Source organism: Oncorhynchus mykiss, chromosome 20 (genome assembly GCF_057628025.1).
Source record: "Oncorhynchus mykiss isolate SJ-2025 chromosome 20, ASM5762802v1, whole genome shotgun sequence".
In the NCBI taxonomy this organism is placed as follows: Eukaryota; Metazoa; Chordata; class Actinopteri; order Salmoniformes; family Salmonidae; genus Oncorhynchus; species Oncorhynchus mykiss.
In genome coordinates this window covers 5,443,347-5,731,704 of record NC_143041.1, presented here as the reverse complement: position 1 = coordinate 5,731,704, position 288,358 = coordinate 5,443,347, and the positions used below count along the sequence as shown (strand labels likewise).

The 288,358-nt window shown below is 42.1% G+C and overlaps 3 protein-coding genes, 2 long non-coding RNA genes, 26 other non-coding genes and 2 pseudogenes across 32 annotated transcripts; 7 read left to right on the top strand and 26 right to left on the bottom strand.

Annotated features, from left to right (window-relative positions):
- The first annotated feature begins 56 nt into the window (after positions 1-56).
- Positions 57-129, top strand: trnaf-gaa (transfer RNA phenylalanine (anticodon GAA)). Its single transcript has one exon. It is a non-coding gene; the product is annotated as a tRNA-Phe (tRNA).
- Positions 130-573: 444 nt separating this feature from the next.
- On the top strand, positions 574-647 carry trnai-aau (transfer RNA isoleucine (anticodon AAU)). The gene has a single exon. It is a non-coding gene; the product is annotated as a tRNA-Ile (tRNA).
- Positions 648-1,241: 594 nt separating this feature from the next.
- On the top strand, positions 1,242-1,315 carry trnai-aau (transfer RNA isoleucine (anticodon AAU)). The gene has a single exon. It is a non-coding gene; the product is annotated as a tRNA-Ile (tRNA).
- Positions 1,316-1,397: 82 nt separating this feature from the next.
- trnaf-aaa (transfer RNA phenylalanine (anticodon AAA)) lies at positions 1,398-1,470 on the top strand. Its single transcript has one exon. It is a non-coding gene; the product is annotated as a tRNA-Phe (tRNA).
- A 14,717-nt stretch (positions 1,471-16,187) lies between these two features.
- On the bottom strand, positions 16,188-16,260 carry trnaf-gaa (transfer RNA phenylalanine (anticodon GAA)). The gene has a single exon. It is a non-coding gene; the product is annotated as a tRNA-Phe (tRNA).
- Positions 16,261-16,342: 82 nt separating this feature from the next.
- Positions 16,343-16,417, bottom strand: trnai-aau (transfer RNA isoleucine (anticodon AAU)). The gene has a single exon. It is a non-coding gene; the product is annotated as a tRNA-Ile (tRNA).
- A 440-nt stretch (positions 16,418-16,857) lies between these two features.
- trnaf-gaa (transfer RNA phenylalanine (anticodon GAA)) lies at positions 16,858-16,930 on the bottom strand. Its single transcript has one exon. It is a non-coding gene; the product is annotated as a tRNA-Phe (tRNA).
- An 82-nt stretch (positions 16,931-17,012) lies between these two features.
- Positions 17,013-17,086, bottom strand: trnai-aau (transfer RNA isoleucine (anticodon AAU)). Its single transcript has one exon. It is a non-coding gene; the product is annotated as a tRNA-Ile (tRNA).
- Positions 17,087-17,965: 879 nt separating this feature from the next.
- trnaf-gaa (transfer RNA phenylalanine (anticodon GAA)) lies at positions 17,966-18,038 on the bottom strand. Its single transcript has one exon. It is a non-coding gene; the product is annotated as a tRNA-Phe (tRNA).
- A 77-nt stretch (positions 18,039-18,115) lies between these two features.
- trnai-aau (transfer RNA isoleucine (anticodon AAU)) lies at positions 18,116-18,189 on the bottom strand. Its single transcript has one exon. It is a non-coding gene; the product is annotated as a tRNA-Ile (tRNA).
- Positions 18,190-19,068: 879 nt separating this feature from the next.
- On the bottom strand, positions 19,069-19,141 carry trnaf-gaa (transfer RNA phenylalanine (anticodon GAA)). Its single transcript has one exon. It is a non-coding gene; the product is annotated as a tRNA-Phe (tRNA).
- A 596-nt stretch (positions 19,142-19,737) lies between these two features.
- Positions 19,738-19,810, bottom strand: trnaf-gaa (transfer RNA phenylalanine (anticodon GAA)). Its single transcript has one exon. It is a non-coding gene; the product is annotated as a tRNA-Phe (tRNA).
- Positions 19,811-19,892: 82 nt separating this feature from the next.
- Positions 19,893-19,966, bottom strand: trnai-aau (transfer RNA isoleucine (anticodon AAU)). Its single transcript has one exon. It is a non-coding gene; the product is annotated as a tRNA-Ile (tRNA).
- Positions 19,967-20,836: 870 nt separating this feature from the next.
- trnaf-gaa (transfer RNA phenylalanine (anticodon GAA)) lies at positions 20,837-20,909 on the bottom strand. Its single transcript has one exon. It is a non-coding gene; the product is annotated as a tRNA-Phe (tRNA).
- An 82-nt stretch (positions 20,910-20,991) lies between these two features.
- trnai-aau (transfer RNA isoleucine (anticodon AAU)) lies at positions 20,992-21,065 on the bottom strand. The gene has a single exon. It is a non-coding gene; the product is annotated as a tRNA-Ile (tRNA).
- Positions 21,066-21,946: 881 nt separating this feature from the next.
- On the bottom strand, positions 21,947-22,019 carry trnaf-gaa (transfer RNA phenylalanine (anticodon GAA)). The gene has a single exon. It is a non-coding gene; the product is annotated as a tRNA-Phe (tRNA).
- Positions 22,020-22,981: 962 nt separating this feature from the next.
- On the bottom strand, positions 22,982-23,055 carry trnai-aau (transfer RNA isoleucine (anticodon AAU)). The gene has a single exon. It is a non-coding gene; the product is annotated as a tRNA-Ile (tRNA).
- An 881-nt stretch (positions 23,056-23,936) lies between these two features.
- trnaf-gaa (transfer RNA phenylalanine (anticodon GAA)) lies at positions 23,937-24,009 on the bottom strand. Its single transcript has one exon. It is a non-coding gene; the product is annotated as a tRNA-Phe (tRNA).
- An 82-nt stretch (positions 24,010-24,091) lies between these two features.
- On the bottom strand, positions 24,092-24,165 carry trnai-aau (transfer RNA isoleucine (anticodon AAU)). The gene has a single exon. It is a non-coding gene; the product is annotated as a tRNA-Ile (tRNA).
- An 880-nt stretch (positions 24,166-25,045) lies between these two features.
- trnaf-gaa (transfer RNA phenylalanine (anticodon GAA)) lies at positions 25,046-25,118 on the bottom strand. The gene has a single exon. It is a non-coding gene; the product is annotated as a tRNA-Phe (tRNA).
- Positions 25,119-25,200: 82 nt separating this feature from the next.
- On the bottom strand, positions 25,201-25,274 carry trnai-aau (transfer RNA isoleucine (anticodon AAU)). Its single transcript has one exon. It is a non-coding gene; the product is annotated as a tRNA-Ile (tRNA).
- A 1,014-nt stretch (positions 25,275-26,288) lies between these two features.
- On the bottom strand, positions 26,289-26,362 carry trnai-aau (transfer RNA isoleucine (anticodon AAU)). Its single transcript has one exon. It is a non-coding gene; the product is annotated as a tRNA-Ile (tRNA).
- A 523-nt stretch (positions 26,363-26,885) lies between these two features.
- Positions 26,886-26,959, bottom strand: trnai-aau (transfer RNA isoleucine (anticodon AAU)). The gene has a single exon. It is a non-coding gene; the product is annotated as a tRNA-Ile (tRNA).
- A 446-nt stretch (positions 26,960-27,405) lies between these two features.
- Positions 27,406-27,478, bottom strand: trnaf-gaa (transfer RNA phenylalanine (anticodon GAA)). Its single transcript has one exon. It is a non-coding gene; the product is annotated as a tRNA-Phe (tRNA).
- An 82-nt stretch (positions 27,479-27,560) lies between these two features.
- On the bottom strand, positions 27,561-27,634 carry trnai-aau (transfer RNA isoleucine (anticodon AAU)). Its single transcript has one exon. It is a non-coding gene; the product is annotated as a tRNA-Ile (tRNA).
- Positions 27,635-28,501: 867 nt separating this feature from the next.
- trnaf-gaa (transfer RNA phenylalanine (anticodon GAA)) lies at positions 28,502-28,574 on the bottom strand. The gene has a single exon. It is a non-coding gene; the product is annotated as a tRNA-Phe (tRNA).
- Positions 28,575-29,600: 1,026 nt separating this feature from the next.
- Positions 29,601-32,549, top strand: LOC149973637 (uncharacterized; annotated as a pseudogene).
- A 24,638-nt stretch (positions 32,550-57,187) lies between these two features.
- On the bottom strand, positions 57,188-59,603 carry LOC149973636 (uncharacterized). Its single transcript, XR_016489288.1, has 2 exons — positions 59,169-59,603; positions 57,188-58,211 (listed from the first exon to the last, which is right to left on the bottom strand). It is a non-coding gene; the product is annotated as an uncharacterized LOC149973636 (long non-coding RNA).
- A 529-nt stretch (positions 59,604-60,132) lies between these two features.
- On the bottom strand, positions 60,133-62,891 carry LOC149973635 (TOG array regulator of axonemal microtubules protein 1-like). Of its 2 annotated transcripts, none has more exons than XM_090212041.1 (3): positions 61,587-62,891; positions 60,814-60,919; positions 60,133-60,662 (listed from the first exon to the last, which is right to left on the bottom strand). In XM_090212041.1, exons 2-3 carry the CDS (start codon positions 60,880-60,882, stop codon positions 60,423-60,425), a joined length of 309 nt encoding a protein of 102 aa, XP_090068167.1. In that variant the 5' UTR covers positions 60,883-60,919; positions 61,587-62,891; the 3' UTR covers positions 60,133-60,422. The 2 variants fall into 2 exon arrangements, with proteins under 2 accessions (XP_090068167.1, XP_090068166.1); XM_090212040.1 differs by lacking the exon at positions 61,587-62,891 and adding an exon at positions 61,118-61,575.
- A 23,990-nt stretch (positions 62,892-86,881) lies between these two features.
- On the top strand, positions 86,882-216,492 carry LOC110498829 (cadherin-related family member 1a). The gene is made up of 17 exons (XM_090212039.1): positions 86,882-87,154; positions 87,744-87,839; positions 97,556-97,701; positions 97,909-97,959; positions 98,098-98,187; positions 100,336-100,422; positions 110,844-110,963; positions 113,944-114,087; positions 120,622-120,700; positions 122,701-122,801; positions 141,069-141,272; positions 158,013-158,165; positions 167,451-167,615; positions 176,432-176,499; positions 195,451-195,679; positions 212,023-212,277; positions 214,740-216,492. Exons 1-17 carry the CDS (start codon positions 87,076-87,078, stop codon positions 215,343-215,345), a joined length of 2,673 nt encoding a protein of 890 aa, XP_090068165.1. The 5' UTR covers positions 86,882-87,075; the 3' UTR covers positions 215,346-216,492.
- A 10,288-nt stretch (positions 216,493-226,780) lies between these two features.
- On the bottom strand, positions 226,781-227,730 carry LOC149973634 (28S ribosomal RNA; annotated as a pseudogene; the record flags this gene model as incomplete).
- Positions 227,731-242,763: 15,033 nt separating this feature from the next.
- On the bottom strand, positions 242,764-271,844 carry LOC110498828 (zinc finger protein 518A). The gene is made up of 3 exons (XM_021575472.3): positions 271,611-271,844; positions 270,933-271,023; positions 242,764-250,257 (listed from the first exon to the last, which is right to left on the bottom strand). The coding sequence occupies exon 3, from the start codon at positions 250,237-250,239 to the stop codon at positions 245,863-245,865; it is 4,377 nt and encodes a 1,458-aa protein (XP_021431147.2). The 5' UTR covers positions 250,240-250,257; positions 270,933-271,023; positions 271,611-271,844; the 3' UTR covers positions 242,764-245,862.
- A 522-nt stretch (positions 271,845-272,366) lies between these two features.
- LOC149973633 (uncharacterized) lies at positions 272,367-273,645 on the top strand. The gene is made up of 2 exons (XR_016489287.1): positions 272,367-272,478; positions 272,817-273,645. It is a non-coding gene; the product is annotated as an uncharacterized LOC149973633 (long non-coding RNA).
- The last annotated feature ends 14,713 nt before the right edge of the window (positions 273,646-288,358 follow it).

The following is a 288,358-nucleotide window of genomic DNA, read 5'->3' as shown; positions in this document are numbered from 1 at the left end:
GTGAGTCACATGCATGTGAATTGTCAAGGGTGCCACAGAATTAAAATTAGTGAATTGCCGAAATAGCTCAGTTGGGAGAGTGTTAGACTGAAGATCTGAAGGTCCCTGGTTCGATCCCGGGTTTCGGCATTTGTATTTGTTCTTTCTTCATGCTCTGGCTTCAAGGAAACTATCCACAGCTTTGTTTGTGGGCCTCAATGGTGTGTGCTACGCTGCTCCTCTAAAAGTAAGTAATTTCTTGCTTTTCATCTGACATTTTGACATCAGTGTTACAGGAAAGTTACTTGTCATTGTTACATGACAGTAGGATGTCGTAAGACAAGGCTGCATGAAGTGTGAACTGGAGTTTTCTTGGATACATGAAAGAATTTGCTTTTGGAGAATGCAGGCATCGATCCCACTACCTCACGCATGCAAAACATTTGAGCTAATTCCCCAGCCGTTTGGAATTTCCGCAAGAAGCAACCTAGAGGGTCCAGTCTTGTCAGGCTATGCTGTTGGTGGACTTGTTTGTTTACGTGCCAGCACTTGCAGAGGCTCGGTGCATTTCAAAAATTGAGCTAAATAGCAAATGGCCGGTTAGCTGAGTTGGTTAGAGTGTGGTGCTAATAACGCCAAGGTCATGGGTTCGAACCCCATATTGGCTATGATGTACATTTTGAGTGTCAAAATTGTGAGTCACATGCATGTGAATTGTCAAGGGTGCCACAGAATTAAAATTAGTGAATTGACGAAATAGCTCAGTTGGGAGAGCGTTAGACTGAAGATCTAAAGGTCCCTGGTTCGGTTTCGACATTTGTGTTTGTTCTTTCTTCATGCTCTGGCTTCAAGGAAACTATCCACAGCTTTGTTTGTGGGCCTCAATGGTGTGTGCTACGCTGCTCCTCTGAAAGTAAGTAATTTATTGCTTTTTCATCTGACATTTTGACATCAGTGTTACAGGAAAGTTACTTGTCATTGTTACATGACAGTAGGTTGTCGTAAGACAAGGCTGCATGAAGTGTGAACTGGAGCTTTCTTGGTTCAACAAAAAAAAAATGTTTTTGGGGAATGCAGGCATCGATCCCACTACCTCACGCATGCAAAGCATTTAAGCTAATTCCCCAGCCGTTTGGAATTTCCGCAAGAAGCAACCTAGAGGGTCCAGTCTTGTCAGGCGATGCTGTTGGTGGACTTGTTTGTTTACGTGCCAGCACTTGTAGAGGCTCGGTGCATTTCAACAATTGAGCAAAATAGCAAATGGCCTGTTAGCTGAGTTGGTTAGAGTGTGGTGCTAATAACGCCAAGGTCATGGGTTCGAACCCCATATTGGCTATGATGTACATTTTGAGTGTCAAAATTGTGAGTCACATGCATGTGAATTGTCAAGGGTGCCACAGAATTAAAATTAGTGAATTGCTGAAATAGCTCAGTTGGGAGAGCTTTAGACTAAAGATCTAAAGGTCCTTGGTTCGATCCCGGATTTCGGCATTTGTATTTGTTCTGGCTTCAAGGAAACTATCCACAGCTTTGTTTGTGGGCCTCAATGGTGTGTGCTACGCTGCTCCTCTGTAAGTCATTTCTTGCTTTTTCATCTGACATTTTGACATCAGTTTTACAGGAAAGTTGCTTGTCATTGTTACATGACAGTTTCTTGTCATTGTTTAAAAATAACGAGCTGTCAAGTCATGGCGAAAGAACTGGGGAACGATGAACCTGTGGTGTCCTTTTTGAACTTGCCGGCATATATTACGGATGATGAAATATATGAGAAATTACAAGGATGGAAAGTGAACGCGACAACACCAATCAAGAGGAGGATGTGGCCAGTAACGGACATTGTGGACGGGACGAGATTTTGTAAGGTGAAGTTTACGGACAGCGTGCAATCATTGCCTTACTCAACAAAGTCCAATACTGTCGAAGGATTTGAATATTTCCGAGTGATCCACGATAACCAAGTTAAGGTATGTAGACTATGTATTCAACCGGGACACACACTTAAAGAATGTCCAGAATTTATATGTCATAAATGTGGTGAACAAGGGCATTATGCCAGGGAATGTTCGAACATCGGTGATATGTGTAGAAGGTGTGACAGACCTAAGGACAGATATAAATGTAAGAAGGGGAGTGATGTCTTATTTCTTATTTCATTACTGAAGAAGATGAGGGGAGTGTGGCTATGGAGAGAGAATTAGAGAGTGATATGGAAAGTGTGTCGCAGGTGATTCCAGAGACAGCTATAGATGTGCTTGGAGAGTATGCAATTCCTTCTGGCAGTACTCGAGACGCAGTCTTGGTCTCTGCTGCTGACAAGGTGGAGCAGCAGCACAGGATTGGTGAATTAGACACACAGGTAGAGATGGTGCAAGGTACTTCTCAGGTGCCTGAACCAGCTTTAAGCCTGTGTGAAAATGACACCAAGGAGAGGGCTGGGTCCACTGGAGTTGACGGCACGGTTAAAGCGCATTTTACAAAAGGCTTGAATGTTGCTCCCCTCATAAGTCCAAGTCATGAGTCGGACGAAGAAATAGAGAGTGAGGATTTTCAGCTGTTTGCTAGAAATAAGAGATCATTGACGAAAGCTTGGGAGGTGATGGGATCTGGTAAAAAGAAAAAGTCTATTTTGAAATGACATGTTTGTCTTTGACTATATTTCTGCATACATTAACAATGATTAAAGTTGCATCACTAAATGGGAACAGTCTGAGAAATATGAACAAATTGGAGCAGGTTTTGGTGTCTGTGAAAGCTGACGTGGTGTTTTCAAGAGACTAATTGGACAGACTCCAAAATGTTGGAGATTAAGAGCAAATGGTCTGAGCTAATGTTTTGTAGTCACGGAAGTGAAAAAACATGTGGAGTAGCTATTTTGGTAAAAAGTGGTTCAAAATGTCAAGCAGGTATATGCAGATAATCAGGGCAGACTTATTGTTATTGAGTTTGAAGTGCAAAATGTCATTTTCCGTCTAATTAATGTTTATGCTTCGAATATTGAATCGGAAAGGAGAGATATGTTTAATAACCTAAGATCACTGTTCAGAAAATTGTATACTGGTAGGAGATTTTAACGTGAAGTGTATTAGAATGGATGTCTCGAGATGTGATAGTTTCAAACATGATTTGTCTAGAAATGCTTTATGGGAATTAGTGAAAAATGAGAATCTTGTAGATATATGGAGTGTTTTCGAGAAGGCAGGTGGTGTTAAATGAACTAAAACAAAGCAGAATTGATTTATGTTTAGTAAAAGAAGATGTGATACAGCAGTTTCAGAAGATGTCATATAATTTTACAGCATACAGTGATCATGCAGTAATGTCATTTCAGATAGGAGAATGTGTGTTTATGGTGGGAGGAAGTGAAAGTTAAAGCAAAAAACAGGAGTATTAGGTACTTTAAAAATCGTAACCGTGTAGATAAGGTGAAAGCAAAAATGCTTAGAAATAGGATGTTACGTGAACTTGAAAAGGCCGATGCTGATCCAGACTATGATGTTGAGAACTATTTGAAAATCCATGCAGAGCTAGGGTTTTATGAAAAAAAGAAATGTTTAGGTGCTATTGTTAGGAGTAAGGCACAGTACGCCTTGGAGGGAGAGAAATGTACTTCCTTGAAAAACGAAAGCAATTTAAGAGTTATATTTTAGAATTGGAAAATGAAAAAGGTGTAAAGGTAAATGATTTTGTGGACATCGTAGATTCAGTTGAATCCTTTTACAGAAATCTTTATAAAAAGAATGATGTGGACAAAGTGTGTGTTGCAAAAGTGTTGGAGAAAATCAGTGCCAAAGTATCTCAGGCAGATAGAAGGATGTGTGATGAAGAGATTTCAATTATAGAAATCAAGGAAGCAATTGAGAACACTCAAGGAAATAAAAGTCCAGGTTTGTATGGTTTAACAAATGAATTCTATAAAGCTTTTGTGGATACTTTGGCACCCATTTTATTGAAGGTTTTTCAGTATATGGAAGAGAATAAGGAAATCCCTGAGTCTATGTCAATTGGTATGTTAACCATCTTATTTAAAAATAGAGGCAGTAGGTTAAAGTTAGAAAAGTATAGGCCTATTAGTCTTCTAAATTCAGATTATAAAATACTGACTCAAGTTTTAGCTAATAGGATGAAAAAGGTGATTGGACGTATTATTACATCAACACAAGCCTACTGAATACCTGGAAGAGATGTTGCAGATGTAATTTGTACAATTAGAGATGTTGTTAAGCAAATGAAAAATGAAGGTGGTATAGTTTTAAGTTTAGATTTTAAGAAAGCTTTTGATAAAGTGGAACATAGTTTTCTGCTACAGACTTTGGAGAGGTTTGGTTTTGGGCCAAAATTTGTATCTTGGATTAACTTGTTGTATAGTGGAGCAAAAAGTTGTGTTAAATGTAACGGATTGTTAACAGATACTTTCCCTATAGAGAGGTAAGTAAGGCAGGGTTGTCCTTTGTCAGCTCTATTGTACAGTGTTTCTACGGAACCTTTAGCTGTTTTAATACTTGGAGACAAAGAGGTGAGGGGTGTTGGAATCCCAGGTGGTGGTGTCAGTGTTATACATCAGTACGCTGATGACACTACTTTTACTGTGAAGGATGTAGGTAGCATTGAAAGCATTATGAAAATCATAGATATCTACTGTAAGGCATCGGGGGCTGAAGTTAATATAGAGAAGACGGAAATTATGTTTTTTGGGGATATCAATGCAAATAAGTGTGAGATTCCATTTAAGGTAGCTAATGATTTTATGAAGGTGCTCGGAGTAAATATTGGTGTAAAGGAGAAAGAGGCAAGGGATATAACTTGGACGGGGATCCTCAATAAAATCAAGCTAACTTTGAATTTCTGGAAAAATAGAATATTAAAGTTAAAAGATAAAGTAATTGTTGTAAATGCTTTGGTATCATCTAAACTTGTGTATATTTTGGGAGTTCTAGACATGCCAGAGTGGGTTATAAATGAATTTAGTAATGTGGTGTCTAACTTTATATGGGATGGTAAAGGTGTTAGAATTGTGCAGAAAACATTGATAGCAGACTATGATGATGGAGGTTTAAAACTTGGAGATTTTGACATTAAAAGAAAAGCTATTAGGATAAAAACAGTAAAGAAATATTTGTATGACAGCTTAGATTATGTCTGGAAACATTTTTTCAAAGTCTATTTGGATGAGAGTGGTGGATGTGAAGATAATGGTTTGTTGATGGTTCTTAAAAGGAAAATGTGTGAAAAGGTACCAGATTTTTATAAAGAAGTGCTAAATGCATGGGCAGAGTTGTTGCCTAATGTGTATTATGAGTGTGGGCATATTGACCTAATTATGAATCATCCTGTTTTTCTAAATGAGAAAATTAAGTACGAAGAAAAGGTGTTATATAGTGAAGTATTCATGAGTGCAGGTCTTAGACAGATAAAAGATTACACATATGAGGTAATTCCAGGTTTTTTTCCTGAAGAAGCTATTTTTGACACCATCCATGAATGGGATGTAGAGGTGGGTAGGGGAACAGTGAAGAATATGTACGAGAAGATAAAAGAAAGTATAACAAGCACATGGGTGGAGTTAAAATATTTATTTTGTAAGGTAAAGGGAATGATACATAGAAACTGGAAGGGTGATATATGTAAAAAAAATATGTGTGGAATGAATTGGTGTTATTTGGCGCGGCTGGTAAATGCGAGGGTGTTAATGTTGTTTTGTTGAATGTTGCTTTGAGTTTTGTGAGGTATGCTATTGTTTGTAGGAGGAATTATGCTTTTTCTTGAGGGGAAGAGGGTAAGGGTATGGGATATTTTTGTAGTATTGTTTAAGAAGCGCATAGATATGTTTCATTGTTATGGAAGGGAATGTTTTGATGAAGCTTTTGTGGAGGGGAGTGGGTTGATTTCAAGGGTGGATGGTGGAAGAATTACTTATCATTTTTGAAATGTATTGGTATGTTAATTTCCTTTTGGTTTTTATAGTTGTTCGGTGAGTTGATTTCAACATGCCTGTTTTGTGAGATTAGAATTTAATGTTATGTTTGTATTAGTTTTTGTTGTATTTTAGTTATTTGAGTTCTTTGATTTGATAAGGGGTAAATTGTTCACCTGCCTATGTTAGGCTGGGTTTTTTGTGTATTGTACATTTTATAAAATATTGTAATTGAAACTTTTTTATAATAAAAAACTTTTTTTGTACGCCTGATCTCGTCCGATCTCGGAAGCTAAGCAGGGTCGGGCCTGGTTAGTACTTGGATGGGAGACCGCCTGGGAATACCAGGTGCTGTAAGCTTTTTGTCACTGCCTTGCGGAATTTCAACTCTTTGTCCGTTTTTTCCCACAAGGCTGAAATATGTGCCCTCGCTTTGAAATAAGTACGCAAGGTTAGTTTGTATTTCATCCAACAATCTGTGCTACAAATTATGGCTACAGTATATGCAATTTCTTCCACTTTTTGAGATTACCTTTCGCTTACGGCCATACCAGCCTGAGTGAGCACTTCCTGTTTGGAAAGTGAGACAGGTGTCGGTAATTAAGTCGTGAGTGAGTGAGTGTTTGTTTGCTTGAGAGCTTTTTTGGTTATTTTCAACGTTTTTTGAAGTATAATTTTGATTTTTGCATTTGAAAAAGTTTAAGTTTGGTTCGTTTTTTTTCCCCCTTTGCAGTTTTGCTGCTTGGGGGAGAGTTTTTGGCCTCTTTTTTTGTTTAATATGACGGACAACATGGCAATGACTAACGGAATGGACAAGGACAAAGAAAATGCTCAACGGAAGAAACATGGAGATGAAGGAGGAATGAAATATGGCAAAGAATTTACGGTGGCAGTGGAGTTGATGGGAGAAGATAAAGTTACAACGATGGAATTACTACGTGCGATTAAAGAGGTGTGTGGGGAGGTGGTGGGATGTAGAATGAAAGGAGAAAGAAAGTACGAAATTACAATGCGAAATGGAAAAGGAAAGGATCGGTTAATGGATGGTTTAATGATTAAAGATACAAGGATTATGGCGAGAGATATGATTGCCAATGAGCTAGTTGTATCTTTTATGAATCGTCCAGTATATATCGAAGACAAAGTGATTCTGGATAAGCTGAATAGCTGGGGTGTCACTGCTGTCTCAGAAATAAGGAGGAGAGTTTGGCCAGGTACGGAGATCGTGGACGGGACGAGATTCTGCAAAGTAAAATTTACTGAAATAGTGCAATCGTTGACATATTCAACAACATTTGAGACACTGGAGGGAGGAGAGTATTTCCGTGTAATACACGATAAGCAGGTCAGGGTTTGTCGACTGTGTATCCAGCCTGGGCACATAGTCAAGGACTGCCCTGAGTTTAAATGTTTCAAATGTGGTAAACAGGGTCATTATGCAAGGGAATGTGTTGGAGCGAAGGAAAGTTATTTTTGTGGTGGATGTCGAAAGAGACTAGAGGACTGCGACTGTGGAGAGGTTTTGGCTGATGAGGGGAGTCAGGAACTTTTCGAGGAAGCAGTTGTATCACCGCAGGAAAGAGAAGAAGATGGAGGAGAGGACGTGATGGAGGGTGGAGAGACGGAGAACGCAAGAAGGGAGAAGATGGAACAGAAGACGAATGAAATAGGGAGCAGTATGGATTCAGAAATAAGAAGAGGGAGTTTTCAGGAGGAGGGGGGGGGGCTGGGTGGAGGAACTGGGGACTCAGAGACTTTGGGGGGGGCCTCGGGCTATGTGGGTGCCTCAGAAGGAGGTGAAGTGGAGGGGAGTGGGATGATGACAACGATTCAGGAGACACAAATGGATACAGGAAGCACAACAGGCACAGGAAAGAAGAGTTCGAGTTGGTTGGAGGAGATGGATTTAGAGTCAATTTCAGATTCAGATGACATGGAAAAGATTGACAGAAAATGGGAGGGCTACAGGAAGAGGAAAGCGGTGGCGGAGGTGAAAAAGGACGGAAAAGGAAGAAAACATGACAACAGGTAGAGAGGTTAATGAGACAATACTTATTGTTTTTATTATTTATTTGGGATGGTTAATTTTATGTCAATCAATGCGAATGGTTTAAGAACAATGGAAAAATTTCAAAGAATAGTCAAAATGAAGAATTCTGATATTTTATGTTTTCAAGAAACACATTGGGACAATTTATGTATTTTAGAAGTTAAAAAAATATGGAGAGATTTTATTTTTGTTAACAATGGTAGGGGGAATTCAAGTGGTGTTGCTATTTTATTGAGGAAGGATGTGGTAGAGAATGTGAAACATATATATAATGATAATAATGGGAGGATTTTAATTTTGGATTTTGAATATATGAATATGGTTTTTAGAATTATAAATGTTTACGCGCCTAATAGTGAAATAGAACGCAAAGATTTATTTTTAGAATTAGGGAAATGGTGTGAGGGGAACTGTATTGTAGTTGGGTATTTTAATGTTAAAATGGATAGACTGGATATGACAAGAGGAGCTATTTTTAGAAGTGATGTATCTAGGGGGGTTTTAAAGAAGATGATGTTAGAAAAAGAAATGATTGATATGTGGAGAGAGGAAAATCCAGACAAAATATAATTTTCTAGAAGGCAGGTGGTTTTAGGGGATTTGAAACAAACAAGGATAGATTTGGTTTTAGTAAAAGAAGGTTTAAGGAATTTTATGAAAGCTATTAAGTATGTTTTTACAACTTTTAGTGATCATGCAGGTTTAACATTTTCAGTGGGTTTAGATTAGGAAAGAACTGGGGGTGGAATGTGGTGTATGAATGCAGGGTATTTAGAAGATGAGGAATATGGGAAACAAATTAAATCTTTGATAGCATGTGAAATGGCGGATAAGCGGAAATAGAATGATAAGTGTTTATGGTGGGACAAGGTTAAGGAAAAAATACAAGTTTTTAGTATAAGATATGCAAGGAAAAAGCGAGGAAGGATGAAAAGAGAAGAAAATGAGTTGAGGGCTAGATTGGATGAAGAAATGGGGAAGTGTGACAGTGAACCTAATTATAATGTAGAAACGTTTTTAGATTTAAAAGCAAAATTGAGTAAATATGAAATAGATAAGTGTAAGGGTGCAATTATAAGAAGTAGGGCAAAGTATGTTTTAGAGGGGGAGAAATGTACTTCATTTTTTCTTGGTTTAGAGAAGAATAAACAGAGGAGAACATATATTAGAGAGATTGAAAATGTAAAGGGTGAAGTTGTTAATGATTATGTAGAGATATTAGAAACAGTGCAGAATTTTTATAAGGATTTATTTAAGAAAGGGGAGGTGGATGAGGGGTGTGTAAAGGAGATATTGGATAGTGTGGATGTGCAAATTAATGTAGAGGATAAACAAATGTGTGATGGGAAGATAACAGTGAATGAAGTTAAAGATGCGATTAGGGGGTTACAAGTAAATAAGAGTCCTGGTGTGGATGGAATAATTGCAGAATTTTATAAAGTATATGAAAGTTTTTTAGCACCTATTTTATTGGAAGTTTATCAATATATGGAGGATAATAATAGTGTTTCAGAATCTATGGTGACAGGGCTGATAATGATTTTATATAAAAATAAGGGGAGCAACTTGAAACTGGAGAATTATAGGCCAATTAGTTTGTTAAATTCGGATTATAAGATTTTAGCTAAGATCCTGGCAAATAGAATGAAGCAAGTTTTAAATGATATCATAGCACCTACACAGAATTATAGTGTGCCTGGTAGAGATATTGCTGATACAATTAATACGATTAGAGATGTGATAAATAAAATGAATCATGATAAGATGGGGGGAATAGTTTTAAGCATAGATTTAAATAAAGCCTTTGATAGGGTAGAGCATGATTTTATGTTTAGGGTACTGGATTAATATGGTTTTGGTAATAGAATAATAGGATGGATAAAATTATTATATAAGAAGGCAAAAAGTAGGGTGAAGTGTAATGGGGTTTTAACTGATTATTTTATTCTTGAGAGATCTGTGAGACAGGGATGCCCTTTATCAGCTTTATTATTTGTTTTATCGGTGGAACCTTTAGCAGCATTTTTAAAAAAAGATCATCTTATAAATTGTGTACAGACTCCACAAGAAGGTTTTAGTTTGATTCATCAATACGCAGATGATACCACTATAACAGTTAGAGATGAGGGAAGTGTAAAAAGGGTGATGGAGTGTTTTAAAGTATATGGACAAGCATCAGGTGCAAAGGTTAACATGGAGAAGTCAGTTGTAATGTATATTGGGAAGATTAATGAGGGGAATTTTACTTTTAAGGTGGTAAAAGATTATTTTAAGGTGTTAGGAGTGTTTTTAGGGGTGAACGAAATAGAAGCTAGGGATTTGACATGGAGTGGTGTGATAAATAAAGTTAGGAAGGTAGTAAATATGTGGAGGGGGAGGTCTTTGAAGTTAAAAGGGAAAGTCATTGTGATAAATTCCTTGTTGATGTCAATTTTTATTTATGTAATGAATGTTTTGGATATGCCAGAATGGGTTTTATCTGAAATGAATAAGATTTTAGTTGATTTTTTATGGGACGGGAAGGGGGTGAAAATTGCTTTTAAAACTTTGATTGCAGGTTATGAGGAGGGGGGTTTGAAGTTGGTAGATTTAAGTGTAAGGAAAACTGCAATTAGAGTTAAAATGGTACGGAAATATTTATTTGGTGAATTGGATTATGGGTGGAAAAGGTTTTTTAAAGAATATTTGCAAGAGGTAGGGAGGGTGGGGGACAATGGTTTATTGATGAGTATGAAGAAAGAAATGTTAGGAAATATACCGTTGTTTTATAGAGAAGTGTTTGAGGCTTGGGGGCAATTTTTACCAAATATTTATTATGAATGTACCATTTTAGAAAATATTTTAAATCAACCGATATTTTTCAATCCAAAGATAAAGTGTTTGTTGTTTTGTAAATATTTTATGAGGGCTGGGATGAGGCAGATAGGTGACATAGTATATGAGGTAATTCCTGGGTTCCTTCCGTTGCAGGCAATATATGATAATGTGGTTGAAATAGATGAAGAGATTAGTAAAACTACTGTGGAGAATATGTACAAGAAAATATTAGGATGTATTCCTGGGGAGTGGGTGATTTTAATAAATAAAGAGGTGGCTAAAAGATCTAGGGGTTTACCGGTTTTATATTATGAAAGTAATGGGGAGAAACATGATTTATCAGGTTTAAAAGTTAAAATGGTTTATAGTAAATGTATTTTAAAAGAGATAAAAGTTCCTGCGTCGGAAAAAGTGTGGTCTAGGGTGTTTGCAAATATGGATGTGAAATCAATATGGAAGAATGAAAATGTAAAATATAACTCTATAGAGTGTGAAGACAATGATTTTAAATGTAAACATAATAGGATTTTTACAAATGTGGTTTTGCATCAAATAAATAGGGATGTTAAAAGAGAATGTGATATTTGTGGTACAGGGGTGGAACATTTGATGCACTTTTTTGTTGAATGTAGCAGGTTAAAAGATTTTCATGAGTTTTTAAAAGGGCTTTTAGTAAAACATTGGGGGGAGGAGATTTTTAATGGGGTGGAATGGAAGAGATTCTTTCTTTTTGGTATTAACGGGAAAAGTAAAGTTTTGAATTTTAATTTGGTTAATTATGTTTTAAGTCATGCTAGATATGCTGTAAGACAAAGAAGGAACATGGGTCATTATGAAGGGAAATGTGTGAGTGTGGAAGGTCTTTTTAGGAGGATTTTGGAAAATGAAACAGAAATAATATATAAATATGGTGGAGGAAATTTTGAAAAACTGTTTGTGTGGGGGAGTACTTTTATTGAAATAATGTCAAATGGGAAACTTGTATTTAATTATTAATTGATATGAGTGAATGATTGTGTTTTAAATTGATTTTATTCTATTATTTTTCTGATTTTGTAAAAGGGTGAATTGTTGTAAATATTGACTATGGCTATGGTCAAGCGGGGCATCTCGTTGAACTCGGCACAGCCTAGAGATTATGGTAATGCCATTGCAGGCTCTGTGTGTCTTTAAGCACCGCACTTTGTCACTCCATCCTTGCTGTGTGTGTGTGTGTGTGTGTGTGTGTGTGTGTGTGTGTGTGTGTGTGTGTGTGTGTGTGTGTGTGTGCATGTGAAAGGTTTTCTTTGACATCTGTTGGGAGAAATGACTGATTTACAGTTCATGAGGGTTACCTAGTCACATGCATGAAATTTTGGAAAGATGTGACTTTTTTAACCCTTAAAAACAGCCACTGTGACCCCTATTAAAGGTACTTCCGGTTGGCACAGGAAGCTACAGTGCCTTGCGAAAGTATTTGGCCCCCTTGAACTTTACGACCTTTTGCCACATTTCAGGCTTCAAACATAAAGATATAAAACTGTATTTTTTTGTGAAGAATCAACAACAAGTGGGACATAATCATGAAGTGGAACAACATTTATTGGATATTTCAAACTTTTTTAACAAATCAAAAACTGAAAAATTGAGCGTGCAAAATTATTCAGCCCCCTTAAGTTAATACTTTGTAGCGCCACCTTTTGCTGCGATTACAGCTGTAAGTCGCTTGGGGGTATGTCTCTATCAGTTTTGCACATCGAGAGACTGACATTTTTTCCCATTCCTCCTTGCAAAACAGCTCGAGCTCAGTGAGGTTGGATGGAGAGCATTTGTGAACAGCAGTTTTCAGTTCTTTCCACAGATTCTCGATTGGATTCAGGTCTGGACTTTGACTTGGCCATTCTAACACCTGGATATGTTTATTTTTGAACCATTCCATTGTAGATTTTGCTTTATGTTTTGGATCATTGTCTTGTTGGAAGACAAATCTCCGTCCCAGTCTCAGGTCTTTTGCAGACTCCATCAGGTTTTCTTCCAGAATGGTCCTGTATTTGGCTCCATCTATCTTCCCATCCATTTTAACCATCTTCCCTGTCCCTGCTGAAGAAAAGCAGGCCCAAACCATGATGCTGCCACCACCATGTTTGACAGTGGGGATGGTGTGTTCAGTGTGATGAGCTGTGTTGCTTTTACGCCAAACATAACGTTTTGCATTGTTGCCAAAAAGTTCAATTTTGGTTTCATCTGACCAGAGCACCTTCTTCCACATGTTTGGTGTGTCTCCCAGGTGGCTTGTGGCAAACTTTAAACTACACTTTTTATGGATATCTTTAAGAAATGGCTTTCTTCTTGCCACTCTTCCATGAAGGCCAGATTTGTGCAATATACGACTGATTGTTGTCCTATGGACAGAGTCTCCCACCTCAGCTGTAGATCTCTGCAGTTCATCCAGAGTGATCATGGGCCTCTTGGCTGCATCTCTGATCAGTCTTCTCCTTGTATGAGCTGAAAGTTTAGAGGGACGGCCAGGTCTTGGTAGATTTGCAGTGGTCTGATACTCCTTCCATTTCAATATTATCGCTTGCACAGTGCTCCTTGGGATGTTTAAAGCTTGGGAAATCTTTTTGTATCCAAATCCGGCTTTAAACTTCTTCACAACAGTATCTCGGACCTGCCTGGTGTGTTCCTTGTTCTTCATGATGCTCTCTGCGCTTTTAACGGACCTCTGAGACTATCACAGTGCAGGTGCATTTATACGGAGACTTGATTACACACAGGTGGATTGTATTTATCATCATTAGTCATTTAGGTCAACATTGGATCATTCAGAGATCCTCACTGAACTTCTGGAGAGAGTTTGCTGCACTGAAAGTAAAGGGGCTGAATAATTTTGCACGCCCAATTTTTCAGTTTTTGAAATGTTAAAAAAGTTTGAAATATCCAATAAATGTCATTCCACTTCATGATTGTGTCCCACTTGTTGTTGATTCTTAACAAAAAAATACAGTTTTATATCTTTATGTTTGAAGCCTGAAATGTGGAAAAAGTTTGCAAAGTTCAAGAGGGCCGAATACTTTCGCAAGGCACTGTATAAATAAACACATATCTTGCTTGGGGTATGCTCTTACAAAATCCTGAGTTTAAAGTCTTTATGTTAAGAATTGACTGATCTACACAGGGTTGAATGCAGTGATTTTCAAAATTGCAGGTTATGTATATCAAAACACTTTTAGGCTGAATTTAATCACTTCCCGTTGGTTCAGGAAGCTTAGAATCGACACAGGTAGACCTCATAGTGGCCTGATGGATTGTCATCGAAGACAGGTTCATAAGGCAATATTAACCCACATAGGCTCTAGGTTGAATTTATTAGGGGAGCAGGCAATGTATTCCTATAAGGAGAGATGTCATTGTAATCTGTGAGACCAAAAAACCCTGATTTACTGTTAAGGGTTAGGCTTGCACAGTTCGGGAGGACCTCAGGAACGTACCTGAGGTCGAATTGTGCTTCTCACCCTAGCGGTTCTCTCACCCGAAAAGTGTGTGTGTGTGTGTGTGTGTGTGTGTGTGTGTGTGTGTGTGTGTGTGTGTGTGTGTGTGTGAACCAGGCCCGACCCTGCTTAGCTTCCGAGATCGGGCGTATTCAGGCTGGTATGGCCGTAAGCGAAAAGCAATCTCTTGGTACACTATATAAAGTCAACGTGTCGCTTACTCTTAGGGGGACAGAGAAATGTCCACCTTGTGACACACACTGAAAAGCTCAAACCTTGCTTGCATTTCCAGACCATATATTTCACTATTGTGGGGGGGGAAAAGAGGGCATATCCTAGGTTCATACTTATGACAACTTCATGGACCTGGGCCCTATAAAATACAGCGCGCCCACACGGAATCACGAAATACAGACATTACACCGAAATTCAACAACATTACAAAATGCTTTGAGCTAAGGAGGAAATCAAATCATTCCCTTCAACTTGTTAGAAAATCCATTCATTTGCCCAAGTGAATCATAAGACATGAACAAAATGCATCAGTGATTCGTATTTCCACGCAACTTTCAGAAACTGCACAGGACTGCCCAGTTTCCGTGCGCATGCGTGCGGAGCGCGCGCATGTCTACACTTTGTGTAGCCGTTAGCGATGAGGCTAATGATAACCTTCTTGTGGTAGGTAGAGAAGGAAAGGCTTCCCACAAAAACCTTCTCAATCAAATGTTAACTGCAAAGTAGCCTATGCCAGCCTGGCAGAATTATATCATGAGTATTTGCATCGATCCAGTGGCCATTTGTTTTGCAAACTCCGCAATCACATGAGCGCTACAGCAACACCGCTTAACCAAACAAAGGTCTCTTCCTGGCGCACACTTGCCTAAAAAAGGGTAACTACACCCCAAAATCGATATGTCTTCCGTTTTAGCCTGACAAGACTGGACACTCTTTGTTGCTCCTTGTGGCAATTCCAAACAGCTGGGGAATTTGATCAATTGGTATTGTGTTTGCTTAGCATGCTATAGGTAGTGGGATCGATGCCCGCATTCCCCAAAAACATTTTTTTTTGTGGATCCAAGAAAGCTCCAGTTCACACTTCATGCAGCCTTGTCTTACGACAACCTTCTGTCATGTAACAATGACAAGAAACTCTCATGTAACACTGATGTCAAAATGTCAGATGAAAAAGCAAGAAATTACTTACTTTCAGAGGAGCAGCGTAGCACACACAATTGAGGCCCACAAACAAAGCTGTGGATAGTTTCCTTGAAGCCAGAACAAATACAAATGCCAAAACCCGGGATCGAACCAGGGACCTTTAGATCTTCAGTCTAAAGCTGTCACAACTGAGCTTTTTCGGCAATTCTTTATTTTTAATTCTGTGGCACCCTTGACAATTCACATGCATGTGACTCACAATTTTGACACTCAAAATGTACATCATAGCCAGAACGGGGATCATGACCTTGGCATTATTAGCACCACACTCTAACCAACTGAGCTAACCGGCCACTTGCTATTTTGCTCAATTGTTGAAATGCACCGAGCCTCTGCAAGTGCTGGCACTTAAACAAACAAGTCCACCAACAGCATAGCCTGACAAGACTGGACCCTCTAGGTTGCTTATTGCGGAAATTCCAAACGGCTGTGGAATTAGCTCAAATGCTTAGCATGCTATAGGTAGTGGGATCGATGCCTGCATTCTCCAAAAGCAAATTCTTTCATGGATCCAAGAAAACTCCAGTTCACACTTCATGCAGCCTTGTCTTACGACAACCTACTGTCATGTAAACAATGACAAGAAACTTTCCTGTAACACTGATGTCAAAATGTCAGATGAAAAAGCAAGAAATTACTTACTTTCAGAGGAGCAGAGTAGCACACACCATTGAGGCCCACAAACAAAGCTGTGGATAGTTTCCTTGAAGCCAGAGCATGAAGAAAGAACAAATACAAATGCCGAAACCCCGGATCGAACCAGGGACCTTTAGATCTTCAGTCTAACGCTCTCCCAACTGAGCTATTTCGGAAATTCACTAATTTTAATTCTGTGGCACCCTTGACAATTCACATGCATGTGACTCACAATTTTGACACTCAAAATGTACATCATAGCCAGTACGGGGATCGAACCCATGACCTTTGGCGTTATTAGCACCACACTCTAACCAACTGAGCTAACCAGCCATTTGCTATTTTGCTCAACTGTGGCAATGCACCGAGCCTCTGCAAGTGCTGGCACGTAAACAAACAAGTCCACCAACAGCATAGCCTGACGAGACTGGACCCTCTAGGTTGCTTCTTGCGGAAATTCCAAACGGCTGGGGAATTAGCTCAAATGCTTTGCATGCGTGAGGTAGTGGGATCGATGCCTGCATTCTCCAAAAGCAAATTCTTTCATGGATCCAAGAAAACTCCAGTTCACACTTCATGCAGCCTTGTCTTACGACAACCTACTGTCATGTAAACAATGACAAGAAACTTTCCTGTAACACTGATGTCAAAATGTCAGATGAAAAAGCAAGAAATTACTTACTTTCAGAGGAGCAGAGTAGCACACACCATTGAGGCCCACAAACAAAGCTGTGGATAGTTTCCTTGAAGCCAGAGCATGAAGAAAGAACAAATGCCGAAACCCCGGATCGAACCAGGGACCTTTAGATCTTCAGTCTAACGCTCTCCCAACTGAGCTATTTCGGCAATTCACTAATTTTAATTATGTGGCACCCTTGACAATTCACATGCATGTGACTCACAATTTTGACACTCAAAACGTACATCATAGCCAGTACGGGGATCGAACCCATGACCTTGGCGTTATTAGCACCACACTCTAACCAACTGAGCTAACCAGCCATTCGCTATTTTGCTCAATTGTGGCAATGCACCGAGCCTCTGCAAGTGCTGGCACGTAAACAAACAAGTCCACCAACAGCATAGCCTGACGAGACTGGACCCTCTAGGTTGCTTCTTGCGGAAATTCCAAACGTCTGGGGAATTAGCTCAAATGCTTTGCATGCGTGAGGTAGTGGGATCGATGCCTGCATTCTCCAAAAGCAAATTCTTTCATGGATCCAAGAAAACTCCAGTTCACACTTCATGCAGCCTTGTCTTATGACAACCTACTGTCATGTAAACAATGACAAGAAACTGTCATGTAACAATGACAAGAAACTCTCATGTAACACTGATGTCACAATGTCAGATGAAAAAGAAAGACATTACTTACTTTCAGAGGAGCAGCGTATCACACACTCTAACCAACTGAGCTAACCGGCCGCTGGCTACAGAGCACAATTGTTGAGATGCACCGAGCCTCTGCAAGTGCTGGAGCACAAACTAACAAGTCCACCAACAGCATAGCCTGACAAGACTGGACACTCTTGGTTGCTCCTTGTGGCAATTCCAAACAGCTGGGGAATTTGATCAATTGGTATTGTGTTTGCTTAGCATGCTATAGTTAGTGGGATCGATTCCCGCAATCCCCAAAAACAATTTTTGTTGTGGATCCAAGAAAGCTCCAGTTCACACTTCATGCAGCCTTGTCTTACGACAACCTACTGTCACGTAACAATGACAAGCAACTTTCCTGTAACACTGATGTCAAAATGTCAGATGAAAAAGAAGAAATGACTTACTTTCAGAGGAGCAGCGTAGCACACACCATTGAGGCCCACAAACAAAGCTGTGGATAGTTTCCTTGAAGCCAGAGCATGAAGATAGAACAAATACAAATGCCGAAACCAGGGATCGAACCAGGGACCTTTAGATCTTCAGTCTAACGCTCTCCCAACTGAGCTATTTCGGCACTAATTTTAATTCTGTGGCACCCTTGACAATTCACATGCATGTGACTCACAATTTTGACACTCAAAATGTACATCATAGCCAGTACGGGGATCGAACCCATGACCTTGGCGTTATTAGCACCACACTCTAACCAACTGAGCTAACCAGCCATTTGCTATTTTGCTCAATTGTGGCAATGCACCGAGCCTCTGCAAGTGCTGGCACGTAAACAAACAAGTCCACCAACAGCATAGCCTGACGAGACTGGACCCTCTAGGTTGCTTCTTGCGGAAATTCCAAACGTCTGGGGAATTAGCTCAAATGCTTTGCATGCGTGAGGTAGTGGGATCGATGCCTGCATTCTCCAAAAGCAAATTCTTTCATGGATCCAAGAAAACTCCAGTTCACACTTCATGCAGCCTTGTCTTATGACAACCTACTGTCATGTAAACAATGACAAGAAACTGTCATGTAACAATGACAAGAAACTCTCATGTAACACTGATGTCACAATGTCAGATGAAAAAGAAAGACATTACTTACTTTCAGAGGAGCAGCGTATCACACACTCTAACCAACTGAGCTAACCGGCCGCTGGCTACAGAGCACAATTGTTGAGATGCACCGAGCCTCTGCAAGTGCTGGAGCACAAACTAACAAGTCCACCAACAGCATAGCCTGACAAGACTGGACACTCTTGGTTGCTCCTTGTGGCAATTCCAAACAGCTGGGGAATTTGATCAATTGGTATTGTGTTTGCTTAGCATGCTATAGTTAGTGGGATCGATTCCCGCAATCCCCAAAAACAATTTTTGTTGTGGATCCAAGAAAGCTCCAGTTCACACTTCATGCAGCCTTGTCTTACGACAACCTACTGTCACGTAACAATGACAAGCAACTTTCCTGTAACACTGATGTCAAAATGTCAGATGAAAAAGAAGAAATGACTTACTTTCAGAGGAGCAGCGTAGCACACACCATTGAGGCCCACAAACAAAGCTGTGGATAGTTTCCTTGAAGCCAGAGCATGAAGATAGAACAAATACAAATGCCGAAACCAGGGATCGAACCAGGGACCTTTAGATCTTCAGTCTAACGCTCTCCCAACTGAGCTATTTCGGCATTTCACTAATTTTAATTCTGTGGCACCCTTGACAATTCACATGCATGTGACTCACAATTTTGACACTCAAAATGTACATCATAGCCAGAAAGGGGATCATGACCTTGGCATTATTAGCACCACACTCTAACCAACTGAGCTAACCGGCCACTTGCTATTTTGCTCAATTGTTGAAATGCACCGAGCCTCTGCAAGTGCTGGCACTTAAACAAACAAGTCCACCAACAGCATAGCCTGACAAGACTGGACCCTCTAGGTTGCTTATTGCGGAAATTCCAAACGGCTGTGGAATTAGCTCAAATGCTTAGCATGCTATAGGTAGTGGGATCGATGCCTGCATTCTCCAAAAGCAAATTCTTTCATGGATCCAAGAAAACTCCAGTTCACACTTCATGCAGCCTTGTCTTACGACAACCTACTGTCATGTAAACAATGACAAGAAACTTTCCTGTAACACTGATGTCAAAATGTCAGATGAAAAAGCAAGAAATTACTTACTTTCAGAGGAGCAGAGTAGCACACACCATTGAGGCCCACAAACAAAGCTGTGGATAGTTTCCTTGAAGCCAGAGCATGAAGAAAGAACAAATACAAATGCCGAAACCCCGGATCGAACCAGGGACCTTTAGATCTTCAGTCTAACGCTCTCCCAACTGAGCTATTTCGGAAATTCACTAATTTTAATTCTGTGGCACCCTTGACAATTCACATGCATGTGACTCACAATTTTGACACTCAAAATGTACATCATAGCCAGTACGGGGATCGAACCCATGACCTTGGCGTTATTAGCACCACACTCTAACCAACTGAGCTAACCAGCCATTTGCTATTTTGCTCAATTGTGGCAATGCACCGAGCCTCTGCAAGTGCTGGCACGTAAACAAACAAGTCCACCAACAGCATAGCCTGACGAGACTGGACCCTCTAGGTTGCTTCTTGTGGAAATTCCAAACGTCTGGGGAATTTTGCTCAAATGCTTTGCATGCGTGAGGTAGTGGGATCGATGCCTGCATTCTCCAAAAGCAAATTCTTTCATGGATCCAAGAAAACTCCAGTTCACACTTCATGCAGCCTTGTCTTACGACAACCTACTGTCATGTAAACAATGACAAGAAACTGTCATGTAACAATGACAAGAAACTCTCATGTCACAATGTCAGATGAAAAAGAAAGACATTACTTACTTTCAGAGGAGCAGCGTATAACACACTCTAACCAACTGAGCTAACCGGCCGCTGGCTACAGAGCACAATTGTTGAGATGCACCGAGCCTCTGTAAGTGCTGGAGCACAAACTAACAAGACCACCAACAGCATAGCCTGACAAGACTGGACACTCTTGGTTGCTCCTTGTGGCAATTCCAAACAGCTGGGGAATTTGATCAATTGGTATTGTGTTTGCTTAGCATGCTATAGTTAGTGGGATCGATTCCCGCAATCCCCAAAAACAATTTTTGTTGTGGATCCAAGAAAGCTCCAGTTCACACTTCATTCAGCCTTGTCTTACGACAACCTACTGTCATGTAACAATGACAAGCAACTTTCCTGTAACACTGATGTCAAAATGTCAGATGAAAAAGCAAGAAATCACTTACTTTCAGAGGAGCAGCGTAGCACACACCATTGAGGCCCACAAACAAAGCTGTGGATAGTTTCCTTGAAGCCAGAGCATGAAGATAGAACAAATACAAATGCCGAAACCAGGGATCGAACCAGGGACCTTTAGATCTTCAGTCTAATGCTCTCCCAACTGAGCTATTTCGGCATTTCACTAATTTTAATTCTGTGGCACCCTTGACAATTCACATGCATGTGACTCACAATTTTGACACTCAAAATGTACATCATAGCCAGTACGGGGATCGAACCCATGACCTTGGCGTTATTAGCACCACACTCTAACCAACTGAGCTAACCGGCCATTTGCTATTTTGCTCAATTGTTGAAATGCACCGAGCCTCTGCAAGTGCTGGCACATAAACAAACAAGTCCACCAACAGCATAGCCTGACAAGACTGGACCCTCTAGGTTGCTTCTTGCGGAAATTCCAAACGGCTGGGGAATTAGCTCAAATGCTTTGCATGCATGAGGTAGTGGGATCGATGCCTGCATTCTCCAAAAGCAAATTCTTTCATGGATCCAAGAAAACTCCAGTTCACACTTCATGCAGCCTTGTCTTACGACAACCTACTGTCATGTAAACAATGACAAGAAACTGTCATGTAACAATGACAAGAAACTCTCATGTAACACTGATGTCACAATGTCAGATGAAAAAGAAAGACATTACTTACTTTCAGAGGAGCAGCGTATAACACACTCTAACCAACTGAGCTAACCGGCCGCTGGCTACAGAGCACAATTGTTGAGATGCACCGAGCCTCTGTAAGTGCTGGAGCACAAACTAACAAGACCACCAACAGCATAGCCTGACAAGACTGGACACTCTTGGTTGCTCCTTGTGGCAATTCCAAACAGCTGGGGAATTTGATCAATTGGTATTGTGTTTGCTTAGCATGCTATAGTTAGTGGGATCGATTCCCGCAATCCCCAAAAACAATTTTTGTTGTGGATCCAAGAAAGCTCCAGTTCACACTTCATGCAGCCTTGTCTTACGACAACCTACTGTCATGTAAACAATGACAAGAAACTTTCCTGTAACACTGATGTCAAAATGTCAGATGAAAAAGCAAGAAATTACTTACTTTCAGAGGAGCAGAGTAGCACACACCATTGAGGCCCACAAACAAAGCTGTGGATAGTATCCTTGAAGCCAGAGCATGAAGAAAGAACAAATACAAATGCCGAAACCCGGGATCGAACCAGGGACCTTTAGATCTTCAGTCTAACGCTCTCCCAACTGAGCTATTTCGGCATTTCACTAATTTTAATTCACCAACAGCATAGCCTGACAAGACTGGACCCTCTAGGTTGCTTCTTGCGGAAATTCCAAACGGCTGGGGAATTAGCTCAAATGCTTTGCATGCATGAGGTAGTGGGATCGATGCCTGCATTCTCCAAAAGCAAATTCTTTCATGGATCCAAGAAAACTCCAGTTCACACTTCATGCAGCCTTGTCTTACGACAACCTACTGTCATGTAAACAATGACAAGAAACTGTCATGTAACAATGACAAGAAACTCTCATGTAACACTGATGTCACAATGTCAGATGAAAAAGAAAGACATTACTTACTTTCAGAGGAGCAGCGTATCACACACTCTAACCAACTGAGCTAACCGGCCGCTGGCTACAGAGCACAATTGTTGAGATGCACCGAGCCTCTGCAAGTGCTGGAGCACAAACTAACAAGTCCACCAACAGCATAGCCTGACAAGACTGGACACTCTTGGTTGCTCCTTGTGGCAATTACAAACAGCTGGGGAATTTGATCAATTGGTATTGTGTTTGCTTAGCATGCGTGGGATCGATTCCCGCAATCCCCAAAAACATTTTTTTTTGTGGATCCAAGAAAGCCCCACTTCACACTTCATGCAGCCTTGTCTTACGACAACCTACTGTCATGTAACAATGACAAGCAACTTTCCTGTAACACTGATGTCAAAATGTCAGATGAAAAAGCAAGAAATTACTTACTTTCAGAGGAGCAGCGTAGCACACACCATTGAGGCCCACAAACAAAGCTGTGGATAGTTTCCTTGAAGCCAGAGCATGAAGAAAGAACAAATACAAATGCCGAAACAGGGACCTTTATATCTTCAGTCTAACGCTCTCCCAACTGAGCTATTTCGGCAATTCACTAATTTTAATTCTGTGGCACCCTTGACAATTCACATGCATGTGACTCACAATTTTGACACTCAAAATGTACATCATAGCCAGTACGGGGATCGAACCCATGACCTTGGCGTTATTAGCACCACACTCTAACCAACTGAGCTAACCAGCCATTTGCTATTTTGCTCAATTGTGGCAATGCACCGAGCCTCTGCAAGTGCTGGCACGTAAACAAACAAGTCCACCAACAGCATAGCCTGACGAGACTGGACCCTCTAGGTTGCTTCTTGTGGAAATTCCAAACGTCTGGGGAATTTTGCTCAAATGCTTTGCATGCGTGAGGTAGTGGGATCGATGCCTGCATTCTCCAAAAGCAAATTCTTTCATGGATCCAAGAAAACTCCAGTTCACACTTCATGCAGCCTTGTCTTACGACAACCTACTGTCATGTAAACAATGACAAGAAACTGTCATGTAACAATGACAAGAAACTCTCATGTAACACTGATGTCACAATGTCAGATGAAAAAGAAAGACATTACTTACTTTCAGAGGAGCAGCGTATAACACACTCTAACCAACTGAGCTAACCGGCCGCTGGCTACAGAGCACAATTTTTGAGATTCACCGAGCCTCTGTAAGTGCTGGAGCACAAACTAACAAGACCACCAACAGCATAGCCTGACAAGACTGGACACTCTTGGTTGCTCCTTGTGGCAATTCCAAACAGCTGGGGAATTTGATCAATTGGTATTGTGTTTGCTTAGCATGCTATAGTTAGTGGGATCGATTCCCGCAATCCCCAAAAACAATTTTTGTTGTGGATCCAAGAAAGCTCCAGTTCACACTTCATGCAGCCTTGTCTTACGACAACCTACTGTCATGTAACAATGACAAGCAACTTTCCTGTAACACTGATGTCAAAATGTCAGATGAAAAAGCAAGAAATCACTTACTTTCAGAGGAGCAGCGTAGCACACACCATTGAGGCCCACAAACAAAGCTGTGGATAGTTTCCTTGAAGCCAGAGCATGAAGATAGAACAAATACAAATGCCGAAACCATGGATCGAACCAGGGACCTTTAGATCTTCAGTCTAACGCTCACCCAACTGAGCTATTTCGGCATTTCACTAATTTTAATTCTGTGGCACCCTTGACAATTCACATGCATGTGACTCACAATTTTGACACTCAAAATTTATATCATAGCCAGTACGGGGATCGAACCCATGACCTTGGCGTTATTAGCACCACACTCTAACCAACTGAGCTAACCAGCCATTTGCTATTTTGCTCAATTGTGGCAATGCACCGAGCCTCTGCAAGTGCTGGCACGTAAACAAACAAGTCCACCAACAGCATAGCCTGACGAGACTGGACCCTCTAGGTTGCTTCTTGCGGAAATTCCAAACGGCTGGGGAATTAGCTCAAATGCTTTGCATGCATGAGGTAGTGGGATCGATGCCTGCATTCTCCAAAAGCAAATTCTTTCATGGATCCAAGAAAACTCCAGTTCACACTTCATGCAGCCTTGTCTTATGACAACCTACTGTCATGTAAACAATGACAAGAAACTGTCATGTAACAATGACAAGAAACTCTCATGTAACACTGATGTCACAATGTCAGATGAAAAAGAAAGACATTACTTACTTTCAGAGGAGCAGCGTATCACACACTCTAACCAACTGAGCTAACCGGCCGCTGGCTACAGAGCACAATTGTTGAGATGCACCGAGCCTCTGCAAGTGCTGGAGCACAAACTAACAAGTCCACCAACAGCATAGCCTGACAAGACTGGACACTCTTGGTTGCTCCTTGTGGCAGTTCCAAACAGCTGGGGAATTTGATCAATTGGTATTGTGTTTGCTTAGCATGCTATAGTTAGTGGGATCGATTCCCGCAATCCCCAAAAACATTTTTTGTTGTGGATCCAAGAAAGCTCCAGTTCACACTTCATTCAGCCTTGTCTTACGACAACCTACTGTCATGTAACAATGACAAGCAACTTTCCTGTAACACTGATGTCAAAATGTCAGATGAAAAAGCAAGAAATCACTTACTTTCAGAGGAGCAGCGTAGCACACACCATTGAGGCCCACAAACAAAGCTGTGGATAGTTTCCTTGAAGCCAGAGCATGAAGATAGAACAAATACAAATGCCGAAACCAGGGATCGAACAAGGGACCTTTAGATCTTCAGTCTAACGCTCTCCCAACTGAGCTATTTCGGCATTTCACTAATTTTAATTCTGTGGCACCCTTGACAATTCACATGCATGTGACTCACAATTTTGACACTCAAAATGTACATCATAGCCAGTACGGGGATCGAACCCATGACCTTGGCGTTATTAGCACCACACTCTAACCAACTGAGCTAACCGGCCATTTGCTATTTTGCTCAATTGTTGAAATGCACCGAGCCTCTGCAAGTGCTGGCACATAAACAAACAAGTCCACCAACAGCATAGCCTGACAAGACTGGACCCTCTAGGTTGCTTCTTGCAGAAATTCCAAACGGCTGGGGAATTAGCTCAAATGCTTTGCATGCATGAGGTAGTGGGATCGATGCCTGCATTCTCCAAAAGCAAATTCTTTCATGGATCCAAGAAAACTCCAGTTCACACTTCATGCAGCCTTGTCTTACGACAACCTACTGTCATGTAAACAATGACAAGAAACTGTCATGTAACAATGACAAGAAACTCTCATGTAACACTGATGTCACAATGTCAGATGAAAAAGAAAGACATTACTTACTTTCAGAGGAGCAGCGTATCACACACTCTAACCAACTGAGCTAACCGGCCGCTGGCTACAGAGCACAATTGTTGAGATGCACCGAGCCTCTGCAAGTGCTGGAGCACAAACTAACAAGTCCACCAACAGCATAGCCTGACAAGACTGGACACTCTTGGTTGCTCCTTGTGGCAATTACAAACAGCTGGGGAATTTGATCAATTGGTATTGTGTTTGCTTAGCATGCGTGGGATCGATTCCCGCAATCCCCAAAAACATTTTTTTTTGTGGATCCAAGAAAGCCCCACTTCACACTTCATGCAGCCTTGTCTTACGACAACCTACTGTCATGTAACAATGACAAGCAACTTTCCTGTAACACTGATGTCAAAATGTCAGATGAAAAAGCAAGAAATTACTTACTTTCAGAGGAGCAGCGTAGCACACACCATTGAGGCCCACAAACAAAGCTGTGGATAGTTTCCTTGAAGCCAGAGCATGAAGAAAGAACAAATACAAATGCCGAAACAGGGACCTTTAGATCTTCAGTCTAACGCTCTCCCAACTGAGCTATTTCGGCAATTCACTAATTTTAATTCTGTGGCACCCTTGACAATTCACATGCATGTGACTCACAATTTTGACACTCAAAATGTACATCATAGCCAGTACGGGGATCGAACCCATGACCTTGGCGTTATTAGCACCACACTCTAACCAACTGAGCTAACCAGCCATTTGCTATTTTGCTCAATTGTGGCAATGCACCGAGCCTCTGCAAGTGCTGGCACGTAAACAAAAAAGTCCACCAACAGCATAGCCTGACGAGACTGGACCCCCTAGGTTGCTTCTTGCGGAAATTCCAAACGGCTGGGGAATTAGCTCAAATGCTTTGCATGCGTGAGGTAGTGGGATCGATGCCTGCATTCTCCAAAAGCAAATTCTTTCATGGATCCAAGAAAACTCCAGTTCACACTTCATGCAGCCTTGTCTTACGACAACCTACTGTCATGTAAACAATGACAAGAAACTGTCATGTAACAATGACAAGAAACTCTCATGTAACACTGATGTCACAATGTCAGATGAAAAAGAAAGACATTACTTACTTTCAGAGGAGCAGCGTATCACACACTCTATCTTCAGTCTAACGCTCTCCCAACTGAGCTATTTCGGCAATTCACTAATTTTAATTCTGTGGCACCCTTGACAATTCACATGCATGTGGCTCACAATTTTGACACTCAAAATGTACATCATAGCCAATACGGGGATCGAACCCATGACCTTGGCGTTATTAGCACCACACTCTAACCAACTCAGCTAACCGGCCATTTGCTATTTTGCTCAATTGTTGAAATGCACCGAGCCTCTGCAAGTGCTGGCACGTAAACAAACAAGTCCACCAACAGCATAGCCTGACAAGACTGGACCCTCTAGGTTGCTTCTTGCGGAAATTCCAAACGGCTAGGGAATTAGCTCAAATGCTTTGCATGCGTGAGGTAGTGGGATCGATGCCTGCATTCTCCAAAAGCAAATTCTTTCATGGATCCAAGAAAACTCCAGTTCACACTTCATGCAGCCTTGTCTTATGACAACCTACTGTCATGTAAACAATGACAAGAAACTTTCCTGTAACACTGATGTCAAAATGTCAGATGAAAAAGCAAGAAATTACTTACTTTCAGAGGAGCAGCGTAGCACACACCATTGAGGCCCACAAACAAAGCTGTGGATAGTTTCCTTGAAGCCAGAGCATGAAGAATGAACAAATACAAATGCCGAAACCCGGGATCGAACCAGGGACCTTTAGATCTTCAGTCTAACGCTCTCCCAACTGAGCTATTTCGGCAATTCACTAATTTTAATTCTGTGGCACCCTTGACAATTCACATGCATGTGACTCACAATTTTGACACTCAAAATGTACATCATAGCCAGTACGGGGATCGAACCCATGACCTTGGCGTTATTAGCACCACACTCTAACCAACTGAGCTAACCAGCCATTTGCTATTTTGCTCAATTGTGGCAATGCACCAAGCCTCTGCAAGTGCTGGCACGTAAACAAACAAGTCCACCAACAGCATAGCCTGACGAGACTGGACCCTCTAGGTTGCTTCTTGCGGAAATTCCAAACGGCTGGGGAATTAGCTCAAATTCTTTGCATGCGTGAGGTAGTGGGATCGATGCCTGCATTCTCCAAAAGCAAATTCTTTCATGGATCCAAGAAAACTCCAGTTCACACTTCATGCAGCCTTGTCTTACGACAACCTACTGTCATGTAAACAATGACAAGAAACTGTCATGTAACAATGACAAGAAACTCTCATGTAACACTGATGTCACAATGTCAGATGAAAAAGAAAGACATTACTTACTTTCAGAGGAGCAGCGTATCACACACTCTAACCAACTGAGCTAACCGGCCGCTGGCTACAGAGCACAATTGTTGAGATGCACCGAGCCTCTGCAAGTGCTGGAGCACAAACTAACAAGTCCACCAACAGCATAGCCTGACAAGACTGGACACTCTTGGTTGCTCCTTGTGGCAATTCCAAACAGCTGGGGAATTTGATCAATTGGTATTGTGTTTGCTTAGCATGCTATAGGTAGTGGGATCGATTCCCGCAATCCCCAAAAACATTTTTTTTTGTGGATCCAAGAAAGCTCCAGTTCACACTTCATGCAGCCTTGTCTTACGACAACCTACTGTCATGTAACAATGACAAGCAACTTTCCTGTAACACTGATGTCAAAATGTCAGATGAAAAAGCAAGAAAGTACTTACTTTCAGAGGAGCAGCGTAGCACACACCATTGAGGCCCACAAACAAAGCTGTGGATAGTTTCCTTGAAGCCGGAACAAATACAAATGCTGAAACCCGGGATCGAACCAGGGACCTTTAGATCTTCAGTCTAACGCTCTCCCAACTGAGCTATTTCAGCAATTCACTAACTTTCATTCTGTGGCACCCTTGACAATTCACATATATGTGATTCTAAATTTTGACACTCAAAATGTACATCATAGCCAGTACGGGGATCGAACCCATGACCTTGGCGTTATTAGCATCACACTCTAACCAACTGAGCAAACCAGCCATTTGCTATTTTGCTCAATTGTTGAAATGCACCGAGCCTCTGCAAGTGCTGGCACGTAAACAAACAAGTCCACCAACAGCATAGCCTGACGAGACTGGACCCTCTAGGTTGCTTCTTGCGGAAATTCCAAACGGCTGGGGAATTAGCTCAAATGCTTTGCATGCGTGAGGTAGTGGGATCGATGCCTGCATTCTCCAAAAGCAAATTCTTTCATGGATCCAAGAAAACTCCAGTTCACACTTCATGCAGCCTTGTCTTACGACAACATACTGCCATGTAACAATGACAAGCGACTTTCATCTAACACTGATGTCAAAATGTCAGATGAAAACGAAAACGTAGCACACACAATTGAGGCCCTTAAACAAAGCTGTGGGCAGTTTCCTTGAAGCCAAAGGAGAGCATAAAGATAGAACAAATCCTAATTCCGAAACCCTGGATCGAATCAGGGCCCTTTAGATCTTCCGTCTAAAGCTCTCCCAACTGAGTTATTTCTGCAAGTCACTACACCTAATTCTGTGGCACCCTTGACGATACACACGCATGTGACTCACAATTTTGACACAAAATGCACCTCATGGCCAGTACGGGAACAAAGCGACGACCTTGGAGTTATTTGCATCACGCTCTAACCGACTGAGCTACCCAGCCAGCCACTGGCGAGGCGTATGCCGTTGAGTGTTGAGAGTCTGCGAGTGTGGTGAGGTTATGCGTGTCTCCCCGCTCTGTGCCCTGTGCTCGTGGGTCAGAGCGACCCAGGCCCTGTGTTTCCAGGGCTCCCGCTCTGTGCTCTTGGGTCAGAGTGACCCAGCCAGCCACTGGCAAGGCGTATGCCGTTGAGTGTAGAGAGTCTGAGAGTGTGGTGAGGTTATGCGTGTCTCCCCGCTCTGTGCCCTGTGCTCGTGGGTCAGAGCGACCCAGGCCCTGTGTTTCCAGGGCTCCCACTCTGTGCTCTGTTCTCGTGGGTCAGAGCGACCCTGCCAGCCAATGGCGAGGCGAATGCCATTGAGTGTAGAGAGTCTGAGAGTGTGGCGAGGTTGTGCCTGGTTCCCTGCTCTGTGCTCTGCGCTCGTGGGTCAGAGCGACCCAGCCAGCCACTACGCAGATCCAGACATGCCCCGCTGTGTGCTAGAGAGCAGCCAAGTGTTATTATTGTGCTCTGTGCTCTGCGCTCGTGGGTCAGAGCGACACTCCCAGCCGCTGGCGAGGCGTATGCCGTTGGGTGTAGAGGGTCTGCGAGTGTGGCGAGGTTATGCCTGGCTCCCCGCTTTGTGCTCTGTGCCCACGGGTCAGAGCGACCCGGCCAGCCACTACCTGTGTTTCCAGGGCTCCCACTCGGTGCTCTGTGCTCGTGGTTCAGAGCAACAATGCCAGCCGCTGGCGAGGCGTATGCCGTTGAGTGTAGAGAGTCTGCGAGTGTGGCGAGGTTGTTCGTGGATCCCCGCTCTGTGCTGTCTGCTCCTGGGTCAGAGCGATCCAGCCAGCCACTACCTGTGTTTCCAGCGCTCCCGCTCTATGCTCTGCGCTCGGTGGGTCAGAGAGACCCAGCCAGCCACTCCACAGGTCCACACATGCTCAGCTGTGTGCTAGAGAGCAGCTCGGGTGGGGTGGCTCAACTGCACACGGCTACACACGCGCACAAGCGAGCCTCGTGCATTTTCAGGTCTTGGTCTCCCGCGTAAGCCGACCGGCCGGCCGTAGGGAGGGTACTAATATTGTCAGCGGCACACACACCCACACCCACCCACACACACACACAGTGACTGGCGCCCCGCTCTTCACCGCTGCTCAGTGGACCCGATCAGTGGACCCGAGCGGTCATGGCCGTGCGTTTAATGGCATCGCAGGTTCTAGAACAGATCTTGTCCAGTGTGGACCAAGAAGACTACTCAGATTCCCAGGAGGAGGAGGAAGAGGAAGAGGTTTCGGAAGACGAAGATGGGGAGGAATACAACCCCGAGCGCCGCAAGGTCGACGATGCTTCTTCTCACTCTTCTGAGGAAGAGCCCGAGGAAGTCCCCGAGGACGAGCACGAGGACCAACACGAGGAGATCTGACTCCGGACCAAAGGGAGACGTCGTTGCTGTCGAAAAACGGCAAAATCGAATCATCCCGTGGCTTATGGCCGCCACCGCAGGGCCCTCGCGATCTGCCACACCGGGCTGGACGAGACTCCGGGCCCCACGGCCTATGCCGAAACCAGGCCCGTGATATCGCGTCCGCCTTCCACCTGTTTGTCACACCGCCGATAGAAAGGATAATTGTGGAAAAGACGAACCTGCACGGGGCCAGAAAATACGACGATGGCTGGCGACCCATGGACGCCACGGACCTGCGCACCTACGTAGGGCTGCTGATCCTAGTGGGCGTCTACAGGTCCCGAGGCGAGGCCACGGCAAGCCTGTGGGACGCCGAGAGCGGCAGGACCATGTTCCGAGCCACCATGCCGCTCTAGGTCTTTCACAGGTACTCGTGGCAGCTGCGATTCGACGACCGCCAGTCGAGACCCGCCAGACTTGCCACGGACAAACTCGCAGCCATACGAGAGGTCTGGGACATGTGGGAGGCGCGGCTGCTGGCCCTCTACAACCCGGGGCCTGACGTGACGGTGGACGAGCAACTGGTCCCGTTCAGAGGTACTGTGCGTGCGTGTGCGTGACAGCATTAGCAGCAGTAGCAGCGTGTGTAACACAAAAGGTCGTTGGCCCCAATGAGAGAGTAACAAGGCTAATCTCTTCTCCCCTTATCCCCAGCAAGCCGGCGAAATACGTCTTATGTGGGTGGCCTGCGACGCCAAGTCCAGCTACGCTTGGAGGATGCAAGTGTACACCGGCAAGGCAGCCAGCGGAGGCCCCGAGAAGAACCAGGGGATCCGCGTCGTCCTCGATCTGACAACGGGACTGAGCGGTCGCAACGTCACCTGTGACAACTTCTTTACCTCCTACGAACTGGAATGGCGGCTCCTCGAGAGGAACCTCACCATGGTGGGCACGTTGAGAAAGAACAAGGCCGAACTCCTGCCCGCGCTGCTCGAGTCCAACGGCAGACAGGCCCTGTCCTCCAGGTTTGCCTTCACGCCCACCGCCACTCTAGTGTCCTACCTGGCAAAGAAAAACAAGAACGTTCTACTTTTGAGCACGCTGCAACATTAGCGATCGCCGCGACAGGAAGCCGGCCGTCATCCTAGACTACAACTGCAACAAGGGCGGCGTGGACAACCTAGACAAGGTGGTCGGCACCTACAGCTGCAGACGGATGACTGCCCTCTGGCCCCTGGTCGTCTTCCACAACATCTTCGACGTGTCCTCCTACAACGCCTTTGTCACATGGCGAGAGATCAAGCCTGACTGGATGCCTTGCAAGCGGAACAAGCGCAGGGTGTTCCTCGAGCAGCTGGGAAAGGCACTTGTGAAGCCGCTGATCCAAAGAAGGCAGCATCTCCCCCGCACCGAAGCGGCGTCAGCACTTGTCAAAGTCCTACAGAGTGCTACGGCGGCTTGTGATCAACAGCGCGAGGAGCCCGCCACTGGAAACGCCGCTGCCCCGCTCGCTGCCCCAGCCACCGGGGCAAGTAAGAGGAAGAGGTGTCAGCTCTGTCCACCCAAGAAGGACTCCAAGACACACACGGTGTGCTGCAGGTGTAAGAAATACATCTGCAAAGGCTGTTCACACGCATACTGTCACACTTGCGCACATTGGGCCTTTAGCCAGGACGGGAACAGGGTGACCCGGAGGACGCGGGGACTAGACACAATACGAGGACGACGGGAGGGATAACAATACATAACAGCCATACCCAAAGTCACAATGCCCGCAACACAGGGAAGGTAGTGTAGAGGGGGGGGGGGGGGGGGGGGGGGGCGTTTTTAAAACCGATAAACAAACCCACACGGGGCCCAAGGGCACACGGGGAGCAGACTGCTGGAAATCAAACAGTGGCCTGCCCGTGAAATGTCCAGGATGTGAGTTTTGAGGCAGGTCCTCCCACTATTGTCCACCCGTATCCAACAGTCGCTATTGTATCCAACTTACTACTACAGGGAAGTGCCTAAATATCAGGTTGGGTTGTTAAAACAGTTTACATGTCTTAACACTGGGAAAGAAGTATCAGCTATATTCAGCATGAATGTTACGGCTAACCTGTTCATCTTTGTTGCAGCAATGCACTTGTATCTAAATGTGCATCTGTATGGGCAGCACGGTGGCAACAGTGATGACCCTGTATTTAACAAAGATTACCCGGGTATGGATGGGGGACTTGATCTTGACGGTGAATATCGGGCTATGGATGGGGGACCTGAGTTTGATGGAGAGCAGGGTTGTGAATGGAGGACCTGAGTTTGACAACCCTCTGTTAAAAGGTAGATCTAAAGTGTCCTGGGCTATCCTAGGTGGTTCGAGTGACCACTCTATACCTGACCTCATTGGGGTAGACAAAGGTTATTGCTACGGGGACATTTGTAGGGAATATGACACATGGAACGTTACTTACCGGGTGACATTGATGAAACAGTACCAAGTGTATAAACTTGATGGGAGATCTGCCTATCACTCTAGTTTGCTACTACGGTAAAGGCAAGTCTGACGTCTCTGTATTTTCTGTGGTGTTCAACTGGAAGACAACATCTACTCAGTCTCTAATAGCCAGTGGATCACAATACAAGGCAGGTCTACGGATCATGTTGACCTGTGCATCTGGACGATACATGGATGGACCCGGAACAGCCCTGGTAGATCGGCCTTACTACGCAGCCTGTCCTGTGGACTGTACCAGATACGAAGTGAGCACTGGCGCCAGACTACATTCCCTGGGTCTCAGTGTACTGAAGACTGAAGGTGTGAGGATGATGGACCCGGCTTCGGTCTCACTGAATCTGACACTGCTTCGAGAAAGTATGGGGGAGATGTAATTATAATAACAGTTGAATTGTTATATTGTATTAATTTGGTAAGATGGTGTTGCGGACCTCGTTGTCAATAATATACATTGGTAGCACTTGACATTTGCTTGTGCTCTACAAATGTGCTCTTCAGACATAGCAGCAAAAACAAATGTGTTGACACAGGAAGAAAAAGCAACATGATATAAACAAAGAAAATGAAAGGAAAAAGGAAAAAAGAAGAGGTTGAAATTAATGGGAACTTAGCAAGCCTAGGCAACAGATGAGAAAGTTTGGCTTTCAGGAAGAGGCTGGGTAGCGTGGCAGCGTGGTCTAAGGCTACTATGGCACAGGACGAGGTAGTTAAGGTAAGGGATTACCCCCTTGAAGTGGACAACAATGAATGGGAACATTATAACATTTGGCGAAACATATACACAATGATAAATACCACTCAGAAGGATGGCAATTCATGCAATGCTTATGGCAAGTGTCATTCAGATAAAATCCCAAAGAGGGCGAGCGCGCTCCACCGTAAATGTTCATATTGCAAATGGACATCAAGTCAAGACCCAAGTGTCAATTTATAGAAAAATAAAAAAACATTTTCAAAAATGTATCACCCCCTAAAAAAGTGCTTTCTGGACCGTTTTTTGAAATTCTTTTGATTTTTTTTGTCAATTACACATGTATAAGAACTGTATGAACATACCTTTGTCATATTTGATTGAGTTGTCCATAAGGCGCATGTTATGTCCATTTGCCATATATGATCATAGGACGTCAGCTTCTGAACCCAAAAGTCAGTGAACCAAATTGCATTTGTACTGCCCAAATGGTATATATCACTATGTTAAGCCCTGAATCAACCTAGGTCCATATGTCTTGTATGATGAGAGAGAAGAGGGACTGAAAAACTGCCAGGTAGGCCAGCTGAACATTTACTCAAAACATCCTCAATAGGCACTGATGAAGATTTGGTCTAAAGTGCATTTAGTGGCTTAAAAACGCGATGCAATTTCTAAAGGCGGCAACTTATTAGCAGCAAAACCTTGTGTCTTCATTTTGATGTCTCCAAATTGACTTTAGTTGCAGTGTAACGTTAGCTAGCTAGCTAAGAGATTAAGTGGAGACCACAAAATTTTTTCTTACAAACATTGCTAGTTAATGACAACATTTCCATCTGTCTAAAGTAAATTCGATGACATGATGATAATGGCAGTCGTTTCCTACTAAATATTTGCCTACTTTAGCAATGTCATCGTATTTCGAAGCCACTATAGTTGTCACGAATCCCGCTTCCTGAGTCTGTGTTTGCCTGTGTTTCTGTCCTGGAGTGTGTTTCCGATGTCCTGGAACGCACCCTGTCTGGTTGCCGGGCGAATTAGCTTGTTGGGAGATCGATGTTCACCCGCACCTGTATCCCATCAGTAATCTGCACACCTGTCCTGATCATCACCTCTCCCCTTCAAAAGCTCTGACCTGACATCCATTCCCTGCCGGATCGTTAGCCATGAACAGTATGTTGTGCCAGAGTATCAGCCTCAAGTTGGATAGAATTTGTTTTGTTGTTTGTTACGTATTGCTTGCCTTGAACTTACCTCTGTTTGTTCTGTCTTCAGTTACTCACCCGGATCATTTACCCCATTCCCGCCTGGTCGTCAGAGGATTCCGCTTCCCCATTGGATCCACCTATTTACTCCCATCAACTCATCACCGCTACCCGCTACACCACCTGGATATATCTACCCATTCACTTGTAAATAAATACTCACCTTTTTCCTACTCTCCTTGTCCTGGTCTGCTTCTGGGTTCGATTTTGAAGAATCGTGACAATAGTGTAATTTAGGCGAAACAGTCATAGCTCCCATTCAAAGTAATTTACTTTCGGACATCAATGTGTCTGTAGAACGTTGATAACATACCTTAAGGGAACATTTCGGCATTTCGTGTATGATCAGTGAGAAAGTCCATATTGCAAATGTACGGTCCCTTACCCGACGTCCGAAATCGTTTGTAAAATTCGCGGTCGGCGTCGGGACGTGCGGTAGGGCCGGACCTACCGGGAAGTCGTCGAATGAACTTTGTCGGACTTTCGGTTCCCGTTTAAAAAAAAAAAAACAAGTTTCGGACCGTTTTTCCGCCGTCCCGGACACTCCCACCAGATGGCATACGGAATCATATGGCAATTTGGCAAAACATCACGAATCGCGACGGGGCCTTATCTCAAAAACTGAAAATATTTCGAAGCCGAAACTTGGCGAGCGTAGGTTTGGCTCAAGGGGCAGTTGGCCCCGAACGGGATGGCGTCTAGGCCTCGACGGTTTTTGAGCTACGGCCATTTTTCTGGGATTAAAGGCTTAAAATGGAAGTAGAGAAATTATTTTTCCACTTCGGGTCAAAGCCAAGGAGCCTCCGGTGTCAATAAAAAAAGAACCAGCCATTTATCTATCGTCATTTAAGAGAAACGGAACAATGACAAATTGGTGATGGTCACAAATAGGCGTTTTTTTTTTCCAACGGTTACAGATCCAGTTTCAGGGTGTTCATACGAATCTTTTTAAAGTGTGCTGCGGAGCTCTGCGACATTTCTGTGATTTTCTATGATTTTCTGAAATAACACAATAACCGACCATTAGAATAGTAGGCCCAAAATGAAGCCTGCCCCACAATGTCATTTGCTTTTGAGTGACAGTGAGAGAACCGTTAGGGTGAGAAGAAAAATTCCACCACATGAATGTTCCTAAGGTCCTCCCGATCTCAACAAGCCTAACCTTGACCGTGTGGCATTAACCCTTCACAGTAAAACAGTGTTTTTTGATCTCACAGATTAGTGTCATCTCTCCCCATAGGAATACATTGCCTGCACCCCTAATTTCAACCTGAGGCCTATGTGGGTTATGAATGCCGTATGAACCTGTCTTCGGTACCAGTCCATCAGGCCACTATGAGGTCTACCTGTGTCGATTCTAAGCTTCCTGGACCAACCGGAAGTGGTTAAAATGCCCCTAAAAGTGTTTACCCATACACTGCATGCAGTTTGATAGACATAGTGCATTCAACCCTGTGTAGATCAGTCAATTCTTAACGTAAGGACTTAAAACTCAGGATTCTGTAACAGCATACCCCAATGAGGATATGTGGTGACTTATAGCTTCCTGTGCCAACCGGAAGTGCCATAATTGGTGTCTCAGGGGCTGTTTCTAAGGGTTAAAAAATTCAGATCTGTCCAAAACTTCATATATGTGATTAGGCAACCCCCATGAACTGTAAATCAGTCATTTTTCCCAAAAAAAATCAAAGGAAAAAAAAATTGCACTAAAACACAACTTGGATGGAGGGACGTATTGGGGTGCGTAGAGACAGACAGTGGCCGCAATAGTTAGCTTTGTTCGAGCTAAAAAAGAACGGTCGGACCTAGAGTTCCGAAACTTTAGAAACCTGTTCTAGACCTCCGGGCCATGGTGCGTGGCGAGTTACGTGGCTCTAGATGGTTCTCGGACCGAGAAACAGCCTCGTACATTCGCAATAACTTCAATTCATTTTTGCATCACGAAAATGACGACGTTTAGAAAAGTCTCAGAGACGCAAGGCTAGGTGCGTTGAAACCGGCTCGGCCCATAGAGACGGACCCCAAAGTTTCTGTCCGATAGCTCGTTCAAGGACCCCGTAGCAAGGCATGGAAATAAGTGGATTTTCAGCACCAATTAGGGTTTTTCTCGGACACCAAATGACCTATCGAGCCGAAACTCGGGATTCGGGGTCGCCTCACATAGGACTTCACATAATGTCCGAACTGGACCCGCAGCTAGAACGTAACTATGTGTTTTACCTTTTTATTATGTTTTAAACTAGAGGCGCTGTGAATTATGGGACTGCTCTGACATATATGATAGTTGGCATCTAAATGAGTAGGAAACAGTGGGTTTGGTGTCATAATGACATCTAATTGACTGATGGACACTGACTTGCTAGTTGACTTTTGTACATTTGCAATATGTTTAAACAGAGAGGGACCATCACCAAAATGGCATTCTGAAATCAACACAAAAAATGGCATCACCATAGTCTCCAGACTGTGCTGAGTTCAACGAGCTATCCCGCTTGACCGTAGCTCGCTCGGTCTAGGCGCAGCAACCATTAGAATATTAGGCCCAAAATGAAGCCTGCCCCACAATGTCATTTGCTTTTGAGTGACAGTGAGAGAACCGTTAGGGTGAGAAGAAAAATTCCACCATAGGAATGTTCCTAAGGTCCTCCCGATCTGAACAAGCCTAACCTTGACCGTGTGGCATTAACCCTTCACAGTAAAACAGTGTTTTTTGATCTCACAGATTACAGTGTCATCTCTCCCCATAGGAATACATAGCCTGCACCACAAAATTCAACCTGAGGCCTATGTGGGTTATGAATGCCGTATGAACCTGTCTTCGGTACCAGTCCATCAGGCCACTATGAGGTCAACCTGTGTCGATTCTAAGCTTCCTGGACCAACCGGAAGTGGTTCAAATCACCCTAAAAGTGTTTACCCATACACTGCATGCAGTTTGATAGACATAGTGCATTCAACCCTGTGTAGATCAGTCAATTCTTAACGTAAGGACTTAAAACTCAGGATTCTGTAAGTGGCCATGTCAATCAAGACATGTGGTGATTTATAGCTTCCTGTGCCAACCGGAAGTGCCATAATTGGTGTCTCAGGGGCTGTTTCGAAGGGTTAAAAAAGTCAGATCTGTCCAAAACTTCATATATGTGATTAGGCAACCCCCATGAACTGTAAATCAGTCATTTTTCCCCAAAAAAATCAAAGGAAAAAAAAATTGCACTAAAACACAACTTGGATGGAGGGACGTATTGGGGTGCGTAGAGACAGACAGTGGCCGCAATAGTTAGCTTTGTTGGAGCTAAAAAAGAACGGTCGGACCTAGAGTTCCGAAACTTTAGAAACCTGTTCTAGACCTCCGGGCCATGGTGCGTGGCGAGTTACGTGGCTCTAGACGGTTCTCGGACCGAGAAACAGCCTCGTACATTTGAAATAACTTCAATTCATTTTTGCATCACGAAAATGACGACATTTAGAAATGTCCCAGAGTCGCAAGACTAGGTGCATTGCGAACGTCTCGGCCCATATAGACAGACCCCAACGTTTCTGTCCGATAGCTCATTCAAGGACCCCGTAGCAAGTCATGGAAAATAGTGGATTTTCAGCACCAATTAGGGTTTTTCTCGGACACCAAATGACCTATCGAGCCGAAACTCGGGATTCGGGGTCGCCTCACATAGGACTTCACATAATGTCCGAACTGGACCCGCAGCTAGAACGTAACTATGTGTTTTACCTTTTTATTATGTTTTCAACTGAAGGCGCTGTGAATTATGGGACTGCTCTGACATATGTGATAGTTGGCTACTAAATGAGTAGGAAAAAGTGGGTTTGGTGTCAATTGATATCCATTTGGTGTCATAATGACATCTAATTGACTGATGGACACTGACTTGCTAGTTGACTTTTGTACATTTGCAATATGTTTAAACGGAGAGGGACCATCACCAAAATGGCAGTCTGAAATCAACACAAAAAATGGCATCACCATAGTCTCCAGACTGTTCTGAGTTCAACGAGCTATCCCGCTTGACCGTAGCTCGCTCGGTCTAGGCGCAGCGACCATTACAATAGTAGGCCCAATATGAAGCCTGCACCACAATGTCATTTGCTTTTGGGTGACAGTGAGAGAACCGTTAGAGTGAGAAGAAAAATTCCACCACATGAATGTTCCTAAGGTCCTCCCGATCTCAACAAGCCTAACCTTGACCGTGTGGCATTAACCCTTCACAGTAAAACAGGGTTTTTTGATCTCACAGATTACAGTGTCATCTCTCCCCATAGGAATACATTGCCTGCACCCCTAATTTCAACCTGAGGCCTATGTGGGTTATGAATGCCGTATGAACCTGTCTTCGGTACCAGTCCATCGGGCCACTATGAGGTCTACCTGTGTCGATTCTAAGCTTCCTGGACCAACCGGAAGTGGTTAAAATGCCCCTAAAAGTGTTTACCCATACACTGCATGCAGTTTGATAGACATAGTGCATTCAACCCTGTGTAGATCAGTCAATTCTTAACGTAAGGACTTAAAACTCAGGATTCTGTAACAGCATACCCCAATGAGGATATGTGTTGATTTATAACTTCCTGTGCCAACCGGAAGTGCCATAATTGGTGTCTCAGGGGCTGTTTCGAAGGGTTAAAAAAGTCTGATCTTTCCAAAACTTCATATGTGTGATTAGGCAACCCCCATGAACTGTAAATCAGTCATTTTTCCCCAAAAAAATCAAAGGAAAAAAAAATTGCACTAAAACACAACTTGGATGGAGGGACGTATTGGGGTGCGTAGAGACAGACAGTGGCCGCAATAGTTAGCTTTGTTCGAGCTAAAAAAGAACGGTCGGACCTAGAGTTCCGAAACTTTAGAAACCTGTTCTAGACCTCCGGGCCATGGTGCGTGGCGAGTTACGTGGCTCTAGATGGTTCTCGGACCGAGAAACAGCCTCGTACATTCGCAATAACTTCAATTCATTTTTGCATCACGAAAATGACGACGTTTAGAAAAGTCTCAGAGACGCAAGGCTAGGTGCGTTGAAACCGGCTCGGCCCATAGAGACGGACCCCAAAGTTTCTGTCCGATAGCTCGTTCAAGGACCCCGTAGCAAGGCATGGAAATAAGTGGATTTTCAGCACCAATTAGGGTTTTTCTCGGACACCAAATGACCTATCGAGCCGAAACTCGGGATTCGGGGTCGCCTCACATAGGACTTCACATAATGTCCGAACTGGACCCGCAGCTAGAACGTAACTATGTGTTTTACCTTTTTATTATGTTTTAAACTAGAGGCGCTGTGAATTATGGGACTGCTCTGACATATATGATAGTTGGCATCTAAATGAGTAGGAAACAGTGGGTTTGGTGTCATAATGACATCTAATTGACTGATGGACACTGACTTGCTAGTTGACTTTTGTACATTTGCAATTTGTTTAAACAGAGAGGGACCATCACCAAAATGGCATTCTGAAATCAACACAAAAAATGGCATCACCATAGTCTCCAGACTGTGCTGAGTTCAACGAGCTATCCCGCTTGACCGTAGCTCGCTCGGTCTAGGCGCAGCAACCATTAGAATATTAGGCCCAAAATGAAGCCTGCCCCACAATGTCATTTGCTTTTGAGTGACAGTGAGAGAACCGTTAGGGTGAGAAGAAAAATTCCACCATAGGAATGTTCCTAAGGTCCTCCCGATCTGAACAAGCCTAACCTTGACCGTGTGGCATTAACCCTTCACAGTAAAACAGTGTTTTTTGATCTCACAGATTACAGTGTCATCTCTCCCCATAGGAATACATAGCCTGCACCACAAAATTCAACCTGAGGCCTATGTGGGTTATGAATGCCGTATGAACCTGTCTTCGGTACCAGTCCATCAGGCCACTATGAGGTCAACCTGTGTCGATTCTAAGCTTCCTGGACCAACCGGAAGTGGTTCAAATCACCCTAAAAGTGTTTACCCATACACTGCATGCAGTTTGATAGACATAGTGCATTCAACCCTGTGTAGATCAGTCAATTCTTAACGTAAGGACTTAAAACTCAGGATTCTGTAAGTGGCCATGTCAATCAAGACATGTGGTGATTTATAGCTTCCTGTGCCAACCGGAAGTGCCATAATTGGTGTCTCAGGGGCTGTTTCGAAGGGTTAAAAAAGTCAGATCTGTCCAAAACTTCATATATGTGATTAGGCAACCCCCATGAACTGTAAATCAGTCATTTTTCCCAAAAAAAATCAAAGGAAAAAAAAATTGCACTAAAACACAACTTGGATGGAGGGACGTATTGGGGTGCGTAGAGACAGACAGTGGCCGCAATAGTTAGCTTTGTTGGAGCTAAAAAAGAACGGTCGGACCTAGAGTTCCGAAACTTTAGAAACCTGTTCTAGACCTCCGGGCCATGGTGCGTGGCGAGTTACGTGGCTCTAGACGGTTCTCGGACCGAGAAACAGCCTCGTACATTTGAAATAACTTCAATTCATTTTTGCATCACGAAAATGACGACATTTAGAAATGTCCCAGAGTCGCAAGACTAGGTGCATTGCGAACGTCTCGGCCCATATAGACAGACCCCAACGTTTCTGTCCGATAGCTCATTCAAGGACCCCGTAGCAAGTCATGGAAAATAGTGGATTTTCAGCACCAATTAGGGTTTTTCTCGGACACCAAATGACCTATCGAGCCGAAACTCGGGATTCGGGGTCGCCTCACATAGGACTTCACATAATGTCCGAACTGGACCCGCAGCTAGAACGTAACTATGTGTTTTACCTTTTTATTATGTTTTCAACTGAAGGCGCTGTGAATTATGGGACTGCTCTGACATATGTGATAGTTGGCTACTAAATGAGTAGGAAAAAGTGGGTTTGGTGTCAATTGATATCCATTTGGTGTCATAATGACATCTAATTGACTGATGGACACTGACTTGCTAGTTGACTTTTGTACATTTGCAATATGTTTAAACGGAGAGGGACCATCACCAAAATGGCAGTCTGAAATCAACACAAAAAATGGCATCACCATAGTCTCCAGACTGTTCTGAGTTCAACGAGCTATCCCGCTTGACCGTAGCTCGCTCGGTCTAGGCGCAGCGACCATTACAATAGTAGGCCCAATATGAAGCCTGCACCACAATGTCATTTGCTTTTGGGTGACAGTGAGAGAACCGTTAGAGTGAGAAGAAAAATTCCACCACATGAACGTTCCTAAGGTCCTCCCGATCTCAACAAGCCTAACCTTGACCGTGTGGCATTAACCCTTCACAGTAAAACAGGGTTTTTTGATCTCACAGATTACAGTGTCATCTCTCCCCATAGGAATACATTGCCTGCACCCCTAATTTCAACCTGAGGCCTATGTGGGTTATGAATGCCGTATGAACCTGTCTTCGGTACCAGTCCATCGGGCCACTATGAGGTCTACCTGTGTCGATTCTAAGCTTCCTGGACCAACCGGAAGTGGTTAAAATGCCCCTAAAAGTGTTTACCCATACACTGCATGCAGTTTGATAGACATAGTGCATTCAACCCTGTGTAGATCAGTCAATTCTTAACGTAAGGACTTAAAACTCAGGATTCTGTAACAGCATACCCCAATGAGGATATGTGTTGATTTATAACTTCCTGTGCCAACCGGAAGTGCCATAATTGGTGTCTCAGGGGCTGTTTCGAAGGGTTAAAAAAGTCTGATCTTTCCAAAACTTCATATGTGTGATTAGGCAACCCCCATGAACTGTAAATCAGTCATTTTTCCCAAAAAAAATCAAAGGAAAAAAAAATTGCACTAAAACACAACTTGGATGGAGGGACGTATTGGGGTGCGTAGAGACAGACAGTGGCCGCAATAGTTAGCTTTGTTCGAGCTAAAAAAGAACGGTCGGACCTAGAGTTCCGAAACTTTAGAAACCTATTCTAGACCTCCGGGCCATGGTGCGTGGCGAGTTACGTGGCTCTAGATGGTTCTCGGACCGAGAAACAGCCTCGTACATTCGCAATAACTTCAATTCATTTTTGCATCACGAAAATGACGACGTTTAGAAAAGTCTCAGAGACGCAAGGCTAGGTGCGTTGAAACCGGCTCGGCCCATAGAGACGGACCCCAAAGTTTCTGTCCGATAGCTCGTTCAAGGACCCCGTAGCAAGGCATGGAAATAAGTGGATTTTCAGCACCAATTAGGGTTTTTCTCGGACACCAAATGACCTATCGAGCCGAAACTCGGGATTCGGGGTCGCCTCACATAGGACTTCACATAATGTCCGAACTGGACCCGCAGCTAGAACGTAACTATGTGTTTTACCTTTTTATTATGTTTTAAACTAGAGGCGCTGTGAATTATGGGACTGCTCTGACATATATGATAGTTGGCATCTAAATGAGTAGGAAACAGTGGGTTTGGTGTCATAATGACATCTAATTGACTGATGGACACTGACTTGCTAGTTGACTTTTGTACATTTGCAATATGTTTAAACAGAGAGGGACCATCACCAAAATGGCATTCTGAAATCAACACAAAAAATGGCATCACCATAGTCTCCAGACTGTGCTGAGTTCAACGAGCTATCCCGCTTGACCGTAGCTCGCTCGGTCTAGGCGCAGCAACCATTAGAATATTAGGCCCAAAATGAAGCCTGCCCCACAATGTCATTTGCTTTTGAGTGACAGTGAGAGAACCGTTAGGGTGAGAAGAAAAATTCCACCATAGGAATGTTCCTAAGGTCCTCCCGATCTGAACAAGCCTAACCTTGACCGTGTGGCATTAACCCTTCACAGTAAAACAGTGTTTTTTGATCTCACAGATTACAGTGTCATCTCTCCCCATAGGAATACATTGCCTGCACCCCTAATTTCAACCTGAGGCCTATGTGGGTTATGAATGCCGTATGAACCTGTCTTCGGTACCAGTCCATCGGGCCACTATGAGGTCTACCTGTGTCGATTCTAAGCTTCCTGGACCAACCGGAAGTGGTTAAAATGCCCCTAAAAGTGTTTACCCATACACTGCATGCAGTTTGATAGACATAGTGCATTCAACCCTGTGTAGATCAGTCAATTCTTAACGTAAGGACTTAAAACTCAGGATTCTGTAACAGCATACCCCAATGAGGATATGTGTTGATTTATAACTTCCTGTGCCAACCGGAAGTGCCATAATTGGTGTCTCAGGGGCTGTTTCGAAGGGTTAAAAAAGTCTGATCTTTCCAAAACTTCATATGTGTGATTAGGCAACCCCCATGAACTGTAAATCAGTCATTTTTCCCAAAAAAAATCAAAGGAAAAAAAAATTGCACTAAAACACAACTTGGATGGAGGGACGTATTGGGGTGCGTAGAGACAGACAGTGGCCGCAATAGTTAGCTTTGTTCGAGCTAAAAAAGAACGGTCGGACCTAGAGTTCCGAAACTTTAGAAACCTGTTCTAGACCTCCGGGCCATGGTGCGTGGCGAGTTACGTGGCTCTAGATGGTTCTCGGACCGAGAAACAGCCTCGTACATTCGCAATAACTTCAATTCATTTTTGCATCACGAAAATGACGACGTTTAGAAAAGTCTCAGAGACGCAAGGCTAGGTGCGTTGAAACCGGCTCGGCCCATAGAGACGGACCCCAAAGTTTCTGTCCGATAGCTCGTTCAAGGACCCCGTAGCAAGGCATGGAAATAAGTGGATTTTCAGCACCAATTAGGGTTTTTCTCGGACACCAAATGACCTATCGAGCCGAAACTCGGGATTCGGGGTCGCCTCACATAGGACTTCACATAATGTCCGAACTGGACCCGCAGCTAGAACGTAACTATGTGTTTTACCTTTTTATTATGTTTTAAACTAGAGGCGCTGTGAATTATGGGACTGCTCTGACATATATGATAGTTGGCATCTAAATGAGTAGGAAACAGTGGGTTTGGTGTCATAATGACATCTAATTGACTGATGGACACTGACTTGCTAGTTGACTTTTGTACATTTGCAATATGTTTAAACAGAGAGGGACCATCACCAAAATGGCATTCTGAAATCAACACAAAAAATGGCATCACCATAGTCTCCAGACTGTGCTGAGTTCAACGAGCTATCCCGCTTGACCGTAGCTCGCTCGGTCTAGGCGCAGCAACCATTAGAATATTAGGCCCAAAATGAAGCCTGCCCCACAATGTCATTTGCTTTTGAGTGACAGTGAGAGAACCGTTAGGGTGAGAAGAAAAATTCCACCATAGGAATGTTCCTAAGGTCCTCCCGATCTGAACAAGCCTAACCTTGACCGTGTGGCATTAACCCTTCACAGTAAAACAGTGTTTTTTGATCTCACAGATTACAGTGTCATCTCTCCCCATAGGAATACATAGCCTGCACCACAAAATTCAACCTGAGGCCTATGTGGGTTATGAATGCCGTATGAACCTGTCTTCGGTACCAGTCCATCAGGCCACTATGAGGTCAACCTGTGTCGATTCTAAGCTTCCTGGACCAACCGGAAGTGGTTCAAATCACCCTAAAAGTGTTTACCCATACACTGCATGCAGTTTGATAGACATAGTGCATTCAACCCTGTGTAGATCAGTCAATTCTTAACGTAAGGACTTAAAACTCAGGATTCTGTAAGTGGCCATGTCAATCAAGACATGTGGTGATTTATAGCTTCCTGTGCCAACCGGAAGTGCCATAATTGGTGTCTCAGGGGCTGTTTCGAAGGGTTAAAAAAGTCAGATCTGTCCAAAACTTCATATATGTGATTAGGCAACCCCCATGAACTGTAAATCAGTCATTTTTCCCAAAAAAAATCAAAGGAAAAAAAAATTGCACTAAAACACAACTTGGATGGAGGGACGTATTGGGGTGCGTAGAGACAGACAGTGGCCGCAATAGTTAGCTTTGTTGGAGCTAAAAAAGAACGGTCGGACCTAGAGTTCCGAAACTTTAGAAACCTGTTCTAGACCTCCGGGCCATGGTGCGTGGCGAGTTACGTGGCTCTAGACGGTTCTCGGACCGAGAAACAGCCTCGTACATTTGAAATAACTTCAATTCATTTTTGCATCACGAAAATGACGACATTTAGAAATGTCCCAGAGTCGCAAGACTAGGTGCATTGCGAACGTCTCGGCCCATATAGACAGACCCCAACGTTTCTGTCCGATAGCTCATTCAAGGACCCCGTAGCAAGTCATGGAAAATAGTGGATTTTCAGCACCAATTAGGGTTTTTCTCGGACACCAAATGACCTATCGAGCCGAAACTCGGGATTCGGGGTCGCCTCACATAGGACTTCACATAATGTCCGAACTGGACCCGCAGCTAGAACGTAACTATGTGTTTTACCTTTTTATTATGTTTTCAACTGAAGGCGCTGTGAATTATGGGACTGCTCTGACATATGTGATAGTTGGCTACTAAATGAGTAGGAAAAAGTGGGTTTGGTGTCAATTGATATCCATTTGGTGTCATAGTGACATCTAATTGACTGATGGACACTGACTTGCTAGTTGACTTTTGTACATTTGCAATATGTTTAAACGGAGAGGGACCATCACCAAAATGGCAGTCTGAAATCAACACAAAAAATGGCATCACCATAGTCTCCAGACTGTTCTGAGTTCAACGAGCTATCCCGCTTGACCGTAGCTCGCTCGGTCTAGGCGCAGCGACCATTACAATAGTAGGCCCAATATGAAGCCTGCACCACAATGTCATTTGCTTTTGGGTGACAGTGAGAGAACCGTTAGAGTGAGAAGAAAAATTCCACCACATGAATGTTCCTAAGGTCCTCCCGATCTCAACAAGCCTAACCTTGACCGTGTGGCATTAACCCTTCACAGTAAAACAGGGTTTTTTGATCTCACAGATTACAGTGTCATCTCTCCCCATAGGAATACATTGCCTGCACCCCTAATTTCAACCTGAGGCCTATGTGGGTTATGAATGCCGTATGAACCTGTCTTCGGTACCAGTCCATCGGGCCACTATGAGGTCTACCTGTGTCGATTCTAAGCTTCCTGGACCAACCGGAAGTGGTTAAAATGCCCCTAAAAGTGTTTACCCATACACTGCATGCAGTTTGATAGACATAGTGCATTCAACCCTGTGTAGATCAGTCAATTCTTAACGTAAGGACTTAAAACTCAGGATTCTGTAACAGCATACCCCAATGAGGATATGTGTTGATTTATAACTTCCTGTGCCAACCGGAAGTGCCATAATTGGTGTCTCAGGGGCTGTTTCGAAGGGTTAAAAAAGTCTGATCTTTCCAAAACTTCATATGTGTGATTAGGCAACCCCCATGAACTGTAAATCAGTCATTTTTCCCAAAAAAAATCAAAGGAAAAAAAAATTGCACTAAAACACAACTTGGATGGAGGGACGTATTGGGGTGCGTAGAGACAGACAGTGGCTCCAATAGTTAGCTTTGTTGGAGCTAAAAAAGAACCGTCGGACCTAGAGTTCCGAAACTTTAGAAACCTGTTCTAGACCTCCCGTAGATGGTGCGTGGTGAGTTACGTGGCTCTAGAAGGTTCTCGGACCGAGAAACAGCCTCGTACATTTGAAATAACTTCAATTCATTTTTGCATCACGAAAATGACGACATTTAGAAATGTCCCAGAGTCGCAAGACTAGGTGCATTGCGAACGTCTCGGCCCATATAGACAGACCCCAACGTTTCTGTCCGATATCTCATTCAAGGACCCCGTAGCAAGTCATGGAAAATAGTGGATTTTCAGCACCAATTAGGGTTTTTCTCGGACACCAAATGACCTATCGAGCCGAAACTTGGGATTCGGGGTCGCCTCAGCTAGGCCAACACATAACATAAGAAATGGACCCGCAGCTAGAACGTAACTACGTGTTTTATGGTTTTTTTATGGTTTGTACCGAAGGCGTTGTGAATTTTGGGCCAGCTCTGAAGTATGTAATAGTTGGCTACTAAACGAGTTGGAAAAAGTGGGTTTGGTGTCAGTTTGTATCAGTTTGGTGGTCAGAATGATATCTAATTGACTGATGGACTCTTGTCCACTTGACTCTTGTACATTTGCAATATGATTCTATAGTGAAAAAACATCACCAAAAGCGACATTCTGAAATCAACCCAAACGAGCGATTGAGATGACCCAGAATCACTGCAAAGCCATCCCGAGTTCATCGGGCCAGTCAATTTCACATTCCTGCAGGATTTTTATAGCATGACAAATTCGTGATGGTACCTGCCCATTAAAACATATTGCAAATGCACAGTGACTTTGAAAAAGTAAGAAACAAAAAAAAATACATCTAACATTTTTTGAGCATGACAAATTCGTGATGGTACCTGCCCATTAAAACATATTCCAAATGCACAGTGACTTTGAAAAAGTAAGAAACAAAAAAAAATACATCTAAAATTTTTTGAGCATGACAAATTCGTGATGGTACCTGCCCATTGAAACATATTGCAAATGCACAGTGACTTTGAAAAAGTAAGGAAACATAAACAAATTCGATAAACAAATTCGTGATGGTACCTGCCCATTAAAACATATTCCAAATGCACAGTGACTTTGAAAAAGTAAGGAAACATAAACAAATTCGATAAACAAATTCGTGATGGTACCTGCCCATTAAAACATATTCCAAATGCACAGTGACTTTGAAAAAGTAAGGAAACAAAAAAAAATACATCAAAAAAATGTTGAGCATGACAAATTCGTGATGGTACCTGCCCATTGAAACATATTGCAAATGCACAGTGACTTTGAAAAAGTAAGGAAACATAAACAAATTCGATAAACAAATTCGTGATGGTACCTGCCCATTGAAACATATTGCAAATGCACAGTGACTTTGAAAAAGTAAGGAAACATAAACAAATTCGATAAACAAATTCGTGATGGTACCTGCCCATTAAAACATATTCCAAATGCACAGTGACTTTGAAAAAGTAAGAAACAAAAAAAAATACATCTAAAAAATTTTGAGCATGACAAATTCGTGATGGTACCTGCCCATTGAAACATATTGCAAATGCACAGTGACTTTGAAAAAGTAAGGAAACATAAACAAATTCGATAAACAAATTCGTGATGGTACCTGCCCATTAAAACATATTCCAAATGCACAGTGACTTTGAAAAAGTAAGAAACAAAAAAAAATACATCTAAAATTTTTTGAGCATGACAAATTCGTGATGGTACCTGCCCATTGAAACATATTGCAAATGCACAGTGACTTTGAAAAAGTAAGGAAACATAAACAAATTCGATAAACAAATTCGTGATGGTACCTGCCCATTAAAACATATTCCAAATGCACAGTGACTTTGAAAAAGTAAGAAACAAAAAAAAATACATCTAAAATTTTTTGAGCATGACAAATTCGTGATGGTACCTGCCCATTGAAACATATTGCAAATGCACAGTGACTTTGAAAAAGTAAGGAAACATAAACAAATTCGATAAACAAATTCGTGATGGTACCTGCCCATTAAAACATATTCCAAATGCACAGTGACTTTGAAAAAGTAAGGAAACAAAAAAAAATACATCTAAAAAATTTTGAGCATGACAAATTCGTGATGGTACCTGCCCATTGAAACATATTGCAAATGCACAGTGACTTTGAAAAAGTAAGGAAACATAAACAAATTCGATAAACAAATTCGTGATGGTACCTGCCCATTAAAACATATTGCAAATGCACAGAGACTTTGAAAAAGTAAGGAAACATAAACAAAAAAACATCCCAAAAAATGTTGGGTAACCAGCTGCATATTTTAGATCACAAGCTTGAATTTTGAGCATGACAAATTCGTGATGGTACCTGCCCATTAAAACATATTGCAAATGCACAGTGACTTTGAAAAAGTAAGGAAACATAAACAAAAAAACATCCCAAATTTTTTTTTTGGGGTTACCAGTTGCATATTTTAGATCACCAGGTGCACATTTCAGGTCACCAGGTGCACATTTCAGATCACCAGGTGCACGGAGGAAAATATTTACTTTTGACTTTGACTTTTGACTTCCTATGACATCATATTGCAAATGGAGAAAACATATGCCTTATGCACAAGTAAAACAAAAAGAAATATGTAATACAAGTTGACCAAGGTATAGTTTGAGCAAAGTAAAGTTTGAATTTTGAGCATGACAAATTCGTGATGGTACCTGCCCATTAAAACATATTGCAAATGCACAGTGACTTTGAAAAAGTAAGGAAACATAAACAAAAAAACATCCCAAAATTTTTTTTTTGGGTTACCAGTTGCATATTTTAGATCACCAGGTGCACATTTCAGGTCACCAGGTGCACATTTCAGATCACCAGGTGCACGGAGGAAAATATTTACTTTTGACTTTGACTTTTGACTTCCTATGACATCATATTGCAAATGGAGAAAACATATGCCTTATGCACAAGTAAAACAAAAAGAAATATGTAATACAAGTTGACCAAGGTATAGTTTGAGCAAAGTAAAGTTTGAATTTTGAGCATGACAAATTCGTGATGGTACCTGCCCATTAAAACATATTGCAAATGTACAGTGACTTTGAAAAAGTAAGGAAACATAAACAAAAAAACATCCCAAAATGTTTTTTTTGGGTTACCAGTTGCATATTTTAGATCACCAGGTGCACATTTCAGGTCACCAGGTGCACATTTCAGATCACCAGGTGCACGGAGGAAAATATTTACTTTTGACTTTGACTTTTGACTTCCTATGACATCATATTGCAAATGGAGAAAACATATGCCTTATGCACAAGTAAAACAAAAAGAAATATGTAATACAAGTTGACCAAGGTATAGTTTGAGCAAAGTAAAGATTGAATTTTGAGCATGACAAATTCGTGATGGTATCTGCCCATTAAAACATATTGCAAATGCACAGTGACTTTGAAAAAGTAAGGAAACATAAACAAAAAAAATCAAAAACATTTCGTTGCACATTTTAGATCATCAGTTGCACGGAGGAAAATCGTTACTTTTGACTTTGACTTTTGACTTCCTATGACATCATATTGCAAATGGAGAAAACATATGCCTTATGCACAAGTAAAAAAAATATGATAATAAAGCATGACTAAAGTATGTTGATAAAGTTCTTATACATGTGTTATTGACACAAAAATCGAAAGAATTTTGAAAAAAGGTCCAGAAAGCACTTTTTTAAGGATGTATGAAGTTTTTTACCAAATTTTGACATTTTTGACTTTTGACTTTTGACTTCCTATGAAATCATATTCCAAATGGAGAAAACATATGCCTTATGCACAAGTAAAAAAAAATATATATATATGATAATAAAGTATGACTAAAGTATGTTGATAAAGTTCTTATACATGTGTAATTGACACAAAAATCGAAAGAATTTTGAAAAAAGGTCCAGAAAGCACTTTTTTAAGGATGTGTGAAGTTTTTTACCAAATTTTGACATTTTTGACTTTTGACTTTTGACTTCCTATGAAATCATATTGCAAATGGACAAAACATATGCCTTATGCGCATGTACTTAAAAATATATATATATATGATGACAAAAGTATACTCATACAGTTCTTACACATGTGTAATTGACAAAAAACTCGAAAGAATTTCGAAAAAAGGTCCAGAAAGCACTTTTTTAAGGGTTTTTAAGTTTTTTTTAAAAAATGTCATTTTTCAAAATTTGGCTTTTGGATGTTGACTTGGGTGCCATTTGCAATATGAAATGCCCCGGTGGAACGCACACGCCCCCTATTGGAATTTTGAAGTGTTACAATTGGCAATTGCCATATGGCATTTGCAATATACTTTGCATGAATCAACGCCAAATTGGGTGGTATTGACCATCGTGTATATGGTTTGTCCAATGCCAATATACCGCCATTTGTTTTTGTCCAAATCAGGGGGGTATTCCCTTACAATGCCAATGACTTGACCGCGTGATGGAGTTGCAACCCATGAAAATGTAAGCTCCAATTCAGATACCTACTGACTTTGTCTCTACAAATGTGATCAAGTTGCTTGTCTCACGCAACATACATTACAGATCACATTTACGGAACGTGTCTCTCTCTGATTTACTGTCACCGTCTCTCTCTCAGGCACAGACCTATCAGGAAACGTTATCTTCTATGGGAAGGGTTTTGTACGGTTAGACCGAAGAGACACATCGAGTCTTCAACTGTCTGCCTGACTTCACCGCCATTGGGCGGGCGCCCTTCGCCGCCCCCTGGACCTCTCCTTTCTTTGGACCTCTCTCTTCTTGCTCAACACCGACATCTGAAGCTATCACGAGATATCAGGCACGTCCAGTATTAGGCACTTTCAGGTTCAGAGAAAAGCACCAGGCATAAAGTGGCTCTTAACAACTCCACAAGGCTACAGGGCCAGATGGATTACCAGGACATGTACTCAGGGGCAGGCCTTAGGTTTTAGAAGTGGTGGGAGGTCTGGGGGTCCTCCCTACGAATTTCTGGGTCATCTAAAGCTCATTTCTACACAATCTAATACAACCATTTTAGGGTCATGTTGTGGTCACTTTTATTATAAATCAGAATGTGTTCAGGTCCTAAAATGAACCCCCACCAACTGCCAAATGGAGGTAGATTTTGGCAGTGTTGGGTAAGATGTCTATTTCACTAGCCACGTTGATGGGAGGTCAGGGCTCCACAGTGCCAGCATTTCACTCACTTGTAAATCAAAATAGTCAAGCATGATCACATTTACAGTAAAATACATGCTGCAGTAGCTGTATTTCTGCTGTTTTGTTTCATAGCTGGTAAATGACTCGCATTAAGTCAAAGAACTACAAATTCTATATAGCCTATCCCACCTTGTGCTGCAACACTGTCTGGCTGGGGGTTGTGCACACATGACGATCTGAGTGAAAGATACATTTTTAGAAGCGCTGCGCATAGGAATAAAAGTTGGTCTAATTTACTTGAAACTAAAGACTACTGGAGGGAGACTTGGTCCTTGTGTTTCTTGGCTATTTACATTGTTTTGTTCACAAGCTACGTTGTTTTTCAATGTTTGAGTTTCAACTGCTAGGGAAGAGAAGACAAAGCTGCTACTAGTCAGACTCAATCTCACAGGCAGTGGTGGGGAGTCGACTTCAAAAGAATCGAGTCTGTCCACTCACGGTGTCAACTACAATTTTTGGGTGTCAAGCTTGGCGGAATGGACTCCTCAGATTTAGTATTTTCTGCAATGGAGGAAACTATTTTCCATGGTTTACTTCAACAGCACAAACTCTCGCATCTTTCACAGCAAAGAAAGACGGAGTTAGCAATGGAGAGAGAGAGAGATGGGAGGGGCAAAGCCAGGCATAGGTAGGCACAGAGTTAGCGATGGAGAGAGAGAGAGAGGTGGAAGGGGCAAAGCCAGGCATAGGTAGGCATGTTGGCCACCAGGCAGACAGTCAGAAATGTGCAACTGTTTTCCGTAGTCTACTTCAAGAACACAAATTCTTGGATCTTTCACAGCCAAGAAAGATGAAGTCAGCAATAGAGAGAGTGAAATTGGAGGGGCAAAGCCAGGCATAAGTAGGCATGTTGGCGACCACGCAGACAGTCAGAAACATGCATCAGTAATCAACAGATTTAGGCTATAGGCTATTGCATGAGATTTTGAGTGAAAACCTCCTTCCATCAGCAAGGGCATTGAAGATGAAACGTGGCTGGGTCTTTCAGCATGACAATGATCCCAAACACACCACCTGGGCAACGAAGGAGTGGCTTCGTAAGAAGCATTTCAAGGTCCTGGAGTGGCCTAGCCAGTCTCCAGATCTCAACCCCATAGAAAATCTTTGGAGGGAGTTGAAAGTCCGTGTTGCCCAGCAACAGCCCCAAAACACCACTGCTCTAGAGGAGATCTGCATGGAGGAATGGGCCAAAATACCAGCAACAGTGTGTGAAAACCTTGTGAAGACTTACAGAAACGTTTGACCTCTGTCAAGGGTATATAACAAATTATTGAGATAAACTTTTGTTATTGACCAAATACTTATTTTCCACCATAATTTGCAAATAAATTCATTAAAAATCCTACAATGTGATTTTCTGGATTTTTTTTCTCATTTTGTCTGTCATAGTTGAAGTGTACCTATGATGAAAATTACAGGCCTCTCTCATCTTTCTAAGTGGGAGAACTTGCACAATTGGTGGCTGACTAAATACTTTTTTGCCCCACTGTGTGTGTATATATATACACATCTTTAATATGTATCTGTGTTTTTTTGTCCTCCAATAATCGGTATCGGCGTAGAAAAATCATATTCGTTCGACCTCTAGTATTAACTTCAGATGAAATGATTATGAGTTTCTGTTATTGTATCAGGACAGGCTATCCCATGAATTAAATTGAAACAGTAAATGACTCCACCAAGGCAACATACATAAGGTTCAATATGTGTATCATTACATTTTCATAGCACAACATCAAAAATATATAAAAATAATAAACCCCAATGAGTCGTGCACAACCCATGTCCAAATTATTTCAAGCTTATTAACCCGTTGGAGCTTAAAAAATCAGACAACACATAAAGTCCAGAAGCACCTCTCGTTGTGATTACTCACTACTTGTAGATATTCCTTCAGCGAAGTATGGCAGTTCCTTGCAGGTTTCCTCACAACATCCACAGCAAGCACCGCTATCAATGCAGACAGTACTCCTTAGCCGTAACCGATATCCCATGGGACCACGAACTCGTTAAGCTTTCCCAACCAATTATCTCTCGGTGTTACACGATGCTAGGCTAACCTCAAGGCTGTCAAATACCTCCACGATGAGACGATAGCTTCAGTCTTTACTAAGTCTTAACACAATTATAACTCTCTTATAAAAAAAATTGGTATTTCCCTTCATGTCTTAGTAGGTATGGGTTTTGTTCTCGTTTTGTCGTCTTCTTTTATAATTTTCTTCACCAACGGTCCTAATGTAAAACGTACATCTTTTCTCAACGTCTCTTTCCCTCTTTTTTTCCCCCAAGCCTCCCATTAACCAGGTCCACTCTCCCATTGGCCACAGCTTAACAAGCAACCTTATTGGTCAAAACATTAACTTCAAATCAAACCCAACTATTCACTTACACATTAAATACATATTTATTCAAAAAGAAATGCATTAACAACATTACAATTTAGGAGCAATTCAATCACCCTTTAAATATAATACCAATTAATTATAACAAATATACTCAGTACTTGGTTTTAACAAGAATAAACTCAATACCTAGTTCAAAACAAGGGTATTACATGTATAGAGGGGAGAACAAGTATTTGATACACTGCCGATTTTGCAGGTTTTCCTACTTACAAAGCATGTAGAGGTCTGTAATTTTTATCATAGGTACACTTCAACTTTGAGAGACAAAATCTAAAACAAAAATCCAGAAACTCACATTGTATGATTTTTAAGTAATTCATTTTCATTTTATTGCATGACATAAGTATTTGATCACCTACCAACCAGTAAGAATTCCGGCTCTCACAGACCAGTTAGTTTTTCTTTAAGAAGTCCTCCTGTTCTCCACTCATTACCTGTATTAACTGCACCTGTTTGAACTCGTTACCTGTATAAAAGACACCTGTCCACACACTCAATCAAACAGACGCCAACCTCTCCACAATGGCCAAGACCAGAGAGCTGTGTAAGGACATCAGGGATAAAATTATAGACCTGCACAAGGCTGGGATGAGCTACAGGACAATAGGCAAGTAGCTTGGTGAGAAGGCAACAACTGTTGGCGCAATTAGTTAGTTTTATATTCCGTCTCTATCAGTTGAAGTGTACCTATGATAAAAATTACAGACCTCTACATGCTTTGTAAGTAGGAAACACTGCCGATTTTCCAGGTTATCAAATACTAGTTCTCCCCACTGTATCTTGGTTATCTGTAAAATCTATTGGTAGCTAAATCCGGAGAAATGACGGACCATGTAAAAAAACTGTTGGTCACTTAATCCGGCTAGAAGGACCAAGTAAAAAATGGTTGGCTGGAATGCCCTCACCCGTCTGAGCGGTCAGCTGTGAATGCCCTCACCCACTATATACTTAACTGATTGGTTTGGTTCTGTCTCGTTTTCAATGGAAATATGGGAGGGGTCTGTTAATATTTTTTTGTGTGGGGGACTTCCGGTTAAGCACTTCCGGCCAGTAGTTCGCAGCTAGCTAACTCGATAACTTCCCAAACATGGATTCATGCAATATGGGCATTTAATGTTCGGTAAGGGGATGCCACAATTACTGGCAGAAACGGAAGCTGTTCATGGAGCAGGACTGTTTTGTCCACCAAACCTTTTTGAGATTGGAGTGCAGTTGTGCAGCTGTGCACCTTTTGATTTGCACCCACCTCCTATGGATGAGGAGTCTCTTCGGCTTTGGCTCAAAGCATTGAACTTGAAGAAGCCACCAAACCGACCCTATGAGTGTTCTTATCACTTGGTGGACAAGAGACCGACTGAAGAGCATCCTTTCCCTGAGAAGTGACTAGCCTAGATGCTCCAGTTAGGCTGGACTCATTACATTTTTAACAATGCTTTCTTCTGATTAAAAAAACTAGTTCATTGCATCCGCCGTGGAGCCCAGTTTCATATTACCATATCCCAGCTTCTTGCCAGTTTAGTTTTTAAATAGTAAAAAAAAACAGGCCTTATTTTAGAGCATTTTTTTACCCTGCCAGCTCCTATTAGTTCTATTGAGCACCGTGGCACCAACTCTCTTTCCGAATGTTCTATGCCCAGCCCATTGTTCTACATCACAATGCCTGCTTCACTATTGTTGGCAATGAGACATGCCCACGTTGTAACGTAAACAACAAATTGCTTGTGGAACTCTGAAGTCGTACCATTGTTGCCTATAGGGAAAGATATGCAGTTGAAGTCGAAAGTTTACATACACCTTAGCCAAATACATTTAAACTCACAATTCCTTTTCACAATTCCTGAAATTTTATCTTAGTAAAATTCCCTGTTTTTAGGTCATTTAGGATCACCACTTTATTTTAAGAATGTGAAATGTCAGAATAATAGTAGAGAGAATGATTTATTTCAGCTTGTATTTCTTTCATCACATTCCCAGTGGGTCAGAAGTTTACATACACTCAATTAGTATTTGGTAGCATTGCCTTTAAATAGTTTTACTTGGGTAAAACATTTCGGGTAGCCTTCCACAAGCTTCCCGCAATAAGTAGGGTGAATTTTGGCCCATTCCTCCTGACAGCAAGCAATGCAGGTGTAGAAGCACGGTGGCTAGGAAGAAAAAACTCCCTAGAAAGGCCAGAACCTAAGAAGAAACCTAGAGAGGAACCAGGCTATGAGGGGTGGCCAGTCCTCTTCTGGCTGTGCCGAGTGGAGATTATAACAGAACATGGCCAAGATGTTCAAATGTTCATAGATGACCAGCAGGGTCAAATAATAATAATCACAGTGGTTGTCGAGGGTGCAACAGGTCAGCACCTCAGGAGTAAATGTCAGTTGGCTTTTCATAGCCGATCATTGAGTATCTCTACCGCTGCTGTCTCTAGAGAGTTGAAAACAGCAGGTCTGGGACAGGGAGCACGTCCAGTGAACAGGTCAGTGTTCCATAGCCACAGGCAGAACAGTTGAAACTGGAGCAGCAGCACAGCCAGGTGGACTGTGGACAGCAAGGAGCGCTCAGTTGCACGAGATAAAGAAAGAAAGAAAGAACGAGAGAATTAGAGAGAGCATACTTAAATTCACACAAGACACCGGATAAGACCAGAGAAATACTCCAGATATAACAGACAAACCATAGCCCCCCGACACATAAACTACTGCAGCATAAATACTGGAGGCTGACTCAGTAGAGGTCGGGAGACACTGTGGACCCATCCAACGATACCCCCGGACAGGGCCAAACAGGCAGGGTATAACCCTACCCACTTTGCCAAAGCACAGCCCCCACACCACTAGAGGGATATCTTCAACCACCAACTTACCATCCTGAGACAAGGCCGAGCATAGCCCACAAAGATCTCCGCCACGGCACAACCCAAGGGGGGGCGCCAACCCAGACAGGAAGAGAAACCTGAGAAAAAATAAGACATACATTAAGGTAGAATTTGCAAGAGGGTTTGTTTTAGCAATGTACCGCATTACCTGATCTTCAAATCATCTCAACAATCTAACAATTGGGTTTTAACCGTTCGTTATTATGAAAATCTTAGCGAATCTGCACAGCGCTTGGCTCAGACCGACCATTGTGATCAAGTAGGGTTGTCTTCATTAGGCACCAAACAGAAGGAAGGAAACTGAATCAGGTACTCACTATTTGGACTCATTTACATTTGTAATTTTTACCCCAATTTCGTGATATCCAATAGGTAGTTGCAATCTTTGCCCATCGCTGCAACTCCCGTAAAGACTCTGGAGAGGCGAAGGTCGAGAGCCGTGCGTCCTCCGAAACACAACCCAGCCAGGCCGCACTGCTTCTTGACACAATGCCCGCTTAACCTGGAAGCCAGCAGCACCAATGTGTCGGAGGAAACACCATACACTTGGTGACCGTGTCAGCGTCCATTGCACCCCGCCTACCACAGGAGGTTGCTAGTTGGCGTAGGGAGAAGAACATCCCTGCCGGCCAAACATCCCGGCTAAGCTTTTGGCTTTTTAACTTTCAAACCCACATGGGTGCCTGGACTTGGATTGTCCTATGCCACGTAGCACTTATTTGTGTTTATAATTTTTCATTTTTGTTTTCAATTACTATTTCCCTCCAAGAGAACCTGTGGTTGTTTTGGAATACCTAAAATCTGCAATTCAATCCATGACACCCTTTAGCAAAGATGCTGTAGACAGACGACAATGTGGCTTTTAAAGTCAATTTCAATTTGTATTCGTGGTAAACGCTGCAGATGTTGACTCAAGACTAAATTACCTTTAAAAGCTGCATTGTCGGCGATCTAGTGCTATAGCGAGCCATGGATTTAATCCCAGCCTTAACTGTTATGTTGAAGCAAGCTACTTTACAGGAGGAACTTCCCACCTGACTTCCTGTGAAGGGTCCACAGCCAGTTTACTGACGGCAATCAAGAAACGGTCAGTGAGGTCTTTCTTCCCCGAGAGGAGACGAGCCGTCCCCATGACCTCAGCCAGTCTCTCCAGGTGGTCTCTCCAGGTGCTGAGCAGTACAGCTCCTCACCACAGGTGGCTGAGGAAGGAAAAACAGAGCACATCAGTTACATGTCATAGAGATACATGAGTTAGGAGATGAATGATAATGGATTTTATTGATGAAGTCTCATCGATGGATCAAAATGTTCGCTAAGACTTTATATTAAGGTCCCTTAATATGCCATTTATAAACTGTTTGTAAAGAGTTTACTTACCATTTATGAATCATTATTCCTACATTTGTAAATGTCAATAAGAAATCTATAAATAGTTATTTACACATTTATAAACGCTATTTTAAATGATTTGTTCATGATTTATCAGATAAATGTTTGTTCACAATTTGTAAATTATTAATAATGTACTATAAACCAGTTATAAAGGAGTTATTGTCAAGGCAGGTGGTTGATGGTTAATGGTTGATTAATGGTTTGACTCACCATATATTTATAAATGTCACAAATGGTGTATTTATTAATGAGTGCATTTATGAATGTGAGTACATGCACTTACTAATACCTCAGTGCCTCACTAATAGCCCCTAATCTAAAGTGTTCACTATATATTCACTATATACTTTATACATTTTTATTTTATTTATTTGACCTTTATTTAACTAGGCAAGTCAGTTAAGAACAAATTCTTATTTCAATGACGGCCTAGGAACAGCGGGTTAACTGCCTGTTCAGGGGCAGAACGACCTTGTCAGCTCAGGGATTTGAACTTGCAACCTTCCGGTTACTAGTCCAACGCTCTAACCACTAGGCTACCCTGCCGCCCCTAAATGACTTGTTACTCCACAAAGGCTAGCACACATCAGTAGACAGTACCTCTCCACCAATGGCTAAAAATAATCTAAGTAACGCAATGGTTAAATAAGAAGTACACAACACAAGGAAGTATAAGACATAACAAAAACATGTGATTCCATTCAAATGTGACGTCTAGCGTTGGGGTGAGTTGCTGCCGGAACTGTTGTGGAATAACCTAGCATGCTGATGAAAAAGGCAGTTAAATAAAAACTAGCAGTATTTCAATCTTCTCAATTTTGAGGCTTGGATAATGGGATAATTTGTGGAAGTCCGGATCTACCGCTTAGTGAGTGTTAATGGACCCCTCTCCCTCTTTACCTCAGCCCACCGACCAGCAGGGCATTCATGACACGGGTAGGGGTGCAGCTCTGCACCATGTGACCCAGGGCAAAGTTGGCGCCCTGCGGGATGAAGGTGTTGGCCTTCCTGGCTTTGTGGAGCAGCACGCGTGCCGTCCCCTCCACCTCACTGTCCATGGCCCTCTGGAGGTGTACGTACATGTCACCCAGTGTGGCCATGGCGGCACAGGACACTACAGAGCGCAGGTTCTTCACCTGAATCATAATAACATGCAGAGGACCAGCTATTAATGTTGAGCAGTACAACCCACGAACATCAGAAACATGACACAATAATTTGACTTGTTCTCCAAATGTAGCAGATTTGTGCAGATGAATGAATAGGGCAGTGAATGAATACAGCTACCTCATTTATAATGGCAAGGCAGATATCATGGAGTTTAGGCATCAGTATGTCCATGTGGTTCTGAGCCATCACACGGAGAGAGGTCAAGCCCTCGATCTTCTTCTCCCTGCAATTCAGTGAAAGAAATGTAAGCATTTTACACAACATTTTCCAAAAACATTATAATGATGTTCATCAATTAGGACTCTGGTCTCTTAATTTCAGAAGTTTCTAGGCTCTGTAGCTCAAATCTACATTTCCAAGGACACTACACTGTGCTTCCTTTAGCCTAGCTCCATTGGTCTTGTCTACAGTGAATGCTCACCAGTCATCAGAGGCAGAGTGGAGCAGCTTGAAGGTCTTAGTCAGGGCCTGCTCTGGGTTGGACAGGGGCTGCAATCTGGCCTGGTTCTTAATTTGGCCCTTTGGCTCACTGGCTGCCATCTTGTCTATGGGTTGACAGCAGACATCTATCTCTCTATGAACTGATTGTATTTATTTATGTATTTACTCATTTCCATATCTGTTTGTAGCTTTTAACACTAGTTCATTATGATATCATTTTAAATTTAGCACATATATTTTTGGTGCTCTCCCTGCTCAGAAACAGGGTCCAATTAGCCTTGAGTAAAGGTTATCTCACTGTGAAACAGGCAAATCAAGTGTGGAAAAATGTATTAGCCCTGGGCTAAAGCCATTTGTGTCCCTTCCCTTCCTACTGTTTTTCTATCACTCTACCTAGCTTCACCTCCCTGTCTAATTTACATTAGTGTGAGTACATGAGAGGGACTGACCTGAGCCGGTGGCAGCCTTTGGCAGGCTAAGGAACCTTATAGGCCGAGGCAGTTTGCTCCTGGGCTTGGTAGGAGGGGGAGCCGGCCTGGGTGGGCTGTCAAGCGACTTGACCGGGGTCCCAACAAGACTGAACACTCTTGGTTGCTCCTTGTGGCAAATTCTATCGGCTGGGGAATTAGCTCAAATGGTAGAGTCCTTGCTTGGCATGCGAGAGGTAGTGGGATCGATGCCCGCATTCTCCAAAAACACTTTATTTTTGTGGATCCAAGAAAGCTCCAGTTCACACTTCATGCAGCCTTGTCTTACAACAACCAACTGTCATGTAACAATGACAAGCATCTTTCATGTAACACTGATGTCACAATGTCAGATGAAAAAGGAAGACATTACTTACTTTCAGAGAAGCAGCGTAGCACACACCATTGAGGCCCACCAACAAAGCTGTTGGCAGTTTCCTTGAACGCCCCGCTTGACCGTAGCTTGCTCGGTCTGAGCACAGCGTGACAAAAGTACGCCCATAATGAAGCCTGGCCCTAAATTGCAGGTGCTGTTGGGTGACAATGGGAGAACAGTTAGGGTTAGAAGCACAATTCGACCTCAGGAACATTCCTGAGGTCCTCCCGATCTGTGCAATCCTAACCGTGACGAATTGTCAGAAGTGGGTTTCAAACCATGCCTATAGGGGATTCTGCGACCTGAATGACTTAATGGTTATTTTAATTGCAATCGTGTTTTTTCTTTTTCTTTTAGGGCTTGACAAGGTTTCTTACCTATGACCTGTGGCTTGACTTTAGATGTGGCCAGTTCGATTACCCTGCAGACTTTAAGAGTGTCTTCAGAATATGGCCATTTTGACATGAATTTAAAAATGCCTCGGATAGGACCAAAAAAGTGTCTGGAGCTATCCGTCAGGGTAAGAGTGACAACAGGTTTCCACATGTCAAAATGGGGGAAATCTTAGCAAATGGCTTAATGGTTATTCATGAGAATCGTGTTGTTGTATTGTTGAGTGTATCATGGGATCTCACCTGAAATCTGTGGCTTGACTACAAACCTGTAACCTATGCTACTGTGGCCTATAGAGCTAGAATGGTGGATAAACAGGTGTGTAAAGGTGTGAGGTGGGATAGATGGCTTGCAGTCCTATCCCAAATGGACAACTAATCTCTATGTACTTGTGGAGATCTGAGAGGATGTGATTGGTATAAGAAACACAACTAAACTTCCACCTCCAGAGGGGTCAAAAAAATTCATTTCTGTTGTCAGCAGGATTCAAACCTGCACTGGAAGATCCTAATGGATTTCTAGTCCATCGCCTTAACCGCTCGGCCACGACAACATTCGCAGAAGAAAACAGGCTTGTTAGGAGTGAATGGGCCACCAGGCAAAGCCTGCAGAAAGTGATAATTTTACAACTGAAAGATAATGCAGTAACTCATTCATTATAATGCAGTAACTCATTATAATGCGATAACATGAAATGTTCCCCTCATTCATTTGTTATTAACTAGAGCTGTTTTCTTATTTTCCTTGATCTTTGCTCAGCTCCAGAAGGTTTGCATTTGAGAGTGTTTATTATAAATTGTTATTTCACTGTGTGAAGTTGTTATTTCATCATCTTATTATTACTGCTAAGCAGCATGACTCCTGAGAGGCACTAAACAACTGTAAGGGAATACCCCCCTGAAATGGACAAAAATGAATGGCAAAACATTGGACAAACCATGTACACGGTGTCCAATACCACCCAATGTGGCGTTGATTCGTGCAAAGTTGATGGCAAATGCCAGTTGTAACACTTCAAAAATCCAACAGTGCGGAGTGCGCTCCACCTTGGTTTTTCATATTGGAAATGCAACCCAAGTCAACATCCAAAAGCAAAAAGCGATTTTTGTGTCAATTACACATGTATAAGAACTGTATCAACATACTTTAGTCATATTTTATTATCATTTTTTTTTTTTACTTGTGCATAAGGCATATGTTTTCTCCATTTGGAATATGATTTCATAGGAAGTCAAAAGTCGAAAATGTGATCTTAAAAAAAAAAAAACGTATCACCCTCGTAAAAAAGTGCTTTCTGGACCGTTTTTCGAAATTGTTTTGATTTTAAGTCAATTAATCATGTGTAAGAACTGTATGAATATACTCTTGTAAAATGTTATCATATTATTATTTTTATTTTTTACTTGTGCATAAGGGGGTAGCCAGGTAAGGTCATGCTGGCCATGTCTCGACCTGGAAACAAAACAGAAACTAAATTAATTAATTTATTCATTTCGGCTGTCGGCTACCCGATCCAAACGAGTGTGCTCGCATGCTCCCTATAAAGACATTCTCTTGAAAAATTTAAGCGGCAGAATTACCCCGGGACAGTAGAGGGCACACACAAACAGACACACACAAACAAGGAAGACACGAGAGGGAAAATAAAATAATGTGAGAGACAGATGACTGGCGAGAAAATGTTATTTGTGCGAATTTGCCTGGGATCTACAATATTTGATGGACCTAGCAACACTTATAATAAGCGAGATATGGAGACAGAGATCATGCCAGTTACAGGTTCACAATGGTGGATGTGGGGGCATGCGGCCGAGAGAGCTATGGAGAAGTGTTTAATTAAATAAAGTTATTTTGGATCTGGACTGCCACAGAAGACCCTCTATTTACCAACGCTAGCTGTTCTGCCAGGTACCACAACACCAAGTTCTCTTGTTTTCCTGGGAGATGCAGCTTTCTTCCTAAATGAAACCTCATGCGCCCAGGTATGTTGATAATAGAATGTTGGAATCAATTTACCTTTCTCTGTTTCTAATTTCCCTTTTTACTGCGTACATGCATACACCTTTATATGAGAAGTACCATTTTTCAAGGCTTTTAGAATGTGGTTCCTGGGAAATAGTACAGTGTTTTTTTGTTTAGGCAAATACATTTAAACTAAGTTTTTTACACAATTTCAGACATTTAATCCTAGCAAAAAATCCCTGAATGTGAAATGTCAGAATAATAGGAGAGAGAATGATTTTTTTCAGTTTTTATTTCTATCATGACATTCCCAATGGGTCAGAAGTTTACATTCACTCAATTAGTATTTGGTAGCATTGTCCTTAAATGGTTGAACTTGGGTCAAATGTTTCGGGTAGCCTTCCACAAGCTTCCCACAATAAGTTAGGTGAATTTTGACCCATTCCTCCTGACAGAGCTGGTGTAACTGATTCAGGATTGTAGGCCACCTTGCTCGCACATGCTTTTTCAGTTCTGCATACACATTTTCTATGGGATTGAGGTCAGGGCTTTGATGGCCACTCCAATATCTTGACTTTGTTGTCCTTAAGTCATTTTGCCACAATTTTCCTTACAAGTATGGTTGGGGTCACCCATTTGACACCAAGCTTTAACTTCCTGACTGATGTCCTGAGATGTTGCTTCAATATATCAAAATAATTTTTCTCCCTCATGACACCATCTATTTTGTGAAGTGCACCAGTTTGGAGGTAGGCCTTGAAATACATCCAAAGGTACACCTCCAATTGACTCAAAATATGTCAATTAGCCTTTCAGAAGCTTCCAGAGTGTAACGGTTTTCTTTAGGTGAAGGAGAGGCGGACCAAAACGCAGCTTGGTGGTTATTCATGGTTCTTTAATAAAGAAAACTATACATGAATAAAGTAATGAAACAATGAACGTGAGAAAACCTCAACAGCCTATCTGGTGACAACAAACACAGGAACAATCTCCCACGAAACACTCAAAGAATATGGCTGCCTAAATATGGTTCCCAATCAGAGACAACGATAAACACCTGCCTCTGATTGAGAACTACTCCAGACAGCCATAGACTATGCTAGATACCCCCCCACTAAGCCACAAACCCAATACCTAACAAAACCCCAAGACAAAACACACCACATAAAAAAAACCATTTCACACCCTGGCCTGACCAAAATAATAAAGAAAACACAAAATACTAAGACCAGGGCGTGACACAGAGCCATGACATTTTCTGGTATTTTCCAAGATGTTTAGAGGCACAGTCAACTTAGTGTATGTAAACTTCTGACCCACTGGAATTTTGATACAGTGAATTATAAGTGAAATAACCTGTCTGTGAACAATTGTTGGAAAAATTACTTGTGTCATGCACAAAGCAGATGTCCTAACCGACATGCCAAAACTCTAGTTTGTTTTATCAAAAGATTTGTGGAGTGATTGAAAAACGAGTTTTAATGAATCCAACATAAGTATATATAAACTTCTGACTTCTACTGTATATATGACATATTCTCTTGTTACCTCTCATTCACAGGTGTCCATCTCAATAAACCTGGGCATACCTGGAACTATCACCACTCTTGTTCTCGGAGTCAGAGAATGCATTCGTGGCTGCTTCTTGATGGATGCACAGATTCAGTTCTTTGTGGGCACTGTGAACCAATAGAGTTTTAATCATCTGATTTTTATTTGGATTTCATGTAATGGACATACACAAAATAGTCCAAATTGGTGAAGTGAAATGAAAAAAAGTACTTGTTTCAAAAAATAAAATAACAATTACAAATGGAAAAGTGGTACGTGCATATGTATTCACCCCCTTTGCTATAAAGCCCCTAAAAAAGATCTGGTGCAACTAATTACCTTCAGAAGTCACATAATTAGTCAAATAAAGTCCATTTGTGTGCAAACTAAGTGTCACATGATCGGTCACATGATCCCAGTGTATACACACCTGTTCTGAATGGCCCCAGAGTCTGCAACACCACCAAGCAAGCGGCACCATGAAGACCAAGTAGCTCTCCAAACAGGTCAGGGACAAAGTTGTGGAGAAGTAAATATCAGGTTTGGGTTATATATATATATATATTTTTAAACGTCGAACATCCCACGGAGCAACATTAAATCCATTATAATAAAATGGAAAGAATAAGGCACCCCAACAAACCTGCCAAGAGAGGGCTGTCCACCAAAACTCACAGACCAGGCAAGGAGGGCATTAATCAGAGAGGCAACAAAGAGACCAAAGATAACCATGAAGGAGCTGCAAAGCTCCATAGTGGAGATTGGAGTATCTGTCTATAGGAACACTTTAAGCCATACACTCCACACAGGTGGGCTTTATGGAAGAGTGGCCAGAAAAAAAGCCATTGCTTAATGAAAAAAATAAGCAAACACGTTTGATGTTTGTCAAAAATCATGTGGGAGACTACACAAACATATGAAAGAAGGTACGATGTCTGGCACAAATCCAACACCTCATCACCCCAAGAACACAATTCCCACAGTGAAGCATGGTGGTCGCAGCATCCTGCTGTTGGGATGTTTTACACCGGCAGGGACTGGGAAACGGGTCAGAATTGAAGAAGTGGGGGAGCACGTGATGCCGCGGAGCTGAGCAGACGTTGACAAACCGAGCTCTTCAAAGTTATTCTATTATTACCTAAATAACAACGTTGAAACAATATTCTAACATCAGCTGATAAATTGTCAAGTACTTACCTTCCCAAAGAGCCATGGACCTCCGACCGAGAGGCAAGAAGGACGACCAAAACATTGTTGATTCCCAAGATAACGATAACGCTAAAGCTAGAAAGATTAGCATTAGCCCTCATAACTCAGACGACAGTTCCAGACTGTTGCTCTCAGCAGCCCCTTGCGAGCCTGCCGACATGTTGGCTACTCTCCTCCGGGAAATTCAGGATGGTAACAAAGGTATTTCTATGAAAATTGATAAGAAATCGCCTGAACTCCATTCTTCCTTTGACGACCTGAAATCCTCCATGAATTATCTCCTTTTGAGAACGACTGAGGCAGAGTTGCGCATTACCACAGTCGAAGATACCATCACTCGACATGACCAGGTCTTGATACAACTGCAAAAGGACAATGCCTACCTCAAAAACAAGGTAGATCAGATGGAGAACCAGAGTAGACATAGTAATATCCGTTTGGTGGGATTGAAAGAGGACAGCGAGGGCCGTGACCCGGTCCGTTTCTTCACTCAATGGATCCCGGAGGTCCTAGGCATAATCAACTTCACCAAGCCGCTGGAAATCGAACGCGCCCACAGAACATCAGCGCCGAAACCCCGGCCAGATGAGCCCCCACGGGCCGTCCTGATCAGGTTCCTCCGTTTCCAAGACCGAGAGAAGATACTGCAACTCGCAAGAGCCAAAGGGGACATCACCATCGATGGAAAGAGGGTCAGCCTTTTATGAGCGTGGATCTCGCCAGACGTTGCAAGCAGTTCAGACCTGCCGCCAAAGCACTGAAGGAGAAGAACATCACCGGCTACCTCATCCACCCTGCGCGGATTAAAGTTCAATACAAAGGCCGAAGCCATCTCTTCAACACACCGGGAAAAGTGCACACTTTTCTCAAAGAACTGAACAACGTGTGAGCCAGGACGGTCTCTCTGGGGGATAAAATGCAGTTTGTTTGTTTTCTCTCATCCGGACTGAGCTGCTGATATCTTCTGGTCACTATAATTGATTTGTACATTTTCAACTAACTGTATCTTTCCGGGGTGAGTTCTATTACATTTACAGGAGAGTATATTTTGGTTTAGTCCATATCCACTGGGCGAAGCAAGTAAGTGGGCTTAGGCCCACTGCTTTCCCCCTCATTTATGTTAATCTTTCGAAAAGAGACTCAAGCAGCCCTTACAGTGGGCAGTAAATATTCAGCCATAAATATCTATTCACAACGTTTGTTTTCAACTTCGAGAGCTCGCAGGTTTTAGTTTACACCAAGGTTTAGCTAGTAAGAGCAAGATGGAAAGGGAGCAGCAACGTATCTCTACAAGTGTATTCATGTTTGATTGTTGGGATTGTTGTTTTAGTCTGACAATCGGGGTAGGTGGGATTTTTATTATTTTTTTCTTCCTTTTTTCTATGTTTATTGTTTCCCTCCTAAAGAGACACACAGGTCACTTCTGTGTTCAAACCGAAGTTGAAACATTTCCTAATTATCTACATATGATAGATTTTCATTCAGTTACATATTTGAAACCCAACCTATGCTTACTCCACTAAAATAGGTCACATTCAACGTAAAAGGCCTTAACAGCCCGATTAAAAGGAAAAGAGTCTATACATACCTTAAGAAATTAAAGGCTGACATTGTGTTTTTACAAGAAACACATCTTACATCCAGTGAATACAAGAAATTGAAGAGGGAATGGGTAGGACAAGTTTTTGCGTCCTCTTTTAACTCCAAAGCAAGAGGAACTGCAATTTTGATAAGTAGACACATCCCCTTCTGCATCAACAACACCATCTCTGATCCCCCTGGCAGGTTTGTTTTGGTGCAGGGGCATATGTTATCAGAGTCTTGGACCTATTTCAAAATTTATGCTCCTAACTTCGATGACCATAAGTTTATTTAGAATGTCTCCCTTCAGGTCGCTCAAGCACCACCAGGATGGCTACAGGTTTGAGGAGATTTACATTTTTGTTTAGATAGAGTTCTTGATAGGTCCTCTGATAAACCCTCACTTCTTACCAAAGCCGGCAAACTCACCATGTCATTCATGAAAGATCTCAATTTACTAGACATCCGGAGACAGTTGCACCCACAGGATAGGGACTACTCTTTTTATTCACACCCACACAACACACACACGCATAGATAACTTTTTACTTTCGACCCAACTGTTTCATAGAGTGTTAGATGTCGAGTATCTCCCCAGATTTCTTAGTGACCATTCTCCTCTGGTATTATCAATCTCCATTCCTACCAAGGTAAATGGAGCATGTAGATGGAGACTAAATTCTACACTCCTAAAGCAACCTGAATTTTGTGCATTCATCAAAGAGCAGATCAATATTTTTACTTTGACAAACAAACCCTCCGCTCCTGACAGTTTCATTCTTTGGGACACATTGAAGGCCTATCTGAGGGGACAGATCATTTCCTATTCTAAAGGGCTGAAGAGAAAACACGGTGCGGAACTGAGTGGACTTGAATCTGAAATCTCCGAGCTAGAGAGAACCTACGAAAGAGGCCCGACTAAAGTTCTATACAGGCTTTTGGTAAATAAAAAATTAAATATAATAAAAAATGAAATATATATTAATGCTATATAAACTCTTACTAATGAGACATCTTTCGACCATACTGAAATGAATAATACTTTTAAGAAATACTATGAAGACCTCTACACTTCCCAATGAAGCGATGATCTATCAGAGATCGACTCCTTTCTCTCCTCTCTCAACCTCCCATGCCTGTCAGGGGAAGACAGTGAGCGCCTGAGTGAACACTTCTCAGTTCCTGAATTGTTGGAGGCCATTAAATCCTTACCTTCTAATAAATCTCCTGCGGAGGATGGCTTCCCTCCAGAGTTCTATAAGAATTTAGGGAGCTGTTGGTCCCCTACCTTATGGAGGTACTTAAAAAAGCCAGGGAAGACAACTGCTTTCCAGAGTCTTTCTCTCAAGCAGTGATTACTGTAATCCACAAGAAAGGGAAAAACCCGCTAAAGTGCACCTCCTATAGACCAATCTCTCTCCTTAACACAGATTGTAAACTGGTCACCAAGATGCTATCTAAGAGACTGGAGTCATGTTTCCCCCTGTTGGTCAACCCATAGCAGACTGGCTTCATAATTAATAGATTGTCCTCCAATAATCTCAGAAGGTTCTTTGATATAATTCACCTTGCTAACAAAATACCTAGTGTCGCAGTCTCCCTCGATGCTGAAAAGGCCTTTGATAGGGTTGAATGGCCATACCTCTTTCGCGTCTTGGAAAAGTTCAGTTTAGGTACCGTGTTTGTAAATTTGATAAAATCACAACAAATCTCCTAAAGCTAGGATTGCTACCAATGGGATTACTTCCTCCTCTTTCCCTCTTTATAGGGGGAACAGACAAGGTTGCCCAATTAGCCCCCACCTCTTTGCCCTCACCATCGAACCATTGGCTGAGGCTATTAGAACGTGCCCTGACATACATGGCTTTGAGGTGGGCCCCGATACCCATAATTTATCACTCTTTGCAGATGACCTTATCTTATTTCTAACAAACCCAGAACATTCCCTCTCTCACTTGTAGATCCTACTACAGTGTTCTAGTTCTTTCTCTGGATATAAGGTCAATTTTGATAAAAGCGAAATCTTACCGTTGTATGTCTTTGACCATCATACCATCAAGCACAAGTTTCCTTTTAGATGGTCGCCTATGGGCTTCACATATTTTGGCATAATGGTGGATGGTAATCTGAACAACCTCTATAAACTCAATCTGGCCAGTTTGTTGCAAAAGGTGGAGGGTGACCTTTGTAAATGGATGGACTTACCTCTCACTCTACTGGGTAGAATCAATGTAATTAAAAGGAATGTCCTGCCCAGATTTCTATATCTGTTTCAATCTCTCCCTATCCCTGTTCCCGCAGCATTCTTTTCCTCGATCGACAAGCTGACCAGACGGTTTATCTGGCACGGCAAAACCCCTAGGGTTGGCCTGGATAAACTGACCCTTGATTACAGTCAAGGGGGCTTAAACCTCCCCAATTTTAGAATGTACTACTGGGCTGCACAGTCTAGGTTTCTGGCTCAGAGGTTTGACAATGGTCCCTCTCCCTCATGGTTGAACATTGAAAAGCTTGAGGTAAATGATGACACTGGGGCAGAATTATTTTACAAATGGGACAGAAAATCTATAGAACCCATCACAGACAACCCTTTAATCATACATTCTGTCCTGGCATGGTGCAAACTGCATGAGCTGTTCAGACGAGAGGGATTCCTTTCCCCTAAAACCCCTTTATGGAACAATAGATTGATTCCTATGTTTTTCCAGAATAGTAACTTTAGACCATGGTCTGATAAGGGGATCACTCTTCTGGAACATTGTTACGAGGAGGGAGTTCTTATGTCTTTTGATCAGCTGAAACAGAAATCCCACTTGCCTAACAGGGACTTCTTTAGCTACCTACAACTACAAAACTTTATTAGGGTGACTCTCAAGGGACAATGGAACCTACCTAAGATGTCACCTATTGAACAACTCTGCCACGCAGACCAACCACTGTTCAAGAACATTTCCCGTGTTTACGATGCTCTTATGTCAGGACCAACACTGCCTGAGCTAGATAAACCCCGACTTAGATGGGAAAAAGATCTGGGTATTGATCTTGATGAGGGTCTATGGAGTGACCTATGCAGGGATGGTGTTACATCCACATTGAACTCCAGATACAGACTGATCCAGTTTAATTTCCTCCATCAGCTCTATATCACCCCATCTAGACTGCACAAGTTCAACCCAGATATCTCCTCCCTATGTTTTAGATGTGGTTCAGATGAAGGAACATTCCTCCATTCCACTTGGCAGTGTTCAAAACTACACGGTTTCTGGCAGTAGGTATGCGATACCATATCCTCAATTCACGGGGTTGCATTCCCTTTAGACCCGGAGGTCTGTCTACTGGGCAACTTTACTAACACCAATCTTAGGCAAAGCAATACTATAAAGCTAACAGAAATTTTGCTAGCGATTGCCAGGAAATGTATTGCCTTGAAATGGAAATTGGATTCCTCCCTGCCAGTTGCAATGTGGCTATCGGAAGTTAGTAGTTGTATCCCTTGGGAGAAAATCACTTACTGCTTGAGGAATAAGTTAAAGACATTTTACAGAATTTGGCAACCTTTTATTGACTATATGGAGAATCTCCCCCCACATACAGTGCCTTGCGAAAGTATTCGGCCCCCTTGAACTTTGCGACCTTTTGCCACATTTCAGGCTTCAAACATAAAGATATAAAACTGTATTTTTTGGTGAAGAATCAACAACAAGTGGGACACAATCATGAAGTGGAACGACATTTATTGGATATTTCAAACTTTTTTAACAAATCAAAAACTGAAAAATTGGGCGTGCAAAAGTATTCAGCCCCTTTACTTTCAGTGCAGCAAACTCTCTCCAGAAGTTCAGTGAGGATCTCTGAAAGATCCAATGTTGACCTAAATGACTAATGATGATAAATACAATCCACCTGTGTGTAATCAAGTCTCCGTATAAATGCACCTGCACTGTGATAGTCTCAGAGGTCCGTTAAAAGCGCAGAGAGCATCATGAAGAACAAGGAACACACCAGGCAGGTCCGAGATACTGTTGTGAAGAAGTTTAAAGCCGGATTTGGATACAAAAAGATTTCCCAAGCTTTAAACATCCCAAGGAGCACTGTGCAAGCGATAATATTGAAATGGAAGGAGTATCAGACCACTGCAAATCTACCAAGACCTGGCCGCAAAACATTATGTTTGGCGTAAAAGCAACGCAGCTCATCACCCTGAACACACCATCCCCACTGTCAAACATGGTGGTGGCAGCATCATGGTTTGGGCCTGCTTTTCTTCAGCAGGGACAGGGAAGATGGTTAAAATTGATGGGAAGATGGATGGAGCCAAATACAGGACCATTCTGGAAGAAAACCTGATGGAGTCTGCAAAAGACCTGAGACTGGGATGGAGATTTGTCTTCCAACAAGACAATGATCCAAAACATAAAGCAAAATCTACAATGGAATGGTTCAAAAATAAACATATCCAGGTGTTAGAATGGCCAAGTCAAAGTCCAGACCTGAATCCAATCGAGAATCTGTGGAAAGAACTGAACTGAAAACAGTTGAGTATGACTTAAAGGTTTCTGTATACCAGCGGAACCCATCCAATTTGAAGGAGCTGGATCAGATTTGCGTTGAAGAATGGGCAAAAATCCCAGTGGCTAGATGTTCCAAGCTTATAGAGACATACCCCGAAGAGACTTGCAGTTGTATGTGCTGCAAAAGGTGGGTCTAAAAAGTATTGACTTTGGGGGGGGAGGCGAGTAGTTATGCACTCTCAAGTTCAGTTTTTTTTAATCATATTTTTAGTTTGTTTCACAATAAAAAAATATTTTGCATCTTCAAAGTGGTAGGCATGTTGAGTAAATAAAATTATACAACCCCCCCCAGAAAATCAATTTTATCTCAGCAGGTTGGCATGCTCAGGTGCACGCACTCCCTCAACGTTATCAGGACAGAGAAACCACACATATGGTCATTGCTCACATTGAGCACTGCAAGCTAAGGCAATGGAAAAATTTACAAAACTACTCAATTATGCTTATGAAATCAGGTTGTGAACTCTGCAAACAACATTTCCACTCTGAGAATGAGAATGTGTAACACATAAAATTAAATACATACAATAACAGAAATGATTGTAATCAAATGACGGGGATTAACAGAACACTTACTAGGCCTACAGGTTACATACAGCATGTAATGGGGAACTGATAAAAATAAACAATCAAGGGGCAAACAATTCATACAATGAAACAAAGAATTCGCGGGAGACAGCAGAGCACATTCTGGAGAGCTGAGAGCATGCATTCTGGAGAGAGACATCCATATCTTCGCCTAACAATTCTTCTTATCTCAACATTTTAAATTATATTCAAGAAACATTATCTTCACACATTTTAGATGCTTTTTACTGACAGCTGCAACTCAATCAGCTGGGTCATGCTTTCCAAATAGGCCCATGCATTTGTGATTAGATTTTTTTTTTTAAAGAAGCTAATGATGCTCTGTGGCTAGGTCAAGTTTTTTTAAAACCTGTACTTAACTAGGCAAGTCAGTTAAGAACAAATTCTCATTTACAATGACAGCCTACCAGAAGGCAAAAAGCCTTCTGCGGGGACGGGGATAAAAATTAAAATCTAGGACAAAACACACATCACGACGAGAGACACCACAACACTACATAAAGAGAGGCCTAAGACAACAACATAGCATGGCAGCAACACATGACAACACAGCATGGTAGCAACACCACATGACTACAACATGACAGCATCACAACATTATTGGGGCACAGACAACAGCACAAAGGCAAGAAGGTAGAGACAACAATACAGCCACCGTCTGGTAAAGTGTTTTGAATGATTTTATTTAGACAGGAGTAATTATATAGTACATTTGGCAAAAAATCAATTTACTTTAGGGGAAGCCAGCATCCAAACAGTGCACTGTGCACACACACCAACTTTCTTTTCTAATTCTCAAGTGGCTGAAACAAGAGATGAACTCGTTGTCCCAAAGGCGGGAATGCAAGCTTAGGTCTGTATATTATGCCCATAGAAACGCTTTGGCTTCTTCAGGACCAGTGGCAAACCCTTCATTTGAGACCCACAGTTTAAGCTAAAAAGATTAAATAAATAATAATAAAATATGTTGTTTTTTTGGGGGGGGGGCTTGTTATTTAGGCATTAATACGAGTCACATATCAGTTTGCAAATAATGTAAAAAACGAAATATATAATTGAGTTAATAAAGCATGGTCTTTAAACATGGTCTCTTTTTTGTTTTTGTGAGTAAGGCAGCTCCAAAATGCAGGTGTTTCAGCCTAGCTCAGTGCTTTCTGTGGTAGTGGGGCAAGCCAGCAGAAAATAGCAGCGTTGTGCCGTGATTGGCTCAGTGTTCTGTCACTCTTGGGTTAAACTACGTCACCAGTCCTTAGTATGGGTAGACATCGAAAATTCTAGCCTCCTGGGTCCTGCCATATAATTACATTGGTAGTGCCCTTTCAAGAAGGCTCAAGGTCATTGGCAACAGGTAAAATTATGTCATCACTTTATATGTACAGTAGCTTTGATTGGACTGATCATGTCAACATTTACTTTCAAAATCTTAGCTATGAATGAAGTCAAGAATCCACTGGCAAATCCTTTTTAACCTCTACAGGATCGATGTCCCCCCCCCCCCCCCCCGCTGGATGGTTGAGCTAACATAGGCTAATGTGATTAGCATGATGCTGTAAGTAACAAAAAAAATATCCCAGGACATAGACATATCTGATATTGGCAGAATAAATTATAATAAATTAAATTCTTGCTAATCTAACTGCATTGTCCAATATACTGTAGCTATTACAGTGAAAGAATACCATGCTGTTGTTTGAGGAGAGTGCACAATTATGAACTTGAAAATGTATTAATAAACCCATTTGGCACATTTAGGCAGTCTTGATACAACATTTTGAACAGAAATTCAATGGTTCAGTCTAAAACCTTGCACATACACTGCTGCCATCTAGTTGCCAAAATCTAAACTGCGCCTGGGCTGGAATAGTACATCATGATGCATGTTTTTTCTTGGTATTATCTTTTACCAGATCTAACGTGTTATATTCTCCTACATTAATTTCACATTTCCACAAACTTCAAAGTGTTTCCTTTCAAATGGTTTCAAGAAAATGCATATCTTTGCTTCAGGTCCTGAGCTTCAGGCAGTTAGATAGTTAGACTTGGGTATGTCATTTTAGGTGAAAATTATTGAGGTTTTTAATCCTTGTGATGTGAAGATCAATTATAGATACAACGCATCGGTGCTCATTGGACATTGGACATAAATATTACACAACAAGTTGAAAATCGCAAATTCAACAATGAGTGGTTTGGAAGGAATCGGTGACAGTGGCTAACTGCAAGCATTGCAACTGGGAGGTCGGGAATAAACAAGCTCAAACTGGGAAAATACGTTTTGAACGGTCATTCAACACGGATTTGTAAATCTTTCTCTTTCTTTGATGACAACATTTGCCCTCTGTAACGGTTTTCTTTGGTGAAGGAGAGTCGGACCAAAATGCAGCGTGGTATTCTTGATACATGTTTAATAAAGATGAAACACGAACAGTACAAAAACAACAAACGTAACGAGAAAACCTAAACAGCCTATCTGGTGCAAACTAACACAGAGACAGGAACAATCACCCACAAACACACAGTGAAACCCAGGCTACCTAAATATGGTTCCCAATCAGAGACAATGACTAACACCTGCCTCTGATTGAGAACCATATCAGACCAGACATAGAATTAGACAAACAAGACATCCAACATAGAATGCCCACCCAGCTCACGTCCTGACCAACACTAAAACAAGGAAAACACACACGAACGATGGTCAGAACGTGACACCCATGAAGGACTGACACACCACCTTCCTGTTCAAGTGAGCACATCACAACAAGGTGAGTACACAAATGTCTTGTATGCTGCTGCATAAATTATGTAATACGCCAGGGAGATACGAATACTTTAGCTAAGGAAGTAATACCAAGTGTATGTTCTGTAGTAAGCTGCTAGTAGCCCATGTGCATCACCCTAATATTTTTGTCTATTTTCAGCTCTCAAATCAAATTTTATTGGTCACATACACATGGTTAGCAGATGTTAAATGCGAGTGTAGCGAAATACTTGTGCTTCTAGTTCCGACCATGCAGTAATATCTAACAAGTAATCTAACAACTTCACAACAAAAGAACGAAAAAGTATATGTACATATAAATATATGGATGAGCGATGGCCAAACGGCATAGGCAAAATGCAGTAGATGGTATAGAATACAGTATATACATATGAGATGAGTAATGTAGGTTATGTAAACATTATATAAAGTGGCATTGTCTAAAGTAACTAGTGATACATTTATTACATCCAATTTTTTATTATTATAGTGACTAGTGATTTGAGTCAGTATGTTGGCATCAGCCACTCAATGTTAGCGATGGTTGTTTAACCCACGGTGATCGCTACATAAATAGTCATATTAAACATTCAGGAAAATACAAGTGTCTCACATGTATCGAAAACCTAGAATCTTGCTAATCCAACTGCGTTGTCGGATTTAAAAAAGGATTTACTGCGAAAGAATACAATGCGATTATCTGAACATAGAGCCCCATAATTATTTTTTTTAACCAGCACAGGCGTAACATAATCACAAACTGCATTAAAATAAATTGTTTACCTTTGACGATCTTCGTCTGTTTGCAATTCCAATGCTCATTGTTACACAATGAATTATCTTTTTTTTGATAAAATCCGTTTTTATAGCCTAACACGAAACATTTTGTGAACGGCTTGTGTCGTGAATTCCGTCTCGTTCCATTTTCGACGACACATTCCAGGTAAATAACCCACACAGAACGTGACTTTTCCAGTCATGTTTGGTTTCACTGCAATCAACTGGTTTGTTTGTAACACAATCAAACCTGATGGGCCATTTCGCGGGACGTATTGACTGAAAGAAACAAGTCATGACATCAATGTGCACCAATGATTTGCCCGCTGTTTCGTTGATTGACTGTCTTTTAACCTAATGACCACTGATCATCTTGAAATCTAGCTGGGTAGATAGCCAATGAGCTGAGCTAAATGGCAATACGCCATGTTTATGTGTTGCAAGACCAACCCATGTAGTAAGCTCCAGCGTAAAGTGAGTCATTCGCTATTGAAGTTTCATACCGGAAAGAGAAACCCATATTACGCACTGCATTGTTTGGTGAACGCGCAGATCCAGCTGTTTATATATCAATCATTATGGCGACTAACTCAGGGAAAGCTAAATCTAAGTCTATACAGATGTACACACAATTTTAGAATAAATTGATTGGGAAGGTGAGACAGAGATTGCTGTAGGACGCATCATTTAGCGATTGTGGAGGAATATTTTTTGAACGGGAGAGGACATCGTTTTGGACTGGTAAGTTCTTATCATGCTAATGCCCTTGTTTGAAATTAATAATATAAAATATTATTTGTGATTTTTATTTTATTTTAGAAGCAATATATATACATTTAATGTCATGAAATGTGAGATGCGTGTGTCTGCCGCCCCACCCCAACCCACACGAAATAGCCTATTTGAGGCTGTTGAGGAGAGGGCAGGACCACATCAATGGCCAAAGTGAAATGGAGACAGTAGATACAGCTGGTCTGTCATAATATAATAGAGACAGTAGATCTAGCAGGTAATAATAATATAATACTATATTCAACCTTCAACTCTCTCTATATATCTGCTTATTATACCTGTTGATACAGGGCTCATATGTGAAACTATTTTAACTGAACATTTTCTTTCACAGTGACACTGACTCCGAATGGGAGTCTTATCTGGTGTCCTGTGTGAATTTAAGTATGCTCTCTCTAATTCTCTCTTTCTCTCTCTCCGAGGACCTGAGCCCTAGGACCATGCGTCAGGACTATCTGGCATGATGACTCCTTGCTGTCCCCAGTCCACCTGGCCTTGCCGCTGTTCCAGTTTCAACTGTTCTGCCTGCGACTATGGAACCCTAAACTGTTCATTTTTACTCTTGAGGTGCTGTCCTGTTGCACCCTCTACAACCACTGTGATTTCCACCCGGCACAGCCAGAAGAGGACTGGCCACCCCTCATAGCCTGGTTCCTCTCTAGGTTTCTTCCTAGGTTTTTGCCTCTCTAGGGAGTTTTTCCTAGCCACCGTGCTTCTACACCTGCATTGCTTGCTCTTTGGGGTTTTAGGCTGAGGCTATATAAATAGATTTGATTTGATAAACAGTTACCCATGTTATTTTGTAAATGTATATACATATTTTTTTCATATTTTATCAATATTTTATTTTTTTCATTTTTCATTACATTTTTTTTTTACAATTTTGTTTTGGGGGGGGGGGGGGGGGTGTGTTAGAATACCATTTTGGTATTTTGCATACAGTTATTTGTTTCAAAATGTATACCTTCACCAATTTGGCACTTGGGTACATTTGGGCGACTTGTGTGGGACACCTGGGTGACTTCATGATAAATGTCATGTAGCACACTCATTTTGGAAGTCATTCTTCATTCAACTTTGCACAAGTACTGTTTCCCTCGTATATTTTTCACTGAAATTGTCATTTTAAAGATGATGATACAAAAAAAAAATGTTTTTTTTTTCCGTTGTTTTATCTAAACCAGATCTATTGTGTGTTATTCTCCTACATTCACATTTACACAAACTTCCAAGTGTTTTCTTTCAAATGGTACCAATAATATGCATATCCTTGGTTCTGTGCCTAAGCTACAGGCTGTTAGATTTGGGTATGTCTTCAGGTGTAAATTGCACAAAGTAGGGGGGGGGGAGGGAGCTGCAAGAGGTTGTAAACAGCCACCACTAACATTGAGTGGCTGCTGCCAACATACTGAGTCAACTCCAGCCACTTTAATATTGTAAAAAATGATGTAAAAAATGTATCACTAGCCACTTTAAACAATGCCACTTAATATAATGTTTACATACCCTACATTAGTCATCTCATACTCTATCTCATATATACTGTACTCTACACCATCTACTGCACCTTGCCATCTTTATGTAATACATATATCACTAGCCACTTTAAACAATGCCACTTTTATATGTTTACATACCCTACATTACTCATCTCATATGTATATACTGTACTCAATACCATCTACTGCATCTTGCCATCTTTATGTAATACATATATCACTAGCCACTTTAAACAATGCCACTTTTATATGTTTACATACCCTACATTACTCATCTCATATGTATATACTGTACTCAATACCATCTACTGCATCTTGCCTATGCCGTTCTGTACCATCACTCATTCATATATCTTTATATACATATTCTTCATCCCTTTACACTTGCGTGTATAAGGTAGTTGTTGTGAAATTGTTAGGTTATATTCCTTGTTGGTTATTACTGCATTGTCGGAACTAGAAGCACAAGCAATTCGCTACACTCGCATTAACATCTGCTAACCATGTGTATGTGACAAATACAATTTGATTTTGGTGGTGGACGCTTCAGAGGTGGGCGTGGCAGTTCGCCCTCAAAGATATGGGTAATCAACAGAATCCGTGTGCATTGTATCCGTGTGCATATTACTCTAAGATACTGTCTCTGCAAAGAATAATTATGACGTCGGTGATCGAGATCTCCTGGCAGTGAAGTTGGCATTAGAGGAGTGGAGACACTGGCTGGAGGGCACCAAGGAACCATTCGTCATCCTCACCGACCATCAGAACCTGGAGTAAATACGGACAGTGAGGAAGTGGAATCTGCGCCAAGCAAGGTGAGCGCTTTTCTTCACAAGGTTCGACTTCAGGTTAAAAAAATACACCAAGGCCGATGCCCTGTCCCGTCTCTACGATTCGGGAGAGGTTCCTTTCCAGAATGCACCTATAATCCCATCCTCCCGATTCGTGGCTCCTGTAGTCTGGGACGTAGATGTGGACATTCGCCAGGCTCTGGAGAGGGAGCCCGCACCCACTAACTGTCCTCCCAAGCGCATCTACGTTCCTGCAGGTATCGGCTGCTGACCTGGGCACACACAGCTGTCGTCGCTGGACATCCTGGTATTTCTCGCACTACCCAATCCATCTCTGAGAAGTACTGGTGACCCACCTTGGCGCAGGACGTCACTCGTTACGTCAAATCCTGTTCCGCGTGTGCACAAACCAAATCCCCCAGAATGCTCCAGCAGGGAAACCCCTTCCTGTTCAAAATCCTATTGTTTAATCTCTCTTTCTGGTCTCCCTACTGCTCTCCAGCTTGCTGAGGCACTATTCCAGCCTCACTTCCAGGTATAGGCCTATGTCCAACGGGCAGGTGTAGAGGATGAACCAGGAGCTGGGGAGGTTCCTGAGGAGCCACTGTCAGGACCGGCAGGGAAAGTGGGCTCGACTCCTTCCATGGGCGGAGTATGCACAGAACTCACTACGTTACTCCTCCACTGGGTTGAACCTCTTCCAGTGTGTTCTGGGTTTTCAGCAAGTCCTGGTTCCGTGGAGCCAGACCAAAGCTCCTCCGGTTGATGATTGGTTCAGGCGCGCAGAAGAATTGTGGAGCGATGCTCACGTGAGACTCAAGCGCACTGTCCACCGTCAAAAGGAGCAGGCAGACCGCCACCGCAGTGAGACCCCGTGTACCACCCTGGGGATTGTGTCTGGCTTTCTACCAGGAACCTCCCACTCCGCCTGCCCTGCAAGAAGCTGAGCCCCCGGTTTGTGGGGCCATTCAAGGTTCTGCAGAGGGTCAACGAGGTGACCTATAGGTTACAGCTTCCCAGTGACTACCTTATCTCACCTTCGATTCATGTCTCCCTTCTCAGGCCGGTGGTTCCTGGTCCCCTAGCTGATGCTGTCCCCCACAACACCTCTCCACCCCCCCTGGACATCGAGAGAGGCGTAATGGGGGTTGGCTGCAGTATCTGGTGGACTAGGAGGGGTATGGCCCAGTGGAGCGGTGTTGGGTTCTGGTGGAGGACATTCTGAATCCCAACGTCATCCGGGATTTCCACCTTCACCACCTGGACCGGCCCGCTCCTCGTCCTGGGGGCCGATCCTTCTGGCAGGCATTGTCCTGCTACTGGAGCCGCACGGTGTGGGGGGAAGGGGCTACTGTCACATGTCCAAAATACGTACTCTAAGCGCCCAAGTGAACTCTTCTATGCAGCAGAATGCACATCCTAAGTTACCACTTGGAGGGACTCTATAGTCACGTGCAACAGCGTCACTACCCAACAAAGCAACCAAGCTCGCAACCGGAGCTCAGTACACAAAGGACTGAAGACTACAGAAGGTTTCAGTCTTTACCTCTCTTAGGAGTCACTCAGTCTTTTCCTCTTGGCCATTCGAAACAGAGTAATATGGCACATCCTCACCAACAAAGCCAAAGCTTTCAGGCCATACTTTCACAGAGGATGAAGCGAACCGTCCACCTGCACTTGGAACGGAACGCTTTGTCAAAATCAAGAAAAACTTCTGTACCTTTGACCCGTTCCAGGGAAGCCAAAAGACAGACGTTCTTAGCAGACATAGAGGATGCCTTGGATGGCTACCCGAACGCTACGGGTTCTGACAGGATTTACCTGTTTCAGTGAACGTTGTATAAACACTTGGTAAGGTTCATCCGTCTACAACAGCAACACGTGTAAAATGACTAAGTGAAACTTCCCACGGCACTGGAAATAGATTCCAGTAGTTCTGAGACTCGCAAACATGACAGCTCGCTGGCTAACTGTCAAACAAGCTCAGAATGAAAACCCACAAGCATACTATTATAGGCTTTGTTCAGCCTACTTTGGCCTACTCATTGAAACAGGAATGGAAGAGCTATTACCATTCAATCAAATGTTTCTGTCAAACATCCCAACTTCATTAACTACTTGGACCCAACAGCCCACGTTGATTTTCCAATCTCTTGTGAGTACAGCATTTGAGGCATCAAAAGTGAGCTGCGCTAAGAGCCCTGACATCTCGGTATTCAATATTAACCTGTCTAGGACAGGAACCCCTCGTGGAACCCTTCGCCAACAGCCAAGGAAAATCGTTAATCCAGCCACTGTGTCTGATTTTAATAATGCTTTACAGCGAAAGCTCCACAAACTATTATGTTAGGTCACCACCAACTCACAGAAAAACCCAACCATTTTTCCAGCCAAAGAGAGGAATCACAAAAAGCACAAATAGAGTTAAAATGAATCACTAACCTTTGACGATCTTCATCAGATGACACTAATAGGACTTCATGTCACACAATACATGTATGTTTTGTTCGATAAAGTTCATATTTATATCCAAAAATCTTATTTTACAATGGCGTGTTGAGTTCAGTAGTTCCAACACATGCAGTTTGGAACAGATATTGCAGAGAGCCACATGAATTCAGAGAAATACTCATTATAAATGTTGATGAAAATTCAAGTGTTAGACATGGAAAGATAGATACACTTCTCCTTAATACAACCACTGTGTCAGATTTCAAAAAAACTTTACGGAAAAAGCATAATCTGAGAAAGGCGCTCAGAGCCCAAACCAGCCAGAGAAATATCCGCCATGTTGGGTAGTCAACATTATTCATAAATAGCATTATAAATATTCACTTACCTTTGATGATCTTCATCAGAATGTACTCCCAGGAATCGCAGTTCCACAATAAATGCTTGTTTTGTTTGATAATGCCCCTCATTTATGTCCAATAGCTTTTTTTGTTAGGGTGTTTGGTAAACAAATCCAAAAGCGCGATCTGGTCTAGTCGGACAAAAAGTTTAAAAAGTTATATTACAGGTCGAAGAAACTTGTCAAACTAAGTATAGAATCAATCTTTAGGATGTTTTTATCATAAAAGTTCAATAAAGTTACAACCGGATAATTCCATTGTCTGTAGAAAAGCAATGGAACGAGAGCTACCTCATGTGAAAGAGCGTGACTGAGAACGAGGCTGCAGGCAGACCCCTTAGTCAAACAGCTCCCAAACGGCCCCCCTTCACATGATACGCCTGAAACAAAGTTCCAAATACTTTTAAAGAGGTTGACATCTAATGGAAACCTTAGGAAGTGCAAAATAATCAATTTCCCACTCTGTATTCAATAGGGGTGAGTTCAGAAACTACAAACCACAGATTTCCCACTTCCTGTTTGGATTTTTTCTCAGGTTTTTGCCTGCCATATGAGTTCTGTTATACTCACAGACATCATTCAAACAGTTTTAGAAACTTCAGAGTCTTCTATCCAATGCTAATAATACAATGCATATATTAGCATCTGGGACTGAGTAGGAGGCAGTTCACTCTGGGCACGCTAATCATCCAAAAGTGAAAATGCTGCCCACCATTCCAAAGAAGTTTTAACCTGTCCTTCCCTTATATACACTGAAATAGTATAATTTCAGTCGTCCTCTACTATGAATCATTTTGTTCTATCACACATAGTACTCTTGTGGTTGAACATACACTACCATTCAAAAGTTTGTGGTCACTTAGAAATGTCCTTGTTTTTGAAAGAAAAGCACATTTTTTCATCCATTAAAATATCAAATTGATCATAAATACAGTATAGAAATGGTTAATGTTGTAAATAACTATTGTAGCTAGAAACGGGTGATTTCTAATGGAATATTTACATAGGTGTACAGAGGCCCATTATCAGCAACCATCACTCCTGTGTTCCGATTGCTTGTTGTGTTAGCTAATCCAGGTTTATAATTTAGAGGGTGTGGCATCAGGGATAGGAGCAGTGAGTGATGACGCACAAAAACAGTATCTACCACGACACCAATAACCACGCTGTCAAAATAACTGCAGTGGCTTGCAAAAGTTTTCACCCTCTTGGCATTTTTCCTATTTTGTTGCGTTACAATTTACACAACATGCCTACCACTTTGAATATAATACATATTTTTTATAGTGAAAAAACAGGAAACTTGAGTGTGTATAACAATTGGGGTATGTCTCCATTAGCATGGCACATCTAGCCACTGGGATTTTTGCCAGTTATTCAAGGCAAAACTGCTCCAGCTGATTCAAGTTGGATGGGTTCCGCTGGTGAAGAGGTTCTTAATTGGACTGAGGTCTGGGCTTTGACTAGGCCATTCACAGACATTTAAATATTTCCCCTTAAACCACTCGAGTGTTGCTTTAGCAGTATGCTTAGGGTTATTGTCCTACTGGAAGGTGAACCTCCGTCCCAGTCTAAAATCTCTGGAAGACTGAAAAAGGTTTCCAAGAAGAATTTCCCTGTATTTAGCGCCATCCATCATTCCTTCAATTCTGACCAGTTTCCCAGTCCCTGCCGATGAAAAACATCCCCAAAACACGATGCTGCCACCACCATGCTTCACTATGGGGATAGGGTTCTCGGGGTGATGAGAGGTGTTGGGTTTGCGCCAGACATAGTGTTTTTCTTGATGGCCATATAGCTCAATTTTAGTCTCATCTGACCAGGGTACCTTTTTCCATATGTTTGGGGAGTCTCTCACATGCCTTTTGGTGAACACCAAACGTGTTTGCTTATTTTTCTGGCCACTCTTCCGTAAAGCCCAGCTCTGTGTAGTGTACGGCTTAAAGTCGCCCTATGGTCAGATATTCCAATCTCCGCTGTGGAGCTTTGCAGCTCCTTCAGGGTTATCTTTGGTCTCTTTGTTGTCTCTCTGATTAATGCCCTCCTTGCCTGGTCTGTGAGTTTTGGTGGGCAGCCCTCTCTTGGCAGAGTTGTTGTGGTGCCATATTCTATCCATGTTCTTAATAATGGATTTAATGGTGCTCCGTGGGATGTTCAAGGTTTGAGATATTTTTTTTATAACCCAACCCTGATCTGTACTTCTCCACAACTTTGTGCCTGACCTGTTTGGAGAGCTCCTTGGTCTTCATGGTGCCGCTTGCTTAGTGGTGCCCCTTGCTTAGTGGTGTTGCAGACTCTGGGATCTTTCAGAACCGGTAACACATATACTGAGATCATGTGACACTTAGATCGCACACTGGTGGACTTTATTTCACTATTATTTTTACTTCTGAGGTTAATTGGTTGCACCAGATCTTATTTAGGGATTCATAGCAAAGGGGGTGAATACATATGCAATCACCACTTTTCCATAATTTTTTTCATTTCACTTCACCAATTTGGACTATTTTGTGTATTTCCAGTTTTGTTCAGTAATCCAGGCTCAAACGCAGTCACAACAGGCAGACATAAAATCCAGATAGTATCCGTAAAGTACATAGAAACATTTCAAATTATGTTTATAATCAATCCTCAGGTTGTTTCTAGTCTAAATAATCGATAATATTTCAACCGGATAATAACGTTGTCAATATAAAAGGTAAACAAGTAAGGCGTGCCCTCGGTCACGCACATGAAAAAGTTCTGGGACACTGAAGTGTCCACTCATTCAGAGTGGTCTTACTCCCTCATTTTTCAGAGTACAAGCCTGAAACAATTTCTAAAGACTGGTGACATCTAGTGGAAGCCACAGGAAGTGCAATTTGAGTCCTAAGTCAAAGGATACTGCAATGGCATTCAATAGAAAACTACAAACATAAAAAAATCCCACTTCCTGGATGGATATTTCGCCTGCCAATTCAGTTCTGTTATACTCACAGACATTTTTGTATACGTTTTGGAAACTTTAGAGTGTTTTCTATCCAAATCCACCAATTATATGCATATCTTAGCTTCTGGGCCTGAGTAGCAGGCAGTTTACTTTGGGCACGCTTTTCATCCGGAAGTGAAAATAGTGCCCCCTACCTTAGCGAAGTAAAATTACAGGTTGTAACTCAAGAAAATATGAAAAACGCCAAGGGGGATGAATTATTTTGTAAGGCACTGTATCCCCACAGTATTTTACTTTATTCAAGCAATTTAAATATTAAATTGTAATACATTCCCACCTGCACAATTGTAGACAAACGAATTTAACATGAATATTAATTCAGATTTTTTTACACATTAATTACACATCAATCATGCATGAATCAAGATGATGAATTATATATCAATTAAGAAATATTTAGTCTTGATGTAATAGATATCTATATATTAAATACACATGAGTTAATTTTCTCATCACATTAATCAATATCTTTTTAGTCTTTTAGTGTTTTCCAGTTCAGCTCCTTCTGGGCAAGGCTCTCACAGAGTGAACACTCCCAGACCCCAAGCCCCTCTCTTGCTGACCCGCCCCCTGCCCGACAATCGGCGGTAAATGGCCTGATTGGAGAGAAGGGGGGTCTATATGCGTCTCCGGGGCTAAGACGTGTTATTGGATTAGTATGTGGGCATCTGCCTAAGCCTTCCTTCTCTAGTTCCCCGTAAAACACCTTGAAGGACACCTCGTGTACAAAACTAACTGTAGTATATATACCTCCACAAGCTCTTTTCTTGGTGTGCTTTCATGGCTTTGCTCTCTAGGATGAAGAATGTCAAGAAGTTACATTTTTCACTGCTTCTTGTATTAGTGCATGTTTGCTTTGGTAAGTCTACCTTTTTCTTTTTGCTTCATGTATACCTGATTGGCAACTTAAATAAGCTTTGCTCTGATTGTTAATGGTTTTCAATTGCACTAGAGGGCTTTGAGAGATGGCTAGCATTTTCATAATCATACATTGTAGAGCTAAGAACCTGTTTTTCCTGTTCTGTATTTAATGCTTGCCTTTCCTCCCGTCACCTGCTTACCTGCTAGTTGCAAGTGAGTGCAATATCTTATGATTTAATAGAAGTAGTATTGTAGGATATTGTTTGAAACGCCCAAGTGATTTTGAAGAATGTAAAATTACACCACAGTACCATCAATTGCGAATACTGTATGTATTTGAAAAAAAAGCTATTTTAATTACATTTGATGGCGTGGGGAAAAGTCAAGAAAAGTGTGTATATTTTTGGGCTGGTTGACGTAACTGCGCCTGTAATCCCAGTCAAGGGATAGAGAAAGCAGAGGGGGTTAGTACAATATACCCTGCTCTGTTTATCTGACACCAACAGCCAGTGCTAAGATGTCATTAGGGGGAATTAGCAGTACAGTATAACAACAAATGGATTAGAGTCCTGGTCTATCTCTTCTAGCACAAGCAGACTACGCCCCATTTTTCTACGATAATGGGCCCTACAGTAGCAACGGAAACCTGGCACTCTTCAGTCTGACAGAGGACACTCCTGTCGGTAAGACCTGACCCTAACCCCCACAAAAATTGACAAATAACCGGAAATCAACTATATATATGGTTTGATGTTAATAACATGGTAATTTAGCAAAAAATAAGTAATACATGCTCACATTCCCCTATCAATTCCATTGATCGTTAGCCCGTCGTGGCTAAAGTTAGATGACGTTTGCAATGGCTGTTTAAATAAAATCAAGCCATGGATTTCAGTTTCTCCTTGCCCATAGGCAACTTTCAAGGTGAGGAACATGGCAATAAATTAACATTTTGGTCAACCAGTCACTGGCAGGTAGATACATAAAAAAAAATAGCAGAGAAAATTATACCAACAAAACACAAAAAAACAGATGAGCATGCTTTGTTATGTTTCTAAAACAATACATGTATTACGAGTAAGAAAATAAGAAACTAATGTGGTATATTGAATAATATGTATTTTTTTATGACATGAGTAATTTATGAGTAATTTATCACATTTATCAAAATATCACAGATGAGACAAACATTTTCACCTGCTCCTTTAAGGGCAGGAGGTTACCATGATAGTGTGACTTAAGTCACGTTTGTGCTTGTGAGATTGAGTCTGATTAGTAGAAGCATTGTCTTCTCTTCCCTAGCAGTTGAAACTCAAACATAGAAAAACAACCTAGCTTGTGAAGAAAAGTAGACTCTCATTTCAAGTTATTTAGACCAAATTTTAGGCCTGTGCGCAGAGTGTCTAAAAAATGAATCTTTGACGTGGCTCTTCCTGTGCTCACAGCCCCCAGCTAGACAGTGTTGCAGTACGAGGTGGGATAGACTATATAGGATTCGTAGATCTTTGATTTTGTGCTATTTATTTACCAGCTATGAAACAAAATGGCAGAAATACTTTGAAACAGGTACTGGAGCATTTATTATACTATAAATGTGATCACACTTGCCTATTTTTATTCAATAATTGAAACTGGTCGCTTTTTCGTGACTTTCTTTTACAAAATAACTAGGAATTAACACTTATTTTCAATTAACTGGCAACATTACAATAAGGTATAGAACTCATTGGATTACGAGGAACAATAGCAGGTCTATTTCACTCCAGCAGCTGGCATATTCTGTCCTTTCACAATTCACCTGTGGGAACATGGCAGCTCTCAACATTCGGCAACAAAAAAGATTTTGCCACTACTATCCGAGAGATTGTTTGTGAGAAAATTACCTCTGACCTTGACATGCAATTAAAACTTGCACTCTTAATTTCTAAAGTGGATACCTAATCAACTAAAGTGTAACATTTGGAGACAGTGGGAAATCAATCTTCTAAAAAATAATCACTCTAAACTTATTCTTGTAAATTCAATGTGAGGGTCACAGGACTTGAAACTTCCTTCATGAGCTATCATTTCAATCAACTGTTTGGGCAGAAGAAGCTGAGTCCCATGCCACTGATAAACATTGCACACTGCACGGGTCCTCTGGATGTCGTGCCTGATTGTACAAATCCACAGTTTTGATGTCAAACACCAAATTGTTCACCTCGCAAAGGAATCGGGGCATATGCAGAAAAGAGGATCAGAATCTACCACGATCTGAATGCCGAACTGCTGAACAGAGGGCAACCTACAACTAGGTGAGATCCCAGCTACGCAATCTAAACCTGAGTAAACCCGGTAAAACTCATCTTGACCTTATGAAACACAACACACACGTTTTCCACTGCAAAGGACGCAGTGGAATTCTTCGAGAAGCACATCAAGCCCAACACAAAAGGGGACGAGCCGACAGATCTAGGCTAACCCCAATTTGACTGTCTCAATATTCAGGTATGCTATCCACCCACAATCATGCAGCCTAGCCTATTGGCTGTGATGTGACCCTTAGCATAAGACAATGATGAGGACACCCCCTCAATTGGGTAAAAGGAACACATTATTATCATTTCTGAACATTGGACTTTGTTATTATTATATTGCCCGTGGACCAGGATATTTAGACAATGATTACTCCACACCAACTAATGAACAATGGACAATGTACACTGAGTGTACAAAACATTAGGAACACCTGCTCTTTCCATGATATAGACTGACCAGGTGAATCCAGATGAAGGCCTTATTTATATCACCTGTTATATCCACTTCAATCAGTAAAGATGGGAAGGAGACAGGTTAAAGAATAACATCCAGCCAACTTAACACAACTGTTTGAAGCATTGGAGTCAACATAGGCCAGCATCCCTGTTGAACACCTTCGACACCTTGTAGAGTCCATATCCCAACAAATTGAGGCTGTTCTGAAGGCAAAAGGGGTTGAAACTCAAAATTAGGAGAGGTTCCTAATGTTTTACACACTCAATGTATTGACACGCTATACAGACTGGAGTTGCTTCCTTGAGGGGCTACTGTCATACCCTGATCTGTTTCACCTGTCTTTGTGCTTGTCTCCACCCCCCTCCAGGTGTTGCCCATCTTCCCCATTATCCCCAGTGCATTTACACCTGTGTTCTCTGTTTGTCTGTTGCCGGTACGTCTTGTCAAGCGTACCAACATGTTTTTTCTGTGCTCCTGTGTTCTTAGTCTCTGTTTTTTAGCCCTCCCGGTTCCGACCTTTTCTGCCTGCCCTGACACTGAGCCCTCCTGCCTGACCATTCAGCCTGTCCTGACCTCGAGCCTGCCTGCCGCCTGGTACCTTTCGGACTCTGACCTGGTTATTGAACTTCTGCCTGTCCTCAACCTCCCTATTGCCTGCCCCTTGTCTTTTAATAAATATCAGAGACTCAAACCATTTGTCTCCTTTGTCTGCATCTGGGTCTCGCCCTGTGTCGTTGTAGCTACAGCGCATTGCATCCCTATGCGATAAACTGTTCAGGATAGATCTCCAGTCCCATATGGGCTACCACACAATTCAATTTTTTTCTTCCTGTTGACATTTTGTGTGCCACTCAGGTTACACTCCTGAATTTATCTCCCAGGGTTGACTTGGCCTACAGGTAATGATTTAATTATTGCGAAGATCTAGATTATAGACTGCATTTTTGCTTAATAAAAATTGAGGCTACATTATGTTTAAGGTCATTTAGATCATATTGCTAATAATAATGAGGATAATGGAACAAGAGCTATGGCTCCCACAGCCATTCCATTGACAGTTTAGGCTTGCATTCATGTTATAGTTGTCCTATTTGTTTTTCCTTTTCTCTTCTTTTTCTCTTCATCACCCACCTTAATTCCTCAAGTCTGCAAACTTAACTTTAAAGGTAGATGACGGGTGCATGTGTGTTCTGCTTTTTGTTTCACATCCATGTTAACAGTAAAGATAACAATTTAAATAATTAATAATACTTTTTTTACCATGGCAATACTAGCTATTCTCTCTTGGAAGTTGAAAGGCCTAAACTTCTTTATTAAATGTTCCAACTGTCCTGATAACCTAGCAAGAAGCCATGTTCATATAGCAATGCTCCAAGAAACACACCTGCTCCAAAAGGACTCACATAGTCCGGGTTAGGGAGGGCTTGGTCGGTAGGGATGTCCTTGTCTCATTGCGCACCAGCGACTCCTGTGGCGGGCCGGGCGCAGTGTGCACTGTGTAGCCTCTGACACATTGGTGCGGCTGGCTTCCGGGTTGGATGCGCGCTGGGTTAAGAAGCAGTGCGGCTGGTTGGGTTGTGTATTGGAGGACGCATGACTTTCAACCTTCGTCTCTCCCGAGCCCGTACGGGAGTTTTAGCGATGAGACAAGATAGTAGCTACAATTGGATACCACGAAATTGGGGAGAAAAAGGGGTAAAAAATATTATTATTTTTTTAAACTCTGAATTACCATATTGGGAAAAGGCGAAGACCAAGAAGGCAGAAACACTCAATGTATCCATAATGGAAAGAAAATTGCCTTTATTTACAAAAATGTGCTTTTCTTTCAAAAACATTTCTAAGTGACCCGAAACTTTTGAATTGAAGTGTAAATCTAAAGCTAAAGAGTACACCTTCTACGCAAACAGGCATAAATCATTCTCACAAATCGATTTTATACTATTATCTACACCTCTATTTTCTTTCATAAAGGGAACAATTTGGAATTTCTCATATGATTGATGAGGATTTCCATATGGCAAATGTACGGTCCCTTACTAGATGCCCGCGAGTGTTATAAAAATAGGCAGATGGCCGCAGGTCGTGCACCAGGGCCCGCTCTTCTGGGAAGTCATCGAATGAAGTCCCTCGGACATTTGGTTTCCGTTTTATAACATTTGACATATTTTATCATTTTTCCGCCGTACCAGAAAATTCCACCAGATAGCTGCTTTTTGCAAATGGACAAAACAGCACCAAAGTGACATGGTCATTTCTCCTAAACGGAAAAGAGTTTGAAGACAAAACTCGGTGAGCACGGGTTGGGGCAAATGGGCTTTTAGCCCAGAAACAAGATGGTATTGAGGCCTCCATTCTTTTTTAGTTTAGGCCCATTTTCTGGGATTAAAGGTCAAAAACGGTGATAGAGCACTAATTTGACGGCTTGACGTCAAAGTACATGAACCTACGGTGTCAGGAAAAAGACAACAGCCTAACTATCGTTATTTAAGAGAAATCGTGCAATGTACAATTGGTGATGGTTAAAGAAATGTTGTTGGTTTTTCCAGTTCCAGTTGCGGCATGTTCAGACGAATCTGTTCAGGAGAGTTTCGGAGCTCTGTGATTTCTGTGATTTTCTGTGATTTTCTGAACTCACACAGTTAATGGGGAGTGACACAAAGTGAGGCTTATACGTAGACACACAGGGTGTGCAATAGTTACCTGCGTTCAAACTATCAAAGAACCGTCAGACCTAGAGCTCTGAAACTTTGTATACATGTTCTAGAGCCTAATTCGATAGTACACAGTGAGTTATGTGGCTCTATTAGGTTCTCAGGCCGAGAAACAGCCTCGTATATTTGCAATGACTTCAATTCATTTTGACCATCAGGAAAATGACCGCATTTAGAAAAGTCCCAGAGTAACAAGACTAGGTGCATTGAAACCATTTCCGCCCATTGAAACGGACCCTAAAGTTTCTGTCCGATAGCTTATTCAGGGACACCGTAGCAACATCCGGGAAAAGTGGATTTTCAGCAATAATTAAGGTCGCTGCTCGCATGACCTATCGAGCTGAAACTCGGGATTCAGGGTCACCTCAGCTAGGCCTACACACAATGTCAGAACTGGACCCGAAGCTAGAACGTAACTACATGTTTTTAAGTTTTTAAAATTTAATAGCGTTGTGAATTTTGGGCCTGCTCTAAAATATGTGATTTTTGGCTTCTAAACGAGTTGGACAAAGTGAGTTTGGTGTCAGTATGTACCAGCTTGGTGTCAGAATGATATCTTATTGACTGATGTACGCTGACTTGGTGGCTGACTTTGTCCATTTGCAATAAGTTTAAAAAGTGCTGAACCATTACAAAAATGACAGACTGAAATCAACACTAAAAGTGTTGGCCAATGGCATCACCGTAGTTTCTAGGCCGTGCCGAGTTCATGGAGATGCCCCACTTGACCGTAGCTCGCTCTGTCTGACTGCAGCGACCGTGCAAATAACAGGCCCATAACGAAGCCTGACCTAAATTTGAGATGCTTTTGGGTGACAGCGGCAGAACCTTTAAGGCTAGAAGCATAATTCAACCAGAGGAACGTTCCTAAGGACCTCCCAATCTCTGCAAGCCTAACCTTGACCGTGTGGAATTAACCCTTAACAGTGAAAGCAGGGTGTTTTAATCTAGCAGTTTACAATGACATCTCTTCACGTAGGAATACATTGCCTGCTACCCTGACTTCAACCTGAAGCCTATGGGGGTTATGAATGCCATATCAAACTGTCTTTGATGAAAATTCATCAGGCCACTATGAGGACTACCTGTGTGGATTCTAAGCTTCCTGGAGCAACCGGAAGTGGTTAAATTCACCATAAAAACGTTTTGATTTTACCAACCTGCAGTTAGGTAAAAACACTGCATTCAACCCTCTGTAAATCAGTCAGTTCTTAACGTAAAGACTTGAAACTTGGGATTCTGTAAAGGCCTACCCCGATGAGGATATGTCTTTACTTTCAGCTTCCTGTGCCAACCGGAAGTGCCTTAAATTGGGGTCATAGCGGCTGTTTCGAAGGGTTAAAAAGGTCACATCTTTCCAAAATGAACTTAAATCAGTAATTTCTCCCAACAGATGTCCAAGGAAAACTCACACACACTCACAGCAAGGATGACTTAACAGTGTGGGGCTTACAGACACACAGAGCCTGCAATAGATACTGGCGTTCGCACCATCAAAGAACCGTCAGACCTAGAGCTCGGAAACTTAAGCTCTAGAACAGATTTCTAAGTCAATAGTGCACAGTGAGTTATGTGTCTCCAGATGAGAAATAGCCTCAACCGTTTGCAATGACCACAATTCATTTAAACATTGCGAAAATTATGACATTTAGAAAATGTCCAGAATCACAAGACTAGGTGCATTGAGACCACTTCGGCCCATAGAGACAGACCGTACAGGTTCTGTCAGATAGCTCATTCAGGGACCACATAGCAACGCACAAAAAAAATGATTTTCAGTACTAATTACTGCTCGGCCTGCGAATGACCAATCGAGACAAAACTTGGGATTCGGGGTCGCCTCAGCTAGACCTACACATAATGTCAGAACTGGAGCTGTAGCTAGAACGTAACTACGTGTTTTAAGTTTTTACTATGGTTTAAACTGAAGGCGTGTGAATATTGGGCCTGCTCTGAAATATGTGATAGTTGGATTCTAAATGTGTTGGACAAAGTGGGTTTGGTGTAGGTATGTATCAGTTTGGTGTCAGAATGATATCTTATTGACTGATGGATGCTGACTTGATGGCTGACTTTTGTCCATTTGCAATAAGTTTAAGCGATGGAGAGGAACAACCATCATTGCTCGGCGTTCAATGGGCCAGTCAATTGGGTATTTCTGCAGTATATTAGAGCATGTCAAATTCGTGATGGTAAATATCCATTGTAAGACATTGCAAAAGGACAGTCGAGCACCTGGTTACCTGAACGGGTTAAATTATTTTTAATGCCTTTAGGGGGGTGCAAGGGGTCTATGCAAGGGGCCATGTAGGGAGCACCCCCCCCCCCCCCACCACACCTGTGCCCAACCAATAGAGGGCACCCCTGGTCAATTTGGATGTTTTCCAAAAAATATATATTTTTTAAACTCCCACTTCTCTCTCATTGCACCAATGAGTGATGGAGAGGAACCACTATCACTGCTCGACCATCCCGAGCTCAACGGGCCAGTCAATTGGGCATTTTTGCAGTATAGTAGAACATGTCAAATTTGTGATGGTAAATGCCCCTTGTAAGGCATTGCAAATAGACGGTACATTTGCAATGTTTTTAATGAGGGATTTACCATCACCAAATGGACATGCTGAAATCAACACCAACGAGCGATGGAAAGGAACCACTATCACTACCCGGGCATCCCGAGATCAACGGGCCGGTGAATTGGGCATTTCGGCAGTATATTAGAGCATGTCAAATTCGTGACGGTAAATGCCCATTGTCAGACATGGTAATCTGAATGGGTTATCAGCCGCACATTTTTTAAATGGTTTTAATGCCTTTAGGGGGATGCAATGGGTCCATGGCCGGGTAGGGAGCACTCCCCACCCATGCCCATCCAATAGGGGGCATTTTGGATGTTTTCCAAAAAATCGTAAAAAAACGTCAGAGTCCCACTTCTCTCTTATTGCACCAAATTCTTACTTCCTATGACTTCCTATGATCAAACATGACAAATAGACCATCTAGGTTGATTCAGGGCTTAACATAGTGACATATATAATTTGGTTAGTATAAATGCCATTTGGACATGGTTCACTGACTTTTGGTTTCAGAAGCCGACTTCCTATGATCATATATGGCAAGTGGACATAACATGCTGATTTGGTACTTTCAATACTTATGAATGACATTTGGACATGTCTTATGCCATTTGGATATGGTTCACTAACTTTTGGGTTCAGAGGCTGACTTCCTATGATCATATATTGCAAATGGACAAAACATAGGCCTTATGGACAAACTCAATAAAATAAGACAAAGGTATGTTCATACGGCTATTACATATGTATAATTGTCAAAATATTTGATTTTTTTTATTTAAATGGTCCAGAAAACACTTTTTTAGAGGGTGTTGAATATTTTAAAATTGTAGATTTTCTAAATTTGACCCTTGGGTCTTGACTTTGTGACCATTTGCAATATGAAAATCTATGGCAGAGCGCACTCGCCATCTTTGGGATTTTTGTTGTATGACACTTGGCATTTGCAATATGTCACTTGCCATATGGTTTGGATGAAATGCTGTCCGTTTGAGTGGTATTTATGATTGAGTATATGCTTCTATTGGCTAGTCTCCCTTGCCCTTTTAATACAATCAAAGTTCCTTGTGTTGTCAGGGAGCAACTGCCTTTTATTTAAAAGACAAATAAGAATATTGTTACTGAATGCAGCTTGTGTGTGCTTTGTGCTCCCTCACCCTGTTCAAATTATCAAAATAAATAATGCTGGTTAGTGGAACTGGACTGGTGTCTGATGGCCCTGTGTTTTCCATGGTGGAATTAGAACCCTTCTTTTATGGAGTAAATCAAAGCACAAGAGAATGTGAGATGTTATCGATAATAAATCAATAGGTTTCATGCATTTGTGTGTGTGTGTGTGTGTGTGTGTGTGTGTGTGTGTGTGTGTGTGTCTAAACGTGATTGTATTTCGTCATATCGCATACATTTGTGATATCAGACAGGATAAGGACAACAAATTCAAGATATTGGAGTGGCCATCATTGTCCTGACCTCAATCCTATAGAAAATGTGTGGGTAGAACTGAAAAAGCGTGTGCGAGCAAGGTCTACAAACCTGTCTCAGTTACACCTGCTCTGTCAGGGGGAACTTATTTTGTGAAGCTTGTGGAAAGCTACCCGAAATGTTTGACCCAAGTTCAACAATTTAAAGGCAATGCTACCAAATAGGAATTGAGTGAATGTTAACTTCTGACCCATGTGATGGAATGTGATGAAACAAATAAAAGCTGAAGTAAATAATTCTCTCTCCTATTATTCTGACATTTCACATTCTTGAAATAAAGTGGTGATCCTAACTGACCTAAGACAGTGAATTGTGAAAAACTGAGTTTAAAACTATTTGGCTAAGGTGTATGTAAACTTCCGACTTCAACTGTACATAGAACAGAAAATACTGTCAATTGTTACATTGTAGATCTGCAACATTTCACTATCCGCTGTGCTTCCAGTAGGATACTGTAAATTCTAGAAAATACAGCATGTTGCTGTAGTCAGGTGTTCCAGTAAAATGCTGTACATTTTCTGTAAATCTACAGTAATTTACTGGCTTCTGTGCTGCCAGTAATTTACTGTAAAAGTTACAGGATTTGTTTTACAGTATGTATGACAATTATTTTGAGGGGGGAAAAGCCGATGAGATGAGCCAATAACATGCTTTTACTGGGATGACATTTTTGACAATTATTGTTTTAGACTTTTCCCCCCAAAACGGTGGAGCTTCCTCCTCTTCCTCCCTACCAGTGCCTAAGACTTGACTTTATCTACAGAAACAAACCTATCCAATTACCCAAGTGTTTGTCAGTTTTTTTTCTACAACCACAGCTTAGATTGAGAATGTAGCGTCTTATGAAATTATTATACATTTGCTCCTCAGGCACAGAGATCTATACTCTCAATGGCACCGACCCGGAAGGCCAAGAGGTGAGGTATGGGTTGAGCTTTGAACCCGGTGCCAAAGAATACTTCAGAGTGGAGCCCAAGTCTGGAAACATAACTCTGGTGGAACAACTGGACAGAGAGGTATACCTTATACCTTACATCAACATATAGCATATACAGTTTGATTGTTTTCTGATTGGTTCATATGAAATATATTATATATGAGTATAATATATATATCCTAGTCTGATGAGCAGCTTTCATTCACATTCAGTGGCCTCAATGTCTTGAATTTAGTTTTCATATACTACTGTATTTTGAGAGATGTTATTTTCTCTGCCACTAAAGATTTTAGATTCTATTGAAGTTCTTGTCAGTATCACAGATGGCAGAAGTAAGGTAAGCATATTCAGTTAGGTTTAAATACGTAAACCAAATGAAATATAATACAATATATATATATATATTATAGACACTATAAATTATCTGTCAATCATAAATAACATGTCACTGAATTCCCTGTCTCTCTTGTTGCAGGTCACTGAAAAGGTCACAGTGTTTGTCATGGATGCCAATGATGAACGACCAGTGTTCAAAAACCTGCCCTCCTTTTTGGATGTTCCAGAGGTAAGACATTGTGGCCTTCATATAAAAAGTGTTTTAATTTCAGTGTTTTTAAAACTTCTTAGAGCTAGGCGTCTAGCGGGACAACTTCCTTTGAAACTGCAGGGCGCGCAATTCAAATAAATAATCATAAATATTATGGATTTTAAACATTTATGTACATTTAAGTGTCTTTTATATCGGCTGAAAGCTTAAATTCTTGTTAATCTAACTGCATAAATCTAACCCGATTTACAGTAGCCATTACAGCGAAAACATGCCATGCGATTGTTTGAGGACGGCACCCCACATCAAAATATTTTTCCACCGGCACAGGTTTCATACATTCACATATAACAATTAAACATTCACCTACTTTCTAAAAATCTTCTTCTGATTTGTCATCCAAATGGTCCCAGCTATAACATGTAGTGTCGTTTTGTTAGATAAAATTCTTCTTTATATCCCAAAAAGTCTGTTTAGTTGGCACCATCAATTTGAGTAATCCACTCGTTCAACATGCAGAGAAAGGAATCTAAACATCTACCCATTAACTTTGTTTCAACAAGTCAAAATATGTTTCTATTTCCTACTCAGATACCATAAAAAGTAATCAAACTATAATATTTATTTATTGAAAAAGTATGTTCAATAGGAAACCGATTTTAGCAGGTGCATGTCTTCATGACGCACGCAAACATGAATTTTCAGATGCATTTTCTCCTACCATATCTATTGTGTTATATTATCCTACATCATTTTAACATTTCTACAAACTTCAAAGTGTTTTCTTTCCAATGGTACTAATTATATGCATATCCTGGCTTTAGGGCCTGAGCTACAGTCAGTTTACTTTGGGTACGTCCTTCAGACAGGAAGTGGAGAAAAAAGGGGCCTAGCCCTTATTAATTAAAAGACAACAGTCGGTATACAATGCTTCCCAAAGTGGAATTTGCACAGCTATACTACACTGGACATGATTTCCAGGTTTTTGGGCTATGCTGTACAGAAAGACAAAAAAACTGCATAGATCAGCATAAGCTGGCCAACCGCATATGCTGGTGACTAGTGCTTGTTTTTCTGGTGACGAGCCTTTCGCTGTATTTTTGCTGGTGATCAGCTTTCACTATTTTTGCTGGTGACCAGCATAAAGTCATATTATGCTTGCTTGCAAAGTGATATTTAATTCCTATTGGAATCCAGGCAAAGTGGGGATATCCAACAATTAATGGGTCCAACTAACAGATTGGATTAGTTTAAAAAAAATGGATGTTGTTTATCTTTGTGTAGCATAAGATCGGACCCTTTTTTTCAATTTTCACCTAAAATGAAATACCCAAATCTAACTGCCTGTAGCTCAGGACCTAAAGCAAGGATATGCATATTCTTGATACCATTTGAAAGGAAACACTTTGAAGTTTGTGGAAATGTGAATTTAATGTAGGACAAAATAACACATTAGATCTTGTAAAATATAATACAAACAAAAAACATGCGTTTTCAAAAAAATATATAGTTCCATCATCTTTGAAATGCAAGAGAAAGGCAATACATGAAGATAGGATTAAGATTGGATCCTAGGTGTAATCTACATTTTGTCAGTGTGCAAAGTTTCAGACTGATCAGGCTGGTCAACCAGCATAACCAGCTAGACCATGCTGTTCAGGCCTGCTGGACCATGCTGGTCAGAAAAGCTTGAAATGTATGTTGGTCTATGTTTTTTTTTCAAGCAGTGCTTGAAAAAGATCTCATTATAAAACACATATGTTTTCCTGTTGGCTAATATAATTTCATTTAGAAAAATGAATGCAATAACATTGCAAAAAAAAAATATCACATCCATTGATGCTATACTTTCCTTATATTAGCTAACAGGCAAACGTCCATGGGCTTTAGAAAGTATAGCTGTCTTAGCTGATGACAAGATGTCACTTCTTCCCTATTGCGTCAAGTCCAACTAGAAGTAATTATATCGACCATTCATGGTCATTTGAATGGGTATCAGTTCACATGAAAACTGCAAAAATCCTAGAGAAAGTCTAACCAGCGGAAAAGGTTCTCCCCCAAATGAGGTTAAACCAAAACAGCGATCACTCTACTCTAGCCTATTCAATTTGTGCTACATGTCATGCCCTACATTATCTTCTCTGTGGTTTTCTCTGCTTTTCCTAGAACTCTGAATGTGGGAGCAGTATCTACAAAGTGCTGGCTGTGGATCGGGATACAGGCTCTGGAGGCTCGATCACCTTCTATCTACAGGTACTGTAACATCTGGCTGGGATAAACCCCTTTAACCAGTGCCCACCCAGGAGGTCATTGCAGGTCTGCCCTCAGGTCTAGATTCAATCAGATCAGGTGTTAACCGGCCTTAGCCGAATCCCACATAGTTGATGTTTTGTTGGTTTCAGGGGTGTAACTTTGTTGGAGCTATCAAATTGGTGATCAGCTGCTCTTAATCATTGTCAGGAAGCCACACCCATCCTACTTGCGTTAGAAGTTAAGAACGAGAATGTGTAGGCTATATATAAACAATTACCCTCAAATAAAATAATTATGATTTCTATCTGCCTGATCAAGGTGTAGATTATATATCACATTCCAATGTTTGAACTTGTAAAAAAGGCTGCATGCGATTTATCTTAATGCAACTCCATGATGCCAATGGCAATGCCCATAATGACAAAGTGAAAACATGTTTTTAGAAATTTTGCAAAGGTATTGGAAATGAAATACAGAAAAATCTAATTTACATAAGTATTCACACCCTTGAATTTGTAGAATAACCTTTGGCAGGGATTACTGGTGTGAGTCTTTCTAGGTAAATCTCTAAGAGCTTTCTACACCTAGATCGGGAAACATTCGGCCATTATTCTTTAAAAAATTATTCAAGCTCTATCAAATTGGTTGTTGATCATTGCTAGACAACCAATGTCAGGTCTTGCCATAGATTTTCAAGTAAATTTAAATCAAACTGTAATAAGGCCACTCAGGAACATTCACTGTCTTCTTGGTAAGCAACTCCAATGCATATTTGGCCTTGTGTTTTAGATTATTGTCCTGCTGAAAGGTGAATTCCTCTCCCAGTGTCTGGTGGGATGCAGCCTAAAGTAGGGTTTCCCCTAGGAGTGCCTGTGTTTAGCTCCATTCTGTTTATTTTTCATCCTGGAAAAACTCCCCAGTCCTTAACAATTACAAGCTTACCTATAACATGATGCAGCTGCTACTATGCTTGACAGTATGGAGAGTGGTACGTAGTAGTGTGTTGTATTGAATTTGCCCCAAACACGCAGTGCCTTCAGAAAGTATTCACACCCCTACTTTTTGTTGTTGTTGGTTTACAGCCTGAATTTAAAATGGATTACATTTAGATTGTATGTCACTGGCCTACACACAATACCCCTTAATGTCAAAGTGGAAATATGTTTTTGAAAATGTTTAAAAATTAACAAAAATGTAAAGCTGAAATGTCTTGGTCAGTAAGTATTTGCTTGCACTTTGTTATGGCCTAAATAAGTACCAACACTTGCTTAACACTATTTAGCATGTGCATCAGATGCATATCAACCCGCAAGGTGCAGCAAAAATAAGTACCAACGCTTGATAAATAATGCGTAAACTATTATAAAGGATTATTTGCATGAATAAATATTTGTGGATATATATCCATTTAAAAAAATAACAACAATACTTGTTTGTTTAGATAGAGTCAAGGATTTTGTATAATTCTACAGTCAGAGAATTTTTTTTCCCCCTTACAATAAAAACATTAGTGTAATCCATTTGATCACCTTAATATGTAGATTTGATTAGTTATAGTAATTATTAAAGTCCAGTCTTTTGTAAAAGTAGAATCGAAAAAGATAATAATAATATAACCAGCACAGGTAAAATTATCAAATTAAATGTTATTTGTCACATACACATGGTTAGCAGATGCTAATGTGAGTGAAGCTAAATGCTTGTGCTTCTAGTTCTGACCATGCAGTAATAACTAACAAGTAATCTAACAATTTCACAACAACTACCTAATACACACACATCTAAAGGAATGAATATGTACATAAAAATATATGGATGAGCAAAGGCCGAACGGCATAGGCAAGATGCAGTAGAAGGTAAAGAGTATAGTATATACATATGAGATGAGTAATGTAGGGTATGTAAACACTATATAAAGTGGCATTGTTAAAGTGGCTAGTGATACATGTATTACATCCAAATGTTCATTACTAACAGTCTGATGGCCTTGAGATAGAAGCTGTTTTTCAGTCTCTCGGTCCCTGCTTTGATGCACCTGTACTGACCTGGCCTTCTGGATGATAGCAGGGTGAACAGGCAGTGGTTCGGGTGTTTGTTGTCCTTGATGATCTTTTTGGCCTGCCTGTGACATCGGGTGGTGTAGGTGTCCTGGAGGGCGTCCTGGAGGGCAGGTAGTTGGCCCCCGGTGATGCGTTGTGCAGTGCTTACTACCCTCTGGAGGGCCTTACGGTTGTGGATGGAGCAGTTGCCGTACCAGGCGGTGATACAACCCAACAGGATGCTCTCAATTGCGCATCTGTAGAAGTTTGTGAGTGTTTTTGGTGACAAGCCAAATTTCTTCAGCCTCCTGAGGTTGAAGAGGCGCTGCTGTGCCTTCTTCACTACGCTGCCTGTGTGGGTGGACCATTTTAGTTTGTCCGTGATGTGTACGCCAAAGAACTTAAAACTTTCCACCTTCTCCACTACTGTCCCGTTGATGTGGATAGGGAGGTGCACCCTCTGCTGTTTCATGAATTCCACCATCATCTCCGTTGTTTTGTTGACATTGAGTGTGAGGTTATTTTTCTGACACCACACTCTGAGGGCCCTCACCTCCTCCCGGTAGGTTGTCTCGTTGTTGTTGGTAATCAAGCCTACCACTGTTGTGTCGTCTGCAAACTTGATGATTGAGTTGGAGGCGTGCATGGCAACGCAGTCATTGGTGAACAGGGAGTACAACACTGGCACCCTTGTGGGGCCCCAGTGTTGAGGATCAGCGGGGTGGAGATATTTTTTCTTACCCTCACCACCTGGGTGCAGCCTGTCAGGAAGTCCAGGAACCAGTTGCACAGGGCAGAGTCGAGACCCAGGGTCTCGAGCTTAATGACGAGTTTGGAGGGTACTATGGTGTTAAATGCTGAGCTGTAGTCGATGGACAGCATTCTTCCATTGGTATTCCTCTTGTCCAGATGGGTTAGGGCAGTGTGCAGTGTAATTGTGATTGCTTCATCTGTGGAACTATTGGGGTGGTAAGCAAATTGGAGTGGGTCTGGGGTATCAGGTAGGGTGGAGGTGATTTGGTCCTTGACTAGTCTCTCAAAGCATTTCATGATGACAGAAGTGAGTGCTATGGGGCGATAGTCATTTAGCTCAGTTACCTTAGCTTTCTTGGGAACAGGAACAAAGGAAAAATGGTGGCCCTCTTGAAGCATGTGGGAACAGCAGACTGGGATAAGGATTAATTGAATATGTCCATAAACACACCAGCCAGCTGGTCTGAGGACGCATCTAGAGATGCTGTCTGGGCCGGCAGCCTTGCGAGGGTTAACACTTTTAAATGTTTTACTCACATTGGCTGCTGTGAAGGAGAGCCAGCAGGTTGTGGGAGCGGGCCGTGTCGGTGGCTCTGTATTGTCCTCAAAGCGAACAAATAAGTTGTTTAGTTTGTCTGGGTGCAAGAATCGTAGTCTGCGATGGGGCTGGTATTTTGTAGTCGGTGATTGACTGTAGACCCTGCCACATATCTCTCTTGTCTGAGCCATTGAATTGCGACTCTACTTTGTCTCTATACTGATGCATATCTTGTGTGATTGCCTTGCTGAGGGAAAAGCTCCACTGTTTGTATTCGGTCATGTTTCCGGTCGCCTTGCCCTGATTAAAAGCAGTGGTTCGAGCTTTCAGTGTTGTGCGAATGCTGCCATCAATACACGGTTTCTGGTTGGGGAAGGTTTTAATTGTCGCTGTGGGTACAACATCACTGACACACATGCTAATAAATTTGTTCACCGAATAAGCGTATTCATCAATGTTATTGTCCGACTCTATGCAGAAACATATCCCAGTCCACGCGATCGAAGCAATCTTGAAGCGTGGGATCTGATTAGTCGGACCAGCATTGAACAGACCTGAGCACGGGCGTTTCCTGTTTTAGTTTCTGTCTATAGGCTGGGAGCAACAAATTGGAGTCGTGGTCAGATTTCCCGAAAGGAAGTTAGTGGAGGGCCTTATACGCGTTGCGGAAGTTAGAGTAACAATGAAACAGGGTTTTACCAGCCAAGGGTCGCGCATTCGATATGCTGATATAATTTAGGGAGCCTTGTTTTCAGATTAGCCTAGTTAAAATCCCCAGCTACAATAAATGCTGCCTCATGATATGTGGTTTCCAGTTTACATAGAGTCCAATGAAGTTGTTTCAAGGCCGTCGATGTGTCAGCTTGCGGGGGAATACACGTCTGTGATTATACTCAAAGAGAATTCTCTTGGTAGAAAATGCGGTCGACATTTGATTGTGAGGAATTCTAGGTCAGGTGAACTAAAGGACTTGAGTTCCCGTATGTTGTTATGATCACACCTCGTTAATCATAAGGCATACACCCCCGCCCTTCTTCTTATCAGAGAGTTGTTTGTTTCTGTCGGTGCGATGCGTGAAGAAACCAGGTGGCTGTACCTAGTCTGATAACGTATCCCGAGTGAGCCATGTTTCCGTGAAACAAGGAACATTACAATCTCTGATGTCTCTCTGGAACGCAACCCTTGCTCGGATTTCGTCTACCTTGTTGTCAAGAGACTGGACATTGGCGAGTAATATACTTGGGAGCGGTGCGCGATGTGCCCGTCTATGGTTGCCTGACCTAAAGACCGCTCCATCTGCCCCTTCTGCGGCGCCGTTGTTTTGGGTCGCCGGCTGGGATCCGATCCATTGTCCTGGGTGGTGGACCAAACAGAGGGTCCGCTTTGGGAAAGTTGTATTCCTGGTCGTAATGTTGGTACGTTGACATTTCTCTTATATCCAATAGTTCCACCCAGCTTTATGTAATAAAACTTAAGATTTCCTGGGGTAACAATGTAAAAAATAATACATCAAAAAAACAGTATCCTAAAAGAAAGCATGAACAATTGTAAAGGATGAATTGCATAAATAAATATCATATTTAAATTGTACATTTATTATGTTACTAGTTTTTGTTTAGTAGCCTAAGCAATGCTGCCGTGCGAGTGGTCATGTGCTGAATGGATGGACAGCAGGGATATTCCTGGAAAAAATTACATTTAAATAGAGCCGCACCTCTTGAATTATATTGTAATAGAAACTGCACAATATGATTTTTCTGAGAGTATATAGAAATCAAAATGCTTAACCTGCAAGTGACTCTGAAGGAGGATTTGATAAAGTGATGATCCTTTCCCTGCATCTGTAAATTACAAGATGCGTCCATCTCTTCATGTACAATTTGACAATTGATAGGCCTACTATTGTCACTCACCAGATTATTGTCAATTTAATCTTATTTATGGGCTGATTCTTATTATGTGTGAAATTAGTTTCGGTATAGTTCATGTGTAGTTTCGCTGGGCCGGCTGTGCAGGCTGACTGGCATCGTTTTTATTTCCTGCTCATCAAGTTGAATAGAGTCAAGGATATGTTTTATGCCTAATGCAACACATAGCATTTTTTCGTTACCCTTAATAAATGTGATTAGTAATAGAGTTAGAGTAAATAAAATGGTCCCATAACAGTTTATTTTTACAAAGTAAAATGTAAAAGAGAATGGTATCAACACCTAAGGTGTTTTTTATTTACAAAAGCAAATGTCACTAGCCATTGGCCTATGGTGGTTCTTGTGTTAACAAGTCACTTAACAAGTCACATAATAAATGGCATGAACTCACTCTGTGAGCAATGAAAGTGTTTAACATAATTTTTGAATGACTACCTCATTTCTACCCCACACATACAATTATCTTTAATGGCCCTCAGTCGAGCAATGAATTTCAATGACAGTCATTGTATATTGCTTTGAGCATGCTGAAGTAAATAATTACACTTTGGATGGTGCATCAGTACAACAAGTTATGACAAAGATACAGGCGTCCTTCCTAGCTCAGTTGATGGAGAGGAATGGAACCGCTCAGGGATTTCACCATGAGGCCAATGATGACTTTACAACAGTTGCAGAGTTTAATGGCTGTAATAGGAGAAATCTGAGGATGGATCAACAACATTGTAGTTACTCCACAATACTAACCTAATTGACAGTGAAAAGAAGGAAGCCTGAACAAAATAAAAATATTCCAAAACATACATCCTGTTTACAACAAGGCACTAAAGTAATACTGCAAATAACGTGGCAAAGCAATTCACTTTTTATCCTGAATACCAAGTGTTATGTTTGGGGCATATCCAATACAACACATTACTGAGTACCTCTCCATATTTTCAAGCCTAGTGGAGTAGTGGCTGCATCATGTATGTGTAGCGTGGTTCATTCTGCGTTGTGTACTTTTGATTAGGACGCTGCCACAACTGGAGGACTGCTAGTTGAATTATTTTTTATTTGCCCTGCACACGAAGAGACAACACACATTATGTTAACCCTTGGCGCAGTCCTAGCTCTCAGGCACCTTGCTAGCCGAAGGTCAGGCAAAAGAGAACCAAAAGGAAATAACAGGTGCTGCGTGCACACATTCAATGTACAACAAACAGCACACCATACAATACAAACAAAATGATACAGAACATAATTCGGACAAAATAAAATTGTTAACCCTTGGCGCAGTCCTAGATCTCAGGCACCTGCGCAAGCACATGGCCATTCACTCAAACACTGTCCCAAGTACTCACAAGTTACAATAGATACCCTAGTTAGCGAGCTTTGTGAACCTTGTTGGCATAAATCTTTATATTATCCACATTGCAACCAATTTATGGTAGCATAACAGTACATTCTGTAACATTATGACGGTTTTATATTAAATAATTTTGGAGCCAAGGACAACATACCTTGCTAGCCGAAGGTCAGGCAAAGAGAACAATAAGGGGGTATGGAAATACAGATAACCCGCGTTGGGCCAAACCAAAATATACAAAACTTTTACAATCACATGTATGTACGATATTGATGTGAAAAAGTGTTTGTACACCAAAGAAAAACATTAGCTATGCAGCTGTAATTAAATTTAAAAAAACACTGAATTATTATTATTATCAAATGATTAACATCCCCTCTTGACCTGGCCTATTTGAATTGGTCCTTGTGTGCAACTTGGTGCATGATCTAGGGGAACAACATCACACTGCTACATATGGGTATGCTTGTAATAATTAAGGACTGTGGAGTTTTTCAGGATTAAATAGAAATGGAATGAAGCTAAGCACAGGCAAAATCCTAGAGGAAATCCTAGAGGAAAACCTTTTTCAGTTGGCTTTCCACCAGACACTGGAAGATGAAATCACGTTTCAGCAGGACAACCTAAATCACAAGGCCAAATCTACACTGATGTTGCTTACCAAGAAGACAGTAAATGTTCCTGGTTGGATGAGTTACCTTTTTTGACTTAAATCCACTTAAAAATGTTGCACAATCCAGGTGGTAAATCTTTTAGAGATTTACCCAGAAATACTCACAGCTGTAATCGCTGCCAAAGGTGCTTCTACAATGTATTGACGCAGGGGTGTGAATACTTAGCAAATTAGATGTTTCTGTATATCATTTTCAATACATTTGCAAACAATTCTAAAAACCTGTTTTCACTTTGTCATTATGGGGTATTGAATACAGGCTGTAACACAACAAAATGTGCAACAAGTCAAAAGGTATGAAAACTTTCTGAAGGCACTGTATCACTTTGTATTCAGGACTAAAAGATAATTGATAGTAATTTAGTGCCTTGTTGCAAATGCATGTTTTGGAATATTTGTATTCTGTACAGGCTTCTTTATTTTCACTGTCATTTCGGTTACTATTGTGGAGTAACTACAATGTTGTTGATCCATCCTCTGTGTTCTCGTATCACAGCCATTAAACTCTATCACTTTTTTAAAGTCACCATTGGCCTCATAGTGAAATCCCTGAGCAGATTCCTTCCTCTCCATCAACTGAGTTAGGAAAGACGCCTGTATATTTGTTGTGACTGGGTGTATTGATACACCATCTAAAGTGTAATTAATAACTTCACCATGCTCAAAGAGATATTCAATGTCTGCTTTTTTTAGTTTAACCCATCTACCAACAGGTGCCCTTCTTTGCGAGGCAATGAGGGTCTTTGTGGTTGAATCTGTGTTTGAAAATCACTGCTCAACTGATGGACCTTACAGATAATTGTATATGTGGGGTACAGAGAAGAGCTAGTTCTAAAAAAAATATCTTCAATACTATTATTGCACACAGAGGGAATCCATGCAACTTATTATGTGACTTGTTAAGCACATTTTTACTTATTGAGGTTTGCCATAAAAAAGGGATTGAATACTTTTTGACTCAAGAAATTTCAGATTTTCATTTTTAACTACTTTTTTTCCAATTTCACATTATGGGTATTGTGTGTGGGCCAGTACCAAACCTCTCAATTTAATACATTTTAAATTCAGGCTCTAACACAACAAAGCGTGGATAAAGTCAAGTGAATACTTTCTGAAGGCATTGTAGGTTTGGGAAAATGGACTAGGCAACAGGATAGATAATAAGTAGTATCAACAGCATATGTGATGAGTTAAAATAGTTTATGCAAATACGCAAATGGGGGGCATTTGGTTAACTATTTAGCAGTCTCATGTCTTTGGGATAGAAGCTGTTCAGGGTCCTGGTTGGTTCCAGATTTCATGCATCGGTACCGCTTGACGTGCGGTAGCAGAGAGAACAGTCTGACTTGGGTGGCTGGAGTCTTTGACAATTTTAGGGCCTTCCTCTGACACCGCCTGGTATAGATGTCCTGGATGGCAGGGAGCCTCGTCCTCAGTGACGTACTGGGCCGTACACACTACCCTCTGTAGCGCCTTGTGGTCGGATGCCAAGCAGTTGCTACACCAAGCGGTGATGCAGCCAGTCAAGATGCTCTCAATGGTGCAGCTGTAGAACTTTTTGAGGATCTGAGGGCCCTTCCCTCTTGAGAGGGAAGAGGCGTTGTCGTGCATTCTTCACAACTGTATTGGTATTTGCGGACCATGTTAATTCCTTAGTGATGTGGACACCGAGGAACAGCAAGCTTTCAACCCGCTCCACATCAGCCCTGTCAATGTGTAAGGGGGCATGCTTTGTCTTGCTGACGTTTAGGAAAGGTTGTTGTCTCATTGTCGTCACTGATCAGGCCTACCCCAGTCGTGTCGTCAACCAACTTGATGACGGTGTTGGAGTCGTGCGCGGCCACGCAGTCGTGGGTAAAGACAGGGAGTACAGGAGGGGACTAAACACACACCCCTGAGGGAACCCCATGTTGAGGGTCAGCGTGGCGGATTTGTTGCGGCCTACCTTTACCGCCTGGGGGTGGCCAGTCAGGAAGTCCAGGATCCAAATGTAGAGGGAGGTCCTGAGCTTAGTGATGAGCTTGGAAGGTACTATGTTGTTGATCGCTGAGCTGCAGTCAATGAACAGCATTTTCACATAGGTGTTCTTCTTGTCCAGGTGGGAGAGGGCAGTGTGGAGTGCAAAATAGATTGAATCATCTGTGGATCTGTTTGGGTGATATACACATTGAAGTGGGTTCAGGGTTTCTGTGATGCCTGGTGCTCTCATGCATGGTTCAGTGTTGCTTGCCTCGAAGCAAGCATAGAAGTCATTTAGATTGTCTGGTAGGTTCGCGTCACTGGGCAGCTGGCTGCTGGATTTCCCTTTATAATTTGTGATATTTTTCAAGCCCTGCCACATCCGATGAGTGTCAGAGATGGCGTAGTAGAATTCGATCTTAGCCCTGCATTGAAGCTTTGCCTGTTTGATGGTTCGTCAGAGGGCATAGCGGGATTTCTTATAAGCGTCCGGATTATTGTCCCATTTCTTGAATGGCAGCTCTAGCCTTTAGCTCAGTGCGGATGTTGCTTGTAATCCAATGCTTCTGGAACATATTCTAGTCTGTGCTAGCAAAACAGTTGTGTGTGTGTGTGTGTGTGTGTGTGTGTGTGTGTGTGTGTGTGTGTGTGTGTGTGTGTGTGTGTGTTTACACACACTTGTACTTGTCTGTATGCGCACAAGAGTATGTAGTTATTGGGCTCATCAGCCGGGGATTAAATCACATTAATTCATTTAAATCAATGTGTATTGGTGGCTTAGAGGGCTGCTTTGGCCAGAGATGGTGGGGAATGTTGGTGTGCACTTTGTGTGGGGACGTGCTATTAGGAGCAGAGCATAGCTGGACATTGATGCAAAGCACATCTGGACACATCAGCTTTTTACCTGCCTGCCCCTATTCAGGGCATATGGCCTCTTTATATCCAAACATAGATATGCATATTTTGTATTCACTCTATGTCCAAATTCCCGTGGTCCTTTGAGGGGTAGTTATGTATTTATCTGATTACTGGCATGATATGTCTGCTCACGTTTACCTTAGTTAGCAGTGATGGTGGGGTTTCAGGATGGAGAGGCTTAAGGATCGAAAGGCTCTTTGCTGTTTGACCTCATCTGTGTGTATTTAAGCTTTTAATATGATGCCTTTTCTTTCTGCCATGACAGACTAACGGTCAATCCAGTAAGTTTGCCATAGACCGACACAGTGGTGTGCTGAGGATCAAGCCCGGGGAGATGCTGGACTATGAGAGGTCGACAACACACTTCATCACAGTGGTGGCCAAGGTAATGGTCATTGCCTACCACTGATAACACTGTTAACCCTACAGTATATCATGCATTGGCAAACAACATGCTCACTCTTTATCACCATATAATAAGGAATGGGGTACTGAATCCTCATGATATACAGGATATACACAAACGGTCTAGGTTATTGGTTAGAACTTAATACAATGGCAACAGGTCCGTAGCGGACCAACACATTATGACACGTGTTACACAAGATGGAGTTTTACAGAAAGCGAGAGAAAGAGCAAGCGAGAAATTCAACAATTGGATATATTTGTAAACTATGCTTAGTTTTAGCCCTTACCCCGAACTGCCACTCTTACGAGTAAAAAGTGTAACGCATGTATTTACATATTGAAGGTCTCCATTGGGTATCTTTTCGTGGGCCGAGTTCCGCTTAGTGGGATAGGTTTGGCTGACGCCCTGGCCGACGCCCTGGTTTGGCAGATGCCTTGTTCTTTCGTCTTTAGGTGTAAGTCTCTGATTGTCCACACAATGTCACAATGTTCTTTCTCTTAGTTGTCTGTTTCCTTGCACTCGTTCTGTGAGTGGGCTTCTGTGGAGGCTAATCAGCCGTGTCGACACTCCCAGCATGGGTAGGAGGGCCGTGTAGACAACTGGTGGCTTGAGAAGAATAACTGGGTGGTCCTGCTTGAATTTACCTTCATAGATACAGTAATCAACCGTAGCGTTGATTGTTAAGAGATTCCTTTGACCTCTTCAACTTCATGGTGCGTTTTGGAGCCACGACTACTCGTCGACATCGTCTGTAGTGCGTGGTCAACTTAGTCTGATATGTAAATTCTTAACTCACATGTTTTATACACCAGAGAAAGGGGTGTTTCCATCTTTATGACATGCTCTCTGGGTTCCCTGCGGCATAACTAGTTACGAGGCAAGGTATTACAATATACTATGTTCTTGTTAGACAACTAAAATCACAGCCTCATCATCACAAAAAAATTATCTTTGATATGGATATTTTCTACACAACGTCATGTACATATTATGAAAACTATAGTTACAATGTTTCCGTTATAACATCTTCATTTAACTTTTAATGACATCACAAAATCAACATTCATTTTCATATTCCATCTATCATTGGTACCCCCATTTTGGCTGATGAAATGTAATGTCCCAAAGTCCATTTTTATTGCATGTTACAGTTCTGAGGTAGCCTCTCCCTAAGGCACACACAGACATTCCAATCCCCAACATTAAAGGAAAAATGATTAGTCTGCTGCCTTAGAATTTACGAAGGGCATGAGATGTCATAAACCACTCCCCCATCAATCCCTCTATACCTCTCCCCCTCTGCGGGAGGGAGAGAGATCTCTGTAGAACTGTGATCGACTGTAACCTGATCCTCACAGGCCAGTCATGACACTGGGGCCTCATTTCTAACAATTGCGCAAATTTCACACTACTACATTTCTGCATTCGCCATTTCTGAAAAGTTGGCGCATGTACAAACATATCGAGATTCATAAACTTGCCGCAAGCCATACATACAGTGGGGAGAACAAGTATTTGATACACTGCCGATTTTGCAGGTTTTCCTACTTACAAAGCATGTAGAGGTCTGTAATTATTTATCATAGGTACACTTCAACTGTGAGAGACGGAATCTAAAACAAAAATACAGAAAATCACATTGTATGATTTTATTGTATGACATAAGTATTTGGTACATCAGAAAAGCAGAACTTAATATTTGGTACAGACACCTTTGTTTGCAATTACAGAGATCATACTTTTCCTGTAGTTCTTGACCAGGTTTGCACACACTGCAGCAGGGATATTGGCCCACTCCTCCATAAAGACCTTCTCCAGATCCTTCAGGTTTCGGGGCTGTCGCTGGGCAATACGGACTTTCAGCTCCCTCTAAAGATTTTCTATTGGGTTCAGGTCTGGAGACTGGCTAGGCCACTCCAGGTCCTTGAGATGCTTCTTACGGAGCCACTCCTTAGTTGCCCTGGCTGTGTGTTTCGGGTCATTTTCATGCTGGAAGACCCAGCCATGACCCATCTTCAATGCTCTTACTGAGGGAAGGAGGTTGTTGGCCAAGATCTCGCGATACATGGCCCCATCCATCCTCCCCTCAATACGGTGCAGTCGTCCTGTCCCCTTTACTTATGTCATGCAATAAAATGCACATTAATTACTATAAAATCATACAATGTGATTTTCTGGATATTTGTTTTAGATTCCGTCTCTCAGAGTTGAAGTCTACCTATGACAAAACATTACAGACCTCTACATGCTTTGTAAGTAGGGAAACCTGCAAAATCGGCAGTGTATCAAATACTTGTTCTCCCCACTGTACGCATGTTTCCCGTTATCAATATCCTGTTTGACAAGAACGCCCTTCATTTACTGTATCATTTGGAACTATTGCCATCAGGCCATGGCATGCAAAAGACAAATTGTTGTTCAATATTTAGTTAATCAATAGATAAACAGATTTATTTGTCCTGTCCTGGTATACGCTCAGAGATTAAATAGGCAATGATGTAGCGCTCCTATCGCATAGAATTACTGTACCCTACACATACTGTGAAATATTTTATGTAAGCCACGGTCTATTTACTGTATTGGCAGAATCTTTAGCAGTAATTTATAATGTATCTGGAAAGAGAAAACAATAGCAAACTGTCATGGACCTTTCAGCAGAACGTTTGAATTCAACAATGTTTTCCATCGACTTTTACCCCAACGTAAATATGATGGACTGGCTGCGAATTCCGAAACATTGTAGGGCACTTCCAGCAGCAGTATGATCCACCTTGTTATCTCTACTGTTGATTGTGCTGCTATCCTGTGTCAAATCCTTCTTGAAGGATGTATTTTATCTAAATGAAGACAAACTTGAATAAATAAAGGTTAAAGGGCCACACAGCCATGTCTGATCTTTTAAATTAAATTGCATAAAATAAGGATGTATAATATGGGATATTTGATTCTGTAACAGGATGGTGGTGGGAATTACAATGGAAAAGAACAGGTGATGTCATCCTCTGCCACCTTGACAATCAATGTGATTGACACCCAGGACACGCCCCCTAGCTTTGTCGGGACACCATATTTCGGATACGTTTATGAAGTGTCCGTACCAGTAAGTACAAACATGCATAACTCTCAAGATATCACACTAACATGACACACACCGTACAATTGTATAACACTTCAACAAAAATGTAACCATGTCATTAGATTTAGGCTAATTTAGGCTAATTTCGGGAATTTTACTGTATCCCGCTGACAGGAATAAACATCTCTCCGGTAAGAAGAAGGGCGGTGGTGTATGATTAACGACTCATGGTGTAATTGTAACAACATACAGGAACTCAAGTCCTTTTGTTCACCTGACCTAGAATTCCTCACAATCAAGTGCCGACCGTATTATCTCCTAAGAGAACTCTCCTCGGTTATCATCACAACCGTGTATATCCCCCGGCAAGCGGATAACAAGACGGCCATCAAGAAACTTCACTGGACTTTATGCAAACTGGAAACCATATTTCCTGAGGCTGCATTTATTGTAGCTGGGTTTTTTTAACTTCATATGGCTGCAGGGGCAGTATTGAGTAGCTTTGATGAAAAGGTGCCCATTGTAAACAGCCAGGTCCTCAGTCTCAGTTGCTAATATATGCATATTATTATTAGTATTGGTTAGAAAACACTCTAAAGTTTCCAAAACTGTCAAAATATTGTCTGTGAGTATAACAGAACTGCATGTTCCATAGCCTCCCTTTGCTGGATTTAAAGGGATATGAACCACATGTCTTCAGACATGGTTTCAGGCTTTTATTTTGAAAAATGAGCCAGAACGATAACATCGTGTCAAGTGGTCACGAGTTTTGCTTGCGCAACAGAATTTGGACAGCCATTGTTTTCCCTTTTCCTACTGTGAAAGACATTTGCGATTTATATATTATCGATTATATATTTTAAAAACAACCTGAGGATTGATTATAAAAAACATTTGACATGTTTCTGTGGACATAATGGAAACTATTTTGAATTTTTGTCTGCGTTGTCATGACCGCTCTTTCCTGTGGATTTCTGAACATAACGTGACAAACAAACGGAGGTATTTTGGATATAAAATTATCTTTATGGAACAAACGGAACATTTGTTGTGTAAATGGGAGTCTCGTGAGTGAAAACATCCGAAGATCATCAAAGGTAAACGATTAACTTGATTGCTTTTCTGATTTTCGTGACCGAGCTACCTGATGCTAAGTGGAATTAATGTTTTATCGTGCGATCGATAAATTTACACAAACGCTTCGATTGCTTTCGCTGTAAAGCATAATTTCAAATCTGACATGACAGGTGGATTAACAAAATGCTACATACAATGTTTTCCTATATTGCACTTGTGATTTCATGAATATAAATATTTATAGTCATATTTATTGTATGTAGCGCTATGCTATTCAGCGGTTGTTGATGACACTTATCCCGATAGGGGGGTTGCAGCCATAACAGGTTAACAAAGCTCATTTGAGAACAAGGCTACCTAAATTCTATCAGCATATTGATTGCTGTACACGAGCGAGTAACACGCTCGACCATTGCTACTCTAACGTTTGCGATGCAAACAAGGCCCTCCCCTGCCCTCCTTTTGACAAATCTGACTGTTACTCCACCTTGTTGATCCCCTCCTATAGGCAAAAACTAAAACAGGAAGTTATGTGCTTAGGTCTATCCAACGCTGGTCTGACCAATCAGATTCCACGATTCAAGATTGCTTCAATCACGTGGACTGGGATTGGTTCCAGGTTGCCTTTAGATAATAACATTGACGTACATTTATGTTGACCTAACCAGAAACTGTGGATTGATGGCAGCATTCACGCAAAACTGAAAACACGTCCCACCGCATTTTAATCATGGCGACTGGAAATATGGCCGAATAAGAACCGTGCAGTTATTCCATCAGTAAGGCAATGAGACAAGGTGGAGTCGCAATGCAACGGCTCAAACATGAGACATTTGTGGCAAGGTCAACAGACAGTCACAGACAGTCACAGATTACGAAAGGTAAACCAGCCCCGTCACGGAAATCGACATCTTGCTTCTGACAAATTAAGCAACTTCTTTACCTGTTTTGAGGATAATACAATGCCACCGACGTGGCCCGCTACCAAAGACTGTTGGCTCTCCTTCTCTGTGGATGACGAGAGTAAAACATTTCAACGTGTTAACCCTTGCAAGGCTGAAGGCCAAGATGGCATCCCTAACCGCGTCCTCAGAGCATGTGCAGACCACCTGGCTGTGTGTTTACAGACATATTCAATCAATCCCCATCCCAGTCTGCTGTCCCCACATGCTCCAAGATGGCCACCATTGTTCCTGTTCGCAAGAAAGCTAAGGTAACTGAACTAAATGACTTCTGTCATCATGAAGTGCTTTGAAAGCCAAGGATCACATCACCTACACCCTACTTGTCACCATAGACCCACTTCAATTTGTCTACCACCCCAATAGGGCCACAGACGATGCAATTGCCATCGCACTGCACATTGCCCTATTCCATCTGGACAAGAGGAATACCTATGTAACAATGCAGTTAATTGACTACAGCTCAGCATTCGACAGCATAGTACCCTTCAAAATCATCATTAAGCTTGAGACACTGGGTCCTGACCCCACCCTGTGCAATGGGTCCTGGACTTCCTGAAGGGCCGCCCCCAGGTGGTGAGCGTAGGAAACAACATCTCCACTCCGCTGATCCTCAACACTGGGGCCCCGCAAGGATTTGTTCTCAGCCACCTCCTATGCTCCCTGTTCACTCATGACTGCGTGACAAAGCACACCTCCAAGTCAATCATCAAGTTCCCAGATGACACAACAGTGGTAGGCTTGATTACCAACAACGACAAAACATCCTACAGGGAAGAGGTGAGGGCCCTCGGAGTGTGGTGTCAGGAAAATGACCTCTCACTGAATGTCAGCAAAACAAAAGAGATGATCATGGACTTCAGGAAACAGCAAAGGGAGAACCCCCCTATCCACATTGACAGGACATTAGTGGAGAAGGTGGAAAGCTTTAAGTTCTTCGCCTCTTCAACCTCAGGAGGCTGAAGAAATTTGGCTTGTCACCAAAAATACACAAACTTTACAGATGCACAATTGAGAGCATCCTGTCAGGCTGTATCACCACCTGGTATGGCAACTGCACTGCCCACAACCACAAGGCTCTACGGGGGTTGGTGCGATCTGCATAAAGTATCACCGGAGGCAAACTACCTGCCATCCAGGACACCTACAACATCCGATGTCACAGGAAGGCAAAAAAGATCATCAAGGACATTAACCACCCGAGCCACTGCCTGTTCACCCCGCTTCCATCCAGATGGCGAGGTTAGTACAGGTGCATCAAAGCTGGGACAGAGAGATTGACAAACAGCTTCTAACTATCTATCTTTTTTTTAACCTTTATTTAACTGGGCAAGTCAGTTAAGAACAAATTCTTATTTTCAATGACGGCCTTGGAACAGTGGGTTAACTGCCTGTTCAGGGGCAGAACGACAGATTTGTACCTTGTCAGCTCGGGAGTTTGAACTTGCAACCTTCCGGTTACTAGTCCAACGCTCTAACCACTAGGCTACCCTGCCGCCCCAAGGCCATCAGACTGTTAAACAGCCACCACTAACACAGAGAGGCGGCTGTCTATATTTAGACTTGATATCATTGGCCACTTTAATAAATGAACACTTGTAACTTTAATAATGCTACTTTAAGAATGTTTACATATCTCACATTGCTCATCTCCATCTTCAGTCTGGCTTCAGGCTCATGCGATGGTGCCTGGAGAGCAGGCCAGCAGCGGTGAATAATTTTTTTTGGCGCTTGCAGAGCCACTGAGATTGCTAAAAACTCTTCTGCCCACTCTTGTCAGGCGGGGCAGGGATGAGGCGTTGTCTTTCCAAAAGATGATAACGTCCTCGTCTGTTTCTTCTCATGGCCGACCTTTTGCAACTAGAGAGGACTGCTAGAGAGGACTGCTGCTGTTGAATGAAGTAGAAACCGAACATGCAAGGTCTTTTGGGCACTTAATTCTGCTCAGGGCAGGGTTAGGTGCTGCAGGTGCTACTGGTATGGCAGATGCACCTACCGGAGGTGCGTTGATAGCCCCGGTTTCCTTCACAATGATGTTGAGTATCTCTCCAACTGGTTATGCACGAATTCATCCCTTATCACGCACTCAGTTTTAAACCTGGGGTTTCAGGACGGTGGCTATGACAAGATGTTTATCGTTATAGTATTGCCTGTACCGAGTGGAGATGCAATCTGATAGTGTTTCTGCAAAAGCAGCAATGTCTATGGGCTGAGACATGCTAGTCAACAATTTCTTTATTTCTGACATGGCAGGGAGAATCATGCTCAGGTTCCCCAACTCTTTCTGTATATTAGGTCAGCTTGTGGTGTCAGTACCTCCACCAGGACCTGTAGCCGACGCTCTTCATTTAGGATGAGTTTTTGCATCATCAAAGGTAGACTTCAGTTTGTTTTGCCTCAATGGGTCTCTTTGAAACATCTTTAACACAGACTCAATCATGTGTAATTGACTGTTCCATCTTGTCATGCAGGATGTTGTGGGATGCACTCCCAATCTGTAATTTTCCTCTGTGTTCAATGTACTCTTCCTAACACTTTTCCCCACTTTCTGGATCAGTCCACTAACCCCATCTTGCATGTTAGTGTCATCCTTTATTGCGATTTGAAGCATTTCAATTGGGCACCGGAAATGAAGATTTGACTCTGTGAGGTACAGGTTTGCCATCATGTCCACATTGTTGGCTATATGGTCAGTTTGGAACTGTCAGACTGCAGGTGGTGCGGCCTCCACCTTCATGTTGGATGCCACATCTTCCTCCTGTCCGTCATCATTGGTTTCCTCAAAACCAAGTAGGTTGAAGGTCTTGATCATCCTGCTTGTGCTGTCAGTCACCACTCGTATTACCTGTCGCTGCACTTTTCAGTTCCTCAGTACACTTTCATATTTTTGGTAAATATGTGGTGTCCTTATATGTGCTTAGAGCTCAGCCACGCCTTGTGGCCTTTATATCTCCCATCAATGAAACTGGCAACAATCCCCAGAAAGGTTCTCGTCATACTTGACCTGCGGAAACACTGGGGAAGTGCTTGGGCACTCATCAAAGTGAGCAGTTTGTCCGGCTCATCGATCTAATCCTCGCCTTACATTAACATAGCATGCCTCAAATGTAAATTGTCCACCACAGTGAAAAAGGCTACTTCTATGTGAAGTAATGAGGAGGCGGAACACACCTCATTTCAAAATGTTGTTTGAAAATAACTTGAAATTGACAAGTTAGATAATATAGATAGAAAATTAGCTGGAAGCATGCCTTGGTTTGAAGGCAGCGCCAGTTAACTGTCGTGTTGCGTAACAATCACATTTTAGAACAGTGAGCATATTCTGACATCACACCCATAAAAAAATCATGCTGGGGATCTATCCGTTAGAGATATTTGGAACTCGAGCGTGAAAAGTAGGGGTATGCCACCATGGCAATACTCGTATTCGTAATCGTACCCATAAATTGAAAGTTGATAGTCGGATTTGATGATACTCGTGATACTCTGTGTTTTAATATGCGTAAGTAGATGTTGGCAAAATACCTCCCTGCACATTCTCAGTCACTGCAAAAAAGCTGCAGATTAGGAGGAGTGCAAGGAGGGGTGTGTGTGTCCTCAACATGCAGCGGGCAGCCTAGTTTGCTGTCAGTCAGTCAGAATGCCCATCAGCGTTTCATATTTTTTCACAACTCTTGTCTCGCTATTTAGATATTATGCACATTGATAGCTTGATAGCAAAGATCCTCTGTTTGTTGTTGTTGAAATTGCATGGAAATGTTGTTTCAACCCGTTTGTAACCAGTCGGTTCTCTCTCTGCAGTCTCTTAGTAGCCCCATGCTGTGTTTTTGTGGTGGACTGCTCCAGGGGTATATTCACTACGAACCAAATGGAAGCAAACAGAAGCAAACAGAATGAAACAGGGCACCTGCATTTGTTCAAAATAAACTATTTTTTGCTGTAAAATGTTTTATGTTTGAAGTATAAGGTTGACATGGCAAAACATTTTGCAACTTTATCCTACGGTCTTTGTCTAATGAATCTCCTTATTATCAGCAAGAAACAGCCTAAACGACAAGTGTAATTGAGTGATGTTGCATGTGTTACACTCAGCAAAAACATGACTGTTCAACTATTGAACTACTGTATCATTATAACTATATTTCTGTTTTTGATGTTGATGGGAATTCATAAACTAAGATTGTATTCATTCAACGCCTCATAATATGGACGATAGAAAATACAGTAGATTTTGGGGGAGCATGGTATATATTGCGCAACTGGTAACATGTAGACTGAACCACAAAATTATATTTTATAGTATTAATATATATTTTTCTCTATTTCTTACGTATACATCTTCATTATAGTCCAACAAGCACACTGCTACCGTCCATGTAGCTATTGGAGAGAAATATTCCAGCTGTATTTATCCTGAATGCCTCTAATGCCTCAAAGCTGATTACCAATCTTGTTTTACTGGTAATTACATAGATTTGTTTCATAGCTCAGACTATTCTAATAACACTTCTGTCCACAGGGTTCGGAAATATTCACAGTTTTTGCCAAAGATGGAGACCTAGGAATGCCCAAACCAATTCATTATTCCCTTGAGAATGGTAAGCATCAACAGTTATCCAGTAGGCTTTCTATGGAGTATCGCTGTATACATTGTTTATTTACATTGATTTACCATGATAGGTGCTCATTTAATTTGATATAACATACCAAAAAGCCTGTTGTGTGTCTGAACTCCTTTACATACCCCTCGTGATGAAGGTATTCAATGGTCTGCTTCTAAGATGTAAACACATGCAATCGTGATCTGCTGTCAGTGTGTTAAGAGGAGCTAACGTCAGCTCCCTAGGAATGAAATGAGACGGTTTCCGAGTGCACTTGAAATATGCTTCATGCAATATGAATGGTTTTGATCTTATGAAGAGGTAACTCCGTTGACCAATTTATTGAAAGCTAAGCAATGTTACAGTCGACTAGACTAGCCATCAAATATTGTAAACGTCAATGTGCCTGCTCACGAAGCTGGTGTTTCATTAGCCATCTCTCTGTCAGTGAATTCAAGTTTGAATCATGTTTTTGCATGAATGTCTCTTTTCAAATAACTAGCTGCAGGTAATTTATTAATTTGCATAGAAACCTAAAGAAAAGCATGTAGATAGAAAGATATGGGTGTGTCATGTATGCTATAGGTTTAAAAACGACAGCTGCATACTATATGCTTATTAACCTATACATATGGCATTGCCTACACAAAGGATTCCTGGCAATAAAATCTTTAAAAACAGCTGTACAATGTGCTCTGGAATAAGATATCCAGAGTTTGATTTCTAATCCAGATGAGTTCTCGAATAGCAGCTTCTCCACACCTTTGTCCCTGACCTGTTTGGAGGGCTCATTGGTCTTTATGGTGCCACTTGCTTGGTGGTGCCCCTTGCTTAGTGGTGTTGCGAACTCTGGGGCCTTTCAGAACAGGTGTGTATATATACACTGAGATAATGTGACAGATCATGTGACACTAAATAAAGTCCACCTGTGTGCAATCTAACTTATGTGACTTCTGATGGTAATTGGTTGCACCAGATCTTATTTAGTGGCTTCATAGCAAAGTGGGTGAATACATATGCACGCACCACTTTTCAGTTTTTTATTTATTTGAATCCTCGCCAGACATCACCGGCAACATCCAACCGTCGCTGGACCAGACAGGACTGGCAAAAAGTGCTCTTCACTGACGAGACACGGTTTTGTCTCACCAGGGGTGATGGTCAGATTTGCGTTTATCATTGAAGGAATGAGTGTTACGCCGAGGACTGTACTCTGGAGCAGGATCAATTTGGAGGTGGAGGGTCCGTCATCGTCTGGGGCGGTGTGTCACAGCATCATCGGACTGAGCTTGTTGTCATTGCAGGCAATCTCAACGCTGTGCATTACAGGGAAGACATCCTCCTCCCTCATGTGGTACCCTTCCTACAGGCTCTTCTTGACATGACCCTCCAGCATGACAATGCCACCAGCCATACTGCTCGTTCTATGCATGATTTCCTGCAAGACAGGAATGTCAGTGTTCTGCCATGGCCAGCGAATTCCCGGATCTCAATCCTATTGAGCATGTCTGGGACCTGTTGGATCAGAGGGTGAGGGCTAGGGCCATTCCCCCAAGAAATGTCCGGGAACTTGCAGGTGCCTTGGTGGAAGAGTGGGGCAACATCTCACAGCAAGAACTGGCAAATCTGGTGCAGTCCTTGAGGAGGAGATGCACTGTAGTACTTAATGCAGCTGGTGGCCACACCAGATACTACCTGTTACTTTTGATTTTGACCCCCCCCTTTGTCAGGGACACATTATTCTATGTCTGTTAGTCACATGTCTGTGGAACTTGTTCAGTTTATGTCTCAGTTGTTGAATCTTGTTATGTTCATACAAATATTTACACATGTTAAGTTTGCTAAAAATAAACGCAGTTGACAGTGAGAGGATGTTTATTTTTTTTGCTGAGTTTACTTAGAAAAGAAAGTGCTACGAGTGTACATATTATAGTACATCCCTACTCCCTATGACATGTTCCTACCGTACTGTGAAATCTCTCCTCTGTCCTATGCAGGTACAGATGGTGTTTTTAGCATCAACAAAACAAGTGGTGTGATCAGTCTGCTGACTTACCCTATCTACCTGAAGAGGGAAATTTTCAACATGAAAGTCAAGGTAGGTTTATGTAGCCACACAATAAGACAGAACTGTAGGCTACAATATCCTGCTCCAGTAGGAGTTGTTTGTTGTGGAATGTGTTCATCGTCACTGTAATACTTTTGTGTAATCTTAACAGTAAAACACTGTAGAATGCACAGTACAGTTAATGTGTAGCATTGAATTATGGGTAAAATGCTGAAAAAAACTGTTATTAACTGTAATTGGAAGCCTCCTGTAAAAATTACTCTAACATACTATTTCTTTACGGTAATAGCTTATGCCTACTGTAGATTCAAATGATCAGTTTCAGGCACGAACGTCATGCTGTCAGGTGAGACATATGAAGCTCAGACTATTTTAGTAAATATTTTCTTGAAGCGGCTGTGAAATGGAATAATATTTTCAACATCTGCTGGGTAGGAATCTTGACTTGTTTATAAGTATGTTTTTTGCTAGACAATGTTGAATTACTCCATATTTTCTTAGCTAACCAAGGTAGCTAGCTGGCTTAAGTTCGCTAGCTATCCAGCTAGCTAGCTCAAGTTGATGCAAGCCATTTTGGTCTGCTCTAAATTGCTCGTAAATGTCTTGCTGTGCGACCTAGAAGAAAATCACCCAGATAATATTTGTTGTGATGATGGGCTTTTAGGTACACCGCAGCCTCTGAGTGCCATAGAGAATAAACTGAGTGCAGATTCGTGACGCTGTGTTTTCACCATTACTACAGAGAAAATGTTCTGTATCTAGCAGTTCAAAAGTTATTACCCATATTTTTAGCGGCACAATGTTTTTTTTTCCAGATAGGCTGTATTTTACACATAATCCACTCCATGGACTGTTAAACTACTTGTGAGCCGCTAAACCCAATGAATTAATGAATACTCCACCGGTATTGTATCGAGCTGCCTGCCAACCTAAGGTGTTTGCCACTGGGAAGCTGTAAATCTGTGTCGCTCGCAGTAGCTAGTAACATGGACAGTTGTTTTCCCTCCCAGGATTATACAGTGCCTTGCGAGAATATTCGGCCCCCATGAACTTTGCGACCTTTTGCCACATTTCAGGCTTCAAACATAAAGATATAAAACTGTATTTTTTTGTGAAGAATCAACAACAAGTGGGACACAATCATGAAGTGGAACGACATTTATTGGATATTTCAAACTTTTTTAATAAATTAACTGAAAAATTGGGCGTGCAAAATTATTCAGCCCCTTTACTTTCAGTGCAGCAAACTCTCTCCAGAAGTTCAGTGAGGATCTCTGAATGATCCATTGTTGACCTAAATGACTAATGATGATAAATACAATCCACCTGTGTGTAATCAAGTCTCCGTATAAATGCACCTGCACTGTGATAGTCTCAGAGGTCCGTTAAAAGCGCAGAGAGCATCATGAAGAACAAGGAACACACCAGGCAGGTCCGAGATACTGTTGTGAAGAAGTTTAAAGCCGGATTTGGATACAAAAAGATTTCCCAAGCTTTAAACATCCCAAGGAGCACTGTGCAAGCGATAATATTGAAATGGAAGGAGTATCAGACCACTGCAAATCTACCAAGACCTGGCCGTCCCTCTAAACTTTCAGCTCATACAAGGAGAAGACTGATCAGAGATGCAGCCAAGAGGCCCATGATCACTCTGGATGAACTGCAGAGATCTACAGCTGAGGTGGGAGACTCTGTCCATAGGACAACAATCAGTCGTATATTGCACAAATCTGGCCTTTATGGAAGAGTGGCAAGAAGAAAGCCACTTCTTAAAGATATTCATAAAAAGTGTTGTTTAAAGTTTGCCACAAGCCACCTGGGAGACACACCAAACATGTGGAAGAAGGTGCTCTGGTCAGATGAAACCAAAATTGAACTTTTTGGCAACAATGCAAAACGTTATGTTTGACGTAAAAGCAACACAGCTCATCAACCTGAACACACCATCCCCACTGTCAAACATGGTGGTGGCAGCATCATGGTTTGGGCCTGCTTTTCTTCAGCAGGGACAGGGAAGATGGTTAAAATTGATGGGAAGATGGATGGAGCCAAATACAGGACCATTCTGGAAGAAAACCTGATGGATTCTGCAAAAGACCTGAGACTGGGACGGAGATTTGTCTTCCAACAAGACAATGATCCAAAACATAAAGCAAAATCTACAATGGAATGGTTCAAAAATAAACATATCCAGGTGTTAGAACGGCCAAGTCAACGTCCAGACCTGAATCCAATCGAGAATCTGTGGAAAGAACTGAAAACTGCTGTTCACAAATGCTCTCCATCCAACCTCACTGAGCTCGAGCTGTTTTGCAAGGAGGAATGGGAAAAAATTCAGTCTCTCGATGTGCAAAACTGATAGAGACATACCCCAAGCGACTTACAGCTGTAATCGCAGCAAAAGGTGGCGCTACAAAGTATTAACTTAAGGGGGCTGAATAATTTTGCACGCCCAATTTTTCAGTTTTTGATTTGTTAAAAAAGTTTGAAATATCCAATAAATGTCGTTCCACTTCATGATTGTGTCCCACTTGTTGTTGATTCTTCACAAAAAAATACAGTTTTATATCTTTATGTTTGAAGCCTGAAATGTGGCAAAAGGTCGCAAAGTTCAAGGGGGGCGAATACTTTCGCAAGGCACTGTATATGCACATTCTAGCTTTTACGGCTGAGTAGCAAGCAGCTTCATTTGGGCATGTTTTTCATCCAAGCTACTCAATACTGCCCCCTACCTCAAAGAAGATATGAGAACGTGTTCTCAGTCAACTTACCTGTTAAAATAAGGATAAAATAGTACTACATTTTTTTTTATATGACTGAGGATTATAGGCGCAATTTAGATTTTGGCCACTAGGTGGCAGCAGTGAACATGCAAAGTGATCCAATGAACTATTGCATTACTGTTTAGAATGTTGTATCCAGGCTGTGATTGGGAGTCCCATAGGGCGGAGTACAATTTGCCCAGCGTCGTCCGGGTTTGGCCGGAGTAGGCCGTCATTGTAAATAAGAATTTGTTCTTAAAGTTAATTTGTCGAATTTCTTTACTTCTTTATGGGTTTGAGCAAATCAGTTGTATTGTGACAAGATCGAGAAGGTATACAGAAGATACAAAAGAACAAATCCATATTATGGCAAGAACAGCTCAAATAAGCAAAGGGAAACGATAGTCCATCATTACTTTTAAACATGAAGGTCAGTCAATGCGTAAAATTTCATTGCAGTCGCAAAAACCATCAAGCGCTATGACGAAACTGCCACAGGAAAGGAAGACCCAGAGTTACCTCTGCTGCAGAGGATAAGTTTCTTAGAGTTATCTGCAGCTCATATTGCAGCCCAAATAAATGCCTCACAGAGTTCAGGTAACAAACACATCTCAACATCAACTGTTCAGAGGAGACTGCGTGAATCAGGCATTCATGGTCAAATTGCTGCAAAGAAACCACTACTAAAGGACACCAATAATAAGAAGAGACTTGCTTGGGACAAGAAACACAAGCAATGGACATAAGACTGGTGGAAATCTGTCCTTTGGTCTGATGTATCCAAATTTGAGATTTGGTTCCAACCACCATGTCTTTGTGAGACGCAGAGTAGGTGAATGGATGATCTCCGCATGTGCAGTTCCCACCGTGAAGCATGGAGGATGAGGTGTGATGGTGTGGGGGTGTTTTGCTGCTGACGCTGTCTGTGATTTTTTTAGAATTCAAGGCACACTTAACAGTATCGCTACCACAGCATTCTGCAGCGAAACACCATCCTATCTGGTTTGCGTTTAGTCCTACTATCATTTGTTTTTCAACAGGACAATGACCCAAAATATACCTACAGGGTGTGTAAGGACTATTTGACCATGGAGAGTGATAGAGTGCTGCATCAGATGACCTGGCCACCACAATCACCCGACCTCAACCCAATTGAGATGGTTTTGGATGAGTTGGACCGCAGAGTGAAAGACAAGCAGCTAAAAAGTGCTCAGCATATGTGGGAACTCCTTCAAGACGGCTGGAAAAGCATACCAGGTGAAGCTGGTTGAGAGAATGCCAAGAGTGTGCAAAGCTGTCATCAAGGTGGCTACTTTGAAGAATCTCAAAAATATAACATATTTTTATGTGTTTTACACTTTTTTGGTTTTTACATGATTTCATATGTATTATTTAATACTTGTGATGTCTTCAATATTATTGTACAATGTAGAAAATAGTAAAAAATAAAGAAAAATCCTTGAATGAGTAGGTGTCCAAACTTTTGACTGGTACTGTACGTATATATTTTTACCCCCAAAAAATATATGGAGGATTGGAAATGAGGCAGACAATTACATTACTTACCATCTATCTGCAATATTAAAGCCCCTAAAGATTTTTTGTAGGCATCAGTTACCAAACTTTTTTATTAACATAATTGGTGAAGCAAAGGGAAATTCTAAATTGATCCGGGAGAATCTAAAAAAGTTAACAGGGAAAGACCATAGTAACACTGCAAAAAGACTAGAAATCATAGTGAATAACAATCTAACACAGGATGCAGTCGAAATAGCAATAGCCTTCAATTCCTACTTTATTGACTCTGTCAGGGTACTGACACAGAACCCCTCCACTGGTTTCTTGGGCTCAGTGCTAGTGAATGACGCTCAACCTGTCTTCATCATAAGGGAGGATAAGGGAGGATCCTGAGTCAACAAGGTGAACAAGGTGATTAGCTCACTAAAGAACTCTAAATCCAAAGATGTGTTTGGGCTGGACTCTACGTTTCTTAAAAACTACAAGAGTCACTCATTGGCCCCATTACTAAGGTCACTAACACATCTATTGGTCTCAGGGTGCTTCCAAGGGTATGGAAGTCGGCCATAATAACGGCCATCTTTAAATCAGGCGACCCTGCTGATGTGAGTAACTACAGGCCCATTAGTATACTTACTACCTGTGGTGTCAAAGGTTGTTGAAAAGTGTGTAACAGAACAACTGATTGCCCACCTCAACAACAGCCCCTTCATATTACACTCAATGCAGTTTGGCTTCAGAGCGAAACACTCCACAGAAACGGCCAACTGCTTTCTTCTGGAAAATGTGAAGTCCAAGATGGACAAAGGAGGATTGTTGGGGCTGTGTTTCTGGACCTAAGGAAGGCTTTTGATACTGTTAACCATGAGATTCTCATCACAAAATTGTCCAAGTTCAACTTTTCTCCTGATGCCTTGAGATGGATGAAATCATACCTTGAAGGCAGAACTCAGTGTATCAGAGTGAGCATTGAGCTGTCGCCCACTCTTAGCTATGATGTGGGCGTGCCCCATGGGTCAATACTGTGGCCCCTCCTGTTCAGCCTGTACATTAATGATCTGCCGTCTGTCTGTACTAGGTATGAAGTTCAAATGTATGCAGATGATACAGTGATATATGTGCATGCAAAGAGCAAACAACAAGCTGCACAAGAACTCACTACTGCAATGGTCCAGGTTACAAAGTGGCTCAGTGACTCAGTGTTTGCATCTCAATGTGAAAAAAACTGTTTGTATGTTTTTCACAAAGAGGGCAACATGCTACTGAGCCAGATGTCTATGTGTCAGGGGAGAAGCGCGAGGTGGTATCTGATTTTAAGTACCTTGGCATCATACTTGATTCCAACCTCTCTTTTAAAAATAATGTGAAAAAGGTAATTCAAATAACCAAATTCAACCTAGCTAATTTCCGATTTATACGAAATTGTTTGACTACAGAGGTAGCAAAACTGTATTTCACATCTGATACTCACCCACTTAACATACTGCTTGACTAGTTGGGCACAAGCTTGCTGTACAACATTAAGACCTATTCAGTCTGTCTACAAACAGGCTCTCAAAGTGCTTGATAGGAAGCCCAATAGCCATCATCACTGTTACATCCTCAGAAAGCATGAGCTCTTGAGTTGGGAAAATCTTGTGCAATACACCGACGCATGTCTTGTATTCAAGATCCTAAATGGCCTGGCTCCCCCTCCACTCAGTATTTTTGTTAAACAGAACACCCAAACATATGGCAGCAGATCCACAAGGTCTGCCAAGAGAGATGACCATATATTTCCCTTAAGGAAAAGCATCTTTAGTAAATCCGTTTTCTCTGAGAGCTTCCCATGTCTGGAATACACTGCCATCAGACACACATAACTGCACCACGTATCACACTTTCACAAAATGCTTGAAGACATGGCTACATTTGTGAACATGGTCCCTAGCTGTGTGTTGCCGCTTTCCATGTTGTCTGTTGTCTGTAGCTTGTGAGGTGTGGAAACACTTTGTTGCTTTTATGAATTTTGTCATGCTGCTTTTTGTTCTATGTTGCTGTGTCTGTATGCTACATCTTGCTTGTCCTATGTTGCTCTGTCTGTATGCTATGTCTTGCTTGTCCTATGTTGCTATTGTCTATATTGTAATTGTTTTTAATAACCTGCCCAGGGACTGCGGTTGAAAATTAGCCGGCTGGCTAAAACCATCACTTTCACTGAAACGTTGATTAATGTGCACTGTCCCTGTAAAAAAATAAATACTCAAACTCAAACTCAAACCTTTCGACTGGCACTTTGGCCCATGTTTGAGTGGTGCCTTTCACCATCTGGTCATCAGTGAACATAGCGGCGATATGTATGCCAAATAGCTACATTTTTTTATTTTATTTATCCACAAAACACTTTCCCAGGCTTAAGGCTTGTTTAGGTGGGGTTTTACAAAGTTCAATTGGGCTTACTTGTGTCTCTTTCAGCAGGGAGGTCTTCCAATGTTTACAAATGATCAAATTAAGCTTTCAAAGAAAACAACACCCTACCTACAATCAAACATTGATAATGATGTTTAAGACAAGTGCACGGGTGCCAATATATTTGGCCATCACTCTATGTGTGAAAGTTACAATTGAGGTGAACTTGGCTCCTCTAGTAAAAGCATGCTATGCATTCTCCAAATAATTAACCTTTTCCTGAAGAACATAAAGGATTTTGTAAGTTCGGTGTTCAGATGCAATGACATCCAGTAACAAGTTAGAAACTGATTCTACTAATGTTAATTTAAGACCGTGTTGCCTTTGTGACAATAGTTGTTCAATACATATGAAGCATATTGCCAGGTCTCTAAAGCCTTGTTCACACTGCAGGCCTTAATGCTCATACATATATATACAGTATATAGTTTTTAACTTCATTTTTATTAAAGAACACACAAATAAAAAAAGGTCTGGCAGGTACAACATCATACGTACATTAGAATAGTTACAGTACCGTCATCTTTGAATTAGACAATTTTCATCTAATAAAACAATTTTTCCCAGGGTTCCTGGACTCTCTTCTTACGTACAGTGTGTGGTTGTTTTTATCGCCATATCCTAGTGATAGCCTTTTTACAGTTGGCCGTAGGACCTTCAACAGGTATGTCTCTATTGTAAAAGTTTTCAGGTATTTCACCGAAATACTAAGAAATCCAAAATCAAATAACATTTTAGTAGTCACATGTGCCGAATACAACAGGTTTGCACCTTCACCTTACAGTGAAATGCTTACTTAGGAGCCCCAAACCAACAGTGCAGTTTCAAAAAATGTAAAAAGTAACAAGTAATTAAAGAGCAGCAGTAAAAAGGAACAATATCTACAGGGGGTGCCGGTACAGAGTCAATGTGCGGGGACACCGGTTAGTTGAGGTAGTACGTACATGTAGGTAGAGTTAATTAAAGAGACAATGCATAGATGACAACAGAGCGTGGCAGTGGTGTGGAGAGGGTAGTGGTGGAGGGTGGGCAATGCAAATAGTCTGGGTAGCCATTTGACTAGATGTTCAGGAGTCTTATGGCTTGGGGTAGAAGCTGTTTAGAAGCCTCTTGGACCTAGACTAGGCGCTCTGGTACTGCTTACCCTGTGGTAGCAGAGAGAACAGTTTATGACTAGGGTGGCTGGAGTCTTTGACAAATTGTAGGGCCTTTCTCTGACAGCGCCTGGTATAGAGGTCCTGGATGGCAGGAAGCTTGGCCCCAGTGATGTACTGGGGCCAAGGCTGAGCAGTTGCCATTCCAGGCAGTGATGCAACCAGTGATGCAATCAATGTTGCAGCTGCAGAACCTTTTGAGGATCTGAGGACCCATGCCAAATCTTTTCAGTCTCCTGAGGGGGAATAGGCTTTGTTGTGCCAGCTTCACGACTGTCATGGTGTGCTTGGACAATGTTATTTTGATGGTGATGTGGACACCAAGTAACTTGAAGCTCTCAACCTGCTCCACTGCAGCCCCGTCGATGAGAATGGGGGCGTGCTCGGTACTCTTTTTCCTGTACTCCACAATCATCTCCTTTGTCTTGATCACGTTGCGGGAGAAGTTGTTGTCCTGGCACCATACGGCCAGGTCTCTGACCTCCTCCCGAAAGGCTGTCTCATTGTTGTCGGTGATCAGGCCTACCGCTGTTGTGTCAACGGCAAATTTAATGATGGTGTTGGAGTCGTGCCTGGCCGTACAGTCATGAGTGAACAGGGAGTACAGGAGGGGGCTGAGCACGCACCCCTGAGGGGCCCCTGTGTTGAGGATCAGCTGGGCGGATGTGTTGTTACCTACGCTTACCTCTTGGGGGAGGCCCATCACGAAGTCCAGGAGCTTTTTGATGAGCTTTGAGACTATGGTGTTGAACGCTGAGCTGTAGTCAATGAATAGCATTCTCACATAGGTGTTCCTTTTGTCCAGGTGGGAAAAGGCAGTGTGGAGTGCAATAGAGACTGCATCATCTGTGATCTGTTGGGGCGGTATGCAAATTGGAGTGGGTCTTGGGTATCTGGGATGATGGTGTTGATGTGAGCCATGACCAGCCTTTCTATGCACTTCGTGGCTACAGAAGTCAGTGCTACAGGTCGGTAGTCATTTAGGCAGGTTACCTTAGTGGTCTTCGGCACAGGCACTATGGTGGTCTGCTTAAAACAAGTTTGTATTACAGACTCGGACAGGGAGAGGTTTGAAAATGTCAGTGAAGACACTTGCTAGTTGGTCAGCGCATGCTCACAGTACATGTTCTGGTAATCCTTCTTGCCCTGCGAACTTGTGAAGGTTGACCTGTCTAAAGGCCACCAACAATTCTGAGATTTCCATACCCAGCTACAACATTTTCCGTCAAGATAGAACTGCCAAAGGGGGAGGGGTTGCAATATACTGTAGAGATAGCCTGCAAAGTTCTGTCATACTTTCCAGGTCTATACCCAAACAGTTTGAACTTCTAATTTTAAAAATTAACCTCTCCAGAAATTACTCTCACTGTTGCCGCCTGCTATCGACCCCCCTCCGCTCCCAGCTGTGCCCTGAACACCATTTGTGAATTGATCGCCCCCCATCTAGGTTCAGAATTTGTTCTGTTAGGTGACCTAAACTGGGATATGCTTAACACCCCAGCAGTCCTACAATCTAAGCTAGATCCCCTCAATCTCACACAAATCATCAAGGAACCCACCAGGTACAACCCTAAGTCCGTAAACATGGGCACCCTCATAGACATTATGCTGGCCAACTTGCCCTCCAAATACACCTCCGAGGTTTTCAATCAGGATCTCAGTGATCACTGCCTCATTGCCTGTATCCGCTATGGGTCCGCGGTCAAACGACCACCCCTCATCACTGTCAAACGCTCCCTAAAACACTTATGCGAGCAGGCCTTTCTAAATGACCTGGCCCGTGTATCCTGGAAGGATATTGACCTCATCCCGTCAGTCGAGGATGCCTGGTCATTCTTTAAAAGTAATTTCCTCACCATCTTAGATAAGCATGCCCCATTCAAAACATGCAGAACTAAGAACATATATAGCCCTTGGTTCACTCCGGACCTGACTGCCCTTGACCAGCATGAAAACATCCTGTGGCGGGCTGCCATAGCATTGAATAGTCCCCACGGTATGCAACTGTTCAGGGAAGTCAGGAACCAATACACGCAGCAAAGGCTAGCTTTTTCAAGCAGAAATTCACATCCTGTAGCTCCAACTCCAAAAAGTTATTGGACACTGTAAAGACCATGGAGAACAAGAGCACCTCCTCCCAGCTGCCCACTGCACTGAGGCTAGGTAACACGGTCACCACTAATAAATCCATGATAATCGAAAATTTCAATAAGCATTTCTCAACGGCTGGCCATGCCTTCCTCCTGGCTACTCCAATCCCCGCCAACAGCCCCCCCGCAGCTACTCGCCCAAGCCTCCCCAGCTTCCCCTTCACCCATTTCCAGACTGCAGATGTTCTGAAAGAGCTGCAAAACCTGGACCAGTACAAATCAGCTGGGCTAGACAATCTGGACCCTCTCTCTCTAAAACTATCTGCCGCAATTGTTGCAACCCCTACTACCAGCCTGTTCAACCCCTCTTTCGTATCGTCCGAGATCCCTAAAGATTGGGAAGCTGCCACGGTCATCCCCCTCTTCAAAGGGGGTTACACCCTAGACCCAAACTGTTACAGACCTACAGTATATCCATCCTGCCCTGCCTATCTAAAGTCTTCAAAAGCCAACTTAATAAACAGATCACTGACCATTTCGAATCCCACTGTACCTTCTCCGATGTGCTTCCGAGCCGCTCACGGGTGCACCTCAGCCACGCTCAAGGTACTAAACAATATCATAACCGCCATCGATAAAAGACAGTACTGTGAAGCCGTCTTCATCGACCTGGCCAAGTTTTAAAACTCTGTCAATCACCGTATTCTTATCGGCAGACTCAATAGCCTTGGTTTTTCTGATGACTTTCTCGCCTGGTTCACCAACTACTTTGCAGACAGAGTTCAGTGTGTCAAATCGGAGGGCATGTTGTCCGGGCCTCTGGCAGTCTCTATGGGGTACCACAGGGTTCAATTCTTGGGCCAACTCTTTTCTCTGTATATCTCAATGATGTCGCTCTTGCTGCGGGCGATTCCCTGATCCCCCTCTGCACAGACGACACCATTCGGTATACCTCTGGCCCTTCCTTGGACACTGTGCTAACTAACCTCCAAACAAGCTTCAATGCCATACAGCACTCCTTCCGTGGCCTCAGACTGCTCTTAAACGCTAGTAAAACCAAATGCATGCTTTTCAACCGTTCACTGCCCGCACCCGCCCGCCCGACTAGCATCACCACCCTGGATGGTTACGACCTAGAATATGTGGACAACTATAAATACCTAGGTGTCTGGCCAAGACTGTAAACTCTCCTTCCAGACTCATATTAAACATCTCCAATCCAAAATCAAATCTAGAATCGGCTTTCTATTTTGCAACAAAGCCTTCTTCACTCACGCCGCCAAACTTACCCTCGTAAAACTGACTATCCTACTGATCCTCGATTTCGACAATGTCATCTACAATATAGCTTCCAACACTCTACTCAGCAAACTGGATGCAGTCTATCACAGTGCCATCCGTTTTGTTACCAAATCACCTTATACCACCCACCACTGCGACCTGTATGCTCTAGTCGGCTGGCCCTCGCTACATATTCGTCGCCAGACCCACTGGCTCCAGGTCATCTATAAGTCTATGCTAGGTAAAGCTCAGCCTTATCTCAGTTCACTGGTCACGATAACAACACCCACCCGTAGCATACGTTCCAGCAGGTATATCTCACTGATCATCCCCAAAGCCAACACCTCATTTGGCCGCCTTTCCTTTCAGTTCTCTGCTGCCAGTGACTGGAACGAATTGCAAAAATCGCTGAAGTTGGAGACTTAAATTTCCCTCACCAACTTTAAACATCAACTATCTGAGCAGCTAACCAATCACTGCAGCTGTATAGTCCATCTGTAAATAGCCCACCCAAGCTACATACCTCATCCCCATACTGTTTTTATTTTATTTACATTTCTGCTCTTTTGCACACCAGTACCTCTATTTGCACATCATCATCTGCTCATTTATCACTCCAGTGTTAATCTGCTAAATTGTAATTATTCGCTCCTATGGCCTATTTAATACCTACCTCCTCATGCCTTTTGCACACACTGTATATATACTTTTTCTTTTTTCTACTGTGTCATTGACTTTTGTGTTATTGGCTGTGTTTATTGTTTACTCCATGTGTAACTCTGTGTGTTTTTGTCTGTGTCACACTGCTTTGCTTTATCTTGGCTAAGTCGCAGTTAGAAATAAGAACTGGTGCTCAACTAGCCTACCTGGTTAAATAAAGGTGAATCTTAGTCCTGTATTGACTGGATCTTAGTCCTGTATTGACACTTTAGCTGTTGGATTGTTCATCGGAGGACATAGCGGGATTTCTTATAAACTTCAGATTAGAGTCCCGCTCCTTGAAAGCAGCAGCTCTAGCCTTTAGCTCAGTGCGGATGCTGCCTGTAATTCATAGCTTCTGGTTGGGGTATGTACATACGGTCACTGTTGGGGATGACATCATCAATGCACTTTTTGATGTAGCCAATGACAGATGTGGTGTAATCCTCATGCCATTGGAGGAATCCCGGAACATTTTCCAGTCTGTGCTAGCAAAACAGTCCTGTAGCCTAGCATGGAATCAGGAGGATGGAATTATGGTCAGATTTGCCAAATGGAGGGCAAGGGAGAGCTTTGTATGCGTCTCTGTGTGTGGAGTGTAGGTGGTCCAGAGTTATATTCCCTCTGGTTGCACATTTAATATGCTGATAGAAACTTGGTAAAACTGATTTAAGTTTCCTTGCATTAAAGTCCACTGCTAATGGAAGCGCCACCTCTGGGTGAACGTTTTCTTGTTTGCTTATGGCGGAATGCAGCTCATTCAATGCTATCTTAGTGCCAGCCTCTGACTGTTGTGGTATGTAAATAAATAGAAAAATATAGATAAACTCTCTCGGTATGTAGTGAGTTCTGCAGCATATCATGAGAAATTCTACCTCAGGCGAGCTATAGCTCGAGACTTCCTTAGAAATTGTGCACCAGCTGTTGTTTACAAAAATACCTAGACCGCCGCCCCTTATCTTACCAGACGCAGCTGTTATATTCTGCCGGTACATCATATAACCAGCCAGCATTATTTTGATATTGTCGACGTTCTGCCATGACTCTGTGACGCACACGATATTACAGTTTTTAATCTCTAAATCTCCAAATGGTCATAATCTTCCCAATAACTGGTTCATTTTATTGTTCAAAGATTGCATGTTTGCTAGCAGAATTGAGAGGAGTGGGGGTTTATTCGATTGCCTCCGACTTCTCTGAAGGCAGCCCGCTCTCCAGCCTCTCTTCCTCCGCCTCCTCTTCACGCAGATCACTGGGGTCTGAGCCTGTTCCCAAGGGAGCCATATATCCTCCTCCTCGTGCTCGTCAAAGTTGTGAAATAAGAAAAGGGATTCTGCTAGTTTGTGGTGAGTAATCGCAGTCCTGATGTCGAAGTTATTTTCGGTCATAAGAGACGATAGCGGCAACATTATCTACAAAAATAGTAAAAATAAGTTACAAACAATGCAGATAAAAAAATTAAAAACACAATTGGTTGGGGTCACGTAAAACATCTGCCTTCTGCTCCAGCGCCATCTTACAAATGAATGCTTATTCTATGTCAAAACCCATTATTTTTCCAATGTTAGATCTTATTTCTCCCCAGTAAGCTTCAATTGCGGGGCAGGACCAAAAGATATGAGAGTGATCCGCCCTTGATAAATAACTCAACGGACACACTAGAAAAGTTTAACCAAGTTTAATTCTTCCTAGAGGGTTGATACAGCTGTAATTCAGACACTTCCAAATGAAGTGAATTCCACCTGTCCAGATCATCATATATTTTCTTGTTGATGGAAACGTAATTCTTGTCATCAAGTTTGGGTGTAACTTTTAGAAGATTTACTCCAAGATATTTAATGGATGAAGAGGTCCACTGGAAGTTATACCTGCTCTTCAGCTCTTGCTGTGGGGTTTAATTATATAGTAGGTGTCACGGGATACTAGGAGTGGTGGGTTGGAATCAGGCGCAGAGAGCAGGGTTCAGTATATCGTGATTTTTATTCTCCGGCCAAAAAACGCAGTCCTGCATAGAACAGAACAGACCAAAACCAGGACCAAACAGTCCGGAGAATACACACATGAAAACCACAATCCAACAGAGTAACAAAAAACAATCCCGCACAAAACAAGGGCGGGACAACCTACTACATATAGGGAAGCTAATTAAACTAAAATACAAACAGGTGAAACTAATAAGACAAAATCAACAGACAAACGAAAAAGGGATCGGTAGCGGCTAGTAGGACGGTGACGACTACCGCCGAGCACCACCCGAACAGGCAGGGGAGCCAACTTCGGCGGAAGTCGTGACAGTAGGGCTTGGGTCTTGTGTACATTAACCACATACCCTGAATATGTTCCAAATGTTTGTAAAACATCCATCAATCGATGTACACTTGAACCTGGGTCTTTAATAATAAGATAACATCATCAACCAGCTTCATCAGGAATGGTTTTCCAACAGTCTTGAAGGAGTTCCCACATATGCTTTTTGGTTGCTTTTCCTTTACTCTGCTGTCCAACTCATCCCAAACCATCTCAATTGGGTTGAGGTTGCATGATAATAGAGGCCAGGTCATCTAATGCAGCACTCTATCACTCTCCTTGGTCTAATAGCCCTTACATAGCCTGGAGGTATGTTTTGGGTCATTGTCCTGTTGAAAAACAAATTATAGTCCTACTAATCACAGACCAGATGGATGGCGTATCGCTACAGAATGCTGTGGTAGCCATGCTGGTTAAGTATGCCTTGAATTCTAAATAAATTACAGAGAGTGTCACCAGCAAAGCACCCCCACAGCATCACACCTCCTCCTCCAAGCTTCACGGTGGGAACCGCACATGCAGAGATCATCCGACAATGTATCTAATGAGTTACCTGTAGACTTGGTCCAAACATTTCAAACAACGTTCCTAATCCAACCTTGGGTATCCTAAAACGTAAATAATCGATCAAATTTAAGAAGGAATATACTGTGTTCAATACCGGATAAATACATGACGCGCAATCCAGTTCACACGCACCAAACAGAAGAGTCCACTTGGCTTGACACTCACAAAGAACAGCCCTTAGTTCCTCATTTCTCAGGAACTAGGGGCTGAGTGGAGTGGAATCTAGTGGAAGCCATAGGAACTGCAACCAGGTTCCTATTAAATAGTGCTTCCCATAGAAAACCAATTGAAAACACAGTGAGCTTCCTGGGTGGTTTGTCCTCAGGGTTCTGCCTGCCAAATCAGTTCTGTTATACTCACAGACATAATTGTCACCGTTTTAGAAACTTTAGAGTGTTTTCTATCCAAATCTACCAGTTATAGGCATATCCTAGCATCTGGGCCTGAGTACCAGGCAGTTTACTTTGGGAACGCTTTTCATCCGGACGTGAAAATAGTGCCTTATATCCCTAAGAAGTTTTTAAACCAGTTTTATCCTTGTCATTCAAATATGCTATAATCTGCTCCATTCTTTTGTCTATTATTGATGCATACAGTTTATCACCCATGTTAAGAATTGTGATAGGTCTATAGGAACTGCATTCCTTCTTATCTTTACCCTCTTTAGGATTTCCAGATATTATGGCTTCTTTCCACAATGGTGGAAGATCCCCGTCCTGCAGAGTCCAGTTAAAACAGGCCAGAAGTAGATGTTAGTAGTTGTTATTTTATTTAACTAGGCAAGTCAGTTAAGAACAAATTCTTCTTTACAATGACGGCCTGAGGGGGCTGAGGGGCTGAGATTAAATATAAATACAGGACAAAACACACCTCACGACAAGAGAGACAACACTACATAAGGAGAGACCTAAGACGACAACATAGCAAGGCAGCAACACATGACAACACATCATGGTACGAAAACAACATGACAACAACATGGTAGCAACACAACATGGTAGCAGCACAAAACATGGTAAAAACATTATTGGGCAACAAACATGAATGTTCTCTGAAGGCTTTGAACAATTCTGAAAGGAAGCCTTCAGTGCCTGGAGATTTGTTTGTTTTTAGATTAGATATTGTATTATTAATTTCTTCAATGGTTATTTCTGAAGTAAGTCAATAATTTTGCTTTGTCCCAACTGAGGGGATATCAAGTGAGCTCAATAAATGCTCTATTGTCTGCCTTCTCTGGTTGCTTGTACATATTTGTACCATGATTCAAATGCATTCTGTATTTCATCCAATTTGCATGTAATCTTCTTTGATTTGGGGTCTTTTATTTTGACAAATGTATTCTGTGTTTGTTGTTTTCTGAGTCTCCGTGCTAGTCATTTTGTTGCCTTTATGCCTGCTGCATAATATTGTTGTTTCAGAAACCTGAGCTTTTTCTCTACTTCTTCACCGTAAATCTGGTACATTTTCTGTTATAACTTTTGAATCTCACATAATTTAAGAGGGTCTGTGAAATGAATATGATATTGTTCTAAGCTTCCCAATGATTCCTGTTTTTTCAGCAGTTTCTGTGCTTTAATCTTGAACTTGAGAGATGATGTGGTATATTCCCTATCTGACGTGAAAGTCGCGCCATAGATCAAGCAGTCCTAAATCCTGTAATATTCTATTGAACTATTTAGCAAGCAGACAAATTTTCCTAGTTTGATTTGTGCTGTCCAAATTTTCAGTTTAAAATCATGTTAAAATCCCCTCCACAGATAAGAGTGCCAGATGTTTCTGTGGCAATTAAATCAAACACCTTCCTAAAGAAGACCATGTCACTCCCCGGGGGGCATATATTCATTAAATAATTAAATAATAAAATTCATCAAGGAAAACCAAACACCTCTCATCACCCCGAGATTTATATATAAGCATGGTGGTGGCAGCATCAAGCTTATAGAGACATACCACAAGAGACTTGCAGCTGTAATTGCTACAAAAGGTGGCTCTACAAGGTTTTGACTACAGGGGGGTGAATAGTTATGCACACTCAAGTTTTCCGTTTTTTCGTCTTATTTCTTGTTTTTTTCACAGTAAAAACAAAGTCTTCAAAGTGGTAGGCATGTTGTGTAAATCAAATGATACAAGCCCCCAAAAAATATATTTTAATTCCAGGGTGTAAGGCAACAAAATAGGAAAAATGCCAAGGGGGTGAATAGTTTCGCATGCCACTGTAGCAAGATAGTTTACTGCTGTGGCCATTCACCTTAGCTTGGTACACAACATATGACTACAATGACTACAATCTGAACACACACAAATCTGATTTGGTCAATTGTAACTTGCTGTTTGGACAGTCTTTATTCAAAAACAAAACTGGTTTGATTATTAAGGCCTTTTGAACTTCTTGCGACTAGCAAACCCGTATCCGGGAGCGTAATCATAGCCTCAAACGCATTAGCAAAACGCAACTTTTCCTATTCATGAAAATCGCAAATGAAATGAAATAAATATATTGAAACACAAGCTTAGCCTTTTGTTAACAACACTGTCATCTCAGATTTTCAAAATATGCGTTACAGCCAACGCTAGACAAGCATTTGTGTAAGTTTAGCATGGCATAATGCTATGCTAGGCTCTGTTGGCAGCAGGCAACATTTTCACAAAAATAAGAAAAGCAACCAAATTAAATAATTTACCTTTGAAGAACTGCAGATGCTTTCACTCAGGAGACTCCCAGTTAGATAGCAAATGTTCCTTTTTTCAAAAAAGAATATTTTTGTAGGCGAAATAGCTCCCGTTTGTTCGTCAGTTTTGGCTGAGAAATCGACCGAAAAATACTTAAACTATAACGCCAAACTTTTTTCAAAATTTGCTATCGACAGAAACACGGCAAACGTTGTTTAGGATCCATCCTCAAGGTGTTTTTAACATAAATATTCGATAATATATCCGTCAAGGCAATTGTTTTCTCATAAGAAGTGATTGGAAAATGGCTTCCTCAGTATTTTACGTGAGATTTTCTCCGGGAGACACCATGTGACCACTCGCCAAATATGGTCCCTTACGGCCATTCTCCAATGGAAATGCCTAAAAAGACGTCACAATGCTGTAGACAGCTTGGGGAAAACGTAAGCTCATTCGTAGCTCATTCACAGCCATATAAGGAGTCATTGGCTTGAGGCGGTTTCAAAGAATGCGGCACTTCCTGATTGGATTTTTATCTGGGTTTCGCCTGTAACATCAGTTCTGTGGCACTCACAGACAATATCTTTGCAGTTTTGGAAACGTCAGAGTGTTTTCTTTCCAAAGCTGTCAATTATATGCATAGTCGAGCATCTTTTCGTGACACAATATCTTGTTTAAAACGGGAACGTTTTTCATTCAAAAATTAAAATAGCACCCCCTATGTCCAACTGGTTAAGGGTTCAAACCAGGTTCAGACTTCATGGTATGATACGGGTCTAATAATCATCTCTCTCTGTCCAGGCCTCTGAGGTCAGCCCTGAGGGGAACCTTATGGACTATGGGTTCACCACGGTCGTTATCCGGGTGGTAGACCTAAACAACCACCCCCCCACCTTCTATGGGGAGAATGGACCGCAGAACATGTTTGAGATGACCATGTACGAACACCCTCCAGAGGGAGAAATCATCCGTGGTCTGAAGATCACGGTCAATGATTCTGATCAGGTGAGTTTTTCATAGCGTTCACTTATGGGCCGACACCAAGGAATTGAACATTCCTTTATTTGAAGTCTACATAAAGAAATTATAACACATCCATAAGCAGTATGAACATTTTATAAACGCTTATGTTAACCACCGCAAGTTTAAATCTAGAAACATTACTCTGACATACATCAAATAAAACTTCCAACAGTTCTATTGATCACTAGAGTTGAATTCATCAAATTAATAAACATTTATGTTTTTTAAGACAGCAGCATCATACTAGGAAGTAATTATTAGTGGCTTGCAAAAGCAGCCACACTTTATATATTGCACAACATCTTTTTTACTTTTTGTTATTATTAATGGGGCTTGCGAAGCAAGAATCCCCACTTTAAATCATCGACATACTTAATCTTCTTATTATTATTCTGGAATGCTACTTCTTTTAACCTCTCTAGGGTAAGGGGCAGCATTCTGAATTTTGGATGAAAAGCATGCCCAAATTAAATGGCATGCTACTCGGGCCCAGAAGATATGATATACATATACTGGTAGATTTGGATAGAAAACACTCTAAATTTTCCAAAACTGTTAAAATAGTGTCTGTTAGTATAACAGAACTGATTTAGCAGGCAAAAATCCATTCAGGAAGTAGTTTTTGTTTGGTTTTGTAGTTTTCTATTCAATGCCATTACAGTATCCATTGACTTAGAACTCTATTTGCAGTTCCTATGCCTTCCACTAGATTCAGGCTTGTATTCTTATAAATGAGACCAGTCTGAATGAGTGGACCCTAACGTGACACAGAGTTTTTTCAGGCGCATGTGCATTTCCTGTTTACCTTTTATATTGACGACATTATTGTCCGTTTGAAATAGAGATAATTTAGGCTAAAAAAACAACCTGAGGATTGAATATAAACATCGTTTGACCTGTTTCTATGAACTTTACGAATACAATTTGGATTTTTTTGTCTGATTGTTTTGACTGAGTTTGAGCCTGTGGATTACTGAAGAAAACACGCTAACATAATCTGAGGTTTTTGGATATAGAGAGACTTCATCGAACAAAAGGGACATTTATTGAGTAAATTAATATTTTCTGATTGCCACCATATGGAGATCATCAAAGGTAAGGGATTCATTTTATCTCTATTTCTGAGTTTTGTAACACTTCTGCTCGGCTGGTTACTGTCAACTGGGCTATGTTCTGGGATAGGTATGCTTTCGCCGAAAAGCATTTTAGAAATATGACACTGTGGTTGGTTTAACTAGAAGTTAATCTTTAAACCTATGTAAAATATGTTTTGTTTTCTGAATTTTTATAATGAGCATTTCTGTAATTGAATTTGGCGCTCTGCAACCTCACTGGATGTTGGCCAGATGAAACGCTAGCGTCTCACATACCCTAGAGAGGTTAAACATTTTAAACCAGAAACGCCATTCAAAGGTTAAAAATGGGCTGGATTGAGTTGATTACATCTTTAATACTTTTTAAACTACACTGAAAATATAGATAAGTACAACATGCAACAGTTACAGTCATTTTAACCTGTCTAGGACAGGTTCCGCTAGCGGAAACACTAACCAACAGCCAATGAAATTGCAGGGCGCCAAATACAAATAAACAGAAATCTCATAAATCAAATATCTCAAACATACAAGTATTAGGCACCATTTAAAATAGAAAATTCTCGTTAATCCAGCCACAGTGTCCGATTTCAAAAATGCTTTACAGCTAAAGCGCCACAAACGATTATGTTATGTCACCACCAACTCACAGAAAAACCCAGCCATTTTTCCAGCCAAAGAGAGGAGTCACAAAAAGCACAAATAGAGATAAAATTAATCACTAACCTTTGATGATCTTCATCAAATGACACTCATAGGACTTCATGTTACACAATACATGTATGTTTTGTTCGGTAAAGTTCATATTTATATCCAAAAATCTTATTTTACATTGGCGTGTTATGTTCAGTAGTTCCAAAACATGCAGTGATATTGCAGAGAGCCACATGAATTCAGAGAAATAGTCATTATTAATGTTGATGAAAATTCAAGTGTTTTTCATAGAACTTTTTAATGCCACCGCTGTGTAAGATTTAAAAAAAACTTTACGGAAAAGGCATAATCTGGGAACGGCGCTCAGAGCCCAAAACAGCCAAAATAAATATCCGCTATGTTGCGCAGTCAACATTAGTCATAAATAGCACTATAAATATTAACTTACCTTTGATGATCTTCATCAGAATGCACTCCCAGGAATCGCAGTTCCACAATAAATGCTTGTTTTGTTCAATAATGTCCATCATTTATGTCCATTTATGTCCAAATAGCTTCTTTTGTTAGGGCGTTTGGTAAACAAATCCAAAATTACGTTCAGGTCCAGTCGGACGAAAATTTCAAAAAGTTATATTACAGGTCAAAGAAACTTGTCAAACTAAGTTTTGAATCAATCTTTAAGATGTTTTTATCATAAATGTTCAATAATGTTCCAACTGGAAAATTCTATTCTCTGTAGAAAAGCAATGGAACTAGAAATACCTCTCATGTGAAATGCGCGTGACTGAGAACGAGGCTGCTGGCAGACCCCTTAGTCAAACAGCTCCCATCCAGCCCCCCTTCACATGAGAAGCCTGGAACAACGGTTGACATCTAGTGGAAGCCTTAGGAAGTTCAACATTACCCATATCCCACTGTCTCATTCGACCCCCCTTCACATTAGTCATCAGACAAAGCTCTATTGACTGTTGACGTCTAGTGGAAGGCGTAGGAAGTAAAAACTCATCCATATTTCGCTGTAATTTCAATGAGAGCTTGGTTGAAAATCTGCCACCCCCAGAAAAATACAAACAGGAAGTGGAATTTCTCAGGTTTTTGCCTGCAAAATGAGTTCTGTTATACTAACAGACATAATTCAAACAGTTTTAGAAACTTCAGAGTGTTTTCTATCCAATACTAATAATAATATGCATATATTAGCAACTGAGACTGAGGAGCTGGCCGTTTACAATGGGCACCTTTTCATCCAAGCTACTCAATACTGCCCCTGCAGCCATAAAAAGTTAAATAAATTCATTAGGTCCTAATCTATGGATTTCACATCACTGGGTAAAAAGATATGCATCTGTTGATCACAGATACTGTATCTTAAAAAAAGTAAGGGCGTGGATTAGAAACCCAGTCACTATATGGTGTGAACTGCATTTGTCTCATGCAGAGCAAGACATCTCCTTTCATAAACACACTTTTGATTGTGACCTGTGGAATGTTGTTTCACTCCTCTTCAATGTCGATCCAGAGCATCCCAAACGTGCTCAATGGGTGACATCTCTGGTAAGTATGCAGGCCATGGAACAACTGAGACATTTTCAGCTTCCAAGAATGGTGTACAGATCCTTGCGACGTGGGGCCGTGCATTACCATGCTGAAACATGAGGTGATGGCGGTGGATGAATGGCACGGCAATGGGCCTCAGGATCTCGTCACGGTATCTCTGTGCATTCAAAGTGCCATCGATAAAATGCAATTGTGTCATTGTCCGTAGCTTATACCTGCCCATACCATAACTGTCTGCCATCTGCCCGGTACAGTTGAAAAAGGGATTAATCTGTGCCAGTGGCCATCGAAGGTGAGCACTTGCTCACTGAAGTCGATTACGACTCTGAACTGCAGTCAGGTCAAGACACTGTTGAGGACGACGACCACGTAGGTGAGGTTCCCTGAGATGGTTTCTGACAGTTTGTGCAAAAATTAATCAGTTGTGCAAACCCCCAGTTTCATCAGCTGTCTGTTTGGCTGTTCTCAGACGATCCAGCAGGTGAAGAAGCTGGATGTTGAGGTCCTGAGCTGGTTACACACGGTTTTGAGGCCGGTTGGACGTACTGCAAAATTATCTTAACGACGTTGGAGGCGGCTTATGTTAGAGTAATGAACATTCAAATTATCTGGCAAAAGCTCTGGCCACAATTACTGAACACAACCACACAACTACAGACCATGAGTACTGATCACAGCTACTGACCACACAACTACTAAACAACACAACTAAATAACACAACCACCAACCTCTGACCACAACCACAAAATTACTGACCACAATTATTGAACGCTACAGACCACAATACGACCACAGCTACCAACCACAACCACACGGCTACTGACAACAACCACGGAACTACTGACCACAACTACTGACCACAACCATGAAACTGACCACAACTACAGAACCACACAACTACAAACCAAAACTACTGACCACAACTACTGACCACAACCACAGAATTACTGACCACAAAACTACTGAACCACACAATTAATAACCAAAACAACTGTTGACCACAACTAATGGCCACAACGACTGCTCTGGTCTGCACTAGCTCTGGTCCAGCTCTGGTCTTGGGCGTAGCTAGCTAGCTCTGATTAGCACTAGCTTTGGTTGCGTGTTGGTGGCAGGGAAGTCAGGCGCAGGAGAACGAACTTGGTATAAACGGAGTCGTTTAAGAAGTGCTGACCAAACTCCAAAAAACTAAATATATACAATAACAAAGTGGGTACAAAAACCCGTCCCACACCAACACATACTAGCACAATCACATACAATAAAACAATATCCGACATGGACATGGGGGGAAACAGAGGATTAAATACACAACATGTTATTGATGAGATTGGAACCGGGTGTGAAGCAAGACAAGACAAAACCAATGGAAAATAAAAAATGGATCAGTGCTGACTACACTGAGAGGGACCAACTTCGACGGAAAATTGGTCAAAAAATGTGATCTGATCTTCCTTTAGTTTACAACAATAGACAAAACACGGTGTGCTTAAACTACAAATAACCCACAAATAATTGTATTTTTGTTGTCTATATTGAATACATAATTTAAACATTCACAATGTAGGTTGGAAAAAGTATGTGAACCCCTAGACTAACGACTTCTCCAAAAGCTAATTGGAGTCAGGGGTCAGCTAACCTGAAGTCCAATCAATGAGACGAGATTGTAGATGTTGGTTAGAGCTGCACTGCAATATAATAAACACTCACAAAATGTGAGTTTGCTATTCACATGAAGAATTGCCTGATGTGAACCATGCCTTGAACAAAAGAGATCCTAAATAAAGCATAAATCTTGATAAAAGCCTTGATGTTCATCAGTAAGACAAAAAAAAAGACAAATTGTTTATAAATGGAGAAAGTTCAGCACTGTTGCTACTCTCCCACAGCGCAGAATGCACCAGTGAGGTTAGGCAGAATCCTAGTGTAGTTATCCAGCCTGGGGGAGTGGTACCAAGGCTGTGCACCAGAGCTCCAGTGCTCCCCCACAGCCTGTCCATCAGGTGCCTCTTCCTAACACCAAGCCTCCTGGAGGTCTCCCCAGCCTGGTGGGTCCTGTGGCAGCCCCACGCACCAGGCTGTCTCTCTGTCTCCTCCCTACAGGTGCTTCGGGCTGTCCTGAGCTGCTAGAGACTCCCGTCTGTCCTGAGCTGCTAGAGTCTCCTGTCTGTCCTGAGCTGCTAGAGTCTCCCGTCTGTCCTGAGCTGCTAGAGTCTCCCGTCTGTCCTGAGCTGCTAGAGTCTCCCGTCTGTCCTGAGCTGCTAGAGTCTCCCGTCTGTCCTGAGCTGCTAGAGTCTCCCGTCTGTCCTGAGCCGCTAGACTCTCCCATCTGTCCTGAGCCGCCAGAGTCTCCCGTCTGTCCTGAGCAGCCTGAGCCGCCAGTCTGTCCTGAGCCGCCAGAGCCGCCAGTCTGTCCTGAGCCGCCAGAGCCGCCAGTCTGTCCTGAGCCGCCAGAGCCGTCAGTCTGTCCTGAGCTGCCAGAGCCGCCAGTCTGTCCTGAGCCGCCAGAGCCGCCAGTCTGTCCAGAGCCGCCAGTCTGTCCTGAGCCGCCAGAGCCGTCAGTCAGCCAGGACCGTCAGTCAACCAGGACCTGCCAGAGCCGTCAGTCAGCCAGGAGCTGCCTGACCACAACCACACAACTACTGACTACAACCACTGCCCACAAGTACTGACCAAAAACGATTGACCACAGCAGCACAACTAATGGCTATAACTACTGACCACTACTGACCATAACTAATGACCACAACCACTGACAGAAATCACTGGCCAAAAACGATTGACCACACTAGCACGACTCATGGATATAACTACTGACCACACCTACTTACTAAAAATACTGACATATACTGACCAAAACTAATGACCACAACTACTGACTACCAATGACCACACAACTAATGACCACAACTACTGACCATGACCACACAACTATTGACCACATTTACTGATCAGAACCACACACCTACTGACCACAACCACACAATGACTGACTACACAATTACTGACCAAAACTACTTACTTACTTATTTACTGACTTTATTGTCCCCATGGGGAAATGTTGTTGCAGTGTCATGTACACATTTAAAGTGCCGTTTAAATACAAAACAAAATTGACAATACAACTTTCATAACAGTTACGCACCAATAGTAAGAAATAATAAAAGTAAAACATAAAATAAAAAAGAAGAAAAGACTAGCCTGGCCTTACGGGGTCAATGGGAACATTCGCCCGAGCTATTTAGGAGGGATATCACACCTGGCACAAATGATTGTCTCGTTCTATTTTTCCTGCTGAGGAGTGCCCTATACCTGCGCCCAGATGGGAGTAATTCAAAGTCCAGGTACAGGGGGTGACTTGGGTCTAAAATGATTTTGTGAGCCTTACGGAGGGCCCTGACCTTAAAGATCTCATCCAGGCCTGTCTGTTTGACTCCAAGTACCTTGCTTGCTGTGGTAATAATCCTTCTCAGCATGTTTCTCTGACTGACAGTGGCATTGCCAAACCAACAAACAATACAAAAAGTTAAAATACTCTCAAAAAATAATTTGTAAAACAGAGTCAGTATAGTACAGTCTATATTAGTAGAACCCAACTTTTTTAGAAAGTACAGTCTCTGTGGCTCTTTTTGTAGATCAGGTCTGTACATTTACTCCACTGAAGCTTATTGTCCAAAAGGACACCCAGATATTTATATTCCTCTACAATTTCTATATTCTATATTGTACGCTTCCTGAAGTCTATGCACATCTCTTTGGTATTTTTGGTATTGAGGACCAAGTGTGATTCCTCACACCACTCTAAAAAGTAATCTAGGACCGGGCCATGATGTTCCTCATCATCATGCAACAGGCTGATCAAGGCAGTGTCATCAGCGAACTTAACGAGGTGTCTGTCAGTATGGGAACTAGTACAACTATTAGTGTACAAGATGTACAGAAGTGGGGACAAAACACATCCCTGAGGAGAGCTTGTGTTGGTTATGCGTATATCCGACACATGGGGACCTATTTTGACTCGCCGTGATAGTTGGCTCAGGAAGTCCAACAGCCGCAAAACCAGCCCCCCATCTAAGGAGAAGTCCCGAATAAGTCTCTGTGCCAGAATGTAAGGCTGGATTGTGTTGAAGGCAGAAGAAAAGTCAACAAACAGAACCCTGATATGGGATTTTGCCCCCTCTAGATGTCTATAGACCATGTTAAGGAGGGTAAGAATGGCATCATCAACTCCTCTGCTAGGCTGATAGGCAAACTGAAATGGGTCAAGGAGCTTCTGGGTGACACTGAGAATATGACTTTTCACAATTTTCTCAAGGCATTTCATTACTAAGGATGTCAAGGCGACAGCACGTGTTGCTGGTCGAGTGAGGATTGGAAAATGTCTGTAAAAACACCAGCCAGTTGTTCAGCACAGTGCTTTAACACATATCCACGTATTTAGTCTGGGCATTTGTATGTGTTACATCCCCTGAACAACTTTAGAACATCAGACTGTTGGACAACAACTCTCTCAAACATTTGTAATGATGCTTCCATTTGTTTTACCTAAGTTGTCTGATTCAAATCTTGAGAAGAAAACATTCAGGTCATTAGCCATGTTCTGGCCCTCATATCCCCCAAGGTCAGCACTGGTTTTTCCCCTGCCTATATGGGGGGCACTAGCCATGGATTTAATCCCTTGCCAGGCCACCCTTGCATTTCCTGAGGAGAGGATCCTCTCCACCCTTTGCTTGTATGCCTACTTGTCCACCAGTATCTGTCTTTTGATCTCTCTTAAAGCCTGTCTATCACCCCCAGCATAAACCGCCTTCTTCCTATCAAGTAGTGATTTTAGATGTTTTGATACCCAAGGCTTGTTGTTAGGGAAGATTGTACAGGTCTTAGTAGGCACAACTGACTCAACACAGAAGTTTACATAGTCTGAAATAATATATGTGAGTTCATCCAGGTCAGAGCTGCTGTCCTCAAATACCTCCCACATTGTACAGTCAAAACACCCCTGGATAGAAAAAAGAACATAGACTACCCACCCAACTCACACCCTGACCATACTAAAACAAAACATAACAAAGAAACTAAGGTCAGAATGTGACAACATCAATACTTTGAATGATGATAGCTTGCTGATAGCTTTGCACACTCTTGGCATTATCTCAACCAGCTTCACCTGGAATGCTTTTCCAACAATCTTGAAGGAGTTCCCACATATGCTGCGCACTTGTTGGTTGCTTTTCCTTCACTCTGCTGCCCAACTCATCTCAAACCATCACAAATGGGTTGAGGTTGGGTGATTTTGGAGGCCAGGTCATCTGATGCAGCACTCCACCACTCTCCTTCTTGGTCAAATAGCCCTTACACAGCCTGGAGGTGTGTTAGGTCATTGCCCTGTTGAAAAATAAATGATAGTCCAACTAAACACTAGATGGGGTGGCGTATCGCTGCGGAATGCTGTGGTAGCCATCCTGGTGAAGTGTGCCTTGAATACTAAATAATACACAGTGTCACCAACAAAGCAACATCACACCTCCTCCATGCTTCTTGGTAGTAACCGCACACGAGGAGATCATCCGATCACCTACTCTGCGTCTCACAAAGACACGGCAGATGGAACCAAAAATTTCAATTTTGGACACATCAGACCAAAGGACAGATTTCCACCGGTCTAATGTCCATTGCTCATGTTTCTTGGCCCAGGCAAGTCTCTTCTTATTATTTGTGTCCATTAGAAGTGGTTTCTTTGCAGCATTCCGACCATGAAGGCCTGATTCACGCAGTCTCATCTGAACAGTTGATGTTGAGATGTGTCTGTTCCTTGAACTCTGTGAAGCATGTATTTGGGCTGCAATTTCTGAGGCTGGTAACTGTAAAGAACTTATCCTCTGCAGCAGAGGTAACTGCTTTGTCTTCCTTTCCTGTGGCAGTGCTCATGAGAGCCAGTTTCATCACACCGCTTGATGGTTTTTGCGACTGCAATTGAATACACTTTTAAAGTTCTTAACATTTTCTGCATTGACTGATTTTCATGTCCCACATCTTTGGGGTATGTGGGACGCTAGCGTCCCATCTGGCCAACATCCGGTGAAATTGCAGAGAGCGAAATTCAAAATACAACATTCGTAATATTAAACATACAAGTGTTATACATCAGTCAAAAGCTGAACTTCTTGTTGATACAGCCACTTTGTCAGATTTAAAAAAGGCTTTACGGCGAAAGCATACCATGCGATTATCTGAGGACAGCGCCCCGCATTCAAAAGCATTAAAAACATTTTCCAAGCAAGCAGAGAAAGCACACGAAAGTCAGAAATAGCGATAAAATAAATCACTTAACTTTGAAGATCTTCCTCTGTTTGCAATCCCAAGGGTCCCAGCTACATTACAAATGGTTGTTTTGTTCGATAAAGTCCTTCTTTATATCCCAAAAAAGTCAGTTTAGCTGGCGCGCTTGACTCAGTAATCCACCAGTTTCCCTCGTTCAAAATGCATACAAATGAATCACAAAGGTTACCAATAAACTTCGTCCAAACAAGTCAAACAAAGTTTCTAATCAATCCTCAGGTACCCTAATATGGAAATAAACTATAACATTTAAGATGGAGAATAGTATGTTCATTACCGGCGATAAATAACAAAGTGCGCACCCTCATCTACGCGCGCCACAACACTACAGCCAAAATCGGAGCTACTTAGAAAAACTACAAATTCTAGCTAATTTTTCAAAAACAAGCCTGAAACTCTTTCTAAAGACTGTTGACATCTATTGGAAGGCATAGGAACTGCAATCTGGGAGGTATTCCATTGATTTCCCCATAGACAGGCATTGTAAATGGTGAAACCTCCAAAAATTATTTTTCCGGATAGATTTTCCTCTGGTTTTCACCTGCTATAGCAGTTCTGTTATACTCACAGACATTATTTTAACAATTTTGGAAACTTTAGAGTGTTTTCTATCCAATTCTACCAATTATATCCTAGCTTCTAGGCCTGTCAGTTTACTTTGGGAACCTCATTCATCCAAACTTCTGAATACTGCCCCCTACCCCGAAGAAGTTAAAGTAATGAGGGACTGTTGTTTCTCTTTGTTTATTTGATCTGTTCTTGCCATAATATGGACTTGGTCTTTTACCAAATAGGGTTATCTTCTGTATACCTCCCCTACCTTGTCACAACACAACTGATTGGCTCAAGCCCCGGCCTGTTAGCTATCTGAATTGTCATGTCTTCAGCCCGCTGAGCTATTCACTCGACCCTTATTATCACTCGGATACGCATGCCTTTCCCGAATGTCAATATTCCTTGTCGATTGCTGTTTTAGTTAGTGATTATTGGCTTATTTCACTGTAGAGCCTCTAGCCCTAATCAATAAGCCTTAGCTAACCCTTTAGTTCCAACTCCCACACATGCGGTGACCTCCTAGAACACCTTCTGCTCCCAGCTGTGCCCTGGACACCATATGTGAATTGATTGCCCCATCTGTCTTCAGAGCTCGTGCTGTTAGGTGACCTAAACAGGCACATGATTAACACCTCGGCCATCCTTCAATCTAAGCTTGATGCCCTCAATCTCACACAAATGATCAATGAACCTACCAGGTACAACCCTAAATCCGTAAACACAGGCACCCTCATAGATGCCATCCTAACCAACCTGCCCTCCAAATGCACCTCTGCTATCTTCGACCAGGATCTCAGGGATCACAGCCTCATTGCCTGCATCCGAAATGATTCTGCGGTCAAACGACCACCCCTCATCACTGTCAAACGCTCCCTAAAACACTTCAGCGAGCAGGCCTTTCTAATCGACCTGGCCCGGGTATCCTGGAAGGATATTGACCTCATTCCTTCAGTAGAGGAGCCTGGTTATTCTTTAAAAGTGATTTCCTCACCATCTTAAATAAGCATGCCCCATTCAAAAAAAGTAGAACCAGGAACAAATATAGCCCTTGGTTCACTCCAGACCTGACAGCCCTTGACCAGCACAAAAACATCCTGTGGCGTAGTGCATTAGCATCGAACAGGCACCGCTATATTCAGCATTTCAGGGAAGTTAGGAATATACACAGGCAGTTAGGAAAGCAAAGGCTAGCTTTTTCAAACAGACATTTGCATCCTGTAGCACAAACTCCAAAAAGTTCTGGGACACTAAAGTCCATGGAGAATAAGAGCACCTCCTCCCAGCTGCCCACTGCACTGAGGCTAGGAAACACTGTCACCACCGATAAATCCACGATAATTGAGAATTTCAAGAAGCATTTTTCTACGGCTGGCAATGCTTTCCACCTGGTTACCCCAACAATTGACTACTATGACTACTAATCACAATATGACCACAACTACCGACCTCAACTACTGAACACAACTACTCACACCAAAACTATCATTCACAACTACTGACCACAACCACACCTCCACTGACCACAACCACACAACGACTGACCACAACCATACAAATATTGACCACTTACCTACTCACCAGCACCCCAACTGACCACTACTGACCACAAGTACTGACCATAACGTGTGACCTCAACAACTGACCACAAAAACACAGCTATTGACCATAACTACTGAGCACTACAACTGCTGACTACCTTTGACCAAACAACTACTGACCACAACCACAGAACTACTTACCACAATAACAATAACAATAACCACAATAACAACTACTGACAACAACCGCATACCACAAAGCAAATCTACGGACCAGAACTACTGACGACAACCACTGATCTTAACTTCTGACCACAACTACTGACCACAACCACACAACTACTGACCACAACCACACAACTACTGACCACAACCACACATATAGTAAACACAACCACATACATACGGACCACAACCACTGACCATAACCAGATAACTACACCTACTAACCACACAACTACTGACCACAACCAAAACCACTGACCACAAACACATGACTATTGACCAAAATTACTGTAAAAACCACATAACTACTGACCACAACAACACAACTACTGACCACAATTACTGACTACAACCACACAACTGCTAAACCAAATACAAATAACTACTGGCCACATAACACCAGACCATAACTACCAACTACAATTACTGACCACAGCCACACAACTACTGAACACAATTACTCACCACATAACTACAGACCATAACTACTGACCCAAACTACTGACCACAACCACACAACTACTGAGCACCCCTTCTGACGACACAATGGCTGACCACAACCACAACCACAACCACTGACCACAAACACACAACTATTGACCACAACCACAACCAGCTGGCCACAAACACACAACTACTGACCACATAAATACTGATCACAACCACACAACTACTGAACACAATAACTGTACACAACAACTGACCACTTCCACATGACTATGGACTGTAACCACAACCACTGAACACAAACACACAACTACTGAAAACACAACTACTGACTACAACAACACATCCACTAACAATAACTACTGACCACAACTACAACTACTGAACAAGACCACACAACTACTAACCACACAAACTGAGCTACACAACTACTGACCACATCCACAGCCAGCTGGCCACATCCACATAACTACTGAACACATCCACACAACTACTGACCATAATCACAACCACTGAACACAATCACACAGCTACTGACAACACACCTACTGACCACAACTACTGACCACAACTACTGAACAAAACCACACAACTACTGACCACAAGTACACCACTTCTAACCACACTTACTGAACGACACAACTACTGACCACAACCCCAATAACTGACCAAATCACACAACTACTGAACACAACCACACAACTACTGAACACAATCACTGACCACAACTACTGAACACAACTATTGACTAAAACTCTTAACCACACCTTCTGACCACAACCGCACAACTTCTGACCACAAACAGACATCTGACGACACAACTGACCACAACTGCTGCTCAACTGCTGCTCCTCAAACAGTGGTTGATGCGTGGAGTGCAGTATATGTTCAAGTGTATACGGAAGTCATTGATTTTTCCCCCTGCCCCTGTTCCTGCCCATTTGATAATGGGGCCATTGTAAATCAAAAGTAATTATACATATTAATAAAGACATGATCATATTGAGAATAGTCTGATGGGTGAAAATATGATCACTTGATTAGAGAACAAGGCAAGGAACAGAGCGCACGCTTTTTTGTGACTTTCTCAAATCGTCAATAGCCTACAGTCGCATCATGCAGCCCATATACTGTATGTTTTGATTACTAAGTCATTCTAAGGTTTGTATCATTCACAACTAAAGTTGCCAAAAAAAATTAAATCTAGTGTATAGGACCTGTTTCAAATGATCACTTTTACGCTCGACATAGCACACTTGCTCCAGTATGAGAAAAATATCCTTTCTATTTTATCCAGCTAAGTTAAATTATTTTAAATTATGATATTCTGACTATATAATCAAATAATATAAAATAATGGCACGGGACTTATGAGCATATCTTGTCAGCTAAATGAACAAGCCTATAGCCTATGGCATGGTGCACAGCCAGATAACATACAGTAGGCCAACTCATATTCTGACACAGATATTATTAATTATAAAACAATGCCATTCGCGGCTGCTATGGGTTCTAAAAGGGTTTAACATGATTTTTGAAAGACTATGTCATCTCTGTACCCCACCTCTGTACCCCACACAATTATCTGTAAGGTCCCTCAGTCGAGTAGTGAATTTCAAACACAGATTCAACCACAAAGACCAGGGAGGTTTTACAATACTTTGCAAAGAGGGGCACCTATTGGTAGATGGGTAAAACAATTATCCCTTTGGGCATGGTGAAGTTATTAATTACTTTGGATGGTGCATCAATACACCCAGTCACTACAAAGATACAGGCATCCTTTCTAACTCAGTTGCAGGAAAGGATTTCACGATGAGGCCAATGGTGGCTATAAAACAGTTAGAGTTTAATGGCTGTGATAGGAGAAAACTGAGGATGGATCAACAACATTGTAGATACTCCACAATAGTAACATAAATGACAGAGTGACAAGAAGGAAGCCTGTACAGAATTTAAAAAAATCCAGAACATGCATCCAGTTTGCAATAAGGCACTAAATTAAAACTGCAACAAATGTGGCATTTTTTTAAACTTGAAGTCCTGAATACAAAGTGTTATGCTTGGGGCAAATCCAACACAACACATCACAGTACCCATTCATATTTTCCATCATTGTGGTGGCTGCATCATGTTATGAGTATGTTTGTCATTGGCAAGGGATAGAGAACTTTCTAGGATAAACAGAAACTGAATAAAAATAACCACAGGCAAAATCCTAAAGGAAAAGCTGCTTCAGTCTGCTTTCCAACAGACACTGGGAGACTAATTTACTTTTCACCAGGACAATAACTTATAACACTAGGCCAAATATACACTGGAGTTGTTTACCAAGATGACATTTAATGTTCCTGAGTGGCCTAGTTACAGTTTTGACTTAAATCGTGTTGAAAATCTATGGCAAGACTTGAAAATGGCCATCTAGCAATGATCATCAACCAACTTGACAGAGCTTGAAGAATTAAAAAAAATAATAACATGCAAATATTGTACAATCCAGGTGAGCAAAGTTCTTATATACACGAAACACGGCCCTTATTTTAAGTGTTTCTGAAATTCACATTTCACCAGGACAGTAACCTTAAACACTAGACCAAATATACACTGGAGTTGCTTACGAAGACAACATTGAATGTTCCTGAATGGCCAAATTATAGTTTTGACTTTAAGAGAGATTTACATGCATATCAAAATGTCACTCCAGGGTAAACCTACACGAAACACAGCCCTTATTTAAAGTGTTTCTAAAAGTCCCTGTGGGAAAAATGAATTGTGGAAAAACTACTGGAACTACTTCCTGTCCATGTTTGATATTCAGAATAATCCCAATGTCATATATGTCAAAAAGACACACCTGGATTCAGAATTTGACCGGACAAAACTCCAAATATCCATTAGAAATGGTCTGTATTCTCTAGAATGTGTATAGTGGGGAGAACAAGTATTTGATACTCTGCTGATTTTGCAGGTTTTCCTACTTACAAAGCATGTAGAGGTCTGTAATTTTTATACTAGGTACACTTCAACTGTGAGAGACGGAATCTAAAACAAAAATCCAGAAAATCATATTGTATGAATTTTAAGTAATTAATTTGCATTTTATTTTACGACATAAGTATTTGATCACCTACCAATCAGTAAGAATTCCGGCTCTCACAGACCTGTTAGTTTTTCTTTAAGATTCCCTCCTGTTCTCCACTCATTACCTCTATTAACTGCACCTGTTTGAACTCGTTACCTGTATAAAAGACACCTGTCCACACACTCAATCAAACAGACTCCAACGTCTACACAATGGCCAAGACCAGGGAGCTGTGTAAGGACATCAGGGATACAATTGTAGAATTGTAGACCTGCACAAGGCTGGGATGGGCTACAGGACAATAGGCAAGCAGCTTGGTGAGAAGGCAACTACTGTTGGCGCAATTATTAGAAAATGGAAGAAGTTCAAGATGATGGTCAATCACCCTCGGTCTGGGGCTCCATTCAAGATCTCACCTCGTGTCACCACAGTTGTCCCCAAAGTACCTATGATGAAAATTACAGGCCTATCTCATCTTTTTAAGTGGGAGAACTTGCACAATTGGTGGCTGACTAAATACTTTTTTGCCCCACTGTATATACATATATATATATATATATATAGACACACGCATTTTGAAAGTTTTCAGACCCCTAGATTGTTTCCACATTTTTTTACGGTACAGCCTTATTCTAAAATTGATTAAATAGTTTTTTTCCAATTCATCAATCTACACACAATACCCCATAATGACAAAACAAAAATAGGTTAGAAATTTGGGCAAATGTATAAAAAAAATATTAAATATAACATTTACATAAGTATTCAGACCCTTTACTTAGTACTTTGTTGAAGCACCTATGGCAGCGATTACTGCCTCGAATCTTCTTGTGTATGACGCTACAAGCTTGGCACACCTGTATTTGGGGAGTTTCTCCCATTCTTCTCTGCAGATCCTCTCAAGCTCTGTCAGGTTGGATGGGGAGTGTCGCTGCACAGCTATTTTCAGGTCTCTCCAGAGAGGTTTTATCGGGTTCAAGTCCGGGCTCTGGCTGGGCCACTCAAGGACATTTCGAGACTTGTCTCGAAGCCATTCCTGCGTTGTCTTGGCTGTGTGCTTAGGGTGGTTGTCTTGTTGGAAGGTGAACCTTGGCCCCAGTCTGAGGTCCTGAGTTCTCTGGAGCAGGTTTTCATCAAGGATCTCTCTGTACTTTGCATCATTCATCTTTCCCTCGATCCTGACCAGTCCCTGGGAGACCTAATGAATGTCTCTTGTGTTGTGTGCTGCAGGGGTCCAATGCTAAATTCAACCTCAGGCTTGTTGGTCCAGGGCGGATGTTACGGGTGGTTCCCCAGACTGTGCTCAATGAGGCCCAGGTAACCATCTTAGTGGAGGACTCTGCTGCCATGGACTATGAGAAATTCCATTTCCTCACCTTCAAGGTCTGTCTGTCTGTCTGTCTATCTGTCTGTGTTATAGTTGTCTTATGTCTCTACAAAATCCCACCACACTGCTATCTATACATTATTCACACATCTGATACCAATAATTGCTTGATGATAAACAAAATCAATAAACATCTGAATCTACATAAGAGATTACATAGGACGCATTCACCTATCCCCTTATGATTTGGATCCTCAAATCAAATTTATTTATATAGCCCTTCTTACATCAGCTGATATCTCAAAGTGCTGTACAGAAACCCAGCCTAAAACCCCAAACAGCAAGCAATGCAGGTGTAGAAGCACGGTGGCTAGAAAAACTACCTAGAACGGCCAAAACCTAGGAAGAAACCGAGAGAGTAACCAGGCTATGAAGCCAGTCCTCTTCTGGCTGTGCTGGGTGGAAATTATAACAGAACATGGCCAAGATGTTCAAATGTTCATAAATGACCAGCATGGTCAAATAATAATAATCACAGTAGTTGTCGAGAGTGCAGCAAGTCAGCACTTCAGGAGTAAATGTCAGAAACAGGAAGGATATAACCCCCCCCCCCCACAGCACAACCCAAGGGGGGGCGCCAACCAGGACAGGAATTTTTTTAGAGGCAGAGAATCCCAATGGAGAGAGGGGAACCAGCCAAGCAGAGACAGCAAGGGCGGTTCGTTGCTCCTGAGCCTTTCCGTTCACCTTCACACTCCTGGGCCAGACTACACTCAATCATATGACCCACTGAAGAGAGGAGTCTTCATTAAAGACTTAAAGGTTGAGACTGAGTTCACGTCTCTCACATGGGTAGGCAAACCATTCCATAAAAATGGAGCTCTATAGGAAAAGCCCTGCCTCCAGCTGTTTGCTTAGAAATTCTAGGGACAATTAGGTGTCCTGCGTCTTGTGACCGTAGCGTACGTGTAGGTATGTACGGCAGGACCAAATCGGAAAGATAGGTAGGAGCAAGACCATGTAATGCTTTGTAGGTTAGCAGTAAAACCTTGAAATCAGCCCTTGCCTTAACAGGAAGCCAGTGTAGGGAGGCTAGCACTGGAATAATATGATCAAATTTGTTGGTTCTAGTCAGGATTCTAGCAGCCGTATTTAGCACTAACTGAAGTATATTTAGTGCTTTATCCAGGTAGCCAGAAAGTAAAGCATTGCAGTCGTCTAACCTAGAAGTAACAAAAGCATGGATTCATTTTTCTGCATCATTTTTGGACAGAAAGTTGCTGATTTTTGCAATGTTATGTAGATGGAAAAAGCTGTACTTGATATGTTCGTAAAAAGAGAGGTCAGGGTCCAGAGTAACGCCGAGGTCCTTCACAGTTTTATTTGAGACGACTGTACAACCATTAAGATTAATTGTCAGATTCAACAGAAGATCTCTTTGTTTCTTGGGACCTAGAACAAGCATCTCTGTTTTGTCCGAGTTTAAAAGTAGAAAGTTTGCAGCCATCCACTTCCTCATATCTGAAACACAGGCTTCTAGCGATGTCAATTTTCACCATGTCTTCACCATGTTTCATTGAAATGTACAGCTGTGTGTCATCCACATAGCAGTGAAAGTTAACATTATGTTTTCAAATGACATCCCCAAGAGGTAAAATATATAGTGAAAACAATAGTGGCCCTAAAACAGAACCTTGAGGAACACCGAAATGTACAGTTGATTTGTCAGAGGACAAACCATTCACAGAGACAAACTGATATCTTTCCGACAGATAAAATCTAAACCAGGCCGGAACCTGTCTGTGTAGACCAATTTGGGTTCCCAATCTCTCTAAAAGAATATGGTGATCAATGGTATCAAAAGCAGCACTAAGGTCTAGGAGCACGAGGACAGATGCAGAGCCTCGGTCTGACGCCATTAAAAGGTCATTTACCACCTTCACAAGTGCAGTCTCAGTGCTGTGATGGGGTCTAAAACCAGACTGAAGCATTTCGTATACATTGTTTGTCTTCAGGAAGGCAGTGAGTTGCTGCGCAACAGCTTTTTCTAAAATGTTTGAGAGGAATGGAAGATTCGATATAGGCCGATAGTTTTTTAGCTTTTCTGGGTCAAGGTTTGGCTTTTTCAAGAGAGGCTTTATTACTGCCACTTTTAGTGAGTTTGGTACACATTCGGTGGATAGAGAGACATTATTATGTTCAACATAGGAGGGCCAAGCACAGGAAACAGCTCTTTCAGTAGTTTAGTTGGAATAGGGTTCAGTATGCAGCTTGAAGGTTTAGAGGCCATGATTATTTTCATCATTGTGTCAAGAGATATAGTACTAAAACACTTGAGTGTCTCTCTTGATCCTAGGTCCTGGCAGAGTTGTGCAGACTCAGGACAACTGAGCTTTGGGGGAATATGCAGATTTAAAGAGGAGTCCGTAATTTACTTTCTAATGATCATTATCTTTTCCTCAAAGAAGTTAATGAATTTGAATACCCTGAACTGTGCTATAAAGTATGTATGAAACACAAACTAACCTTGGCTAAAACTAATCCTAGACCTGCGATCCAGGACAAGGTACCAGGTATTCTCACAAACGCTCCAGGAACCGAACAATTGTAGCCAATTTCATATGTGAAAATGCTCATAGTTGTGAAATTCACGTGTGATGCATGTACTGTTTGCTGCTGAGTGGGATGATGAACATCAATATTTTTGATGCATATCCGTAAACGGGTGTGATCGGTCTCCCTGAAGCATATGCTCAAACCGGTCTATTCATGTCTATTCATGATTGACACAACAGTCTGTTTTTGAGCTGGCCACACATTTTCTTCACAGAAACATTTTGACAAACAGTCTTTACAACTGTATTTCCTAAATGTGAGCAGTTTTTGGGGGGATGTAGCTGTTCAGACATTCACAAAAGTAACAACAGCATTCTCATCCAAATCATCGGAAAATGTAGGCCACCATAGTCCTAGTGCTCACTGAGGAAAGAGTGAGCTAACACAAGCGGTCATATTTAGCTAACTCTCGGCTGACAGAATCCATAAAATGAATTAAATAATAGCGATTACTATTTACAAAGCTCATCATTGATCAGAATAATTGAGTAAAACCTTTTCTAAAAGTCTATGCTGCCATGTTTGTTTTTCCATGTCAACCAAAGACAAGAAAATGTGACAAGATGACTTGGATCTGTTTGCAGTATGCATGTTAAGAAGGGGTAATTAACGAACAAGCAATTAGCTTAGCATTAGCTCATCATATATTCAGTACAACCTTTAAAAAAAGTATTTTAATACACATCACATGCGTCCATTGCAATGTATTCAAGAATCGGAATACAAGAATTGGAATGCAAACACAGTAAGATGGCGCCGGAGAAGAAGGCAGACATTTTACATTCCCCCAGCAGATTGTGTTGATTTGTTTGTAACTTATTATTTTACTATTTTTAAACATAATGTTGCCGCTACTGTCTCTTATGACCGAAAATAACTTCTAGACATCAGGACTGCAATTCCTCACCACGGACTAGCAGAATCCCTTTTCTTCTTTGAAGACTCTGACGAGCCCGAGGCGGAGGATATAAGGCTCCCTCGGGAACAGGATCAGAGCCCCGTGATCTGCGTGAAGAGGAGGCGGAGAAGGAGAGGCCGGAAAGCAGGCTGCCTGCTGAAAAGTCAGAGGTGATCGAATAAAACCCCACTTCCCTCAATTCTGCTAGCAAACATGCAATCTTTGGACAATACAATGGACGAGTTATTGGGAAGAATAAACTACCCTCGGGACATTAAAAACTGTACCATCTTATGCGTCACGGAGTCGTGGCTGAACGACGACAATATCAACATAATGCTGGCTGGTTATACGATGTACCGACAGGATAGAACAGTGGTGTCTGGTAAGACATGGGGTGGAGGTCTATGTATTTTTGTAAATAACAGCTGGTGCACAATATCTAAGGAATTCTCAATCTATTGCTCGCCTGAGGTAGAGTTTCTCATGATAAGCTGCAGACCACATTACCTACCGAGAGAGTTTTCATCTATATTCTTTGTAGCTGCTTACATAACACCACAGTCAGAGGCTGCTATTAAGATAGCATTGTATGAGCTGTATTCCGCCATAAGCAAACAAGAAAACGTTCACCCAGAGGTGGCGCTCCTAGTAGCCGGGGACTTGAATGCAGGGAAACTTAAATCAGTTTTACCAAGTTTCTATCAGCATATTAAATGTGCAACCAGAGGGAAAATAACTCTGGACCACCTACACTCCACACACAGAGACGCATACAAAGCTCTCCCTCGCCCTCCATTTGGCAAATCTGACCATAATTACATCCTCTTGATTCCTGCTTAGAATCAAAAATGAAAGCAGGAAGCACCAATGACAAGATCAATAAAAAGTGGTCAGATGAAGCAGATGCTAAGCTACAGGACTGTTTTGCTAGCACAGACTGGAATATGTTCCGTGATTCCTCCAATGGCATTGAGGAGAACACCAGATCGGTCATTGGCTTCTTCAATAAGTGCACCGGTGATGTCTTCCCCACACTGACTCTACGTACTGTGGTATCCCAGGAGGTCTACCCCGGGGGATGTTAATAGAGGGGAGGTACGTGAGGCGACATTAGCTCCCTCTGCTGGGAATATGGGAGCTGGGCACCCCGACACTGACAGCTCTAAGTTGAGGTAATTAGAGGAAAGTGCCAACCAGCCGTGGAGGCCAAATAAAAGGAGCACGGTGGCACACCGCGGGAGAGAACAGGGAGAGACCGACACCAAGCCACAGTAGAGAAGACAGAACCATCCGCTTCTGTAATGACTTCCGGGGCCTGAACGAGGTCAGTAAATGTGATGCCTACCCCATGCTCCAGGTGGACGAACTGATCGACAACTTGGGGATGGCAAGATACAAGACACCTTGGACCTGAAGAAGGGGTACTGGCAGGTGCCACTGGCAGCGGCCTACCGGGAGAAGACTGCCTTCTCCACCCGGGGGGGCTATTCCACTACCGGATTCTGCCTTTCGGGCTCCATGGGGCAACAGCGACCTTTCAGCACCTCATGGACCGTGTCCTGTGGCCTCACAGTGAGTACGCCACTGCTTATCTGGATGACATAATTGTGCACAGTGACAGCTGGGAGTCACATCTTTGTAGATACCAGGCTGTGGTGGATGCACAAAGGGATGCAGTTCTGACCGAGAACACCCACAAGTGCAACCTGGGCTACGCCAAGGTAGAGTACCTGGGCTATCAGATCAGGAGGGGAAATGTGGAATCCCAAGAAAGAAAAAAACAATCGCTGCCATTAGGGGATGGCCGGTCCCCCGAACCAAGAAGCAGGGGAAGTCATTCCTGGGGTTAGCAGGGTACTACAGTAGATTTGTACATAACTTTGCTGCTATTGCTTCTCTCCTCACAGACTTAACAAAGGCACGACTACCCCAGATGGTGCGAAAAAATACTAAATTGTCGAGAAGGAATGCCTCGCCGTGAAGTGGGCACTGGACACCCTCAAGTATTACCTCCTCCGGAGGAAGTTCACCCTGATTACTGACCATGCCCCCTTGTCTGGATGGCAAGAGGTAAGGACACGAATGTCCGTGTCACCTGCTGGTTCCTGTCCTTACCACAGGTCGGGGGCCCAGCACGGCAATGCGGACACCCTATCCCGGAGGGATGCGAAGCTAGCCCTTAGCTCTGACTGGGAGGGAGGTATGCTAAGGGTAGGGGTGTGTGGTATCCCAGGAGGTCTACCCTGGGGGATGGTAATAGAGGGGAGGTACATGAGGCGACGTTGGCTCCCTCTGCTGGGAATATGGGAGCTGGGCACCACGACACAGACAGCTCTAAGTTGAGGTAAATAGAGGAAAGTGCCAAACAGCCGTGGAGGCCAAATAAAAGGAGCACGGTGGCATACCGCGAGAGGGAACGGAGAGAGACAGTAGAGAATAAGGACCGAGCTAAACCGAAGTGATTTTCTTTGTTATGTTTATTTTCTGTCTTAGTAAAGTTGTTTTTGCGGACTAAAACCTCCCTGTCTCTGTGTCAATTTCTGCACGCTCAACCCAACACCCTACGGTTTACCACAGTACATACCCCAACCAGAAGCGGGACTCTAAACAGAAAGCTTAGAAGAAATCCCACTATGCCCTCCGTATGCGCTCTGATGAACCATCAAACAGGCAAAGCATCAATACAGAACTAAGAACAAGTTGTACTACACCGGCTCCAACACTCGTCGGATGTGGCAGGGCCTGCAAACCATTACAGACTACAAAGGGAAGCACAGCCGCGAGCTGCCCAGTGACACAAGCCTACCGGACGAGCTAAACTAGACTTCTAAACTTCTATGCTCGCTTCGAGGCAAATAACAATGAAACATGCATTAGAGTACCAGCTGTGTCGGAAGACTGTGTGATCACCCTATCTGCAGCCAATGTGAGTAAGACCTTTAGGCAGGTCAACATTCACAAGGCCGCAGGGCCAGACAGAGTACCAGGACGTGTACTGCGAGCATGCGTTGACCAACTAGCAAGTGTCTTCACTGACATTTTCAAAAATCTCCCTGTCCGAGTATGTAATACCAGCATGTTTGAAGCAGACCACCATAATGCCTGTACCCAAGAACACTAAGGTATGTGTATATATAGACCTGTTCCGAAAGGCCCCAGAGTATGCAACACCACTAAGCAAAGGGCACCAACAAGCAAGAGGCACCATGAAGACCAAGGTACTCTCCAAACAGGTCAGGGACAAAGTTGTGGAGAAGTACAGATCAGTGTTGGGATATAAAAAATACAGTGCCTTGCGAAAGTATTTGGCCCCCTTGAACTTTGCGACCTTTTGCCACATTTCAGGCTTCAAACATAAAGATATAAAACTGTATTTTTTTGTGAAGAATCAACAACAAGTGGGACACAATCATGAAGTGGAATGACATTTATTGGATATTTCAAACTTTTTTAACGAATCAGAAACTGAAAAATTGGGCGTGCAGAATTATTCAGCCCCCTTAAGTTAATACTTTGTAGCGCCACCTTTTGCTGCGATTACAGCTGTAAGTCGCTTGGGGTATGTCTCTATCATTTTTGCACATCGAGAGACACATCGAGATAATTTTTTCCCATTCCTCCTTGCAAAACAGCTCGAGCTCAGTGAGGTTGGATGGAGAGCATTTGTGAACAGCAGTTTTCAGTTCTTTCCACAGATTCTCGATTGGATTCAGGTCTGGACTTTGACTTGGCCATTCTAACACCTGGATATGTTTATTTTTGAACCATTCCATTGTAGATTTTGCTTTATGTTTTGGATCATTGTCTTGTTGGAAGACAAATCTCCGTCCCAGTCTCAGGTCTTTTGCAGACTCCATCAGGTTTTCTTCCAGAATGGTCCTGTATTTGGCTCCATCCATCTCCCCATCAATTTTAACCATCTTCCCTGTCCCTGCTGAAGAAAAGCAGGCCCAAACCATGATGCTGCCACCACCATGTTTGACAGTGGGGATGGTGTGTTCAGCTGTGTTGCTTTTACGCCAAACATAACGTTTTGCGTTGTTGCCAAAAAGTTAAATTTTGGTTTCATCTGACCAGAGCACCTTCTTCCACATGTTTGGTGTGTCTCCCAGGTGGCTTGTGGCAAACTTTAAACTACACTTTTTATGGATATCTTTAAGAAATGGCTTTCTTCTTGCCACTCTTCCATAAAGGCCAGATTTGTGCAATATACGACTGATTGTTGTCCTATGGACAGAGTCTCCCACCTCAGCTGTAGATCTCTGCAGTTCATCCAGAGTGATCATGGGCCGCTTGGCTGCATCTCTGATCAGTCCTCTCCTTGTTTGAGCTGAAAGTTTAGAGGGACGGCCAGGTCTTGGTAGATTTGCAGTGGTCTGATACTCCTTCCATTTCAATATTATCGCTTGCACAGTGCTCCTTGGGATGTTTAAAGCTTGGGAAATATTTTTGTATCCAAATCCGGCTTTAAACTTCTTCACAACAGTATCTCGGACCTGCCTGGTGTGTTCCTTGTTCTTCATGATGCTCTCTGCGCTTTTGACGGACCTCTGAGACTATCACAGTGCAGGTGCATTTATACGGAGACTTGATTACACACAGGTGGATTGTATTTATCATCATTAGTCATTTAGGTCAACATTGGATCATTCAGAGATCCTCACTGAACTTCTGGAGAGAGTTTGCTGCACTGAAAGTAAAGGGGCTGAATAATTTTGCACGCCCAATTTTTCAGTTTTTGATTTGTTAAAAAAGTTTGAAATATCCAATAAATGTCGTTCCACTTCATGATTGTGTCCCACTTGTTGTTGATTCTTCACAAAAAAATACAGTTTTATATCTTTATGTTTGAAGCCTGAAATGTGGCAAAAGTTTGCAAAGTTCAAGGGGGCCGAATACTTTCACAAGGCACTGTATATTTTAAAAACAACATGAAGATTGATTATAAAAAACGTTTGACATGTTTCTGTGGACATTATGGGTATTATTTGCGTTGTTGTGACCGCTCTTTCCTGTGGATTTCTGAACATAACGCGACAAACAAACGTCGGTATTTTGGGTATAGAAATAATCTTTATGGAACAAATGGAACATTTTTTGTGTAACTGGGGGTCTCGTGAGTGTAAACATCCGAAGATCAAAGGGAAATTATTAATTTGATTGCTTTTCTGATTTTCGTGACCAAGCTTCCTGATGCTAAGTGTACATGATGTTATGCTATGCTATCGATAAACTTACACAAACACTTGGATTGCTTTTGCTGTAAGGCATAATTTCAAAATCTGAGACGACAGGTGGATTAACAAAAGGCTAAACTGTGTTTTGCAATATTGCACTTGTGATTTCATGAATATGAACATTTTTTTGTAATAGCGGTTTCTGACGAAAATGATCCCGCTAATGGGATGGGTAGCACCAAGAAGTTAATTTCAGCAGGCTAACACCAAAAGTGTTTTCTCATTTTTCTCTTTCAGAAATTGCTTTTTTTGTGGCCACACCTCCATAAAGCCCAGGTGTGTGGAGTGTACGGCTTAAATTGGTCCTATGGACAGATACTCCAATCTCCGCTGTGGAGCTTGGCGGCTCCTTCATTGTTCTTTGTTAATTTCATTTCACCAACTTGGACTATTTTGTGCTCGTCCATTACATGAAAATATAATTAAAATATAAATAATTTAATTTACAGGTTGTAATGCAGAAAAATAGGAAAAATGCCAAGGGGGATGAATACTTTTGCAAGTCACTTTTTGTATACCTCTTCATATGAAGTATGAATGAATAAGGGAATGCCAAACTTGTGTGACTAACAATTTTATTCTCACAGCTTCTTGCCGTGGAGATGGACACACCAGAAAGATTCAGCGCCACGGCAGACATCGTCATACATCTCCTCGACACCAACGACAATGCTCCCAAGTTCTCCTCCGTTTACTACATTGCCAGAATCCCGGAAAACTCTCCCGGCAACTCCAATGTTGTGTCTGTGACCGTAAGTCTTACCCCATTCCCATTCCATCCTACCTAAAAATACATCCCAAAGCCCATGCGCCATTCACTCGAGGCGGAGGCATGGAGATTTGTACAAAATTATGAATTGAGACATCTACTCTCTAAATATAGAGTTATTGGGTTAGAATCATATGTAAAAACATGTAGATAAAGCAAGGAAACTGCCATATGGCTCTAACTTTAATTTTGTTGTGTAATACAGTGCCTTGCAAAAGTATTAATCCCACTTGGCGTTTTTCCTATTTTGTTGCATTACATCCTGTAATTTAAATTGACTTTTATTTGGATTTCATGTAATTTACACAAAATAGTTCAAATTTGGTGAAGTGAAATTTTAAAATTAAATTTTAAAATTCAAATTCAAATTCAAAAAAATAAAAACTAGAAAAGTGGTGCGTCCATATGTATTCACCTACTTTGCTATGAAGCCCCTAAATAAGATCTGGTGCAACCAATTACATTCAGAAGTCACATAAATAGTTAAATGAAGTCCACCTGTGTGCAATATAAGTGTCACATGATCTGTCACATGATTTGAGTATATTTACACACACCTGTTCTGAAAGGCCCCAGAGTCTGCAACACCATTAAGCAAGGAGCACCACCAAGCAAGCGGCACCATGAAGACCAAGGAGCTCTTCAAACAGGTCAGGGATAAAGTTGTGAAGAAGTACAGGGTTGAGTTGTAAAGAAATATCCCAAACTTTGATCAACCTACAGAGCACCATTAAATATGGCACCACAATAAACCTGCCAAGAGAGGGCCGCCAACCAAAACTCACGGATCAGGTGAGGAGGGCATTAATCAGAGAGGCAACAAAGAGACCAAAGATTACCCTGAAGGAGCTGCAAAGCTCCACAGAGGAGATTGGAGTGTCTGTCCATAAAACCACTTTTAAGCCGTACACTCCACAGAGCTGGGCTTTACGGAAGTGTGGCCAGAAAAAAGCCATTGCTTAAAGAAAAAAAATAAGACTACATGTTTGGTATTCGCCAAAAGGCATGTGGGAGACTCCTCAATCATATGGGAAGAAGGTACTCTGGTCAGATGAGACTAAAATTGAGGTTTTTGGCCATCAAGGAAAACGTTATGTCTGGCACAAACCCAACACCTCTCATCACCCTGAGAACTTCATCCCCACAGTGAAGCATGGTGGTGGCAGCATCATGCTGTGGGGATGTTTTTAATCGGCAGGGACTGGGACACTGGTCAGAATTGATGGAATGATGGACGATGCTAAATACAGGGACATTCTTGAGGGAAACCTGTTCCAGTCTTCCAGAGATTTGAGACTGGGACGGAGGTTCTCCTTCCAGCAGGGCAATAACCCTAAGCATACTGCCAAAGCAACACTCAAGTGGTTTAAGGGGAAACATTTAAATGTCTCGGAATGGCCTAGTCAAAGCCCAGACCTCAATCCAATTGAGAATATGCGGTATGACTTAAAGATTGCTGTACACCAGCGGAACCCATCTATCTTGAAGGAGCTGGAGCAGTTTTGCTTTGAAGAATGAGCAAAAATCCCAGTGGCTAGATGTGCCATGCTTATAGAGACAATTGTAATTGCTGCAAAAGGTGGCTCTACAAAGTATTGACTTTGCGGGGGTGAATAGTTATGCACTCTCAAGTTTTCAGTTTTATTGTCTTATTTCTTGTTTGTTTCACATTAAAAAATATTTTGCATCTTCAATGTAGTAGGCATGTTGTGTAAATTAAATGATACAAGCCCCCCCAAAAAATTATATTTTAATTCCAGGTTGTAAGGCAACAAAATAGGAAAACTGCCAAGGGAGGTGAATACTTTCGCAAGCCATTGTACATTGTCCCAGATTTGTTTCTTATGCTCAGCAGCACATGCTGCTGCTGCAGTGGTCCAGAATTTTTCACTTTTTTAATAACCTTTTACAGCAGGGTCACACAGAGTGAATCAGGGTCACACAGAGTGATTCTTGGTAGTCTTAAACAAATCTACTTTGAAACAAAAGTATAGACCTCACACACCGTTATAATTTTTAAAATTTTAAGTTTCCGTCCCAATATTACACTATATATACATCACAAGATGACGGAAATATAACAAAACTGTTTGACTTAGAAACACCGGATTTTTGTCAGTAATTATTTTTCTTTATACACAGTAACGGAAAACTGTAAATTCTATTGTAATTTTTTGTATTGTCAGTAGTAAAGTACTCTGAAACATTCTATTGCGGCATATTGTAAATTATGGTGTGTTGTGTGAAAATTTTGTGGCCGGAGAAAGAATTGTTGTATTTTGAAAGCTATTGTAATTCCACCTCAAAAAGATTTTGACCACTAGTGGGTGCATGGTATTGTTGTTTCTGGCTCATTAACATATATTAGGGCATGCCTCGTAATAGGTCATATTTGTTTCACCCGTGAGTGAGAATGCTATACCAATTTAACCCGCATCTCGATATAATTAACTATTATTATGAAATGTTTAGGGGAGAGATTGGAGTGGTAGAAAGTCTTTAACCTTAAAATGGTTGAGCATTTGTCTATTTTACTCTGTAGTTGCTGTAAGTTCAGAGGCCTTTGCAATAATGCCTCTAGAAGTGCAAGTGATAAATATTAACATGCTGTCATGTTTGTAAACACCTTACCTAACAGCCAACCTGCTTACACCAATCCCTTGTAATTACAAGTAAAAAAAGTTACATAGAAATCGCCTTCAATCAACATATGTCATTCATTCATTCCTATTACAGTAGCATTTACTTTTTTTTTACAGTATAATAGCAAATACTGAATTTTACTTGCCACCAGCTGCCTGTAAGCTAAGGTCAAAATCATGGTAACCCCCTTTACAGCAAGGTTATTATAGTAAACTGAAACTAAAATAAAAACTAAAATTGCTAAAACAATTTAGTTAACTGAAATAAAAACAAAAAAACATTTTAAAAAATCTAACTATACCGAAACTATTACATTTTATGGCAAAACACACCAATAAACCCCATCAAATTATGTTTAGTTTTAGGTTTCTTTTCGTCTAAACTTTGGGGGAAAAATCGAATGACTTCCTTTATTTTTTTTAATGGGGGTTTCAAGCTGTTTTTTCGAGCTGCGGATTCTGGCAGGTAAATGCTGCCAGGAGATGCCATTGTTTCAAATAAGCCTAGCTTGTGCATCACTATCACTAGCTAACAGGGCAAAAATCCAAGGGCGAGCACAGAGCGTGATTGACTGTACCAAACTAGAACAGCCTTGTGAAGTTGCTGGAGCCATTCACAATTCAACTTCAAATTGACAACCAGTCGCTGTCTGATATGGTGCTGTGCCTTCTCAAACTTGAGGCACAATACTGTTGGAAAACAGTTGGCACAGGTCCTCCAGAAGCCACTGCTTGAGTGCTTCGCATGCATACTGAATCCTCTGACAGTCAACTTCACTTCAACCCCTGCAGCAACTTGCCTGATGGACTCAAGTGTGTTTCGCTCAACAGAGATGGAGACACTAATGAGGGAAACAAGAGTATTTTCTACTTCAGAAAATCAGAGAGTACAGCCGTTGAGCAGCAGGACCCCAGAAATATGCTCGCATGAAAAATTCAGCAAGCATCTCGACCACAGTGCTTCAGAAATATAGCTTTCTTCCATCGAAGATTGTGTCTTCGAGGGTCACCTGGCATTAAGTGCCCCGTGTGAGCTGTGGAAATACCTGGAAGAGGTAAAGGAAGGCATGTTTACAGTGTCAGCAGATCTGGCAGGCAAGGATGGCTGTTAATCCTAAACTGTGCCCTGTGGTGCTGAATCTGGCTTCTGCCCCTGCATCCCAAGTGTTCGTGGAGAAAATATTCTCTGTCTGTGGATAACTGTCATCAGGCCTGGAGAAACCGAACGACCACCTCTCTGGTACGCAGAGTCTTCTTGAAGATAAACCAAAAAAATCCTGTTTGATTGAAGAGAAACAAACACACAAGCTGGCTGGCTCAGATCCAATCCGTTCCAAGTTTATGGGTCTCGTACACAGATTTGCAGGTGTTTTCCAACAGTGCAGTAATAATCAATAATAATCCCAACATTTTTATAAAGAAACTAAGAAATATCAGAACGAGCACTGTCAGAGTCTGTAATATAAATAAATACACATAGTGCCTTCGGAATGTATTCTGACCCCTTGACTTTTTCCACATTGTTAATTGACAGCCTTAATCTAAAATTGATTAAATAAATACAAATCCTCAGCAATATACACACAATACCCCATAATGACAAAGCGAAAACATGATTATAGAAATGTTTTCAAATGTATAAAACATAAAAACAGATTCCTTATTTACATAAGTATTCAGACCCTTTGCTATGAACCTATATTGAACTCAGAGGCATCCTATTTCCATTGATCATACTTGGAGTCCACCTGTGGTAAATTCAATTGATTGGACATTATTTGGAAAGGCACACACCTGTCTATATAAGGTTGCACAGTTGACAGTGCATGTCAGAGCAAAAACCAAGCCATAGGTCAAAGGAATTGTCCATAGAGCTCCGAGACACCATTTAGTTGAGGCACAGATCTGGGGAAGGGTACCAAAAAATATCTGCAGCATTGAAGGTCCCCAAGAACACAATGGCCTCCACCAAGACTCTTCTTAGTGTCCGCCAGGCAAACTGAGCAATCGGAGAAGAAGGGCCTTGGTCAGGGAGGTTACCAAGAACCCAATGATCACTCTGACAGGGCTCCAGAGTTCTTCTGTGGAGATGGGAGAACCTTCCAGAAGGACAACCAACTCCGCAGCACTCCACCAATCAGGCCTTTGTGGTAGAGTGGCCAGATGCAAGCCACTCCTCAGTAAAAGGCAAATGACAACACGCTTGGAGTTTGCCAAAAGCCACCTAAGACTCTCAGATCATGAGAAACAAGATTCTCTGGTCTGATGTAACCAAGATTAAACTCTTGAGTCTGAATGCAAAGTGTCATGTCTGGAGGAAACCTGGCACCATCCCTATGGTGAAGCTTGGGAATGGCAGCATCATGCTTTGGGGATGTTTTTCAGTGGCAGGGACTGGGAGACTGGTCAGGATTGAGGGGAAGATGAAAAGAGCAAAGTACAGAGATCCTTGATGAAAACCTGCTCCAGAGTTCTAAGGACCACAGACTGGGGTGAAGGTTCACTTTCCAACAGCAAAATGACCCTAAGCACACAACCAAGACAACACAGGTGTGGCTTTGGGACAAATGTCTTTGAGTGGCCCAGCCAGAGCTCGAACTTGAACCCGATCGAACATCTCTGGAGAGACCTGAAAATAGCTGTGCAGCAACGCTCTGCATCCAACCTGACAGAGCTTGACAGGATCTGCAGAGAAGAATGGGTGAAACTCCCCAAATACAGGTGTGCCAAGCTTGTAGTGTCGATGCAAAAGGTGCTTCAACAAAGTACAGAGTAAAGGGCCAGAATACTTATGTAATGTGACATTTCAGATGTTGTTTTTTATAAATTAGCAAAAATGTTGCGTTGTCATGTGTTATTGTGTGTAGATTGATGAGGGGGAAAAAGCAATTTAATACATTTTAGAACAATGCTGTAACCTAACAGAATTTGGAAAAAGTCCAGGGATCTGCACAGTATATATATATCATGGTGTTTTATAGACAGTATGGAAAGTATATGAATAGAAAAGGTGTGTACTGCAGCAGTAGTTATATAGGATACACCATGACTAGAATACAAATACAAATATAAATTAAGTGAGTTAAACAGTATATAAACATGATTAAAATGACCGGTGTTCAAAGACTATGTCCATAGGGCAGCGGTCTCTAAGGTGCAGAGTAGAGTTCCCGGGTTGCAGCCGGCTAGTAACAGTGATTAAGTTTCAGGGAAGGGCACTGGGCAGAGATAGGATAGGGGTGACTGTTTAACAGTCTGATGGTCTGGAGAATTAAGCTGTTTATCTGACTCTCGGTCCCAGCTTTGGTGCATTTGTATTGTCTCCGCCTTCTACATGGAAGAGGAGTGATCAGGACATGGCTCAGGTCCTTGAAGATCTTGCCCTTCCTGTGACACCGGGAGCTAGAGATGTCCTGGAGGGCAGGGCGTGCAAGCAGGTGATGCGTTGGCCTGACCGCGCCACCCTCTGGAGAGCCCTGCAATTGCCCTAACAGGTCGTGATACAGCCTGACAGGATACTCTCAATTGTGCATCTGTAGAAGTTCATGAGGTTCTTACAGGCCAAGCCAAATTGCATCTGCCTCCTGTGTTTGAATAGGCACTGTTGCACCTTCTTCACCACACTGTCTGTGTGAAGGGATCATTTCAGGTCATCAGTGATGTGCACGCACATGAACTTGAAACTTTTTACCCTCTCCACTGCGGCCCCATCCTTGTGGATGGGAAGGTGCTCTCTCTGCCGTCCCCTCTAGTCCACGATCAGCTCCTTCATTTTGTTGACGGTGGGTGAGAGGTTATTTTCTTAGCACCACTCCGCCAGGGCTCTCACCTCTCTGTAGCTTGTCTCATCGTTGTTGGGAATCAGGCCTACCACTGTAGTGTCGTAAGCAAACTTGAGTTGGGGACGTACGTAGCCACACAATCATCGGTGAACAGGGAACAGAGGAGGGGGCTGAACACGCACCTCTGTGGAGCCTGAAAATGCTTTCTAGTCACCATCAATCCATGTTTCAGTTTCATTTTGTTTTATCCGTATTACACACACACCTGGTTTCTATTACATATCACGTTCCTTATTTACCCTCTGGCATACATTCCTGTTCTGTCCACGATTGTTTATGTCGTTAGTGGAGTTATGTGCTAGTGTTTTTGTATATTCCTATTTGGAATTTTGCTTGATATTTTGAGTAAACTCCGTTATATTACTCAATACTTGTGTTCTGCGCCTGACTCCGCTATAACTCTGCACCCAATCGCTGACACTCAGTGGTGCGCAGGTCAGCTGTTTGTTTACCCGCACCCAATTGCTAATAGACCATCCGCAACCACCCGACTATATTTGATAAAGGGAAAATCTGAGACCCGCACACGACCCTAACCCTTGATATAGAACATGCTTTCTTGGGCCTTATTTAGATGTGTTTCTGCTTATAATTTTGGTAAACAATTTTTTGGTCAACTTGATACATGCAGCTTCTCTTCTGTCATATGTTTCCCTAGAAGACTAATGAAACCCTTACTCAACAATAATGTAATACATTTATAGAATGAATTCTTCAATCTAGTTGGCAGTCAGTAAAGTTCTCTGTCATCTCTGATTCTTTTGCAGAGCAAAGATGTTTAGCGACCGGTGAGAAAATGCAAAAAAAATCAACAAAAAGATTTTATATGCAAAATTTCCAAACATCAGTTTGACCTGTTGTCAGGAAATAGATAGCTGTGAAAACAACCAAGGTGTTTCTGATAAGATTTCAGTTGGCTTGGATGTATATTTAATGCGGTTGAAATACTATCAGCTTTTATTACACTGATAAAGATAGAACCTCTACAGATGGTAACTACTGCGCATTCACATTGTCTGAAGATACTGAAAGAAAGAAATCATACACAATTTTGCCTACATTTAGTGTATAATTTTACTTCAATAAATGCTTAATTCTGCAGGAGAATATGAAAGCTATGTGAAAGTTTATAGACCTACAGTCCGTGTCCAGATTTCAGTTTACATTTATCCCGTCTGAACAGTAGGCCACGGTTCCCTTTGACGTGCCTGAAGTCCCAATCTTGTGATTGACAAATTTGTTTAGCACCTCACAATCATCAGACATAACACAGCCAGCACTGCTATCATCCTCTTTTACCACTTCCCCAAATCTTCCTTCTCTTTAATTTCAAGCTTTTCTTTTATTGAATTAAACTCCGTCCTTTTTGCCTCCATGGATCAACTAACCTTTTTCTGGAACATTTTCCGATTGGCGTGTAGGCTATTTGGCACGCATACAGTTAGGCATGGCAAAAAAAATTATAGGCCTACAACACATATTGTCAATGGCTCCTAGCTTCCCATGCAGAGGCTACTTTCTGTCCCTAACACTGAAACTAAATAGAAATGTTTTTATGCAACACTAAACTAAATTAAAAACAACTAAATCACCTCGGAAAACAAACTGAAACTAAATAGAATTCTAAAAAAGAATAGAAATAAAAAACAAATATAAAATTCCAAAACTATAATACCCTTGCTTCACAGTGTGTGACGGTTTTCTTTAGGTGAAGGAGAGTCGGACCAAAATGCAGCGTTGTGATGATTCATGTTTGTTTAATAAAGGAAAAACTATACATGAATAAACTACAAAATAATGAAATGTGAAAACCTAACCAGTCCTATCTGGTGCAAACACAGAGACAGGAACAATCACCCACAAAACCCAACACCAAACAGGCTACCTAAATATGGTTCCCAATCAGAGACAATGACTAACACTTGTCTCTGATTGAGAACCATATCAGGCCAAACATAGAAATAGACAAACCAGACACACAACATAGAATGCCCACCCAGCTCACGTCCTGACCAACACTAAAACAAGGAAAACACACACGAACGATGGTCAGAACGTGACAGAGTGTAGGTGACCTCATGTTATTATCTACCTTGATTAGGGGATTTAGAAGTCAATACTGTTTCTACTCATTCCTTTCAGGATATGGAATTGAAAGAAACAAATTGAGAAATCATTATAGAAACTCAGAGGGAATATTTATTTTAATTCAATGCTAATTGTTTTAATCTGTCAAGAAACGTTGGTGTCTAATCAAATAGATGTCTTGTTTTGTGTTCTTTGTCTCTCTCTCTGTCTCTCTCTCACACACTTAGGCAACAGATCCAGATTCAGGCTTTTGGGGAGAAGTCAAGTACTCAATCTACGGCTCAGGGGCTGACTTGTGAGTAGTCTCTCTCTCTCTCATATATTATCTATATATATATCTGTGGAGTGATTGTCAATAAAGAGCCAGGGATTCAGTAGATATACTAGTTGTTGAGGATCCAGCTGACCAGAATAAACCCCTTACATGACATTATTACTGGGCGATGTAAACTATTTATCAATACGGAGAAGAATACGCCCAGGCTCACCACACAAAAACAGCACTTGTCTGGTATGAAAATGACAACAAAGTAGAGGGTTATTTTATTATAGGAATAACTAAGATTTTGTCAAAAGAGTGTTAATAAATAGATAAATAAATACAAATAAATTAGGACTTGTGGTTATGCTGAACCAATGATGATGAAACAAATAATGTATGTAAGGTAGCTCAAATGAACTTGAACTAAAAGTAATGGTTCATTTTGAGGCCAACTCAAATTCAACCAGTATGTTAAACAATAAGGTGCTGGCAGAGATGCTCTCTATGAGTGAGCACTAAAGTGGGGTAAAGTAGATATCGCACTGTAAGCTGTGGATAATTGCAGTGGCATTACATTTCCATTATTCTCTTTTTATAGTTGAACATACCTCCTTTATTGTGCATTCACATAAGCTTAATTGCCTTTCTTAGGATGTGCTTGTATTTTCATTCTGCTCTCTTTTATTAGATTTCAAACAGAGCCCAGTGTAAAACAAATGGCAAAATACTCAGAAGTAATACATATTTCAAATACATGTAACAGAAATACTGCCCATCTCTGGTTGCAGGTGAATGAACGTGGTCATCTCTGTCCTAAGCTTTGTAAATACCTGTAACATTTTGAACCTTTTACCCCTACTTAATACAAGAATCGCCATAGGCCAATGGGCATTGACATTTGTTTTGTAAATTAATCGCCCCTCCCCAAAAAAGCAATGTCCTGCTCCTTCCCTGACTTTTCCTAAATGTTTGTCAGAATTTGTGCTCATTTGTCAGAATTTTGAAATCACAAACCCATTTAGAGCCTTTTTACGTGCTTTTTTTCCACACTTTTGTTTTCTTCACAATTTTCACACTTTTTCACACTACATTCCAAACCGTGCCCGTCAAGACAATGTGCTGTAGGACGTTGGTACCCAGCCAGGCTCCAAGACAATGTGCTGTAGGATGTTGGTACCCATGCAGGCTCCAAGACAATGTGCTGTTGGATGTAAGGGAATACCCCCCTGAAATGGACAAAAATGAATAGGGACTTATTGGCACCGTACAAAACATATACACGATGTACAATATCACTCAAATGGACGTTGTTTCATTAAAAACCTATTGCAAATGCCATATGGAAAATAATTTTGCATGCCCAATTTTTCCGTTTTTGATTTGTTAAAAAAGTTTGAAATATCCAATAAATGTCATTCCACTTCATGATTGTGTCCCACTTGTTGTTGATTCTTCACAAAAAAATACAGTTTTATATCTTTATGTTTGAAGCCTGAAATGCGGCAAAAGGTCGCAAAGTTCAAGGGGGCCGAATACTTTTGCAAGGCACTGTATATAACGTCCAAAATGACCACCGTGCCCGGGTGGAGGGTGCTCCCTACCCAACTGTAGACCCCTTGCAACCCCTAAAGGCATAAAAAAAAAACATTTTAAAAATGTGCTCCTGGTAGCCCATTCCAATTACCAGGCGCACGGCTGTGCATTTGCAACATGTTTCAATGGGCATTTACTATCACAAATTTGACATGCTCAAAAATCCTGCAGAAATGCAAAATTGACTGGCCCGTTGAACTCGGCACGGGCGGGCAGTGATAGTGGTTCCTCTCCATTGCTCGTTGTGTTGATTTCATCATGTCCATTTGGTAATGTTTTTTCACTGTTGAATCTTATTGTAAAAGTACTGTCCATTTGCAATATGTTTCAATGGGCATTTACTATCACGAATTTGACATGCTCAAAAATACTACAGAAACACAAACTTGACAAGCCAGATGAACTCGAGATGGCCGGAATTTGATTCTGGTTCCTCTCCATCGCTCGTTGAAGTTGATTTCAGAATGTCAATTTGGTGATGGTCTATCACTGTTTAAACATCTTGCAAATGGACAAAGTCAGCCAGCAAGTCACCATCCATCAGTCAATTAGATATCGTTCTTACACCAAACTGAAACAAACTGACACCACACCCACTTTTTCCAACTCGTTTAGAAGCCAACTATCACATATTTCGGAGCAGGCCCAAAATTCACAGCACCTTCTGTTTAACCTGTAGTGACGCCCAGTCCGTGAACGGGACCGTTATCATCATCTTACACTAATTAGCATAACGCAACAGACATGAATCTTCCTAGAAAATATTCCTATTCATGAAAATCACAAGTGAAATATATTGGAACACAGCTTAGCCTTTTGTTATTCACCCTGTAATCTCAGATTTTCAAAATATGCTTTACAGCCAAAGCTAGAAAGGCAGTTGTGTAAGTTTATCATAGCCTAGCATAGCATTATGCCTTGCTAGCAGCAGGCAAACTTGTTACGGAAATCAGAAAAGCAATCAAATTAAATCGTTTACCTTCCATGAACTTCGGATGTTTTTACTCTCGAGACTCCCAGGTAGGCAGCCAAAGTTCATTTTTTCGGTAAATATTATTTTTGTAGGCGAAATAGCTCCGTTTGTTCTTCACGTTTGGCTGAGAAATCGCCCGGAAATTGCGGTCACCACAACGCCGAAAAATATTCCAAATTAGCTTCATAATATCGACAGAAACATGGCAAACGTTGTTTAGAATCCATCCTCAAGGTGTTTTTCTAATATCTAATTGATAATATATCAGTCGGGACAATTCGTTTTTCACTCTGACCGATTTGAGTAATGGCTACCTCTGTATTTTATGCGAGAATCTCTCTCGGATCCACTATGTGACCACTTACGCAATGTGGCTGCCTACGGGTATTCTTCAACAGAAATGCGTAAAACTACGTCACAATGCTGTAGACACCTTGGGGAACACATAGAAAGCGTAAGCTCGTTGATGGTACATTCACAGCTGAATTTCACATTCACATTTTAAGTTCCTCGGCGTACACATCACAGACAAACTGAATTGGTCCACCCACACAGACAGCATCGTGAAGAAGGCGCAGCAGCGCCTCTTCAACCTCAGGCGGCTAAAGAAATTTGGCTTGTCACCAAAAGCACTCACAAACTTCTACAGATGCACAATCGAGAGCATCCTGTCGGGCTGTATCACCGCCTGGTACGGCAACTGCTCCGCCCACAACCGTAAGGCTCTCCAGAGGGTAGTGAGGTCTGCACAACGCATCACCGGGGGCAAACTACCTGCCCTCCAGGACACCTACACCACCCGATGTCACAGGAAGGCCATAAAGATCATCAAGGACAACAACCACCCGAGCCACTGCCTGTTCACCCCGCTAAATTTGATTTGATTTGATTTGTTAATCCACCTGGTGTGTCAGATTTCAATAAAGCTTTTCGGCGAAAGCATAAGAAGCGTTTATGTAAGAACATCTCTCTCAGTAGACAAAATATTACAAACAGCTAGCAGCCAAGTAGATTGGTCACGAAAGTCAGAAAACAATCAATTAAAATCACTTTGATCTTCGGATGTTTGCACTCACGAGACTCCCAGTTACACAATAAATGTTCCTTTAGTTCCATAAAGATTATTTTTATATCCAAAATACCTCTATTTTTGGAGGTATTTTGGTTATGATCAGAAATCCACAGGCTCGAGCGGTCATGACATCGAAAATTCCAAATAGTATCCGCAAAGTGCGTAGAAAGATGTCAAATGTTTTTTATAATCCATCCTCAGGTTGTTTTTACAATATATAATCGATAATATGTCAACCGGAATGTAGCTTCTTCCATAGGAGAGAGAGAGAAAATGGCTGTTGCACATAAAAAACTCTGCTGGCACCCAGCCATCAACTGACGCAATGGGTTCTTTCTCGCTCATTTTTCAAAGTAAAAGCCTGAAACTATGTCTAAAGACTGTTCATAGCTTGAGGAAGCCATAGGAAAAGGAATATGGTTGATATCCCTTTAAATGGAGGCAAGGCATCCAATGGAACAGAGAGCTTTCAGGAAAAACAGCAATTCCTTGTTGGATTTTCCTCTGATTTTTGCCTGCAATATCAGTTCTGTTATACTCACAGACAATATCTTGACAGTTTTGGAAACTTTAGAGTGTTTTCTATCCTAATCTGACAATATATATATATATGCATATTCAAGTGTCTGGGCCTGAGAAATAGGCAGTTTCAAATGGGTATGTTTTTTAGACAAAGATAAAAATTCTGCCCCCTACACTCAAGAAGTTAAACTCACAGACATGATTCAAACAGTTTTAGAAACTTCAGAGTGTTTTCTATCCAAATCTACTAATAATATGCATATCTTATCTTCTGGGGATGAGTAACAGGCAGTTGAATTTGGGCATGCATTTCATCCGGACGTGAAAATACTGCCCCCTGTCACCAAGAAGTTAAGCAATGGCTTTTTTTCCGGCCACTCTGTGAAGTGTACGGCTTAAAGTGGTCCTATGGACAGATACTCCAATCTCCGCTGTGGAGCTTTGCAGCTCATTCAGGGTAATCTTTGGTCTCTTTGTTGCCTCTCTGATTAATGCCCTCCTTACATGGTCCGTGAGTTTTGGTTGGCGGCCCTCTCTTGGCAGGTTTGTTGTGGTGCAATATTCTTTCAATTTTTAATAATGGATTTAATGGTGCTCCGTGGGATGCTCAGTTTCTGATATTTTTTCATAACCCAACCCTGATCTGTACTTCTCCACAACTTTGTCCCTGACCTGTTTGGAGTACTCATTGGTCTTCATGGTGCCGCTTGCTTGGTGGTGCCCCTTGCTTAGTGGTGTTGCAGACTCTGGGACCTTTCAGAACAGGTGTGTGTATATCCTGAGATCATGTGACAGATCATGTGACACTTAGATTGCACACAGGTGGACTTTATTAAACTAATTATGTGACTTCTGAAGGTAATTGGTTGCACCAGATATTACGTAGAGGCTTTATAGCAAAAGGGTGAACCTTTTTTCCACCTTTGAGGCCCCAAGGCCTCAACAAAATGCGACCCAAGCGTAATGATTATAATAATTCATCCCATAAAATGTGCATTAGACTGCAAGCAATCCTCAGGAGATTGAGTATAGAAATAGGGTCTGGTTGTGAACTCTTATCTGTTACGATGGTGTGGAAGTCTTTTGGCAGTGTGATAGGTGGTGCCACCCCTGGCGCTCTTGGACCTTCACTGCTTTTGGTGTTGCTGCGATGACCTGGTAGGGACCCATCCATCTTGGGTCATTCCACTTCCTTTTGTGGACTTTCAGCTTGATTCATTCTCCAACGCCAACAGTCTGGGTCACACTGTTCTGGAACATCCTGGGCCTTCCTGTATTGGGAATACAAAGACCTAACAGCATGGGTTAGTTCCTTCATATATTTGCTCAAATCATCATCCAGTGCAATCAGGTCAGTCAGTTTGAGTAATTGTTCTTTGTAAAGGAACGTTCATTGGACGGCCAGTTAAGACCTCATGTGGGCTAAGCATTTTCATCAGAACTAAAGGGAGACACTCTACCCATGACTTCTCTGTGGAGTGGCATGCTTTGGCAAGCCCATCATTTATGGTTTGGTTAGCTCTTTCAGTAATACCATTACTTTGTGGGTGGTAGATACAAACAAACTTCTGATCTATCCCCAATTGGGCAGCCATCTGTGAACCACATCTCCTATGAAATGGGTGCCATTGTCTGCAGAGATAACTTCATGTTCACCAAATCTAGGGATGATTTCTCTTACCAGGAGTTTTGCTACCGTTTTATCATCACAGTGCACGGTTAGAAATGCTTCGACCCACCTGGTAAAACGGTCAATTATTACCCGGCAGTATCTCTTTCTTTCTTTTCTTTCAGCCATGTCTATGAAATCCATAGCTAAATGGGTGAACGGGCCGGCCGGCACTGGAAATTTCCCTGGTTTCAGGGGGGTACCCTTACCAATGTTGTATTGCATGCATGTAGTACATTTATACATGTGTGTTTTGCAAATTTCAATCAGATTTGGACAAAACCAGGTGTCAGATATTAGTCTTACCATCTCCCGCCTTGGTGCGTGACCCACCCCGTGGGCCAGGCGACACACAGAGGAGACGAGAGGTAAGGGCAGAACATGATTTCCAGAGAGTGATTGCCTCCACAGGCCATCAGGGCCTCTGGAGCAGCCCCTAGATTCCCATAAGGGGTGATTAAGTGCATCAGCAGCCTGGTGTTGGTCCAGATTAGTGATTTCAGACGTACATGGAGAAGTAAGCATAACGGCATGAGTACGGCAGCGAGAAGCAGCATTCTTAGCATCAGCAGCAGCATTACCTAAACTCATGCTATCATTGTTGCCTGTGTGGGCACGGACCTTGAAAATAGCCAATTCAGCTGGAAGCAACATGGTCTCCAGCATGGCTTCAATCTGTAAGCGTTTTTTAATTGGAGTACCGGATGCGTTAACAAAATCCCTGCTTTTCCAAACCCCTACCCAAGATAGGCAAAAACCAATGGTGTATACAGAGTCAGAATAAATGCTAACCACTATCTAATATGCATGCTTCAGTAAGGGCCTGGAGCTCAGCTTGTTGTGCTGAGCAATGTTCAGGCAAGGGACGTTCAATCAACAATGACCCTATTCAGTGAGACTATACCAAACCCTGCATGTTTCCTACCAGTCTCCCTAACAATAAAGGCAGAGCCATCAACAGAGAGATTAACATCAGAGAGCTCAAGAAGTTTATCCTAAAGGTCAGGCCTGGCCTTAGAATCACGTTGGACCAGATCAAGACAGTTGTGTGTTTTTCCATCCTCCAGAGACATGTGCAGTTGTGCTGGGTTAGCAACATAGCATCGTTGAATCGTAAGGTGAGGCTGTGTCAGAAGGAATTCATACCTAGCAAGACCTGCAGCCATTGATTAGGGCACATGTTTCTCATATGGCCTGCCACACTGCAGTACCAGCACACCAGCGGTTGTCTCTGTGTGGGTATGTATGGTTGTGGGTTCTTTCTTGAGTTGTGAGTCAAGATTAGTCTTCCTTGCTCTTTCTTCATTTTTTTTCCAGGCTCTGCAGTGATGTCTAATGTGGTCCTCCTTAGTAGGGCCTTCAAATCTGTCCCATCCCACAACATTCATCAGTTTATCCCTGACCCACTCAGGTATATTCCTGCAGAGTCTGTCATAGAAACGGTTTTCAGTGGTATTAGAGGAGTCAAACCTCTCAGTGGTTTCTCCTTGCCACTCTGTCTTAAGTTTATCCATCTAGTCGAGGATATCATCATCTTCAGTGAAAATAAGTTTACCCAGTCTGGCCATGTCCTTGGTGATGGGAAACATTTCCCTCAAATGCTGGTAGAGAGCTTGTCTGAAATGGTTAAACGGCAGTTCGACATGGCCTTGAGTAAGTTGTAGTTGATTCCAAACGGTGTCACAATGTCCAGGGGTTAGGACTTAGCCATGAGAGCTCTGAGGTCACCTGATGGTGTGAGGCTATAACAGTCTCAAAGGTGTGGATCCACCTGATTTCAAAAAGGCTTTACGGCGAAAGCAAACCATGCTATTATCTGAGGACAGCACCCCATCAAACAAACACATGAAAATCACATTTCAACCCGCCAGGCGCGACACAAAAGTCAGAAATAACAATAATTCATGCCTTACCAATGAAGATCTTCTTCTGTTGGCACTCCAATTTGTCCCATAAACATCATAAATGGTCCTTTTGTTCGATAAATTCCATCGTTATATCTCCAAAATGTCCATTCATTTAACGCGTTTGAATCAGAAAAACACCGGTTCCAACTCGCGCAACATGACTACAAAATATCTAATGACCTGTAATCTTAGTCCAAACATTTCAAACAACTTTTCTAATACAACTTTAGGTATTTTTTTTACGTAAATAATCAATACAATTTAAGACGGGATAAACTGCGTTCAATAGCAGATAAAAATAAAGTGGAGCGAGCTTTCAGGTCGCACGCCCCAACCACAACAGTACACTTGGCTATCCACCCAGATTGGAAATGGCTACTTCTTAATTTCTCAAAGGAAAAACATCAACCAATTTCTAAAAACAGTTGACATCCAGTGGAAGCCTTAGGAACTGCAAGCAAGTGCCTTAGAAATCTAGATCCAAATAGAAAACTAATTGAAAACACTATCACCTCAACAAAAAAAACTTCCTGGATGGTTTGTCCTCTGGGTTTTGCCTGCCAAGTAAGTTCTGTTATACACATAGATATAATTTTAACAGTTTATAATTTTAACAGTTTTAGAAACTTTAGAGTGGTTTCAATCAAAATCTTCCAATTATATGCATATCCTAGCTTCTGGGCCTGAGTAGCAGGCAGTTTACTTTGGGTACGCTTTTCATCTGGACGTGAAAATACCGCCCCCTAACCCGAAGAGGGGTAGGCGGGACGCTTGCGTCCTACATGGCCAATTGCCAGGGAAAATGCGGTGCGCCAAATTCAAATACATTTCTATAAAAAATCTAATTTTAATTTAATTACACATGCAAGATAGCAAATTAAAGCTACACTCATTGTGAATCCAGCCAACATGTCAGATTTCAAAAAGGCTTTTCGGCGAAAGCATAAGGTGCTACTATCTGATGATAACACCACAGTAAACAATGAGAGTACCAAATTTCAACTCTGCAGGCGCGACCAAACCGCAGAAATAATATATAAATCATGCCTTACCTTTGACGAGCTTCTTTTGTTGGCACTCCTATATGTCCCATAAACATTACAAATGGTCCTTTTGTTCGATTAATTCCGTCTATATATATTCAAAATGTCAATTTATTTGGCGCGTTTGATCCCAGAAAAACACTGCTTCCAACTTACGCAACGTCGCTACAAAATATCTCAAAAGTTACCTGTAAACTTTGCCAAAACATTTCAAACTACTTTTGTAATACAACTTTAGGTATTTCTAAATGTATATAATCGGTCAAATTGAAGACGGGATGATCTGTGTTCTATACAGGAGCAAAAAAAAACTGCCGCTACTTTTCTGGATACGGGCCTCTATCAAAAGGTACACATGAAATGACATTCGTTCTGAGCTATGGTACTTCTTCATTACACGAAGGGAAAACCTCAACCAATTTCTAAAAACTGGTGACTTCCAGTGGAAGTGGTAGGAACTGCAGGAAAGTAAATTAGAATTCTGGATTCCCCATGAAAACATATTGAAAAGACAGTGACTTCAATTATTTTTTTTTATCTGAATGGTTTGTCCTCTGGGTTTCGCCTGCTAAATAAGTTCTGTTATACTCATAGACATGATTCAAACCATTTTAGAAACATCAGAGTGTTTCCTATCCAATACTAATAGTAATATGCATATATTAGGATCTGGGACAGAGTAGGAGGCAGTTCAGTTTGGGCACGCTATTTAGCCAAAAGTGAAAATACTGCCCCCTACCCCAAACAGGTTAACTTGGCTTTAGAAGACTTTAGAAAGACAGGGCAGGATGGATATAGGTCTGTAACAGTTTGGTGCTAGAGTGTCACCACCTTTGAACAGGGGGATGACCTCAGCAGCTTTCCAATCTTTGGGAATCTCGAACGGTATGAAAGAGAGGTTGAACAGACTAGAAATAGGGGTTAGAACAATGGAGGTGGATCATTTTAGAAAGAGAGGGTGCAGATTGTCTAGCCCAGCTGATTTCTACGGGTCCAGGTTTTGCAGTTCTTTCAGAACATCTGCTCTCTGGATTTGGGTGAAGTAGCTGCGGGGGGTGCAGAGCGGTTGGCCGGGGATGGGGTAGCCAGGAGGAAAGCATGGCCATCCGTAGAGAAATGCTTGTTGAAATTCTCGATTATCGTGGATTTATCGGTTGTGACAGTGTTTCCTAGCCTAAGTGCAGTAGGCAGCTGGGAGGAGGTGCTCTTATTCTCCATGGACTTTACAGTGTCCCAGAACTTTTAGTAGTTAGAGCTACAGGATGCAAATTTCTGCTTGAAAAAGCTAGCCTTAGCTTTCCTAACTGACTATGTGTTTTGGTTCCTGACTTCCCTGAAAAGTTGCGTATCGTGGTGATTATTTGATGCTAGTGCAGTACGCCACAGGGTGTGTTTGTGCTGGTCAAGGGCAGTCAGGTCTGGAGTGAACCAAGGGCTATATCTGTTCTTAGTTCTACATTATTTGAACGGGGCATGCTTATTTAAGATGGTGAGGAAATTGCTTTTAAAGAACAACCAGGCATCCTCTACTGACGGGATGAGGTCAATATCCTTCCAGGATACCCGGACCAGGTCGCAGAAGTGTTTTAGTGAGCGTTCAACAGTGATGGGTGGTCGTTTGACCGCAGACCCATAACGGATGCAGGCAATGAGGCATTGATCGCTGAGATCTTGATTGGAAATACCAGGTCAAGTTGGTCAGGATAATATCTATGAGGGTGCCAATGTTTACAGATTTAGGGTTGTACCTTGTGGGTTCCTTGATAACGTGTGTGAGATTGAGGGCATCTAGCTTAGATTGGAGGACGCCTGGGGTGTTAAGCATATCCCAGTTTAGGTCACCTAACAGAACGAACTCTGTAGATACATGAGGGGCAATCAATTCACATATGGGGTCCAGGGCACAGCTGGGAGTTGAGGGAGGTCTATAACAGGCGGCAACAATAAGATAATTATTTCTGGAGAGATTAATTTTTAAAATTAGAATCTCGAACTGTTTGGGAATAGAAAGTTTAACCCCTTCAGTAGCAAGGGTAGAAGAAACACCTGCAACTAGATCCCCAAGTTCTGGTCTTGACGAGATATTTTTTTAACTGTTGGGGAGTTTCTCTTTTGCACTGTTCAACCAATCCAGTAAATGTGGCAGAGGAGTTAAGATGGAGTGTTGTCTTGTTAACTCTTTTAAGATAGGGGGCAGCATTTTCACTATGGATGAATAGCGTGCCCAGAGTGAACTGCCTCCTACTCTGTCTCAGTTGCTAATATATGCATACTATTAGTAGTATTGGATAGAAAACACTCTGAAGTTTCTAAAACTGTTTGAATGATGTCTGTGAGTATTACAGAACTCATATGGCAGGTGAAAACCTGAGAAAAATCCAACCAGGAAGTGGGACATCTGAGTTTTGTAGTTTTTCAAAGCTTGGCCTACCGAATACAGTGTCTATGGAGTCAAGTTGCACTTCCTACGGCTTCCACTAGATGTCAAACGTCTTTAGAAACTTGAATGAGGATTCTACTATAAAGGAGGGGCTCATGAGACCTTTTTGAATCAGTAGTCTGGCATAGTGCCTTGGTCTCATGACGCGCGCTCCCAAAAGAGCTACCTCTCGTTCCAGTGCATTTCTTCAGACATAGGAATTTTCCGGTTGGAACATTATTGATGTTTTATGTTAAAAACATACTAAAGATCGATTCAATACATCATTTGACATGTTTCTAAAGGACTGTAACGGACCTTTTCGAGTTTTTGTCTGGACGAAGTTCCTGCGCCTCATGAAGATGTATTACTGGGCTGAAAACGCTAACAGCAAGTATCAATTTGAAAATAAATGATGGACTTTATGGAACTTTATGGAACAAATCAGTAATTTATTGTCGAACTGGGAGTGCCTTCTGATAAAGATCATCAAAGGTAAGTGAATAATTATAGTGTTATTTCTAACTTCTGTTGACTCTAAAATGGTGGATGTTTCTCTGGCTGAATTGGGCACTGAGCGCCGTTCTCAGATTATGCTTTTTCCGTCAAGTTAAAAAAAAAATCTGATGCGGTTGCAGTAAAACCTTTTGTGATTAGGGGGCAGTATTTTCATTTTTGGAAAAATAACGTTCCCGTAGTAAACGGGATATTTTGTCAGGACAAGATGCTAGAATATGCATATAATTGACAGCTTAGGATAGAAAACACTAATGTTTCCAAAACTGTAAAAATATTGTCTGTGAGTATAACAGAACTGATATTGCAGGCGAAAGCCTGAGAGAAATCCAATCCGGACGTGACTCATGTTTTGAAAGCTCTGCGTTCCAATGCGTCCCTATTGAGCAGTGAATGGGCTATCAACCAGATTACTTTTTATCCGTATTCCCCAAGGTGTCTACAGCATTGTGACGTAGTTTCACGCATTTATGTTGAAGAATACCCGTAAGCGGCTACATTGCGCAACTGGTCACCTGATGGCTCCCAGAGTGATTCTCGCGTAAAATACAGAGGTAGCCATTATTCCAATCGGTCCTACTGAAAAACCAATTGTCCCAATGGATATATTATCGAATAGATATTTGAAAAACACCTTGAGGATTGATTATAAACAACATATGCCATGTTTCTGTCGATATTATGGAGCTAATTTGGAATATCTTTCGGCGTTTTCGTGACTGCAATTTCCGGGCGATTTCTCAGCCAAACGTGAAGAAAAAATGGAGCTATTTCGCCTACAAAAATAATATTTTGGGAAAAAAGGAACATTGGCTATCTAACTGGGAGTCTTGTGAGGGAAAACATCCGAAGCTCATCAAAGGGAAACGATTTAATTTGATTGCTTTTCTGATTTCCGTGACCAAGTTACCTGCTGCTAGCTGGACAAAATGCTATGCTAGGCTATCGATAAACTTACTCAAATGCTTGTCTAGCTTTGGCTGTAAAGCATATTTTGAAAATCTGAGATGACAGGGTGATTAACAAAAGGCTAAGCTGTGTCTCAATATATTTCACTTGTGATTTTCATGAATAGGAATATTTTCTAGGAATATTTATGTCCTTGCGTTATGCTAATTAGTGTCAGTCGATGATTACGCTCCCGCACCCGGGATGGAGAATTACTAGAGGTTAACGTCCGAAAGCGGAAGTGATGTCACAGGCTCTCTATTCAATTTTCACTTCAAACCGGAACATCTGGTTATTGCCAACCCCGCAGAAGCTAGTTGAAAAGATGCAGGTTGAACTGTTGAAAACAGATAAAAGGCTATATATATTAAATAAATAAATATAATCTGGTATGTTTCCTTATTTTTTAGGACAATCTATTTATAGTTTCTTCTTCACAGAACAAATACAACTGACATTGACTTTCAAGGAGTTATACTTTCAGACAGAATTATCCAACTTTCCTTTGACATACTGTCCTCTTACATCTCAAATCAAATCATATTGGTCACATAAACATGTTTAGCAGATTTTATTGAGGGTGTAGCAAAATGCTTGTGCTTCTAGCTCCGACAGTGCAGTAATATGTAACAATTATACAATTTATATCCAATACACACAAATCTAGTAAAGGAATGGAATTAAGATTAATTAATTTGTCCATTAAAATAAGTCCTCACTTGCCAGCTTCAGTACATAGTACCCGCAAACACCAGTCTCAACGTCAACAGTGAAGAGGCGACTCCGGGATGCTGGCCTTCTAAGCAGAGTTGCAAAGAAAAACCTCAGACTGGCCAATAAAAATTAAATATTAAGATGGGCAAAATAACACAGACACTGGACAGAGGAACTCTGCCTAGAAGGCCAGCATCCCTGAGTCGCATCTTCACTGTTGATGTTGAGACTGGTGTTTTCCGGTACTATTTAATGAAGCTGCCAGTTGAGGACTTGTGAGGCGTCTGTTTCTCAAACTAGACACTCTAATGTACTTGTCCTCTTGCTCAGTTGTGCACCGGGGCCTCCCACTCCTCTTTCTATTCTGGTTAGATACAGTTTGTGCTGTTCTGTGAAGGGAGTAGTACACAGCATTGTACGAGATCTTCAGTTTCATGGCAATTTCTCGCATTCATTTCTCAGAACAAGAATAGACTGACGAGTTTCAGAAGAAAGGTCTTTGTTTCTGGCCATTTGGATCCTGTAATCGAACCCACAAAATGCTGATGCATTAGATACACAACTAGTCTAAAGAAGACCAGCTGTATTGCTTCTTTAATCAGAACAACAGTTTTCAGCTGTGCTAACATAATTGCAAAAGGGTTTTCTAATGATCAATTAGCTTTAAAATGATCAACTTGGATTAGCTAACACAACGTGCCATTGGAACACAGGAGTGATGGTTGCTGATAATGGGCCTCTGTAAGCCTATGTAGATATTCCATTAAAAAAAAAAGCTGTTTCCAGCTACAATAGTCATTTACAACATTAACAATGTCTACACTGTATTTCTGACCAATTTGATATTGTTTTAGTGGACAAAAAAATTGCTTTTCTTTCAAAAACAAGGACATGTCTAAGTTACCCCAATCTTTTGAACGTCGTGTATATACAATAGTATGTGGACACCCATTCAAATTAGTGGATTCGGGGTGCCAAGTCTAGGTCCAAAAGACTTCTTAACAGCTTCTACCCCCAAGCCATAAGACTCCTGAACATCTAATCATATGGCAACCCAGACTATTTGCATTTCCCCCCCTTTTATGCTGCTGCTACTCTCTGTTCATTATCCATGTGACTTTAACTCTACCTACATGTACATATTACCTCAACTAATTGGTGCCCCTGCATATTGACTCTGTACTGGTACGCCCTGTACATACAGTGCCTTGAGAAAGTATTCGGCCCCCTTGAACTTTGCGACCTTTTGCCACATTTCAGGATTCAAACATAAAGATATAAAACTGTATTTTTTTGTGAAGAATCAACAACAAGTGGGACACAATCATGATGTGGAACAACATTTATTGGATATTTCAAACTTTTTTAACAAATCAAAAACTGAAAAATTGGGCGTGCAAAATTATTCAGCCCCTTTACTTTCAGTGCAGCAAACTCTCTCCAGAAGTTCAGTGAGGATCTCTGAATGATCCAATGTTGACCTAAATGACTAATGAGGATAAATACAATCCACCTGTGTGTAATCAAGTCTCCGTATAAATGCACCTGCACTGTGATAGTCTCAGAGGTCAGTTAAAAGCGCAGAGAGCATCATGAAGAACAAGGAACACACCGGGCAGGTCCGAGATACTGTTGTGAAGAAGTTTAAAGCCGGATTTTGATACAAAATATTTCCCAAGCTTTAAACATCCCAAGGAGCACTGTGCAAGCGATAATATTGAAATGGAAGGAGTATCAGACCACTGCAAATCTACCAAGACCTGGCCGTCCCTCTAAACTTTCAGCTCATACAAGGAGAAGACTGATCAGAGATGCAGCCAAGAGGCCCATGATCACTCTGGATGAACTGCAGAGATCTACAGCTGAGGTGGGAGACTCTGTCCATAGGACAACAATCAGTCGTATATTGCACAAATCTAGCTTTTATGGACGACTGGCAAGAAGAAAGCCATTTCTTAAAGATATCCATAAAAAGTGTCATTTAAAGTTTGCCACAAGCCACCTGGGAGACACACCAAACATGTGGAAGAAGGTGCTCTGGTCAGATTAAACCAAAATGGAACTTTTTGGCAACAATGCAAAACGTTATGTTTGGCGTAAAAGCAACACAGCTGAACACACCATCCCCACTGTCAAACATAGTGGTGGCAGCATCATGGTTTGGGCCTGCTTTTCTTCAGCCGGGACAGGGAAGATGGTTAAAATTGATGGGAAGATGGATGGAGCCAAATACAGGACCATTCTGGAAGAAAACCTGATGGAGTCTACAAAAGACCTGAGACTGGGACGGAGATTTGTCTTCCAACAAGACAATGATCCAAAACATAAAGCAAAATCTACAATGGAATGGTTCAAAAATAAACATATCCAGGTGTTAGAATGGCCAAGTCAAAGTCCAGACCTGAATCCAATCGAGAATCTGTGGAAAGAACTAAAAACTGCTGTTCACAAATGCTCTCCATCCAACCTCACTGAGCTCGAGCTGTTTTGCAAGGAGGAATGGGAAAAAAATTCAGTCTCTCGATGTGCAAAACTGATAGAGACATACCCCAAGCGACTTACAGCTGTAATCGCAGCAAAAGGTGGCGCTACAAAGTATTAACTTAAGGGGGCTGAATAATTTTGCACGCCCAATTTTTCAGTTTTTGATTTGTTAAAGTTTGAAATATCCAATAAATGTCGTTCCACTTCATGATTGTGTCCCACTTGTTGTTGATTCTTCACAATAAAATACAGTTTTATATCTTTATGTTTGAAGCCTGAAATGTGGCAAAAGGTCGCAAAGTTCAAGGGGGCCGAATACTTTCGCAAGGCACTGTAGCCTCGCTATTGTTATTTTACTGTTTCTCTGTCATTATTTGCTCCTTTTTTAAAATTTTTTTTTTTACTTATCTATTTTCTACTTAACACTTATTTTTCTTAAAACTGCATTGTTGGTTAAAGGCTTGTAAGTAAGCATTAAACTGTCCTCTGTCCTCGTTTGCAACACTCATTACTGAGTTCGAAACTGCATCTGGAAGCACAAGAACTTTTCGCGATGAGCTTCATGAAATGGGTTTCTATGGCCGAGCAGCTGCAGAAAAGCTTAAGATCATCATGCGCAATGCCAAGTTTTGGCTGGAGTGTTTTAAAGCTCGTCGCCATTTGACTCTGGAGGAGTGGAAACACGTTCTCTGGAGTGATGAATCACGCTTCACCATCTGGCAGTCCGACGGACAAATCTGTTTTTGGCGGATGCCAGGAGCACGCTACCTGCCCCAATTCATAGTGTCAACTATAAAGTTTGGTGAAGGAAGAATTATGGTCTGGGGCTGATTTTCATGGTTCAGGCTAGACCCTTTAGTTCCAGTAAAGGGAAATCTTAAAGCTACAGCCTTCCCCAAACTGGCAACAGTTCCTGCAGCAATGTTTCAACACTTAGTGGAAAGCCTTCCCAGAAGAGTGTATGTAGGCTGTTATAGCAGCAAAATGGGGGCCAACCCCACATTAATGCCCACATTTCTGAATGAGATGTTTGACAAGCAGGTTTTCACATACTTTTGGTCATGTTTTGGTCATGTAGTGTATATATCTGTACATATGTATATGTGTGTGTATATATATATATATATATATATATATATATATACAGTGCCTTGCGAAAGTATTCGGCCCCCTTGAACTTTGCGACCTTTTGCCACATTTCAGGCTTCAAACATAAAGATATAAAACTATATTTTTTGTGAAGAATCAACAACAAGTGGGACACAATCATGAAGGGGAACGACATTTATTGGATATTTCAAACTTTTTTAACAAATCAAAAACTGAAAAATTGGGCGTGCAAAATTATTCAGCCCCTTTACTTTCAGTGCAGCAAACTCTCTCCAGAAGTTCAGTGAGGATCTCTGAATGATCCAATGCTGACCTAAATGACTAAAGATGATAAATACAATCCACCTGTGTGTAATCAAGTCTCCGTATAAATGCACCTGCACTGTGATAGTCTCAGAGGTCCGTTAAAAGCGCAGAGAGCATCATGAAGAACAAGGAACACACCAGGCAGGTCCGAGATACTGTTGTGAAGAAGTTTAAAGCCGGATTTGGATACAAAAAAAATTCCCAAGCTTTAAACATCCCAAGGAGCACTGTGCAAGCGATAATATTGAAATGGAAGGAGTATCAGACCACTGCAAATCTACCAAGACCTGACCGTCCCTCTAAACTTTCAGCTCATACAAGGAGAAGACTGATCAGAGATGCAGCCAAGAGGCCCATGATCACTCTGGATGAACTGCAGAGATCTACAGCTGAGGTGGGAGACTCTGTCCATAGGACAACAATCAGTTGTATATTGCACAAATCTGGCCTTTATGGAAGAGTGGCAAGAAGAAAGCCATTTCTTAAAGATATCCATAAAAAGTGTTGTTTAAAGTTTGCCACAAGCCACCTGGGAGACACACCAAACATGTGGAAGAAGGTGCTCTGGTCAGATGAAACCAAAATGGAACTTTTTGGCAACAATGCAAAACGTTATGTTTGGCGTAAAAGCAACACAGCTGAACACACCATCCCCACTGTCAAACATGGTGGTGGCAGCATCATGGTTTGGGCCTGCTTTTCTTCAGCAGGGACAGGGAAGATGGTTAAAATTGATGGGAAGATGGATGGAGCCAAATACAGGACCATTCTGGAAGAAACCTGATGGAGTCTGCAAAAGACCTGAGACTGGGATGGAGATTTGTCTTCCAACAAGACAATGATCCAAAACATAAAGCAAAATCTACAATGGAATGGTTCAAAAATAAACATATCCAGGTGTTAGAATGGCCAAGTCAAAGTCCAGACCTGAATCCAATCGAGAATCTGTGGAAAGAACTGAAAACTGCTGTTCACAAATGCTCTCCATCCAACCTCACTGAGCTCGAGCTGTTTTGCAAGGAGGAATGGGAAAAAATGTCAGTCTCTCGATGTGCAAAACTGATAGAGACATACCCCAAGCGACTTACAGCTGTAATCTCAGCAAAAGGTGGCGCTACAAAGTATTAACTTAAGGGGGCTGAATAATTTTGCACGCCCAATTTTTCAGTTTTTGATTTGTTAAAATTTTTTGAAATATCCAATAAATGTCGTTCCACTTCATGATTGTGTCCCACTTGTTGTTGATTCTTCACAAAAAAATACAGTTTTATATCTTTATGTTTGAAGCCTGAAATGTGGCAAAAGGTCGCAAAGTTCAAGGGGGCCGAATACTTTCGCAAGGCACTGTATATATATATATATATATATATATATTTTCCGATTTCCCCCAGTTTATTTCAAGTTATTACACGTTTTATGATTTACAATTTCAGATTACTTTATACAGTTAGTTAGTTACAAAAATCTTAGCTGTTTCAATTTAAAATGAGTTACCCTGCTGACAAATTTTTTGTTACATTGTAATTGTAATGTACTGTAAACATTCATAATATTTTATATCCGCTACCATCTTTTTAAGTTTGAAATTGATTTGTTTTTTCAATGTGGTTTATATCAGGTTCCTCAACCATAATTAAATAATGACCCAGAAGACAGTTGTCAATTATTTTATAAATTAAATAACACCCAATGTCTTACCCCTCCTCAGGTTTCTGATTCATTCAGCATCAGGCATCATCTACACCCAGCCGTGGGCCAGCCTGGATGCGGAGGTGAAGTCCAAGTATAATTTCTATGTCAAAGCCGAGGACGCAGAGGGCAAGTACAGCCTGGCCGAGGTATTTGTGACCGTGCTGGACCTCAACGATCACCCGCCAGAGTTTAATGAGAACTTCCTGGAGAAGACCATGATCATAGGAGCGCTGGTGAAGATAGAGGTTTGTGTTGCATTCTAACTTTCAGTTTTGAGAAGATTTATCTTTGCCATACCCCAAAGGTTGATTTGTTTGTAGCAATTACAAGTACAAAGCCATGCTTTTATGCATTTCTGTGGACAATAATAGTATCATTATTTTACATAGCACTTGTCATTACATCGAGAATCTCTAAGACACTATTGCAAAAGAAAAACAAATGTAGGGTTCTGGCAGGTCTTCCACAGCTGATCAGTTGTTGAGGCAGTTCAGAAAGCTTGAGAAAAGGGAGCATTGATGGTACAGGGAGGGAGAAGCATCAGTCATGTAGCGACAAGCCCAGGAGCCTCATTCATAACCATTGCATGAATTTAAAGCTAAATAATATCTGTATGCACCATTTAAGAAAAACATATTGAGGTTTATAAACGCATGTTTTCCATTACAGTGCCTTGCGAAAGTATTCGGCCCCCTTGAACTTTGCGACCTTTTGCCACATTTCAGGCTTCAAACATAAAGATATAAAACTTATTTTTTTTGTGAAGAATCAACAACAAGTGGGACACAATCATGAAGTGGAATGACATTTATTGGATATTTCAAACTTCTTTTACAAATCAAAAACTGAAAAATTGGGCGTGCAAAATTATTCAGCCCCTTTACTTTCAGTGCAGCAAACTCTCTCCAGAAGTTCAGTGAGGATCTCTGAATGACCCAATGTTGACCTAAATGACTAATGATGATAAATAAAATCCACCTGTGTGTAATCAAGTCTCCGTATAAATGCACCTGCACTGTGATAGTCTCAGAGGTCCGTTAAAAGTGCAGAGAGCATCATGAAGAACAAGGAACACACCAGGCAGTTCCGAGATACTGTTGTGAAGAAGTTTAAAGCCGGATTTTGATACAAAATATTTCCCAAGCTTTAAACATCCCAAGGAGCACTGTGCAAGCGATAATATTGAAATGGAAGGAGTATCAGACCACTGCAAATCTACCAAGACCTGGCCGTCCCTCTAAACTTTCAGCTCATACAAGGGGAAGACTGATCAGAGATGCAGCCAAGAGGCCCATGATCACTCTGGATGAACTGCAGAGATCTACAGCTGAGGTGGGAGACTCTGTCCATAGGACAACAATCAGTCGTATATTGCACAAATCTGGCCTTTATGGAAGAGTGGCAAGAAGAAAGCCATTTCTTAAAGATATCCATAAAAAGTGTCGTTTAAAGTTTGCCACAAGCCACCTGGAAGACACACCAAACATGTGGAAGAAGGTGCTCTGGTCAGATGAAACCAAAATTGAACTTTTTGGCAACAATGCAAAACGTTATGTTTGGCGTAAAAGCAACACAGCTCATCAACCTGAACACACCATTCCCACTGTCAAACATGGTGGTGGCAGCATCATGGTTTGGGCCTGCTTTTCTTCAGCAGGGACAGGGAAGATGGTTAAAATTGATGGAAAGTTGGATGGAGCCAAATACAGGACCATTCTGGAAGAAAACCTGATGGAGTCTGAAAAGACCTGAGACTGGGACGGAGATTTGTCTTCCAACAAGACAATGATCTTCCGGCGCCGACAGAGATGGCCGCCTCGCTTCGCGTTCCTAGGAAACTATGCAGTTTTTTGTTTTTTTACGTGTTATTTCTTACATTAGTACCCCAGGTCATCTTAGGTTTCATTACATACAGTCGAGAAGAACTACTGAATATAAGATCAGCATCAACTCACCATCAGTACTACCAAGAATATGTTTTTCGCGACGCGGATCCTGTGTTCTGCCTTACAAACAGGACAACTGAGTGGATTCCATGCAGCGACCCAAAAAAAAACAACTCCGAAAAAGAGGGAAACGAGGCGGTCTTCTGGTCAGACTCCGGAGACGGGCACACCGTGCACCACTCCCTAGCATTCTTCTTGCCAATGTCCAGTCTCTTGACAACAAGGTTGATGAAATCCGAGCAAGGGTAGCATTCCAGAGGGACATCAGAGACTGTAACGTTCTTTGCTTCACGGAAACGTGGCTCACTGGAGAGACTCTATCCGAAGCGGTGCAGCCAACGGGTTTCTCCACACATCGCGCAGACAGAAACAAACAACTTTCTGGTAAGAAGAGGGGCGGGGGCGTATGCCTTATGACTAACGTGACATGGTGTGATGAAAGAAACATACAGGAACTCAAATCCTTCTGTTCACCTGATTTAGAATTCCTCACAATCAAATGTAGACCGCATTATCTACCAAGAGAATTCTCTTCGATTATAATCACAGCCGTATATATCCCCCCCCAAGCAGACACATCGATGACTCTGAACGAACTTTATTTAACTCTTTGCAAACTGGAAACCATTCATCCGGAGGCTGCATTCATTGTAGCTGGGGATTTTAACAAGGCTAATCTGAAAACAAGACTCCCTAAATTTTATCAGCATATCGATTGCGCAACCAGGGGTGGAAAGACCTTGGATCACTGTTACTCTAACTTCCGCGACGCATATAAGGCCCTGCCCCGCCCCCCTTTCGGAAAAGCTGACCACGACTCCATTTTGTTGATCACTGCCTACAGACAGAAACTAAAACAAGAGGCTCCCACGCTGAGGTCTGTCCAACGCTGGTCCGACCAAGCTGACTCCACACTCCAAGACTGCTTCCACCACGTGGACTGGGACATGTTTCGTATTGCGTCAGACAACAACATTACGCTGATTCGGTGTGTGAGTTCATTAGAACGTGCGTTGAAGATGTCGTTCCCATAGCAACGATTAAAACATTCCCTAACCAGAAACCGTGGATTGATGGCAGCATTCGCGTGAAACTGAAAGCGCGAACCACTGCTTTTAATCAGGGGAAGGTGTCTGGTAACATGACCGAATACAAACAGTGCAGCTATTCCCTCCGCAAGGCTATCAAACAAGCTAAGCGTCAGTACAGAGACAAAGTAGAATCTCAATTCAACGGCTCAGACACAAGAGGCATGTGGCAAGGTCTACAGTCAATCACGGACTACAGGAAGAAATCCAGCCCAGTCACGGACCAGGATGTCCTGCTCCCAGGCAGACTAAATAACTTTTTTGCCCGCTTTGAGGACAATACAGTGCCACTGACACGGCCTGCAACGAAAACATGCGGTCTCTCCTTCACTGCAGCCGAGGTGAGTAAGACATTTAAACGTGTTAACCCTCGCAAGGCTGCAGGCCCAGACGGCATCCCCAGCCGCGCCCTCAGAGCATGCGCAGACCAGCTGGCCGGTGTGTTTACGGACATATTCAATCAATCCCTATACCAGTCTGCTGTTCCCACATGCTTCAAGAGGGCCACCATTGTTCCTGTTCCCAAGAAAGCTAAGGTAACTGAGCTAAACGACTACCAACCCGTAGCACTCACTTCCGTCATCATGAAGTGCTTTGAGAGACTAGTCAAGGACCATATCACCTCCACCCTACCTGACACCCTAGACCCACTCCAATTTGCTTACCGCCCAAATAGGTCCACAGACGATGCAATCTCAACCACACAGCACACCACCCTAACCCATCTGGACAAGAGGAATACCTATGTGAGAATGCTGTTCATCGACTACAGCTCGGCATTCAACACCATAGTACCCTCCAAGCTCGTCATCAAGCTCGAGACCCTGGGTCTCGACCCCGCCCTGTGCAACTGGGTACTGGACTTCCTGACGGGCCGCCCCCAGGTGGTGAGGGTAGGCAACAACATCTCCTCCCCGCTGATCCTCAACACTGGGGCCCCACAAGGGTGCGTTCTGAGCCCTCTTCCTGTACTCCCTGTTCACCCACGACTGCGCGGCCACGCACGCCTCCAACTCAATCATCAAGTTTGCGGACGACACAACAGTGGTAGGCTTGATTACCAACAACGCCTTGACGGCCTACAGGGAGGAGGTGAGGGCCCTCGGAGTGTGGTGTCAGGAAAATAACCTCACACTCAACGTCAACAAAACTAAGGAGATGATTGTGGACTTCAGGAAACAGCAGAGGGAACACCCCCCTATCCACATCGATGGAACAGTAGTGGAGAGGGTAGCAAGTTTTAAGTTCCTCGGCATACACATCACAGACAAACTGAATTGGTCCACTCACACAGACAGCATTGTGAAGAAGGCGCAGCAGCGCCTCTTCAACCTCAGGAGGCTGAAGAAATTCGGCTTGTCACCAAAAGCACTCACAAACTTCTACAGATGCACAATCGAGAGCATCCTGGCGGGCTGTATCACCGCCTGGTACGGCATCTGCTCCGCCCTCAACCGTAAGGCTCTCCAGAGGGTGGTGAGGTCTGCACAACGCATCACCGGGGGCAAACTACCTGCCCTCCAGGACACCTACACCACCCGACGTCACAGGAAGGCCATAAAGATCATCAAGGACATCAACCACCCGAGCCACTGCCTGTTCACCCCGCTATCATCCAGAAGGCGAGGTCAGTACAGGTGCATCAAAGCTGGGACCGAGAGACTGAAAAACAGCTTCTATCTCAAGGCCATCAGACTGTTAAACAGCCACCACTAACATTGAGTGGCTGCTGCCAACACACTGACACTGACTCAACTCCAGCCACTTTAATAATGGGAATTGATGGGAAATGATGTAAATATATCACTAGCCACTTTAAACAATGCTACCTTATATAATGTTACTTACCCTACATTATTCATCTCATATGCATACGTATATACTGTACTCTATATCATCGACTGTATCCTTATGTAATACATGTATCACTAGCCACTTTAAACTATGCCACTTTGTTTACATACTCATCTCATTTGTACATACTGTACTCGATACCATCTACTGTATCTTGCCTATGCTGCTCTGTACCATCACTCATTCATATATCCTTATGTACATATTCTTTATCCCCTTACACTGTGTACAAGACAGTAGTTTTGGAATTGTTAGTTAGATTACTTGTTGGTTATTACTGCATTGTCGGAACTAGAAGCACAAGCATTTCGCTACACTCGCATTAACATCTGCTAACCATGTGTATGTGACAAATAAAATTTGATTTGATTTGATCCAAAACATAAAGCAAAATCTACAATGGAATGGTTCAAAAATAAACATATCCAGGTGTTAGGATGGCCAAGTCAAAGTCCAGACCTGAATCCAATCGAGAATCTGTGGAAAGAACTGAAAACTGCTGTTCACAAATGCTCTCCATCCAACCTCACTGAGCTCGAGCTGTTTTGCAATGAGGAATGGGAAAAAATGTCAGTCTCTCGACAGCTGTAATCGCAGCAAAAGGTGGCGCTACAAAGTATTAACTTAAGGGGGCTGAATAATTTTGCACGCCCAATTTTTCAGTTTTTGATTTGTTAAAAAAGTTTGAAATATCCAATAAATGTCATTCCACTTCATGATTGTGTGCCACTTGTTGTTGATTCTTCACAAAAAAATACAGTTTTATATCTTTATGTTTGAAGCCTGAAATGTGGCAAAAGGTCGCAAAGTTCAAGGGGGCCGAATACTTTCGCAAGGCACTGTATATTTTGCTGTGAAAGGCACTTGCTGCGCTGTTGATGGGAATTTATGCCGTCATGTCAGATCTGTCGTGAAACTGTGCACGTGTGAATGAGCATTATAACTCCGCCCGAAAAACTCCCATCATTCACCTTTTATGTTTACAATAACTTCCTTATTTGCTGTACACTGTGGAAGCATTGGAATTAGGGCCAAGACAGTATCTAAGGACATAGCAATGCATGGTGAACGTGATCAAATCTCTTTGAATGGCTTGTCAGAATGTTTTCTTGTGTAGTGATATTAGCTGTATCTAAATGTGTCTGAAATACAAAAACAATTGCACATTGTTGTGGACTTGTAAACAGATATTTGAATTCCATGTTTTGCATTTACTTTTCTGAAATATTGTCTACTCAGAAAAAAATTGAAACAACAGTAGACCTACTTAAAGTGGTTGCCTCCACACTTCAACTGCCTGTTCACCTGTTAAACACATGTTATAAACTGGGCTCCCTTTTGAATGCAAAAAACTTGACATTATAATATACAGTATAATAGGCACAATGAGAGATGTGCATTGTAATTCTACCAGCTCTCACAGTCTCACATCAGAATTAGACAATCATCCATGTTTCTCAAATGTCAAATTTCGAAGTGTTGAAGGTTAAGATTAGGCGTTAACTGAGAATTGTTAAGGTTAGGGTTAAGTTCAGGCATTAATTAACTCCAATTTCTTAATGTTAGGCATTAACTCTGAAGTGAGTGTTACGGTTTGGGATGGGCTTAAAACAAACATTTCCAATAAATGATATCGCTGGATTCAAAATGGAAACTTTTGTAATCAGAGGCAGATGCTTATGCCCATCCATCATCCCTGTCCACAACACCCTAGCAAAACTGAAACCTACTTGATGACTACAGTGCTCACTGTTACCCCTAGTGGCCGTTTTTCACATCATCTCCCGACATCTTCAGAAATGGATGGATGTCGAATACTGACTTGTATCGTGGGTGACTTGACTGGGTAATTTGTTGTATGGCTACTTCGGGAATATGAACTCATCATGGACAGAAAATATTTTGTTTATAAATGAAATATAGTCTACTCAAGAAATTTGACATTACGGTAGTCAGATGTAGTAGCCTACAAACATCAATGGAAAAGGTGAACCATTACATTTGCTTTTTGGATCGGATCAAATAGAGAAAAATACTTGAACAAGTTAATGTACTTACTACTGTAAAGTGTGTCAAATGAATTAGAGATGGGACGAATGGTAGCCTATCCTAACTTGTTGTAGGCCTATAGGCTATTTTGTGAATATGAAACCATCACAGACAAACAAGGCGATGAATTTATTCTGCAATGATCATTGAAATGAAATAAATAATAGGAAAGAGATGTTCTCTCTTCTCACTAACAGCAAATGAGTGCATCTTGTTACTATATTTAACAGTTTTTTTTGTTATGAATAAGTTTCATCATATATTCCTGCACAAGACTACCACTAGACTACTTTTACCTTCTTGTAATGCAATACTTCAACGACTAGAAACTGTGCGTACACATGGTCTAAAGTTTGCTGGAGTATAAGCACATTCTCTGGTCAAGTTCAGTTTGTATGAATTCCAACTTTCGTGTGAAATCTTGCGCACACATATTTTGGGGGGGTACAGTGGCTTGCGAAAGAATTCACGCCGCTTGGCATTTTTCCCATTTTGTTACCTTACAACCTGGAATGTATCATTTTATTTACACAACATGTCTACCACTTTAAAGATTCCAAATCGGTTTAATTATGAAACTAATAAGAAATACTACAAACAACTGCATAACTGTTCACCACCGCAAAGTCGATACTTTGTAGAGCCTCCTTTTGCAGCAATTACAGCAGCAAGTCTCTTGCAGTATGTGTCTATAAGCTTGGCACATCTAGCCACTGGGATTTTTGCCCATTCCTCAAGGCAAAACTGCTCCAGCTTCTTCAAGTTGGATGGTTTCCGCTGGTGTAGAGCAATCTTTAAGTCATAACACAGCTTGATTGAGGTCTGGGCTTTGACTAACCCATTCCTAGACATTTACATGTTTCCCCTTAAACCACTCGAGTGTTGCTTTAGCAGTATGCCTAGGGTTATTGCTCTGCTGGAAGTTGCAGTCTTCGTCCCAGTCTCAAATCTCTGGAAGACTGAAACAGGTTTCCTCAAGAATTTCCCTGTATTTAGCGGGATCCACAATTATTTAAATTCTCACCAGTTTCCCAGTCCCTGCCGATAAAAAACGTCCCCACAGCATGATGCTGCCACCACCATGCTTCACTGTGGGGATGGTGTTGTCGGGGTGATGAGAGGAGTTGGGTTTGCGCCAGATGTAGCATTTTCCTTGATGGCCAAAACATATGTTTGGGGAGTCTCCCACACCAAACATGCTTGCGTATTTTTTTCTTCAAGCAGTGGCTTTTTTCTGGCCACACTTCAATAAAGCCCAGCTATCTGGAGTGTATGGCTTAAAGTGGTCCTATGGACAGATACTCCAATCTCCACTGTGGAACTTTTGCAGCTCCTTCAGGGCTATCTTTGGTCTCTTAATTGCCTGTTGATGGCCTGCTTGCCTGGTCTGTGAGTTTTGGTGGGCGGTCTTCTCTTGGCAGGTCTGTTGTGGTGCCATATTCTTTCCATTTTTTAATAATGGATTTAATGGTGTTCCATGGGATGTTCAAAGTTTCGGATATCTTTTTATAACCCAACCCTGATCTGTACTTCTCCACAACTTTGTCCCTGACCTGTTTGGAGAGCTCCTTGGTCTTCATGGTCCAGCTTGCTTGTTGGTGCCCCCTTGATTAGTGGGGTGCCCCCTTGATTAGTGGTGTTGCAGACTCTGGGGCCTTTCAGAACAGGTGTATACACTTGAAGTCGGGAGTTTACATACACTCAGGTCATTAAAACTTGTTTTTCAACCATTGCACAAATTTCTTGGTAACAAACTATAGTTTTGGCAAGTCGGTTAGGACATCTACTTTGTGCGATACAAGTAATTTTTCCAACAATTGTTAACAGACAGATTATTTCACTTCAATTCACTGTATCAAAATTCCAGTGGGTCAGAAGTGTACATATACTAAGTTGACTGTGCCTTTAAACAGCTTGGAAAATTCCATAAAATTATGTTGTGGCTTAAGAAGCTTCCGATAGGCTAATTTACATTATTTGAGTAAATTGGAAGTCTACCTGTGGATGTATTCCAAGCACTACCTTCAAACTCAGTGACTCGTTGCTTGACATCATGGGAAAATCAAAATAAATTATCCTCAGAAAAAATGTAGACCTCCACAAGTGTTGTTCATCCTTGGAAGCAATTTCCAAATGCCTGAAGGTACTAAGTTCATCTGTAAAAGCACCATGGGACCACCATCACACTGCTCAGGAAGGAGACGTATTCTGTCTCCTAGAGATTAACGTACTTTTGTGCGAAAAGTGCATATCAATCCCAGTAGACCAGCAAAGGACCTTGTGAAGATGCTGGAGGAAACAGGGCAAAATGATCAATATCCACAGTAAAATGAGTCCTATTTTGACGTAACCTGAAAGGCCACTCAGCAAGGAAGAAGTCACTGCTCCAAAACCGCTAGAAAAAAGCCAGACTACTGTTTGCAACTGCACATGGGGACAAAGATCAATCTTTTTGGAGAAACTTCTTCTGGTCTGATGAAACCAAAAAATAACTGTTTGGCCATATTGACCATCGTTATGTTTGAAGGAAAAAAGGGGAGGCTTGCAAGCGAAAGAACACCATCCCAAACGTGAAACACGGGGCTGGCAACATCATGTTGTGGGGATGCTTTGCTGCAGGAGGGGCTGCTTTGCTGCAGGAGGGGCTGGTGCACTTCACAAAATAGATGGCGTCATGTGGAAGGAAAATTATGTGGATATATTGAAGCAACATCTCAAGACATCAGTCAGGATGTTAAAGCTTGGTCGCAAATGAGTCTTCCAAATGGACAATGACCCCAAGCATACTTCCAAAGTTGTGGCAAAATGGTTTAAGGACAACAAAGTCAAGGTATTGGAGTGGCCATCACAAAGCCCTGACCTCAATCCTATAGAAAATGTGTGGGCAGAACTGAAAAAGTGTGTGCGAGCAAGGAGGCCTACAAACCTGACTCAGTTACACCAGCTCAGTCAGGAGGAATGGGCCAAAAATCACCCCAACTTTTTGTGGGAAGCTTGTGGAAGGCTACCCAAAACGTTTCACCCAAGTTATAAGCAATTTAAAGGCAATGCTACCAAATACTAATTGAGTGTATGTAAACGTCTGACCCACTGGGAATGTGATGAAAGAAATAAAAGCTGAAATAAATCATTCTCTCTACTATTATTCTTGCATGTCACATTTTTAAAATAAAGGTCATAACTGACCTAAAACAGGGAATTTTTACTAGGACTAAATGTCAGAAATTGTTTTTAGATTTTAAATGTATTTGGCTAAGCTGTATGTAAACTTCCGACTTCAACTGTACATATATACTTAGATCTTGTAACATATCGTGTGACACTCAGATTGCCCACAGGTGGACTTTATTTAACAAATTATGTGACTTCTGAAGGTAATTTGTTGCACCAGATCTTATTTAAGGGCTTCATAGCAAAGGGGTGAATACATTTCCATGCACCACTTTTCCGTTTTTATTTTTTATAATTTTTTTGAAACAATTACATTTTTTCATTTCACTTCACCAATTTGGCCTGTTTTGTGTATGTCCATTACATGAAATACAAATACAAATACATTTAAATTACAGGTTGTAATGCGACAAAATAGGAAAAACGCCAAGGAGGATGAATACTTTTGCAAGGCACTGTAGAAGATCAACTGGCAGTGTACCTTTGGGATACTGTTCTGCTGGGGTCCACAAAAATGACTCCTCCTCATGCTTGTACCCAGACTTCCTCCTCCGATTGCAGTTTTCAAAAAGTGTTCCCACGCCATATCATCCTCCTTCTTCTCCACATCATCTCCTTCTCCCACCATGGTCACCCGATATACAAGTGCGGTGGCCTTAATCAACTGTACCTCATCTTGAGGTAAATCAGCACTCTACATGTTTCAACATTAACACCTTCTGATGGTGATATCCCAGCCATGCTAACAAGGTAACCCCTGCTACCACTAACATAATGCATATTCAAGATAACACTCATTGGCTCTAGTCCAATTCCATGCTGTTACTATAGCATCCTTCACAATTACTACCGCTCCCTCAGTTGCTGTCCCTACAAATCAAATCAAACTTTATTTATCACATGCGCCGAATACAAGTGTAGACTTTACCGTGAAATTCTTACTTACAAACCCCTAACCAACAGAGCAGTTCAAGAAGAGTTAAGAAAATATTTACCAAGTAGACTAAAATGAAAGTCACAATAAAAAAGTAACAATTAGAATAACAATAACGAGGTTATACAGGGGGTACCGGTACCAAGTCAGTGTGCAGGGGTACAGGTTAGTTGAGGTCATTTGTACATGTAGGTGGGGGTGAAGTGACTGCATAGAAACAGTGAGTAGCAGCAGTGTACAAAAGGGAGGGGGAGGTCAATGTAAATTGTTAAAAGGTTTTAAAAACTATTGTAATAAATGCAACAGTTGGAAAATGTATGAAGTTACTCCAAATGTCTTGAATTCATTATTGGAGTACAGGTGGGAATATCCAAGAAGTCAAAGATAACTGAACAAAATGACTTTTGCCCCGTAGCACTCACTTCTGTCATCATGGAGTGCTTTGAGAGACTAGTCAAGGATCATTACACCTCCACCTTACCTGCCTCCCTAGCTCCACTTCAATTTGCATTCCGCCCCAATAGGTCCACAGACGATGCAATCGTCATCACAGTGCCCTATCCCATCTGGACAAGAGGAATACCTATGTAAGAATGCTGTTGAATTGAGTACAGCTCAGCATTCAACACCATAGTATCCTCCAAGCTAATCAATATGTTTGAGGCCCTGGGTCTCTACCCCGCCCTGTGAAATTGGGTCCTGGACTTTCTGACGGGCCGCCCTAGGTGGTGAAGGTAGGAAACAACATCTCCACTTTGCTGATCCTCAACACTGGGGACCCACAAGGATGCATGCTCAGCCCGCTCCTGTACTCCCTGTTCACCCATGACTGCGTGGCCATGCACACCTCCAACTCAATCATCAAGATTGCAGACGACACAACAGTAGTGAGCTTGATTACCAACAAAGAAGAGATAGCCTACAGGGGGGAGGTGAGGGCACTCGGAGTGTGGTGTCAGGAAAACAAACTCTCACTCAACGTCAACAAAACAAAGGAGATGATCGTGGACTTCAGGAAACAGCAGAGGGAGCACCCCCCATCCACATCGACAGGACAACAGTACACATCACGGACAAACTGAAATGGTCGACCCACACAGACAGTGTGGTGAAGAACCTCAGGAGGATGAAGAAATTTGGTGTGTCACCTAAAATCCTCACAAACTTTTACAGACTCACAATTGAGAGCATCCTGTCGGGCTGTATCACCGCCTGGTATGGCAACTGCACCGCCCACAGACACAAGGCTCTCCAGAGGGTGGTGCGGTCTGCACAATGCATCACCGTGGGCAAACTACGTGCCCTCCAGGACACCTACAGCACCCAATGTCACAGGAAGGCCAAAAAGATCATGAAAGACAACAACCACCCGAGCCACTGCCTGTTCACCCTGCTACCATCCAGTAGGTGAGGTCAGTACAGGTGCATCAAAGCTGGGACCGAGAGACTGAAAAACAACTTCTATCAAGGCCATCAGACTGTTAAACAGCCATCACTAACACAGACAGGCTGCTGTCTATATAACAGACTCAAAATCATTGACCACTTTAATAAATTGATCACTAGTGACTTTAGTAATGTTTACCTATCTTACATTACTTATCTCATATGTATATACTGTATTTTATACCATCTATTACATCGTGCCTATGTCGCTCGGTCATCGCCCATCCGTATATTTGTCTGTACATATTCTTATTCCATCCCTTTGAATGTGTGTGTATTAGGTAGTTGTTCTGCAATTGTTAGATTACTTGTTAGATATTACTAATTTCGTAACTAGAAGCACGAGCATTTCACTACACTCGCATTAACATATTCTAACCATGCGACCAATACAATTAGATTTATAACTTTCAGGTATGTCAAGCTAGCTTACAGAGTATCTATAAATAACTAACTAGCCAGCTAGCTTTGTACCCATGGATTGTGCACCTTCCATTGTTTAGCTAAGTAGCTAGGTGATGTTTTTCCTTTTGTAACCAGTGCAGATTAAAGCAACATTCTCCTCCACAAATGCTGTTTACATTGATATCCATACTGAATGAAACAGTTAGGGACCTCATGGGCACCCTTAACTTTTTCCACCTAACCCTTTGAAATTTACCAACAAACAGCTGTGATCATTCTATAGTGGTCCCTGCAGCGTACGCTCAAACCGTTGTGATTCAAAAGATTATTTATGTCCAGTTTCGATTGACGCTGTTTTTTCACAGAAACAATTTGCACAAACAAAGTAATGTCCTGAATATGACTAGTTTGTTTTTGGATGGAATGTTCAGACATTCACAGAAGAAGCAATAGCATAACACAATCATGCAAACGGGAAAAAAATGTCTACATTAGTAGAGCTAACCGAGGCAATTTAACTGGGAAAGTCATGGGTACATTCGCAATGGCTGCCAGGTATTATGATGCAATAATTTCCACTGTAATTTTGCATGTTCTATCAACTGATGCTGGATTGACATGGTCATGTAGAATGTTATTTCAAATGATGCTAACTGATGTGACTCATGCAATGGAATGTACATTACTCAAAAAAATAAAGGGAACACTTAAACAACACAATGTATCTCCAAGTCAATCACACTTCTGTGAAATCAAACTGTCCACTTAGGAAGCAACACTGATTGACAATAAATTGCACATGCTGTTGTGCAAATGGAATAGACAACAGGTGGAAATTATAGGCAATTAGCAAGACACCCCCAATAAAGGAGTGGTTCTGCAGGTGGTGACCACAGACCACTTCTCAGTTCCTATGCTTCCTGGCTGATGTTTTGGTCACTTTTGAATGCTGGCGGTGCTTTCACTCTAGTGGTAGCATGAGACGGAGTCTACAACCCACACAAGTAGCTCAGGTAGTGCAGCTCATCCAGGATGGCACAATGCGAGCTGTGGCAAGAAGGTTTGCTGTGTCTGTCAGCGTAGTGTCCAGAGCATGGAGGCGCTACCAGGAGACAGGCCAGTACATCAGGAGATGTGGAGGAGGCCATAGGAAGGCAACAACCCAGCAGCAGGACCGCTACCTCCGCCTTTGTGCAAGGAGGAGCAGGAGGAGCACTGCCAGAGCCCTGCAAAATGACCTCCAGCAGGCCACAAATGTGCATGTGTCTGCTCAAACGGTCAGAAACAGACTCCATGAGGGTGGTATGAGGGCCCGACGTCCACAGGTGGTGGTTGTGCTTACAGCCCAACACCGTGCAGGACGTTTGGCATTTGCCAGAGAACACCAAGATTGGCAAATTCGTCACTGGCGCCCTGTGCTCTTCACAGATGAAAGCAGGTTCACACTGAGCACATGGGACAGAGTCTGGAGACGCCATGGAGAACGTTCTGCTGCCTGCAACATCCTCCAGCATGACCGGTTTGGCGGTGGGTCAGTCATGGTGTGGGGTGGCATTTCTTTGGGGGGCCGCACAGCCCTCCATGTGCTCGCCAGAGGTAGCCTGACTGCCATTAGGTACCGAGATGAGATCCTCAGACCCCTTGTGAGACCATATGCTGGTGAGATTGGCCCTGGGTTCCTCCTAATGCAAGACAATGCTAGACCTCATGTGGCTGGAGTGTGTCAGCAGTTCCTGCAAGAGGAAGGCATTGATGCTATGGACTGGCCCGCCCGTTCCCCAGACCTGAATCCAATTGAGCACATCTGGGACGTCATGTCTCGCTCCATCCACCAACGCCACGTTGCACCACAGACTGTCCAGGAGTTGGCGGATGCTTTAGTCCAGGTCTGGGAGGAGACCCTCAGGAGACCATCTGCCACCTCATCAGGAGCATGCCCAGGCATTGTAGGGAGGTCATACAGGCACATGGAGGCCACACATACTACTGAGCCTCATTTTGACTTGTTTTAAGGACATTACATCAAAGTTGGATCAGCCTGTAGTGTGGTTTTCTACTTTAATTTTGAATGTGACTCCAAATCCAGACGTCCATAGGTTGATACATTTGATTTCCATTGCTCATTTTTGTGTGATTTTGTTGTCAGCACATTCAACTATGTAAAGAAAAAAGTGTTTAATAAGAATATTTCACTCATTCAGATCTAGGATGTGTTATTTTAGTGTTTCCTTTATTTTTTTGAGCAGTGTTTTTTTTTCATGTCAGTTGAGTTAATTGAAGCACAGATTGAAGTAGCAACTTGCATGTCTCACCCACCTCAGGATCTGGGCCCGGTTTAAAAAGCAAGGTGTTTTCCCCCTTATGTTTTCCATTAAAGTTTAAATTAACCTTTTCACGTTTGAGTTCCAAATATCTCTAACGGTCGCCCCAGCGTGAGTTGTTTTGTGCACATAATGTCAGAATGCTCTCACTGTTCCAAAATGTTATCGTTACGCAACAGGACAGTTAACACACACTGATTGCTAATTATTTATATTTCAACTTGCCAACTTCCACCCAAATTTCTTCAAAGTTGTATTTTCTAACAACAGTTTGAATTGAGGTGTGTTCCGCCTTTTCATTAATTCACAGAGAAGTAGCCCATTTTACTGTTGTGACTATTTATGTTTGAGGCTTTACCCGAGCCAGACAAACGTCTCTCTTCAAGGAGAGCCCAAACACTTCACCAGTGTTTTCGCAGATAAAGTATGCAGACATTTGCACAGTCTTGCATGAACTGGCACATTTTCTGGCTGGCCCTCACATTGCCTTTATTGTTGTTTTCCTTACAAATAATAACTTTGGACATGTGTGTGTTCCTATCAAAGTAAGTGCATTATTTTCTGTTGTTTCTGTGTTGTCGTTTCTACTGTAGCATACAGTATGTATGTATGGAGCATAATGTTTTTACAGTTCTAGTTCTAGTGAGAAATAATGCCTTCCGATTATTGCAGGGATTGTAATGTGTGTAAAATACTTTTTTGAAGGTTGTACTGATTATGATGAGCTAATGCTAAGCTATTTGCAAGCAATGTGTGGCGCCATGTTTATTGCCATTAGACAATGCATTCTGGGTGTCACGTAAACGTCTGTCAGACCAAAGATACCATAATGAGGTGAAGGAATGGTTCACTCATCTTTCGCGTGAACTTACTTCAACATACATACTGCAAACAGACCAAACTCCTCGTCTTCTCTTCTTCTCTTTGTTTGATGTGAAAAAAAAAACATGGTGGCGCACACAAACTACTATCGTCGGATTACCTTTGATTTTTAGAGGGGAGCTCACACGTGATGTGCTCACACGTGATGTGATGAATTGTAAATAGTAATTGTTATTAGCTAATTGATATTGTGGTTTCTGTCAGCCGAGAGCTAGCTAAATATGACTGCTTGTGTTATGTCAATCTTTCCAGGGTTAGAGCTTCCCAATCCATTCTATTCATTTCATTTCATTTCATTTGTATGTCTCTGCCTAGGTTGCCTCATGGCAACCACGCACATCTAAATACAACACAATTTAACTCAACTCAATGCAACACAACATAAAGGAAGTAGATTTACTTTGAGAGCATGGGACAAAATTCATAAATGTCCCAGCACTATTGAGAAAAACGGTATCTTGTGTGTCTGGTTTATGTGTAATGTGCCAACAGGCGCAAGATGACGATGCAGAGGGGCCCAACAATGTCATTGAGTACTCCATCATGAAGACAGACCCAGAAAACATATTCGACATCAACGCAGACACGGGCGAGATCAAGCTCAAGTCCTACATCAAGTCTATGGACATCGTCCAGAACATCACCAAACAGAATGACTGTACCTGGTCTGTGGTGGTCCAGGCCCAAGACAGAGGCTCGCCCTCCTTCAGCACCACCACGGTGGTCAAGATAGACATCACAGAGGCGGTAAGAGACAGTGGGAACATCTCCAATGACACCTATTTAATTTCACAGGGAAGAAAATAAACTTGGAATATGCACATGTAACTCAGTGTTTTGTGTAGATGATGCATTATTAATGGAGATTTAGATTGCAATGGGAGATTTGCACGAAAGTCTCAAGTTAGGACTTGTCTCTGGCACACTAGTGGCTCTGGTCAAAAGTGGTGCAGAGTTGCTTTTAGTCAAACATAGTGCACCATGGACCTCCAGAGTGGCGCAGAGGTCTAAGGCACTGCATTGCAGCGCTAGAAATATCACTACAGACCTGGGTTCGATCCCAGGCTGTGTCACAGCCAGCCGAGACCGGGAGACCCATGAGGCGGCGCACAATTGTCCCAGCATCACCTGGGTTAGGGGAGGTTTGACATTGCACTCTAGTGCCTCCTGTGGCGGGCTTCCTTCGGTAGTCAGATGTACAGTGTTTCCTCTGACACAATGGTGCGGATGGCTTCCATGTTAAGCGAGCAGTGTGTCAAGAAACAGTGCGGCTTGGTAGGGCAAAAGTAATGCACTATAGTGGCTGCACTATCTGATGGCTTTGGTCATGAATGGGACATAATGGTGGTTTTGGTAAAAAAAAAAAATTGTGCATGGGAAATGGATAACGTTACAATCTGTAAAATTGAAATTGAAACAGCTAGCTAGCTTACTTACAGAACATCTATGCATACATGCTTTAGCTATCTAGCTAACAATTTTGGCTAACTGCCGGGTGAAACAATTCACTTAGTTAGTGATCGGCTACGAAAAACCAACTGACATTTACTCCTGAGGTGCTGCCTTGTTGCACCCTCGACAACTACTATGATTATTATTATTTGACCATGCTGGTCATTTATGAACATTTGAACATCTTGGCCATGTTCTGTTATAATCATAGCCTGGTTCCTCTCTAGGTTTCTTCCTAGGTTTTGGCCTTTCTAGGGAGTTTTTCCTAGCCACCGTGATTTAGTTAGCTACCGCACCGCTCTTTGCTAGCAAAGGTATTGCTGCCTCCAAAACTGATAGGGTGGCTCCACTAATGTTTACATTTAGACGTATGTGACATATCCTCATTCCAAGCATACTGATAATACTATCTTTGGGAGCCTCATGTGTGAGCCAGTGGGATACTCACTGCTTGAGTAACACAATAAGTTTTGATGCAGTCTTTTTCAGATTAAAGGTTGAAATCAATGCGACAGAGGCATTGAGCCATGGGTTTTAGTTTGATCAAATCCCCACTAGTTAGCTATCCCCCTAGCTAGTTGGGAAACACAACACCACACACAGCTCAAACCGACTCACACGCACGCTCACTACATGCTATAACTATGTAATAACCAGGGCATAGAGATTTTCCTGGTCAGACCACGTGCTTAGGAAAGCTCTTGGCCATAGTGATCACAAATAGTTCAAGCTGCTCAATAGAACAATCCAACTGAACACAGTAATCCAAACCCAAGATATCTGTTTGTTAGTTTTTTTTTAAACATCCCTAAACTATTCCATAAAATATCTAAACTCCTCTAAATGCCAATTTTGTATTTTCAGGTCAAATCCAGATTTTTCTCCTACTTCCTGAGCCTCAAGAAGCATCCCGCAGCTGTGTTTGGGATTTGTTTTAGTGTTGTCACCTTCGCCATTGCAACGACTGTCCTCATTTCCACCCTCATTTACTGCAACACTTTGAAAAAGTCTGGCGTTCAACCTCATGGCAAGATCAGAAAGATTATACGGAGGCCTGTATAATGCCGTAAACAAAGCTTGCCTTGAGATCATCCAGCCGTCTTGGTGTCCCCACATAACATTACACTAAGACTCTTACTGTTTATATGTTGTCTTGGAAGAACACCTGTATTTGTAGCTGGTCATTGTACCATAGCGCATGATTTGTGTCTGTGAAAGAGTACAGGAGCACAATAGAATATTTTGATCACTCATTTGAAATGAAATAGAAATCCATGATAAATGTTATGGATGAACTGTAAACTCATAACATTTCATTTGCAATTGTGACGCTGCATGGTCTCAGTTAATAATGGGTGCCCCATCTAATCCTTCTGATCTTGTCTCAATCAAAAAAACAGTCAATGGGACAGGAATTATCATTCCAGACAAACTTAGACTAGTATTTTGCAGATCCACGTTTTGCAGACAGATTGTGTTAGCACTGACCAAGCTCCGGTAGGCGCATTTGGGGATTTGTTATTCTAATGTAGTGTAATGTTTTCACACTGTTTAGCTAGCTTAACACGTGTACGTACGGATTTGGCTGTGGTGGTCTGGCAGTTTAAATGTATACACTCTTTGTCCCAAATTTCCATAGCCAAATAGCAACACACACAGAACCACGTAAGGTAATAACTAGTATTTTCCCATGTATACTTGCAGTCTCCCATTTCAGTCCAATGGACATGACTGTGTCTCTCTGTGCTCTTTTACAGACTCAACTCAGGGGCCCTTGGGCATCCTTTTTCGTGCAGAGTAGAGACAAGCCTTTGCACATCTTAGGTATGATCGCTGGTGTCATTAGTCTCATGGTTGTGGTGACAGTCTTCATCTCCACCATCATGTTCATGCGCAACAAAAAGTCCAACAGGATCCTGCCCCACCGCCGCATCCGGAGGCGAAACAAACCACCCGTGACCTTCAAGTTCCCGAACTCTGGAGAGAAACTCCTAATCCAAGAACCAGAGGTCATGGTGGGGGTCAACTGTAGCAACTGTAACATAGCGAGCGGACACCCTCTGCCTCCAAACCACAATATGAATGTGGTGACTGGACACCATTGGTCTCCAAACCACAATGTGAGCATGGTGAGCGGACGCCATTGGCCACCACCACCACCGCCCAATGCCCCTGCCCTTCCCCCACTGCTCCCTGGGGGGAGGCCAGGGGACAGACAGTGGGTGGTACCGACAGTATTGGGCACAGTAGCACAGATCAAGCCTAAGAGGAACAGGAACAGACCAGTTGACAGTGTGAATGCAGCACTGGTGTCTGAGCTCAAAATGAGACTGGACCAGCGGAGGTTGGCAAACTGCTCTTAGGAGAGCGAGAGAGTGAGTGTTTGTGTCTGCTTGTGAGTATTGATGAGTGGGAGTCATGATACTCAATGAAAGATATACTTCATACAGCAACTTTCAAAGTGCTTTACATTGTGTGTGTAGAAGTCAACCATCAATGTGTAGAAGTCATCAGCTGTTGTTGTTTTTACTGACAAAAACATGTGATCGTCTGTGCATGCGTGTCTTTGGTTCAAAGTCTGTTCAAATCAAATCAAAGTGTATTGGTTCCGTACACAGACTTGCAAATGTTATCACAGGTGCAGTGAAATCCTCACATTTCTAGCTCCAAAAGTGCAGTAATATTTAGTAATACAATAACAGTACACACATAATCCAAAATAAAACAAAACCAACAATTAGAAAGTTTATATTAGGACTGGTGAATCTCTGATCCATTCCTTCTGTTCTTAGTAATTTCAGGTTCTTATAGCTTACGTGATGAAGTCATAGACTAGATCTCAGGACAAGGCTCTTATTTGGCTTCTGTCCAAGCTCCTTACAAGAGCTTTTATGACGCTTAACCTGACTAAAGGGATCAACGGAGAGAGGTTAACTCGTCTGACCACCTGACAAAGAAGATCAACAAGCTTGGGAGTCAAGCAAAATGCATCTGAACACATTAAGGCAGGCATGTTTTGGGGTAAACCAATCACATTGAGGATAATTTGTCACATCTGCCATATAAGGACCCTTGATCAAACATGTCTAATTTCATCTATTTGTGTGGTGCATCTCTTTCCAATTGGATTCTCATTTATACCCCCCCTGTCACGCCCTGGTCTTAGTATTTTGTGTTTTCTTTATTATTTTGGTCAGGCCAGGGTGTGACATGGGTTTATTATGTGGTGTGTTTAGTCTTGTTTTTTTTTGTAGGTATTGGGATTGTGGTATAGTGGGGTTTTCTAGAAAAGTCTATGGTTGCCTGAAGTGGTTCTCAACAAGAGGCAGGTGTTTATTGTTGTCTCTGATTGGGAACCATATTTAGGCAGCCATATTCTTTGAGTGTTTCGTGGGTGATTGTTCCTGTCTCTGTGTTAGTTTGCACCAGATAGGCTGTTTAGGTTTTCGTGTTACGTTTCTTGTTTTTTTATTGTTCGTTTTCATCTTTATTAAAGATGTATAAAAATTACCACGCTGCATTTTGGTCCTCCTCTCTTTTATCAGAAGAAAACTGTAACACACCCCCCCCCAAAAAAAAAAAACATGAGTACAGAGGAAATTTGTGGATTTTAAAACCAAACATATCCCTTGTATGTGCATCCACTTACTTACTTTCTTGTGCCAGCCTTTTAAAGCAATAATTGCTTATGTCCTTTGTCTAGGGGTTAGAGATAAATATGGGTTTGGCCAATGGGATCCAAGGACAAGGATGGTGGTGTTGCCGAGGAAAAGTTTGGGTATTTACTGTAAGGTGGCTAAAGGATTAGGTTCATTACCTTACGAATCACTCTGGAACAGTGTTATTCACTGCCCTCTCCTGGAGAAGAAAGGGAAGAATGTATTAACCCTTTGACGCATACAATCACACATTTGTGATCATTGTTGACTGGTCCGTGCAGCGTACCATCGTAAATATGTGATTGGAATAGTAACAACAGAACATAGCTATGATAAAACAAACACGTCTAAACAGCATTGTCTGAAAAGCATCTACACAATGTTTTGTTCGGATGGGAAATAAAGGTCTTCACAACTTTATTCCTCAATTACACCTTTTATTGTAAAAGATAAATACGAATTTCATCATCTAAACAACACATGGAACACATCTACACCCAAACTCAATGCATAAACCAATCTAAATAACATGTTGCCCTGAAAATAAAATATATATAAGTTAACGACTTAACAGCTAGATTTGTTTACAATGTACCACATCTCTGGTGAGCACAAGGGAGAAATGTAATATTGTTTAGAAAAGAGATCCGTGTCAGCTAAGCTAAGAGCAGCCATGTTTGTTTGTTTCCAAGCGAAAACTCCCTAATCACAGAATGACATTCACTATAAGATGCAAATAAACAAAGTCAAAGATGGCAGCACCCATTACCTGAAAAATATTCACTTCGTTTGGCTACTTGTTGGATATTACAAATCTCCGAAGTACATGACTTTACCAAAAAGCAAATAAGATCATCACACCAAATACAAGTCTACTGCCTAGCTGAACCATAGCTATACAGGGATAAAGCCATTTTAGGGGGTTTTGTGGAGAGGGGGATTCATTTAATTTGGGGGGTTTCAAGTCCATGGGGGGTAGAAATGTGGATTCAACTAGGATTTCCAACTCAGGAACTCGTGCCTCTTTATAGAGCTACGACCTTCCGACTTGAATATCACTGACGTTATGATTTGACCTATGGCTTTTCCAAGTTCCAAGTTCCCAGTTGTTTTGAAAGCACCATAAGTCAGTCGAGTGAACTATCCCTTCACCTTTTTTATAGCATCTTTGGTCTAACAGATGCTTACGTGACAACCAGAATGCATTGTATAATGTCAACAAACATGGTGCATTTGGGAAGTATTCAGACCCCTTAACTTTAATATTTTTGTTTTACGATACAACCTAATTCTATAATGGATTATATAGATTTACACACAATACCCCATAATGGCAAAGCAAAGACAGGTTTTTAATCGACATTATTGCAATTTTTTATTAAAAAAAACAGAACTACCTTATTTACATAAATATTCAGACCCTTTGCTATGAGACTCAAAATTGAACTTCGGTGCATCCTGTTTCCATTGATCATCATTGAGATGTTTCTACAACTTGATTGGAGATCACCTGTGGTAAATTCAATTGATTGGACATGATTTGGAAAGGCACACACCTGTCTAAATAAGGCCCCACAGTTGACAGTGCATGACAGAGCAAAAACCAAACCATGAGGTCGAAGGAATTGTCTGTAGGGCTCCGAGACAGGATTGTGCCGAGGCACAGATCCGGGGTAGGGTATCAAAAATGTCAGCAGCATTGAAGGTCCCCAAGAACACAGTGGCCTCCATCATTCTTAAATGGAAGAAGTTTGGAACCATCCAACACTCTTCCTAGAGCTGGCCGCCCAGCCAAACTGAGCAATCGGGGGAGAAGGGCCTTTGTCAGGGAGGTGACCAAGAACCGGATGGTCACTCTGACAGACTTCCTCTGTGGAGATGTGAGAACCTTCCAGAAGGACAACCATCTCTGCAGCACTCCACCAATCAGGCCTTTATGGTAGAGTGGCAAGACGGAAGCCACTCCTCAGTAAAAGGCACATTACAGCTCGCTTGGAATTTGCCAAAAGACATCAAAAGACTCTCAGACCATGAGAAAAAAGATTCTCTGGTCTAATGGAACCAAGATTCAACACTTTGGCCTGAATGCCCAGTATTACGTCTGGACGAAACCTGTCACCATCCCTATGGAGAAGCATGGTGGTGGCAGCATCATGCTGTGGTGATGTTTTTCAGTGGCAGGGACTGGGAAATTGGTCAGGATCAAGGGAAAGATGAGCATATATCTTACAATGAACTACAATGTATTCTACACAAACCTGTGGAATCACCTGGCAGCAGACCATCTCCACTTTGATTGGCATTGTCTCAAAATGCCCACCTACATAAAGAAAATCAACATCAGACGAAAGACAGCATGCTCAATAAAAACCTGTTTTTGCTTTGTCATTATGGGGTATTGTGTATAGATTCATGAGGGGGAAAAAACGATTTAATACATTTTATAATAAGACTGTAACGTAACAAAACAAATTAAAGGGAAAAAGTCAAGGGGTCTGAATGCTTTCCGAATGCGCTGTAGCTGGCAAATAGGTTAGCATTAGATCATCATAATCAGTACGACCTTCAAAAACGTATTTCACTCACGTGTTCATTTCAATCTATGAAAGAATCAGAATGCATGATTTGTCACCAGTGCCTGAAAACATGTGAATCTGACATATGTCCAAAGTTATTATTTGTAAGTAAAACAACAGTGAAGGAAGGCAATGCGGGCCCCAGCCAGAAAATGTGCCAGGGGAAAGAGTTTGAGTTCATGTGTAACGGTTTTCTTGATGAGAAGGAGAGTCGGACCAAAATGTGGCGTGTCTATTGCAATCCATGTTTAATGAAGTAACACACTAAACACAAACACTATCAAAACAATAAACTTAACGAAAACCGAAACAGCCTATACTTGTGTAACCTAACACAGAACAATGACATCAGGACACAAAGGACAATCACCCATCACAAACTCAAAGAATATGGCTGCCTAAATATGGTTCCCAATCAGAGACAACGATAAACACCTGCCTCTGATTGAGAACCACTTCAGACAGCCATAGACTTAGCTAGAACACCCCACTAGCTACAATCCCCATACATACACACCACATACAAAAACCCATGCCACACCCTGGCCTGACCAAATAAATAAAGATAAACACAAAATACTTTGACCAGGGTGTGACAGAACCCCCCCCCCTAAGGTGCGGACTCCCGAACGCACCTCAAAACAATAGGGAGGGTCCGGGTGGGCGTCTGTCCATGGTGGCGGCTCCGGCGCGGGACGTGGACCCCACTCAATCAATGTCTTAGTCCCTTCTCCTCGCGTCCCTGGATAGTCCACCCTCGCCGCCGACCATGGCCTAGTAGTCCTCACCCAGAACCCCACTGGACTGAGGAGCAGATCGGGACTGAGGGGCAGCTCGGGACTGAGGCAGCTCGGAACTGAGGGGAAGCTCAGGAGTGAGAGGAAGCTCAGGAGTGAGAGGAAGCTCAGGAGTGAGAGGAAGCTCATGCAGGTTGATGAATCTACCAGATCCTGGCTGGCTGGCAGATCCTGGCTGACTGGCAGATCTGGAAGAGTCTGGTCGACTGGCAGATCTGGAAGAGTCTGGTCGACTGGCAGATCTGGAAGAGTCTGGTCGACTGGCAGATCTGGAAGAGTCTGGTCGACTGGCAGATCTGGAAGAGTCTGGTCGACTGGCAGATCTGGAAGAGTCTGGTCGACTGGCAGATCTGGGAGAGTCTGGTCGACTGGCAGATCTGGGAGAGTCTGGTCGACTGGCAGCTCTGGCTGCTCCATGCTGACTGGCTGCTCCATGCTGACTGGCAGCTCTGGCTGCTCCATGCTGACTGGCTGCTCCGGCTGCTCCATGCTGACTGGCTGCTCCATGCTGACTGGCAGCTCTGGCTGCTCCATGCTGACTGGCTGCTCTGGCTGCTCCATGCTGACTGGCTGCTCCATGCTGACTGGCTGCTCCATGCTGACTGGCGGCCCTGGCTGCTCCATACTGACTGGCGGCCCTGGCTGATCCATGCTGACTGGCGGCCCTGGCTGATCCATGCTGACTGGCGGCCCTGGCTGCTCCATGCTAACTGGCAGCTCTGGCGGCTCCTTGCATACTGGCAGCTCTGGCGGCTCCTTGCAGACTGGCAGCTTTGGCGGCATCCTGCAGACAGGCAGCTCTGGCGGCTCCTTGCAGACTGGCAGCTCCATGCAGACTGGCAGCTCTATGCAGACTGGCAGCTCCTTGCAGACTGGCAGCTCCTTGCAGACTGGCAGCTCCTTGCAGACTGGCAGCTCTATGCTAACTGGCAGCTCTATGCTAACTGGCAGCTCTATGCTAACTGGCAGCTCTATGCTAACTGGCAGCTCCTTGCAAACTGGCAGTTCTGAACAGGCGGGAGACTCCGACAGCGCTGGAGAGGAGGAGGGCTCCGACAGCGCTGGACAGGCGAGGCGCACCATAGGCCTGATGCGTGGTGCTGGCACTGGTGGTACTGGGCCGAGGACACGCACAAGAAGCCTGGTGCGGGGAGCTGCTACCGGAGGGCTGGGGTGTGGAGGTGGTACTGGAAAAACCGGACCGTGCAGGCGCACTGGAGCTCTTGAGCACCGAGCCTGCCCAACCTTACCTGGTTGAATGCTCACGGTCGCCCTGCCAGTGCGGCGAGGTGGAATAGCCCGCACTGGGCTATGCAGGCGAACCGGAGACACCGAGCGCAAGGCTGGTGCCATGTAAGCCGGCCCAAGGAGACGCACTGGGGACCAGCTGCGTAGAGCCGGCTTCATGGCATTAGGCTCGACGCTCAATCTAGCCCGGCCGACACGCGGAGCTGGAATATACCGCACCGGGCTATGCACCCGCACTGGAGACACCGTGCGCACCACTGCATAACACGGTGCCTGTCCGGTCTCTCTAGCCCCCCGGTAAGCACAGGGAGTTTGCGCAGGTCTCCTATCTGGCGTAGCCATACTCCCTGTTAGCCCCCCCCCAAGAAATTTTTGGGGCTGCCTCTCGGGCTTCCTTGCCAGCCGTGTTCCCTCATATCGCCGGCTCCTCTCTCCGGCTGCCTCTGCTCTCCTAAGTGCCTCCACCTGTTCCCATGGGAGGCGATCTCTTCCAGCCAGTATCTCCTCCCAAGTGTAACAGCCCTTGCCATCCAAAACGTCCTCCCATGTCCATTCCTCTTTACGCTGCTGTTGCTGCCTGTTGACACGCTGCTTGGTCCGTTGGTGGTGGGTGATTCTGTAACGGTTTTCTTGATGAGAAGGAGAGTCGGACCAAAATGTGGCGTGTCTATTGCAATCCATGTTTAATGAAGTAACACACTAAACACAAACACTATCAAAACAATAAACTTAACGAAAACCGAAACAGCCTATACTTGTGTAACCTAACACAGAACAATGACATCAGGACACAAAGGACAATCACCCATCACAAACTCAAAGAATATGGCTGCCTAAATATGGTTCCCAATCAGAGACAACGATAAACACCTGCCTCTGATTGAGAACCACTTCAGACAGCCATAGACTTAGCTAGAACACCCCACTAGCTACAATCCCCATACATACACACCACATACAAAAACCCATGCCACACCCTGGCCTGACCAAATAAATAAAGATAAACACAAAATACTTTGACCAGGGTGTGACATCATGCAAGATCTGTTCTGACTAGAGATGCGCAATGTCTTCATACTTCATCTGGGGAAACACAGGGTTAGGGTAGGGGAATATTAACCCAACACCAAAAGGTGTCCCTCCTATCCCATTTTTTATGATTAAAAAATCTTTTTTTATGATAAAAAAAAAATATATATATATATATATATATATATATACATTTAAAATAAGACAAGTTAGACTAAAGGAAAACAAACGGGGAATGGGGGTTTCAAAATAAAAAATACTCATAAGACACTGTGTTTTAATTTATCCACCCCAAAGAGAAAGGAGTATCAAAGGTTAGAGACTAGGGTTAGGGCCCTTGATGCAAAGGTTAGGTTTAGGGTTAGAATGAGGGTTAGGGTTAGGGTTTAGGGGGCTATTCACCTAATGCCAGAAGGTGGATAAGGGTTAGAGGACAGGATGCGGAGGTTAATGTTAGGGTTAGGATGAAGGTTACGGTTTAGGGGGCTATTCACTAATGCCAGAAGGTGGATTAGGGTTAGAGGACAGGATGCAGAGGTTAAGGTTAGGATGAGGGTTATGAGATAAAATTAGAGGTAGGGGTTAGAGTTAAGATTAGGGTTATATTTTCCTAATCAACAGAGCCCAAGAGGTATGATGAGGAGTAATGAGGAGTAATTTGTCACTGTGGTGGGAAGACCCCCCCAAGACCATGCAGTGTCTGAAGAAATTAAATATAAAAACAAAAAGGAAAATAAAGGCTGAAAGTCTTAAATGAGGGCATCAGTAGTAATAAGCACTGTATGCCCTAAACAGGGTATAGGTATTCAAACCTCAAGGTTGTCAAATATCATAAGTGCTATGGGCCTGTCCAGGGGCCTTATTGAGAATCCTATTGTACTCAAACGCAAGGTTGTAAAAAGGAGGAAGTCATGCATTTCAAGATAAACACAAAACCAAACCAAATTTATATTTAAACATTCTTAAATAAATATTTATTGATTTTGAAGCACTGCATGGTTCATGTGGTCTTATCATTGTTATTTAATTCATGTACCACAGTGTAAAAGGTGTCAAATCCATGTACCACAGTGTTTACTGTGGTCCCCCATTAAGCCCCAGTGGGGAGCTGGTTTGCCAGTTAGTAAGTATACTCTTTATTGCCATTTTCTGTGGAACAAACACTATTAAAATAGTGTTTCTCTCAGACGTTCCATTACAAGTGTTCCAATTAGAAATGCTCTAAATATACTTATTATATTTCCAACAAGGTGTTAATATTAGACTTTTACAGTCCGATGTAAACAATTGGATTTAGGAAGATGGCTATTGTGATTCCTATCAAATCTTTCACAACCAATAAAGTCAATTTTGAGGTAAGTTAATATTTTTCATTTTGTCCTACAGGATCAATGATATTCAATAGTCTAACAGGATGCAAAGGCTCAGGGTTAGGATGAGCGTTAAGGTTAGAAGCTAATGTCGGAGGTAGGGATTAGAGTTAAGATTCAAGTTCTGTTTTCCCAATCAACATAGCTCAAGAGGTTAAGGTTAGGGTTAGGACGAGGGTTAGGGTTAGAAACTAAAGCTAAAAGGTAGGGTTTGGGTTAGGTAAGGGGAAAAGAAGCTGTTACCCACAAGGAGTACAGAGTGCACATTAGACAATTACCCCCTTCATTTTATGAGCCTCTAGTTAAACCCCGGTATAATTTTAATGCATTCTAAAAATAGGTGAGGTGGTCCCAGAACCCTGAAAACTTCCAACCAGAATAAAGGGTAGTCCCTTTTGCTAATGGTCACTAGACGGCATAAATTCCCATCAACAGCGCAGTAAGTGCCTTTCACTTGGCGCAAAATATATATATATATATTTTTTCCCTTTGGGGGATATGAACCAGCAATTTACCGGTACTCTCCCCATGCTCTAATTTGTTTTCATTTTTATTTAACCAGGCAAGTCCGTTAAGAACAAATTATTATTTACAACGACGGCCTAGGAACAGTGGGTTAACTGCGTTGTTCAGGGGAAGAGATTTTTACCTTGTCAGCTCGGGGTTTCAATCTAGCAACCTTTTGGGTTACTGGCCCAACACTCTAACCTCTAGGCTACCTGTTGCCCCATCATGGCCTGGTGCATAGCATTTGACATGTATAAGATTTTTGTCAACTAGACAAAACTGCATTTTAGTTGGGAGAAGATGACGCCAACAACACCAATCCTCAAAACATTTAGATCCTCATAAATTAATATATATATATGTGTGTGTGTGTGTGTGTTTTTCCTCAAAGGGCCATAAGTGCTGATGCTGGCAAACAAACAAGTAAGTGCTATTTGTTGAAGCCAGTGCATTAGGAGGGGGGTAAAAATATAAATAGCCTCCCTTTAAATTCAAAGAGGAAAGACTATATTCTGTAATCATGCAAATCAACCAAAATCACACAAAGAAATCCCAGCAAAATAAGGATGAATATATAATTCAGCAAGGAATCACAAATAAGTATGAAAAAAATTATGTTTATTAAAAGATCTATAAAAATTGCGTAAGAGGATATTTGGTGCAGTCAGTGCCACCTCCCCACACAAACATGTTAGGAAAATATTTGTTTCTCTTGTTTGGAGAAAGATCCAAATAGGGACTACAGTCAATCTCGTTCAGGCAATCTCGTTCAAGTGTGCCCAATTTCTTAACCCACCTTCTCTGTTACCTGTTTTAGGGTTAAATGGCCGGAAGGGAAGCTCATTAGCGTTGAAGGGTTACAATGGGCAGACCGATACGAGACTGTGTGATCTGAGGGAAACGTAAACTTGCAAGATTAGATAGAAATGTACGCTCGGTTCACCAACTTAAAACTTATAGCCATATTTACAAAAACGCTATGCAAGTGGTTTCGTCAACCGGCGAATTTCCAGGGACGGAAGGGATGGAACTTCCCGCTGCCGACCAGAGCCAACTTCCACCCGGGTAACTTCCAGGGATCGAAGGGATGGAACTTCCCGCTGCCGACCAGAGCCAACTTCCACCCGGGTAACTTCCAGGGATCGAAGGGATGGAACTACCCGTTGCCGACCAGAGCCAACTTCCACCCGGGTAACTTCCAGGGATCGAAGGGTTGGAACTTCCCGCTGCCGACCAGAGCCAACTTTTAGAGATGAATTACAGTGACTCTGAGTCCGAAGCTGAGATAGATGTATTAAGTTTTGGCTGGAATTTCAGCCATGTATGTTCGCAGCCAATGCCTCAAGAGTTGAGAAGACCCGGTTAACTTTGGCTAAGATAGATCGCGATTGCAGGATGGGTCTGGCAACAGAGCGGGCCCAATATCGAACTAAATGCCGGGATTCCATTCTGAACGCAGAACAAATTCACACGTTTCTGGATAACAGCATTTCATCGATAGAGCGTGCAAAAGACATATTACCTTTTTCCTGACTAATTTGCAGACGCTTGGCCATTTTTAATGGATCTCGTTGGGGACCGCTAATGTCTTTCAACGAAGCAGAATTTAATGGTATTGCCCTGGAAGGAACCACCTTCCAAATGTGTGTTTACCAACACAAAACCAACTTCGTATTTGGGGAATCCAGAATTGGCTCACGCGTTTTCACAAAATCTGGCCAGCGTTGAACGGTTATGGGAAGTCACTGACATTTTTTTTCGGATCAAAAGGCAAACCACTAACCACATTAGGAAATGCCTTGAGAAATATATTCCAAGAATATGGTATCGGTGATACCGTGACATTTGGAACATAGCGCCGTTCGATCACAACACTGAACTTTGCCAAATCTAATGACACAAACAGGGGTATTGTTGGTCGCCATATGCTACATTCCCTGGAAACGCAATACGAACATTACAATTTTGCCTCTAAACCCAGAAACGCTTGCCAAGCACAGCTGTTAATAGAAGAATTGCTCAGTGTTCAATAAAATTCATGCAAAATCTTTTTGTACTCCCTGGAAGTATGGACCTCCAGGCCTCTTGGCCTAAACTCCCTGTCCGGGTAACACCCCTCTCACCGGGCCTGAGAGTAAAGCTTACACCCTGGAAGTATGGACCTCCAAGCCTCTTGGCCTAGACTTCCTGTCTGGGTAATACCCCTCTCTCTGGGCATGAGTACCAGCAGGGCCACCCCACCTCCATAACCTCGCACACCAGGCGAACCGGGGCACCCACACTTCAGCACCCCTCCTCGGAAACTAAAGTATATTTGCATGCTGTTACGAACCACGTGCACCTGATCACCCTTAACAGGCTTTGTGCACCTAGTCACCCGAAATAGCCTGGTCACCTACCCTCTTTCCGCTCAGAGACTAAGGCCACACAAATGGGTAACCAGGTGCTGATGGTACTTTCAACCTGGGTCTCCACCCTCACAAGTCTGCTTGCCCTCTCTCTCTCTGGGCCTCCGGCCTCTCGTACTCTGGCTCTTGGCCCTTCTCTGTGCACCTGGTAACACGTTAGTAAAGAAGGAGGAAGGTGGAGGAAGTCACCTTCCGTCCCCGACAAAAGCTTGGATCGAGGGCTGACTTTCAATAGATTGCAGCGAGTGAGCTGCTCAGCTACGTATGAAACCCTGACCCAGAATCAGGTTGTCTATGAATGATTTAGCACAGGAGAGGGGCGGCAACTCATCCGGCCGCACCCCAACCCCGTCATGAATGGCTCTACACACCTGCCAAAAGAGGCAGGCTATCCCGGGCCAACGCAAGATCCGCGGCACTACGGTATCGTTACGTTTAGGGGGGATTCTGACTTAGAAGCATTCAGTCATAATCCCACGGATGGTAGCTTCGCACCATTGGCTCCTCAGCCAAACACATACACCAAATGTCTGAACCTGCGGTTCCTCTCGTCCTGAGCAGGATTACTATTTCAACAACACATCATCAGTAGGTCTAAATCCAGCTCACCTTCCCTATTAGTGGGTGAACAATCCAACACTTGGTGAATTATGCTTCACAATGATAGGAAGAGCCAACATTGGAAGATCAAAAAGTGACGTTGCTATGAACGCTTGGCCGCCACAAGCCAGTCATCCCTGTGGTATCTTTTCTGACACCTCCTGCTTAAAACCCAAAAAGTCAGAAGGATCGTGAGGCCCTGCTTTCACGGTCTGTATTCATACTGGAAAATCAAGATCAAGCGAGCTTTTGCCCTTACGCTCCACGGGAGGTTTCTGTCCTCCCTGAGCTTGCCTTAGGACACCTGCATTACCATTTTACAGGTGTACCGCCCCAGTCAAACTCCCCACCTGTCACTGTCCCCGGAGCTCTTCGCCAGAAGCGAGAGCCCGCTCGGGGCTCGCCTATCCGCCTCACCGGGTAAGTGAAAAAACGATACGAGTAGTGGTATTTCACCGGCGGCCAAGGCCTCCCACTTATTCTACACCTCTCATGTCTCTTCACAGTGCCAGACTAGAGTCAAGTTCAGCAGGGTGTTCTTTCCCCGCTGATTTCGCCAAGCCCGTTCCCTTGGCTGTGGTTTCGCTAGATTGTAGGTAGGGACAGTGGGAATCTCGTTCATCCATTCATGTGCATATCTAATTAGATGACGAGGCACTTGGAAACCTTAATTGAGCCATATTCACTCCCGCCCTTTATCCGTGCTTCATTGAATTTCTTCACTTTTACATGAGGAGCACCGGCGAAGCAGAGCTACATCTCTTTTTAACGGTCAGCCATTTGACCCCCGGATGATCCGCATGTCGGGGTGGACTCGTTTCCGACTTACCGACAGGCCGTCAGTCGTCCGAATCACCTAGGTGCTACGCACTACTTACCTGGAAATGAGCCCCAAGGGCTGAATCTGACTATCTAGGGTCCTCCAGCTGGGAAGGGCATCCAGTTCCTGCTACTTCACTTCATCCGTCACCGCAACAGACCTGAGTATGACAAAAGAGTGGGATTATTTGACCGTGCGTCGGATGGTAGCACGGTCAAATAAGTTTTGTCGGTGTGAGTGATACGTTACCATTCCGCCCCTTACCATGTGTGCATATGCATGTAGTGTACCTCCCTTTCAGCCTGCATTGTTATCCTCTCTATTCACCATGGGAGTAGTTATCTTCTTATGGCTTAGATCCCGCTAACGAGATCGATATGACAACAGCCATTGAAAGTGCAGGTTGCCAAATTCAAAACAACAGAAATCTCATAATTAAAATTCCTCAAACATAGAAGTATTTTACACCATTTTAAAGATAAACTTGTTGTTAATCCCACCACAGTGTCCGATTTCAAAAAGGTTTCATGACAAAAGCACACCAAACGATTATGTTAGGTCTGCACCTAGTCACAGAAAACAATTGACATTTTTCCAGCCAAAGAGAGGAGTCACAAAAAGCAGAAATAGAGATCAAATGAATCACTAACCTTTGATGATCTTCATCAGATGACACTCATAGGACTTCATGTTACACAATATATGTATGTTTTGCTCTATAAAGTTCATATTTATATCCAAAAATCGCAGTTTACATTGGCGCGTTACGTTCAGTAATGTTTTGCTTCCAAAACATCCAGTGATTTTGCAGAGAGCCACATCAATTTACAGAAATACTCAAAATAAACATTGATAAAAGATACAACTATTATGCATGGAATCAAAAAGAAAGGAGGACCAAGGCACTCTAAAAATCAGCATGGCATGTTCAATAGAAACAAAGTTTTTAAAAACCGACGCGTTTCGGCTGCATGGCCTTCGTCAGGGAGTAGAAAAAAAGGAATACAATGTCCTCTTTTGAACAGCTTTTCAATTAGCCCTAATTGGAAGAGGGAGTGGTTACACAATTGATTGGACACACCTAGTAAGCAACACTATACCCATTAAAAGGTGAAATACTGGAGCTATGTTATCATAAAAATACAACTCCAAGCTAGAAGTATCAGAACACTAAAAGGTAGTTCTAACCTTAAATATGACTGGGAGAAGTGTCAAGAATAAGAAAGCAACATATTCCATAGTACACTAGAACATAGCAAAACAATTCAATTAGGGCTAATTGAAAAGCTGTTCAAAAGAGGACATTGTATTCCTTTTTTTTGTACTCCCAGACGAAGGCCATGCAGCCGAAACGCGTCGGTTCTTAAAAACTTTATTTCTAAAGAGCATGCCATAATAACAAAGGCATTTTAATCAATTATATGAAGAGTGCCTTGGTCCTCCTTTCTTTTTGATGACCAATTTACCCCTTTTACCAAAGAGCATCTTCTATCTTAGTAGCGCTTCCTTTCCTCCTCTTTCTACTAGTTATGCATGGAACTTTAGATAAACTTCTCCTGCAACCGCTGTGTCAGATTTAAAAAAAGCTTTACCAAAAAAGCACACCATGCAATAATCTGAATACAGCGCTCAGACAACAAAACGAGCCATACAGATATTCGCCATGTTGTGGAGTCAACAAAGTCAGGAATAGCATTATAAATATTCACTTACCTTTGATGATCTCATCAGAATGCACTCCCAAGAATCCCAGTTCCACAATAAATGTTTGTTTTGTTCGATAAAGTCCATCATTTATGTCCAAATACCTCCTTTTTGTTCATGTGTTTAGTCCAGTAATCCAAATTCATAAGGCGTGTTCTCTAGGCCCAGGCGAAAAAGTCAAAAAGTTCCGTTACAGTTCGTAGACACATGTCAAACGATGTATAGAATCAAACTTTAGGATGTTTTTAACATAAATCTTCAATAATGTTCCAACCGGAGAATTCCTTTGTCTTAAGAAATGCAATGGAGCGCAAGCTAACTCTCACGTGAACGCGCATGACCAGCTCATGCCACTCTGGCAGACCTGTGACTCATTCAGCTCTCATTCCCCCCTCCTTCACAGTAGAAGCATCAAACAGGGATCTTAAGAATGTTGACATCTAGTGGAAGCCTTAGGAAGTGCAAAATGACCCCATAGACACTGTATATACGATAGGCAATGAGTTGAATAACTACAAACCTCAGATTTCCCACTTCCTGGTTGGATTTTTTCTCGTGTTTTTGCCTGCAAGATGAGTTCTGTTATACTCACAGATATCATTCAAACAGTTTTAACTCTATTTTCTTAACTGCATTGTTGGTTAAGGGCTTGTAAGTAAGCAATTCACAGTGTTGTAGTTGGTGCATGTGACAAATAAAATTGCATTCAATTTTTTTTAAATACAGGCAAATATATTGATAAAAGACCCATTGTCCTGGAGAAATTTACACTGATGAACATATGGGTGACTAATGACATGAACTCATCAAAAAAAGAAATGTCCTCTCACTGTCAACTGCGTTTATTTTCAGTAAACTTAACATGTGTAAATACTTGTATGAACATAACAAGATTCAACAACTGAGACATAAACTGAACAAGTTCCACAGACATGTGATTAACAGAAATATAATAATTTGTCCCTGAACAAAGGGGGGTCAAAATCAAAAGTAACAGTCTGTATCTGGTGGGGTACCACATGAGGGAGGAGGATGTCTTCCCTGTAACGCATGGCATTGAGATTGCCTGAAATGACAACAAGCTCAGTCCAATAATGCTGTGACACACCGCTCCAGACCATGACGGACACTCCACCTCCAAATCGATCCCGCTCCAGAGCACAGGCCTCGGTGTAACTCATTCTTTTTACGATAAATGTGAATCTGACCATCACCCCTGGTGAGACAAAACCGCAACTCGTCATTGAAAGGCACTTTTTGCCAGTCATGTCTGGTCCAGCGACGGTGGGTTTGTGAGCAAAGGCGAAGTTGTTGCCGGTGATGTCTCGTGAGGACCTGCCTTACAACAGGCCTACAAGCCCTCAGTCCAGGCTCAGCCTATTGCGGACAGTCTGAGGACTGATGGAAGGATTGTGTGTTCCTGATGTATCTCGGGCAGTTGTTGTTGCCATACTGTACCTGTCCTGCAGGTGTGATGTTTGGCTGTACCGATCCTTTGCAGGTGTTGTTACACGTAGTCTGCCACTGCGAGGACAATCACCTGTCCGTCCTGTCTCACTGTAGCGCCGTCTTAGGAGTCTCACAGTACAAACATTGTAATTTATTGCCCTGGTCACATCTGCAGTCCTCATGCCTTCTTGCAGTATTCCCTAAGGCACGTTCATGCAGATGAGCAGGGACCCGGGGCATCTTTCTTTTGGTGTTTTTCAGAGTCAGTACAAAGGCCTCTTTTAATGCCCTAAGCTAAATTGACCGTAAACTGTTAGTGTCTTAAACCTACTGGAGACCTCTTCTTTGTCTCCACCCATTCAGCATAGTTCACACCCTCTTAAACCTTAGCCCCACCCATCTCTTTAAGGATTCACAAGTGAGGCCATGTACTGAACAACCAAGGCTTTCATGACTAAAGGCTGTTTTATACTACGGGTGTGTTCGTAAATTCAATCTGGAGTACCAGAGTGAGCTCTGGACCTTGTCAGATTGTCCATTCATAAATTCAGAGCTTTTCGCTTTCGGAGCGTTCAGAGCTCAAACTGGACGCTCTGGCCGATGAGTAAGGTGGATCCGAGCGTTCTGCAGCAGTCAAGAACCCAAGCTAACTGGCTAACGTTGGCAAGCTTGCTAGCTACTTCCAGACACAAATGAGAGAACAGGTCACTCTGACCATTTTACTCACTGGGTTAGACTTTGTTTATGTTATCCAGAGCGTTGGTGACTAACTGTGCTGCTGGCAAAAATGTAATTACACTTTTTTGCCAACGCTTACTGACACCGACCATATTAAACCATTGTTTGAGTGTTCATAACTACGTCAGTTATTCTGCGCTCTGGCACACTCAGACGCGAGTGCTCTGAAATCGGAGTAGATAGCCAGAGCGAATTTACCAGCTACGTCTATCGACAGTTGTCGCAGTGACATCATGAAAATCCTATTGAAATGGTTACTTGCATAGTGGAGTCTTTGTTTAGAATGTAGTTAGCTAGCTAAACAATTAACCATAATCACAACTCATAACACCATAATTTGCAAATAAATTCATTAAAAATCCTACAATGTGATTTTCTGGATTTTTTTCCCTCATTTTGTCTGTCATAGTTGAAGTGTACCTATGATGAAAATTACAGGCCTCTCATCGTTTTAAGTGGGAGAACTTGCACAATTGGTGGCTGACTAAATACTTTTTTGCCCCACTGTAGCTAACAAACATTAGGATATAATTAGCAATGCAAATGGCTCTGTGATACAAATAATATTACTACACAGATCATACATGTAATGCTAGCTAGAAATCAGGCAAGCTAACGTTAGCTAACAGTATGCTTTAACCAGTTGAGGCTACTGAGGGGAGAACGGCTAATAATAATGTCCAGGACAGAGCAAATGGAATAGCATCATACACCTGGAAACCATGTGTTTAATGTATTTCATACCATTCCACTGATTCCGCTTCAGTCACTACCATGAGCAAGTTCTCCCCAATTACGCAGCCACCAACCTCCCGTGCCTTTAACTTGAAATGAAAACGTCTTTCTGACAAAATTAGAAATGTGTAATATCTGAAAATGTAGCAAGCTAGACTCTTACATCGTTGGACACTTCTCCCTCTGTCACACATGCCATGGTTTCCCTTAGCTTGAAGATGTAATCCGGATACAATAGCCGTCTGTGTGTTCTCTTTTCAACTCCCTCTGCCAATTTGCAATCAAACGGCAGAATTTTTACCATACTCTAATTCCACTGGGCATTTGACTGATTTCAGAACTCATTCCTCCAGAAAGTGGAGGACATTTTTGCAGTTCTACTAATTGATATCTTTCAAAAAAGGAGTCTTAGAAAGGATTACCTACACTTACTGACCAGCTCATGTTGTAGCACGCTTCTGTCTATATGGCAAATCCGAACTCATCTCTCGGCATGTCGAGCCCACCTTGTTTCTCGTGGTTCGAGTGTCGTTTAAGTGCCTTTTGGCGAACTCTTGGTGCAATGATAGAGAAGTGGGATTCTGACGTTTTTTGAAAGATTATTTGAAAAATGTCCAAAATTACCAGAGCTCCCTACCTGGCCATGGACCCCTTGCACCCCCTGAAGGTATTAAAAACCATTTAAAAATGTGCTGCTGGTAACCCGTTCAGGTAACCAGGTGCACGGCTGTCCATTCACAAAGTCTTACAATGGTGTAGGTGAGGGAAGTCGGCAAGTCAGATCCGTAACTTTGGGATAAGGATTGGCTCTAAGGGCTGGGTGGGTCGGGCTGGGGTGCGAAGCGATGCTGAGCTCGAGCCGCAGCTTGGGGAGCTGTCGCTCCGCCGCCCTCCTCTGGCCGCCATGGGAAGTTTGTTCTGTGGCCCATCTCGGTGATTCTCGTGCGTGGTATCGCAAGGGTTTGCGCCCGGTGGTTCATCCGGGTGGTGTCCGTCGGTGGGCCGAAGGCAGACCGGTGAGTGGTTGGGTCCGGCGGTTGGCGGTAGCGACTCTGGACTCGCGCCGGGTTCTTCTCGCGGGTCTCCGAAGCTATGGCGCTCGCGGGTCCCGTTTAAGCGGGGTCTCCTGTGTCTCCTGTACCAGCTGACTTATAACTGGTACGGACCAGGTGAATCCGACTGTTTAATTAACACAAAGCATCGTGAAGGCCCAAGGTGGGTGTTGACCCGATGTGATTTCTGGGTATGTGTATGGAGAGAATTAAAGGATTTTACGGGGGTACAAGTGACTACTTTGCCAAATCCTAACCCCTTGATCACCAGGGAAATGTCTTTGATGCATTTCTCCTGCCAGAGTGTCAAGATTGGTCTATCAAAACTGACACCTACGTTGGGCGTTTCTGGACATCATCAGGTCAAGCGAGCAGGATCTTCCACAGTCAGACCCATAAGGGGGTAGCAAAGTCAGGAATGACCCAGCCGACACTCTGCGATATCTCAAACTTGAACGAACCCCGAACTAGCCATCCGAGAAAACGTCGCAGCCTAAGCAACTCTCAGACCACAAGCCAGGACTCCCCCGGATGGCCGGATGCAGTTGGCGACCCAGGCATTGTGTCACCTCAGTGGGAGAGCAAATTAAGAACCTCTTCCAGCCCATCGGATAACGAAGGAAAGGAGGTCGTGTTGCCACCACAGCGAGCTCGGTCTGAACCATCTCCTGCCACAGACCCTCCCCCTCACCCAGCCACGACACCATGCTCATCATAATCCCAGTACATGAACTGAGCTGCAGGCTATGTGGTGAAATAATTAAATAGGTGGGCGGCATTGTCAGACACTTTAAAATCCGTCATAGCCTGGTGAAAGTACAATATAAATGTGGCTCGTGTGGGCATTCTGGCCCCAGTAGTCATGCAATCTCCTGCCACGTTTCTAAGTGTAACTACGCGGCAGAGACCAGGGTTGTGCCGGTCCTGCCGGGAAGGACCCGAGAGCAGGTGAGGTATAAACGAGGACGTCTGAGAAAGGCAGCCACCCTAAGCGATGGTCCCGTGGAAGCCCCTGCGGCGAACAATGATTCCAGGTGGCAGTCCAACCCAGGTGAACCGCCACCCACAATACACGGGGTCCGCGACAAACTCAGAGCTGCGGCCGAGGCCTACAGGGGGATGGACGGAGATCTCAAAATCGGGACCATCACATTATCTTTGAGGGGTGTGGATCAGAATGGGGCATTGATTGAGTCCTCAGCACTGGAAATACAGAAGCTGCTGGGCAAAGTTGCGGGACACCACAGAAAGAGCGGTATGGCAAAAAGTAAGCCTATGAGCGGAAACAATAAATGGTAAGTAAAGAGGGCGGCCTTCTGTCGACAACAGATGTTGTTTGACAAAGACCAGTCCAAACTAGCGACCCTAATCTTAGACGAGGAGGTGAAAGGTTTGTGCGCCATTCCCATGCCAGAACTCACTCTGAACTTTGCCGACCGATGGCAGTACAAGAAGCCTTTCAACACGCTGGGTCAACACGCTGGGTCAACAATGGTGAATTCCAGCATCTCAGCAACGGAGGTATACAAAAACCTCAAAGAAATGAAAAAAGGGACAGCAGCGGGACCAGATGGAATGACTGGAGAAAGACTCAAGTTGGGACCCAAAAGGAGTCAAGATGGTTAGCTTATTCTCGATGTGGCTGGTCCTACCGTCGACCTTCAAAGAGTGCCGCGCTACCCTAAAGCCAAAAACGTTGAGTAGATTGGAAGATGGCGGACTTCGCGAAGGCCTTCGACTCTGTATCACATGAGCACCTCCAGCGTGTTCTAAAGCAAAGGGACCTCGACCAGCACATCATGGCATTAATTGGGAGCACCTATGAGAAAAGCACAACGAGGATCATCATAGACAGAATGAAATCCTCGATGATTGACATGTCGGTCGGTGTTAAGCAAGGTGACCCAATGTCACCGCTGCTGTTCAATCTGGCCCTGGAGCCATTGATCCAGGATAACTCGCTGTACAGTTGAGGAATAGGAGTTTGAGGGAAAATGGCTGAGAGCCGGTGGGAATGACACAGGGAGGCCATCCCTCGAAGACAACTTAACCAGCTTAGTGACGGCGCGGTGCCCAATCCCATGTGATTGGAGGTATGAGGAAATGCGGAAATGGAACCTCCTGGCAAACTGAGGAAACCAGACTTGATATTCGTGAAAAAATACATAGCTTTGGTGGTCGATGTTACTCTGCGATACGAAGTCGCCTTTGAGAGCCTTGAGGTGGCTAAATCTCAAAAGATTGTGCAATCTCCTCACTGCTCCGGCTATCCTAAAAAAGCTACCTGGAATCAACAAGGTCATCTTTTTGGTTTCCCAGTAGGGGCCAGAGGCAAGTGGCCCACTCGTAACAACCAAGTGCTGCGGGCCATGGGAGAATCGGATTGCCGAAGGACAGCCTTCGCAAAGCTGGTAAGCAGGAGAGTCCTGCTCTACTCTAGAATTTTTCCGCGTGGACCGGCTCGAGGAAGAGGCCTCGAGTGATGATGGTGACTAAATCACCCGGGGCCACATCAGGCCAAGTGGGTTTGATATTCCACGATACTCCTGACAATGAAAACCCCAACCATGGTTGGGAGACCACTTTGACAATTGTCAGAGCAAAGTGAAACTCTGACGATGGTGCAGGCCAAAGGCAGTAAACAAGTGAAGGCTACGGCTCTCGATCCCCTACATGTCCAGGTTGCCTGGGTTGCGCCCGACCGGCTACATTCCCCCTTCCCCGCTAGGCACGGCCACCTGTGGGCAGGTGCGTTGGTCACGTCTGAAGAGGACTGGGGGCTGCCGGTGAACCGAGTCATCCCACCTCGGTTTCCAATATCAAGTGCTTGAGGCTCGCCCAAGTGCCGGGCGCTGCCCCGGGTACAGTCAACCGCTCGGCGCCCCGGCGCAGGCGGGGGTTCAATGTCTCCCCTCACCGTCACCCTAGCGATGGTGGAGCAGCACTCGGATGCTCTCATTTCAACCTCAAAGCTTGTTGTGCAATATGGCCTCTCGCTCTGGCAAAGGGCAGGCGGAGGAAAGGAGGGCACCTCCCCAACCCCACCTTAGCCACCAACCTCTGCGAAATGTCTAAATATATATCTAGAAGGGGAAGCTCCACCTGGGGCTTCCTAAAAAATACTTTAAGGTGTTCAGCTGGTTTGGCGGGAGTATATCCCTAGCTTGGCTAGGATCGATAGCCTCTGGTTGGCTAATGTTGGGAGGTAAGGGAGTGGGCCCCACGAAGGGCCTTACCAACCCCTCCTTGCAGGACACCAGTTAAGGGAATATTGAAAAATCTCTAGAAGGATAGTGTGCGGAGGTAATGGAGAGGCCCTCTAGTAGGGCCTCTGCAACCCTCCTTGTTTGACACCTAGTGGTGGTGAGTAGAACTATCTCTGACAGGTTAGTGTGAGGAGGTAGGGAGGGGGCCCTCTAGTAGGACCCCTCCAGTCCCTTCTCATATGACACCTGGTAGGGGCAGGTTGAACGGTCTGGCATGTTAGTGCAGGGAGGTAAGGGAGGTTGCACTCTAGTAGGGTGCTTCCAACCCCTCCTTGTAGGTAACCTGTTGTCAGGTGTCGATAACGATGCCAACCAGAGAATGGTGGCTCGAACGCATCCCCGGCTCCGGCTGGGAGGGGGAACTAAGTTCTGGGAGACAGCTGATGGATCTTTGGCAACAGCAGTCTGATCACAGAGTTTCGGTGGTGAAAAGTTTAAACGCGAGTCTCCCACATACTTAGGTAACTCTAAACCACGAAGGTTGATTAGAATGTAAATCTTGACGAGGCTCGTCAAGAGTGAGCATTAAGACTCCTGAACAGGTAATCAAATGGCTACCCGGACTATTTGCATTGTGTGACCCCCCAACCCCCCTTTTTACACTGCTGCTACTCTCTGTTTATCATATACAGTGCCTTGCGAAAGTATTCGGCCCCCTTGAACTTTGCGACCTTTTGCCACATTTCAGGCTTCAAACATAAAGATATAAAACTGTATTTTTTTGTGAAGAATCAACAACAAGTGGGACACAATCATGAAGTGGAACGACATTTATTAGATATTTCAAACTTTTTTAACAAATCAAAAACTGAAAAATTGGGCGTGCAAAATTATTCAGCCCCTTTACTTTCAGTGCAGCAAACTCTCTCCAGAAGTTCAGTGAGGATCTCTGAATGATCCAATGTTGACCTAAATGACTAATGATGATAAATACAATCCACCTGTGTGTATTCAAGTCTCCGTATAAATGCACCTGCACTGTGATAGTCTCAGAGGTCCGTTAAAAGCGCAGAGAGCATCATGAAGAACAAGGAACACACCAGGCAGGTCCGAGATACTGTTGTGAAGAAGTTTAAAGCCGGATTTGAATACAAAAAGATTTCCCAAGCTTTAAACATCCCAAGGAGCACTGTGCAAGCGATAATATTGAAATGGAAGGAGTATCAGACCACTGCAAATCTACCAAGACCTGGCCGTCCCTCTAAACTTTCAGCTCATACAAGGAGAAGACTGATCAGAGATGCAGCCAAGAGGCCCATGATCACTCTGGATGAACTGCAGAGATCTACAGCTGAGGTGGGAGACTCTGTCCATAGGACAACAATCAGTCGTATATTGCACAAATCTGGCCTTTATGGAAGAGTGGCAAGAAGAAAGCCATTTCTTAAAGATATCCATAAAAAGTGTTGTTTAAAGTTTGCCTCAAGCCACCTGGGAGTCACACCAAACATGTGGAAGAAGGTGCTCTGGTCAGATGAAACCAAAATTGAACTTTTTGGCAACAATGCAAAACGTTATGTTTGGCGTAAAAGCAACACAGCTGAACACACCATCCCCACTGTCAAACATGGTGGTGGCAGCATCATGGTTTGGGCCTGCTTTTCTTCAGCAGGGACAGGGAAGATGGTTAAAATTGATGGGAAGATGGATGGAGCCAAATACAGGACCATTCTGGAAGAAAACCTGATGGAGTCTGCAAAAGACCTGAGACTGGGACGGAAATTTGTCTTCCAACAAGACAATGATCCAAAACATAAAGCAAAATCTACAATGGAATGGTTCAAAAATAAACATATCCAGGTGTTAGAATGGCCAAGTCAAAGTCCAGACCTGAATCCAATTGAGAATCTGTGGAAAGAACTGAAAACTGCTGTTCACAAATGCTCTCCATTCAACCTCACTGAGCTCGAGCTGTTTTGCAAGGAGGAATGGGAAAAAAATTCAGTCTCTCGATGTGCAAAACTGATAGAGACATACCCCAAGCGACTTACAGCTGTAATCGCAGCAAAAGGTGGCGCTACAAAGTATTAACTTAAGGGGGCTGAATAATTTTGCGCGCCCAATTTTTCAGTTTTTGATTTGTTAAAAAAGTTTGAAATATCTAATAAATGTCGTTCCACTTCATGATTGTGTCCCACTTGTTGTTGATTATTCACAAAAAAATACAGTTTTATATCTTTATGTTTGAAGCCTGAAATGTGGCAAAAGGTCGCAAAGTTCAAGGGGGCCGAATACTTTCGCAAGGCACTGTATGCATAGTCACTTTAACTATACATTCCTGTACATACTACTTCAATTGGGTTGACCAACCAGTGCTCCTACACATTGGCTAACCGGGCTATCTGCATTGTGTCCCGCCACCCACCACCCGCCAACCCCTCTTTTACACTACTGCTACTCTCTGTTCATCATATATGCATAGTCACTTTAACCATATCTACATGTACATACTACCTCAAATCAGCCTGACTAACCAGTGTCTGTATGTAGTCTCACTACTTTTATAGCCTCGCTACTGTATATAGCCTGTCTTTTTACTGTTGTTTTATTTCTTTACTTGCCTATTGTTCACCTAACACCTATTTTGCACTATTGGTTAGAGCCTGTAAGTAAGCATTTCACTGTAAGGTGCAAGTGACAAATTGATTTGATTTGAACGAGCCATTTGCTTTCTACAATAGCTAATAAACGTTACAGGCCAACTAGAGAACTTGACCAGGGTTAAAGCTAGGCACATTCCTTTCTCTGCAGAGGCTCTGAGGTATTTTTTAATTGTGTAATGTTGTCATATTGAGTTATGTCACTGTATGAACTTATTAACAGCTTGGCCAAGGGACCTGGGTGGTATTTCATGAACAGGGTGGAAGAAGTAACAGTTATCTTTTGATAAACACCCAGTAAATAACATAGTTTATGAAGAAAGATAAGGTTGACAAGGTTTCTCAAATTTTAAGGGATAGTTCAGTCAAATTACACATTTTATTTGTTTCCTTCCCTTGAAAGCAGTCTAGGTCTATGTACAAGGAGAGGCTGCAATCCACGCTTTAGTTAAATATTTTTTTCAACTTTTCCAGTTCAAAAACAATATCCCAAGAAAAAAATACAGCAATATAAACACTTAACATGTTATGAGCAAAATAGTGTTTTTAGACAACTGCAAACTTCAAGGAGTAGGCCACATGTGACGTTATTGGCCTTGCTTGCGGGAACAATGAAGGACAAAAGAGAATCTCCCTAGCTCTGACATTTTGAGTTACTATGTCAAACAGTCCATCTCACTGGAAGTCCAACTGTGCAAGTCAGCAGGAACTGGCTGCATTCATGTTGCACAAGTTAGCTATCCACACAGCTGCAACACTGGGGTATTATAGCTCACACAGAACAGGGACACATATAGGATCGGGGGGGGGGGGGGGGGGGGCAGCACATTGGGATCAGGCTGGATTGAGGGTGTGGTATTTTAGCTGTGCTCTTGGAGTGGCAGTAAGGGGCGTTGCAGGTGTCCCGGGGTGCCTGGGTTAGGGCGCCCCAAGTCTTCACAGACATCGCACAGAGGGTACTGACTGACACTGCACCCATAGACAGAGATGAGAAAGGGTAAACCCCATTTTCCTGGGATATTGAGTTAAATGTCATTGTGCTACCCCAAGGGAGACACTGACAGAGCAACCCTTTTCACAGCCCCCAAATCTCAGCAGCACCTTTGGCAGTGATTACAGCCTTGAGTCTTCAAGAGTATGATGCTACAACCTTGGCACACCTGTATTTGGGGAGTTTCTATGGAGCCAGTTAGCGGTTGAACGTAAGTATCGTTAGGATCGTAAGAAAAGCCATGCGTAAAACATCAAATGTAATCGTTACATTAGACCTGTAAACATAAACCCTATTTTACGACTATGAATGAACATTTACACATTCAAATTTTACTTTACATCTCCCTTTACTCAGGTACTTACAAACTTTTGTCAGGACTCGAGGCAGTAATCGGTGTCAAAGGTGCTTCAACAAAGTACTGAGTAAAGGGTCTGAATACTTATGTGATATTTTTTAAATATATATACATTTGCCAAAACTTCTAAAAAAAAGTGTTTTTTGCTATGTCATTATGGGATATTGAATTATGTGTTACAGCTGGACGTGTCAACAGATCTTGGCACAGCTCCTGAAATATGTCCGTTACGTTTTAAGGAAGACATCCTCTTCTGGAAACCGGAGAGGATATTTTTTAAGTACTGGACACCTTTGTGACATCGTGGACTTTGGTGGTCAAGGTGTGTTGGTATCTGTACTGATGGTGCAAAAGCCATGACAGGGAGACATGGTGGACTGTTAACATGCGTGCAAGCAGCTGCTCCCGATACCATTTGGGTACACTGCAGCATCCATCGAGAGGCACTTGCTGCCAAGGGAATGCTTGAAAGATGTTTTGGACACTACAGTGAAAATGGTTAACTTTGTTAAAGCAAGCCCCCACTCTCGTCTATTTTCTGCGCTATGCAATGATATGGGCAGCGACCATGTAATGCTTTTACAACATGCAGAAGTGCACCGGTTATCAAGAGGCAAAGTATTGACACGTTTTTTCAAATTGAGAGCAGAGCTTGGTTTTCTTTACTGACAATTTTCACTTGTCTGACCACTTGCATGATGACGAGTTTCTCACACAACTGGTCTATCTGGGTAATGTTTTTTCTCACCTGAATGATCTGAATCGAGTATTACAGGGACTCTCCGCAACTATATTCAATGTGCGGGAAAAAATTGAGACTATGATTAATAAATTGGAGCTCTTTTCTGCATTAACAAGGGCAACACACAGGGTCTTTCCATCACTGTATGATTTTGTTTTTTGTGTGCAAATGAACTGTCAAATGTGATGTAGCGAGTGAGTTGGGTGCGCAATTACGCAGGTACATTCTCGAAACGGATGACACAAACAACTGGATTCGTTAACCCTTTCATGCCCTGCCTCCAGTCCACTTACCGACATCTGAACAAGAGAGCCTCATCGAAATTCCAACAAGCGGTCCTGTGAAAATTGAATTTAAATCAGAAGCCACTGCCAGATTTCTGGATTGAGCTGTGCTCAGAGTATCCTGCCTTGGCAAATCGCGCTGTTAAGACACTGCTGCCCTTTGCAACTACCTACCTACAGTGGGGCAAAAAATGTATTTAGTCAGCCACCAATTGTGCAAGTTCTCCCACTTAAAAAGATGAGGCCTGTAATTTTCATCATAGGTACACTTCAACTATGACAGACAAAATGAAAAAAAATAAAATCCAGAAAATCACATTGAAAATCGATTTCTCACTTCCTGTTTGGATTTCTTCTCAGGTTTTTGTGGGCCATATGAGTTCTGTTATACTCACAGACATCCTTCAAACAGTTTTAGAAACTTCAGTGTTTTCTATCCAATACTAATAATAATATGCATATATTAGCATCTGGGACAGAGTAGGAGGCAGTTTACTTTGGGCACCTTTTTATCCAATCTACTCAATACTGCCCCCCAGTCCCAAAGAAATTCAACAACAAACTTTCCAAACAAACAAAACCGAGCTTTTCCGCGTACAAAAGGAAGTGACGATGCGTGTCCTAAGAATTTTTTTTAGGTGTTCTAAAACTATGAAGTCCATCCACACTAGCAAAAAGTAAAAAAAAAAAATAAATAAAAATGTATACACCTACCAATTACTCACAGCTATTTGTAAAATGTTTAAATTCGTCAAATCTTACATTTCTGAATATTTTTATTGATCAAATAGATGAATCTATTAATATATGTGTTCCTGTGCTCAAAGAAACAAAACACAAGACATTGGTTATTTTCCAAAGTACTTACATTTATTTGAGAAGAGAGAACCACAAGGAGGTGAATACAGTACAATAGTGTCAACCTGGTGCACAACAGTTTAGGCACTTTATTCTCAGGTAAAAAGATCCCGGCAACCTGTCTGACAGGGATATTAAAACTGGGAGAAAAAAAACATTTTTTCCTAAGAAAGGAGAATTCCATAAAACTTAAAAACAATTATTTGGTCGTCGAGTTTAGAGGTATTGTTGTGTCAAGGGGTAGGGGGCTAGTCTGTAACAAGCGTAATTTGTCAAATAAAACCGATTATACATGGTTCAAAGAAAGTGTTAACAGAACTCACTCTACTACTAAACAAATGTATTGGAACATTGGAAATAAGAGGTGTTCAATTAGCATAAGATCAGAAACACAAACTTGAATGAAATGTACAAGGAAAGAAGCTAATCTGCTGGTGTGGTTGCTGCTTAAACTGTGGTTTAGTCTTGTTTTGTGCATGCTGTTTCACCAGTCTTTCATGAAGCCATATGGTGTTATTTTGTAAGTCTTAATTTTCAACTACTAGCACAATTTAACTAGTACAGCTTTGATCATGGGGAACATTTTCCTGCCCGCTAAACAGTACTAAATGTGCAAAAATGATCGTAAAGTATCACTCATGCAATAATTAATCAGTTGAGATATTTTTGCATACTGAACACAGATGTGGAAATAAATGACAGTTACGAGAGCTAAAATCAACATAACTATGTTATGACTAATGCTAAAGTCAAGCACTGACAATTAAGATATTAGACAAATGGGGTTGTGTTATCCTAAAAGAAGCTAAAACATCGGTCACCCCAGAAATAAAAACAGGTAAAATAGTGAAACAAACCAGGATGTATATAGGAAGTACTGTATGTAACTGATTAAAAAAAATAAAAATAAACTTTTCCACAATAACGACCCATTTGTATACCTGTTTCTTCACAACTATTTCTGAACATAAAACAAATAATAATGTGAATAGAACACAAATAACAAAATTAAGGGAATCAAAACACAAATTACCACAATGTTCTCTCAAACCTATGAAAAGATAATAAATGTAAAATAATTACTTACAGTTGAAGTCAGTTTACACCTTAGCCAAATACATTTTAACTCAGTAAAAATTCCCTGTTAAGGTCAGTTAAGATCACTACTTTATGTTAAGAATGTGAAATGTCAGAATAATAGTAGAGAGAATTATTAATTTCAGCTTTTATTTATTTCGTCACAATCCCAGTGGGTCAGAAGTTTACATACACTCAATTAGTATTTGGTAGCATTGCCTTTAAATTGTTTAATTTGGGTCAAACATTTCGGGTAGCCTTCCACAAGATTCCCACAATAAGTTGAGTGAATTTTGGCCCATTCCTCCTGACAGAGCTGGTGTAACTGAGTCAGGTTTGTAGGCCCCTCCTTGCTCGCACATGCCTTTTCAGTTCTGCCCACAAATGTTCTATAGGATTGAGGTCAGGGCTTTGTGATGGACACTCCAATACCTCGACTTTGATGTCCTTAAGCCATTTTGCCACAACATTGGAAGTATGCTTGGGGTCATTGTCCATTTGGAAGACCCATTTGCTCAAGCTTTGACTTCCTGACTGATCTCTTGAGTTGTTGCTTCAATATATATCCACATAATTTTCCCTCCTCATGACGCCATCCATTTTGGGACGTGCATCAGTCCCTCCTGCAGCAAAGAACCCCCACAACATGATGCTGCCTCCCCCGTGCTTCACGGTAGGGATGGTGTTCTTCGACTTGCAAGCGTCCCCCTTATTAATCAAAAACATAACGATGGTCATTATGGCCAAATATTTTAGTTTTATCAGACCAGAGGACATTGCTCCAAAAAGTACGATCTTTGTCCCCATGTGCAGTTGCAAACCGTAGTCTGTTTTTTTTTATGGCGGAGCAGTGGCTTCTTCCTTGCTGAGCGGCCTTTCAGGTTGTCGGTATAGGACTTGTTTTACTGTGGACATAGATACTTTTGTACCCGTTTCCTCCAGCATCTTCACAAGGTCCTTTGCTGCTGTTCTGGGATTGATTTGCACTTTTTGCATCAAAGTACGTTCAGCTCTAGGAGACAGAACGTGTCTCCTTCCTGATCGGTATGACGGTTGCGTGGTCTCATGGTGTTTATACTTGCGTACTATTGTTTGTACAGATGAACGTGGTACAGTCAGGCATTTGGACATTGCTCCCAAGGATGAACCAGACTTGTGGAGGTCTACAATTACTTTGAGGTATTGGCTGATTTCTTTTGTTTTTCCCATGTCAAGCAAAGAGGCACTGAATTTGAAGGTAGGCCTTGAAATACATCCACAGGTACACCTCCAATTGACTCAAATGATGTCAATTAGCCTATCAGAAGCTCCTAAAGTCATGACATAATTTTATGGCATTTTCCAAGCTGTTTAAAGGCACAGTCAGCTTAGTGTATGTATACTTCTGACCTACTGGAATTTTAATACAGTGAATTATAAATGAAATAATCTGTCTGTAAACAATTGTTGGAAAAATTACTTGTGTCATGCACAAAGTAGATGTCCTAACCAATTTGCCAAAACTATAGTTTGTTTACAAGAAATGTGTGGAGTGGTTGAAAACAAGTTAATGACAACAAGTTAATGACTCCAACCTAAGTGTATTTAAACTTCCAACTTCAACTGTATGTTACAAAGCAGATGAGTTGAATCAGAGAATATGAAATCACCTGAGGAATTTGGTACATTTCTGAATACAAAAAAAATCTAGCAACATTGCTCCCTCAAATATACTCCATTACAGTGTGCCAAGTTTTCACAGTTCAATTCCATCTGTACAAACGAGTTTAAGTCATATTTACATAATCATATTAGAATATCTATACATACCAAAAGGTTTCAGGTTGTACCACACATCAACAGCCTCAAAAACGGTGACTCAAACATAGCTATTAGGGCATTTATGGGAATAGAAACTGCTGTAAGAATAAAGTATAGTGATGAGTCATTTGAAAAATATACAACTTTAACCTCTCCATTTGTGCCCCTCTATAGGATGGTATTTTGGACCATCCAGGGGCTATGTGACAGCTTTAAAATGGCTTATTCCAGTCTCTGGTTGCCTCCATGAGATGCCGTTGGCCGTGGCCTATCCACTCCTCTTGGTTGTTGAAGAGTCGACCACAAAACCAACAGGCAAACATTGATGACCTCTCTGCACATCTAGATAAGGACTTCACCACCTCGTACTTTTTCCTGCTAGTCTTTTTAAACTTCAGTTTTAACAGAAATCGCTCTCGGACTCTGCTTTCTGAAGGCCGAAGTCTCGACCCACAGCTTTGTGATGAGGGACATTTCACCTTGGAGCTTTTCCTCAGAAGTTCAGTCGGGCCGAGTTCAGAGAGAGCTTGAACCGTTTTTTGGGACAGTGCCACCTTGGAAACAGCACCTTTGTACTTGTTAGCAGACCTCATGATACTGGCCACTTCAGGAATGTCAGCATCGGGATGGTTGAGAACCACTACCGGCTGATTTCGTCGAGGGCATTTTATCTCCTGTAGTGAACTGAATGGGTACAGTCTCAGAGTCCTCTCTGCATCTTTGGGTACAGGGACCCAGAGCGAGGGAGCCCTTTTCTCAGGTACTGCCTTGCTCGAGAGCCTCTTCACTTTAGGCAAGTGCTCTGGGAGTTCATCAAACAACGCTTTCCTGTGTCTCTTCCTTTGACTTAGCTGGCGACTTGGCCTTGGGGTAAGGGGCGAATTATTCAGACCATCTATGCCCACTTGCTGCCTGACCCTACCTTGCATGTTGGATTGGGGGGACAGAAGATTTGAGAGCTTGGAGGTTGTGACAGGTTTGTGGGAGGCATTTTGTATGGGTACCAGTTTTTGCCCTACCGTAGAGACATTATTTGATGACATCAGAAAACAGGGCATCTGTGTGGAATTTGTGGCCAGATAAATGGGCTTGTTGGCAGAGGAGTGTGCAGCACCAGCAAGAAATGTGCTACCATTGGCAGTTCTGACTATCTTATAAACAACTTTATTTCCTCGGTTTTCATTAGGTTGACCTTTCTGGTTCACAGACTTCCCATCAAGACTATTCAGAAGCATCCCTGACTTAGCTGGAGAGATATATCTAACCAAGAAGGCTTGTCGCCCAGTGTGCAATGCAGTTAATTTGTTCACCGAGTTCGCAGACATTGCCAAAACTGGACGGGACAAGAGTGGAGATTGAGACATTGAGCTTGCTAATTTGCTACCTGCATTGTGGGGGGGCTGGGTTACAGGGACTGGTTGCTGTACTAAGTAACAAGTCTGCAGTGACTTTATGGTATTTTCTCCAGGAGAACTATGTGCTGCGTCTGACAACAGCATATTTCCCTTAAAAGCTGTGCTGTTGACTAGGTAGTGGCTTGCACTAGTACTGGCTCCAGGCTGAATAGCAGATAACGGCATTGCACCTTTTTCACTAGCACCTAAAGTATGTCCTAGAATGCTGAACCTTCCACCATTGAGGGTGAGTGCCAACCCTGTGGTGTGATTCTGTTTTTCAATTCCTGGCTTAACATAGGACACATTGATCTGAGGAGCAGAGCATTTGGTTATCAGCTTGAACCCTGTGTTGCCTTGGAGCTGCACAGGTACAGCAAACTGGTTCTCTGCAGTCTGTAAGAACATCTGTTGATTTCCCTCTGCAGTTTTAAGGATCCTTAGCATAGTCTTAGGTGGCTTGACAGAATCATGGCTAGCAGCTGAGCAGCCTAGTCTATCTTTCTCAAGCTGGTGGTTAATGATAGCATCTGAATGCTCCTCCAGTATGCGACCCAAGACGGCCAAACTATTTATGCTCCCTGTTGCCCTTTCTGACACAGGAACTCTCCCCTCCTCCATTTTTACTGTAGTTTGGACTTGGTGTTTAGACCCAGAGTGTCCATGATTATCTATCTCAGCTGCCAATGGGTTGGCCAGATCTACAGTAGCTATGCACTCATCAACCTCAATGTCACCGTCTGACACTCTTTCCATTGCAGTCTCAGTCTCTTCTGCAGACTCCACTTCCCCATTTCCCTCATCTGGAGGTTGTGGAGATGCAGCCAATGTCAAGCTCCATTCAGGTGACTCTTTCATCCAAACACTTTCATCCTCTGTCGAAAGCTCTGATGGATGTTCACAAGGTTGTGTTGAGTTGGAGGAAATGCTTGATGTTTCCTTTGAGTAATTATGAAAACTGAACACCTCTTGGTTGGGAGAATTAAGATTTTCAGCATTAGTATCAGTCTCTTTGGAGTTGTCTGATTCAGCTGGGTGTGACTCCAGTTGGGACATCAGATCTGGAGATAAAGTTTCAGATTTAGTCTTAGTCGCTACACAGGAATTAATCTTATTGGCAGTAAAATCAGAAGGAACCATCTCCTTGATAATTGAATGATTATTTTCAACAGTATCATCAGAAGGTAGGATGTCACCAGTCATGGGTTCTGAGGCAGTCTTCTTAGGTTTGTCATTGGAGGGTAACGTCTCTCCATTGGGCACAGGGGAATTTTCAGTGATGGGGTCACTGATCTTATCAGCTGTAGCTGTATTCAGGTCACCAACTCTAAGCATGCTGATAGTTTCTTCAGAGACTGGTTTGGGAAGCATGGTCTCATAAGCTGATTCAGAGGGCATGGTCTTATCTGTGAGCTTTTTGGCTGGAACGACCTCCACAGCAGTCACATTAGGGCTTGAATAAGCAGACATTTTGTCTCCCAACTCAGAATCATTCGACTGATTAGCAATTGATGATGTATTGTTATTCAGTTTACCGTTCTGAATCGTGGAGTGATCTGACTCTTTGGTCATTGGAGAAACCGCCAAGGAAGGAATCTGTTCATCCTTAAACTTATGTTGTTCACCATTCCTCTGCTGCTCTGTGTGTTTTGCTTTCTGTGGTAGTTTCTCCAGTATGGGCAACATCTCCTCATTGCTAATGTCCTCTTCCTCTGGTTTCACTTGAACTGAAATTGCAGCATCTCGGTCAGTCCCTGAGGGGCTTAGAACTGTCATGTAAGGGAAGCTAGTACTTGAATTTTCCCAATTTTCAGCCGAATCTGAGCAGTGATTTCCATCGGAGGTAGCGTCTATAATTGGGCAGCCTCTCTCTTGCGCTCTACATAACATTCTATTTTCTGCAGAGGACTCAGGCTTTGCTGTTGGTATAACTTTGAGAACTAAATGCTTTTTGCCGTCAACCATTTTGAACCCCATTACTTTTGTAGTACAGTTGGGTGGAATAGAGATTTTATTTTTGACCATGAGAACAGTTAGTCCATTGGAGTTCGAGTTTAGGGTGTCAGCCCCATAACTGTCATCACTTTCCGGGGACTTAGGTGGTGGTATCGATGATACAGCCTGGGAGTCAAATTGTTGCTCATTTTTAAGAGTCCCTTTGACCCGCTTCTTACAGTCCTGTTTCACGCCCACAGCCCTTTCAAGGAAGTGTTGGGTTTCCTCCAATGTTTTCTCTGGGTTCAACAACCTTCCATTTTGGTCAAGTAAACCTACTCCAGGAAGAGAATTCAGTTTGGACATCCACTGGGATTCCTTAGATTGACCACCTGCAGCTGGGCTTTTCTTCAGCAGGAGTTTTAATCCTGAAGAGGAGTTTGCCAGGCTATTGTTGCGGTCCTCCGTTGCTCTCCATTTATTTTTCTTGCCTGCTTCCTCACCATGGACAGTTACCATGTGCTTTGTGAGGTATTCTCTCCGTGCTGCCCCATATCCACAGACCTGACACGTGAAGGGGAAGGTACCCGAGTGGAGTTTTAGGTGCCTCTGGTGCTCACCTCGGCTAGAGCTCACATGTTGACATTTCACACATTTGAGCCGGCTCTCATTGTGATGATGGATGTGCTGAACAAATGTCCCTGCGTCAACTGTTGAAAACTCACATTTTTCGCAGTGAAAGTGGCCATTTTGGCTGTGAGACATGATATAGTGTCTAGTGAGCAGGAGGAGAGAGTACTGTACATCATCATTACAGATCTCGCATGTGACTAAAGTGTTCCTGTGCCCGATCCGATGGCGCTGAAGTGCAGGGAACTCATTTGTAACAAAGCCACACAAGTCACACGGATACGTCGGCAGGGTCCCCTTGTGGGCCCCCTGAAAATGTTTGAGGAGATCATTGGGGCTGTAGGTAGCGTCACCCTTACACTCTGAACACCCAAAGCTAAGTATTTTCCCAGAGAAGACTGCACCTTGCTGTATTTTACATGGTGACTTAGATGCTTTTCTGGCTGTCTTGCGACTACCTGACTCTTCAACAGATGTTTCATCAGGGTCACATTGGTCACTATATGGCAACCCAGGAAATTGATCAAACTTCTGGCTGGTGTGGTCCTTTGCCAATTCCTTTTCTTCCTCATCCTCCATGTCGTCATGGCTTTCAGCAGGATCATCCAGTGTTTTCAGGTCCTCTTCCATGCTTCAATATAGAGGCTCCTATGAACAAGAGAAGAGTGTCACAAATATGCTATCTAGCGGCACAAGACAATTTCTCACCACGGAATCCATTTTTTATTAAACAGTCAGTCAATCAGAACTTGGGAATTCTGACTAACCTTGCAAATCAGGCATTGGTGTCAAAGGAGAAATTATGTGAAATCAAATCAGAACTTTAGACACCCGACACATTTGAACAAGAAATTTAATTCAGGTTTGTGGGTGAAAATAAAGTGGTATTTATGCTTAAATCCCAAGACCCTCTATGACAGGGATCATCAACCAGATTCAGCCGAGGGAGGGAACATAATCACAAATAATGTGTAGACTGAAAACATATTTAATATTTGACTAAAACAATTATTTCAATCCTTGCTTGCATTTGTATAGATCACATACACTAAATGCCCGACCTCACTAATGCAGTTGTTGCTGAATGGAAGCAAGACCCCACAGCAATACTCCAACATCTAGTGGAAAGCCTTCCCAGAAGAGTAGAGGCTACAATAACAGCAAGGGGGGGATTTTGGAATGCGATGTTCAACGAGCAGGTGCCCACATACTTTTGGCCATGTAGTGTATTTCTCTATTATGCATGGGGATAGTATTATGCATGCATAGTATGTATATCAGCCCTCTGATTGCAAATTGTGCCGATCTGTTCTGGGCCGGCTGCAGCTTAACTAGGTCTTTCCTTGCAGCACAGGACCACACGACTGGACAATAATCAAGATTAGACAAAACTAGAGCCTGCAAAACTTGCTTTCTGGAGTGTGGTGTCTTTATTACAGCTAAACCTCTCCCCATCTTTACAACCATTGAATCTATTTTTTTTTTACCATGAAAGTTTACAATCTAAAGGTAATGCCAAGTAATTTAGTTCAACAGCCACACCATTCATTACCATATTCAGCTGAGGTCTAGAACTTAAGGAATGATTTGTACCAAATACAAAGCTTACTTTTAGAGATGTTCAGGACCAGTTTATTACTGGCCACCCATTCCAAATCAGACTGAAACTCTTTAACCTGTTGAGTGTAGGGGGCAGTATTTTGATGTTTGGATGAAAAATGTACCCAAATGAAACTGCCTATTTCTCAGGCCCAGAATCTAGAATATCCATATAATTGTCAGATTAGGATAGAAAACACTAAAGTTTCCAAAACGGTCGAAATATTGTCTGTGAGTATAACAGAACTGATATTGCAGGCGAAAACCTGAGGAAGATCCAACCAGGAAGTGCCTAAGAGAAACTAATCTCAGAAAAATCTGGAACTTTCTGTCCAAAGATTATGCAGAAAAAAGTACCCATGCTTTTGTCACTTCTAGATTAGACTACTGCAATGCTCTGCTTTCCGGCTACCAGGATAAAGCAATAAATAAACTCCAGTTCGTGCTAAACACGGCTGCTGAAATCTTGACTAGAACCCCAAAAAATGATTATACTACGCCAGTGCTAGCCTCTACACTGGCTTCCTGTTGAGGCTAGGGCTGATTTAAAGGTTTTACTTCTAATCTACAAAGCATTGCATGGGCTTGTTCCTACAGATCTTTCAGATTTGGTCCTCCCGTACATACGCTATGGTCACAAGACGCAGGCCTCTTTATTGTCCCTAGAATTTCTAAGCAAACAGCTGGAGGCAGGGCTTTATCCTATAGAGCTCCATTTTATGGAATGGTCTGCCTATCCATGTGAGAGACGCAGACTCGGTCTCAACCTTTAAGTCTTTATTTAAGACTAATTTCCTCAGTAGGTCCTATGATTGAGTGTAGTCTGGCCCAGGAGTGTGAAGGTCAACGGAAAGGCTCTGGAGCAACGAAGCGCCCTTGCTGTCTCTGCCTGGCCAGTTCCCCCCCTCTTCACTGGAATTCTCAGCCTTAAACCCTATTACGGGGGCTGAGTGACGGGCTTACTTGTGCTCTTCCATGCCGTCCCTAGGTACGTCACTTGAATAGATTGAGTCACTGACGCGGTCTTCCTGTCTGGGTTGGCGCCGTGGGGGAGATCTTTGTGGGCTATATTCGGCCTCGTCTCAGGTAAGTTGGTGGTTGAAGATATCCTTCTAGTGGTGTGGGGGCTGTGCTTTGGCAAAGTGTGTGGGGGTATATCCTGTCTGGGGGCATCCTCAGACTGGGCCACAGTGTCTCCGACCCCTCGTCTCAAACTATTGCAGCATAAATACTGGAGGCTATGATGGGGGGCTAGGGTCAGTTTGTTATATCTGGAGTATTTATCCTGTCTTATACGGTGTCCTGTGTGAATTTAAGTATGCTCTCTAATTCGCTCTCTCTCTTTCTTTCTGAGGACCTAAGCCCTAGGACCATGCCTCAGGACTACCTGGCCTGATGACTCCTTGCTGTCCCCAGTCCACCTGGTCGTGCTGCTGCTCCAGTTTCAACTGTTCTGCCTGCAGCTATGTAACCCTGACCTGTTCACGCCTCATAGCCTGGTTCATCTCTACGTTTCTTCCTAGGTTTCAGCCTAGGGAGTTTGTCCTAGTCACTGTGTTTCTACACCTGCATTACTTGCTGTTTAGGGGTTTAAACTGGGTTTCTGTACAGCACTTTGTGACATCAGCTGATGTCAGAAGGGCTTTAGAAATACATTTCATTGATTGATCGGTCGGCAGGATGACTGGAGAGACAAGCAGTTGGGCTGTGCGATATGGCCAAAATCTCATATCCCGATATAGGTCATTTCATATCCCGATAACTATACAATTTGCGTTTGGTACCTTGGGTTGAGTGTTAGCACCAACTCACAAAACCCCTGTTTCTCGACAGTGTGAATTGGGGCCATGTCTTTGCAGATGTACGTTGTAACGGCAGCTGTTATCTCCTTCCCTCTTCGTGATTCTTTGCCATATGGTTTGCCGCGGGCAAAAGCCTCTTGCAACGTTCTGAGTCGGGGGTATGTTTTGAGCCCTCGACTGTACTTTTTTGGGTCTCATCTGTAGACTCTCTTCGTACTGTTCCACATGATTCTTGCGTAGGTGGTAAAAGAGGTTAGTGGTGTTTGAGTCTTGTGTGGACCGGCCTGTGGCATATTTTGCAGAGTACGGTTTTCTGGTTTGTGTCAGACTTCCATACCAGAACCACTTCCATGCGACCGAAGTAGCCCCTCTTTTAGGTACAAGCTCCGTGTCTCTGTGCTCTGTCACATTCACTCTCCTCCATGTTTGTTTGTGCTGCAAATTTCCTTCCACACGAACGCAAAGCGTCGTCCAATTGACTAAAAATATTGCCGTAAAGAGTGTGATATGCAACAACAAAATAAATTATAGATATATTATGCTCCATCATCACACGATATACATTGTCATATCGCCCAGCCCTAAAAAGCAGTCCCGGCAACTGATGCCAACTGCGTCGCGGGATCCAAACTAAGAAGCTAGGTAGCTAGCAAGAACTTTACAAATCACTTTCAAACAAACTCAAAATTGAGCTCTTCCCCGTTCAACAGTTAGTGTTGCTTAGTACGGGAGGCTTACAGGGGTACCAACCTCTGAGGGCTCCCGAGTGGCGCAGCGGTCTAAGGCACTGCATCTCAGTGCTAGAGGCGTCACTACAGACCCTGGTTCAATTCCAGGCTGTATCAAAATTGGCTGTGATTGGGAGTCCAATAGGGCACAATTAGCCAGATTTGTCTGGGCTAGGGTTTGGCCGGGGTAGGACGCCATTGTAAATTAATTTGTTCTTAAAATGTGACTTTAGTTTTCTAAATGACAAAATGTTATTTTTTTACGTAAAGTTTATCCAGTAAACTTTGTGAGCACATACATTATACCCAAACATCATGGAACACCCCTTTCCACAGAGTTAATAAAAAGGACTCGTGACAATTTTAATTAGTTAAGATAACGCAGGGAGAGGATCCCACTGTTGAAATGGATAAGAAATCTACAAACTAAAGACCAATTATTCAGCCTGCAGCCATTTAAATGCTTTAGTCTGGTAAACGCAGCCGATCTAAGAACAATGGTACTCTGAAAGATCCATTCTCAAGAACATTTCCGAATGGTACCCTGACGTATCCATTATAACAAGCTACTATGGAAGACTGATCTCTGGTGGACAAACCATAGACTTTCTGTTGACTGACTATCCAGCAGAAGGACCGGCGATAGCCGAGAGGGAAAACAATGGCATACACTCGTAAACATGTAAATTGGAATTTATTTTAGAATGAGCAGTTGTTCATGTTCAAAGTATTAGCATTTCCATGACTGTAGGTATCAGCTGTATTAAGTGTGTCCACTCAGTTTGCTGCTCTTGAGCTGTCCCCACCCATTTCCTTTGTCTACCAAGCAGTCATATCGGTTTTGTCCACTAGGGATATTTTCTTGTGTCATGTTCGTAGCCAATGTATGATCTACTGTGTGTTTATGTAATTCTGTAATTGATTAGTTAGTTAGTAAATAAATAATTAAGCCAATTTGTATATCTCTGATTCATAATTTATGCTAGGGTTCGTGCAGATATCCAAGGGTTTGCGAAGATCAGGAATGAGACTGATGCGGTAATAATACATTAATATAAATCTGTAATCGATAAGGTATGAAAATATCTGAAGAGTTAATTTGGGAAATAGACTCTTTAAAAACATTTTCCCGTGGTGCCTTGACTTCCCAGTTAATTATAATTTACATAAATAGTTTAATCACGTAAGGAATATTTACACAGAGAATTGATTTGATAATATAACATCCTTCACATTTAATGATTGTCACGCTAAGACAGTACTTAGCATGAGTTTGTAAGTAACAAAAAAAATCCCAGGACATAGACATATCTGATATGGGTAGAAAGCTTAAATTCTTGTTAATCCAACAGCACTGTCCAATTTACAGTAGCTATTACACTGAAATAATACCATGCTATTGTTTGAGGAGAATGCACAATTACAAATTTGAAATTGTATTAATAAACCAATTAGGCACATTCGGGCAGTCTTGATACAACATTTTGAACAGATATGCAATGGTTCATTGGATCAGTCTAAAACTTTGCACATACACTGCTGCCATCTAGTGTCCAACATTTAAATTGCGCCTGGGCCTTTCTCTTGCATTTCAAAGATGGTTAAACAAATTCATTTTAAAAAGGATCTCTGTACTTTGCTCCGTTATTCTTTCCCTCAATCCTGACTAGTCTCCCAGTCCCTGATGCTGAAAAACATCCCCACAACATAATGCTAAGGGCAGCATGCTTCAACCATGGGGGTGTTGCCAGGTTTCCTCCAGACGTGACGCTTGGCATTCAGGCCAAAGACTTCAATCTTGGATTCATCAGACCAGAGAAGATTGTTTCTCATGGTCAGAGTCCTTTAGGTGCCTTTTGGCAAACTCCAATCAGGCTGACGTGCCTTTTACTGAGGAGTGGCTTCTGTCTGGCCACTCTACCATAAATGCCTGATTGATGGAGTGAGATGGTTGTCCTTCTGGAAGGTTCTCCCATCTCCAAAGAGGAATTCTGGATCTCTGTCAGAGTGACCATCAGGTTCTTGATCACCTCCTTGACAAAGGCCCTTCTCCCCCGATTGCTCAGTTTGGCCAGGCAACGAGCTCTAAGAAGAGTCTTGGTAATTCCAAACTTCTTCCATTAAAGAATTATGGAGGCCACTGCGTTATTGGGGACCTTCAATACTGCAGAAATGTTTTGGTACCCTTCCCCAGATCTATTCCTTCGACCTCATGGCTTGGCTTTTGCTAAGACATGCAGTGTCAACTGTGGGAGCTTATATAGACAGGTGTGTGCCTTTCCAAATCATGTCAAATCAATTGAATTTACCACAGGTGGACTCCAATCAAGTTGCAGAAACATCAAGGATGAGCAATGGAAAAAATAATCCACCTGAGCTCAATTTCGAGTCTCATAGCAAAGGGTCTGAATACTTATGAAAATAAGGTATTCAAGTTTATTATTTATACATTTGCAAACATTTCTAAGAAACTGTTTATGGGGTGTTAGAATAAGGCTTTAATGTAACAAAATTTGGAAAAAGTCAAGGGTTCTGAATACTCTGTAAGGATTGAAAATGGCGGATTTGGGCAATAATAAGTGCCTATATTTGAACGTAGTGGCTGTACAGTAATATGCTATGCATGACGTCAGAACTCTGGCTCTGCACTTTACAGCGCTGTATGGGTTTTGACTGATGGCCTTTCTGAACTTAAGAAGTTGCCCCCATCCTCCCCGGTAATTGGGGAACTTTAGCAAATGTTTTGCTGTTCGAGTGAGGGAAACAACATAATTTAAAATTACTATGTATTTTGAAAGATGAGATATTGCACTGCACATTTCCAAATCAAACTCATGTAATATACAGTGTCTACGTTTATGATCACTATGTTGATGTACAGTTACAAGATGACATGGCGACATACCTTGGGTTGTTCTTAACAGAATGAGCCTGGTTTGTTGATTGTGAAGAAAATTCACCGAGACACACACAAAATATGCAACAAAATATGATCCGTTTTTGTGAATGTCTAACACTAAGATCATATTGTATGGCTTAGCTCATGTTGGCAATAAAGCAAGCTTTCAAATCATGCCCAGAAATACAGCCAGTATGATACATTTTTGCATCATATGATTCATTATTCATCATACCTGGCTCCATTTCTGTATTTTGAGAGTAACACATCTTGAAAACTGACATGTAAAACATTTTGGGGCTCTTTCAACCATGGACTAATGAAATTAATGAATAAAATATATATTTTTGGGGTGGAAATGTGTCTTTAACTGTACCTCTTTTAAAGTAAGTAAACTATAGACAGGGGCAACGCTGTGATGGAATGCATTTTACTGACTGTTGTGCTCACTTACTCGAATATTGTCATGTTCTTAACCTCTCCTGAGTAGGGGGCAGTATTTTGACGTCTGGATGAAAAGTATGCCCAAAGTAAACTGCCTGCTACTCAGGCCCAGAAGCTAGGATATGCATTTAAACACTAAAGTTTCTAAAACTGTTAAAATTGTCTGAGTATAACAGAACTGATATGGCAGGCAAAACCCTGAGGACAAACCACCCCCCCCCCCCCCAATTTATTTGGGCCTACCGCTAATTTTCAATGGTTCACTTTTATTATTAGGCCAAGTCCTCCCAGATTGCAGTTCCTAGGGCTTCCACTAGATGTCAAATCTTTAGAAAGAGTTTCAGGCTGGTTTTTGGAAAAATGGGCCAAAAATTGTAGTTTTTCAAAGTGGCTTTCATTTTGTATGCATTTTGATGGAGGGAAACTGGGTGGATTATTGACTGAAGCACACCAGCTAAACTGAGTTTCTATGGATATAAAGAAGGACATTATCAAACAAAAGGACCATTTGTGATGTAACTGGGACCTTTTGGAGTGCCAACAGAAGACGATCAACAAAGGTAAGGAATTTTTTATATCGCTATTTCTGACTTTCTTGTTGCACCTCCCTGGTTGAAATATGTTTTTCATGTGTTTGTATGCGAGGCGCTGCCTCAGATAATTGCATGGCGTGGTTTTGCCGTGAAGTATTTTTGAAATCTGACACAGCGGCTGGATTACAAGAAGTTAGCTTTATTTTGTTGTATTACACTTGTGATTTTATGAAAGTTAAATATTTATAATACTGTAGTTTGAATTCCGCGCTCTGCAATTTCACAGGGTGTTGGCCAGGTGGGCCCATAAGAAATGTAGAGTCTACAAAGTGAATATTAATTCACTTCAAATTTTTCACAACATCATAAAGGAACTCACGTCCTTTTGTTCACCTGACCTAGAATTCCTTACTATCAAATACCAACTGCATTATCTTCCAAGAGAACTCTCTTCGATTAGACACAGCCGTGTATACCCCCCACCCCGACACCTCGTCGGCCTTGAAAGAACTTTACTGGGTTCTATATAAACTGGAAACCATACATTGAGGCTAAATTTATTGTAGCTGGGGATTTTAACAAAAGCTCATTTGAGAAAAGACTTCCTAAATTCTATCAGCATATCAAATGCGCGACACGAGCTGGTAGCATTCTGGATCATTGCTACTCTAACTTCCGTGACGCATGCAAAGCCCTCCCCCGCACTGCCTTCCGCAAATCTGACCATAGCTCAATTTTATTGCTCCCAGCCCATAGACAAACTAAAACAGGAAACGCCCGTGCTCAGGTCAAAAAATGCTGGTCCGACCAATCGGATTCCACACTTCAAGATTGCTTCAATCACACGTGGACTGGGATATGTTCCGGATAGCCTTAAACAATAACATTGATGTATACGCTGACTTGGTGAGCGAGTTTATTAGCAAGTACATCGGAGATGTCGTACCCACTGTGACTATTCAGACCTTCCTAACCAGAAACCGTGGATTGGTGGCAGCATTCGCGCAAAACTGAAAGCGCGAACCACCGCTTTTAATCAGGGCAAGGAGACTGGATACATGGCCGAATACAAACAGTGCAGCTATTCCCTCCAAAAAGCAATCAAACAAGCAAAGTGTCAGTATAGAGAAAGTAGTCGCAATTCAACAGCTCAAACACGAGACGTATGTGGCAGGGTTTACAGACAATCCCGGATTACAAAAAGAAAACCAGTCCCGTCGCGGACATTGACGTCTTACTCCCAGACAAATTAAACAACTTGCTCGCTTTGAGGACAATACAGCGCTACGGACACGGCCAGCTACCAAAGCCGGTGGGCTCTCCTTCACCGCAGCCAACCTGAGGAAAACATTTAAACGTGCTATCACTCGCAAGGCTGCTGGCCCAGACGTCATCCCTAGCCGCGTCCTCAGAACATGTGCAGACCAGCTGCCTGGTGTGTTTACTGGCATAATCAATTCTTATCCAAGTCTGCTGTCCCCACATGTTTCAAGATGGCCCCCATTGTTCCTGTTCCCAAGAAAGCCAAGCTAACTGAACTAAATGACTATCGCTCCGTTGCACTCGCTTCGGTCATCATGAAGTGCTTTGAGAGACTAGTCAAGGATCATATCACCTACACCCTACCCAGTCACCCAAGAGCCACTCAAATTTGCTTACCTCCCCAGTATGTTCACAGATGATGCAATTGCCATCACACTGCCCTATCTCATCTGGACAAGAGGAATACCTAAGTCAGAATGGTGTTCATTGAATATAGCTCAGCATTCAACACCATAGTACCCTTCAAACTCATCAAGCTTGAGTCCCTGGGTGTTGAGCCCACCCTGTGCAACTGGGTGAAGGTAGAAAACAACATCTCCACCCCAATGATCCTCAACACTGGGGCCCCACAAGGGTGCATTCTCAGCCCTCTCCTGTACTCCCTGTTCACCCATGACTGCGTGGCCATGCACACTTCCAATGCAATCATCAAATTGGCAGACAACACTACAGTGGTTGGCTTGATTACCAACAATGACGAGACAGACTACAGGGAGGAGGTGTGGGCCCTATCAGCAAAACAAAAAAGATGTTCACCCACGACTCCGTGGCCATGCACGCCTCCAACTAAATCATCAAATTTGCAGGCAACACTACAGTGGTAGGCTTGATTACCAACAATGGCGAGATGGCCTACAGTGAGGCTACACTGCTATTCGGAAGGCGAGACGGCCTACAGAATAGCTACACTGTTTGTATTCGGTCAAGTTTCCGGTCACCTTGTCCTGGTTAAAAGCAGTGGTTCGCGCTTTCAGTTTTGCGCGAATGCTGCCATCAATCCACGGTTTCTGGTTTGGGAATGTTTTAATAGTTGCTGTGGGTACGACGTCGCCGATGCACTTGCTAATAAACTCGCTCACCGAATCAGCATATTAGTCAATGTTGTTGTTTATAGGCTGGGAGCAACAAAATGAAGTCGTGGTCAGCTTTTCCAAAAGGAGGGCGAGGGAGGGCCTTATGCGTCGCGGAAGTTAGAATAACAATGATCCAGGATTTTACCAGCCCTGGTAGCACAATTGATATGCTGATATAATTTAGGGAGTCTTGTTTTCAGATTAGCCTTGTTAAAATCCCCAGCTACAATGAATGCAGCCTCAGGATGTGGTTTCCAGTTTACATAGAGTCAAATGAAGTTCTTTCAGGGCCGTCGATGTATCTGCTTGGGGGGAGGAATATATGCGGCTGTGATTATAAATCGAAGAGAATTCTCTTGGTAGATAATGCGGTCGACATTTGATTGTGAGGAATTCTAAATCAGGTGAACAGAAGGACTTGAGTTCCTGTATGTTGTTATGATCACACCACATCTCATTAATCATAAGGCATACCCCCCCCGCCCCTCTTCTTACCAGAAAGATACTCGTTTCTGTTGGCGCAATGCATGAAGAAACCAGCTGGCTGTACAGACTCCAATAGCGTCTCTCGAGTGAGCCATGTTTCCGTGAAGCAAAGAACATTACAGTCTCTTATGTCTCTTTGGAATGCTACCCTTGCTCGGATTTCGTTAACCTTGTTGTCAAGAGACTGGACATTGGCGAGTAGTATGCTAGGGAGCGGTGTGCGATGTGCCCGTCTCCGGAGACTGACCAGAAGACCGCTTTGTGCAATGTAACAGCAATATTTAGACTTATGGATGCCACCCATTAGATAAAATACAGAACAGTGCGGTATTTCACTGAAAGAATAAACGTTTTGTTTTCAAAATTATATTTTCCGGATTTTACCATATGACCTAAGGCTCGTATTTCTGTGTGTTATTATATTATAATTAAGTCTGTTTTGATAGAGCAGTCTGACTGAGGGGTGGTAGGCAGCAGCAGGCTCGTAAGCATTCATTCAAACACCACTTTTTTGAGAGGGGAACCTACGTTTCCACGGAGTGCGTCTGCCCCAAGTCCCACCATCCACCCTTGTACCACAAGGGGGTTTGGAGTTATTTTTTAAAAAAGTGGTAGGAGTCTTTTTCTTCTTCTCCAGATAGGTTGGTGTTTAACACCAACCTGTCTGCCACCACATCCAATTCACTGAATTGTTGTCGAAGTAGGCTACTATTTCTACATTTTGTGTCAGGCCTAGTCTGTACTTGAGAGGTTATCTACATTTCGTCAAAATCGCGAGTTTTTTTTATTTTGAAATTGTTACAAAAGAAAGAATCATTATCAACAAAATAGCCTACTTTGCGTGGGAGCATTGAGATATTTCTCTGAATCTTTCTCGATCTAACACTTATTGCATTTCCTGAATGGATGTCAAATATGTATTTTTACAATTTGTGTCACTTTGTAGGATGGGGCAGCATTTTCACTTTTGGATGAATAGCGTGCCCAGAGTGAAATGCCTCCTACTCTGTCACAGATGCTAATATATGCATATTATTATTACTATTGGATAGAAAACACTCTGAAGTTCCTAAAACTGTTTGAATGATGTCTGAGTGTAACAGAACTCATACGGCAAGTGAAAACCGGAGAAAAACCCAACCAGGAAGTGGGAAATCTGAGGTTTGTAGTTTTTCAAAGCTTGGCCTACCGAATAAACAGTGTCTATGGAGTCAAGTTGCACTTCCTACAGATGTCAACCGTCTTTAGAAACTTGTTTCAGGCCGCTGCTATAAAGGAGGGGCTCATGAGACCTGTTTGAGTCAGTGGTCTGGCAGTGGCTCAGGCTCGTGACGCACGCTCCCGACAGAGTTAGCTCTCGTTCCAGTGCTTCTCTTCAGACATAGGAATTCTCCAGTTGGAACATTATTGATGTTTTATGTTAAAAACATCCTAAAGATTGATTCCATACATCGTTTGACTTGTTTCTACGACGTGTAACGGAACTTTCCGAGTTTTTGTCTGGACGAAGTGCTCGCGCATCATGAAGATGGATTACTGGGCTGAACACGACAACAACACGTGGCTATTTGGACATAAATGATGGACTTTATGGAACAAAACAGTCATTTATTGTCAATCTGGGATTCCTGGGAGTGCCTTTTGATGAAGATCATCAAAGGTAAGTTAATATTTATAGTGTTATTTCTAACTTCTGTTGACTTCTGTTGGATATTTCTCTGGCTGGATTGGGCTCTGAGCGCCGTTCTCAGATTATGCTTTTTCCGTAAAGTATTTTTGAAATCTGACACAGCGGTTGCATTAAGGAGAAGTCTCTCTTTAATCTGTAAATAACACTTGTATCTTTTATCAATGTTTATTATGAGTATTTCTGCAAAATTACTGGATGTTTTGGAATTAAAACATTACTGCACGTAATGCGCCAATGTAAACTAAGATTTATGGATATAAATATGCATATTATCGAACAAAACATACATGTATTGTGTAAAATGATGTCCTATGAGTGTCATCTGATGAAGATCAAAGGTTAGTAATTAATTGTTTTCTATTGCTGCTTTTTGTGACTCCTGTCTTTGGCTGGAAAAATGGCTGTGTGTTTTTTTGACTTGGCGGTGATCTAACATAATCATATGTTGTGCTTTCGCTGTAAAGCATTTTTGAAACCGGACACGATAGGTAGATTAACAAGAAGTTTATTCATTTGCTGTATTGGACTTGTTAAATGTGTGAAAGTTACATATTTTGAAAAAATATTTTTGAATTTCGCGCACTGCCTTTTCAGCGGAACGCCTGGGCTAGAAGGGATAACATCCAACTCTCTAGCAATAACTCTCGTGGACTTTCCTACAGTCAGCACTCCAATTGCACGCTCCCTCAAAACTTGAGACATCTGTGGCATTGTTTTGGGTGACAAAACTGCACATTTTAAAGTGACCGATTATTGTCCCTAGTACAAGGTACACCTGTGCAACGATCATGCTGTTTTATTCAACTTCTTGATATGCTACACCTGTCAGGTGGATGGATTATCTTGGCAAAGGAGAAATGCTTACAAACAGAGACAAACAAATATGTGCACAACTTGAGAAATAAGCGTTTAGTGCCTTTTGGAACATTTCTGGGATCTTTTATTTCAGCTCATGAAACATGGGACCAACACTTCATATGTTGCGTTTATATTTTGTTCAGTACAAAATAAAGCGAGCCTTGAATAATTCTTAAACTGTTCCATTTCTGCAATTGCACAAGACTGTTTTTAAAGCGTTACAAGAACAAACAAAACATTACAACAGACTCTCTGGTACCTTTATAATTTATTTTGTGTTGCCATTGCTCCAAACGGTCAGGAAAAAAATACTGTAGTCTAACAGCGCCTGTTTGGCACACACACAAGTCGTCAAATTTATTCCACACATCTGACTTCCCCTTTACTTCCTGAGCAACCAATAAATAAACATTCCCTTGTTTCGAGCTTCTCATGTTCCCTCCATCCATTTCACTATCACATGTGTTACGGTGTTGAGTTTGTTTTAACCATTTGATGAGATTATGATATGCTATAGGTCAGGCTCTATTGGTCACATGCTCTCAACGCATACATGTGTCACGTAAAGAGAGCAATGCTTAAGGGAATAGAGAATGTTTTTCCTAAACAAATTAGGGATTTCGGTATCAGAACTTTTCAGTCAGAAATGGCTGTAATTACGTTGCAGTTTCAGCAACAAGGATTGTGATAAACACTTGATGTTCTGTGATTTATTCAAAGAAGAAAACAATTATATACAGTGCAGCAAGTCTGACCAAAACAAACAAATCAATTGCAGTCGGACTACCTCTAGTAATGTGTGTGTCTTAATTATTTAATCAAACAGTGCGAGGTCTGGAGAATTGTATATTGCATAAACGGTTTGAATGGTCTGCTGGCTCCCAGCAGCAAGATTTTGATTAGATGTTACATGTAAAAAATCCTCTCCCCACACGCACGTAGAAGGGGTGCTGTATGTTATGTACTTCACTGTTTTCTGTCTGGGTAGTTGTTGCCCAGTGTCAAGTGTTAGTTTAAGATATCAAGTGTGGCTGACAGTCTACAATATATATTTATTGAACCTTAAAAAGTTGATTACGCTGGTAAACAGAACTTTGTAGCAGAAAAATGCTGAAGTTGCTGTTTTCTAAGTATTTCTGCTGTTTTGTTTCATAGCTGCTCATGGCACAAAGAAATACAAATCGTACAACCACCTTGCGCATCAACAGCTTTGCACACTGAGTGAAGCACTGATAGATACATTTTTGGAGGCACAGGCATAAAAGTTGGTCTAATTGACTAAAGTCAGCAAAGTGAGATTTTGTCAAATGTTTCTTGGCTATTTACAAGGTTTTGTTCACAAGATAGGTTGTTTTTCAATGTTATTTTGAATCTGTTGCTTCAACTGATAGCAAAGTGACATCTCTCTCCTACAGTATCAGCTGTCAGGCCCGGTAGAGATGCCCTGCCCCTTTCCCTCCTACAGTATCAGCTGTCAGGCCCGGTAGAGATGCCCCGCCCCTCTCCCTCCTACAGTATCAGCTGTCAGGCCCGGTAGAGATGCCCCGCCCCTCTCCCTCCTACAGTATCAGCTGTCAGGCCTGGTAGAGATGCCCTGCCCCTCTCCCTCCTACAGTATCAGCTGTCAGGCCTGGTAGAGATGCCCCGCCCCTCTAGAGTAGGGGCATCTCTACCGGGCCTGACAGCTGATACTGTAGGAGGGAAAGGGGCAGGGCATCTCTACCGGGCCTGACAGCTGATACTGTAGGAGGGAGAGGGGCAGGGCATCTCTACCGGGCCTGACAGCTGATACTGTAGGAGGGAGAGGGGCAGGGCATCTCTACCGGGCCTGACAGCTGGTACTGTAGGAGGGAAAGGGGCAGGGCATCTCTACCGGGCCTGACAGTTGATACTGTAGGAGGGAGAGGGGCGGGGCATCTCTACCGGGCCTGACAGCTGATACTGTAGGAGGGAGAGGGGCGGGGCATCTCTACCGGGCCTGACAGCTGATACTGTAGGAGGGAGAGGGGCAGGGCATCTCTACCGGGCCTGACAGCTGATACTGTAGGAGGGAGAGGGGCAGGGCATCTCTACCGGGCCTGACAGCTGATACTGTAGGAGGGAGAGGGGCAGGGCATCTCTACCGGGCCTGACAGCTGATACTGTAGGAGGGAGAGGGGCAGGGCATCTCTACCGGGCCTGACAGCTGATACTGTAGGAGGGAGAGGGGCGGGGCATCTCTACCAGGCCTGACAGCTGATACTGTAGGAGGGAGAGGGGCGGGGCATCTCTACCGGGCCTGACAGCTGATACTGTAGGAGGGAGAGGGGCGGGGCATCTCTACCGGGCCTGACAGCTGATACTGTAGGAGGGAGAGGGGCGGGGCATCTCTACCGGGCCTGACAGCTGATACTGTAGGAGGGAAAGGGGCAGGGCATCTCTACCGGGCCTGACAGCTGATACTGTAGGAGGGAGAGGGGCAGGGCATCTCTACCAGGCCTGACAGCTGATACTGTAGGAGGGAGAGGGGCAGGGCATCTCTACCGGGCCTGACAGCTGATACTGTAGGAGGGAAAGGGGCAGGGCATCTCTACCGGGCCTGACAGCTGATACTGTAGGAGGGAGAGGGGCAGGGCATCTCTACCAGGCCTCTCACACTGAACCTTTTTGTCTCATGTGATACTTTGGTAAAATGAAATTGAGCAATATACCACATTACTTCTTACTAATACATTTACTGTTCAGGAAACATTACAAAGCATGGTCAGTTTTTTTATGCATTTATGGTGAAAAAATATTTTGGCTAGTAGATTTTTCTCATCTACCTGCCACTGTGGCTGGTGAAACAAAAAGTGAATTTTAGGCCCTGCTGATAAAGTCAAACGTCACAACACATTCTAAACCGCTCTGGTGACAAACCAACTTTTTTCATTGTCTGCATTCGTCCAGAAGGCTGCGCTTTGCTAACACCAAAAACAGTGAAGAATGCCCACTATCTTGTAAAAAGCTAACTGTACACTGTTTAGCTAAGCGAATTAAATGTCATCAGGTAGCAAACGTCCCATTAGCTAGCTATCATTGTAAATTAAAAAGTCTCCAAATGCATTTGTAGATAACAGCCATGGAAGCAGCCTAGTTAAAAAAGGTTTTAAAAAATAAAGAAACAAATAAAAATAAGGAAGAAGGTGTATTTGCAGCTCCAGCTTTCAGTAAAGGGAGAGTGTAGGCTACTGTACTGGATAGGGCAGGTCATTTTCTGGGACGACATCATGAAAAGATTCTCCAGTGCCAGTCCCTGTCCCTGGAAGGGAAAATTGAGGACCAAGCGATAACAGCAACATAATATTTAGTGCAGTCTAATTTAAGTGTAATGAAGCCTGTTTCTTTGTGATGTTTTCTGTCCCCAGATATGGAAAGCTGTGAAAGCCTGTTTTCAGATGAGAGATGTCCCAAGAGACAGGTGTATCCTATATTTATTATAATTTGTATTTATTTTACTAGTCAAGTCAGTAAAGAACAAATTCTTATTTACAACGACGGCCTACCACAGCCAAACCCTAACGACGCTAGGCCAATTATGCGCCGCCCTATAGGACTCCCAGGATCGAACCAGGGTCTGTAGTGACGCCTCGAGCACTGACAGGCAGTGTCTTAAACTGCTGCGCCACTCGGGAGCTATATGCCATGGGTTATACGTGTAAGCCCATCTGTCAGCAATTGTAGTATACAAAAATACAGTTAAACATCACACTGTATAAACCCATTACAATTCGAGGCCCAACACTGCTTGAGGTTTGCAGGGTTCTGTTTCAGCCCAGCAAATAACACACCTGATTTAATTTATCAAATCTAATGAGATGACAATCAAGATTACTATTGCTTGGCTGGAATAGAAGTCTGCTCACCCAGTAGATTGTGGAGCAAGGTTGGTCACTGCTGGTATGTAGTTTTTTTTTAACCTAAAATTACACTTTAGTCATAATAGCCTACTTGTTACTATGCAATTATCTATTGTTGTTTAGACGAAGATGTCTAATCTGACATACAAGTTATTTGCTTATTTGTGCATTTTGAAGTTAAGTGTTGATTATTTTAAGTGTTTAAACTTATTTTAAAGCTGCAATATGGAACTTGCATTATTTCTATGCTTCCGTGATTAGTGTCTTTTACTTTCAGTTTGGTACACCAGGTTCACAATAGCTGAAACAACTTTTTGGTTATGGAAAATACATTTCACAGCAGTTTAGATGGTACAGTGCCTTGCGAAAGTATTCGGCCCCCTTGAACTATGCGACCTTTTGCCACATTTCAGGCTTCAAACATAAAGATATTAAACTGTTTTTTTTTATGAAGAATCAACAACAAGTGGGACACAATCATGAAGTGGAACGACATTTATTGGATATTTCCAACTTTTTTAACAAATCAAAAACTGAAAAATTGGGCGTGCAAAATTATTCAGCCCCTTTACTTTCAGTGCAGCAAACTCTCTCCAGAAGTTCAGGATCTCTGAATGATCCAATGTTGACCTATATGACTAATGATGATAAATACAATCCACCTGTGTGTAATCAAGTCTCCGTATAAATGCACCTGCACTGTGATAGTCTCAGAGGTCCGTCAAAAGTGCAGAGAGCATCATGAAGAACAAGGAACACACCAGGCAGGTCCGAGATACTGTTGTGAAGAAGTTTAAAGCCGGATTTGGATACAAAAAGATTTCCCAAGCTTTAAACATCCCAAGGAGCTCTGTGCAAGCGATAATATTGAAATGGAAAGAGTATCAGACCACTGCAAATCTACCAAGACCTGGCCGTCCCTCTAAACTTTCAGCTCATACAAGGAGAAGACTGATCAGAGATGCAGCCAAGAGGCCCATGATCACTCTGGATGAACTGCAGAGATCTACAGCTGAGGTGGGAGACTCTTTCCATAGGACAACAATCAGTCATATATTGCACAAATCTGGCCTTTATGGAAGAGTGGCAAGAAGAAAGACATTTCTTAAAGATATCCATAAAAAGTGTCATTTAAAGATTGCCACAAGCCACCTGGGAGACACACCAAACATGTGGAAGAAGGTGCTCTGGTCAGATGAAACCAAAATTGAACTTTTTGGCAACAATGCAAAACGTTATGTTTGGCGTAAAAGCAACACAGCTCATCAACCTGAACACAACATTCCCACTGTCAAACATGGTGGTGGCAGCATTATGGTTTGGGCCTGCTTTTCTTCAGCAGGGACAGGGAAGATGGTTAAAATTGATGGGAAGATGGATGGAGCCAAATACAGGACCATTCTGGAAGAAAACCTGATGGAGTCTGCAAAAGACCTGAGACTGGGACGGAGATTTGTCTTCCAACAAGACAATGATCCAAAACATAAAGCAAAATCTACAATGGAATGGTTCAAAAATAAACATATCCAGGTGTTAGAATGGCCAAGTCAAAGTCCAGACCTGAATCCAATCGAGAATCTGTGGAAAGAACTGAAAACTGCTGTTCACAAATGCTCTCCATCCAACCTCACTGAGCTCGAGCTGTTTTGCAAGGAGGAATGGGAAAAAAATTCAGTCTCTCGATGTGCAAAACTGATAGAGACATACCCCAAGCGACTTACAGCTGTAATCGCAGCAAAAGGTGGCGCTACAAAGTATTAACTTAAGGGGGCTGAATAATTTTGCACGCCCAATTTTTCAGTTTTTGATTTGTTAAAAAAGTTTGAAATATCCAATAAATGTCGTTCCACTTCATGATTGTGTCCCACTTGTTGTTGATTCTTCACAAAAAAATACAGTTTAATATCATTATATTTGAAGCCCGAAATGTGGCAAAAGGTCGCAAAGTTCAAGGGGGCCGAATACTTTCGCAAGGCACTGTACAATGATTCTCTAATGTACACTATAGTTGCTTGTTTTGTCATAGACTGAAATTAGGCAAACCATTAACTTTTGCAACCAGGGAATGGCAGAGCGATTTCTGCATAGTGCACCTTTTAAGAGTTGATACTAGTTCATTTGGAATAATAGTTTAATGTTGATTAATCACATATCACAATATACCAGATTTTAAACATGCCTTTTTAGTGCTGACAAAAAATAGCTTAGTGCATATCCAACCCTTGTAATTTACAGTATGAAAATAACGAGATGACAACTAGGCTACAGGAGATGAGCATTACAGGTGTCATTTTATGAGGTTCATTTTATTTCATTCAGCAATGTTACTTGCAAAATTACTGCAGTTGTTCCCATAGACAGTAAATGGTTGCGTTACATATCACTGACCCTGGATAAGATAGTGACTGGGCTAACACAGCTAACCTTTTAGGTTAATAATATGCTGTTTTTATTAACATTTTGTTGGCTTTATAATCATGACAGAAATGTAACTTTAGCTAGTTATACATAGGTAGCTTACAAGGTTAGCTGACTTTCCTCAAAACGAACCTCATTGTGGCTAGCTACTTCTTGTCCCTGATGCTAGCCTTTAGAGCCAAATAGCACTTCAGAAACGGCTAAATTAAAACAAATATTGATATGGCCAGCATGGTCTGCCATTTCTCCCCTCTTGCTGCAGCTTTAGCGCATCTCAAAATAACAGAGAAAGGTTGTGAAATCCAGCGTGCTGCAAACGAACTGAAATGTTTTGTTGCCAGTGTTTTGTAGACATTTTAGTCCTCAAGCACTGTTTCTCCTATGGCACTAATCTGGTGAGCACCTTCGGAGCTCTGCCAAGCAAGGCATTTGATTGGTTTCACGTATTAGGAGGAGTCACTGATTTACACTACCTTGCTGAACGGTTTGTTGTGAGCGACACGTTTTTCCAAACTGTGTTCAAGAACGTTTTGCTCCCATCGTGTGTGTGGCTTGAGGCAATGAGTGAGGTATTTTATAGGGCAGTTGGAGCTTTCAAGAGAACTGGGAACTTAAGAGAAAAAAAACTAGGTCTAATCATAAAGTGAGTGATCCCCCCTCAGTTGTCCTGAACCCACTGATGTCGGAGAGTTCCAGATTCCCAGTTGTTTAGAACTGGACAAGTCACCATGGGGAAGATATCAGCATGGTCACGTCTTCCCCAACCCCTACCCATTTTCAACTGGTCGGTCATTCAGCATAGCACCGTTTTCATTCAATTGAAAGTCCCAGAAGGTAAAAACATACAAAAACATACTGAACGCAGCCCTGGTTCGCGAGGAGGCTAAGCTATCCTACAGATGGGTTGGCTAACAATGTCACAAACAACGATGTGCGCGCTTCCATGTTGTGATTCTGGATGGCTCGATTACTAGCAAAATGTCAAGAAACTGCCAAGTGGTATATCGTAAGTGGCTCGTTTCAAATTGCTATTGATACCATGTCTTGTTTTGACTGATTTCATGTCAATGCTAATAAAGGCTAAACTTCTAGTTCAATAGCTAGCTAATCAACAACTGTGACGATGTATTGAGAAACAACAAGTGGTCATTGTGCAAATGTATGTTTTCAATACACCGTGGAGACAAAATATAGTTTACACGTTGTCAACAATCTAAGCCAACCTCCGTTTTGCCCCATCGGTTGGGCGCATCTAATTTTTGTTGCTAAACAACCAACCCATCTATAGAGCCTCTACATGATCTAACTTTGAGAAACGTGGACGTATACAAAACCAGTGTAAGGAAGCATTACGCAATGTTTGTCTTGCGAATTCCCACTGTTCCAGCTAACGTTACTTTACTAATCAACTTCATCCTTGATACTGACATAATTACTTTACGTTGCGACTTGTGTAAACGGTTATTGGAATACAAAAGAGCTTGCCCACACCTACTCGAGAAATAACACCTCATAATGGAAATATATGGCTAGAAATTAGACATTGACTGCTAAAATTACAGTTAAAAGGGATTTACTGTTGATTAATTTACCTTTTCTCTTTAGCCTTGCAGTTCAGCGATGGCGGCCATGACAGTTCCATCCGGGTACTCCGTTGCTGATTGACTGAGGTTGGTGAGGCATCTAAAGCGGATGAATATGGATTACCTGCTAGACTCGATTCAAGAGCTGTTCGAGCATTTAGAAAATCATTTTTCTATGCGACCGACTGATTCAGAATAGGCAAATTCATATGAAGACAATGTTCAAAGGCCCGTGTTCCACATTCCATCTGTTTCGCTAAATGATCATGGTCGTGCTTCCCATCCGAAACAGTTCCTGCATATATTATCACGACATTTTGTGACGTTTTGGTCTTCTGCAATGTTTTTTTCCCGGCTGTTCCTGCCATAGCACTAGAATGAATAGAACGGTTATCCCCATTCAATTGAATGATGCATAATGGGTGGACTGGCGGCCATTGCAAGTGTACCCATAGTAGCAAAGCAGGAAGTGTACCCATCAATTTGGGCTGTGATTTGTTTTAACAGCTCAACGGACATTAAATAAAATACATTCCATTGCTGGAGCCACATCAGTTAGCATAAGTTAAATTAACATTCTCCAGTACCATGTAAATTATTGCGTCACAATACCAGGCAGCCATTGCAATAGTACCCATGGTGTTACATGTCCTTTCTATTCATTCAATTTCTATGGTTTGTGCGCACCATTTTTCTTTCCAAGCAAGCGGAAGTTTGAGGGATCCTTCAACCAAACGTTTGTTGTCTTTGAAGGAGAGACTCGTTTTCATGAACATGTTTCCACTTGAGAAATACTGCACCAAACATCTTGGTTAGTTGTAAAATTGCGCGACTAAAACCTCCTAGACAAAAACAATGAATTCAGACTATTTTGAGGAAGTGTAAACAGGCTACGGCGCATCAAGAGGGACAAACAGTACTATTGCCGACGTGCGCCTATTTGTCGATTGCATGAACTTCACAAAAATGTGATCAGTTGATTTTTTTCATTGCATTACGCGAACATTGTACAAAACAATAGATATCAGATATCACAAATAACAAAAAAATACATAAAATAAATCCAGAGACACGAAAAAAGTTATGCTTTAGACAAGTTACATTTTTACAAACACTGTAGACACTTCTTTGATAATTTGGTAGTTATATATTTTTGGCATGTTATATAATGTTGTAAATCTATTTTAAAAAATATTGAAAATAGTTGTTTACCCATGAACTTCGCAATGAAATTAGTAAATTTACACTATTGGCAGTCACTGTGTGTATGTAAAATAAAAAGGAACATCAAATTTGGTATTGCTTACAGGTTTACCCATTTTATCACAAATATATATTTTCATATCTGTCCAAAATATTTCGCTATGTAAACCATCTCAAAACAAATGCTCAATAGTCTAATTTTCCAATTCACAAAAGCTGTATTGCAAAATGTGACATTTTAGCACTTAAAGGTGCAATGGGTCCTAGATCATGTGATTGGAGTGTCATGATGTTTTGACTGCAGTGAGAGAGGCCCAACTCAGCGGGGGGCTCAAGATGGCGGCATGAGTGGGTGAGGAACAATTTTAGGGTTTTCTCACAAAGTTTATAGTTTTAGATTGCAGCTGCAATTTTTTTGTTTTTTTCACAAAAAAATGAAATCTAACCATACAATGTAGCTATTTTGAATAATTTTGTAATTAATCAAACCATTGAAATATATTTTTGACGATTTCCAACGAACAAGCTGGCTATCAAAAAGTTTCAGCGTGTGTAGTTAAGTTAGCCTGCTAACGTCTTCATAGCTAGTAGCATGTAATCAGGACATGACCAAACTGTTGCTGAGATAATGGATGTTGAAACTTCCAAGGAGAAAAGAGGCATTGTTGAAACTCAATCATATGCTTGCAGGGGGGCGAATGTGATCCATACCGAATACACCAACCAAGTGGCAACTTCCAAAGAAGCTGAGAAGTGAACCATCAATGAGCCAGCTACAGGACAACATCGTCCGCTTCCTCACGGCTAAAATCAAAGAGAGCGCAGATGACATCATGAATTTGGTGTAAAAGAACAGTATCAGCATCGTTAACCTGAAGATAGCGACTGATTTCAGTGCTGAGGAAGTAAAAACTCTGAAGCAGCAGAACGCGACATTGAAAATTCAGGTTGCAAAGCAGGAGAAGAAACTCACTGAAATGGAGTCAAAGGTAAACGAGAATAGCCGGTATAGTCGGAGATGGAATCTTCGAATTTATGGAATAGCAGAAAAATCTGACGAGAACATCAAAGCAAGATTGAAGGATATTTGCAGGGCAATAGTCCCGGAGGAGAAGGGAAATGTTGTTGCAGGTTCTCTGGATCTAGTGCACCGCCTGGGTAGGCTGAGAGATGGGGGAAAACAACCAGCCACCACGACCAGTGAACATGAGATTCATCTCCAGGACAGCGAGGGATATGACATGGAAAAGTACAAAGAACATTACTATTTAAAAAGAACAACCTGAGGTTCAAGGAGGATCTGACAGCATTTGACAAAAAAGCTTGGAATTGTCTGTGGCCGACAATTGAGAGAGCAAGGAAGGAAGGGAAAAGTGCATACTTTGCGGGAGCCAAGGCTTTTGTTAATGGGAGGGATTTCACGCTAACGCCTAGCTTGTTGACTGCTGGATTTATTAAGTGAGTTGTGCAGGACTGAATTTTATTTGCATCTGATAAAACGTTATATTTCTTGAGGAAAGAGTATTGTGTGAGCATTTTATATATATATATATATATATATATATATATATATATATATATACATACATACAGTGGGGCAAAAAATTATTTAGTCAGCCACCAATTGTGCAAGTTCTCCTACTTAAAAAGATGAGAGAGGCCTGCAATTTTCATCATAGGTACACTTCAACTATGACAGACAAAATAAGAAAAAAAATCCAGAAAATCACTTTGTAGGATTTTTAATGAATTTATTTGCAAATTATGGTGGAAAATAAGTATTTGGTCAATAACAAAAGTTTATCTCAATACTTCGTTATATACCCTTTGTTGGCAATGACAGAGGTCAAAAGTTTTCTGTAAGTCTTCACAAGGTTTTCACACACTGTTGCTGGTATTTTGTCCCATTCCTCCATGCAGATCTCCTTTAGAGCAGTGATGTTTTGGGGCTGTTGCTGGGCAACACAGACTTTCAACTCCCTCCAAAGATTTTCTATGGGGTTGAGATCTGGAGACTGGCTAGGCCACTCCAGGACCTTGAAATGCTTCTTAAGAAGCCACTCCTTCGTTGCCCGGGCGGTGTGTTTGGGATCATTGTCATGCTGAAAGACCCAGCCACGTTTCATATTCAATGCCCTTGCTGATGGTAGGCTTTGTTACTTTGGTCCCAGCTCTCTGCAGGTCATTCACTAGGTCCCCCCGTGTGATTCTGGGATTTTTGCTCACCGTTCTTGTGATCATTTTGACCCCACGGGGTGAGATCTTGCGTGGAGCCCCAGATCGAGGGAGATTATCAGTGGTCTTGTATGTCTTCCATTTCCTAATAATTGCTCCCACAGTTGATTTCTTCAAACCAAGCTGCTTACCTATTGCAGATTCAGTCTTCCCAGCCTGGTGCAGGTCTACAATTTTGTTTCTGGTGTCCTTTGACAGCTCTTTGGTCTTGGCCATAGTGGAGTTTGGAGTGTGACTGTTTGAGGTTGTGAACAGGTGTCTTTTATACTGATAACAAGTTCAAACAAGTGCCATTAATACAGGTAACGAGTGGAGGACAGAGGAGCCTCTTAAAGAATAAGTTACGGGTCTGTGAGAGACAGAAATCTTGCTTGTTTCTAGGTGACCAAATACTTATTTTCCACCATAATTTGCAAATAAATGTATTAAAAATCCTACAAAGTGATTTTTTGGATTTTTTTTTTCTCATTTTGTTTGTCATAGTTGAAGTGTACCTATGATGAATACTACAGGCCTCTCTCATCTTTTTAAGTGGGAGAACTTGCACAATTGGTGGCTGACTAAATACTTTTTTGCCCCACTGTATATATAGATATATTTATTATTATTATTATTATTATTTTTTATGACAGGGAAATTCACACTGACATTTAATGTTGGCTTGATGGCTATTTGATTTACCAATCCATGGAACAATGTTATTTGCAATTGTATATAAAAAAATATATATATATAGTTTAGGTCAACCACTTGCATGGTGCAAAGGACTGTTTTTATTTGCAACTAGTAAGAACTTTTATTTTTGTGAGAACTCGATTCATGTGAATGTATACAAGTTTAATATATGTTCTATTAATGCCAGGGGAATCTATAATATTTTGAATAGGAAGTCTTTATTTTTGTACTGTAAGGGTAAGAGTGCCGACTTTGATTTCATTCAAGAAACTCATGCCTGTTCCACAGATACTGCGTTTTGGAACTGTCAATGGGGGAATGATATTTGGTTTTCATTTGGTACTAATCGGTCAGCAGGTGTCGCTATTTTAAAAGGCAACTTTAAGGGTCACATAATGAGTCATGAAGCAGATCATACAGGGAGATGGATTATACTATTGGTAGATGTCAACCACATTCAATTCATTGTTGTAAATACTTATGCTTCCAATAACAAGTCAAGTAACGGTATTTTATTTAGAGACATTGAGATGAAAATAAGTAAAATTATGTCTAAATTTCCATTGGCCAAAGTAATATTGGGTGGAGATTTTAATACAGTATTACATGATAATCTAGATAGATGGCCTCCTAAGGATAGGAATTATGTTTGTGAGATAAGGAATATAAGTCCAAGGTGTTAGGTGTTCTAGATATATGAAGACATAAGAACCCAGATAAGATTATGTTTACATTGAGTACCAAAGATGTATCTATACAATCACTTATTGATTTCTGAAGATATGGCTGACAAGGTTGATACAGTCTTGATTGAAACATCGATTTTAACAGACCACAAAGGGATATCAATAACGATAAATATCCATGGTTTGTCAGCAAAAAATGTTACTTAAGGTTACTGGAAAATGAACAAGACTTTACTAGAGAATTAAGTATTTAAGAAGGAAGTAGCAAGAATTATTGATAAATACTGTAATTGTGCCTGTGTTTTGAATACTTTTGGAAGTTACTGGGACCTTATGAAATTTGATCAAGGCTATTGTCTATTTCAATGGGGTAAAAAAGAGAGAAAGAATGACATCATAAAGGGAATAATGGATTATACTAAAAAAACGGAACTAACTAATCAGGGATTACTGGAGCTATCATCATTGCAAATGCAGTTAGACTGTATCTACGAGGAAAAGGCCCGGGGAGCGTTTGTAAAATCAAGACACAAATGGATGGAAGAGGGAGAGAAAAATACAAAATATTTATTTAATTTAGAAAAAAAAGGCAGGCGAAAAGACTTCCATATTTAAATTAATTATTAATAATACTCCCAAAGAAAATCCAAAATAAATCTCTCAGCATGTTGCCCAGTTTTATCAGAATCTGTATACATTAGCCCAGTCAACTTCCAAAATGGATAATTTCTTAGACAATGTAGCCAACATTGCTAAGAAGATACATAATGATTTCAGGGATTTTTGTGATGATGAGTTATCTGAAATTGAGATAAAAGACTGTAGCTTTGAGGAAATTTCCAGGGGACCTATTTATGGTTTAATATGTGAGTTTTATAAAGCATTCAATGATAAATTGATTCCTTTCATTCTTGCTATGTTTCACAAATCAATAGGAAATGGGGAGTTACCGGCTTCCTTAAAGCAAGGTGTAATTACTTTGATTCCCAAACCTAATAAGGATACTCTTTATATAGACAACTGGAGACCCATTAGCCTGTTGAATAATGATGGGAAATTATTTGCTAAGAGGTTGAAACAAGGCTTGCATCATATAATTGATGAAGAATCTAGTTTTATGCATGGTCGACACATTAGTAATAACATCAGTTTGATCTTAGATCTTAGATATGATTGACTATAATGACCTCATCCTTGATAGTTTTCTTATGTTTGTTGATTTTTATAAAGCTTTTGACACTGTAGAACATGAGTTTATGTTCATAGCAATACGTTTTTTGGGGTTTGGTGACTATTTTCTGAAAGCAGTCCAAACTCTAGTGGTTGTACTAGCTCTGTAAAACTAGCTCACGGGACATCCCAAAGATTTGATATTGGCCGAGTCATTTGGCAGGGCTGCCCATTTTTATTTTTATTGGTTACTGAAATTAGGGCTCTACATATCAAGAAAGGACATTTTCAAGGTGTTTCAGCACTTGGCAATTAATTTAAACTATGTCAACTGGCTGATGATACCACCATATTTTAAAGAGACAGGAATGAGGTTTCTAAAGCAGTTTCTTGTATTGAAGACTTTTCCTTAGTTTCGGGTTTGAAAATTAATATCAATAAGTCAGTCTTATTTCCACACAAGGATTGTGTTTTACAGGAAGTATATGGTATCCCAATTAAAGATAAGGTTACTTATCTTGGAATTGTTATATGCAAGGATGAAAGACAAAGGAGTGAATTGAACTTTAACTCCATTGAGAAAACAAAGAAGAAATTGAACCTCTGGTTGATGAGAGATATTTCGTTATACGGTCGGGTTTTATTATCCAAAGCTGAAGGGTTATCCAGATCAGTTTATGTCTCGTTATCACTTGAATTATCCCCTAAAATTGTAAAGGACTTAGATAAGATTATTTATAATTTTATTTGGAGGAACAAGCCTCACTATCTACGAAAATATATTCTCACTAATACCCAAGAACAAGGAGGTCTTGAGGTTTAAGATTTCAATACTCTAAATAATACTTTTAAAATAAATTGGATTCTGAAGTATGTTAATAACCAGAACAGTATTTGGAATGTCTTCTCTAAGTATTTATTTGACTCTGTTGGTGGTTTAGAATTTTTGCTTCGATGTAATTTTGATGTGGATAAAATCCCAGTCAAGTTGGCAAAATTCCATAAGCAGGCAATTTTAGCTTGGATGTTAGTCTACATCACATATGTCAGAGTCAAGGCCCGCGGGCCACATCCGGCCCGCAAGAAGGTTTTTTACGGCCCCTGGGATGATCTTGATTTATTATTAGAACCGGCCCGCAGCAAGCCGGCAGCCCGCAGATCTTTTACACGCACCAATACTACATTTCCCACAATGCAAAGGTGACGCACCGAGCAGTAGGCTGCTTCATTTCAATATTTATTGGCACAGCAGTCGTCAGCATCACAGTAAAATTAACTTTCAGATACCCATCAAAAATGGCAAAACGGAAGGTGGATACTGAGAACCGGGGGTTTCAAACAAGGTGGGAGTCGGAGTATATGTTCACGAAGGTAGCTGGAAAACCTGTGTGTCTTCTGTGTGGAGAAAGTGTGGCGGTACTGAAAGAGTATAATCTGAGACGACATTATGAAACGAAACACGCGGACACACACGCGGACGCAACTGTCAAGGCCAGTTTTATTTTGGCAGAAGAGATCGCTAAATCAGCCCGGCCATTTACGGAGGGGGATTTCATCAAAAACTGCATGATTAAAGTTTGTGACGAAGTTTGCCCAGAAAAAAAGGCAACTCTTTTTAAATGTGAGTCTGAGCAGAAACACCATTGCCGAGAGAGTAGACCAGTTGTCCATCAATCTAAAAGAGCAGCTTGTGAAAAAGGGAAAAGATTTTATTGCATATTCCTTGGCTGTGGATGAGAGCACCGACATTTCTGACATTGCCCAGTTGTCAATTTTCATCCGCGGAGTGGACTCCAACATAAGCGTGACAGAGGAGTTTTTGGCTTTACGTCCTATGCATGGCACAACTACGGGGCATGATTTGTATGAAGAGGTGTCAAGATGTGTAAATGAGATGGAGCTGCCTTGGGAAAAACTCGTGGGTTTGACAACCGACGGAGCACCTGCGATGTGTGGACACAGGAGCGGACTGGTGGCGAAGATACGGGAAAAGATGCAAGAGGAAAACGCGACAGGTGAGCTGACAGCTTATCATTGTATCATACACCAGGAAGCGTTGTGCGGTAAAGCCTTGAAAATGGAGCATGTAATGAGCATCATCACGCGCACAGTTAACTTTATCAGAGCCAAAGGTTTGAATCACCGCCAGTTCAAGGCATTTCTGACGGAGTTAGAAACGGAGCATGGTGATTTGCCTTATCACACAGAGGTGCGATGGCTAAGCCAGGGAAAGGTGCTTCAAAGATGTTTCGAGCTTCGTGAGGAGATTTGTCTGTTCTTGGACAGCAAAGGGAAAGACACAACACAACTCCGAGACGAAATGTTTCTGTGTGAAATGGCTTTTCTGTGTGACATTACGAGTCATCTGAATGCAATAAACTTGCAGCTGCAGGGTCGGGATCGTGTCATCTCTGATATGTACAGTACAGTGAAGGCATTTAAAACCAAACTGACTCTGTGGGAGATGCAGATGCGGAAAGAAAATTTGAGCCACTTTCCCAGCTGCCAGACCATGAAAGAGAAGCTCTCTACCAGTGCGTTCCCGAGCACACAGTTGGCTGATAAAATAGGTATGCTTGCCGCTGACTTTCGACGCCGATTTGCTGACTTTGAAGCACAAAAAAGCAGGTTGGAACTGCTCGGTAACCCATTTGCTGTTGACGTGGAAAGCTCACCACCAAACCTCCAAATGGAGTTGATTGACCTCCAATGCAATGATGCACTGAGGGCAAAATATGCGGCAGTGGGTGCTGCGGAGTTCGCCCGTTTCCTCCCCGGCACAATGCCCCAGCTGCGCATCCAGGCTGCTCAAACGTTGTCTATGTTTGGCAGCACATACCTGTGTGAACAACTGTTTTCTTTGATGAACCTGAACAAAACATCACACAGAAGTCGACTTACTGCTGAACACCTCCACTCAATTCTGAGGATTTCTTCAGCTCAGAGCCTTACCCCGAACATTGATGAACTTGTGGAAAAGATGGGACACCACCAAGTATCACCCTCAACCTCAAACAAGTGAACATTACTGTGCAATCACATATTTAGAGTTTTTACTCAGTTCAAGTTTAAAAGTTAAAATTTAATATTTGTTTTCACTGCATGTTACTTCTCCTTAAACAAAGTGTTGTTTTTGATTAATAGATTTTTGCACTTTATTTTTTTGTATTTCAATCCAATTATATTTTAAAAATATTTCAGTTGAGTGGATGATAGAAAATTGCTATTATTGTTTTTTCTTTGAAGTAAATTTAGCCCACTTTTGCTAAAATAGAAAATATAGTCTACTGATGGTGCCTTGAATACCGGTTTCTTTCATTTAATGTTCATGTTATGGGGATATTTATATAAAGGAAATTTGTCTTTTGTGTCTGTTGAAAATTAAAGATTACTGACAGAGCCATAAGAAAATATTGCTTTATTTATCTGATCATATTGTAATATATTTGTTAGGTTTTCAGTAGGTTCAATTAGGTTCACTAGACTATATGCGTCATTTAAAAATTTTTCAATGAACATTCGAACAGTCCGGCCCTCGTCTTGTAGCTGATTTTTTTATTTGGCCCTCCGTCCATTTGACTTTGACACCCCTGGTCTACATGGAACAACAAAGATTTATGATTTAAAAATAAGTCTCTCTTTTTTTCATAACTGGTTTGAGAACAAAATATTTTGTTTGGTCAGTTACTGAATGAGGATGTATATCTACTCTCATATGGGGAAATCTTGATACGTTTAAAATTCCAATAACACCGAAAGAATATGCAACTGTTTTTGATACGATTCTCTTTTAAATTCCTCTGTGGTTGACGTAAGTAACTACGATGTACATGAAAATATATTCATTGGCAATATTAACATCAAAGATAAATGTAGTAATAAACAGATTAGGAATATTGTTTGTGATACTACAATTCCCTCTGCAAGATTATTTTGGTCAGATATCTATGGTGATATACAATGAGGGAAAGCAGGGAAAATTGCTCACAAATATTGTATCAGTAACAAGGTAAAGTTTCATTTAAAATGCTACATATAATTTATTCTGTGAAACATGTTTTGGAAAGATTCAAGCTGAATATTGACTATAAATGTGATTTCTGTGGAATTGAGAAGGAGACCATTTTGCATTTGTTTTTTGCCTATATTTATAGTAGAATTGTTTGCATTGACATAAAGAATTTTGTTACAAAAAAAATAGGACTGGTTGTACTATTTAATGGTTTTGATATAATGATTCATTTCTGAAATTCTGACAACTTAAATATTCTACATCTTTATCTAACTTCTAATAGTACTAGGTAAATTTCATATTTGCAAATGGTCTAACTCAAAACCTAACTTTTTTCACTTTATAAATGAATTTAAACAATATAGCACCACTTTAACTAAAATGAAAAACAAAAAGGCAATTAAAACTTGTTGTATTATTAATGAATATGAATAGCTTGTTGAGGAGTCCTGGCAATGTAAATAATTTGTATGGATGCTTGTTTGCATGTGACTATTCCTCTTTTGTTTGTTGATATTTGTTGTCAAAAAATACATTTAAAAAAAGGCCCAACTCAGCGGAAAATCTGTCTCCCTCCAGCAGGTGGCGTTTTTCATTGGTTCACCCACCAAGGAAAAAGTTTTTGTATGGAAGCCAATGTAAGAGTGTTGAATTTGGTCCACATAAAATGAATGGCTTATTTGCTACGTGAGGTTTATTTGATCAAATAGAAGTTTCGTAATGCTTTATGTTGTTACGAGTGTGCTGATATAGGTAGGACACGCAACTTTTAGGTATAAAGTTTTTATCAGAGTTGTCTCGAGATGGCTATGCATATTCATGGCATGTGGCTAGTAGCATAGCGTCTCTCTCCATTGAATATAGGTGGTTGATGTCAACAACCCTCATTGAATATTCAGAAAAGGATTACAATAATGAGATACAACGAGTGTAGACCTTGCAGTGAAAAGCTTACTTACAACCCAAAGACAGTATCGGCGGGAGCTAGACAGCGTGCCACTCTATGTACAACGAATCCCATTGTTAGGGCGGAGAGACATGTATCTTTTCAATATATCTATAAACTTTGCTGCAGTCAACTGCAAGTTTCTGCAGTTGCTCTTCACCAACTTCATCCTGTATTGTGGGAGGCTCTATTTTCAACCAATCATTAAGGTGTTTTTGTTTGATCCATGCGAATGTGACCAAAGACATGAATGAATCAGGCTAGAAGGGACTAGCAGGGAACCAGCTTTTGTAAAATTAATGTCAGAATTGACTTTTCGTAGCACATTATGGGAACTTAAGCATCAGGTTAGGAGAATTCACTTAGCAGGTTAGGAGAGATAGGTTAAGATGAGTTCAAATACAAAAAAAAAGCTACTTATGATGTTAATTTGACAAAAGATGTTAATTTGACAAAAGATTGATCCCTTCTAGCCATGACCATATACATTCATTGCCAAGTGCTGAAACTTGCTAGAAGGGATCCATCTTTTGTCAAATTAACATCATAAGTAGCTTTTTTTTTGTATTTGAACTCATCTTAACCTATCTCTCCTAACCTGCTAAGTGAATTCTCCTAACCTGATGCTTAAGTTCCCATAATGTGCTACGAAAAGTCAATTCTGACATTAATTTTACAAAAGCTGGTTCCCTGCTAGTCCCTTCTAGCCTGATTCATTCATGTCTTTGGTCACATTCGCATGGATCAAACAAAAACACCTTAATGATTGGTTGAAAATAGAGCCTCCCACAATACAGGATGAAGTTGGTGAAGAGCAACTGCAGAAACTTGCAGTTGACTACAGCAAAGTTTATAGATATATTGAAAAGATACATGTCTCTCCGCCCTAACAATGGGATTCGTTGTACATAGAGTGGCACGCTGTCTAGCTCCCGCCGATACTGTCTTTGGGTTAAGGATATGTACAAATGTATTTGGAGTCTCTCTCTAGCCAATTAACTGTACAATGTACACACAAAGATTTTCAGTTTGTGTAATTGTGTAATATGGCAGGAGACGTGTTTATTTCAACATTATAAAGAACAACTTTAATAAACATTAGTGATGAGCAATTAATACTTATTGAGGTTTGTTTCGGTTCGATTATTAAAAAATAATCATGTATTTTGATTTAGCTTTAAAAGAAAACATTAAGTACACTGCATTATGAGGATTGAATGCTGTAACAACACAGAATAAAACAATTAATAAAAGTTCCACGATGGAGCTACGATGGTAGTGACTGCCCATTGCTGCTTATTAATTATTAACCATTATTATTCACATTACTTTACTTTAATAAAATATTTGTTGTTGTGTAAATTACATTAATTTGTTTCATCTGATGACTTTATTATTTAATTCCAAGTCATCATCTCATCTCTATAGAGCTGCTGCCTATGCTATCTGACAAAACCACTATTTTAATAGTTTTAAACAGAAATGCACTTTGATGGTTCTTTGCTCAGTCGATTGATAGTGTTTGCCTGGAGTTTAACACCCTCTGCCAGTTCCAACTGTAAAACATCATAAAACAATAACGTGAATGAAATACATGAAAAAATAAGCCAGTTCCACATGATTTTTTGGGACTTTAGAAGCTGTGGTCAAAATGTGCTCTTTGTACAGTACTACAATGTCTTCAAACTTTCCTTTGTGATGGACAGAAACTTAGTTTTTTGTATATTAGATTTTTATTTGTATTACATCAATACAGTATTTTAATATTAGGATTTGCTCTGACCTCCAGTTTGTGTGCACCTGTTCTAAAAAACCCTTGCCTTGTTACAATCTTCCCCAGAATGTCTTTGATAGGGGTGTGCCGAGTATTTGGAGTATTAGGACTTTGCAGAACACATATGTATGGATTATTAACATCATTATCCTGTGATTGTAAAAAGTTTCTGAAAACAGAATTTCTCAAGTCGACCTCAAATTTAACAAAACATTGTTTTTGACATTGTCACATAAGTCGCCATTGATGATGGATCCCCCAGCACTAGTGGTAACTATACAACTCTTATCTCCTTCTTTCTCTCTCTGTCCCCCTCACTTTGTCACTCTCCCCTTCTATCTTTCTCCCACCTTTCTAAGTATACTATATTATATTTGAGTTTTGGACTTAGTCAAGCATATGTTGTCAAGCATATATCGACTCCAAGATGGCGTAGCAGTAGGACGTATTGTCGTGTTGTGTCCCTTGTATATATCGTTTGTTTTCGTTTTTTTTCTTCACATATCTTTAAAACTTTTTGCTGAACCTCAACTTCTTCTAAATACTCTCCTGCAACCCGCCTCACCCAACGTAGCTATTTTTCCTAAAGTATTTATATTTACTTCGGACCTTGGAACCCCTCAACTGAAGCTAGCCAACGAACTACCAGCTTCAGCAAAACATTGCTAGCGGTCTTCAGCTAACCGGTCATCAGCTAACCTTTAGCTCGGAAAGCTCTCGCCAGTTCGAACAACGCGACTCTAACCAGAGCATAACGGACCTATTTATTATTTTATTTTATTTTTCATCCCCGGATTCCCATCGCAAACGGAACATTGTGAGCTCCTGGGCTACAATATCCAGACCCACGACCGGTCCATCGATGTCACTGCATGAAGAGGAATAAACAGATACCCCCATCGCGACGTCCCCAAAGGCTAACTCTCTAGCCCTTGCTATCTCCTTGCTTGCAAATTCGGCCTGCTAACTGCTAGCTTGTTTAGCCCGGTCCGCTAACTGCTACCGTGTTTAGCACCGTCTACTAACTGTTAGCTTGTTAGCACAGGCCTGCTAACCGTCTGAATCGCCGCGTCCCTAACACTCACTGAACCCATATTTACTTTCTATCCCTTTTCGATTTTTAATTTGTTTATACCTTCCGGTAACCTGCCTCACCCAATGTGATACGGAACCGCTATTATCTTTACATTTTTAGAACACACTCAAGAACCTCCAGAAGCTAACCAGCTAACTGGCTACAAGCTATTTGGTCATTGTTAGTTTTCTAACCTGGATAACACTCGCCAGTCCAGCTTCCCTGCCCCATCCACCGCTGCCCCTTGGACACTGATCACTTGGCTACATAGCTGATGCATGCTGGACTGTCCATTAATCACGGTAATCCATTCTGCTTGTTTATGTTTTATCTGTCGGCCCCAGCCGCACTTAGGCTCTGTGTGTAGTTAATCCGACCCTCTCTGCCTAATCAATCGCCATTCTACCTGCTGTTGTTGTGCTAGCTGATTAGCTGTTGTCTCACCTACTGTTTTAGCTAGCTCTCCCAATTCAACACCTGTGATTACTGTATGCCTCGCTGTATGTCTTTCTCAAATGTCAATATGCCTTGTATACTGTTGTGCAGGTTAGTTATCATTGTTTTAGTTTACAATGGAGCCCCTAGTTCCACTCTTTATACCCCTGTTACCTCCTTTGTCCCACCCCCCACACATGCGGTGACCTCACCCATTACAACCAGCATGTCCAGAGATACAACCTCTCTCATCATCACCCAGTGCCTGGGCTTACCTCCGCTGTACCCGCACCCCACCATACCCCTGTTTGCGCATTATGCCCTGAATATATTCTACCATGCCCAGAAACCTGCTCCTCTTATTCTCTGTCCCCAACGCCCTAGGCGACCAGTTTTGATAGCCTTCAGCCGCACCCTCATACTACTCCTTCTCTGTTCCGCGGGTGATGTGGAGGTAAACCCAGGCCCTGCATGTCCCCAGGCACCCTCATTTGTTGACTTCTGTGATCGAAAAAGCCTTGGTTTCATGCATGTCAACATCAGAAGCCTCCTCCCTAAGTTTGTCTTACTCACTGCTCTAGCACACTCTGCTAACCCTGATGTCCTTGCCGTGTCTGAATCCTGGCTCAGGAAGGCCACCAAAAATTCTGAGATTTCCATACCCAACTATAACATCTTCCGTCAAGATAGAACTGCCAAAGGAGGAGGAGTTGCAGTCTACTGCAGAGATAGCCTGCAAAGTAATGTCATACTTTCCAGGTCCATACCCAAACAGTTCGAACTACTAATTTTGAAAATTACTCTCTCCAGAAATAAGTCTCTCACTGTTGCCGCCTGCTACCGACCCCCCTCAGCTCCCAGCTGTGCCCTGGACACCATTTGTGAATTGATCGCCCCCCATCTAGCTTCAGAGTTTGTTCTGTTAGGTGACCTAAACTGGGATATGCTTAACACCCCGGCAGTCCTACAATCTAAGCTAGATGCCCTCAATCTCACTCAAATCATCAAGGAACCCACCAGGTACAACCCTAACTCTGTAAACAAGGGCACCCTCATTGACGTCATCCTGACCAACTGGCCCTCCAAATACACCTCCGCTGTCTTCAACCAGGATCTCAGCGATCACTGCCTCATTGCCTGTATCCGCTATGGAGCCGCAGTCAAACGACCACCCCTCATCACTGTCAAACGCTCCCTAAAACACTTCTGTGAGCAGGCCTTTCTAATCGACCTGGCCCGGGTATCCTGGAAGGACATTGACCTCATCCCGTCAGTTGAGGATGCCTGGTCTTTCTTTAAAAGTAACTTCCTCACCATTTTAGATAAGCATGCTCCGTTCAAAAAATGCAGAACTAAGAACAGATATAGCCCCTGGTTCACTCCAGACCTGACTGCCCTCGACCAGCACAAAAACATCCTGTGGCGGACTGCACTAACATCGAACAGTCCCCGCGATATGCAACTGTTCAGGGAAGTCAGGAACCAATACACACAGTCAGTCAGGAAAGCTAAAGCCAACTTCTTCAGGCAGAAGTTTGCATCCTGTAGCTCCAACTCCAAAAAGTTCTGGGACACTGTGAAGTCCATGGAGAACAAGAGCACCTCCTCCCAGCTGCCCACTGCACTGAGGCTAGGTAACACGGTCACCACCGATAAATCCATGATTATCGAAAACTTCAACAAGCATTTCTCAACGGCTGGCCATGCCTTCCGCCTGGCTACTCCAACCTCGTCCAACAGCCCCCCCCCCCCCGCAGCTACTCGCCCAAGCCTCTCCAGGTTCTCCTTTACCCAAATCCAGATAGCAGATGTTCTGAAAGAGCTGCAAAACCTGGACCCGTACAAATCAGCTGGGCTTGACAATCTGGACCCTCTATTCCTGAAACTATCCGCCGCCATTGTCGCAACCCCTATTACCAGCCTGTTCAACCTCTCTTTCATATCGTCTGAGATCCCCAAGGATTGGAAAGCTGCCGCAGTCATCCCCCTCTTCAAAGGGGGCGACACCCTGGACCCAAACTGTTACAGACCAATATCCATCCTGCCCTGCCTATCTAAGGTCTTCGAAAGCCAAGTCAACAAACAGATCACTGACCATCTTGAATCCCACCGTACCTTCTCCGCTGTGCAATCTGGTTTCCGAGCCGGTCACGGGTGTACCTCAGCCACGCTCAAGGTACTAAACGATATCATAACCGCCATCGATAAAAGACAGTACTGTGCAGCCGTCTTCATAGACCTTGCCAAGGCTTTCGACTCTGTCAATCACCGTATTCTTATCGGCAGACTCAGTAGCCTCGGTTTTTCGGATGACTGCCTTGCCTGGTTCACCAATTACTTTGCAGACAGAGTTCAGTGTGTCAAATCGGAGGGCATGCTGTCCGGTCCTCTGGCAGTCTCTATGGGGGTGCCACAGGGTTCAATTCTCGGGCCGACTCTTTTCTCTGTATATATCAATGATGTTTCTCATGCTGCGGGCGATTCCCTGATCCACCTCTACGCAGACGACACCATTCTATATACTTCCGGCCCGTCCTTGGACACTGTGCTATCTAACCTCCAAACGAGCTTCAATGCCATACAGCACTCCTTCCGTGGCCTCCAACTGCTCTTAAACGCTAGTAAAACCAAATGTATGCTTTTCAACCGTTCGCTGCCTGCACCCGCACGCCTGACCAGCATCACCACCCTGGATGGTTCCGACCTTGAATATGTGGACATCTATAAGTACCTAGGTGTCTGGCTAGACTCTAAACTCTCCTTCCAGACCCATATCAAACATCTCCAATCGAAAATCAAATCAAGAGTCGGCTTTCTATTCCGCAACAAAGCCTCCTTCACTCACGCCGCCAAACTTACCCTAGTAAAACTGACTATCCTACCGATCCTCGACTTCGGCGATGTCATCTACAAAATTGCTTCCAACACTCTACTCAGCAAACTGGATGCAGTTTATCACAGTGCCATCCGTTTTGTCACTAAAGCACCTTATACCACCCACCACTGCGACTTGTATGCTCTAGTCGGCTGGCCCTCACTACATATTCGTCGCCAGACCCACTGGCTCCAGGTCATCTACAAGTCCATGCTAGGTAAAGCTCCGCCTTATCTCAGTTCACTGGTTACGATGGCAACACCCATCCGTAGCACGCGCTCCAGCAGGTGTATCTCACTGATCATCCCTAAAGCCAACACCTCATTTGGCCGCCTTTCGTTCCAGTTCT

Excerpts from the sequence above, each read along its gene's own strand:
- LOC149973635 (XM_090212040.1), bottom strand. The coding sequence starts at position 61,236 with ATGGCAGCCAGTGAGCCAAAGGGCCAAATTAAGAACCAGGCCAGATTG. Across the intron at positions 60,920-61,117 it reads CACTCTGCCTCTGATGACTG|GGAGAAGAAGATCGAGGGCT; the intron begins GTGAGCATTCAC and ends ACTGAATTGCAG. Across the intron at positions 60,663-60,813 it reads GCCTTGCCATTATAAATGAG|GTGAAGAACCTGCGCTCTGT; the intron begins GTAGCTGTATTC and ends ATTATGATTCAG.
- LOC110498829 (XM_090212039.1), top strand. The coding sequence starts at position 87,076 with ATGGCTTTGCTCTCTAGGATGAAGAATGTCAAGAAGTTACATTTTTCA. Across the intron at positions 122,802-141,068 it reads TTTTCAACATGAAAGTCAAG|GCCTCTGAGGTCAGCCCTGA; the intron begins GTAGGTTTATGT and ends CTCTCTGTCCAG. Across the intron at positions 158,166-167,450 it reads TCCATTTCCTCACCTTCAAG|CTTCTTGCCGTGGAGATGGA; the intron begins GTCTGTCTGTCT and ends TTATTCTCACAG.
- LOC110498828 (XM_021575472.3), bottom strand. The coding sequence starts at position 250,239 with ATGGAAGAGGACCTGAAAACACTGGATGATCCTGCTGAAAGCCATGAC.